Here is a 277,296-nt window from a genome sequence, read left to right as displayed (position 1 = left end):
AGGGCTTAGGAAAATGTTTCTCAAGAGAGACAGCAGACCTTTAAAGAAGTTACTCTGAGGCTACAATTGAAAGTAGACGAAGGCTAGAGAGTAAAACAGCAAGTATGGCCAACTCCTGAATACTTTTGATGACCTTGAGCAGAAAAAGTACTTGTGCAGATTCAGAAAACAGGTTAAGCTGCTAAACATAAGTATAAAACAATGAAATTTACCTGTAAGGAAAAAGGCAAAAGGACAATATCAATAAATCAAGATGCATATTACATAGACTGTAAAGAATAACAGGAGATTATGTTATTATTAAGAAGACAGTCAAGGAAAAAATTGTCACTGTTCAAAACTGAGAGAAAGTTATCAAATGTGATGAAATCTGAAATTCTGGAGTTCCTTGTTTTAGTTCTCACCAAAAAAGACATTACTTAGATTATTAATAGAGTTAACAAAAAAGAATGATAAACCATAAATATTTTCCAGACTAAAAGAAAGAACAGGTTAGAGAGTATTCAGAGGACTGATTCATTCAATTCAAAAATATCTAACATTTATCCAAAGCTTCTTAGAAAGGAAGATGAAGCAAATTCCAAAAAGTGAAAGGTTACCTTTGAAATCTCATGAATAGTACTTGAGGTTTTCGAAATCTGGAAAAGGACAAATAAGATTTCTGTTTTTAAAAGGCACAAAGAAGGAGCTCGTGGAATAGAAACGAATGTAATTTCAATTCCTGGTAAAATAAACAAGCAAGCAAGCAAACAAACAAAAATGATAATATAGCTATTTGCAAGATATTAATGAGATGCAATGGAATCATCATGAAGAGTTGTTGGAAACAATGTGCATCAAATGTGTATTAAAGTGACATATTCTGGGGAGAGAGAGAACCATAGATATTCTAACTTTCAGAATTCAAGCTTCTGATGTTGACTTGAATGATGTTTAAAATTAAGCTGCAGATTCACATTCTGGACAAAACTTCTATATTGCAGGTGTAAACACTGAAAAATTGTGCTGACAGTAGTTTGTTTTCAAGGTACAACGTGTTTTGCATTGCTTTAGGGGCTTGTTTTGTTTCTGTCTTGAATTTTAACTTGCTGAAAGCTTTAATTTGTTATATGGCTAATGGAATGAAAACTCTGTTTATTAAATCTGCAGATGACATCAAGGTGGGAAGACCTTGGAGGAGAGAATTAGAATTAGAAACGAGCTAAGCAAAAAAGTAAGATACAATTCAATTCTACAAATTCTACTTTTAAGCATGTATAATCAGCTGCATAAATACAAGGGGAAGAACAAGTTCATCTATAGAAAAGGATCCACAGGTTATAGTGGATAAAAATTGCATGAGGCAAGCTGCTTTGGCAGAAGAATGCAAATGCACTGGGATGTATAAATCTTGTCTGCTAGATGTGATCTTGCAAGATGAACAGTCTGTTGTTAGTTTTGGTCACTGTGTCAACAACAACAACAACAACAACAACAACAACACTACTACTACTACTACTACTACTACTACTACTACTACTACTACTACTACTACTACTGTTACTAGTAGTAGGACTACTACTATTAGTAGTAGTAGGAAAGCTGCTTGAGCAGGGTTAGTGTTCCAATTGGCTTTTCCTGTATGGGTAAAGCAAAAAATAATGATTTTAAATTACTATGGGGGATGGTTCAATTTCAAGGAAAACTAGTAAGAATAGCAAAGCCTGGGCAGCAGCTTTCTTGAAAACCTGTAAGAACTTCTTGTAAAAAGCCTGTAAGATATTGGAAAGCCATCTGTCTGAAGTAGTACAGGAGTATCATGCTAAGAGATGAACAAGATTAAATCTGGAGGCCTCTTCCAGGCCTCTTTCCTTTTTAAGTTTTTTATTTGCTGCTTAAAAGAAGAAGAGAGAGGAAAATGAGAGTTTTAGGGGCAGGTCTTCCCTCTCACAATGTACAGCTATATCCAGGGTTTTTCCAGGAACCATCTTAGAGTCATCTTATTTGGTCAGACTCCAAGGAATTGGCTCAGCTTCTTCTTGTTAATGAAAATTAACAGTTTCAATAAATGCCCTTAACCTTGGGTTTTTACTGAGCAGTATATATTAGAATGGGCCTAAATTTAGGCTAATAGCAGTGAAAAAAAAAACTTTCACACTGGGTCTTAGGTGCTGATAAGATTTATAGGTTTCTACTTTCTTTTCTTCCTATAAAACAGGACTGAAGTTCCTCTCCTCTCACTGTGAGGCAAATATTGTTGACTATTATATATCTAGTATATTATAGCAGGGGTCAATAAACATCAGAGCTTCTCGTCTTGAAAGTAGGAATTTGGATTAGAGAGGCAGTGAACCATACTTGAGTCCCACACCAGGTGTTTTGGTGATGCTTACAAGTAGGGGAATTTCCCTTATGTGTCTAACATTTTTTCATGAATGGTTTGGATTTGTGTTTTTTATTAAAACAGTTTAGCATCTATCATTGTTGTTGCTGTGCTATCTTTAAGTGCTTTGTTGTAGAATAAGCCCATTAATATAGCTCTGTTTACAGCCTAACAGTTCAGCTGTAAGATTTGTAAAGACATTGTGGGTTAGATGTTTCTTTGCCTTTTATATATAAATAATAGATGATTTCTTTGAAAAGTACACTGCTTCTAATTTAATAGAAAATAATTCAGTAATTGAAAGGACTCTTTGAATGTTATGTTGACAGGTTTGAGAAAACCATAGCAGACTTCAGGTGAAATAAATAAAGGTACACATATCTTCTACAATGATTACCATCATTATTCTCACTAATAATATCACTCCTCCCAGGAAATAGTATAAGAAAGACTTCTCTTTTTTTTTTTTTTTTTTTTTTTTTTTTTTTTTTACCACAGTCTGTTACAACTCCTTTCTACAGCCTTTTTTCTTATCTTAGAAGAAATGACATACAGAACAGCAGCCACACACCTTAAATTAGAGTCCAGTGAATGTGGTAATGTTGAGGAGTTATGAGAGACAGAGGTACTAATTTGTAGAAAGATAATTAAAGAGAATCTACATGCTGCACGTCATATCACAGCCCAGGTTCTCCCTTCTCTTCTACATTGCTGCTTTTCTGACAGAGGGCTCCTAATTTGGGGTTTTAGATGCCTGTAAGAATAGGTATCTCACCTGGGTGAGATATAAGTATCTTCCCTTCAGAACAGGGAAAGATAGTACCAATTGCTATTTTTAGGAATGATCATATTAAAAGCCAGTGTCTTGCCTTCAGTCCATTCCCGTTGTGCTGTGTTCAGCCTGGGTAGAATTAATTGTCTTCAATTAAGAAGCTGGTGGTAATAGGCTCTGGTTTGGATTTGTGCTGAACATAAGGCTGATAATACAGAGATGTTTTTGTTATTGCTGAGGAAGGTCAAGGCCTTTTCTGCTTTTTGTGCTGTCACGCTGGTGAGGGGACTGGGGATGCCTGGGAGGCTGGGAGAAGGCACAGCTGGGACAGGTGACCCCAAGTGACCAAAGGGACATTCCAGACCACATGGCATCATGTTCAGTATATTGAGGGAGTGGGGGAGGAGGAAGGAAGGATGTTTGGAGCAATGATATTTGTCTTTCCAAGTCACTGTTAAATGTTATGGAGCCTTGCTGTCCTGGAGTTGGCTGAATACCTGCCTGCCCATGGGCAGCACTGAATTAATCTCATGTTTTGCTTTGCTTGTATGCATAGTTTTGGCTTTCCCTATTAAATTGTCTTTATCTCAGCCCATGAATTTTCCAGCTTTTACACTTCAAATTTGTTCTCTGATCCTGCTGGCTGTAGGAGTGAGTGAGTGAGTGAGTGAGTGAGTGAGTGAGTGAGTGAGTGAGTGAGTGGCTTTGTTGCTGTCTGGAGTGAAACCATGACACCTATCTAGGTAGGGGTTTTTCTCAGCAGACAAAAATTTTGGGCTGTTGATGTTAAATAAGCTCAGCTTTCATTTTTGCAAGTATTTAGTAAATGTTTGGCTTGTGCATTTTCTCTCTCCTATCCTTGTCTGCATTTGATCCCCTCAGAGACTGGAAAGAAAAACTGGCATGAGAACAATTAGTTTTATTTCTGATTTTGCAAAATGCTAAGCGTGCTGCAGTAGCACTGAGATGGTCACTAGAAGCATCCCTGTAGGCATCACTCAGAAATCAAACTACTGTTTGTTTCTCAGTCTGGTAGAATGTATTAATATGTAGTTAAACTGTGCATTTCTTGCCTTCACATTTATCTTCTACTGTGGCACAGGTCTTGTGCTTAATTTCTATGGTAAGAAATTTGGAGAAAAGAGGAAGAGGAATACATATCCTGTATGATTACTGCCTTTTCTTAATTTAATGATGTGGCCAGGAAATGCTGCAGAGAGGTATTCTCTCTCTGATACTCAGTTTTGAAATCACTGTCAGAAAGCAAGCTGCATGGTCTCCCTGAAGGTCAGCTCCTGTGTGGTTAATACCTGTCTGTGAATTCTTTAGTGCCTCTTCCACTGAGGGTAAGTTACCTCACATGGGCCACATGGTGGAAGGTATACATTCTCAATAAGTAGCTGAGAAATAATTGGCAAAGACTGTATTTACATAGTACTGCTAACTTGTTCGTAGAATAGTAGTAGTCACCAGGTAGGCAATTTTATCAACAGAGTGACAACTGCATATTAAAGGCCTGATGAAGTCAGAAATAAAGTCTGTGTGTCATAAAAACACTTAGTATATGTTGGGGTTTTTTTGGGTTTTTTTTTTTTTTTTTTTTTTTTTTTTTTTTTGTGGTCATAATAAGATGTTAGAACCGGAGGAGATATTTCTGTATTTCTCTTTCTATTGGCACCATAAAGGCAAACATTAATTTCTTTACTGAACCTAGTCCAATGTGGCTGACCTTCTCCATTATTTAACAGGACAGATACAAAATACAAGACCATAGGCTCCTCATATTTAGTGCTTGAAAAGGAGCCAGGCTATGTCACTTAATTTCTCTAAGTGGTTGGACTGTTTACAGCCTTTTAAGAATAATGGCTGCATGACCCACTGTGTTGCATGTGCTGTGTTCATGCAGCTGAAGTATCATAACCTGCTTCTTTAAGAGCATCCCCATTGCTGTATACTGAAGTTGAGAGTTTGGATGCCTCAAGGAAAAACATGCAGAATTGTTGGGAATTTTCCCAATAATCCATTTATTACAAATTCAGGATTGCCATAGATGTGTGTCAAGAAGGTGATGAGGCATATTGTTAAAAGAAAAGGCATACAAGTATAAGTTTCTCCATGGCTTATTGGAGGCTCTTTCCAAACTATTCACTGGTCTAGCTTGTTTTTTTACCTCACTCTTTTTATTGACAGCAGGCCCCTGTACAGCCATGGGTTCCAAAGCAGTGAAAACAACAGGTGAATGTGGTCTCCACTTGGGAACAGGCAAGAGGCAGTCTGAATTATCAGCCTGGGGCCTTGGGTTCTGCTCACATATCTGGGGTTTCTCAAGCCATGTTCCCATTGCAGAGCCTCTTCTACCCAGTGCCTGCAGGAGCTCTGGGCTGGACATCCAAAACTCACATGAGGGAGCATCTCAGGGCTGCAGAAGAGCTCCCAGCATTTCCCTCTTCCTTGCCCTGCAGCCTTTTCTATTTCCTGCTCAGGTGTTGCTCTGCTGACTTTGGTCAATCCCAATTCTGAAGCCATGGTTATAATTTCATGGCCATGTAACTGTTAATTATGGTGGATTTTGCACCCCTGTGTGGCTATAAGTGTTATAAATGAGCCTATGAATATAGGTTCTGTGATAAATAGGAGAATTTTTTATTACTGTGTGGTAATAACATGTATTTTAAATACATTTAAATAATATGTATTTTAAAACATTGGTTTTTAAACCCATACATAATTCTGGAAAAGGAAAAATAATGCCCCTGTGATGGGTTAGATTTCACTCCCAGTGCTACAAACTCATCATTTAAAAATGAATTATCAAGTAAGAAATATTAAAAAAATCAAAATGAAGCATAAAACAATTCTTTCTCTCCTTCATCCTTAGAATCTAAAACAAAAAAAAAAAAAAGAAAAGTATTTTAAGGGAAGCTGTCAAGTTAAAAAGGAACTGTCATTTGCATTCTTCTGGGAAGAGAGGAATATCTGTAGTAAAACTGCAGGAATTAGATCCTTGCTCTCTTTCAGGATTTTTAGTTGCATGAATCTCTCTTCATTATTTATATAATGTGATTTAATGTTTTATATCCATATAGGCAGTTTGGCCCTGGTCCTGCAAATTTGTAGCTTTTATATATTTCATGACTTTCTTGAAACAATTGGATCTCAGCATTACTGATACGAGGACTTTTATTTAGCAGCAGAACATTGCATAGCTCCTGAAAATCATGGTATTGATTCAAAGTGGAAAAGGAATGTGTCTGCATTAAGCAGATTTAGTAGTCTGGGACTGCATTCTGTGACCTGTTTTCCTACACAGAATTTAGACAGAATATTCTACTTTAGCATTTTAAAGTAGCTGACTTTTTGCATTTGGTTAAGATATCTCAATACTAGAGAGTGGGAACTGAAATGTCAGGAAGAATGAAACTAAGAAGTGTACATCAGTCTTTCTTCCCTCATGGATTGCAATAGAAAAAAAAATATTTTATTCACATTTGGATTTTTTAAATATCTTTTTTGTTATACTATTATCAGGACATGAGTGATAAGACAGCTTTTGAAATTGAATATAAAATCTAACATCCTTTTAAAACAACTGCTGAATCTAGTAATTTTCCGTTTGGCTTTGTACAAACCTTACTTGCTGCTGTTATTTTTTGTTGGTTTTTTTGCCTGTTCATTTTCCTCAGGCTTTCTAATGTCTTGAATGGCTGTTACTGAAGCTCTTTTGTGCTTGATCAATTCAAGGCTACTACTTCTCTTCCAGGGATCTGATTATTGACAGTCCTTTCTTTCTGTGCTATCAGGTAACTTGACACTAGCTGTGTGGTGGGACTGTCCCAAGGCACCATTTTAGGACACAAATCTCTAGTGACACTTCAGTGATTCAAAGCAGAGAGAGGATTAATCTGGCTGCAGTCTGGCCTGAGATTTTGCAATTACTGCAAAATACTGGCCTTAGGTAAAATGTACAGGCTGTGTCACTGCAATGCTAACACCTTTCAGTCCTTTCTACAGAAAATGTATTTCTCTTCTATTGCCACATTTTGTTTTCTATATTAATTATTGCTCTTTTACATCTTTTGTGCTAATTGTTAACATGTTGACTTTTGCTAAACCAGGAGTTTAAATGAATTATGCAGACAATTTCTAAAAATCTTGTGTTATAGTCAACATTATTAATATTAATTCAACTCTCTGTCTCCTAGATACTTCCCACAGTCTTGGAACTTTTGATCTTAGATTTTTTTCCCTTGAAAAATTCATTTCTTGGCACTATTCTTTACCAGATTTTTAGATCTGGGAGGGGTTAAATACTATTCAAAATTGCAGCAGAATCAAAGTTATCAATATCTACATCCAAGCACGCTACTTTTTTTACTCCTGGTCATTATTTTGTCTGGTAATGAGTACAGACCTTCAAGGGCAAAGAGGTAAAATTGGGTCATGAAACACAGAGGAGAGATTGTATTACATGGAAGGAGGAAAAAAAAAAATCACAAAAAAAAAGAAATCAAAAGGCATGGAGTGAAAACTACCCACAGTATATGTGGAAAGAGTGTCAAAATCTTTGATAAAATAGAGCTGACAGAAATGTGATTTTCTTTTTTCCAGGTGGCCATGTGAATTTTTCTATACAGCTTTGTCATGTATTTTATCTGGTACCACCAGACTTCTTAACACTCTCAGTTCACTTGTGAGACTAAACAGTTCCTTCACTAGACAATGCTGCACTTTTTGTAAGAATCACATAATTCTCATTAATTTTAATGAGCATTTAATGCATCTCAAGTGAGTTATTTTTACATCCTGAAATTTGTGACTGTTGAAGGGTTAGAAGCATGAATTTTTATTATTATTTGGCCTGCACTTCTCTGTAGAGCTGACTGATCCTGGCTAAGTGATGGAGCAGCCCTGAGTTTGGAATATCCTTATTCCTTCTGAGTGAAGAATGAAAGGTCTGGCACATCTGTGCCTTAACACAGATTAATGAAACATACCATTTTAAGGCAGTCACAAGGCTTTTAAAGTGGTGTCTTCTTTGGTTTAACTAAGCATTAGAAATTCACAGGGAAACAAAGAAATCAAGTTGTCAGAGGAATATCATTGTCCTGTCAAATCATCCAGTCCCATCTATCGTTGTCTGTCTATTATGCAATATTTGCCTGAGTTTAGTTATCGTTATTTATTTACATTTCAGAAAAACAGGCATCTCTCTCTCTTCTACTGATAATGTCAGCCTTTTTCCAGGTAGCTGACCACTTAATGAGAGAAAGCCACTTCCTTAAATTATACAGCTAGACCTCATGCCTGTATGTTAGGTTGTATAGACTTGATAAAATTCTGATTTTATATGTTTTCATTGGCAGAACTTTCTGCAAATAGAATAAAGAATTTTTAATTTGTTTCTTGCTTGATCAGGACATGATGTTCTCCCCTCGTGCCCTCCATACTTCCTCTTCTTGATCAAATTCTAGCTGCTCAGATTAGCAGTAGTGACAAGCCAGCCAAAACCCAAATCCAATCAGCAGTGCAGATTTTAAAAGTAGGGACTAATATTCAGAGGTGGCGGAATCTTCCCTTATTGCCATTTACAGCTTAGATCTGAGGCTGATTAATTACTGCTACAGGGTAATTTAATAGTGTTTTAATAACTGTTACATCTCAGAGAGGAGTTCAGAGATCCAAGAGGATATCCATTTTCTATGAAATACTGTCCCATTTAAGGAAATTAAATAGTTATATGCAGTTTAATTGCAACAACATAAAGGAATAAAGAGGAAGTAACATTTGAGTATGAAATATTTTTTTAGTTTGAGGGGTTGTTTTTGATCTTGTGACTCTTCTAATTAAATTGTCCAGCACTCTCACTGCACATATCCTTGTTTTTCTGGCATTTTTCACTAGCCTGAGTACTTTGCAGGTTCAAGGTTTGTTAGACAGATGAAAAAGAAAGTTTCTCTAATGGTTTGTTGCCACTGGGTCCTACTCTATCAGTACTGACTAGGAAAGGCCTCTGTAATAAAAGCCCAGCACTTATGTACTACCCAGTGAGGTCAGAGTTCACTAATGCATGTGTTGAGCCTTGTACCTAGCCAGTACTTACTGAATAGTTCCAAAGCAGTGAGAAGTAAGGTTTTTTTTTTGTATGGGAATTTTTATTTTTAGTTAATGATAGCTCATTGCTGGCATTATGGCTATCTCAAGGTTTCCCAGCTACTATGCCCTGAATAACTCTGTGGTTGCCAAGGGTCAAGGTGGGGTTTAAATAGCTGTTTGTATGAAATCAGTAGTCACAGGTAATTTTGAGGATATGTTTTCCAGGTAATTGGGAAGTATGGATTTGTTCCTCTAACATTTTCTTGTTAATGTTCTGATAAACTATATGCCCTTGTTTGAAAGGCTGATGCTTAAATGCAAATGAATAAAGCAAGAGAAATCTCTCTGCACTGAATGCAGCAGTCACAGCCAAAGATTATAAACAATCAATTGGCTGAATTACAGTTACAGAAAACATTTGTTGAATAGTTTCAATTAAGGAGCAGTCTTGTGAGAATCAAAGTTGCTCAGCATTTGAGCAGTGGCTGTATTAGTTCAGCTAGGTCCAAGCCGTTACACTGAAGTCCACAGTGTTTTTCCATACATCTGAAATTTGAAGTCTCCTCTGATCCTAATTGTGATGTATTTTGTGGGGCTGAAGGAAGTTTTTAGGGCTCATGTGAGCTCTGTTGCTGTAGGGTAAGAAGAACCACGGCACAGTGAGAAGCTGTAGGATGTGTGCTGCTGTTGCTGCAGCAAACATGGCTTTGCACCTTGCAAAGAAGTGACCTTTGCTTACTGTGGCAGGACTGCTGCTGGGAGAGGGATCCACATGTGCCCCACCAGCAGGCCACCCTGTGTTGCTGGTGGGAGGGTGGGAAGGTCTGTGACGGAAGAGGGCAACTTCCAGTAATCTTCTCTTCTCAGCATGGAGCAGCAGAAATTAGATGCAAATTCTGGAATGAAACCTGTGCTGTGAATATAAACTGTTATTATAATCACAAGATAGAGGTTGGACTACAGGCCTTTCTAGCCTAATATTCTAGTCTCTAGCAGTCAGTGAGGGTAGATACTTAGGGAAGTGTATATGAACATAAATAGTGATCCTTCCCCTGCTAAACCCTCTCAACAGTCAGCGATTTTAGGATTATCCAGTTCAGCACTCTACTCAGCAAAAGAATAAAATATCTAGGAAGATCCCATATTTTGGACATCTGTACAGTCTTTGTGAAAATAGAGAGATTAATTTTGTTCCATCAGAGGTCAGTTCAGGCAAAGCATTAGAGTTTGTCATGTTCAGGAGTGAGAGACTGGGCAATAAATAACTCATTGCTGTTTGATATTTGCAATACAGCAAGGTGTAAGCTCTTCAGGGGAGAGAGGTCTGCTATTTTGGGCTGTATGTAAACAGCTAGTAGAGAAATCTGTCCCTCTTTCTGGCCTGATGTATTTTAACATTCACAGCACTTATCAACAACTGATCGATCTCCAGTCAATCACAGCAGAAGATGCAGAAAATCAGAGTATGATAATTCAAATAAGGACCCATCATAAAACTGCCTTCTCCAGTGAAATAGAAGGAGAAAGATGAAGGGGAGAGATACTTCTATCATTTGTGACAGTCATAGCTGTTTGCAAGTGCTTTAATGTTGTGTGCTATAGCTTCAAACATAGAGTGAATGCATGGTGCAAAGCACGCTTGCAGCCGTCATTCTGTAAGATACAATTGATAGAAGATGTTACAGGAGACACGTGGGTATGTAGTTTCTGCTCCTTTGTTCTGTTTGCGTGCACATGTGTGGGAAGCTAAGTATTTTTCAAGCTTAGGGAGAAATGGCTGCATTGCAGTCAATGAGAGTTAAATCCCAGCTTTATTGAAATCAGTGGTTATATCCAGCATGTAGGAAGTTTGGTTTAAAAAAAAAAACAACAAAACAACAAAAAACTAGAGCTGAAATCCAATTTGAGATTTCTTATTGCTAACCTTGTGCAAATATAATTCTTCTATATGAGTTATCTTCATAACGTGTCAAAAGCAGGAGGGTACTGGAATAGTTTCCCCCTAGAGCTCTGACAGAGTTTTTCCATCGGCTGAATTTTATCATTGTCACTGATATATTGTTCATCCAGGATTTTTCTTCACCAGAGTCTGATAATTATGCTGATTGGTTTGGTGACTCTTTCTGTGGGGAGGTAGTCTAAGAGCACCATTATTCTTCTCCCTTGCAACTATAGCATATTTTGAACATATAGAGGAAATATTGGTGGATTAAAATAATACTTCTGTGTAGGGGCTAAGAGGGGAGAATTTGGACCAAAGCTTCAACTTTTTCTAGGGTATTTGGAGTTCAGATTCATGAGTAAGTTGGAACAATGCTTTGGGGCTTGGGATGCATATTGGAAATGACCTTGTATCATCCTGCCTTGCTAAGCTGGGTAATGTTAAAGCAATATGGGCTTGAAGGAGGAGCAGCAGTTACTTCACTGCCTGGGATCAGTCATCGAGTGCTTGTAGCTTTGACTTCTGGAGGTGAGATCCTGCCATCCTGACTGACCTTCTGGTGACATTGTACAGTTTGGGAAGCAGAAAGTTGAACATTACTGGGAACAGCCACTGCTGTGCTTGAGGAAAGTAAGAGATGATTTCCATGTCAAGTTTTCCTTGAAGCTTCTCCACCTTCTGAGGCTACTGCCCTTATTAGCCCTACTTAGTGGTTTGGTGTATTTTGAGCTCTTTAATGACTATTTTTTTACCCAGATATCTTATTTTTTGATGAGTATTAAGGACTGCTAATGGCCAAGTATTAAGGACCACTTATTATTAGGCAGGTAGTATGATAAAACAATAGGACAATTAATTGTAAGAGAACATGAAGTAATTCAGTTAAGAATAAAAGCCTTAGAGTGGGTGAGCACTAAAATGTTAGTGGATGTGTAGTGATTCATCTGCCTACTTTTAACAGCTGCCATTTAAATTGAATTTAAATACTGTAAACAAAAGTCTTTTTGTGGTGTGCTTGGAACTATAATACAGCTGCAAAGTTCCAGAGGAAAATGCTGCATTGCAGCTCTCCTGTTTCGCAGCAAATCTCTGCTGGCATGTAACATGCAGAGGAGGAGCTTCAACACAAGCAGGCTGTTTTCAGCTTCATTATGCAGATAAGTCATCTCTATCATCCACATTATACAAACATCTTTAACTTCCTTTGGGGATGGACAAGAAAGACAGTAAGGGGGGAATGGGGGAAAAAATAAGAGGTCAGAGAGCTTACACACTGATTTCCCCCAGTATTGCTGTTTCAGTGTTTCTCAAAGTGCACTGGTTTTGCCTTTGTATGGATCCAGATGATTTTGACATTAATTTCAGTTGTTTAATTTCAACCATTGCTTATCACTGGGATTTAATATTAGATGTTGTGACAGTGCTTTGGGTGAGTCTGAAAGGAGTATTCTGGCATGCTTTAGCCAACAGGCAGCTCTTCCTTCACTGCATGCTCTGATTCATGTCTGGTTGCTGACATCAGGGAAAGTGAAGACCTTCCAAATAACCTTGAGAGAGAGCTGGCCAACAGTCTCCACATGCTTTTAAATATGGGGGGAGGGTGGGTGTGTGTGTATAAAAAAAGGAGGAGGGATTTAGGAGTCCCATATTTACAGCATTCATGTTAAGTACCTTGACTCCTGAAGAAAACTCCCTGGCTGTGTTACTATTGTTTAAGGCAAGAAGGTGAAGCAAGTGGTTCAGATAGCGCCAGACTGAGAGCAGGGCAGTCCTTGAATGGTCTCCAAGAACAGATTTATCTAAATGGGATGATTTAGTACTGTGTCACACCAGGTGAAAAATGGGATTTGGGGAAGGGTTTTGCAATCCTCTCAGCAGGACACTTCAAAATTTCAGAGGGTACATCAGGATCCTGCAGGACAAGAAGTAATGTAGGAACTTCCAAACTCCCTACCTACACAACAGAGACAAAGCAGATCATCCTTTCCAGCAAGAGCAGAATGAAAATGAAAACAGGAGAGCTACCATAAGGCTTGTTACCATTGACACACTATAGGCTAATAGAGAATTCTCTGTTTCCTTCCAGAAGTCTCAAGGTATCTTAAAAAAGGTACACAGAAATCTGCCTCCCTGGATTTCAGCAAATAAGGGACTGAAAAATTGAACCCTTTCTTTTTGAAGAGGGGAGTAAAGGGAATGGAAATATTAAAAAAAAAAAAATAAATTAAATCAGCAACAACAACAACACAAAAAGCCTACAAAAAGCAACCACCACCAAACCAAAGTGCAAAACCAGTAATGTAACCACTATTTCACAGCTATATTTTCAACCTTGTCATATGTTCTCCCTTCTCCCAGGATAATTTCTCTAATTTGAGTAAAATTAGGAAGGTAATGTATCCTGAAAGAGATGTTTTTTCTTGCAGAAAGAAAAAATCAGCAGAAAACAGTTTCTAAAGGTAGGGGACGGAGTTTGCACACAGAGCTTTTGTTCTTGCCTGTTTTGCAGCTCATACCTTTTGCTGGCCCATGAAGTTCAGCCTTTGCATTTGAAGCCTAATACTGAATCCATTACAGGGCTCTGGTGAGCCTGCAATGAATTCTAGTCATTCCTAAGAGGATGCTCATGGCTCGGTTAACAAGGTTGAAGTTGCCTGGCCCCGGGCTACATCTCCTATTTTGGGGTGGGAATACTTTGGTTGAAAGGTTGAAAACACTTTTTTTTCCCTTCTCTTGTCTCTTAACTTTTCATCAGGGATGCATCATTTTTGCTACAGTACTAAAATATTTACAAAATTGTTGAAAAACAGAAGAACCGTTCAGCCAAAATATTCATAAACTTCGCCCATAGATTCTGCATCCAAAATTGCTTCTAACAGTGCATTAATTAATTAAAGTACCTGTCCTATTGTTTTTTAAAGTATTTGTCATTGCTGGAGAGCTTCTGCTGTCGAAACAGTAGCTCTGAAAAAACCAAGAGTACAATTATACAATGTGTGTATTGTTTTTAAATTAGAAATACAGAAAGAAACTGTACTTCAGCCCTCTTGAGAATCAGTCTGAGTGCTATAATTTGGATACAGATCTTGAGTTCTTCAAGGTTTTTGCATTTAGCAAAAATGTAGAAACAGCATTTCTCATCCTTGATCATGGAACCCTCCCCTTGTTCAGATGAAAACAGAGCTGTTTGTTAGAATAGGACAAAAAATTGAAAAAAAATATCTGTATGTTGAACACTTTCATGTGAAAAATCTGGTCTGGCAAACACTTCATGTTTGGTAATTGAATGCAGGAAGCAGCAAATACAGTTAATGGCTTACTAGTGTTCAGGAAAGCTGCATGGAAAAAAAAGGTGTGTGCTGTTCCCAGAGGTGATGAATGTCTTTTGCTTGAGTGATTTCTTGGCTATAAATGTAAGCGCAGGTCAGTTGAAACTATTTGTAAGTTTGTGATAAACTTGTTGAATTTTCTTGGTAATAAAACCCAGAGAGAAGTAAAGAAAATTTGAAAAGTTTTTCACCTTTTTCAATCATTTTCCACTTCCCAATAAAAACTTGGCCATTTTGGCATCATCTGAAACAACTTCTTTTTACATTTTAGATTTAGCCAAGAAACCAATTGTCAGCTTTTCCATGTTCCTTTAATTGATCCCCATCTGGTAGTACATGATCTTTGCCAGGAAAGGAGACTGAGAACATTGTAAAGTCTCCAGTCTTTATTCTGCAGGAGAGATCACTTGTTACTTGAGACTTGATTGTTTTCACACCCGAAAGCATTAGATTCCTTAATTATTAATAGTAAGAATAAAGTGATTCTCATAAAATTTAATGTGAATTTTAAATATATTAACTTTTTAAAAATAGATCTCTTTAAGACATTTTTAACTGTTCAGCTTCTCTGTTTAGCTTCTCTATTTGCTTCTTGCCAAGCGAATAGCTCTTCAGAATTTTCCTTATGGTCAGACAAGTCCAGTTCCTGGTGATTAGTTTCCTAATGTTTTGCAAATTCTCTCTGTGTTGTCCATTACTGAAGGTGCAGCAGGCAGGACAGAAGGGTGGTACAACTGGGAGTAACATCAGAGCTTGAAAGAAAACTGATCTTCAAGAAGCGTTTTGTGCCATGAAGAATTATTTTCTGAAGAAGTGTGGGTCTTTAAGTGTCACAGCATAAAGCTGTGGAAATGACAGAAGCAAAACTTAAAAGAGAAGAAATAGATATGATGACTGGACTGAATGCTTTTGTGAGCTGTAATAGAAAAAAAAAAAGCCAAGGTGATCTCACTTGCTGAATGGATGTGATAGACAGATAATGTCAGTTTGATGTGCTTTTTAGAAGACCTAGAATTGGGAAATCTCTGTTCACTAAATTCTGTACTGATAAAAGTCTCTCAGCTGGCTATCCTTACTTACTATGGAAAGGTTAAGAAAATCAAGTATTGTATCTTTTGTGAATTGACAACTCCCCTTAAAATGTTTTTTTCACCTTCACATTTGTATTTAAACACACCAAATCTTCATTTTCTTGCTTCCTGTAGTCTGTTCCACACTGCAGCTTTTCTTGTCTGTTATCTAGTTACTACTAATGTTAGAGTCATTGATCAAGTGAACAGTTGTTACAGATCCTGAACCCACAGCTTGGCTTCTTCTAGTCACAGATACCATTTGAAAAACACTGAATTGAAGGGGGAGTTTCAAATGTACTCAATCTTCACTAAAAGTTACTTGTGTGGAAGACAATGGTAGAATTCACAGGAAAAGTCGTCTGTGAGACCAACCCAAAAGAAGTGCTCTCTAAAAATCTGCCTTCCTGAAATCCAATCCCCATAATAAGGCTTGAAAACAAGAGCATGGGGGAGGATCTGATCCCTTACCAAGCCAACTAATGTCAGAAACACAGAGCTGAAAGGTCTGGAGGTTTAGAAGTCCACCTCTTATCCATCTTTGAGAAATGTTATTAATTTAACTAACTTAGTAGAAACTGATTCATGGAGTGAGCAAAAAGGAAGAATTGCCAATCTGCCATGTTCTGTTGCAGAAACGTGATCACAGTGGTGTCAGCCCAGCTGAACCCCACCACAGAAGTGCAAAATGCTTTGGGTTGGAAAAGTTCATCCCGTTCCAGCCCCTCTGCCATGGGCAGGAACACCTCCCATTAGACCAAGTTGCTCAAAATCCCCTCCAACCTGGCATTGAACACTGCTGTGTTTGGGACACCCACTATTTTTCTGGACAACCTGTTCCAGTGCCTCACCAGCCCCACAGTAAACAATTTCTTCCTAACATCTAATCTAAACCTACTTTCTTTTGATTTGAAGCCATTCCCCCGGTCTTGTCACTCCAGCTCCTGATTTCCTGTCAGGCTTCCCTGTAGGCCCCCTTCAGACACTGGAAGGTTGCTGTGAGGACTCCAAACAACCCTCCCTTCTCCAGGTGGAACATTCCCAACTTCCTCAGCCTGAAACCATCCACACTGCAAACTGGTAGTGCAAAATAACTGAGTACATAACACAGGTGCAAAATACTTAAAACATATTTTGAAAGTAGCACATGAATAAAGTAGACAAGTCACATTTGAAAACATTCTGCTTTTTGCATCATATGTCTGCAACATATTGTGGTCTTTGAAAGTAGCTTCTCACTTGGATTAATTTATTAGGGATAGGGCTTTTATTCAGTATTAGGTAAATTTAAAAAAAGTCTTAATATTGGCTAAAGAACTGAGAATAATATAGTGTTTTCATTAGTGTAGCTAGATCTGTGCTGGTCACTGTGGAATATTAAATATTGGATATCAATAAAGTAGTTGTATATATAGTAATTACTAATACCTGACTTCTCTGCATGCCTACATTCACTTCAGCAAATAATACTGGGTTTAATGGTGATAAACATGTAGTATGAACTGGCTGGCTTAATTAAAACTGTTGGGATGGAAATGCTTAACGCTGTGTGAGGTTTTAGTCAGGCTTACAGCAGGCTCCAGGAAAGTTTGTGCCTGGTCATATAAAACCCCAAAACATATGCCACCACTCAAAGCAAGGCAAGGTGTAAGCCAACCTTTCAAGGTGCCACACAACCATCTGTGAGGACAAAGCCTCCTGCAGCCGTGGAGAAAAGCAGGGACTGCAGGGGGCTGGGATCAGAGCAGGACAGCAGCTGCTCAGCCCCAGGTACCTGGGGAGGTGGAAAACTCTCTCTGAGGCTGCTCTCTCCCAGAAATCTGATCTTTCCCTAGGCCAGCAGATGCCCTAAGTAATTTAGGAAGGGTGCTACGTGGAGAAGTTGTTTTGCAGCTACCTGTGAGTACGACATGAGCTGAAGAATGGAAAAAATTCATTTTGTCCTGGCCTGCCGAGGAGCTTTGGGCCAGTCCTGATTTGCCCTTGTCCTCCTGTCTGTTCCCTGTTGTCACAGCATAAGGGTGCTTCACAAGAGCTAATAAATGTTCCCTTCCAGAAAGATATTTTTAGGGAGCTGAGGCACATCAGGACATTCTGAAATGAAGCACAGTGGAATTTCACTGGTTTCAAACTCAAGCAGATTCAGAGTCACTGTTACAAGTCCTCGCCTTGACCTAACGCGCTTGCAAGAAACTGTGCCAGAGCCAGGAACCAAACCTTGAGTTCTTTAAATATACAGAGATATGGCCAAAGCCACACTGCTGAAGTATCTATTGTCAAAAGAATGTGTAGCCAGTATTCATACTGTGCTTTTTATCAAGTATGACAGTTTTAGCTAGGGAAAAATAATGTTTTCTAGCTAATTTTATAGTTGTATTTCCAAAATGAAATGTTAAAATGTTTCCCTAAAAAGTCTCTCTAATTTTTCATGTAAAAAGGAATTTCAGGTTAGCTTTTACAGCTTTTACAGCTCTCTGTGTAGGAGAAACTCACTGAGCCGTTTCCCTAATAAATTAAAAGAAGTATATTGAACTTAATAATGGTCATTATTTTGGGCACCCTACATAATGGGAAAAAAAACCCAAGGAGAGCACAACCAATTGTTTCCTTGCTGTTAATTAAGTAATGTTTTTCCATGTAATATTTTTAAACTATTATTTGCTCAGGGTGTTTTACATTACTTTAAGCCTTTATTAAATTATGCAGTTCAATAATTTTTGCATTAGATTAGACACACTTCCTCTAAGTTTTGGTATGAAGTACTTTTGCACTTTTTTAGTACTTTTGTAGTTGATCTGTGTAGCCTTTGAGTCTGCCAGATTATAATGCACAAAAAAATTGACTTCTTCCAGATTCTGGCAGGCTGCTTTTGGAAGTTATAAGTCCACTGAATCTCAATATCACTGTAAATACAAAGTCAAAATAAATGAAAAAAGAAAAACCAGAAATGCATAACTGTAGTTATGCTGAAGTATAAAGTTTACTTAAACTGGACCAAAAATTTATTTAAAAGAATTCTCTGAAACAACAGTGGAAGAAAGGGGAAGTATGTGGTATTTGGGAAGAGCAGAATGCTGGCAAAATGAGGTATCACAGTTCTTGATGGTGTCCAAAGGTTTTTGTGATGAAGTCCTACAGGAGATATCTGTGCTGATCTTTTCTGAGCAGCTCCAAAGCAAGCAAGGATCTGATTTGATGGCTTTAACTCTCTGTCTGGGAGAGACTTTTGACAGGGAGTTGAGGTAAATGCATCCTCAGCATGCAACATCTCAAAGCCAATGTGAAGGCAGCACTGCAGATGTATGGTATTTACCATAAATTTCTGCCATCACCTGCAACACTCTTTTTAAACCACCTTGTGGTTTACTCTAAACTCTAAAATTCTTGCTTAAAAATTCCCTTCACAATGGGGAAATGTCAACTCCTTGTTTCAGTCCCATCCAGAGCTGAGGATCAATTATTTAGTTCCTACTTAGGAAAGCAAGGAGTTTGACCTTAAGGACAGCTTTTGTTCAAAGTTGCTTGGATTTGACTAGCTGCTCACCTGCATTTGTGAAAGCTTGTTCACTGCTAACTATCTGCTAAGAAAATATTCTCTGGATGCATTAATTTTGGTTCAGCTCTACCTGAAGGCTATGCAGTTTTGAAATACTCTGCAGAAACAAAACATGAAGGTTTTACTTTCATATAAGACAGACACAGCTATACTAAAACTAAATAGTAACAAAAAATAGCCAGTAGATTTATCCATATGGAACCTTTTTGGCAACTGCTTTGTCCTGGATCTCCGCAGAGGTATCCAGCTCAAACCACATATACTGCTGCTTAAGAATTGAGGAAAAAAAACTTAAAAGCTTCCCTTGACAGAGATTTTCAGGGAAGAATATTAACACCGAGATAAAAGAAGTTCTCACATCTCCTTCCTGCCTCAACAATCACTGCAGTCTTTAAACAAAAGATCACAGTGAAATGCGGTACTTTATGGCGCTGTTCTCCACAGCCACAAGAGGGGGTTTGAAGAACACAATGTGCTTACCACTTCCAGCCTAAACCTTCCCTTCTGCACATGCTATGTTAGAAGTATCATGAAACCAGTCATTTCCTGAAATGACTGAAATTTTCAGTCATTTTGCAAATGACTCCTTCAGTCACTCATTTGGTAAAATGACTAAAAGTTTCATGCGTTCTACGAAGTGACTGACGTGCTGCGTATTCCGCCAGACTGTTTGACTCTTTGTGTCACCCAGTAACAGGCATATTGTGAAAAGGGGTGTTATTGGATAAGGATCCTTTGCTTTTTTCTGCACTGACTGCTGGAGATGACTCTGGGTTTTGAAAGTAGCTTCAGAGAAGAACTTTACAAAAAGTATGAGAAGTGTCCAAAGTGCTTGATATTAAAGGAAAACTATTTTTTCAGCTATTGCTGAGATTGAAAACGCAAGCCAAGATCCCAAACTCAGTTCAAGACTTGAACACTACTTGCTTGTAAAGTAAGTTTGTAAAAAAAAGTTTTGGGTTTTCTTTCTCTCTCTTTTATTTTCTTTTTTCTTTTTTTCTTTCGCTCTCATCATAATTTGTGTCTTCTTTGGTTAAGGAATTGCTGGTTAGTTCTTTTATATTTCCTCCACTGCTCATAGGTGTGAAATTTTATGGGTGTTGACAAGAAGCAGCTAATCAAAAAACACTGGACTAAGGGAGCATTTCCCACAAACTATGTGAATGTTGAAGACAGATATGATATTGCCAGAAACACAAGAGTTGTTACCTGTCCTTCTTATAAAGCATTTATCATCTGAATACGCAAACATCGAAAGACAGACTGCTGTGCTATTGAGATTTTTCTGGTTTGGGTGCTAAAATCCTTGACTTGCTATAAAACTGACCATTAGATCAATGAATACTCATCAGAGGCCAGGCTGACTTTATCGGTCTGCAAGCTTCACCTCAAGGCAATTTTAAAGATGTTATGGTGTGCCAAGACCACTTTCTTAGATTTTATGTTCTCTGAGCCCTTACCTCAAAAGGAACCAGAAACAGCCTTTCACTTTTTCAGTATTTTCTCCTACTTGGCAACTCTTGGTTGGGTTTTGGTAACCCTACTTTTTTTGGGTTGCAAAGTGATAAAAAAACTGAAATTGCTGCTGAAGTCATCCAGGAAATGAAGCTTCTGTGGCCTCCGCTTGGCTTGGTGTATGGAAAAGCAAGATATCCACAAATCCAGGGGTGTCTCAAAGGGGATGATAAGCAAATGCTCTTAGCATGGATGTCAGACAATAATTTATGGGACTGGACTGTGGGGACTCACTTTGCCCAGTTCTCAGAAGTATCACCCATCAATCTGGGATAAACGTCACACTGTGTGCAGCTGGTTAGGTACCAATCCCAAACACGGGCATAATTCTGCCTTTCTACTATCAGGGATCATCAGCCACCTCCAGAGTCAGCAGCATCTGCAATCAGAGTTCAGTGCTCTTTCTGATGACTGGTGCACCCACACCCCCAGCAGACACGCTGCTCCCCATGCCTGATACTGTGCTGGGCAATCAGATGCGAAGCACTACTAAACTAAAGGTTAGATCAATTCCTGTAGCTCAGCCTCTCTCAGAAAGGATTCATCCAGACCCACCAAATTCTCCAAGCACCAATACTCGTGAGCTAACTGGTCCTTCACTTTTAAAGCACCTTGCCAACCACTTCCTGGACAATCCTGCTCCATGTGCTGCCCTCTGCCCTTGCCAGCTGTTCTGGCCAGCACTAAGCTGGGCAGTGCTGGCTTTGCAGGCAGGGCTCTCAGTAAAGCGCCGTCTTCTGAGGGAGGAAAACACTGAAAAGCAAAATGGAGAAAGTACTTATGTTACTGTTACCTTAGTTATGAAGACAAGTTCAGTTCTGGCATGTGAGACTGGAAGATTTCAGAAGTAAATGTAGATGTCCATATGGCTTTAGAAGTAAATAAATTATAAAAGCCTCATATGTTGTCTTTTTAAGTTAATTCATGTCATAAGGTATCAGGCATTTCACGTGGTGCCTCCCTACTTGTTTCCCAAACTTCATTAAAGGTGTGAAACTTTCTCTTATTTCACAGACTAACTGAATGAAACAGCCATTTTGTGAAATGGCTGAAAATTTTAATCATTTCCTGAAATGACTTTTCAAAATATGACTGTAACATATACAACTCGGAAATCACCATTTAATTTTCAGTGACATATACTTCCCAGGAAGGCATACGGAGGAGAAATATTACCCATAGCTTTGTTTTATGCTGTGCTGAGAAGGGAGAAAAGGAAAAGAGGCATGTGTTTTAAATCCATTAAGACATTTTGAGCTGTATGAATTGAAAATTTTTCTCCAATGATACAATATAACATATCCTAAATTGGATTATAATATACACCCTCCTTTGCAGTATATAAGTATGTAAGTTGCCTTTCTGGAAGGAACTCTATGTCACTGCAGTGACATAGTTTAGAATAAAATAAATCAAGTTGGGGAGTTTTTCTTCATGCAGTCTTGTGTCTTTTGAAAAAATAGCTTTGATTTTTTTTTTTGCATTGCACCATATCATAGGATTGTAAATAAAAGCTCCTTCACCTCTAATGTTTCTCTCTACACTCCCACCTTGTTTTCTTGGAATGTCTCAAGGGTTAAATGTGAGTCTCATAGCTTCAGCCTATCCAACCTTTTCATTAACATCCCTGTTCATTGCCATTTACCTTCAGTCTGCACGTATTTAGTTCTTTTGCTTTGGTATTAAATAACTGTTCCATAATTAAGAATACTGTTAGCTCCTGGCCCCATTTTTTCCTGTTTTTCCCTCTCATTTTTTAGAAAACTTAATTGCTGCCTTTTTAACTTCCAGGTTAGAGCAGCAGGGCACAGAAGTGCAGTTCATCAAAGACTTTGTATTGATGCTGATGCCTAAGTTGCCTGACATGGGATAGCACAGACTAGCAAAGGTTCATTATTTCATTTGTATTTGACACACGACCTTGAAAAATGTAAATGTTATAACTATAGCAGTTTGAGAGTTTGCCCTGTCATTTAATAGGCACACTCTTCTTTCTCTTCTTTTCCTTTTTCTTTTTACCATAAATTTTCTGTCCCCAAGGAAAAAAAAATCAGATACATGTTATCTGAATTTAATTACAGCTGAAAGATGATACCCCAAAATCTTATGGAAACCAAGAGAAGATATCTATGAAAAAAGCATTTGAGTTCCAGGGGGAAAAAAACAAACAACCCCATACAACATGGAAAACCCTACAGTAAACTAGAATTTTCAAAAAAGTTTAAGGATGTTGAACACCTGAATTCTTTTCTGTTTTCCTGGAGACATTCTTGAGGGTCTGATCCAGAATTATTTGATTTTCACCACTCTATACACAGATCTCTTGCAGGTGCCTGTCTGGGAAGCACTGAAGAGGTAGTACCCAAAATAATTAGTCACTTCTGAAATTTTTGGCCTTAGGCAAATGCTTCAAAAACAGCTCTCCTGTCTCCATCAATATTTGCTGAGTGGATCTGTGTTCAGAAGGGTGTTAGCAGGAAGCAAACATGGTATGTGGCTTTGCATGGATATTTGAATTAAACTGTTTAGTGGCCTTTTGAAGCTCTTTAGGAGTCATTGTATGAGAAAGCAGTTGCAGTGATAACAGCTACCAGGCAATAGGAGCAATAAACAGATTGTGAGCCGCCCATTGGCTGCACGATGCTTCCATGAACCATTTGCAGATTAATGTTTATTGACAAGTAAATCTGCAAAGCTTTGGATCTTTCAGTGAATTATTTTCAAACAAAAGAAGCAGCTAAATATGTCCAACTATTTGGAAGAAATTTAACGCTGTTAGTCGCTTGGTTGAGCATAAATTTCAAGTATGAGAATATATGACTGCCTTACACTGGTTTCATTCTGAATTTGCTGTCTTGCTGAGGATCTGTCAGGAAAGCATAATGTTTTTGATAAGTGCATCTAAAAGGTAAGTCAGCTTGTTCAAAAAAACGTGGGAAGGAGAGTTGTAGTTGAAAAATAGTTTTGCACATTCAACGTGATGAGTCATAAAATAACTTTAAATCCCATAAAACACACAATATTTTCAAAAAAGCATACAGCACATGAACCCAGAAGTGTTTTCTTTTCCAGAGAGAAGAGTGAGCAATGAGATATAAAAAAAGTAAAGAATAATTCACAGACTGCTTTGATGGAGGCTTGTCCTTGGTATAAAGTGGGCATTAGAAGAAAAAGCAGCAACACTTTGTTTTCCACTCCTTGCAATACATGAACTCTGCCATGAAGGAGCTGTAGCCCTGGCTGTGTACATTACCGATTTCCTGTTACCATTCTCTCCTGTCACCTCTGAATGTCCTTTTCCCACCTGAATCGGTCCCAATGTCACACCAGTTAATGCACACATTCATGTTCCTTTCTCTTTTTTACAGATTTTTATGATCTTAACACTGTAACTTTTTTTTTTAACATTTTATATATCCTTGGAAAATACTTCAGTTCATTTCAGCAGATGGCCATAAGGAATTTCATGAAGAGAATATGCCAGATTAGGAATAAGATTTAAAGAATGATAGCCAAGAATAAAGTAATTATTGTTGACTTAGTCCAAGCAATCTAGACATTTTACATATGACCTTGTCATAAGGAACTAAATGGAACAGGGCTGAGGAAGTATGTTTAAGTGTATGTGTCAGAGGGATTTAATTCTGCCAAAGTCTTAATTTTTGAATGGACTCTGAGAGGTTAGTGAATGATCCCTTAATTCCATTAGCCTGGCGCTTTGAATGCTGGATAAAGTTGGTTTATTTATTGCATACATTTAAACCATTTTTATTTTCAGATACTGGGATATTTTCCTCTGTGAAAGTAATATACTTTTCATTATGATTTGTTATTTCATGCTGGTCATTACTTCTCTGCCTAAACTTGGACTGCAGTGTAATCTGTTACCCATAACTGGAGCTCCTGGTTTCACCTGGAGCCTGTGGCATTTTCACAGGGTGGTGAAGAAATTTTTAGACTTAGATGGCTTATATCTGAAGTGATAGTTAAAGACATTTGTTATTAGGATTTTCTTGTTTAGTTCCTGGTTTTGGGTTTGTGGGGGTATTTTTTCCCAAAAGCACTAAACAATTGTTGTAGTATGGAATTATATGTACATAATTTGCACTTATTATTTATAACACAGCAAGACCAGAAGTTTTATGTTGCATTTTGTTGTTGCTGCTGTAGAAAAAATTTACATAAGCATGGGAAATATCCTGAAGGCATTATTAAGATCCAGACAGAAAACGGTGTTTTGTTCTCTGGGAAATTCTGTTACATCAGGAAAAAAAAGATCTTGATCGGCAGGCTTATATTTGTGTAATGTGAGCTAACATCTAATGGAGAAAATAGGATCTTTTCCCTCACAAAAATAATCAAAATTTAACAATTTGACTGACCCCAGAACATGTTTATTTAGCGGTTCTCAGCTTTATGAGTACTCTTTACAAACTGTGATCACCCTACAAAATATAGGTGTTTCTTCATGGTGGTTTTTTTTCTGTTCTCTCTCGGTTTTGTTTAATCCTCTTAATAAGGATTCCCTCATTTTGTGTTTCAGATTGCCTTTATTTCACTCTGTATCTACCTCCTAAAAGCATTATTACAACAACTGTCTGTGTCAGTGAATCACAGATTTATGTTCTCCATGCCTCTGTTATCCCTGTTTTGTGTCTTCCCAAAGTCATTGCTCCTGCTCATGCTCACACAGGTACATCCCTTCCTAGTCCTGTCACTGTGGAAAATATGGAGGTGCTTTCCATTTTGTACTTTTGGTTTTGGGCTGAGCCTGCCTACAGGCTCCTCTAGTCCAAACTTATAGCTGTATGGTAAAGGTCTCTTCTGCAGAACATCTTCAAGCTACCTCTCTTCTTGTCCATCACAAACAGGCACAAACTGTACTCTTCTCTAGACCTTTACATGGTAATCACTGCAAAATATTTTCTCTTCAGGACTTGCAGCTTCCAGCTTGGCCCTCCTGTGTCCTTTTAGAATTCTAATGCAAAGGTAAAGAAGAATACCTCAAGAAGAGTACCTCAAGGTCTAGGAGGAACCCTCATGCATGCACCCCTTTGCAGAGAGGTGTATGTTTTCTGAAAATTCAGTTAAAGAATAAAAAAGTCCTGAAGCAAAGCGGAGATCCCGCTGTTCCTGGAACATAATGCTTTGTTGTGGTTAAACATATCAAGTACAGTCAGCTGGGAAGCTGATTTTCACAGGGCAACGGAGACAGAATGACATGTTCATTCTCACCCAACAACAGCCCCAAGCTGAAATGTGCTATAACAAAGAGCCCGAGACAGCCTTCCTGCCCAAGGACCTTTCCATTGCAGAGGGAACAATTTAATTCCCTTTCTTGGAAGACTCTGTGCTCCTCTCAGAGGACAGAGTGGAGTAGGCCTTTTGTGAACACAAGGTTACTGTTTGTGCCAATCTGGGCTGGGGGACCAAAGTCCTGAAATTCCTCCATGGTCATCCATGGGAATCAGGGCTGGAGGGCTCCATAGGGAGCACAGACCTCTTAACACTGCCTCCATGGCACAAACAATGACTGTACACTTTAATTGCCTTTAGGCATTTACATTTTCAGAGCCTTGGAATGTGATTTATTATATTTACATGCAAGGAAAAGTAAAGAACAACACAAAAAAGCTAAGGAGTAGGGGAGGGCTGTTGTCTGCTCGGTGTATTTTCATAAAAGCTGTCCCCCTTCTTGCTTATAGACTGAAATAACCCTTGCAGTTACTGCATTATGGATGTGTTTTAGGCTTAGGTCATGGAGCATGCATGGTACCCTGGGGCCTGGATCTGCCTGTGTGCTCCTCAGTACTGAGGCTTGTAATCTTGTCCCTTAGGTACAGTTCATGTTAAACCAAGCATGATTGTTAAAAACGAGTGTCTCTCCTCCACCCAAACCCACCACCAAGGGTGGTAGGTTAGGCTGCAGTTGTGCTTTGTCCTGTGCCAGCACAGCAAAGACCTGGAAACCTCTAGAGGAGATGGGGCAGCAATGCTTAGCTTGGGACAAAAATTAAAAATATCCTACAGCAGATCTGTCACAACAGTTTCTAGTCTGCTTGCTTTCCAGCTTCACAGTCTTTTCCCCTCCAGCTGTTTATTCCTCCCCTCTTGGTCCCTTGCTGAGGCCAAAGAGGGTTGTGTGCTCTCAGCTGCCTGCTCCCCTAGAACACTGGTGGCAGCGTTCTTCTGCACAAGCTCTGTGCAAAATTACTCACCTCCAGAGAATATACTTACCATAAAATATGCTACATACTCAGAGCAATCTAAACGATTTTAGAGATGCCCACTGTAGCTCTGGATTTTAAAGTCATGGCAGCAGTTTGAGAGTCCCTTTCTCCTTGGAGCACAGGTTCAGCTCTGCGCCATTTAGCATTTACCCATGCAGCTTAAGCTGACCACGCTTTGCAGGGAAGTGGTTACAGCAGCGGCCTGACAGAGCTCAAGAAGTTTTGGACAATACTCTTGGGCACATGGTGTGACTTGGGGATGATGCTGAGCAGGGCCAGGAGCTGGACTTGATGATCCTTGAGGGTCCCTTCTGGCTCAGCCAATTCTGATTTGTAAAATCAGAATTTTTGTATTCTCAACTGATAGCACTGGTGCACTGCTGCATAAAACAATAGCTGATATATATCTGTTACTTGGAGCCCCCTCCTCTTCAGTGTAAACACACAGAACATAACCTGACTGCACTCTAACACAGGCTACAAACTAGCCTATGGAAGTCAAATCTTCCGAGAGACCTGCTCTGAACAAAGGCAAGAGGTGTGTCCTTACAGCATGAGACAAGAACTGAGCTCATTTAACAGCTTTGAATTCCATCACGATCCTTCTTTGTGGGAAAGACACGATATATCTGTTTCATTACAGCAGTTGAATTTGTAATTTGTAATCCTATACTTCTGCTTTTCTCAAACCGTAGAGGCAGATAATGCATTGATTTCAGATGACAGAGCTAATAAATGCACAGTTTGTTGGAATCATATCTATTTACTTCTTTATTTAGGCAGTTTAGACTAACTTAAATTAGTGTTTACTTCTTTTCTCCTCTCTTGACAAATAGCAAGATGACAAGAGCTTGTGTTCAGGCTATTCATAGCAGAACACTTTCATATTTGTCATGTTTTTCTTCTCCTTCTCATGACATAAGGGCAGCATGAAGAAATGCCAGTGATCCATTATTTGTTTTTTAATACTAAATCCAGTCCAGTGCTTGTAGATGGAAATTTTACACGAATAACTGTCCAGTTGGCAGTTTGTCATTGAGCTGAAATTATGCACGGCTTTCTCAGATGCTGTGGTCAGTTTTTGATCTGGACAGCTCTTGGATGTGCTTTTGTGATAATCCAGCACATGATTTCATTTAATTTTTACATACATTTACAACTGAAAAAAATATTTAGGTATTGGTGTTTATGTTGTTGCCTTTCCCTACCACACTTACAGAAATGATTTATGGTGGCAGCTGTTTAAGGTAGCTATTTTCCTGACTCCTGTTAGCCTTGGAAAAACAACAGGTGTTTTATGGCATATCTTCAGAGTCCTACCTGAGGAAATGTTATGTAACCAGTGTCCTCACTCTATTTATATTTTTTGTTTCTTTCCAGTCTATAAAATAATGTATGAAATGCAGTGCAGTTAGCTATCTGTAATTCATAAACTTGTTAAAATGCATAGTTCATCTTGAAGTCTGCTAAGCTGTGGCATAAAGAAGGAAATCTCAGGCCAGTAGTGCCCTTGCATGTGATTTGTCTGCCTACCCTGGCTGCTCAACACACTGGAGTTTCTCTGGGCAATGCTGCTGTCATGGCTCTGCTAAGGCAAAATGCCAGGCAGTCTCCCCACCTTCTCCCTTCAGAATTTGATAATAATCATATTTTCCTCTTTTTTTCTTTTTCTTTTTTTTTTTTTTTTTGTGTGTGTGTTTAGGTGATAATCACTGGAATCCATGTGATAGCCTATGACACTACAGCTGTTGCCAATTCCACTCTCTGTATTTATGCAAGTCCTCTGGGGCTTTGGTGAGGGAACATTTTGAAACCAGAAAGAATTACCCTGTGTGTATTTGGATTGCAATGCTTTTTTTTTTTAAAATATATATCTTTTTAAAAGGTCTTTATTCTTGGAGCAATGGGCAGAAGAGTGAGAAAATTGCCTGTATTTTGTGGTAATTTATAGGATTTTTCCCTACTATTTAATGAAAAGCACAAGAGTCTTTATATTTAGAATAAAACCAATAGTCTCCATTTATTTTTGAACAAGAATAACACGCTCTTTAATTTACTTTTATGGTGTCTGAGGCGCTGGCCTTCAACTGCTTGCCTCATTCCTAAAAGATATTTACATATCACAAACTTGTATCAAATACAGTTTCTCAAGTTGGCTTCTTTAAGGTAAAGAGTAGATCAAGAGAAGAAAAACAGCTGATGGGATGAAGAAAGCATTACAATTAGTGAAATGCAAATTACAGGTAACTGAAAGAAAAATGCTAACTCATTCCATGTCCTGCTTAAAAGCTGCTGTTGGGTTTGGTTTGATTTCTCTTTTTTTTTCCCTTAAGGATGATCTGTAATGGAGGTATATGCCTTTCCATTCTGCCTTCACTTGAATCTTTCCTGTCTGGGTTAAAAAGTAATTCCCAGAATTTATAAACACAAAAAACATTTTCTCCCCAAATCCCTCAGAAGTTCAATAAGCTCAATCCTTGATTCACAGGGGATATTTTCCAGGCCTAATCATATTTATAGCATAGGTACAGAGATGAAGCTCAGGCCGTATGGTGACTCTATCTGGCCGAAACAAAAAGTACTCTGTAATCTCCTCTTTTTTCTTTCCCCCACAAAGGGTGGCATATGTAATTTAATCTACTCTGAATACTGTGCATTTTGACTGAGGAATGGAGGGCTGTAACTGTTTTTGATGCTCTGTGGGAATGGCCAGTTACCAAGCATGAAAGCATCAGCCAAAGGCCTGCACCAGATCTGTAGCTTGTCTCTGGCACTGCGGGCTCCTGTTGCTGAAGAATACAAACAGATAACATTAGGATGAAGGAAATAACTCAATTTACTTGTTAGGAATGAAATTATAAAGACAGTTCAGGAGCTGAAAGCTATATTCCATGAGAAAGATGAATGAATGTAGTGTAGAACTTTTGTAGGAGGAGACAAAATACCTCCTACAAAAGGAGGGCAGTGCTTTATAGGGTTTTCTGGACAACTTCTAACACCTTATGGTCCTTAAAACACTGCTTTTTTTTTTTTTTTTCATTTAATTTTAAAAACAGTGCAAGAATTCAAGCTTAGGAATAGGCTGTCTTTTTTAGACATGAGGGTATTTTCCATTTTCCAGCTGGGCCTCTACTGTAGCCTGGAGAGTGTTTGTATTTATTTTTTTGCTTACAGAAGGAAATGGGTTTAAATAGAAAACCATATGTCAATTGTACTCTTAAAAAATAATAAATAATTATTTATTTAAGATTTGTGAGAGAATTAAGACCTATTATTAGAACAAGTCATATAGTTGGAAAAAACAGACAAGATTTTATGCCCATAAACCCTTTTTCATGTCTGAAATAGAAGTAGTTATCTTCAAAGATAAATACACATGAAACAGGATTGTTTTGAGTTTAATTTGGTTGCTAATCATTTGGAGCATCTTAGAAGCAAATCCATGGCTGAAACTTCAGTTCTTCCAGTGAAATTTCTCAATGCTATTTCTCATGAAATTATGGTATCTAAAATAGGAAACACATAAAGTGCAAAAAATTTCTATATTGTTGTCAGGAAAGAAAGGCCTGAGTTTTTGTATTCTTTGATTTGTCTACTTTGATCAGGACTAGGGGACCTTGGCCATTTAATCTTAATTCCCTCCAGAGACACACCACAAATGCTGACCACAAAGATATATATTGAGTGAATGAGCTATCAGTGTATGAATGGAATTAGACCAGTAAAGAAAATCACTGGCTGGCTATTATCTTCCAAAGGCTAAGAAGTGGAGGAAGAGAAAACAGTGCTGAAGGCTCTGAGGATATTTGTAGTTCTTCCTAGTAGAAAGTGAAAATCTTGAAGCTTGCATGGTCTATGAAAGACTAAGAAGAGTCTGACATCAAGTCTAACCTGAGGACTTGTGACTCAGAAGGACCTGCTCTGCTGGTCTTTACTAACTCTTGTTTTAGTATTTGAATCTAATATGTGCCTTCTCATGGCATAAGGATGAGGTCAATATTTTCTGGACAAAGGAATAAGATCCAAGATGATTCTCTTCCCTCAGGCAAAACGTTCCACTTTGTGATATCTGAAAATGCAGAAGTGACAAAATACCTGTCCTGATATTTTTGTGATTCAGTATAAAACTTTCCACATGTGCCGTGAATACATGTGTGCTGGATTTTTCTGGAAGGTTGAACATGTTCCTCCCCTACAGTAGGTGCTCCCTGATCTCTTTTTGCATCCATAGCCTCCAGGCTCTCAGCAGCACATGAGAAAGGGAACATGATATTTTCCTTCTTCTGTTACCTTGGCATGTACAATATGCACCAATGACATCGCCATTCCAAAGGCTGGCTTTTAATGTTGTTAATGTAGCAAGTCATATTTATGCTTATTAAACAGCCAAAACCTTGCAAATCCAAAATTTACTGTGTTCTTAAAAAGCCCTAAGTGACTTCTGACTTAAAGGAAGTACACTGTTGCTGAAGCTCACCTGTTCATATTTTCTGTAGTTGAAAATCCTCTATTCCCCCTTATAAGACAGACACATAATTCAACACTTCTAGAGTATGGAGATTTAGTTTTACAAGGCAACAAAGAAGTAGTTTATTTTGTGGCTCCTTATTAACAAAGCTTTATAAATAACTGTCAGTATCCAAAATTCTCTATCCTCAGGTTTCACAAAGAAACACCAAAAACCTCTCACAAAACCAAACTTAATCAGGTTTTCCACTGAGATCTGTGACCTTCATAGCTGTTCCTTATATCTGGGGAATGGAAGTGGACATGTCTCAGAAGCAGCAATTTTGCAGTGGACATTTTGTTATCATCCAGTGTGTATTCTTGGCTGAAGTAAGTCTTCCCTTTGTTTTGCAGTCATGTATGCTTACAATCCACAAAGCAAACAGACATCTGAAGGTGTCTTTTGTACAACTCAATCTATCTGAATAGAATGATTGAAAAGGAATATGTTTCTGTATGGGGCAAAAAGCAGACTAAATCCTACCTTTCTGTGGCAAAATAAACTAAACTCAGTTAATTGGAGATAACCATAAAGCACTAATAAAACCTTATCTGAGTTTATTATTATCTATATAAATTTAAGAAGAGAGAAGTGACCCTCTCTTTAAGTCTTATTTACCAAATTTCTGATCAGATCAATACATACAGTCATTCTGCAAAGCACATCTGTATAATTAGCAAAAATAAAATGTAAATAATATGTTAAATAGTGATTGAGCCTTAGTAAATATTATTTTAAAGACTAAAAAATAAAACCAATATTGTATTTGGGATTAGCACTTTGAACAATGGAGCCACAGAAGAAAATTGATAGACTTTGATGAAATTATGATTTCATTGGACCAATGATTTTGCAAGCAGGGTCTATGCATCATAGCAAGAAAAAAAGTACTCTGTAAGGAACTTGTTTTGATTTGAGACATTTTCAGAGGGCTATTTTAATTTAATTAATGAAAAATCATAGGTTAATTGCCTTCTGCTTTAATGTGAGGGTATTATGCATGCAGGCATATTTTATTTATATCTTGACTGTTTGATGTACACAATCAATTCAAAAAGGGATAATGAAGAAGTGTTCCACCCTGTGTGGAATAATAATTAGAGACTCTAGTGCAGGTTTTTTTATTAATTGTGCAGTTCTGTAAACATGTTTGACATAATGCTGAGAAAAGCATTTGTCAAATTTTGCTATTCTTCTCTCTTCTTTTTCTTCCCATCCCTTCTACCCCCATCCTTTTTCTCATATAGTCAAAACACCTCGTATGTCATTAATCCTCATTGCCTAAGCAACAGTCTGACTTTGCAGGACAATTGTAGATCAGTCAACTTGGCATTGGGGAAAAGCTGCCCTTTGAAGTTTGATGTTATGGGAAGTATTATATCTATAACAGCAATGTTAAAGTCTGTGGGCTTTGGGAGGACCTGTGAAAGATGCTGATCTATAATAAGGTGCTGTATCCTATAACAACAACCAGGATGTTTTGGGCAGAGCAGTCACTGGGGCAACAGGAATACCGGATCTTCCAAGCTGAGGCCATGCAAGATCTCTGTAGGACATTGCTAACAGCATGTTTGTCTTGCTGAAGGTAAAATGAGTGCTGACAGGATAAATCCAGTCACCTCATCTTGAGAATTACAAGACCTCACTAAAGGATGGTTTTTTTCCTGATATATTTTTAAAAGGCAGAAGGTAGAGACAAATTAAATGAGTAGGAAGAAAACACCCTCCAAGTCTCCAGTTCTCTTGAACCACATAGGAGAGAGGGGAGCTGTTGAATTCATTGGTCCCAGAGTATCGGGATTTTGCAAGAGAGATGGGACCACTTCAAGACATTTCAAAGCATGATTTATTATTTTTTTCTCTACAGTCTCATGAATGAGTGGGTGTAACTTCACCTAATTCACCAGATGTTCTTGGTCAGTGGTTACAAGACTACAGGTTGCAATTAGCCAATAAACTTCTGCCACAAAAGAATGTTTCTACTTTTACACCAATAGCTAATTATTTTGTTTTACATGTCTTTGCTGCAGGGCGGACTTTCTTAACCAACTGTATATCAAGACACAAAACTACTTCTTATACCTTAAACTTCTCATTACCTTCATAACTACTTCTATATCTTTAACTTTAAAACCTTAAAACTTCCCACTATTTAGCTTAATGTTTTTCTATCTGCAAACTCTCATTCTTGCTTATGGCTTTAAATCTGGAAGCCTTTTCCAAGGTCTCAGGTTGAATCCTGTGTTTACTTCTATGTTTGAGCTTGCATTCACAAGATCTTGAGAACTTTCTGTGCTTGGAGTTCCTACACCAGAGCACGTTGGAAAGAGGGAGTCAGCAGGGCAAAAGAGTACTTGAGCTCATATGGGCACGTGCATATGTGCACCCACCCTTCTCTTGGCATCTGGGAATTGTGAGATCAGGAAATAATGCCTGATCTCAGCACTCTTCAGTGGTCTTCTCCTGAAAGTGTGCAGTGGATGCATTACTTCCAGTACAAAAGCTGTAGCATATCTGGCTACATGGACTGTACTCAGACCTGCACTCAACAAGGTGAGCCTGAACATCAAATCCTGTTTTCAGTTTTGGGCCCCTCACTACAGACAGACATCACGGAGCTGGAGCATGTCCAGAGAAAGGAAAATGGAGCTGGTGAAGGGTCTGGAGGACAAGTGGGATGAGGAACAGCTGAGGAAGCTGGGGTTGTTTAGCCTGCAAAAACAGGAGTCTTACAGGATGCCTTATCCCTCTCTACAACATCCTGGAAGTAGGTTGCTGCCAGGTGGGGGTCAGTCTCCTCTTGCAGGTAACAATGACAGGACAAGAGTAAATGGCCCCAAGTTTGGCCAGGGGAGGTTTAGATTTGATATTAGGAAAAATTCCTTTACTGAATGTGGGCTCAGGCATTGGAACAGGCTGCACAAGGAAGTGGTGGAATCACTGTCACTGGAAGTGTTCAGAAACGTGTGGATGTGGCATCTGGGAATATGGTTTAGAGGTGAACATGGTGGTTCTGGATTAACAACTGGATCTCATCATCTTAGATTCATCATTAATTCATCATTTTTCCCAACCTTAATGATTTTATGTTTCTATGATACTTAGATCTATGGAGAAATGAAGATTCCTAGAAATAGTTGTCTTTACTTGGAGTCCTCACTTCCTCTCTGACATCCTCACTGTTTGAAGGCTGAATTAATTGATGTTGCCTTTGGGAAAATTTATCATGAAACAGAGCTCTTTGCTGGTTTTGTGGTGACTGTATTATGTAGTAATATGATGGCAAAGAGGTTACCATGGTTCTGATTCTATAGTTGTATCTATACATATTCATGTAGACGCAGCCTCTCCTCTATTATCTGCTAGGAAAGGAAACATAAACAATCTTAGGTTGTATCTGTTCCACCGCTCAATAGAGCCTCACCGGTGAGAGCAGGCAGTCAAAATATCTTATATGTAGAGGACACGGATGTTGAGATCACAGGCGACTTGCAAATGGCTGTTCTTTTTTCCCAACAGAAAATATATGCATTGTTTGATTTTTTCATTTTGTTTCAACACAGCATAACAAATCCCAGAGGAAGATCTCCTAGTTTCATTTGGCTTTCCTTGAAATAATCTTAGTCCTCACAATAAGATAATAAAATCTTGTTAATTCATTAGGCTATTGTATTTGAATGATTTCAGATACCATAAATAAAGGCTTATCTTGGATTTCTATCTTACCTTTATAAGGAAATATCTAAAGCTTTTTACAGAACTGAAGTTTAAAAAATCACTTGAACTAATGTAATTCAAGGGCAAGACCACCCTTTTGTCCTGTGGATAAGCAAAATAAAACCTGTTAAATAAACATTAATGGTGAGAAAATCTTATATAAATCTACCAATATTAAATCATCAGCAATGGGTATTTGGAAGGGAGGTTTAGATGGAGTGTGGTCATCTGCTATTTTCTGGCTATTGTTCAACAGTACTTTCCAGAAAGAAACAAGCCATGGATATATGGCTAAACCAACATGTTAATCAGAAAGGGTTCATGAGGACTAGAGCTCATGCATTCCTTCAGGTGAAAAGAGCCAACAGTTCATCTCAATACAGAGGTAATAAAGATGTTGATCTGAATTTCTCTGTGTTTCTAGCTTTGCTATTAGAACCATGAGTTTCCTTAAAACTGCTGTCAGGTAAATGACAGATGACTACATATCCATTAAATAATTATTTCAGGATCCTACATTTGAGTTTCTTGAATTTCTGACTGTGTACAATTTACATGATTCTTGCAGCTGATCCCTACTGACCTGTATTCTAATGATGAGAATATGAATTTCTCAGTCACGTCCCCCCAGGCCTAATAATTTCCTTTAATATCGTTGGTAAGCCCCTAAAATTTTAATTATCCATTTTTCCACTGGTAAAATTTCTAAGAGTTCAAGTGAGGTCCCTTAGCAGACATGAAGACAGATCACTGTTCAGTAGGAAAAGTCCATCCACCAAGGATCTGAGTTATTACCTACTTGGATATAAAATCATCTAACCAAAATTTATACAAAATTATTTCTCTATAAAATTCAAATTTTAGCTGAAATGTGATACCTATTTTTGGAGGATTTTCTATCTTGGTTTAAATAAGTGGCAAAGAAACCCATGCAAATTCCGATAACTTTTCTCAATTGTTGTTTTCCTTTATTTTAAAAGGATCTTAGATGTCATTTCAATACTGCATTGATTCAGCAGAAGTGACCAAGCTCAACCTCTTGCTGTATTTTTATCTCCTTAGATAAATTTACTAGATCTAAAATCCACATTAGCTTTGAGTAATTACATTATCATATTTCCTCCAAATAATATACACTAAAGAGAGTATTTTAGTTTCTCACAATGACCAAGGTTTTCTATGAAACAGTCCTTGGAGCTCTCCTTTTACATTCTCACATATGATAAACTTAGAAGCCATTACCAGTTAGAGGATTTATCTAATTAAATCACTGTGATATAAACCACTCTTGCTAGCTGATGTTCCCTTGATTCCTCAGTCAAGGGCCATATCCTCTCTTGCAATGAATCTCTGTTGGTTGGTTGTCCTACCCCAAAGCCTTTCCTTAACTGCTTTTCTTTCTTATATATATATATCATCTATAATCCTGATTCTTAGATTTAGTTTTGTTAAAATGCATATTGCTAAAATAAGACAGTTTTCTTTTTGAAACGGATCTGTTCTTTTTAACTACTCTATAGATTTTTATATAATTGGCAAAATCTACCTCCAAGATTTTCCTCTTGATTGTTGAATATAGCACTTGACAAAGAAAAGATTACTGTCTGGAAATATCCCCAGAAAATGATGCTTCCCTTTGTAAAGATTTGTAGATTTACCACTTTTTAATCCATTTAATCTGTTTTAGATGGTGCTCATAAAAAAAATAAATTAGAAAAGAAAACATTTAACTGTTTAACTTAAAGGGCTTCCAGTTTCATCAGGATGAAGCAAGACTGAGTCAGAAGGTTTTTAGAAGCTAACATGTATCATATGCTTAGAGAAACCTTGGGCAGCCAAACTTGGAGTTTCATCAAAATATTATACAAGCTTTGTCTGAGAGCACCATTTTTTTCCATCATACACAGGCATACGGCATATAACTTATTTTCACAGAAAGTTTAAAAAATGCTTCTGCTGTTTATGCATAATTACTGAAAATATTACCATATTGATGTAGTATTATGCTTCATCTCATAACACAGGATGAACTTAAATGATGAACTCCAACCCCAATAATATGGACGGTGTTTGATTTTGTTAATTAACAATTTTGATAATAAGAAAGGGGAAAACAGAGAAACAGTTAAAACACCCAAATCCAACAACAAATCCAGAAAAAACATTGCTCTGAAGTGGGTTAGTTGTTTTTTCTGTAGGAGAAAGGAGAAGTATCAGGAACAAGTCAAGGAAAACTTTAAAATTCTGCTTTCTGGTGACAGTCTAGCAAGAGGAGAGCTGAGAAAGTCCCTGATCTTGCTGGGCTGTGTTTGAGGCCCGTGGATTAATGGGGTTTTGAACCCCTGTGAGGGGAAGGTGTTGTGAGCTGTCCCAGCTCTGGTAATTAGATAGGTTCAGCAGTCTTTATGAGTGGCTTACGTTTACTGATTAATGTTCCACTTGTGCACAGATGTGATTTAGCTTTCTGCTGAATAAACACAACATGGGGATGGAAAGGTGATAACTGCCATACTCAGCAAAAAAGAAGGAGCCTATAAATATGCCAGTGGGTCAATAGAAGTGATTTCATTCTGCCTTCACAAGACTGCTGATGAAGTCTGACAGGGAGCTCTACTTCATTAATGCATCACAATGGTGAAGAAAGCCTGAAGGGCAAAAAGAGCCACCTGCAGCAGATTGGAGCCTGGGCTGCAGCTGTCAGAGAACAGCCAGGGAGAAATGAAAAGGGCTGCAACAAGGAAATAAAGAGGATATCATAGGCGGATAGGGTGTGTTTTCGCTCCTGCCTGAAACGGCTGATAGGGGAGGCACAGTGCTCAGGGCACTGACTGCAGATAAAGCTGTGCTGCTGATCAGAAACAACTCATGCAGGAAGCCCTGGCAGTGTGAAGAATGTTTTGATTAAGGCACTGGGCAGAAAAGCTCTAAGTCTAAGGATGGGTAAATGCAGTTTAATGACTTATTAAAAAATGAATGTCTACTGAAGAAAAATTGCTCATGACACAACAAGAAAAAGTAATACACTTGTGAGAAAGCATTGGGAAAAGTATCAGATATATCATCAGATATATCAGTATATAGTTGGGAAGTGCTGTTACTTGCTCTGTTTCTGAAGGTCTTCCCATGAGCTTCTGCTCACAGCTGGTGTCTCTACTGTCTTCCCAGCCTTTGAAACTGCAGTTCCTGCCTTTCTGAGGGGAGTATGTGGCTGAATAAACAAACCAGTGCAGACAGTGAAAAACGGAAAAGAGAGAAGGATGTGATTGCCCTCTACTAAAAATAAGTTCTCCAAAAACCATTCATGGACCTTGTTGAAATGGCACAGTAGGGATCTATCCTAGGACATGAGAATAATCCCCCTGCTCACCGGGAGACATTGAACTTCCTCAGCCTAGAATTGTAGGTCAGCAACCACAGTGAAGCCCATGAAAATGTTCCTTCACTCTGTGGTGTGCTGCATGGGAAGTGTGGAAATGAACAGATAAGGACAAAATTCAGCCATACCTCTGAACCTTTGGTCTGACTCATTCACATCTGCCCTGATGTTTCACATTGTCACAAAGTCTGATCATTGCAAAGCCCCAGAGACAGCAAAAACCAGTCTGACTATCCTGAGATCAGCATTAAACCTGACACTGACTTTGTCTGCATACCCATTTCCCATTCCTTGCAGCTGGGTCCTTTTCTTAACTGCTGGCCTTACCTGGATCACAAGAGAGTCATCTATATTCTACTTGTTAGGTGTCTTCTTTATTTTATTGAATTTTTTATTTATTTCCCTATTGTGTTCTTATCCTGTGTGCACAGTGCCACGAAGGAGGTAAAGACAGATTGCTTACTGATCCTTTTGAATGCTTTCAGAAAATCCAAAGATTTCTTGTTCTCTTTTTACCCTGCTGGGCTGTCTTTCTCCATCACTATGGTTTCTACACAGATAATTATTACTTACAGACAGAAGTAAATTACTTACTTTCACTAACTGAAAAGATCAGAACTTTCCACAGTGTGTTTCAAAATTATTTTTTCCATCTCCAGCACTTGCAACCAGACAGAGGCAAAAGCTGAATCTATCACCTGTGCTACTTCCAATTTTACACAGAAAAATGCCACTCTTGTTGCACTAAATTTTAAATGAGATGGTCTGCTACAAAGCTGACTTCCTGAGGTGAAAGAGAAAATCCTTAATGTAAAGATATTATACTAGAGAGGAGGCCATTGAATATATTTTTGTATAAGCCACAGCTTGGGAGATTAAAATTAGAGGCACTTAGAAAAATGCTTATAATCCTCAGAGGGCAGAGATCAGTACTATATAGTTCTGAATCCTCCCCAGCTGACTGCTCCTCACTCGGCTATTCAGTGGCTAATGACATATTCAGATGACACAGCTTGAGCTGCAAACACTTATGAGGATGGTGCAGTCAAGAAAATGAACTTAGAAAAGCTAAAAACAGACGAAGAGCAGTTGCCAGGCATGAGGATCTGCCGTTTCTTTTGTGGGAGGGAGGAATTAGCTCTCTTTGCAGGGGCATCACTCCCTGATTTGCTATTGGGTTAGGTCTTTGTAAGGAAGAGAGCTGAAACCTCTACCTGAGCATGAATTGTTAGGTCTCACCTGTAAATGGGGCCACCCTAGGTCATGGTAGGAGGAAGTTTCCAATGGGCTCAATGCCCAACAGAGCACTCACAGAGTCTCCAGCAATGGCACTGCCTCTTCTTAAGTCTCTTGGGCTTAGGAGAGGGACTGGGTCATATCCTTGACCTCTCTCTCTTTTGAGATCTCACAAGATGATCTTGTGAGTGGTGGTCCAGGCATATGCCAGCATCCACACACATGGAAAATATATGTCAAGGAGCGATACAGGGGATGCCCATTCTCTCAGGTGAGTTTTGTGTGGCACCCTAGATGGGAGTGGTTCCATTATGAGCTCTCTCTGTTCCTCCATATTAGCCAAAGTGGTTTCCCCTAAAGTGCCTTTTGAGAGACATCTCTCTCGACAGAGTTTCCTGGGGCTGGGATATGTACAGAAATCCTTGGCAGAGTAAAGCAGCATAGTTAAGATTCATATGGACAGCAATGGAGTTCATCTGTCTGGCACCTTCAGTCATATTTAGCAGTCTTCAAAATAAACAGTTTGGATCACACAACAAATAGATCAAAAAAGCAAAAAACTCAGTTAAGTTACAGAAACCATCAATGACCAAATAATGTCACAAGTCTGGCATCTGACTTAAGCAGTTGCTCTGCAAAGGCTGCTGTCATGGAGAGGCAATTGATCAGTCATTCTGCTCTCAGCTTATACCCAGAAAACAGCCCAAACACGGGATCCCATCAGCTGCCAAGGAACCAGGCTTTCCAGTGGAGCAAGTACCTTGTGTGGAGTGCAAGAAGCAGCATTCCTGTTCCTGTGCTCTGAGGGTGAGATATTACTTCAGCTCGTAGCTTTGTGTGAGGGTTGTGTGCGCCTGTGTTTCAAGAGCTGTGTATTGCTGACCTTGAGGGTCTGCATCTTCTTGGGCCTCTCCCAATGAAGCACGAAAATTCTCTTGCTTTGCCAGGAATGGGTGTGTGTTACACACATGTTGCATTCAGAAACTGATGTCTCAAAGTACAAACTGCATCCATTGACATAATTTGGCCCCCTGTGAGAAGTGAAAAACCCCAAGACACTGTTCTGGAGACTCAATGCGGCATATCTGCATTCCCAGCTGGATTGGAGCTCATGGGTCCCATGGGCACCAAGTCAATACTCTAAAGTAGGAACATTAGAGCTAAGTGCCACACTGGCTGCTGCTGCAAGCCTCATATAAATATTACACCTCCATCTGCAAGGCACAAAATGTTTGGTTTCTGAGTCTATTAATATATAATGAGGATATGGTATAATTAATATAGTTTTGATTTTCCTATAAATCCACACTACTAATAAGAATGCAAAGATATTACTCAAAAGCCTTTTTCAGCAAATGGCCATTTTCACTGATTAAAAATGGAGTTTGTGTTTTCAGTGATATTTATGGTTTTACTGAAATTAATAACTATGAGATTATTGAGTGACAAGATAATTAAGAAAAGTGGTTTTACTTAAACACACTTCAGAAAGTACCTCAGGGAGATATCCTTTGGTTTGTTTTTTTATTTTTTTTTATTTTTTTTGTTTTCTTTTCAACATCTCCTTGAATTCTTGTATCCACTTGCAGACAGAAAAATTAAATATTTTTTTGTTTTCTTTCAAAAATCTGAACATTCCTGATTATTGTTCCTCTTGAGGTGTGTTGAGGTTATGGAGTTATAACCTCTGTATTGTGAATTAATTTGTAATTTGAAAGATCCTTACAAAGGTATTTTCATTCACTCACTAAAAAATTAAAAGTTGATATATCCATAGAAAATGAAGCTAAATACCTTGGCCAAATTTTGCACATGAATATTGATGTTAACCCACTCTCTGTTGATTTAGAACCATTTTAAGATTTTTAATTTTAGCCTTCACAAGTATATATGTAAATTTGTACATGGCAAAGCTGCATACAATTTTAACGCATTCTTCATATTGCTGTACTTGTAGAGAACTCGGTTCAGTTGCTTATACCTGATTTTTAAAATTTTTTTAATTGCTTAATTAAGGCTATTTTGGTTTTAAACCTGAAAGGGAAATTCTTCTCTAACTTGGACTTGAGCAAGGTTTTTTCAAACTTCAGAGGAGCAGGAGAAGCCGTCCCAGAGTGATCAAGCACCGATTTTGATCATTAAGCCCTTGAAGTGCATCTTGGGATTGGTGTAGGAAAATATAAGAACATTGGAATACCATTCACTGAGGGTATGTTCTTCTCATTATTCTACCCCAGTTTGTGACAGCTGTGAATACAGAGCTAGGGGCATTAACAGGGGTTTTGGTTTTTCCTCCTGCACGCAACAGCTGTGCGGTGTCCAAAACTCCCTTCTCTGTAGGGCAATGTTGTCACATTGTTCACGTGAAATTTTCTGCCATAAAGAACTGGTAGGTGACAGAACTTTGATCATGAATTCCTGGAAAATTTGAAGTCTTCCAATATCATGCCTCAGCTGTGGAGGATTACTAGAGTGCCGGGAAAGAAATTTGTTTTTCCAGTACACTTAAGTGGCAGGGAAGGCTGTCCCAATGAAGAACCCTGAAAGTGCATGAAGAAGTCACATGTGTTTATAAATTTTAGCTGAAGTGCAGGTAATGTTGGTCCTGTGATATTTAAAGTCCAGCTTCCAGGCTCTCAGGTGAGGTAAATATCCTTCATACCCCTAGGATCAGTGACTGCTCGGCAGTAGGGCCAGTGGGACATGATGATTCTCTTGAATCTGCCTCCTTCCTTGATATCGAGGCAATGAAGCATCTGCTCTGAACAGAGTTAATAAATGTGTCAGGGAGAAGTTGAGCACATCTCATGTGAAACTGTTATTTATTTATCTTATTTTAGAATATAGTCAATAGATATCATCACGTTTTCCTCATTAAGTGCTTCCTCATTTACAGGCTATCGGTTTCCTATCCAATCCTGGAGCCAAACAGTATCAAATACCAAATGATCTTGAAGTTTGCAATTAGGTAGAGTGAAAATTCTGGAAATGGGAAGACCCTCAATAATTCTATGGCATCAGAAAATTAAATTTCTGCAATAACAAATTACGATATAATGAGGTCACATTAGAGGAATAAGAGGCCCAGATGCCTCAATGATTTAATCTGTCTCTTCCTGTAGGCCTGCACCTAATTTTAATGAATATTTTGATAGATAACATATTTGGTTCAAAATAGGTCTTTAAAGACAGTTGTGAGAGTATTATATTTTAAAGATGCTATGATAGAAATTCATTTCATTAACTGCCTGATAAGAAAAAATCACTCTACAAATGTACTGGTATCAGCCTTCTATTATGACCCATCTGCTCTTATTGAGTGAAGTGACAGTAATATATCTTTATTGGTCTCTTCCTTGAATGCTTTAGAGGCTCATTTTCTTTGTCTAATGAAAGGCCAAGTGACACTAATGAAACAGGTACTGCATATGCCTGAATTTCAGCAGAAAAAACAGGACATCAAGTGAAAAGCTCTGTAAAGAAAATAACCAGGTGTAAATATAATAGTGAGTCCAAAAGACAATAAAAAAAAAAAAAAAAGGGAGAAAGAAATAATGGGAATGTAGATTTATTTATTTATTTTCTATTAATCAAATATGGGCTTTAGTCTGATGGCAAGGACTATAAGAAACTCTGAAAGAATTTTGCTGCCCTTTTGATGAGAGTTATTTTTCAGTTGGAGAAAAATGGGTCTTGTTCACAGTTTATTTATTTATATCACAGCTTTCAAGCCTTTCCCTAGCTACTGAGATTTTACCCGAGGGCCAAACATAAGCAGATTTGTTCTGAGTGCTCTCAGGTGGGGTGAGGTAGCCTTTTTTGCCTGATCTCTTCAGTCCCGATGTAGTGAAACAGTGCTCATCACTCTGATATTCAGCTTGTTGCCGTGTAATTACCATGCCATTCCCAAAGTCCACATTTTATCTTACAGCACACTTTAACTGCGGGCTTTCAAATGCATTCGCTTTTAACAAAAATGGTAATGAAGCAGCAGACATGCAGATACACCAAGTTTAGGCAGTTCATAAAAAATAGAGCATTTTGCATGTCTTCTGAAGGGACATGCACTTCAGATCTGTATCTGCTGAGATGTCTGCTGAGCCTCTGTTCCCACACATATGAATGTGTCATTTTTCACAAGAAAATTCAAAAGTGGCCAAGGGCAGCCAAAAATGAGACTTGTTTTGAGAATAAATTTTGTTGTAGTCTATCGAAGGCTTTGAAAATAAGCTCTGAGTTGACTTCAGGGAGAAGCAAATAGAGCGGAGCAGATGAACAATATTAGCTGGAGCTCTTTTCTTCTTCAGAATACTTTGTCTGAACTATACAATGGTTCAAACCTTTGTGTCATGACTAGCATTTCTTCAGATATGAAAGACCTAATAAGGGCACCATGAAAAAAGGATATCATAGTCTCTTACAAAACTGTGCATGACCAGGGTGTGTTTTCTGTAGCTGACATTTAAAATTTAAAAATAATTCTTCTCTAAATGTCCCATTAATCTGGGTAATCTGTGAATTTTATTTATTGAAAGAAAAACGAGAAATTAGAATTTTCCAAATTATTTAGGTCTTTCTCCTCTATCTAGGTTCACATGGCCTTGTCCATGTTGTGGGGTTTGGTATCCCTGCCTCCTAACTGTCCATGTAGAAATTTCAGATATTTACAACTATATATATATACACAATATAAATATCTCTGAATAAAACACAAGGTCTTACCTGGAAAGACTGATGAAGCTTCACAACCAGGAAATACCCAGTTGATGTATCCCACAGCCTTGTATCTGCCAACTGTGTATATACACTATGATAAAGACTTTAATCTACGTGATCCACAACAGGTTTAATTAATTCTTTTGTGAATAGTCTCAAATATCATTTAATGCTTAACATACAAAGGATGCACTGAGCACAAGTGTATTCCTTTTTCTGGGCCTTTAATCTGAGTCTGATTTAATCTGTGTCTTTGTTGGTATTAATGAATTTACTTATATGACACATCAGCCAGGTAATAGGATTGTGTCTCAGGTTTACAAATTGGGAATAAAGTCACTGACACTAAAGCCAAAATTGCCCTATATTGGTTCATTTTTCAGAGGCCACTTTCAAGAATAGAGCCTGGTTTATTTCTGTGCATTCTGCTGCCTTTTATGTGTTCAGGGCCCAGTTCATATCAAACTTTTGCAATTATGAGCTCAATACTCCAGCTGTTTCAGACTGGGCACTCAGAAAATGAAACAGGAGTGATCACAGAGAAGGAGTTTGCCCAAATGCTATGATCAGTATCACACAGAAAAACTATGATTTAGACAGAGAAAAAAAATCAGAGATCAAGATGATAGTCCAGGGAGTTAATCAGGAAGATAGTTTCTCTCCTGGAAATTTTAATCTTGTTTCATGTAGTACATCCTGTTCTCAGAAACCAGCCAGAGATGGGAGTCCTTTGTATAACTGTCCACTTCACTTTGATACATCCTTAGGACATGATCTGTCCAGTAAATTGCACAAGGCAGGAGTATTGCAGGTGAACACTCTGTGTTTATCATATAAAGTCACACAACTGAATGTACTCTGATAATGTATATGTGCCTGTGCAGGTTGTAGGTTAACTATAGACATGGTTTGAGGCATTTCATAATTCTGAGTTCTTCACCTTGCAAACTTCCCAGTAGTGCAGTGGTTTGGTTTGTTGTTGGGTTTATTTTTCATCTTCATAATAACTGTTTACCAAGTTAAAAAAAAAAAAAAAGTTCTCTTCTGCAGTTGCTTTATTCCTTTCCCTCTCTCAGAATCAGCAGGAACTCTAGGTAGAAAACCACAATTGGTTTCATTCTTCGAGCTATCAGTAGCCCTAGACCATGAATTTAAATGTTTACCTACTTTTTTCCTCTTCCATCTTTCTTATTTATACTGGATAGACCACTTAATCTGATTCAGAGTCCACTAGCAAGCTCCAAAATGGGCCAGCTGGCAGAATTAAAAGCAAAATATAGTTGAAATAAAGGACACAGTAGGAGGAATGTCCTTAAGAAGCTGATTTTAAGAGTTGCTTCTGACAAGGAAGTTGCACTCACTTTGATCCTTTCAGCACCTTCAACAGGCACATGAATCTGCAATTTGTTGTGGCAGCAGAAAAATGACATCCTATGTCAAAGACTGCAAGCCTAATTCTGTCATTACTAGCTTACAAAAGCTAATAAAAAATTCAATATCTGAACATTAATGACAACACTGAAAACAAGTTTACGATCACAGGCTTGTCTCCCTATACTGCTACAGCCTCAAATTATTTTCCTACTCGTTGAGATGGAGGTTGAAGCTGAGGACAGGCTTGTAATCTTGTGGGTATTACTGCTTAGCCTGTGACTTCCTGGATCCTCAGACTGAAGGAAAAAAGGAAGCAAGTTTTCTTAATTTGTTATTTAGCTTTTATTACCTCTTTATTTTTGAATCCTGTGCATATGTACTTAAAGTCGCACACAACCTTCTCAACCAACATTTTTTCTGGTAGAAATTCCTCCTTCATATTTCATTGTATTCCAGTTCAGAAATTTACTTTACTTTGAAAATCTTGTCTTTGATGCTTGTGAAGCTTGTCATTCATATCTTAATGATGTAAAATGAAGTTGACAGAATTACATATGTGCTTGGGTATCAGCCTGAGTATGCTGTTTATTTGCCCTGATATCATGTTCATGTTTAATTAATGAATTTTCCTCATCTCATTGCCTGTTTCGTATCTGATCATCCATTCTTGACTTTGTGTTGTCTTCAAGGAAGAATTTTTCTCTCTATTCACCCTGTTGATGACATTTAATCCATTCTGGAGCTCCCAATATGTGTGGTCACTGTTCTCTCTGCTTTTTGTTTCCTTGCTTGAGTACACAGAAGAGACATGTCTGATCTGATCTGTACAACAACTTGTCTGAATTTTGGAGCATACATGACCTAATCTTCTGATTTCTGCACAGAAAGTGTGAGTACATCCTACCAGCTTGAACTTCAGGCAGAATATATCCATCCCCTTAAACAGCCTGGAACTGCATTTCTTGTGGTAGAAGAAACATCCTTTAATTTGATTTCTGAGCATTAGTTTTTTAACTGTATTGTTCAGAAGAGAAATAGACAGCAATGATATGAACAGCCAAAACAATCAGTATCAGCCCAGTAAAGTGTGACAGCTCCTCTCTGTGATCTCTCACTGCTTTATGGGAATAGAAGCACACATTCATCCAGTGCACATATTGTATATTAACTGAGGAGATATTTTTTGAACAAAAACAGCATTCCCAGTATGCGTTTGCAACTCATTATATCTAGGAATGAAGCCACATACCCTGTTAGAGCTGCATCTGCTACAAAATGCAACAGCTTGTCAGCTTTCTGGTTGCTGTGTGTACTTCAGTCTGGTGCTCTTCTGTCTGTGTTGGACTCATCATAGACTCTCAGCCTTGTCAATTCCTCTGTGGGATGAAGCAGAACTGCATGGGAATTTTTGTTTTTTGCCCCTCCAGCTGGGAATTTCAAGAAAATTATATTAGACTGGGTAATAAAAGCACGAGTCCCTAAAAACCTTCCATATTTAGAAGGAAAATGAGATCATTAGTGCACAAAGGAGAATTTACTTCACAGAGCCCTGTTTATGCTGCAGTGTGGCTCCCTTCCAGCAGAAATCAAGGAGGAGGATGTAGGAACATTCCTTAACCCATGCCAGTGCCAGGATATGCACACAGAACTGGGAACCTAGAGGAGCTCCTGGGTCTATCAGTTTAGGTGTAACTATGGTACAGCTCCAGTCCCTGTGACACTTCCTCCCAGAAGACAAAAATTTCCCTCTGGCCCCCACACTAATGACCCAGAGAATCACACTATCAATGAGGTTGGACAGCTCCACTGGGGACTTTCTAATCCAGCCCCCTGCTCAAGGCAGGGCCAGCTAGACCAGGTTGTTTAGCATTTGGCAAAGAGGGGTTTTGGAAAACTGCAAAAATGAAGACAGCTTGCCTGGACAACCTGTGCTACTTTTTGACCACTCTTGTAGCAAAAAACAAGTTTGCTTTCTATATTTAAATTTTTGCTTGTTGCCTCTTATCTTTCACTGGATGTTGCTGAGAAGAGCCTGGATTTGTCTTGTTTACTCCTTTCACTCACTGTCATTGAAACCTTCTGGATTGTTTCTGTCCTGCTGTATTACCCCTCTGAAAGACACTGAGTTGGTTATTCTCCCATGAATACCAGGGCCTGCAAATGTGAAACACTTTTCTGAAGACTCACATAGTACTTACTGATCGTGGTTCTGTAACAAACAGCTGTAAGAAGGATGCTCATGTGGTTTTGCTTTCTAATCCAAATCCATAAGGTCTCATCTGGCTCCTCACCCATCCCAAGGCAGAGTTTCATGGATCCCTGTTCCATTCTCATGTACAGAACAACTCCACTCTTCACCATCCTTCCCAAAGAGCCTTTATTCTGCCACTGCCTTGTCCCAGTCATGTGAGCTGTCTCACCACATCTCCATGATTCCAGTGAGATCTATATAACCCTGGGAAACACCTGCACACAGACCTCTTAATCTTCCTGTTCACTTCCCATCCTGTATGTACTAGTGTACAGGCACTGAGAGGCACTCAGTCATTCTGATTTTCCCCCAAATGCTAAGAGAATTTCTTCCACATCCTGTAGGTACTTCCTTCCCTGTGTTCATGTACTTGGGGCTGAACTCCCTTCTGCCCTGTTTTGATGATTAAATTTCCACTTCTTCCTGCACTCTTTGATTATCAAACCAGTTCACCTCTTCCAGTGGACAATGTCATCATGACCCTCATCACTCCCAGTTTAAAACTCTTAGCAGATTGGCCAGTTTTTTTGTAAAGATTCCCTACCTGGTCAGGTGTCCTGTCTTTTCCTGTCAGTTCTTGAAGACACCAGGGTCCTAGAATTCAAATCCCTATTTTCAACCCTAGCTGTGCAAACATTTGTTAATGCACAGAATTGTGGAATCCATCTAATTTTCCCTGAGTTCTCCTTCTCTAGCAGATCCAAGGAGACATCAAAGAATGTCCATATCCTTGACCCTCATTCCAGAGCCCCACAGTCACTCTTGGCATGATTCAGACCTCTTCTGGCAGTGCTGTAGTGCTGGCCCATGTAGAAGAGCAGTGGGACTTCTAGCATGAGTGGTCTCCGCAGTGTCCCACATTGAAGCCCCCAGTAAGTGTCAAAATTCCCTGGACATCAGATCAGGCCAGAAAAGGTACCTTTGTGTGCCACTGGTGCCCCTGGCACTTCCCTCAGTGCTGCCACAGGATGCTGTGCATCACCAGCTTTGGTCACACCACGGAGGTAGCGTTGGGACTCTGTGAAAATTCAAATAAAATCCAGGAGAGCTCTTTTCTCACTTCTGATGCTCACTAAGATGAGCCTAGAAGATTAAAGTTTGTGTCTTTGTGCATCCTTACACTATAACAGACCCCAGCCATCTCTTCTATACACACGGCAGAGGATGTAATTTAAATAAAGCTCTCTCAAATTGCCACACAGATAAGGAGGAGTATTTTTATCCCTAATATGAAGAGCTTGAACAATTTGAAATACATAATCTATCTAAAAAGTTGTGGGGTTATGTTTTTTTTTTTATCTATGGAGAATTACTCTATTAGCTATCTTCAGCTCCTGGTACAGTGTTTTCTGACAGATGTGAGGCTTTATTCAGTCACGTTTATTGAAATGCTTAAATGTTTTGATTAGATTAATTGAAATACAACACCAAAATAAACTTTAAAATATTTTCACAAAGCAGTGTGTTATATAAAGCTGTCAGAAAGTGAGTTGGCATTTTACTGATTTTTGCAGGAAGGCAAGTACAAGTATTTATTTTGAAACTGATAGAATGCAGAAGGATCAGAGAGACGATTTCATTCTTCTCTGCAAACCTCCTTCCAGATTCCTAAGTCTCTCACAAAGCAGATGTCATTCAAAATAGAAAACCACTAAAAAAAAAAAATCAGCGTTCTTAAAGAATTCTGCTATTCTTTATTCCCATTTGCTAGTAGAAAACATGTGTCTTGAATGTTGATTACATATTATTTTAGGAAGGCAGAGGACTTCATGAGGCAGATACCAAACAGGCTGCACAAAAGCACCATGGGATAACCTCTTTGGTTCCAGTGGCTGGTGCTTTTCTGTAATCCCTTCATATTACTGCAGCTGTTATTTAGCCATCAGAAGCTTAAATGACACATAAGAAGCCTTAGGAATAAGACTTAGTTCAACAAAATTCTATATTTAGTCTTCTTGGTAAAACTTCCAGTAAAAGCATTAGAAGCACTGAGATTCTCAGTTTCTGAACCTCTGATTTTGAAGGATGAAGGCAAAGAAAGGCACAGAAACCCAGTCTGCTCATCAAAGAGGTGCCTCTCATCTATGCTATAGCCAGAGTCTACTGAAAAGCTTTTCCATTGACTTCATAAGATTTTGATAGGAGACTTAAATGGAAAGTACAGACGAATAACTGGATGACTTCCCAAGAGTTTCTCTAGAGCAGTGGATGTGTAATTGCTCTGAAAAACATGATATGATAGCCAAATTTCACTAAGAGACCATACTAATCCCTTGATACTACAGACTGACTTAGCATCTTTTGTGCCTAAAATTAAGAACAGAACTGCCTATCCTCTCTGGTTTTGGGCTCTTTTCTATTAATTGTTAAAGAAACAAGAAGAACACATGTTCTTCTTGAAGCTGATACTTGTCTGATGATATCTCTGAGGTGGTTGGAGCTGCAAAGGGGAAATATCCTTCTAGCTGCAAAATCAATTCACAAGAAAGTGCTGGGGCCTCTGGAGGCTAGATGTTAGTTAAGGGAAGCTCGATGAGCTGTGTTTTCTTGCAGTAGTGCCAGCAGAATTGCATTGATGCAGAGCTGCTTCTTTGTTGCCTGCACACTTCTAGACACTGAAGACGAGCAAAAATTAAGACCGATGAGAAGATGAGAGTTGGTGACTCTCATTTAAAATTATATTTATTTAAATGACAATGCTGTCATTTAAAAGCAATACTCAACATACCTGCACCACTGGTGCCATTTTATAAAAGATTTAACACTAGACTTACCCCAGAGTCACAAATATTCCAGGAGTCCATTTGCTGCTAAAAATTCTCTTGGTAAAGTAAACTTCAGTTCATACAGCTCTAGATCTTGTCAGTGGAATAGGCCTCATCGAATTTCTTTCAATACATACCAAGTATGCACAGGGGAAAGAGATGCACAGATCCCTGACCTGGGGAGCACAGTTTCTTTAACCTTATATCTCAGCCACAGCCCTGACAAGCTTATCTAGCTTTCCTCACTTACCGCATTGAATGCAACTGGAATCAAAACTGATCATTCCCAAGGGCTATTGCCCACAGCACGCTGCTCAGGTCAAACAGCTTGCAACTTAATTTGGTTTTCAAAAGATTTATGTTTCTCAAAGTCAGTAAAGGCAAGATACATCACCAAGTAAACTAAACACTGAATTCATTACAAATTCCTGTTGAATCCTGTGATAACGCCTATGGAATGAGTGGTACATGTTTTAGGTCCTTATTCTGAGTGTTGGTCTTCTCTCTTTGCAAAACAAAATGTGTAGGCTGAAAAGACATGTAGATTTGTTACAGCACAGAGGAGTGACACGGGAGACACAAGAAAATGTTCTCAAACCACTTATGGGTGTACTGTAGGGTGTTGTGTGGACTTCTTATCTGGTTTAGTGAGGAAGCAAACCAAGAATATGTTGAAACTTCTGTCATTATGTGGCTGCATTGTATTATGTCAGGAAGATGAATGATGGTTTGGAAGATGTTCCTAAAGAAAGCGTGAAGGCTTCCATAACTAAAACTAGTTTTTTTTTTGATTTTACACCTAGTATCAAATACATCCCAAAACATGTTTTATTACTGATGGTAGAAAATCTTCACATGGTACTTCTTTGCTGGTTGACCCAATGTAGGCTCCTGTTAAAAAATTATAACCCTTGGACTCAATTCCCTGGAGAGTCCCCAAAGTATTTCCTGGATAATAATGATGCAATAGTTTCCTATCCTATTGATGACTGTCCCTGAGCACCTCAGAACAAATGCTCCCGTTCCCTGAAAGCTGCTCAAGTACCAGGATGCTGCTATAAATGGTTGAAATGTGATGCAGTTTCCCCTTCAACTTCCTCCAGATCAGCCTAATGGGGGTTAAGAGCCATTAAAGGCTCTTTGCAGCTTATGCAGTTGCTATTGATCAGTTGTTTTAGCCAATGATCTGATTACAACCATCTTCTCTTTACATTGCTTTACTGGCAGAAAGGAACATACAAACATACAATAAAAGGTGAAGAATGAAGGCACCAGACCTTCCTGTATGTGCTAAGAATTTGTTTATTTGCTAAAAAGAAATATTGCCATTGTTTTTTCCCATGAGTAAAAGTTGCTGTCTGCAATCCAAGAAGCCAGGTTGAAGCAAAGTCATTTATACCTGTAGAGCTCAGGGGGTTTGTCTTGCCAAAGCGTGGTGCAGTACATCTTGCATTTGTTGCTGAATGGAGGCAGAGCTTAAATGATGATTATTTTGGTAAATGCTTTCCTGCCTTTCACTGCTGCAAAGTTTAGGAAAGCTTCTGAGAATTGAGTCCTGATCCCTTGGACTGACAAAGCTGAAATCTGCTTTTGCCTGTGGTGAGTCAGACTTCTAATCCCATGGCTTTTCAAACAGGCTCTTGGACCACTTCTTAAAGAACCCAGAGGTAACTCTGCTACATAGAACCCAACTGTGGGTAGACATTTGGACTCTGAAAGCAGGTGCTGAGTGAACCCCTGTGAAGGGTAGTCTGGGGAGCATTATGCCAACTTTCTGACTCTACTGGGACAGAGCCTTCCAGGTTTGTAGAGGCTGTGGAGGGTGCACAGAGGCAGATCTGAAATTGTCAAAGACAAATGTACAGGCCTCTCATGAGGGAAGGTGAAGCTGAGCAGAGCCTGTCTGGAGAGCAATTATTTAGTGTCAGCACTCAGTCTCACCCAAATTCTGGTTTTGGTGCCTCTGTTCCTGTAATAGTTTGAGCAATCATCCTCTGAATGATTTCTCTGGCAAGGTGAAGAGGCAAGGGAGGGCACTGAATTGAGAAGCTTGGGACAAAAGGAATTCCTGGAAACTCTGAAGATCCTTTGTGGTCCAGCATTTATTTTACAGCATTTATCTATTTATTAGATGGCTCTTGGGGAAGGGATCAGGCTTCATTTGCATGATTGTGACAGTCTTCTGTGAAATAGTGGCAGAGTAGGGGTAGCACATTGGCTCTTCTATTCAAAGCAACAGAACTGCTGATAACCCCTATACCAGCATGTAAATTGGCACTAGGTTTAAGAGAATAGGTTTAGCAGCTCACACAAATGATTTGAGATGGTACAAGGTTACTTTGCTGTAGAGGGTTACTTTGCTTTTTGTGACTGGACAGGAAATACAGCACAGCCATCCATGCCTTCCTCAGGAGATAAATGATACTTCACTAACAAAGTCACAAATTTGTTCATCTGTGATATGTCACTATTTAGATGGGTCCTAGTAGTCTCTTGGGAGAAGGTCCAGAGCAGGAAGATGTGTAAATACCATCAATGAAGTAGCTGTACTTACGAAACCACAGTATGAGTAGCTGTCCTGGACAGAAATGAGATACCTGCCGGATAATGAAAGGATATGAATGTGGCTTGTTGAAACAAGTTGGAAAGATTTATCTTCCTTTTTTTACCACTGCAATAATTTGGTCTTGATTACTAGAAAGGGCAGGGTGTGTTTTGAATTTGTCTTAATTTCTTGATAAAAGAGATCCATCCCAGCACAGCCCGTGACTCCCTAAAGGACTGCAAAGGACATGTGCAGAGGACAGTGACCTGCTTCGGAAACTTGAGCATAAGTAGAAAATAGTGCTTACCAGCCTTTGGAAGTCCCATCATTTATTGTCAACTGAATGATTCTTTGTAGCATTTTATTCTTCTTAGAAAAGAAAAAAACAGGGCACAAATAATTGATCTAGTTTCCTGGAACCCTGGTGGAGCAGGTTACAGGCCTCTTCTGAGCTGTGATCTGAACACATTGTTTCCTGTATGTACAATGTAGATATTCATGGAGCATTTTATCAGGCCTCTATCTGATTCTTGAGCATTTTTATCTTTGTGATAGCTTCCATCTGTATACTTTTGTTGTGATAGTGACCACTGGTTTTGATTAACTAAAAGATAACTATGCCTTAAAACATTGAGTCCAGCAGGCAACACCAGAAAGCATGTTTCCTATGAAATATCCCCAGCTCTGTAGATCAGGTTGTTTATTTTCTTCCTAGAACAGGAGAATTCCATGCAGGCTTGAACTGCTGCAGGTATTCCTGCACCTCCCAGAACTCCCAACACAAAGAGCAGGGAGCATCAGCGTCCTTGTGGACTGCTACTGGGCTAGAGGCATAACTCCTCAAGAGAAGCAATTTGTTACCCTTCACCCCAACACAGCAGTGAGCCAAGGGTTGTCAGAAACTCCTGCTGCCTGAGATGCTGCTGGCACAAAAAGTTTCCTCCACCTTGACACATGGTGAAAAGGTGTGGCTGGAGGGAGCTGTCATGAGGATCAGAAGAAGCAGAGCACACATGACTGTGCTGAGGGAAATTGTGGAGGGCTGTTGCAAGCACAGCAAGAGTTTGGAAAGGGAGGGTATTGTCATAGATCTCTGTGTGAGAAGAAAACAAATCACTCTGGGCTATCAGGGGGACCCTATGATGAGACACAGGAAGAGTGAAGTGGTGAATGTGGTGTTTCCTCCAGGGCTTTCAGCATGGCTTGAGGGAACCAGGACAGTTGCACTGACATGATACATAAAAGAATCCTCCAGTAAGTTCCTCCTCCAGGGCAAATATCCATCACTAGCACAGAGAATTCGTGAATTGTTAGACACTGCTCCTCTCTAGTCAATTGCTGCTACCTACCTAAATGCTGAGGCTGCTACCTACTTTTCCCTCTTTATAGCCTCAAATTCAGGCACTCTTACAGCATCTGGTTATTTTATATTTACATCTGAATCTTATATATTAGGACCGTAATAAGCAAACCATTCTCCCATGCTGACTTGCCTCACTTGGTGTACTCAGGTCTTGTGCAGGGCTGTCTGTCTTTCCTCCAGCAGCACAGAAACTGGGTGCAGCAGAAACACTGCCAATAGCTGCTTGCTATAAAAAGCTAATAGTCCTTCGTGAGCCATGAGAGGAATAACAGGAATAGAGCCTAAACTCTGGACTGCTTGCACTGCCCTTTGATGAAACTGTGCCCTGACACCAGGATGGTGAGACCATTTTTTTTTCTCATTGCAGTCATTGCTTGCCACAGTGAAGATCAGAATTTTTTAATGTTATTTTTACCTTTGACATTGAAAATCTGCAATGTTGTTTACTGTTTTGGAAGAGAAAATCATTATTTTAGTGACAGAGTTGTTTTGCTAATCTTTTAATAGTGCCTAGCAGCATCCCTCTGCTCTTTTATTGTCTTTTCTTAGAATTCCTGGCTCAGAATGGATTGTAATTTTCATGATTTTATATGAAAATATGGTCTAAGTCCAAGCTGTCTGCCATTTTTTCAGAGAGACAACTTCTAGCTCACTACCTTCTTCACTTATTTCATTGGAACCCTGTTACTTAGATTGTGGTCGAGTTATTTCTGTCAGAGGTGATAAAAATGTGTATCTCTTCAGATATGGCTTTTTTGTCTTTTTATATATTTCAACCCTGCAATTCCTGTCTTATTATGCAAGCAAATTTCCAGTCCTGGAGCCTCTTGAGCTATCAACAAATTCTGGTTGTTAAGACTCCACTTTTAGAAAGTTGGAATACAAATACTTGAGTTTACCCTAGGTGAAGCATCTGGGGCAGTTATGTCTCATCTAATGCTTAATGGTCCAATTGCTTGGTAGACCCATTCATAATTCATCAGGCATCTGATTAAACGTAGTTTAGTCTGACTCATGTGGTACTGTTTGCAGCTAATTTAAAGGCAGAACAGCATACTTGCACCAGCATGTGCCAGGGATGTAGAATGAACTCTCTCCTGATTAAAATATCAACCCTTTTATATGGTTCCATATTCCAAAAATTGCAAATTGCGGTTTTTTTCCTGGGACAGCAGACATTTCTGTTCACACTGATAATTGTCTCTTTTTTGCTCTCCTTTTTGCCTTTTTCTTTCTTTTAAAATTGCAAGAAAGCATTATAACGTAAATCCTTCATTCACGTCTATTTCATATGCAGTGAAATACGCAATAGATTTACAGGTCCAAGGCTGGGAATGTAAAGGTGAGTTGGACAAGTGATAAAAATAATTTCTGTTCTTGAATGTTATGCAAAGTACAACAGAGGTACATTCTATGAGTATTCCTCATTTGTTTTCCAGTTACAGTTCAGTATTAGAAATTATTTAGCAACCTGGTCTAGTGTGAGGAGTCTGTGTCAGGATGGTTGGAACTCGATGATCTTTAAGATCCCTTCTAACCCTAGCCATTCAATGATTCTATGATCATTTCCCTTACTTTGTAGCAAGTTGATTTTAGCTTTTAGAAAATGTCAAATGACGGCACAGCAGTGCAGTTTTACCATTTATAATGATGATCTTTCTTTCTTTAATATCATAACACAGGAAGAATCTTAACCAGTATATGTATCTCTTGAAAAGTTATACAAAATAAGTTAACTGACAAAATATTGGAATGAAAAAGCAACTAATCTCAGCTTCAGAAAAAGAAAATTAAGAGGAATTCTGGCAATTAATAATTTGAACATTTAATTTCCAGCTATCATATTAAATGAAAATGTAATTGTTTTATATAGCCTCACAAGGAGAGTGGCCCATAAATAATTGCATTCATAAGGAAATAATTCTTATAGGTAAATGTGATGACCTTTTAATAAAAGGTTAAATGCTGGATGTGTTGAGGGAACTCACTGTATGTTAATATGGAGCCATCAAATCTGATCTTCTGTAAAGTCTGAATTTTGTGCTTGAAACAGGAAATTAACTTTGTTTTGTTTGAAAATTATACTGTATTTTTCATTTATGAGTATGGAATACTATTTCTGAGAATTCCCAAGTAGATTCACTAATTAAAGAACCCTTTTAAAATTCCCTTTAAGGAAAGACATATCAAATCTTTGTTGTCCTGAGGGATCTTGATAACACAGACTCCTCAAATTCTCCACAGAAATAAAAGCCACTAGAATATTATGCATATACTACATTTGCAGATTTCCTTAGGAGCAATGATGTTTCTACATTCATAAATAATTTTTTCATATCATAAGGTTAGCACATAAAATATTCAGAAAAACTAGCAAGAAATTACTGTCTTTCAAACTACTGCCATTTCCCATTGTTCATAGGCATATGACCAGAGTTTGAACTAAGATGAGGTGAGTATCTCTACCAATCTTTGCCTAGCAAATTCTAGTCAGGGGTAATTTGGCTTCATTCTCATTGTATGTGCAGGAGACAAGCAGTCACATTTGATAAGGCTGCCCATCAGTGGGCTCTAAAACATATTGTTTTACAATTATTATTAGAGATCATACCAGTCTATTAAAACTCAGATGATGAAGGCAGACTTCCGTATTACTCTGTCTTGAGATAAAGCCAAGAATTTTTTTGACTAAGGACTGAGAAAATAACAAGAAGGAGTGGATGGAGATGGGTAAGGGCTGGAGGCAGTGAGGGAGAGAGATGGAAAGACAGAGAATAGTGTGCAATCCATATATTGATGGTACTGCAGCACAAATCCTTCAGCCATCCTTAGTGGTTTGACATGCACATTTACTGAGGAAATTAATGAATGGAGTCCTGTGCTAGCTGAGAAAGAAGATCTCTTGGGGAGGAGTACTAGCTGGTTAGACTTATCCCATGATAAAGAGGTGGGACAGTGGGACTGAGTATTTCCACTGCTCATTGAATGCCTTTAGCTGTAGCTGCATATCAGGCTGGGTAAAGGAAGAAAAGTGCTTCACTGGCATTTTTTTCATTTTGAAGCAGAACTCAGTTTCATGTGTGTTCTGTGCTCTTTTCAATAGCACTTTGAAAACAGTTGTAAAACAGCTGTTTGATCATGCATATATTAGTGGAAAATGAATTCTGGATTGCTCGATAACAACAGAGGTTTGATTCAATGGCAACAAGACTTATTTGCTTTTACATCAAACTCCTCTGTGGGTGGCTTGGGAAGAAGACATTCTCCAGTGAGAGAGCAGAAAAGGTAGCACATGACGTTGGCATCCAGCTCTGTAAAGGAACACCACAATAAATTTGGAAAAGCAATCAATAATCTGAAATGTGCTTGTACAACTTACATTCTGCTTTTTCTAATAAAATGCAGTCTTGCTTGGACTCGCTTCTTGGATAGTTTGTCTTCTAATGACAGTTTTTACCTTCCAGTTTTTCCACAGAAGTATTAATCTTTTGTTCATACAGCTTCTTTCTCAGCCTCCCAGCCAGTGCCTCTGGAAGGATAGCTTCGTGCTGCTGCATTCGCTTCTTTGTGTGGAAAGAAAGTGATTTGCTTTTTGTATGCTATTTATAGAGAGCTTCTCCACAGAGATGGCATGCCCTCCCCCGATGGCTCTGAGCATCCTCGTACTGCAGCTACCCACCACCTGATGTCCTATTTTCTCATTGGCTCGAGCTGTTCCCAAACCTTGTGACTCCTGTGAGCTAACGCCCAGCTGTACCGGCTCTGAGTCTCCTGCAGCGAGGCATAATCTTCACTTTCACTTCTATCATTTGTCCTTAACATGCCAAAGCATCTGAACAAGTGCTTGCATTCATTCCCAGAGACCCCTGTCCTAGGTTAAGCCTGCAGGTCACCGTGGAAATGGTGATGCATTCCTCAGCTTGCTGAGGTGGTAAGCAGCTCTGTTACGAGATCTTCATAACTTACTGGAGGACTGTAACTCATATCATCACACCTGAGACAGAGATCTAATATTCAGATGACCTTTAATTTCCTGAAATTGTAAGTGCTGTCTCACCCTACATCTGTTGTTCAGCTAAAAGTCAGGCGACCGATTAACTTTCTCTATGGGATTTCCCTGTGATTATAAAGCCAGGTGACTGTGACAAGGTCACCAGGAAAAACAGTCTTGTGACTTCAAGCTTGACAGAAACCTGGCAGGAAATGCAGATGAGAGAAAGGTCACACTTAGGCAATGATAACCTTAAATATCAGAGACTGAGCTCAGAAATTTTTTTCAAACCATCAGAAGGATTCATGAAATATGTCTGTTTGTTCATTCCTCCAGGAGACCCTCTCTGTTCTTACATCTCAGTGTGTTATGATAAATAATGCATTGCCTTCCCAATAGCCTTGCTAAAACTGCTTCCTTAACCATATGAGGAGTACATTTCAAAAAGAGAACAAGCAGAGCACAGAGATGGAAATTAACCCCAGGACCGCCAGCCTCCATTAGCAATAATGGTGTCTGACAATTTCGGGGTTAAATGAGAAGTAGGTGCCTTTTTACTGAGTTCTGCTCTTTGTTCTTGCTTTAGTGTGTGTCATTGTGGAGACTGTCATGTAAGGTTAATGACAGCCTCTCATTACCCTTGTCAAATATGTAATAATGTGGCCCAACAACAGGGCTGAATGGCTCCTGCTTGTCAGACCCCTATGTTTTGCCTAGCAGATGGTCACTGTGTTTGGAGAGGCCCTCAGATCCATCAGTGCTATCCTGAACACGTGTGTGAGGGAGGCATTTTTCCCTGATGGGACAGTTCATGGATGGAATACTAATTGGGCACAGCAAGACGACTGAGGATTTATTTATTTTTGTTCCTGATAAAAATATGTTGTGTTCCAGGGAGGAAAGGGGAGGGAGGGAGAGAGAGGCAATCCCCCCCATTTCGGTTGTTGCCAGCCCCTCTTTCATTGTTTGGCTCCTTACATTGGCAAAATTGCTGTAGGTTATGCCTTATGCTAAAAATAGGGCTCTTCAGCTGCAGCATATATGGGCATGGAAATTCAGGCTTTGGTCAACTTTTGATTCTATATTTTAAAAAGGCCAACCCCTATTCTGCTGCCTCTTAAAGGGGAGTGGTTGCTTATTCACTGGGAGCTTTAGAGAGGCATCATGTTAACATATCCCCTTGATATTGCCTCCCTAGTTATTAGGATTAAATATTTATATTGTGGTAGCTGACCCTCCTGTGTTAGGTAGTATGCAAACAGAAAATATCTGTTCCTTCTCAAGGGAACATAAGCCTCTTTAGCATGAGGCTGGTGATGTGGAAGGCAGTGGTTTGCATTTTTAAGTGTATCAGTAGTCTGCTCTGAAAGTTGGTATCCTCAGCCTTTGACCATGCACCCACATCTATTAAACATAGAGCCCTTTGCAGCAGGAACTTACTCTCCCCAGAGTCTTGGGCTGGGGCTCTCCCAGATAGGTACAGAGTTTTATGTGGTTTTAGTTTTTTAAAATTATTACTTCCCTTGCTTCAGAAAACATTTTAACTTTTTTTTTTTTCCTTTTTTTTTTCCTTTTCCTTTTTTTTTTTTTTTTTTTTTTGTGTAAAGATATTGCAAAGTGATTAATATCATCTTTCCCCATTTGGAGAACCTTGCACTAATGGAACTCAATTGTTCTTTGTTGAAAATTCCTAATATGAGCAGACTGCACAGCCATAAAATAATGCTTTATCTGATGTGGTTACGTATAATTCGTCTACATCAAGGAGTGGGATTGACATGACTAAAATTAGGGTAGTTATAATGGTGCAAATGTTCTTAATGCAGACAATACCTCAGTCTGCAGAACAAAAAAAAATTTGTTCTAAAAAGAATAATCAGCTCTATTTGTTTCAGAGAGATGTTAACTCTGAAACTTAAATATAGCACTGTAGAAATCAACATGGTTAACTACTTCACTACTAAACCATATAATGGAGATAATCCCTATCACAAAGAGCTTTTTTTTTATTTTCCCAAGAAGTAGATTCAAAAAGCATCGTACAAAAATAACGGTGGGAAATTGCATTGGTTGCTTTATGCCGTTTTGTAGTAGAATTAATAAAACCTTTCACCAAGTTCTTGTCACTACCATCAAAGTAGTGTAGATTTCAGCAGCCAGGCCAGCTTGTTGCAGAGTTCATATAATCAAGCCTGTCCCAGACCAAGAATGAAAATTGAAAGTAAAAAAATGTATTGTCTAGTGTTTCCCATTAAAAAGACATTAAAAACTCGCATGTAAAATGCTAATCACTTCAGAAGTGTAAGGAAAACAAGGTAGAAAAGCTATTTCAAGGAGGTCCAGGGGTCTTTTTCAGGAGGTTTAGTCTTTTCAGTCCATCATCCTTTTCAAATCTCATTGTCAGTAATTCTTTTTAACAATAAAGTGACTAATTTTCCATCTGTAAATGATTCTGGTAAAGATAAGGTCCAAAAGTGCACACCTGAAGTGGTAAAGCACACACAGCTTAGTCACCTCATCCTTTGGGGCTGTGAGCGTGCATCTGAGAGAATGGGAAGGACTTTTTCCATTGCCAGCCTGACAGCAGGCTTTAAAAAAGAAATTCTGCAGTCAGCAGACTTTAGTACTTTTTTTAAAAGACATTTACTGTGACTATTACTCAAGTTGGCATAGTTCCCTTTCCTCTCTACCACTTTCACTGAAACAGCAAAGAAATAGGACAGTTGTGGTTAATAGGTAATTGAGGAGATACCTTCTTCTTGATACTGATGGTTTTCCTCACAGAAAGGATCCTAAGAATAGAAGATAAGAAATCATGTGAAGTTCCTAGGGCTTCCTGAGGGAAAACAAATGAGGAATAGAAAGGTTGCAGCATGTGAGTCAGCTTTCTATCCTGCCCACTCACATGGTGATGCCCAGTGCCCTGGGGGAATGGGGTACCAGAAGAAATAATTGTTCCCATGTAGAATATCCACCTTCTTGAGTAGACCAGTGAAATACAAAAGTGTAGGCCAAGCCTGTTAATTAGTATATGTAAAAGTAGAGAAAAATTGGCTAAATCAAGATGGCAATTAAAGTCAGCAACATTCTCAGCAAGTATCTCTGAAATTAGCAGATATGTAATGAAGTCAACAGCCATCTCTGCTGATTTTATCAGATGGTATTTTCTGAGGCAAAGCAATACAAAGTGAGCATAGAATCTAAAACTCTCCTATTTCTATTAACCCCTTTGTAATGCACATTGCAGGTTAAGCTTGTAAGTTTTTTGTCTCAACAGTCACTTTGCTGATGCAGAGGAGTTCATGACTTTACAAAATGTTGAGAAATACACAACACTTGTGTGGGATATTTTAAAATGAAAGCTCCCTGAATTATATGTAAGAACACAAGCCTGGTAGCATACAAGCTGACCAGGAGGAGTGGTGAACCCAGCAGTATATCAACAAAAGCAGTGTAATTTTTCTTCTATTAAATATTAGTAAGAACTGGATTGCCAAAGCATTGCTTTCTCCAGGGAATGGGAGAATATGGTAAGGCAGAAATGATGCAGGAGTGGCAAAAATGAAGTGTAGAGGAGAGAAGAGCAGCTTCTAAGCTCCCAGAATGAAGGATGGGGTAGGAAGCAGTGTCTGTAACAGCCCTTCTGGCACAGAATTAGAGAGACATCAAAATGTAATTCCAGCAATGAAGAACAGTCTAACTTCAGTATTGAGATGCACAGCTGGTCACTCCAAGGCAATTAAAATGAATTGGCTGAATTTGTTTATTTGAAGGAAGCAGGAGAGAAAGTTCTCCTTTTTAGGAATTCTGGTAAGGTTTGCCTCTGCCTGGGAAAGGTGGGGGGATTGATTTGACTGATAGAATATATTATAGTTTACTATTTCAAGAGTATTGATATGCTGGAGCAGACTACATAACCTGGAGCTACAGAGATATTTTTTTTTTCCAAAACTGCCTGTCTTCTGAATATGACATGAGAAAGACATCAAGTTATTTGAGTGTCAATAAGCTAGACCACAAATTTATGGAGAGTGAGAAAAATATGTTTTGAAGTGTTAGCTCCCTGCACCCTTAAGAAGCCCAATGATGAAAACTTTTCCCTGATAATTAAAGCTTAAATTTTGAGAAATATAAAGTTTTCTTTACTTCTTAACTGTCATTCAATTATGACTGAAAAAAGCAAAGTGATTTGTAAAGGCACAGAGCATATTTTTTTTTGAGGAACAGACAAGTTTAAGACTCTGCTGTGCAGCAGCACAGGAAAAAGAGCAAAGCAGTCTTCTCTATTTGGAATGGCCATGATTTAATTGGCTCCTACTGATCCCTTATTAATTAAAAAATATTGTAGGCTCTTTGAAGCCTGCATTGCTTCCTGTCTGAAAACATGCTTGTCAATCTTGCCCCCTCTCTGCATTATCATACAGTGAGGATTTTAAGCAATCTTTGTGTTTCTTCCCTCCTGTGTTTATCCCAGGAAAGGGCAGCTAGGAGTTAGAAGAAGTAGTACTTCCCAGCTTGCACATGACTTTTCCAACAGCACCAGAGAGCTGCAGGCTTCCCCAGTGCCTGTTCTTGAGTATCAAACCCAAGCTTTGTATGTAGCTTCAACTGGGATGATTTCACTCACCAGAACTTAACAGGCACAAAAAAAAAAAAAAAAAAAAAAAAAAAAGCCTTCTGCAGTTCCTAATGAGACCCAATTAAAAGCAAAATTCAAATGCACAGCTCTATTTCCTTGTGTGACCTTCGTGTCAGGCTACTGCAAATGGTCATGGTCCCTGGGAAAAATGACAGACTGAGGAAAGTGACTGAACAAAAGAGACACATCTGTCTACTGTTGGTAGGAAGAAGGCACACAGCCCATCCCCTGCTGATGGTCCTAATGGTGCACCACAGTTTCTCTCAGAGGCAGACAGAAGCAGTATAAACAAGCCTGACTTTCTCTGAACTGCTTCCTAAGTCAGGATGCCCTCTCCTCTGGGAGGAGCTCTCTTATGGCTACGTGCCAACAGAACCATTTGGCTCACACAGTGATGTTGGTACCTCAGTACCTGCATAATGATGGTAGGGTTGCTTTGGGTTGGGTTGGGTTTTTTTAATACTCTTAATATGCTTTTGAGTTTTCATAAAACCTCTGCTATGAATGTCCTTTTTCTGGAAAATATGGGAAAGCAAGATATATATCTGTACAGACAGTTTTTATTCTAATTCCCCTGCTACTGGTAAATTTGATTAGGAGAAAAAAAGATGCTGAACAAATATTTTTAAAATCTGCCAGCTGATTAAATCACACTTTCACCCTATCTTCTTGGCATATGAGGCTGACTTGGGCATCATTTTAAATCTTCTAGTTTAGATTATGATCTTTCAAATGGCATTAAGCTTGCTTTGATGTTCTGTGTGAGTACAGGACAAAAGCCCAGGAATTAAATGATTGCTCACATTGCAGCATCATAATAAAATAGCTTCAGACTCCAACCAAAAGGTAACAAATGGATCTTTCCCAGAAATGCTCATGTTTCTTTATTGAATCATATCACTCATTCTCCCAGAAAAAAAAAAAAAAAGTGCTCAAGGCCTCAAATTAATTTTTTATTTTTTTTTAACAGGGATGGAAGTGGTGTCTGGGGTTCTGGTGTCTGCTTTTCTTATTAGTTTCTGTCACTGTTTTAAGTGACTGTTTTGAGAGACACAGGAAGCCTTTGCTTTCAGAAGTTGAAATTTTACCCTTTTTCCTACAGTTGTGCCATTCTGGAGTCCTGTAGGAACAAACTTCAGGGATGTAAACTATTAATGGTCCATCTTTCCCCACTAAAAATTTTTCCATCACAAGGGTTTCCTTGGTCTGGTGGAAGATATCTGCTGTGTGGAGTCATGATATTAGCCAGGCCAGATATATTTGAGAACAAAATGAAATTAAGAGGGTTTACTAAGCTGTTGCCTGCCTGCTGAGCTGTAGTAATTTTCCATTCTTGGCCCATTCCAGTTGTGGGATAATATGGTTTAGCATTAACCCCTTTCAATTAACTTTAAATTGAAGGTTCAATTAAGTCGCATCACTTTACACCTGGGATGGGCTAACTGGACACTCCCAGCCACCTACCAGTGATCCCAGCTGCAAACAGGCTGACAAACTCCTCACACATGGGTGTGCATTCAGGTACCCTAGGTCACCCTCAAAAATGACCTTGATGACACCAATTCCTTAATGAAGAAGTCGCAGAGTTCTGTTTGGAGCCGGGGGTAAGGACAAGGCGTGAGGGTGAAGCGTTGTCAGCAGTCGCTGCTGCTGAGCCTCCAGGGAGCACCTTCCTGTCCCAGCTGTAGGATTGCTGTGCTCTGGAGTACCTAGCCCCTGACCATCTTGATAGCAGCTCTGGAGATCATCAGAGACTGGCTAAATTAATCTGAGTGGAGAGATGCCAAATCTGGTCAGCTTCATGAACAAATCTAAGCTTTTCACAGCCCCTTATGGAGAACCCCAGAGAATCCATATTGTTTGTGACTGTTCTAATCAGGCTTCTTTAGAGGTTGTAAAAGTGTTACAGTTCCATTCTCTGATTTTCTCCACATCAAGATAAACTCATGTGTGAACTTTCACGCCTGTGGCTCATTGATTGCAAGCTGATAAAACCGAATGAATATAATCTGTAAATGACAGTAAATATCTCAGTAAGATATTTTATCTTTAGTAAGATATTTTCCCCCCTTTAAATACATTTCTGTGTCATTCTGAAAGGCTCTAGTTATTGATTCATACTTTGACTGGAAGAAATTGCTGCCGATAAGGTGAATAATAGAACGAAACTGAAGAAGGAATATAAGAAAATTAGGGGAGAAAAGTGAGGGAGACAATTTAGGGAATCAGGATGCTTAAAGAAAGGATTTTAAGAGAAAAGCAAATAACATGTCTTTACTAGCTGCCAAATATGAATTTAATCCAGCAAAAAAAATTCTTGTTAGAAACAAAGAATTATGTATTTTAGTTTGTTTTTCTTTTTCTGTTAACCACCACAATATGCTTTGAAAATGACTGCAGTCCTGCCTAATGTGAAGTATACAGTGATAAAATCTCTTGGAAGTGATTCAAACCCTTGAGAATACAATTGTCAATGCTAGAGTTCACCACCTTAAAGTAACAGAAATCCAAAAACCTGAACCTTGTGAAACCAGGCTATAGTTCCTATAAGCTTGTCCAGAGAAGGAGATTTCGAATCACACATTAAAGCTGATTTAAGAATTATTGTTTGCAAACACAGGCTTGTGTTTCTGCTGGTGTAAATACAGTAAGCCTTGTGAACTGGAGGTGATGGAGATGGTCTCCTGCAGCATCTGGAGACGGGGAGCCCACGGAAATGCCTTAACAAGCGCCATCCAGGGGAGGGCAGTGAGGCACAGAAACGCTGGTGTGCACATTGCTGTGTGCTGTGCTGCAGTTTGCTGGCTGCTTGCTTGATAACTGGCAGGGAATTCAGTCCAGAATTGACAAGATTCATGTCTTCTGCAATGCTTGGACAGCAGGGTCCTGTCCGTTCCTTTCCCCTGCCAAGCAGGCTGGCACAGGGAGCAGAGTGCAGATGGAGCGGCACAGCTCACCTGGGTGCTCCAGACACTTCTATCTGCAGTCTTACTGAACTCTATTTGTCTTTTTGCTGGTATTTTCCCAAACCAAAAGCTTGAATTTAAAGCACTGCAGCCTTTACTTCAGTCTCCTTGACAGCATAAACACAAAAGAGGATAAATATCACTTTGCAAATGACAACTGAATTTTTTAGGAGCAGGGTAAAAGTGGTCACATAGTAATAGCTTTAATTTATCACAACATTGTCTTAAGAAAAAGAAAACATTTGATATACCAGAAACAGTCTAAGCAGTTTGAAACATTATACCTTTATAGATATTCTTTATATTGTGTGGATCTACTTTTTCACTGCTTCATGCTTCTTCTGTATTTGGCCCAGTATGTGGCCAAAAAAGTTGTAAAATTAAGTATCAGTACCAAAGAGAGTAGGAAAGTTAGAGACAGAAAGAAGTTGGCATGGGATAACTTAGTGAATTGGCAATGGGACTTGGCCTCTTTCAGTCTGTCTGAACCTTGCTGATGGGAACTGCACAAACAGCTAATGGGGATTAATGGTTTGTGCTCCTCATGAAGAAGTGGAAAAACTGCAGAGTGCTGGAATATGTGGTGTTTTCTGAGGAAGAGCTGGAAGCAGGAGAAAAAGAGAGGTTTGTGGAAATAAAGTAAAGAGAGAGGTGGTTAAAATGAGATCATCAATGATGATACAAAGAACCATTGCTGTCTCTGCTGGGCTTTCTTTGTCTCATCTTCAATGAACAAAATATTGTTTAAAATAAAAGTGTTGATTTAAATATCAATTTTCTTTTGATCAGTGCAATTATTCTCAGCTCTGGGTGGGTTAAATATTAACCATGGACAGTTAGAAGGTGAGAGAGTTTAGAGATACTTGCCAAATATTTTGTGACACATAAAATCCTATGGAATAATTTTGTTTAAATAGGCAATACAGACTGCTACACTTTCCAAGCTTCAAGGTAACTTCAGTTTCTATTTGCTGTGAGCTCTGATTCAGGCTTATCTGTTGTGATCACATTTCATTTGTCCTTTTTCTGAATGTTTTACTCGTTGATAATTTGAATTTTAGGCTTCATGACATTGATATTGTAGCCATGATGGGCAAATAATTTAGGACCTGTAATTACTAATATTGTGACTTATTTTAGTGTTTTGGAGACATACACCTTTCAGAGGCTAAAGCAGAAAAAAGTAGACATTGCTTTGTAACGTATATTGATCACAAGTATGTAATAACATCTCTGACTCTGAGGACATTGCTGCTTGCAGTCAAAACCACAGTTTGCTTTTAGCCTTATCCAAACAGCCTATTAAGCTGGCAGGTGAATTGGTCACTGCCCTTCTTTTTTCTCCTCAGCTTCTAAGTGCAGTGTATTAACCTCATGAACATGTTAAAACAATGTTGATTTCAATTTAAACCAGTAAAAGCAGCAGGGAAAAATTTCCAGCTTGGTATCTTCTTACCTGAGCTGACCAAAAGATTCCCCAAAGTTTGGGGAGACTTGAAATGAAAATTACCTGTCCTAAGGGGAAAAAATAGCCATCATTCCTGGTGCAGATACTGCTCCTAAAGCCTAAAGTCAGCTCTACTTCCCCTCTGCCAGTTTCTAAGGGGGAAAAAAAAAAATCATTAATCATCTAAGGGAAATAAAAATCATGCAGTAGAGCACAAATGTGCCCTGAAATTTTAAGGACGCTATCCATTGACCTTTAAGCAACAGGCACACCATAGAAGAGCCTACCTACCAACAGGCAATTATATGCCTGGGATCCGTGGGGAATTGGGTTGTGCTTTCCTGCCCGTCCCTTTCCTCTCTTGGAAGCAGCCATATTTTGCAGCATGACCCTGACAGGGAACACTGTAGGAGGTGCAGAGGGGCTGAGCTGAATTGCTGCTGTGGTGCCACAAATAAGAACTCTGCAGCTCAGTTGCTGCCTCTGCCCGGTGCTCTGTCACTGCACGTAATAAAGAGAATTTTCTTTGGCTCTCAGTAAATTGTTCACTGAAGCTCTGACTCCTCCTGGATTTTGTTGACACTGATGTGTCTAATCCTTCTGAAGCTGGTTATACCCCTGTCTGGGAGAAGAAAAGTTACCAGCATGCCCATTCCAGCAGGCCACGTGTGGAAGAGAAGGGCAATGGAGCAGCACTGCAACCTCTTGGGAGCAAACAGAGTGATGGCAGGGATCAGGGCTTCCTCAGAAGGAGGACTGGGCAGGCCATCCTGTGAGGACCTTTCTGCACATTTCAAGGGGTGGTTCAAGTGATGCATCTTGCCAGCCAGTCCCTGTCCTTGTCCCCGTTCTCGGCACCCTGCTGGCAATGTCTGAGAGTGAGGGTGATGTCTGCTGAAGCACGTGAGCCTTCCTGCACTCAGGGAGAGGTGAGATCTGAGCACACATCACATCCAGGTGACTTGATTTAACCTTTATTTGTTCCACAACACTTTGCTGGGGGAGGGGGGACACCTGGTAACACCTTTCTTTCTTTTCATCCTTGGTCAAGTGCAACCTTGCAATGTGTGCTTCATGTTGCCTTTCTTTACCACAGGTTAAAAATAAATTCATCAGTTATATACACAGTCAAATAATTTCAGAGTAATTTTGATATCTTCCTCTGTAAGGTTGTATCCTGTAATTATATTTTAAAATTGTTTTTCTTGTGCATTACAAATCTGAGATTACACACAGTGTTTGCATTAATTTACTTTTATTCCTGTTATTTTTTTCCCTGTAAGACTGGATTTGAAATTATATTCCCTTTAAAGTCATTATTATTGCATTTCTTTAGCAGCAACACCCACACTCTATCCATTCAAATTTGTTACCTGTGCCGCTCTGAGCAAAAAAAAGAAGGGAAGAGATTTAACAAGTACAGCAGTAATTTTCCTAACAGGGTAGAAATCAGCCAATTGGAAGCCCTTTCTCAGCAGACACTGACAAGACACCAGAATACTCTCTCCTCAGGTGAACGCAGCAATCACATCCCTCGCTAGCGCTACGGCGTGTCGGTGCAGTGGAAGATGGCGAGCTGGAGGCTGCCAGCCTCCTCTATTTATAGCATCAAGAGCTTCGGGGTGTGAGGCAAGCTGTTTCTAACACAGTGGCATTTTCTTCTGTTTAATTGTGGAGTGGCATAATTTTTCAGAAAGTCATTACTTATTTGTAAAAAAAAAAATTAAGCTTCTTTGTCTAGTTAAATGATAGGTGTTTGTGAATTAAAAACAAAGAAAAAAAAATCACTCCTCCAAGACCTTATATGTTTTAAAGGCCATTATGTTGTCTGGCAAGTGTAGAAAGAAAAATCAATACATAGCATGGAAGACAAAGAAGAAAAATGCAACTAGACACATCAGTTCAGCTCCTGCTCTCTTTCCCTTTTTGGTCACATCCCTTGTGCTGCCAAGCAGAGTAGAGGAGATCACATGCCCAGGGAAATGCAAAGAAACTTGCTTAGTCTGAATCAGCGCTTGCAAGTCCTGATAAGCAAAGTAGTAGACTGATTTGTTGTAGCAGATTGGCTTACAGTTCACAAGGACTTTTTACTCTTCTGCCTTTCCCCTCATACTTTCTCATGTAATTCTTACATAGATACCCAAGTACACAGACAGAAGTATAGCAGGATTTTGTCTTTCCAAAATAGAATTCAAATAATTCCCACTGAGTCACACAGTTGTACAGAGATGCCTGATATGCAGAACATACATGGATGTTCATCAATTATTAAGGAAGAAGGACAGAAAATGTCCAGGGAAGGACTTCTTATTTTTTGATAGTGTCACCTTTTCTGGTAGATGCCATGAACTTCAAGGACTAGTTTATATCTATGTCACAGAAAGTTGACTGGAAGACATTGGAAATGCAACAACCCAAACTGAACTTAAAACAAGGTGTTATATGTGCACATTTTAGTATACTGAACATCCACAGCTTATTTAAATTCTTGCTTCTTGATAGGATTCATACAGGTAAAACAAAAAATTAAGAAAATGAAAGCTTCTGCATCTTTTGAGCAATTAGGTGTTTGTACATAATTAGTACATTTAGAATTGTTCATACAATGTTTTTATTTTTTCCCCTTCTTGCCCACAGAAAAACCAGGAAAAAAAGAAACAGACATGGAGAAAACAGGTGAAGGAACATGGTTTGACCTCAAGGGTAAAGCATGAGTGACATGAAAGGAGGAAGGAATGACTCACACAGGCATGAAGATGGATGAGTTTGCTGCTGGGATAATATTTCCCATGCAGCTCTAGCACAGGTGTAGGACAGACCTCCATGTATCAGATCAACTTCATGGACAGCTGGAAAAACTGATCCTGACTTTCAGAAAGGTTCTGGACTCAGTGAGAACATAATGAGACCATGTGGGACTGGCAGAAGGAGCCAGAGGCCATGTGGGCTGCCAACCGGTTGGAAGCACCAGACTCTGTTTTCTGTTTTCAGGAGCTATATCTGCTAAAGCCTTCCCTTGTGACCTTGACCTTGGACTATGTCTGAGCTCTGAGACCCAGGAAGGCTCCAAGATTTTTAGCTTGTATATTGGATATGGTCATGCCTCATCTCCATGCCTGGGTAGTCCTTGGTGTGCAGCAACCTCCTTCCATTTAAGCTCTCAAGCAAAACATGGCCTCTTACCAGGTCCCATTTCCACAAACTGGAGGACAGATCTAGCCACATTGGGCATTCACAGATCATTTTGGTGGCAGCCTAATGGTGGCTTTTTGGCTTTGGTAAAACAGAAATTATAATTTCCAGCTTTGTATAGGCCAATGCCTTTCCTTAATAATTGAGCAGTAAACACAACCACTTCATAATCACAAAGTGCTAATCTTAATAATTTTCTGTAAATACATAAATAGGTAAGGGAGTTATTAAATCCTACAATGTTGAAGCCAAGATATGGACAGTTACCTCAGCAAAACCCAGACATATATTAGAGTCTAACTTCCTCCAAAATCTCTTCCACCAGCCTGCCCCAAGAAGGGGTCCATGAAGTCAATAGTGCCTTAAGTACTTGGATCCCTGTGACTACAAGCAGCAGTTTTGTCATGAACTGTGAAATATGGACTGTGAGAAACAAATTATGGGCCAAAATGTAAAGACTCATCAATGTTTGTTTTCAACATTGGTTTTCTGAACTGAGAAAAATCTCTGAAGTCCCTAGCAGTCCTCCTCTGTAAGGACTGCCTCATTTTAGCTCCTTGCATTTCTTTGCAGAAGTAACTTCCACTCCTGATACACTCTCTCATCTATTAATGAAAAAAGTAATGCATCTTTAGGTTGCTGTAGTGACTTGGCCTTAGGCCCTTTAATTATAATATACCCAAGGCCTTAATTAATTTGTAGGACTGTACAGAAGATGATGTCCCAAAAACCTTCTGAGAGTTGAGTCAAAATCCTGTACTTATCAAAGCAGAAATATTGAATCAGGGCCAGGTGTAATATATTTGCATCCTTTCCAGAAAATGAAATGTTTTTGAGGAGTACAAAGTGTTCTTAGGTGTGTTACAGGTTTATGTGGTGATGATCTGCTCAAATTTCAAAATTACCACTTGCATTAGGCAGTTGCAGTAAGAAAAAGAAAATTTCATACTTGGAGGATAACACAAAGCTTTTCTCTTAGGGCCTTTTGCTGATGCTGTCTAAGTCTAAAAACATCTGCCACTGACTTCAGCTGAGCACGATGGCATAGACTCCTATTGCAAAGAAACTTCGGTGGCTATTTGGGGTTTTACCAATAGAGGGCTCTATTGGTTTGATTTAAGTCACCAAGAAGGGGGAGCAAGACTTTTTTTTTTTTTGGAGAGGATGGTAAGGTTGCTATAGAAAATCCTATAACCTATATAAAAGTGGAGTCAGCTGAAGTGCATTGAAAGAAATGCCTAAAGGGACATCGTTTAGGCGTTGCTCTATCTGTTTTGTTGTTGGTTTGTTTTGGTATTTTGGAATACTGATGCTGGTGGACTTGCTTATCTGCTTTCAGAAAGGCACAGTCCAGAGCACTGTGAGGTATTTTAGGAATAGGACCATATTAGCAGTGTGATAATTTTAAATGACCTGCAATGTTTAAAGCCTACCAAAAATAAAATTTTATGACCGTAACTCCTGTACCAAATATTTTTTTAGTCATATTTGCTCTTATGATGTATATTTTAAGCATAACACAGAAAGATAGATGTGCATGTTAATGAAAAAATGAAAATCCGTGTTAATAAACATGAAAGTGACTTAAGGGAAAATATTTTCTTTCCTAGCTAGTTAGAGTTTTTATTATATCCCACTTAAGATTGAACATATCACTGGCTCAGCTGTAGGAGGCCATACAATAAAGCGAAAAATAACCTAGAGTCGTTCTGGGGTGTTTAACTGCTATCCAGTGCCTGACGTCTCTCACTAAACAAGGTCTCGATGCCCTGACTCACCTCTTCACAGCCACAATAGGCCTTCCCATTCCATTTTTTAATTATTGCTCCCCATTTCCTGGTGACTGGAAAGATGCTGGTCTCGCAGCATATCCTGCTCTCACAGGTCAGGTAGACTGCAGTGTATAGGTTCTACAACGCGCAGCAGATGAAATTCACCGCTATTTTAATGTGGATGGCACTGGAATGAACAAATGAAAACAGTACTAACAAACACGCTTGTAGATGCATGATGGCAAGCATACACATCTGCATATAAATATTATATATGCATATCTTCTTAATGGGAGACTGTGATTGTTAGGTGCGCTTGCCTAAACACGCTCTCTACAGCTAACCAAGCAAAAAACGTTCTCTACACAAATGTGTGTTTACATACATACATACATACATAAGAAAAATATATAACTGCGGTATAATTTCAATGTGTATGACAACAGTGCACTGAATTTCATTTTATTGTGCAAGCATAGTTTAAATTCCATTTTTATGCAATGGTGCAGTGACAAGCTTGCTATAAAATAAATATGGGCCGCAAATGAAAATACTTTAGCTTGCTGGTCTTATATTTTTTCGTAGTAATGAATACAGACTTCAGCTTGTGAAAATATAAAATGATCCTGCTTTCAGTATAAATGTCCCTCAAAAAATCAATTCCAATTTCATCTTAGTTTTAGTAAAAAAAAAAAAAATGAAAGAACAAAAAGATCAGGACTATAAATAATGACTACCTGTGGTTTTCATAAATAAATATCTCCAAAGCAGTGGAAAGCTGTAGAAATGCATGGATATTTTATTTTCTCTTCCCTCATGAATTTGTTGTGTTGCAGGAATGTATATAAATAGACGTCTAGATATGGTGCAGATTCCGATTCAGCCATTTTCTCCAAATAAAAACATATGTTTCCCTCTTGATGTTGTTTTTTGTCCTTTGGAATCCATTAACACTTTAATAATGGAAAGTCTGTAGTAATGTATGGTCTACCTATGATGTTTTTTAAAAAAATCTCATAAATATGAATCTATAGGTGCAAGAAAGCTGTATATGCTCATGCCCATGTCATAAATCATCCATCCTTTGTTTAAAAAAAAATAAATAAAGAGGTGGGGGAGGAAGAGGGAGCGAGGATTTTCTCACTGGAATCATTTAATTTTATCCAGGGAGTGTTAAGAAATACTGCTGTTGACACTTACCTAGATATTTTCACAATGTCATGTCCCATTCACTGTTCCTCAACTGGGAGGATGTTTTCCTTCTCTGTAATTTTCAGGAAGGAAGAATCTTGTTCTGTTTTCTAGCCTTGTAAGAGAGAAATGACTGTCTTTCCCCACCTCCAGGTTACAACTTTAGCTCATAATCCCCACATCCCAAGGAAATAAGTAGATAACATGGTATGTGCAAGGTGAACTGATTTGGGATATTTTCAGTTTAGTGTATTCAGTCAGGAGAAATGGATACAGCTCAATTGTTTCAATAACTGCATATGTATTTTTATTCTGGGGTCCATGCTACATTTGCTTAAAGACAAATGTACTAACCAACCTTGCACCTGCACCAATGAACAGAGTGGAAACTGCATCATTGCATTAACTGCATCTCATGGAGGTAATGTTATCTAAAAGGAAGAAAAGGAAAAACAGCTTAGAAACCAATAGCTTAGCTGCTGGTGATTATCTTGAGTATCTGGCTTTTAATAATACCACACTGGAAATACTGGTGTGCTACAGCATTTTATTCTTCTCTTTCTTCAGGGCAGATTGGTACAGACAGCACTTTATTCCTGAGCAAATATTCATATAAAATGGATTGCTAGATTTAAATGTACTACCCAGTACTGATGACTAATATACTGTTATTCTGTCCCTCCCTCACCCCCTCTATAATCAACAAAGCATGCATAACAGTGGAGTGTTTCACAGTAATTTTTGGTGATGTTTTGCCTTGCTTGATTGGAAAGTATTTCTGAGGAGGATAAATAAGCTTGCCACCAAACTCTCCCCTCTGTTTGCCTTGCTGATGTTACAGAGAGTAGTTCACTGCAAGATGTGAAACAAGGAATGCAGTAGATTGGGATGCTTCAATGGGAAAAAAAATTGCAGCTCACTGGTTTATCTCCCATCTGTATTATTAGCACCGTATAGATTTAATAATTAGGTGATTGAAGACATTTTGATGATGGAGCGGTTTCTATGATCTGCAAAAGAAAGCATCTGTTTTCCTCATGTACCAATTAATTATTTATACAGCAGAAAATACAGTAGACTACCTTGAGGATGAGCAGGTTGGATGTTTGTGTAAAAACAGCAAGGCCGGGCCTGGAAATTATGTCATTCTGACCTTCAAAGTCTCTAAAATGATTATTTTTCAGGCACGCAGTAAACAAACAGTACTCTCTTCTGTCTTCACTTCCACCTCACTGTTTGCCCTCCTGTCCTCACAGAGGGCCTGTCAGCTTAAACATCACCTTTCCTTTTATTTTCCATTTCCTGTCTATGTGTTTTATTAGCACCTTTTTCTATTTTACAGTCCACACTGATTCGACATCAGCTTCATCCCTCGTAAGCTCTACTGTTGAGACTAGGCAGAGTTATGCATTGTGGGAAATATGCAAAAGCACCCAAACCTTTTTTTTTTTTCATGATTGTCAGGCGTGGATTCATTTTGGGAAATATATATTTCCAGAGGCTAGGACTTACTAAAGTTTGCAAATCAAAGAAAAGCAGATCCTTGGATCTCTCAAAATGTGTTGCTTTGTATTATGACAATAGTGTTCACATGCCTGACATCCTCATAATAATATTAAGCCCTTTTTTTTCTAGCATTATGTACTTTATACATTTGTATAAATGTCACAGCTTGTAATCACTTCCTTTGTCATCGACGATTAATCTAAAAAAATCGAATAATTCACTGCCCCTTGCCATTTACATATCGCCTGCTACCATCTGTTCTTCTCAGCAGCAGTAAATGATGGGTAATTAACTCAGTGCCTTTGTCTTTCCCTTGCTGAATGTCTGACACATATAGATTTTCCTCTGTGTGCGTGTGTGTCTGTGCGTGTGTGTGTCTGCGTGCGCGCGCTCGCGTGTGTGTAGGAAAAGGAGAGGGGGATAGGAACAACAGAGAGGGGAAAAAAAAAAAGCAAAAGATGCTGTAAGTCTGACCTGAGGGAATAAAAAAAGTCAGTGCAAAAACATTTGCAAAGGAGAAAGCAGGACAGAAATGTTGGGGCTGCAAAGGGACTCTGTCACGTGGCCTTTTACTCGCTTAATGTCAAAAGAAAGTGGGACCGGGCTGTGGACAATAGCAGCCCTGCACATGCAAGTACCCTTTTCTAAAGCTGGAAGGTCAAGGTCAAGATGCAGCAGCGAGACAAAGCTTCATATGTTCCTCTTGTCAGCCTGGGTGCAAAGGGGGAAGATGAAAATGAGGCCAAATGGAGTAAATACACAATGCCATTTGGCTCCTGTACTGGAAGCCAGAAGGTTCACAATGTGTCATATTGAAACTATGATGTAGTGGCTCTGCATATTGCATCCTTAGACAAGTGAGCATGAGGCAATATGCAGTGTAAAATTAAAAAAAAAAAAAAGCAATATTAATAAAAGGAGATTTTTTTGCCCTTCTTGCTAAACCCTGTAAGCTACCCTGCCCCCAGCTGTGGAAGGGCCAGAAAAGAAAACATTCCCTTGGCGTCACAGGAAATGCAACATGATAGCATAAGCAGCATCTTCTGGCATGTCTCTTTGATATTGTTTATAAGGAAGCAAAGAAAAAAAAACCCTTAAAATGCTTCAAAATACTTTTTAGTGAAGGTTTATAAGACGGAGAAAGCATAACAATGTGTCTCGACTACCGTTAAATGACTGTTTATTTACATGTATTTGCTATAATTTATTTGTCCTTAGGTAGTGTCTGGAAGCCTCCTTCAGGGTTGAGGGCCACATTGTGCTAGGCACTGCAAACTGTGTAATATGACATTGTCATTCACAACATCCTCAGGGGCTGGCCAATGCTGAGTGTGATGTGCAGTGTCTTTCATTAAAAGAAAAAAAATAAAAACAGAAAGAAGAAAAGAAGTTAGTTATTTTTTAATGGGATCCTGTTAATCCCAAGGGAGTTACATTGCCTAGATGGAGCTTCATGCCAACTCAGTTTTTCTACTTACGTTATCTCTATGCCACATGTTACTGTGTGCAAAGCTTTGGATTTTTGAACATGGGAGAAACAACAGTTGGAGATAATTTTCCCTATGATTCAAGACTTGCTCTTCCCAGTACTCTGTCCCAAAGCACTCTCTCCCAGGGCTTTTTGACGTGCCTTTTAAATCAAGGCCATGACATGGGTAACATCTCTTGCTGATTTTACACAAACTTTTTTGAACGATTTTACATCTCTCCAGTTTCCTTCTATTCCAAATAAACATATAATCTTACTCAAATCTGACTTCCATGTTACTACATACTCTTCAAATGAAATTCCCTGTATGTATAATGACCTCAGAAAGTGACTCACTCTTGTTCAGATATCTTAGTTCGTGCAATAAGTTTAATTATATTTGTGCTGAATGGAAGATAATTATTTGATCCATCAACTTCAAAGCTGAGTAGTGCCAACTGATGTGATGGAATGTGAATAGTAGTACTTGTGGGAAGTCCAAGCAACACCTACACTGCTAGTCCAGCTAGAGTTTCTTTCATGGAAGTTTCCTTGACCCAATAAAAAAAATATTCACTTATGTCTGACACTGGTCACTTCCAGATCCTCTGGGGGAAGCGGTGGTGCTGTTATTAGTGACATTCATTAGATTTCCTTTCAGGCTGGGAGGAAAAAGTGTTGCTACAAACTACTGATAATTTCTAATATCTGATCTCCTGGGTTTCCTCTAGCTAAACTAGGGGGGATGTTCAGGTTAGAAGACTGAATGTAGTTAACATGGAACCACAAGGAATTGGAAAATCACCTCAAAACATCTGCAGGAATGGATATAAGGGCAGCAAAAGTAAAAGAAGATAACCAACAAGGTTCTACCTCATTAGAGTAGGTATGAAGATTATAATTCAAGATGATTAGAAATATCCTATTGCTATCAGTGGGATGAGACATTTTGTCTTGCTTATAGTGCATGGTAAGCATGACCTGTACTCATAGGCTTCCAAATATAAGATGTCAATGAATATTAATAATTACTATTTCTATTTTGTATTGACATGTTGTCTAGCAGCCTTGATTGCTGCCCAGGAAATCAGTAAGGAAAACACCAAAAAAATTTGACCTTACTCCAAAATCCTTAATAGCTATGAGGCAACAGGGGCCATAGGTTGTCAAAAAGTGGTGTGAAAGAGAGGAACATGGGGATAGAGGATAATAAAGACAGTACTGGCACACAAGGCAATTATATCAATCAGCACAGCCCTTTTCCCTGATACCTTTTATGTGTGGCAATAAAAGAGTGCTTAAAGGTGGAAAATTATGAGGATTTTCTGTTTGTGTGAAGCACATTCCAAGTCAGCTAAAAAGAGGGAGAATCCAGGAAGACAGAAAGAATGAAAACCTGCAAAAAAAAAAATTAATTTGGTGCTGAAAACCATCACCCATATGTTGATTGGAAGAAAGTGTATCCACTCTCATTGAATGAAAAATGACAGGGTGGCCAGGGCACAGACTGTGAAAGACTTGAAAGGGAGTAGAAGAAAGCTATGAATGATGCCATAGATAAAGGAAAAGTGGTGGAGGGATGAGGGGGAAAAAAAAATAGAAAGAAAGAAAAGGAAGAAGGATACAGCATCTCTGTTGCTTAAGACAGGATGAGATTGAGCAGCACAAAATGGTAAAGTCAGAGATAAGATTGACTTAAAGAACAGGAAACTTATGGCTGGAAAGTTAAAAGTTGAGAAGTGTAATAATCTGTAGTATATGGTGGAAGGATAATTAGCTGGAGAGACAAACAACAAAAAACATAATGCAGGCAATAATCCTGTATCATCTGGAAAATGCACTGGATGGCTGAGAGCTTTTCCATATCTTAATATCTCTGCTACTAGTACAGTCTCTGTACTTTAAGGCAGTGTATTCATACTGTGAAAGTATAAATACTGGAAGTCCACACTGACTTGTCAAGAGACCATGTAACACAGAGAAATACTTTAAAAATCTTTGCATAGGAGAGGAATTTCCAAAATCTTTGTGTATGTGTATATACACACACATATATATATATATACATATTTCTTAATACACTCTTATATGTACCATTGAATTCCTCTGTTTTATAAGAAGTAGATGTTCCCAGTGTATTCAAATCAGGTTTCATTTGCAATATTAATGTGGAGCAAGATAAATTTAAAATCCCACATTTTTAGATATGCCATTAAAAGACAATGTAAAAAAACATAACTGAAAACCATATTTGTTAGTATATATATTTACAACTGTGTACTTATCAGATTTAAATCTTAGTTTGAAAGCTTCTATCAGGTGAAAATATAGACTATGTTTATGTTTTAAAAGAAACGACAAATAGAACTAATGAAGATAGCATTTCTCCTTCCATTTTTACCACAGATCCTTTATCCGCAGTGCAGATTTCTAATGCATAGCTTGTACTCCACTAGCAACAGAGATCTGCTTTTTAGCTCATGGATGACAGTTCTGACTGCAATCTTGTGATATATTCAAATTTTTGGAGGGCTTTCTTCCTGAGGGTGTACAACCATTGTTGATGTAAGTACACTGTGTACATATGGAAAAATGAATGGATGGCTGAGCACAGGGACTTGGACATATGCACATTCTTGACACTGTCTGAATTAGGCAGAGTGTGACTTCATTGAGTTGATGTCTGGTTTTTGTTTGTACTAAAACAGAAGGTTTTTTACTTGTATCACTCACACTGTACTGTGTCACCACACTGGGAACTCCCTCTGTAATGGCTTTCTAAAGCTGGTATATTCATAGTGATGCAACATTCAGTGAATTGCTAATCGAGGATGTTTGTGAACATCGTATTTTTGCTGAAAGACGGGAAAAATATATTGTATTAAAGCAGATGATTGTTCAAGCCTCTAAAGTTGGGAAATGAGTTAGAGGAAGAAAATTATCATTCCCTTGAAGGGAACAATACTTTACAGTATGCAGTAGGTCACTAAGGAGGATTTTTGAAGGCCTGAAACTTTTAATTTAAAGAAGGAATTGATGATCAAGACAAGTGGGTTTCAGCCCACTGCTAGTCCAGGTATCCCCTAGGTTCTTTGTACTTTGGTAGATAGCTTGGTCTTAATGTGAACAGGCTGGGCCATTACACAAAAATTTGAGGTAATTTTTCTCAAGCATATACTGCCCCAGCCAAAATAAATTCTTGGTTAAAAGAATTGTGGGGGGGATCTTCATTAATCTGCTTTTTGTCTACTACAGATGATAGTTTTCAATAATATTTCTTAAGGTCTCTCATTAAAAAAAAAAAAAACAATTGCAAGGTACGTCCAGTAAAAAAAGATTAAAATCAAGTATAAATAATGCAAGAATGAGAAAAACACTGATGTCTTACCACCATTTGATAAAAACAAAGGATTTTAATTGATATGTTCGCTGTATCATTCACTCTTGTGGTGCTCTTTGACATTTCAAACATAGATATTTGAACCTCAAGCATTTAATGGACCTGGCCTACTGTTTTGTATTGATCCACCTCACTGCAAATCACTGGTGATGTTCTTTACTCCCTCCCTGTAAAATGAAAAGAAATCAAATCAAAGTGTCCTAAACTTGTTGATTCAAAGCTGTTTCATCTATCAGTATAGAAAAATTCTATCAGTATAGAAAAATAGGTTAACAGTCTTTTTTCAGTCTTTCTTCAGCAATCTGAATAGAAATAGCCTGGCTTAAAGTAACCTGGATCTCAGTCATAAAAGCAACGTGCTGCCAGAGCGGCAAATCCAGAATTTATCACTCATGTATATTTCATCTGCACTTTATTATTCTTTACTGCTCAGAGATAAGAGCTCATAGCACTGCTAGGATTCTGAGAACTGTTTGGCCAGTAAATTTGTGGCAAGACAAATTCAGGATTTAGGAGCCAAATTTTCAGTACTCTATGATTTAAAAAAAAAAAAGAAAAAAAAGTGGCTTCTGAAGGAAAGAAATGTTATCCATTTTTCCCCTGTATTCCCTTTTGCTGCACAATTTGAACTTTACCTTTACTTTTTCTCTTTTGATTCCTTGCAAAAATGGAGACGATGTGTTTTCTTAGTCTAAAAGGAATCTTCTAAAACTCTGAAGTAGTTTAGGTTCTTCCGCATGTATAAGAGATATTGAGATATCATGATGCAGCCTTGTCCAGGATCTGAAGCCCCATGAGAGATTGTTTACCTGATCTTTTCTGCTTGGCTAGGACAGTGAGTTCATAAATAGTCTCAGTCCTTATCTAATTCAGGATTGTCATTTATATCCTCATTTGACTTTACAATCCTACTGTTCTGTGTGAGATACTGCTTAAACTCTAATCTCAGGAGGGGAAAAAAGGAATAGTATCATTCCACTATCAATTATTTTTGAAAGAACTGTAGGTTTCCACAATCTTGAGGTTGAACATGCTGAAATATTTGGGTAGAAATCTTGCCTAAAAATAATTTTAATTTAATTTAATATGAAACTGAATCTAGCTGGACACAATGAAAAGTCTGACAAAAACACTAATCCTTGTAAGATAAATGAAGCTAAGACATAAGAATTAAGCTTTGCCGAAGATTGTTTATTGCTTATTCCTACCTATTTTTTCCCTGTTTTAATTGGGTAAGTAATATATTTAATATGCAATCAGGAGTAAGTCTGGAATTAGAATAGTGTACTAGCAAATGACAAAGCTCTTCTGAAAGTCAAAATAATCTGAAAGAACAGAGAGAAAAATCAGAGCACAGTGCAGTTAAAGTTGGACCCCAGTCGGTGCCAGCCTGCCAGCTGTTAATAAATTATGTCTTTGGTCTGTCATATCTGAGATGTTGAACAAAAATGTCAGTAAGAGTGTTCATATGCTGCTATTTGATGCTGAAGATTCATTATTAAAGACAGGTTGTCTATTGAAAAATTTCTTCTCTTCTTGTCTTACTTCATGCTTAACCAAATGGATGTATGTCTTTCAACACAGTTGTCCTGGACCACTCACATGAACAAGCCAGGATCTCTATAAACCTGTGGTGTGGGTGTGTGTGGCTCTGTTATTTCTAGGGAACATGGCTAAGAAGTGTGGGAAGTAACTAGAAGAACTGATGAACTTATTTCAACGCCTAGTGAAAGAATATTTTGGCTTTTATAACCCACATGTAACTGCATTATTAAGCTCTTTGATAGTCTCATGAGAATTCAAAGATACATCTACTGATTTAATCAGATTAGCACATATGTAGAGGAAAATCACAAAATAATTTTTCTGCTTGTTGATGTAGAGAAAATCTTTGCTTCTAAAATCTTAACTTTCATTGTTAAGAAATTTTTGCCAGGCAGACAGTGTGGCAATAGAAAAGACAGAGATTATTATCAGTATATTTTTCAGCATCATAAAGCAATGGGAAAATAATCAAGTATTAAATCAGTGTCTTTCCATACAGTTGGTGAGATAACTACAAGAAAACATTAGTCAGAAAATACTGAGCCATAAAGTCAACCTGAAAGTTGAATAGAAATTGAACTAGAAGTTCAAAAAATTTCCTGATGTTGTCATGGTCATCATCACAAAACATGGTGATATTCCTAATGTTTTGGTTTCAAGTAAAAATTTACAAGGTCTCAGTTTTCTGCTTCTTCATATCCGATAATGCTTGAATATATGCCCCAGGGAACTTAAGGATGTTAATGAGTGTAAATTTTAGGTTATTCCCTGCAAAGAGTCTTGTACTAATTTTTCTGAAAGCTTGAGCTGGCATCTATTGAGTACTTATAATTCTTGTCCTGCACAACAGAATTTTTTCTTTCCCTCTATGCCTTTCAGCAGCAGTTTGGACCATCAGCACTCAGTTTTAGGTATTACCCTCTTCCTGTTAAATCTCACATCAGAACACCTGAAGTGACCAGTCTGTCAGCAAGGGAGGAAGTTAGATACTGAGAAAAAAACCCATATTACTAGAAAAAGTATTTTAATATAGTTTTTTAAAGGAATAAGACAAGAATCACAATATCTCTGCTGAATACCTGCAATAATAACTGGCCTAGGAAGAAAATGCTTTGGGCTTGAAGGTTTGATAGTTGCAGTAGGTGTGACTCATGATTCAAGAAACCATTCTACAAGAAAATGAAATTAAGGAAATATTCCTCTAGTACTATAGAACTAGTGGAATGCCTTATTTCTACCCCAAATGGAGGAAAAATGTTGTATCCACTGACTTGCAGGAGCTGATACCATGGCACTTTTGCAGTGTAATCCATGGTATTATTTGTTTCATCCAGCACTGACTGAATATAAAGCACTGACTACCCTCTGTTTCTGTATCATGATTTATTTTACTTGAATAGGCTGATCAGCCCTTATTTCATCAGTCTGAAAGATCATTACAATAGAGATTTTTTTTTAATCAGTAAGTAATATTTTTCCAAAAGTGGCTTATGGTAAAATTGCTTTTAAGACTGTCAGGAAGGGCTGTTACAGGTGGAACTGAGACCTAGATTCTGTGGCTGTCATGGAGATAGAAAGTGGGTATATGTGCATTGCTTTCATATTTGGAACCAATATTCTTTGAAAGAAATATTGACTTTCAATCCCTTGTAGTTTTCAACATTTTTATTTGAGAAATTTTCAACTACCTCAGATGTTAGTCTTGTAACATTTCTTGTAACCAGAAATACTGGTTAAACCATGCACACATGTCAAGCAACAACTTTTTCCTAGTCCTTAAATATGGGAAAGAGTTTAGCTTTGGATAAGGCATTTAAAAAACTTCTGTTCACTGGAACAGAATTAGAAGGTATCCATGTTTTTAGGGGAAGTACAGTCCAATTAATAAACTGTCAATATTCAGTATACCTTTTAGACTTGTTTCAATGGAATTAGGTTATTTGTATCCTTGCCATTTATAGTTGGTATTACCCCTAAGCTTACAGTGGTACATTGTGGGTCTCCTACAATTCTGACACTTTTTGGTTGTCCAACAGTACTTAAATCTTTAAAGTTAAGAAAAAGAAGGACAACCTTTTGTGACAATGTCTGATGCAAAATACAGCACATTTTATGCTGCAGCCATGTCCTTAAAAATTTATCATATACTGTCCCACCAGGAGATGCCTGATTACTGGGACAATAGCTTCATTTGTAAGCATCCCCTTTGGCAGCCCAGGAAAGGACAGCCAACTAACTGACAGCAGCATAGCATTTAAGTCATGGCTCTGGTGCAGAATTGAATATAGAAGAGAAGGAATGACTAGCTATTGAACTGCAGTAGAGAAATGATTTGTGCTGCCTGCTGTTATATAAAGCCTGCTATGCACAATAAGAGCTGCACCGTTCCCCTAGATTTTAGGTTTACAGCTCACAACAGTGTTGGTAGAACATAACATACTGGCAAGTTTATTCTTTCTCACGGCTTGGGCAATTATTTGGCATTGATTTTCTTAAAGTTTTGTCTTGCATGTCAGCTTTTTGTTGGCAAACTTTGCAGAAGAGTTTGAGCAAGTCAGTAAGATTTGAGAATACAGATGAGATCAGTAGTTGGCTCATGCTTTCCTTTTACGAGACAGAAATAACAAAAATGTCTCCTCTCCAGACACACACCCACAGAGGAAGCGATGGACATGTTATTTAATTTATTTGATTTGATTTTGCTCCCCAATAAAACTCTCATACTTCTTAACCTTTCTATCTACTCTGCTTATTATAATCAAAATACACTGAATTGGCTCCACATGATGGGAATGCTTTGTCATTTGCATTTTTTAAGCTGTGACTCTGCTCTGAGACAAAACCAGTTGACCAGTTATGCTGAAGGGATATAATAGCATTATGTTACACTGAATCAAACAATGGAGCCTAATTACCTGTGATTTAGCTGAATACTTTATCAGGTATTTTCAACCACATAGAAAAAGTCTGAAGTGCCACTGCACAGGTTTGGTAGCAGTTTCCAGGTTTTTTTCTAGGTGAGAGGGACATAATGTGCAAGACTATAAGGAATCTTAAACTGTTGCCTGTACACTGTTTTATTGTGTGATGACTGTAATTGGAGCCATTTTCTGGTTATCTTGTTCTCTATCATGAACAGTTCAGGAAGTGCTATTCATGATATTATGTAAATCAAGAAGACACTTTACTAAATTGGTGTTAGTAGAAAATAAAGAGCACCCCCTTAAGTTCTGATAATGTTATTCTTACCAGATAGTCTTATTCATATGCAAGTAGGAAGAATATATATGGCCTTTTATAACGATTTAAAAAGTATTTCTAAGATATTTAAAAAGTATTTCTGAGTGAGTGTTTGTATCTTCTCTTGGATACATATTGCCCTCTTTATAAGTTCATCTTTAAAACTAGGGTGTCTAAATTTAGACACATGACACATAAAGCTATGTTTAATGTAGTATTTAAAGTTGGCAGGGATACAGACACCTGAGTTTCAGGCATTGCATTTGAAAATTGTTCCTTCTATCTATAGACACAATAACTCCTGAGGATGTTATCAGAGCTGTACCTGGGCCTATCAAGAGAACCACACTGTCCTTCTTTATTGTGTTCCAATCTTGGCTTCTCAGGTGAATTCAGAAAGCTGTAGGTTCAACTTACTTTTTGCAATCAGCTTAGTGGGCAAGGTAATGTGATTTGAACTCACAGGGGGCATTCCTGACAGAGTTCAAATCTCTTACAGTGTCTTTAGACAAAGACCTTTCTTTAAAGTCAATTGGAAAACTGAATAGACCACATGAAAGGTGGTCTTTATAGTTCAAGTATATGTATGTTATACACCAAACAGCTGTGAGAAGAAGAGAGAAGCTGAAGTGATGCACCTACTCTCCTGAGGAGAGAGTTTCAAACACTTGCTCATGAAAATGGTCCATTTCTGTAATGACACTTACCTCAGTGCATAACAATTGTTCACATGAATATGACTGCAGGAATGACCCAGTTTTTTTATTTTAAGGCAATTGTCATAGGATATTTGGGGATGTATCATAGTAAAGGTCCTTTGAGCTGGGTCAGCCTCTGAGTTGACATGTGGTATAGGTGAATGCCCTGTAGAAAGACCTGTGTGCAAGTCAGCTCTTTGGAAATTCCCAGTAGGATGGCCAGGTGAGATGGCACTAGCAGCTCACAAAACAGCTTTGCAGTAAGCAGTCCCAGTTTGGCCATGACCTCTAGGTGGATCACCTTGCCTCCTATATGTCAGCCTCCTTCTGTGCTTTTGGTATGATCTTAGAAACTTTGCTATTGTGTAGTCTTGTGGTCATACACAACTAATCCACTGAGAACTTGGAGACAGAATGATCAGGATGAAACATCCTGATCCAGTAGGAGTTGGATTCATGACCAGTTTTAAGCACAGAGCAGCCCAACAGACACCAGATGACTTCCTTCAAGTTAATGAGTTAGGGCCAAACCTCAGAGCTCAGATGGCTTGACCTCCCTCTGTGGCTTCTGCCAAAGTCAGATGCAAGAGGCTTGTGACCTATTTACATGACATAGAAAGAGTAAAAGTATAGAAGTTCTTTCAGAGTTCAGAAACAGAACCAGGAGATGGTGACAGATAATTGTGCCTCTTTCCCAAAGCATTTTCCCTTGTGAAAACTTTTGTGGATTTTTCCCTACCTCTCCCCTTCTCCACGTATATGAGATTCCTCAGAGAGGTGGTGGGGAGAAGGTACATCCTTAGAGGGATGCAGAACATTTTCAGAGTTTTCAGAGCATAAAAATGTACTCAAATCCCACAGCTCCTCTGTGGAAAACAGTTGTGCAATTCTCTTGGTATATTTAGAAAGCATGTCTGTCTGCTTTTAGCAATAGACTCATAGCTTTCCAGCGTAGATTTTCTCTTTAACAAGCCTAATTTATAGTCTTATCTCAGTGTTTCCAAAAAAACCCAACAATTTATGGTTGAAAGTATGATTCAAAGATCAGACTCAACACTCATTTATCATTAATAAATTTAGATTAGGAAGGAAAAACATATTCTAGTGGATTTCCAAATAGTATACCCCAGGCAACAAAAGTAAATTGTTTTAAGATAGATTTTAGAAAGTTTATGAAACTGCATGACCATACAGTCATACAGACAAATGCAAAGCAAGAACAAATACAAACAAAATCCCAAGGACATAACTTATCTGGATCTCAGATGAAACTTCAGTGACATTGGTGAATGACTAGAAAATTATCAAGAGCAGGATGGACTTGCTTTCATTTTCACACTATCCATATATTTTGTATACTGATTTGTGCTGAGAATCTATATGATAGAGTCTGATTTGTTCTTATTCCCCTATGTCTACTAAAAAGATATGTCTAAAAGTCAATCCAAATGCAAGTATGGAACCAAGAGATTTATGGCTTTTTTTCTTCCAGTGATTTTCTTCATTCTGACCTTTTACTTGATAGCAATTTGGCCCATTGTTTCTTCAGGGCATTGTAGATCTTCTAGACATTATAGATCTGCTGATCTTTTTTTCTGGCACTATTCAGATTGCTATAGATTCTTTGCTCACCTCTCTGCACACAATCCCACTGAACTAAGCCATATTTGTCTTATTATCTTGTCTTGTCCCAGGTCATTATATGATAAATCCAAGTTTATGAGGAATCCACTGTTCTCTTCACACTGGCAAGACATGACCTTGATGTTTATAGCTGATCCAGTTTTGGTGCAGTCACTTCATATCAAAACTGAGACAGCTGCAGCTACTTTTGAAATCTAGCAAATGTTTTAATTGGATAGTTACTATTGTTAACACATATACAGGATAATTTTCAAGTTTTTGTTTTTGAATTATTAAAGAGGGTATGTCAGGAAAAATCCCAGTGATAATTATTTCAACTACAGGCCTCAAACCCATTCCTTTATCCAATATGAAGTGACTGCAGTGACCAGTTGGGGCAGTAATGGCAGCTTACTTTTTCTGGAGATTTATCTGGCACTCCACTGTTTTGCTGAAGCACAATCATCTTATAAAGTGGATAAAGTTCAAAGAGCACATGTGCCACTGACTTCCCTTTGAGACAACTAAAACAAACAAGAAAATAAAATTTTCAGTGACTTGTATGCTGTTTAAATAATAACTGTCTTCAAGACATAAATAAATGTATATTTGCGCATAATGTGTCTGAATACACTTTTATGCCAGTTACTGAATGCTTTGGTCTTTTCCAGCTGGTGGTTATTGGGTAATATCTCACATGTCTGTTAAACTAATTCTGGACTTCTGGGGAAAAATCAGCAGCAAAAACACAACAGAAAAGAGAGAGACTGTATTTTGTCCAACTCATGGTTTATCTACAAGGTAGCAAACTCTTGTCTCTGACAACCACTTTTGTTCTCATCTAAATACATTGCATAGTATGAGCACAGTGACTTATGTAAAATGAGACTAAAAGCAGGCAGTGAGCACTGGTATTCTGATACTCTGTCTTGCTGGAAGAGTTCTTCTAATGCGTGATTGCAAAAGCACAGCACATTCATTGGGATTTACACTGCTCTTCTGCTTCAGTCATGTAGAACTGGTGGGTGCTTGGTCCTGGACCTGGCTTGGGTGGCTCAGGAGCTGCTGGGGGAAGGAAGGAATCTGGTGGCTGCCTGCCCTTGCTGCCCGTGTTCAGGATCTGCTCTGCCTCTCCCATGCACAGTTTGATGTCAGAAGTGAGCAGGCAGAGTACAGCACTATACTGGAAGGGAGCCTGGGAAGGGGGGCAGGCCAGCAAAAGGCCTCATCGGTGTTGTCTGTCTTCAAAATGGAAAGAGAGTATAGTTTGTCTGAGCAGACAGAAAGTCCCGTATCCAACTCAGTGAAAACTACATTTCTTTCTGTAGGCGCTTGCAGGCCCTGCAGCCAACAGCACTGACAGTGTAGGGGTTACCATTACCCACATATCCTGGCTGTGTCTTAAGCTGACATTTCATAGAATAGTTTGAATTGGATGGGACCTTAAAGTTTATCTGCTTCCGAAACCCCCATGGGCAGGGACGCTTTCCACTAGACTAGATTTCTCAAGGCCCCATCCAACCTGGCCTTGAACACTAACAGGGGTGGGACACCCACAATTTCTCTGAGTAATCTCTTCCAATGTCTCAGCACCTCCATAGGGAAAAATTACTTCCTAATACATAACCCAGATCTATCCTCTTTCAGTTTAAAGTCATTGTCCTTTCTCCTATCACTACATGCCTTGTAAACAGTCCCTCTCCAGCTCTCTTTTGGTTCTGGAGGGCTGTAATAAAGTCTCCCTAGAGCCTTCTCTTCTCCAGGTTTAGACCCCAACAAATGTCTGAGCCCTCCCTCGTAGGTGAGGTGCTCCAGACATCTGATCATCTTTGGGGCCTTCTTCTGGACTCATTCCAACAGGTCCACATCCTTCTTGTGTTGGAGATCCCTCCAGAGTTGGATGCAGCTCTCCAGGTGGGGTGCCACCAAAGCAGAGTACAGGGACAGAATCACCTCAGTTGAAACCCTCAAGGTGAATCACACACCCCAAACAGACTACAATGCAAGTGTGCCAGGGCACTCTGGTCTCCGTGGGCAGCAGTGGGGGCTCCCTGGGGTGGCATGACAGGCCCTGGCAGCCCATCCTATATCATTCAGGCCAGAAGCAAAAAAACTGGAGAGCACCAGGGAAGCTTAGCCCTGGGCATCTCCATAGGGATGGGCTGAGCCTGGGACAGGGTGGCTGGCGTGTGGGTTGGGGGATGGATCAGGCCCAGTGAGGATAAGCAGGGTCAGACATGCCCATGACATGCAAACAGGGCCCTGGTGATGAGGAAGGTGCTCACAAGCTGAGGTAGACATGGATGTACCCGCATGTTACAGACTGGGGATATGTGTGGGAAATTAGGCTCAGCCAGACTGCCTTGGTGTGCAGGGCAGAGGTTTTTGGTGGTTATGACAGCTGCAGTTTTGACACAGAACTCTTGTTGCAGGGGGTTGACTGGCTGCCAAGTGCCCTGACAACAATTCTGTCCTGCTTTGGGAAGCAAATGTGGCATCCAAAGCCCTGAGATGTCCAGATATCCTGTGCCTTCATTGTGGGTGGGAAACAAATGTATGTGGAGAACAAAAATCCACCTATGGTAAATACCATGTCCTTCGATATGGCCATCTGCCATTCCTTTAATTCCTCTATTTTTATGTAAACTGTTCTTGAAAATGAGGATAAATATATATAATTTTCTTTTGTTTGCAATGACATACTTGTAATATATGTCATTGCAACGTTAGGAAGGACAGTGTAACAGCTATAGTAATATCAGATAAAGTGATACAAGAGTAAACATACATTTAAAAAAAAAATCATTATAGTTTAAAAAAAAAAAAAATATCCAAGTTATTTCTCATTTCCTTCAAACCACTGTGACCGCTTTATTGCTCTCACTGAATTTCAGCCCATTATAGATTTACTCTGATTGTCCTTTGTGGCTATGCTGCATTCATCCAAGCTATTAATTTTATTCTTTGTCAGGCAAGATAGAAACAGAGCTTTCATGTCCTTCTGGCATTCTTAAACTCAAACATATTTAAGATGCAGAATTCTGTTGTCTTAGGAACTTGGTGTTCCACTGTTCTTAACATTCTGAACTACCTCTGTCAAAGTTTCTATGAATGAAGTGATAGGAAATCTTTAAAAAAATCAGTAAGGTTCTAAAACAAAAACAAAAGTGAGAAATATGGAATTTTTCACAGCAAAATCAAAACCAGAAGGACATTCATGTACATTTTCCTAAACCTTACTCCTTACTTACAAGCATTTTTTCATCTCTTTATCTTTGTAACAATGACATTGTGGCATTAGCAGGAGGAAAATAAAAATCAAAAATCTTGTGGCAAGGCACAACATATAAGGATTTAGTTTTGTTTGAGTCAGAAAACTTATTTATATTTTATCTTTATTTGTATGGGTTTTTCCTTTGACATTTTTTTTTCCTTTTAACAAATAAAAAAATCTCTATCTCTGCTCTCGTCTAGGATAATAATCTGAAATTAATAATTTATTCCAAAAATTAGATAGCAAAGTCTCTATAACTAAACTGCTATTTTCTTAAACTAATCCTTTGCATATATTTATTAAACTGAAGCAATTATAGATTTTTTGTTTTCTGATGTCAGGGTGAGCACTTAATGTCTGTCATTCACTGCTTAACTATTGGTGTTCAGCTCCATCCCACAATGCTCTTTCTTTGCCTTGGGTGAGCGTAGGAAACCATTCCAACACAAATACTTGCTTGAGGAAATTTAAAAATTAAGTGAACATAAAGCCTCCCCTATGCAGTGCTGAAATGAAGTTTCCATGAGCAGCTGTACCAGGAAAGGCCATAAGTGCTTTATCGAGGCTTTTCAATGCAGCCCGCTGTACAAGAAGCAAATGTGCAGAAGGTGTGAAGGATGGATAGAGTAAGCCAAGCCAGTCCACCTATAAATATTCCTATATAATCTCTGCATGTTTCATTGAGCTCTGCTTTATCACACATGCTTAGTGGAGAAGCTGGGGTATTAAATGTCATCATTTCTGCAAGCCAGGCTTTGCCTGAGAAAGGAAAACACCAAAGATACTGAGTGAGCCTTCTTCAGTTTTTTTTTAAAAACATTCTTTAATTAAATGCATTTTGGGGGAAACAAATCCTTATATCCCTGAATTGAATGGCTGAGCACTATTAGGAATGTCCTTGTAAATGCCAAATTCTTTAAAAGTGCCCACTATCTCAAATAGTCAAAGAGGAAATCCTGGCAGTGTGGGTTCTTTGCTGGGCTCAGTGGCTATAATTCCCCCAGAGTTTGCTTAGTCAGAGCCCTAAATATTGTGTTTGGCAATGACTTTTGTATTTGTGCTTAAAGTCAGATTTTAGTCATAGCTCCTTTAAAATTTCAGCCCCAGATCCTTTCATGTGACAAATCATTTGCTGAAGGCAGAGGGGACAGGGTGTCCTGAGCTGGGAGCACAGTTCCCTGACAGGCTGTTCTGGCTCCAGAAAATTTAGGGAGAAGGAAGAATCCTATTGACTCTGATGTTCTGGATGTGGCTGGTCATGTTTACATCTATTGAACCAAATTAATTTCTTGTGGCGCAGCTAATCAAATTATTGGTGATCAGCAATCAGGCTGTATGAGGTGAATTAAGGACACACTTCTTCCTGACCCATTTAAAGGAGTGCCAACATTGCAGTACAAGATTGATTTATTAAAGCAGAGGAAAAAATACAGACTCTTTAAAATTAAAACTGACATGTCTATTTCTAAATTCCTAGCAACAGTAAAGCAAGCTGCAAAGAGATAGTAGGGCTGTTGCTGCAGGATATGTAAGCCTCAATAAAAAGAACACATCTGTAATTTCACAAAGTATCTGAGATCATTCAACCTATAAACTGTATTTTTGAGAGACAATTTAAACTGCTTGTAAATAAAAGAGTAAAGTAATCCCTGTTATCTCCCTAGAAGAAATATATGTTTAAGCAAATAGTGAAGATGGACTTTAATGTGGTGTTTTGGGGTTTTTTTTACACAGGCCTTAATAATGAAATATTTGTCCTTTTCTATAAAAGTGGTAGAATGCATTATTTTTCATACACATCCCTGTCTGCTCTTGTTTTTACTTATTTTTCTTAGGTAATGAAAACCCTTCAATATAAAGACATTAAAGCTTTAAAAACATAGAAAGCTTTCTTGATGACACAGATGTTAATATCATAAATTCAGCAGTTTGCCTTACCTATTTTAAGTCATATATAGAAACTGAGCAAGATACTTGTCTGTCTGCCTCCAAAGTATCCATACCAAAAATTAGCTATTTTGCACCTTTTAAAAGTCTTTTTCTTATTCCTACTTGCTTCCTGTGATTCTTTTCTGTTCATATCAGTATTCCATTATTTATTTCCTCCCTGGAGGGATGGTAATACTAATTCATAAAATGAATTAAAAAAAAAAAAATGCTGTGATATGCTAAACTGTCAAGTAAACGGGCTGCAGTATGCAACAAACAAGAAGAAATTTTGAGAAACATGCTGGAACTCCCTTAGAAACAATAAAGTGCTTGGTTTTATATTCAGGAACTGGTACACCAGTCTACTTTGAATTGGTGTTTTTTTTTAACAATGTCTGAGCAGCCTAAAGAGTGGCTTAGTGAAAGAGAAATATCTAGACCAAAAAAAATTCATACCCATCACTAGCAGTAACTATAAATAAACTTCCACATATACACATCCTTATGCCAGATTTTCCTGTACTTAGTTTAAAAAAAATACTCTCTATGTAGGAAGCTGAGTTTTGAAATGCCTTTCAAACTAAATTTGGGGATTTGAATTTGTTCAAATTTATCTCACTCTTTACATTTCACAAAATATTTTTTTCGGCCCTGAGCGCTCTCTGTTAAATTTAGCCACATTTTGGCAGTTAGACAGTGTTGCAGGGGGAATGCTGTGGGGTCCCTTTTTGGGAGCACAGAGTTCTCTACATTTCAGTTGTAGCAGGAATATTTTCAGTTTATTTTACGTGAAGCTCACTGTAGAATTCTGCATTAACTCTGCCCCCCAGGATCTGAACAACAACTTCATAGCTCTTTGCAGATCATGTTCATTTGGTGGAGTTTTGGAGCAAAAAGAAAGGACAGTTATATTCTGAACCTTCTTGGCTGTTTTCTTGTTCTTAGTCTTCTCCACACAAGAAGAATAAAATCTTGTCCTTGTCAAATGATAATTGAGGCACAATTGGTGACTTATATGTTTGTCAACATAAGCAAGATCAAATGATTGCTCAGCAGGAGGAAGCCACTAGGATCAAAGGAAATCCAATGATTTTTGGCTAATTAGGAAAATAATAATAATGTCTGTGTAATGATTACCTTGCACTGGGTTGTGGCCTTTTATCAGACAGCTGCAGACTACTGCTTTGAAGGGAACCAATGGTTTCCTTTGAAACTGGTGTCACAGACTTGGAGGATTTGTGACAAATCTTCTGAGACTTATTACTTCTTTGTGTAGTTCCAATAATTGGAAAGAAAAATGAGCCTGTTTCTAAATGTGTACAGAGGAAAGTACTTTGTGTCCAGATTATATTTGGAAAGATTTTTAAACTAGTTGAGGTGTGTGTGCACATAAGTGTATGCAATAATTTCCACAAGGATGAATGAATCTTTAGGCCAGTTAAAACATACAAAAATTATTTATCTATGTTGTTTCCACATCTTAACAGCAATAACTAGAAGACAGAGACTTATCTGCACTACAGTTTTATCAGAAAAATAAAAATTAGGAAAACATTGAGAGTGAAGTGAGAAAGAAGGCAGTTTGGAGCTTGTGTTTTGTATTCTGGTTTCCCCTCACATGGGTTTTCAGAGCTCTGCTGGAGAAACTGGCTGCTCAGTGCTTGGAAGGATGTAAATTTCACTGGGTAAAGAGTGGCTGGATAACTGGGCCCAGAGAGTGATTACATGGAGTTACATCCAGCTGGCAGACAAGTGTTCCCCAGGGCTCAGTCTTGGGCCCAGTTCTGTTTAATATCTTTATCAATGAGTTTGAGTGCACCTTCAATTAATTTTCTGATGACACCAAGCTGAGTGGGAGTGTTGATCTGCTGGAGGGCAGGAAGGCTCTGCAGAGGGATTTGGACAGAGTGGATTGATGGACCAAGGCTATAAGGTAAGAGATCCAGCAAAGCAAAAGGTACCGGGCCCTGAACTTGGCTTACAACAACCCCAGGCAGAACCACAAGTTTGAACAAGAGTAGCTGGAAAACTTCCCAGTGGAGAAGGCCCTGGGAGTGCTGGCTGACCGGTGAGTCAACGAGTGCCCAAGGGACCAAGAAGGCCCATGGTATCCTTCCTGACTTGGATCAGGAATAGTGTGGACAGTAGGACCAGGCAGTGATTGTCCCCTGTAGCTGGCAGTGTTGGGGTTGCACCTCAAACCCTGTGTTCAGTTCTGGGCCCCTCACTAGAGAGAAAGGGGTGCTGGAGTGTATCCAGAGAATGACAACAGATCTAGTGAGGGTTCTGAGCACAAATCTCATGAGGAGCAGCTGAGGGAGCTGCGATTGTTTAGCCTGGAGAACTTATCTTCACTACAGCTACCTGAAAGGAGGTTGTGGCCAGGTGGGGGTGGGCCTCTTCTCCTGAGTAGGAAGGAATTACAAGAGGAAATGGTTGCACCAAGGGAGGGACAGGTTGGATATAAGAAAGTTTTCTTCACTGAAAGAGTTACTACAAATTGAAGCAGGCTTCCCAAAGAAGTGACAGAGTCATCATCCCTGGAGGTGTTTAAAAGACCTGTAGATGTCACACTTAGGGACATGGTTTAGTGGTGAACTTGGCAGCATTAAGTTAACAGTTGCACTCGGTGATCTCAAACATATTTTCTAACCTAGATGATTTTATAATTCTTATTTGCATATATTTGCCTGCAAGGATTAATCATGACTAAATTGCTAAACTTGACAATTCTTCCCGAGCTGCAAACACCAGACAGACTATGCTTTGGGAAATATGGCCCACATATTTCCTCTCAAAAGCTGATTTATTGGCAAAGCACCAAGGACACTGATTCAACACCCTATGGTTTCCATACCGTTGATGCTCTGCTTACCCCTGCCACTGTCAGCATGGCACACTGCATTCAGCAAATGGCAGACACTGTCTTGATGCACCACGGATTGAATCTGCTTCCCTTTGGAAAACGTGTTTATCACACAACTGGTAGAAATTAGCTTTAATCTGGCAATGTTAAATCAAATAAATCCAAAGACTGAGTCAACTGTGGCGTAGTAGAGGTCAGACCTAAGTATGATTAGTAGAAGCCTGTGGAGCCAAGAGCAAAATTCTTGCCTAAATTACACCACCAGTTTCATTCTCAATGGACAAAAACTTCACTGCCTAAAACCCAGATACTAATTCCTTTCTCTAGGGTCTTAAATAAAATTGCCTGTTTTGAGAAGTGTTGAATAGCTGCAGCTCCTACTGAAGTCATTTGGCCTCAATAAATAAATTAAAGCTCAGAAATCTGTAAGCTGATGCTAACTGACCCGTTCACTGGAGCCAGAATTCATGGCCAGTTGCTACACCAAGACTGACTATAGCCATGGGTATCTGTCTCTCAGTGTCAGGACCACTAAAACTCTCTCCATTAGTTAAATACAGCCCTAAGGCTGAATAATGGAAAGATGTTTTAACAGACATTGAGTGGAAGTAGACAGGTCACTACATTTCAGCAGTAATACCAGGTACTAGGTGAGTTCAGCAAAGGATGCCATTGTAAGGTCTAAATTAAGGGTCCTCATGTTCCTTTTATTTCTTCCATTTTATTTACCATTAATTGGCCAAATTCAGATCTTCCACTAAAGAGGAGGGGTAAAAGCTTGTCTTTGAAGCTTTGAAAGTAGTTCCCCACCTCTGAGAAGATACAACCTTGTGGTGTTGTCTTGCATGGCATTGCTTTTTGGATGGTATTCACTATTTCTTGTGCTAGAGGGGGGTTGTGATGCCTTTTTCAACGTAGAAATGAAACACACGCTTTCTAGATAATATTATATCAGAGGTAATATAAAATTGGATCTTTATTGGAACTCCAGGGGCAGTTATGGAAGAATGTCCACAAAAACCCACCCCCATGGGGCTGAGTACAGTTTTATAAGTTTGGCAAATTGGCATAATTGACAGCAAGCACCAATTAGAAGGACAAGTGGTGATGCAATTCCCCCCAGGTCACGCCCCTGCTCTGGACTCCCTGCTTGGCACTAGCTGTACTTTGCTTATGTAAATGTGTCTTGAAGAGTTTTCTCAACCTTGTTAGCCAGTGAGAACCAAGATAGGATAGGGCCCTATTTGTCTTAGATTTGTCTTTCTGCCTAGGGAAAGGGCATGGAAAATTACTGGGAAAACTAGCCACTAGTACAATAGGCTACAAATATACTTGTAAAGAATACAGAGAATATATAAGAAGAAAAGGCAAAAACTAAAATGACATCAGTTTGGTATGCAGAGGGATAAGCTGTACACATACATTTCAATATTTAGCTCATATCATTAGTGTTGCAATTTTGGGAAGAGGTCTCCTTCAGCTGAAATGTTTGGATTATTCTGGGTCAGTAGAAAATCACAATAATGTTTACTACCTATTATCTGCTCACTTTTTGCAGAGCAAAGGTTTGTCACTGACTTTATTCGGTGCCATGGCACAAGGAGTCATATTCATTTCTATCCTGCAAGGACATTCTGTCTTCAGGTTGAAAGGAGGGCATGATCATTCAGGTGACATCAGTGGAGGCAATGGGCATCACGGTGTCCTTTCATCATGTGGTGCTAGACATGTTCATCTCCCATGGCTGCTAGGGAATAGATGACAGAGGCAAACTACCTTAGAGAATAACATCTATTCAACAGTTACACACAGAGCTCTCAAAATGTGACAGAAGTAAGTTGAAATGAGAAGCTGTTATCCTCCAAACCCTATCTCATCTCAATATTCAGGCAACAGGAACATTACATATTGTGTCCTTGCATACTGTGGGTTCTCCTTCCTTCCATGACAACCTCTTTTCCTAGTTCTGTTTATTGGGTAGGAATCATTCAAGCTCAAGTGGAAAGACAGTGTCAAATCCCACTGCTATGTCAGCCTAAGCAGCTTCTGAATTCTGAATTCCAGGTGTCTGTAGAGGTCTTTTCCATGAAAGCACAGTTTGGTTTATGAGCCATTGCCCATAACTTAGTGATAACTTTAGCGACCAATTTTATTTCCTCCTACAGTCACAAGGAGGAGTTTACAGGTAGATGAGAGACAGATAGGGTAACACTGCCAATGTGCTGCCTTTGTCATTGCAGCCAGTAAAATTGGTCACCTACGTAGGGCAGGGAGGGCCTGCAGGTCTGTGCAGAGCATGCAGAGAGAAGTCAGAGAGTGCCTGGTGAACTGGCTCTTCATACCAGTTTCTCATTGGAATCAGATGAATTGAACCTTGCCAAACCATGAAGCTCATCTCTGCAGAGAGGTGGCTGAGGAAGCACTGCATCTCAGAGGGAGAACATCTCACCAAAAGTGAGATGCTGGACATTTTCTACTAATTTTTTTTTAGATTAAAAAGAACCCTGAAAAATGCATCTTACCAAGGCATTACCAATACAATCCAATCCATCCTTGTAGATAGATGCCAGATTTTTTCTGGGTTAGACCGAGAAAATGTGCTGTGTTCATATAAGAAATGAATAGGATAAACAAAAAATGTTGAATTCTTCTGGGCCTACAAGTTATTTTTTCTGCCTTGTATTTATTTAATCCACAAGTTACAAATGTATGATTGATGTCCTGCAAATGAGCTATGACTTGGCATTACTTATTTATTGTATTTAAAATTTTTATTAAGTTGAATAACCCTACTGAGTTCACAGTCTTGCTTCAGAGTTGACCTGGATGAAACAGAAGTGAAAATTTCACACAAACTTCCATAAATTCTATACATGCAAACACCAGCATTAAATTTTAACAATTGTGTATCCACAGGCTTTTAAAATGCTGCTAGCATTTCCTTTAAAATAATTAGGTCATGTTGCATGAATTACAGTTCTGCATCACTGTTACATATTTTTCTTCTGTCAAAGGTAATTTCAATCCTCCCTGGTATATGATTTCCTTTTTAAACTGCACTTGCTTCTTTCTCAGCCAGATGTGCAAACAGGTATTCAGGTACAACATGTAAAATCACAGACTGTGCAGCAATAGGCATGTGTTGATTTCTTAAGATTCTTCATCTCATGTGTTTGATGGGTTTAGGGTTTTATAAAACACTTGATATGAACCTACTGTGGTTGCAACATCTTCTGTTAGAGCCCTGCTCTTCAGTCATACCTTTACTGCTTAAGCACTCACCTTGTTATTATCCATAGAATCAGGCCTTTATCTGTCAAAGACGGAGGTAGGTTTTTCTTTTACCGGTGCAACTCTTCAAGTCTGTAAAATTAAGCAGACGACTAAGGACTGAAGCTGTAAATAATCAGCTTTTCAAGACAGAGAGTAGTTGTGCATTGTATATGCACAGTAAATAGCCTGTGTGTTCTTGGCTGAGTGCAAAAGTGTGAACACATAGAATAAGAATTACAGCCTGAATTACCAACTTACGCTCTGGATAAAGAAGAGAAGGTTCACATTTTTAGATTTGAATGATGAGCATGAAGGTTCTAAATCAACATTTAACATAATCTGATTTTTTCTACCTTTGCCTTAAGCAAACTGATTTTTTTTTTTTTCAAGTAACAGCACAAAAATATTTAGTCCGTGTATTTCCCTGGGCTGTTTCCATCCAGTAGATTTTACTATTGTTCTGCAACTTTGGAAGATCATGGAAACTTATTTCAAAATATTCTTAGAAAGACCTGCTTTGTTTTTGAAAATGTCTTTCATTTTTTTCCCAGGTGCTCTTGGCAGACAGCATGGGGTTAAGGCAAGCCTGAAAACTGCACACTCTTCAAGAAAAAAGTGTTTAAGTGAGCTTTCTGCTTTACATTTCACTGTCTTTATTTGGAGGTGCTGCATTGGTTTTGACAGCATTGACACTGGTCTGTCTCAGACAACTCTGGTTCATTGCCTTGCATATTCACAGAGAAAAACCGCACAGATCGTTGTATTCAATAAAATATTGATAGGGTTTTTTTCTGCTTTCAAAAGGCAATAACAAAATGGTGGCACAAAAAAAAATTCCCCAGTCAGACACATTCTGTGCTTAAAATGCATTATTAAAAACCTCAGAAACCAAATGATCACATGATGTTTTAGCTCAAGAAGGATGTCCACAAGTGTTTAATAAAAAGGCAAGATTACAGAATTTGGCTCAAAGTCATGAGGAAAAAAACAGAAATCAATACTACATGATCTAATGCAAACCAGAATCACTATGATGACAGGATATAGGCTTCTCTAAAATGTAAAAAATAATTTCTGGAAATCCAGAGAAGGCAAAAAACTACTACAAATTGTTAATATCAGCTTTTTGGATTACAGATTTTATCTGTTGCCTGGAAAGCTAATCTTTTAATAGAAGAGTCGGTTTCACTTCTACAATGGAAAATTTGTTGAAGAAATTAAGTTTTTATTAACATGTAGAAGTGAAGGCTATATTGTATTTTATAAGCTTGAATGGTTTGTAACATTTTTTTCTGATGTATTATTTCATTATTTTTTATGTACTTTGATTAGCACAAGTAAAACCATACAGTCTTGCAGTCTGTGCCTCTCTTCAGCAGAGAAGGTTTGCCAAGTGCAGGTCATCTTTCCATCTCTTTGAAGTTGTAGTCTGATCTGAATGGAACTATTTGGGGTAGAGATCCCTAATGGCCTTTATTTTTCTGGCTTGCAAGATATAAAGATCTTACACATTTTCTGTCCCCCCCAAACACCCTTTATGTCTCCAATACTTTGAATATTGCATGCTCCTTCAGCCATGTCCTTGTGCACTGCCTTTGGAAAGGTTCATCCTAGTAGAATCCAGCCAGGGCCATGCTGCCCCTATGCCCCCTCTGCTCCTCCAAAAGGAGTCCTTGGCTTGCTGATGCCATCATTCTCCTAGAACTGGATATCATCTGTGACTTCCGACCTGTGAGCTGCTTGACTGAAATTTGTGCCAGTGTTTTAAACTAAAGTCATATGCTCCCCATCATTATTTAGATGGATGCAATCAGTGTAAAGAAGAAGAGATTGTAAGTCCATGGAAAGGCACATGATGCCTCTATAAATCAATGAGAGTCTGTGATGCTCTTCCCAAACTGTTACTTCTTGCTGCCTTATCTGTAATAATATGTTCCCTTTAATACTGGAAATATAGATATCAGGATACTTGTGGCTGATTCAAAATACCAAATGTATGCAGTGGACAAATTCCAGCAGGAATAAGATTCATGTGGTGCTTTAGAACGCTATTAATTAAATCTCACACCATCTGAAGAAGTAAGAGGCACATGGGAGTCAGCCAGAAAAGGTGGCTGGCTGTCCACTGCACAGGTCAACAAACAGCTCTAGTATTATGGCTTTTCTATTAGTGTCAACTGGCTAGACTTGCCACTGTCTAAATGGACAACATTTGCTTGCCTACCTCCCCATTTGCTTCTAAACATTGCTTCTGTACAGGCTCCAAAACCTATGATGTGAGGCTTCATAATACCAGATATATGTCCCCATACAGAGCCAAATTCAACTTTGCAGATGTAAATCTGGTAATTAATATTGCTATTAATACATTTGTGGTGATTCACCAAGGTATAAAAAAGAGCTGTGTGCAAGACAGTTTATTAACATAAAATGTTACAAGTGGACACTGGTCATTGAGATACATTTTTTTCAAATGCATTATTCTGCTTTGTAGTTTGCTAAGGACACAAATGCCAGTTCACACTGATGTAGTTTTTTACCCAAAGCAAAAGAAGTCTTTTCAAGGACAATGGCTTCAGTTCTCAGTGTAAAAGGCATTTCCTATTACTAGTAAAAGGAATTATGCAGAATGAATATCCTATGCACCAACATTAAAATTTCTAACCGATGAGAAGAACGATGGGTGTGCTTCTATTTGTAACACAAAATGATCAGAACAAAAGTCAAAGCTGTAATGCATTCACTTACTTAAAAATGTGTATTGTTATACAAGGCAATTAAAGAGTTTCAGACTATTCTCTATGTGATCTGCCTTTCAGATGAGACCTTAAATTGAAGCATTTGATTATGAAAGCTCAAGTGGCAGTTATCATTAGAGGTGTTAACCCTAATATGCTCTCCAAATTCTAAATGAGTTGATCATATTCTCTCTTCCTAAATTCTCCATGGCTTTTATGTGATAAGATATTCTTCTCTTCCCTTCCTAAAAACTGTTCTGAAAGTATTACTCACACCATATGGCTACCTTGCATATCCATTTTGGTAGCAAGTGAAGTGAGTAACCTTTTTATACAGCCTATAAATTATTTTAAGAAAATAGACCATTTAATACGCATAACATGTTCTTCTCATCTACCTTGACAGAGAAGTCATTAAATAAGAAATCACTTTTTTCTATGTATTGATAGGGATAAAGCCTTAGCTTTTGCTTAAGAGAAGATTCCAGCATTTCTACTATTATTATTATTACTACTACTACTACTACTACTACTACTACTACTACTACTACTAATATATATTAAAATATTAATGCAGACATCAGAACTAAGAAAACAAAGATCAGTTGTTAGGTTCTGGATATAGATACCTGAAAGATTAATCAAAAAATTCTGAAATATTTTTTCTAGGCAGTCTTTTATTGAGGGAAGGGACCCCTTCAGGTGTACCAAAAGCTTGTCACGCTCCCTTCAGGTTTCACAAAACTGAGCTGCATTAATTCTCAAAATTTTAAAAAATTATGTCATTTTGAGGGATAGACAGGGAGTCTTGGTACTCTTGGCAATTTAAAAATTTTGTGATTGTATAGTAATTATGCAGCAATATTCTTTTCCAGCTTTCTAGTTATTATTATTTGCACTCACTGGAATAGCACAGCATCTGAGGTGGGACCTGTTTCTGCCTATTTGTACTGAATCTAGCGTAGCCAAGTAAAATCAATATTTGTAAGATAGGTAAAAAGGTTAAAATAATACCAGAAGCAATACCTTTTTAGCCTCATTAGCTAAGATTATCTTCAAAGGTTTCAAGAAGTAACAAGTAAACACACCTGCAAAACACAGTTTTTAATTTGCTTGTGATTTAGAAATGAGCATTTCTTGAGTTACTGTGTATTCTGTGATGCATGCAAACATAGTTATTGATTCAATTCTCATTAGTGGCAGAAACAGAAATGACTGGGTCCTGCTACAAATGTACAGAATTTAGTGATGACTGCTGGCATTTATAAAACTGCTGTTTTGCCAAATTCCATGTTCATTTTTCCCTTTGAAATCTCAACAGTATTTTTATACATAAAGTGCACTTGGAACAGCTTCACTGCTGAAAACCTGACTGTGGGAAAAAGCACACAAAAAAGGTAAAAAAAAAAAAAGAAGAGTACAATTTTCATAAACCTTTATTTCCAGGAACACATGTATGTACTGTAAATATACCACAGTGGTATCAAAGCAACTCTTCTTTTGAACTGAAGAGTGCAAATTCAGTTTACCTTAGTTCCACATAATTTTCTGGTTTTAATCCTAATAATATATTTTTTTCAAAGTTAAGCGAGGTGTGCTCTGCCCTTGTTTCTACCTGAAAACTGGGTCTTGCTAATGATTCCAAACTTCCTAGCTGTCAACATTTTTTACAAGGTCTGAAATATATTTTCAAGTTTATTAATAAGTTACCCTGGAAAAATAATCTTCTGTGAGAAGGGGTAACTTTGATCATTTGTGACTGATGATATTTTTCAACAGCTGGTGCTGTGTTCTGCCTTCCAATAATAAATACAAGTAGCTTTGTTTTTAGTCCAGGGGAGCTGTATTTGGGTACCTTAGCACTGAACTTGTCTAGTAGTTCAATGTGCCTTCTCAGTGAGCAACTGAAGGATTTTAAAACTCATTCAGGGTCCACATCTTATCCTTCTGGTGTCAGTCATATAATTTTGGTGTCAGCCATATATTATTGCTGGCTGGAGCCGGGTCAAGCCCATGTTACATACAGAACTGAGTTCCTCCTCATGAGTCAGCTTGTTTCCTAGATTATATTACATTTATTGTCACCTTGATACTTTCCCTTACAGTGCTTAAGTATTCCTTATATCTATTGATCCTTTCTTTCATAGATCCACTGATTTTTAGTTTCCGTATTCACAAAGGATAATGATCACTTGTGGGTCATTCCAAATTATTTTTACCTTGGGTGTTTTGTTGTTGATTTGTTGTTTTTTTTGTTTTTTTGGTTTTTTTTGTTAGATTTTTTTTGTTAGTTTTCCTTCTTTATGATAGGTTATATAAGATGTTTATACTGCAGAAAAATTGAGTTCACAGTTGGTAATTTTTAAAATTCTCACATTAGGAAAAATTTTAGGATTATTTATGCCTTGCTCTATGAATATGTACAAAATGTGGTCTATCAAGAGGGATCTCTTGAAAGGTAAATTTATATGTGTTTTCAGAGAGGAAGAGCTGTAGCACATGACTGCAAGGTGAGCAGGTCATGAAAGAGTTACAAAGTACTTAGTAAAAGATCCTTAAATATGAGGGTTCAGGGAAAACTACTCTGAGCATTCATGAGTCTCTCCTAAGATGTAAGATGAAATCTTAGCTCCCATCTCCAGGATGAAGACAGTAACCCTCTTCTTTTTCAGGGTAGTTGTAAGTTCCCATCTCTTGGCTTTTCTGATGTAATAACTCCCCTGGGTTTTTTCAATTTTGGCAGGAAATATGCCTTCTGTAAGCCCCAACACCTCTTATGCATCCCTACATTATTTGTGTGTGGTTCTGTTCACACACCTTTGAAGCAGTATCAGTAGGAATAAATACCTCGTCAAAGTCTTGACTATTATTTCCTCCATTCCCTTTATCACACTGCATAATTTAAAAAAGCTAGTCTGGGGTTTAACTCACTGTGTTTTAACATTCTAAAAGTTAACTTAGCTAATAGATATCTCTTGATCATAGTCCATCAGTTGTCACTATCTGCTGCTTTGGGGTAGGGTGGTTCCTGAAATTCTTCCTTACTGTACACTGGCTGGAGAAGAAGGGGATTAACTCTTTGATGGCCAAGATGGCCAATGGCAGAAGAGATAAAAGCATTGTTTTTTTTTCCCATGAGCCACAGTCTAGAAGAAATATTCTTTAAAGTAAGCTTAGCTTCAGCTTTATATCTCAGGTAAATTCCTGAGACATTTATATGGCAGGTAAACAGGCAGTAGGAATCAAGAGCTTTGGATTTTTTTTATAGAAGTCGTAAGTGGATAAAACTTTTCAGGCATTGCTTTAGAAAGATTACCTCTCAGACAATCTCTCATACTACTGTCAACAGAGAAAACAAGTTAAAAGCTTGAGTTAAATGGTTTGTACATAACACATTGTCCTTTTGAATAACTGAGCTTGAATCCATTTGAATCAACAATACTATCTGTCATAAGGAGCTACAGTTTTCAATATCAAAGCATCTTGAATAAAAGCCATTACTCTTTTTTAAAATAAAAAGTGATTTCATTTTTGCTCTTAGCAGCAGAAGTCCTACAGTTAACTTTACATTTCCTTAAGGTGCCTTTTCTGTGCATACTTCTTTGCAATGCTCTGCAGCAGCTGTGGCTTAGCAGCATCCCTTACTAGATGAATCAGTAAGGCTAGAGGGGAGAGAGCCCCGGGCATCACATACATTTCCAGTTTTGCTCCATGTGCAAACTTCCTTTAGGTGTCAGTTCAAGACATGCCACCACACTGTGGCTCTGTTATTTGGATGTTTTGCTTTCATTTGGCTTATTTTACATGTATGAATTCAGCAGGGAAAAGTCTGAGAGGGGGAAAAAAAAAAAAAGCTTCTGTCAATTCTACTAAATACAAATGAAAAATTGCTGTTAAATCAGAAGTAACTGCTGCTACTGTGTGACTCTGACTATTTGCCTTTGTCTCCCTATGTGTTTTGGTCTGCAGCCATTAATAGCTTGGACTCCATGAAGCAATAGAAAAGGGGAGTGTGTCAGAGCAGCAGGCCAAAATTAAATTACGGCAACCTCGCGCTTTGCATTAAAATCTCCACTAAGCAATGGAGGCTTGTAATCATCCGGATTTTCCTTAAAGACAATGGCCCTCCATGCAACTGGCTACACTCAGTTAATTCATGCTGTCAGCTTCCTTTATTGGCTGTGGGGAATGCAGTATTGATTCTTGAACTCAAAAGCAGCACAAAGAGCCACTAGTGCATGGTCAAAATGCAGCAATAAAGAGCTGGCAGCTTGAGAAAAGCAACCATTCCGTTGCACAAACAAGGTCAATTAGAGGACAGTGCAGCATAATATAAATAGCATTAGCAGCCCTCTTCAACCATGATGAGACCATGCTGGGAAGATGACAATAAATAAAATAGGGTTTAATGCAGAGTAAACACAAAAGCATTTAATGTAATTTAATTTAAAACATTGCATCCCTTAAAAAGTACCATCAATTAAAAAATACTTATCTCCAAAGACTATTTTCAGGTAAATCCCTGTATAAATTAATTATGTGCGTATGTATCATTGAAAGGGAATGTGTTGTTTAATAAATGGTTAATTTATAATAACAGCTCTGTCATATTATGCCTATGTAATCTCTTACTTTTCACTAATAAAAATCTTTCAGTCTCTTTTGAGGGCAAAACTAGAACAAAAGTGTAACAGCATTTTTTAGTTCAGAAGTTAAAAAATTTTGCAAAGGATTCTTATATCATTCTTTAAGATCTTGCAATTATCTTTTTTTATGAGAGGCTTTTTCTTACTATTTTGCCTGCTCATAATTAATTGCAAATGTAATATGCATCATTCTGCTAACACATAGAATACTCTAAGTGAATTAGGCTCTTAAAATAGCTAATGGGCCTCAGACAGGCAGCTGAGAAGCCTAGATTGTATAAGAAGGCTGAAAAAGTTTCAAAACTGTTGAATTGTTTAGACAGCAATAGAAACATTTGTTTCAAAGCCCTGTTAAATAATCGATGTGCTAAAAGCCAACAAAAGAGTTAGCTTTACAGCTCTGGTTCATTTGTGCAGTCTTACAAATTTCTTTGGAAAGTACCTTTCCTCACTTTCTTAATTTTTTGAAGCATTCCCATCAATTTTGAGTGTACTTAAATACCTGGAAGTAATTTGGCTAAGATCTGTGATGAAGGTTGAGCATGAAGTCATCATCATCATCATCATTGCTTGTGTCAAATTGTACCTAACACATAGAACTGTGTCTTGTACCTACACAGACCAATAGCTATATAATTCTACATGTAGTATGCTCAAAAACTTTTAGGAAGGATAGAAGTAGCAAGGTTTTCACAGAGTAATCACAGAATAAACTAGGTTGGAAAAGACCTTTGAGACCATTAAGTAAATGTGTCTTCCAAATTGTTCTAGAAATTCCTTCCTACGTTGTCAATGGAATCAGTAGGAGCTCCTTGCCTCAGAGAGCAAAAGAAATGCCCTCTGGACTGACAGCCAGTATGGGAAAGTTTTTTTCAGCTATTAGGTAAAACAGTGAGTAGAATGCTTCTTTTATTTCTAAGAGCTTGAAATGTCAATAAAACTTGAAGGTAGTGAGGAAAGAATTAAAAATCAGCGTCCTACAATTCCTGCTGTCTAGGAAGCACAAGGTAAAGGATTCCAATTCTTATCATAATATGTCCTAGCCTGGTATTTCAGTTTCTTGGGAAGTGCAGCTGTCCTTAAGTAATTTTTTTGAAGCTGCTGACTTTTTCCAGACAATGTAAGCCAGGAGATAAAGAAAATGGAAACAAGACAAACACCATTAAAATGAAAGAAGCATCTTTTGTCACAAGTATGAATATTTTGTCACAAAGAAATCCTTATTATCTGGGATTTTTTTTTTCTGTTCTTTACTCTAGAGCCAAAACAGATTATAACGATCATTATTAGGCAAATAAATGCATCCAGCAACTTGTGACAAATTAGCTGTTAGCTTTCTTCTTCTTAGTTAGAGACAAACATATTTTTACTTCTCCTTAACCCCTTTTCCCTTCAGGTAAATGAGCAAGTGGACTCGTTTGGCGTTTGCTTCCTTTTCTGGAAGACAAGGCTGACTAACTGTGCAATTGAAATCATAGCTTTTGATAAGGGTTTTAGAAACATGACTGGCTGGAAAGTTTTTGCATCTTTTAGAAGAAAGCTTTAAGGGAAATCAATGTGTTCTGGAGGAAAATCAGATAACTTATCAGTATATTTCCTAAGCCAAAGCACAGTAATAGTTGTAGCAAGATTTGTTGGAAGTGGTACCATTTTTAGTTTGGTTTTGTATTATATATGCTTTTTATTGATTTGTCGTCATGTTACTCAAGACTTACAGAGACCAAAAAAATTTTCCTTTGGGAACTTCAGTAATTTTATAAAGATACTTCTTCTTTGTTTCTGACTTCAAAAATGAAAAATATTTTATCATAACTGTAGAGGAAAGCAGAGAGCTATGAGCTCCTTGGTATTTAGGAAAATCATGTGGGACAATGTGTCTTGCTTCCTCATACATGGTAATTATGTCTTAGTGATAGGAAAATATTTGTTTCATCCTTCATTTCCTTTTTTGCTCATAATTTTTATCCCAATGTCCCATAAAAATCTATAAATATATCATGGACTGCAATTACCTCTGAAACATGCATTAGGATACATCTAACTTCTGATGTGTTGATTCTAGAGGTTTGCTTTTAACTCATTGTAAAGGACATAGCCAGATTAATAAGTCATTAGTGTTCAGAAACTTCAATTCACAAAAATTAAAATAATAATGTCATTAATGTTTTCAAATGCCTTCTTTTCTTCCCAACACCACAAAGCATCAATTCTTTTTGGGAATGAACTTCTTTCCTTCTTCTTCTTCTTCTTCTTCTTCTTCTTCTTCTTCTTCTTCTTCTTCTTCTTCTTCTTCTTCTTCTTCTTCTTTTGGTGATGTGATAAATATCCTCTGAAAAGCAGCGGGTGTTCCACTGCTGATTCTGTATTAATATCTTGTTAACTCGTTCTGGCAAAATGTAGGTTTAACTTTTTTAACTTTTATTTTTAAAATAGGCCTCAGTCATAGATTTTAAAATTCTAAAAAAGTTTACTTTCTCTAAATAGGGTGGATAGTAGTTGAGAGAGGAATGCAAAGAGATTGAAAGTGGAGACTTCAGATTTTGCACAGAGTGGAGACTTTGCAGATTTGATGAATGTACAGGAGAGAAGAATGCTGAACAGACCAAGGGCCAGGAGACAACCTGAAGAAAGTCAAGTGTTAAGGTAACGTGTTCCTCAGAAATTTGGAAAGCTACAGGTTTTGATTACAATTCAAATTAGTAAAGTATTTTTCCAAGTCCCAAAATGGAAGAAAATGATTTGACAACAAACTCCAGAGAAGACAGGAAGAGGAAAATAGTCTCAATATAAAAATGACAAGTCTGTTCTTACTCTTCATTTGTGAGAACTTCTAGGGAGTAGAGAAGGAATGTGGTTCTGGGTCCAGGTCTTTCTACAGCCTCACTATGGGGAGACCAAGAAGCAAGAATATAAACAATTCTCATTCTTCTGAGCCATACAGGAGAGGTATAAGGCCATATGGTGCCTCTTCATCCAAATATGTAAAGGAAATAAAAATTGGAAGCAGAATGTGCAAAACAGCGGTTCTATATCTTACTAAAAGAGACCAGCCTTTGAAATATGTGCAAGAGAACATGCACAAAAACTGGGAATGGAGTAGATTATAATTTTTATGATATGGAAGTATCATAAAAATGGCTGTGACTGTGAAGGTTTTAGATATTGGGAATTGAGAAGATAGCAAGCCCAACTATGTATTTAGTAATGCAGAAGATATCCCAACTCTAAAAAAAAACATCAAAGCATGAAAGTGTTAGTAGGCACATTTAAACTGGGGTAATTTTCAGAAAATATTTAATCATGAGCCAACAAGCTGTACAAGATGCACAAATAGAGAGCCTTATGCTTGCCTCAAAGATCTTGTTTGTGGATTTTATGTTCTAGGAGAACATAATAACATACATAATAATGTAACATAATGTTACACTTTATAAGCTAAAGTCCCTTCTGCTTTAGTAGCTAATTCACATTTAAGGGGCAGAAGACAAGAGTATTCTGAAATTAGTAGTATACAACTCGTTTGTTATACTATGTGAAGAATGGACAGAGAACTCTTCAGTGTCTCCTGAAAATGTGTTTGAAGGGTCCATGTTCTTCACTATTTAAAAATGCTTTGCATCTATTTTTTTTTTCTCAAGTATTCTTGTTAGATTCCAAATGATACTTTTGTAAAATATATCTTAATGGTTCATTTCTTCCTGTGGGGTCTTCCTAAAAATCTTTCCATCTCAAAAGCCCTTTTATTTTTGTTTGTTTGATTGTTTGCTTGGGGTTTTTTAGCTGTTTGTACATAAACAACTAGATATAAAAAGAGTCTGCAGTAGGTAAGAGCATTTCAATGATGACAGAAATAAATCTAGTGAGAAAATATGCCAATAAGATGATGAACAAAGAAATTTCTTTGTCATTTGAATACTGTTTCTTTTGGAAATTTATAATACAGTTAGTTCAATGAGACAAAAATAAAAATCTTGTATAATGTGTTGATTCCTCTTCAAAAATAGATTAAAAGGGGGAAATATTTACCTTTGAAGGTTTATAACATGTCTTTTCTGAACTGATGGTACAAACAGAATGACATCTCATTCCAAGTGACCGGTCTTGGTACTCTCTTGTGTTTAAATCTTGTATTCTGAAAAATCATCCTAGAAGCTTAGAATCTCTCAGTAGCCTTTCAGTGTCCTCTAAATAGCTTCTCTTTTCCTACTTTCTCTGCCAAGAGCAATGGCTTCATTTCTATCCCAACTGGAAATATAAAAATAAAAAAAAAAGTGGCTTAGGAAAGAAAAAGAAAAAGAAAAAGAAAAAGAAAAAGAAAAAGAAAAAGAAAAAGAAAAAGAAAAAGAAAAAGAAAAAGAAAAAGAAAAAGAAAAAGAAAAAGAAAAAGAAAAAGAAAAAGAAAAAGAAAAAGAAAAAGAAAAAGAAAAAGAAAAAGAAAAAGAAAAAGAAAAACAAAGACAAAAGAAAAAGAAATCATGTCAATATTTTATCTTACCCAAATACCTCATATAATAGTCAGAATTTTAGATACCAGACTAGCATATACAGAGATATTCTTTTGAATCCATAACACTTTCCACCTCTTCAGTAAAAAATTTTGAAGACCAATATCCCTGAAACCTTTTCAGTTGCTGAAATTCCCAGGACTCTTTTCAAATTTCATTGTTGCTGTTTAGAAGAAAATCTAAATATTTAAAATCCCATTGGGGAATCAGGATGTTACCAAGTCAATAATTTTCCATGGTTTATTTTTCATGGCAGATACTGCGCTCCACTCTGAGACAGCACAGACTTCATGAGATTATCCTTGAATATATAAGCAATCAGGTAATGCATGCAGTTTATCTAAAGCCAGTCAAACAACAGGGTATTAAAGAGGAGTATATGTTATCGTTTAATATAACGGCACGCCTCAATAGTTGTTGGACGGGAAGTGAAAGAAGCAGCGCTATTAAACCCCAAAGCATCCCGTTATTGGACAATAATATGTAAGTGGAATGCATTATTATGATTATAAATAGGTCATTTCTAAAGGAAACACACTCGATGCAGACAGGAATAACAAATCATGTGTAAAAAGAAATGACCTTTAACGGAACAAAGAACAGTAAATAGAAGAGGCTGCATGAGACTTCTCTCTGCTGAGCGAAGGAACAGTGCTTGTTTGTCAGGGTGGTGCTGGGGAAGTTACATGTCTCCTGCCTGTTAGTTTGACTGCATCCACTTGGCTGCAATTTGCAGTGCATGCAGACTGCCCATGGAATGTGAAGGTTAGGAAGGGCATATGAAAGGACTGAATATCCAATTATTGCCTCTAGCTGTTTATCACTGCTGAGTCTAAAAAGAGAACGGACGGGATTTAAAGCAATATAAGAGAATCCAAGGCACCCTCAAACCCATTAAGCAGAGATAATAAAGATGATTCATAAATGGAGCTGTGCACATCATCCTTCAGAGGGAGGTTTAAGCAGTTGTTTTGGGGATATTCAGCCTCAGGAAGTAAAAGAAAGATGATTTTACTCCACCAAAATAGCTTGAATTATAAACTGGTAATGTATGTTAGGATATAAACTGAAAGTTAATTATTTTATTTTTCCTTGACATTCTCAATCCAAAGTCATATTCTCACTTAGTGATACATGGAGGAAATGATAGCTACAACTACCACCAAGAATGAAGACCTAAAGACCTTCTCCATTCAACAGAAAATTGCAACATTCTGCATAGAAATATTTTTGAAAAAACAGCCATAAAACCCCAGGAAGGATTTGGTAGGCAATGCAGGATGAGAATGCAGAATAAGAGTGAATTTATGAAGATTTATCATTTGCTTTCAAATTAGCCTTTCATTTAACATTCAGTGAGTCAGTGTATGAATGCTGCCTGAAACACTGAATTTAAACAAGAATTTGGTCTTAATGCAGAAATTAGTACCGTAACCAGCCACAAAATTAATGTTGACTGATCATTCTGCCACTGAATGCATCATCCAAAAGGGCTTATCTGCATGTGTTTTATCTCAAAAGTTGCACAAAAGACATCCTTCTCAAAATTGGGCCAGTCTGAAATCAGCACATCAAAAATTCAGTGACATGTAGCCACTCTGAATTCTAGGCTTGGAACTTCCAGTAAAGAGATCAGAAAGCTTTTGGCAAGCGCTTTCCAATTTTGGTTTATATGCAAAACCTGTAGAACATTCTTTGAGTTGAAATGTTTAGAGAAAATACCACATTTTCCTACAGGGGAAATACTTTAAATATCCCTTTTGTATGAAAACACATGTATAATAATGCATTTATTCACCTGTATATATTCTCATCTGGAGTCACCCAACAGGTTCACCTTTCATTTTTTTTCCTAATATTCCTGCCCACAGAAAATAGCTTGTTGTAACTATGGTATTACTTCAATAAAATCTTTTTTTTTTTTTTTCCAATTTCAAATCATTATTTTAAAAAATCATGAAAGAATGTTGAACTCATGAAAGCCTGGGTTTAGTGCCCTGAAACTGATATTCTCTAGAAAGAAAGCAGCCTTTGAGTCAGTAATAGCAGACCAAGCATTCATCACAGCTGTGATCATCCTTTAGCCACATTGTGAACATTTCTGGTTTGTATCCACCTTTATCTGTCAGGTTGTGACCAAGAAAAAGGATGCCAATATTATTAATTGTTTCTGAACCGACAACATTATTGCAGTTGAAGAGGCCTGTTTATCTGAGCCACTAAATAGTGCATGAAACAGGGTATGAGTTATCTTCAGCCTTGGAACGTCCACATCAGTTTTGATTATCTGCATAAATGCAGTCCACAGTTTAATGCTCTGATAGTTTTATTTTTCTTTCTGCTTCTGTTATATAGCTTTTCTGTATTCTTGTTTCTTGGATTGAAAGCAACAGTGGTTGGAAGTTTCCTTGCATAAGAAACCCTCGACTCTATCTGTGGAAATGAACAAAACGTTCTTAATATTACAAAAACAGAATGGAGACATATGTACAAGGAGTATACTGCTAAATATTCAAGCTCTCATATCCATTCATAACAACTAATGCCACAGAAAAAGATGTTGCAGCTTCAGACCTAGGATTTCCTGTAGCACTGATGTAGCAAAGATGTTGACAGATGGATTTGTAAGCCTGCAGCACATGAAAGCAGTGAATAAAATATCAAACATGTAGAGGAGATGCAACGTGAATTCATTGCCTCTAATACACAAGAGAACATTCAATAAAGTTAAAAATTAAAGTTACAATATTTTTTCACCATATGAATACTGTGAATCCCATTGCCACAAGATGTTGCAAAGATCAAGAATTGACCAAAATTAAGAAAGGAATCAAACTTTGTAAGTAGAGCAGTCCAGTTTGGTGTCAGCCTAATTAGCTATAAGCATGTGATATAATGAGTGTTAAACTTTACACTTTAAGATAAAAGCAGTTTTGATTCTGTTATTAATTAGGAAGTGACTTAGGGTATGAGGCAGATAACTTTTATGAGCCTGCTGCGGGATTTTTAAAACTCCCCCTGGAATACAAAGTGTTTCCAAATCATACACTATAACAGGTGGAACTTATTCTCGCTCAGGATGGCAAGTCACATGTTTTTACCTACCTAAGTAAACTTTTTGCTTAAAAAAGAAGGCCATGCTATGACCATATTTGACTTTTTAGTTTAAATGAAATGAAAGTATTCCTATTAAGAATGGCCCAGCTGCAGAAAATAGAATCATCTGATATATAGGAAGTTTCAATTTATATAATCTCAAAGTAAAATAAATATTTATCTGCAGATATATTCCTTAATTTCTCAATGTTTTCAAACAAAAATCCTATTTATTAATGCAAAAAATGAAACCAACCCCAAACACACAATTGCTGACTTTTTCATTATTCCTTTGATTTTAACTTCATGAATCTTGTAAGCAGGTCATTAAGATAATGGCACTAATCACACTCATCTGAATATGTGTTGTCCTCTTTGATGTGCTTAGCAATATGCTGCTCCTGTATAAAATTAAATACTAACACCCACAATAATACAAAGAGAAAAGTGATTGTATGAGAAATATTTCCTTAATAGTTATAACTGTTTGTGAAGGCTAAAATTTCCCCAGTAAGTTATAAAAAGGTCACAGCTTCCTCCATTTATTTAATACCATGAATACAGCCTTTTGTTCACGAATTTGCCTGCAGTCAAAGCTAATTATTACCACCATATTGCATATTTTTTTCTACATGGTACGTAGATGAGTAAATGCATTGTAAAGAACCATCAAGCTCCAGGATGATCATAGCATGAGTGAGGAAATGAGCAGCTACCTTTCAAATATCATTTCCAGAAGATGCTGTAAATTAAGCTCAGGAGAAATTATGTTTCTGAATCTTTGAACTCAGCTATTAGATTTTTATTGTCTTTACTAAAAAGTAAACCTGACTCATCGTTCCTATTACAGATGTATGGTTACATGATTGAAGGCTAATGATTTCACAGGCATATTTCAGGGTCTCAGGACTCATCCAAGGTCCCCCTAATGATGGGATTCAGAATCTGTCCATGGGCCCACCAGACATCACTTCCAAAGGGGGGCAGAGCCCTCTGACAACCAACAGACGAGCATTCATTTATTTTGATCTTCAGCCATTAGTTTAATACCTGCAAGATAGTGCTTTAGAAAGACTTTTTCAGTTATAACATAGAAACCTTATTCTTAAAAAAAATCTGAGAACCATGGCTCTATTTAGGAATTCACATTAATAGTTGCTTACCTCCAAGCACTTAAACAGTTATTTCTGCTTGATTTCTGTAGTATTTCTAATATGCTTCAGGTTAAACTCCAGTTTAAGTGTTTTTACAGATAAGAAAAAAATTTCTCAATGTCTTGTATGACTGAAGAGTAAATTTTAGGCAAGGAAAGAGCTTGGTAATATTCTCTTCTCACTAAACTTTAAAAATATGTTTCTTAGGGAATCACTGTGGTTTCTTGCACAATTTCGAAGTATGAAGTTTTATTTTTCTATTTTTTTTGGTGGAAATGTTCTGGCCTTATTTTTTTATCATATTCTTTCACTAATATGTTATTAGAAATTACTTTGTGTGCTGATGAAACCTTTCTATCACAAGGTCCACCTGCATACCCTCATAGTTTAAAAAGACACTTCCAGTTTTTGCTTTAATCCAGAATTCAAGAAATGTAAGAGATTCATTGCCCTGAATTGCATCCATCATCCTTAATAAATAATATAGTGTAACTTCAAAGGTGAATCTTATCATTATTTTACCACATAAAATTTGATATTTTGCAAATTTTTACTTTTATGTCAGCCTTTCATTGTTTTTCCCCAAGTGACAGTAAAATTATGCAAAATCTTGAGTTTTCATATAAATTGAAATAATTACATTTTTCCTGCCTTTTTTTAGGAACAGAAGTTGTAATTAAGAGAAGTAATGGTTGTTCTATCAAGCTATCCTGCTCACATTGGCTACTGGCATCCTTAGGTAACTTCTAAATGGATACGTCAGGATAATTTTTCTTCAGAATTGGAGCAGAGTGACTTTATTAGTGGCCACAGCTGTGGTTTGAAGGAATCTCAACAAACATCTCAAGAGTTTTTCCTGGTAGTCAAATTGACCCTTGAGACTTATGACTAGAGAACTTTTAGTTCAGCTTTTAGTTTGAACTCCATGATTATCCAGAGTAGCCAAAGAAGTAGAGTATCTCCAAAGTGGTATCCTACAAAGAAAACAGCTGATAGTCCAAATTATTGAACAATTATCGTCTTCCATAATTGCCTAGTCTCTGAAATACACCATGTAAAATCATATTGCCCCATCCCTGGAAACATTCAAGGTCAGGTATGGGCTTCTGAGCAACATGAATTAGTTAAAGATGTCGCTACTCGTTGCATGCGGGTTGGACTGAATGGTTATTAAAGATTCCTTCTAAACCAAACCCTTCTATGAGTCTGTGATATAGACTGATAGCATACTGAGAGACAGATTGGTCAATGCATTTTATCCCTTTGTTCTGCCTGATGCTTTTGTCAGCTCAGTATAGTAGGGAAATGTCTCCTGGCTGTGCTGCATTCCTTTATTGTAGGCCTGTGAATGTCAGAAACCACCCTAGGAAAATTTTAGGAAACTTATATATGATGGTTACTTGTTTGTTTTGTTTTGTTTTTTCTTTCATTCCTTATAGCTTCTGCAAAGTTAGAAATTTTTGGGAGTAACACTTAAACAAATATGGAATATATTCTTGCTTGGAAGGATGTGCAATATTAACATTACCTTCAGACATTTCATATGTTTTCCAAAAGTAATCTCAAAAAAAGTTATTCAATCAAAGTTATTTTATTTCAGAACCACAAAATCAGATTATTATAAGCCCTTTATACAAATCTCTTTACTGCATCTCTTTGTTAGAGTGCTGTTGTAAGTGTGTTTCTGTGTGTGTAAGGAATCCCATTGGTTTTCCTAGTTTTTCTTCTAAAATAGTAGTCCTTTGTATCTACATTTTGATATTAGTTCCATGCTTGCACATTGGTATTAACTTTTGCCACTAATTTTACGACAATAATATCCATAGTTTTTACTTTTTAACTAGATTTAGTGATAGATCAGAAATATTTCAGTCAAGATCTTCTATGGAAGCTAAATAATTCATTATATATTTGTCATTCTAAAGTTTAGTTTTGATAATTAATTAATGTGCATATTTTAATGTACACTGAAACTCTGTGTACATTACACACATCACATTTTTTGTGAAACCCTCCTAATTTCACAGGATTTTATATCTCATATCAGTGGATCTTCTGTTAATGCTATTTTAACTGTAATCTGCAATCAATGCATTATTGTTAGTATAAATTGTTGGAAATGGGAGGCTTTACATTTTTATGTGAGTCTTTGTTGTTATATTAAATATACAATAAGTTTTGGACAAATGGAGCACCCAACAAAAAGATTATATTAATGTGTAGGCAAGGCTGAGTATTTTCAGAGTTTTTTTTTTTTGAGATGGATTTGGACTGAGAAAAAAAATCAATTTGGGATTGCAGTATACGAGACTAAAAAAAAAATTCAGTATTTTAAAGAGGAAAATATCTACTATCTCTAAATCTGGCATCATACATTTAAGAAATTGAAGGCCATGGTGCTTCTTAGAAGAAAATCAGGTGTTATGAGGTTATGAACAAATAATGGAAAGTACAAGAGAGGACTTTGGTAGCTCCTGTTGGAACCGCTGGTACAGATTGTATTCCATCCAATCTGATGGTGGAATGTCTGTTCCACATTTCCCCTTTCCATTTCCTCCTATCTCTCCTCCACTCACTACTACAGATGTGGAGATAATGTTCTAAACCTTGCCCATTATATGAGGCAATCTCTTTCCTCTACCTTGTAGTAATGTTGTGAGATTAAATGGTTACAAAAATATATTTCACAAAGACAAAAGCAGTTTGTAAATCAGGTCATTTAAATTAAGATGATCAATACTAAAATGTGTAAAAGTGTTTTTAAGCTTGTGACATTTTATTGGTATACAACATCACTAGAATGGAGAAAAAAACAAGAGCGTACCTGAAATAATAGCAATACTGAGGGTATTGACTTTATCATGGAAATTGTGGTGGAAATGTGATTTTGCATGTTGTTTGTCAATCTAGGTACACTTTGCACTTTCTTCAATCACTGCATTTAAAATGGTTACCGAGATAATGAAAAAAATTTCCAGTCACCCAGAGGTTTATAGCTTAACTGCATGGATGAGAACAGGTCAGATTGGCAAGCATTGGTAGCTACCCAAAGTCCCAAGCGTGTTAGAGAGTTCCCACTCTGGCAAGTCTTTAAAACTTATGTGCTGTGTAACTATATGCTGAGTCCGTGCATGTGTTCCTAATACCTGTACGTCTGAAGTTCAAATAGAAAAATACCTACAGAAATATAAAGTGATTGCACTTTGCCCACATTGATGTGGATTTGTTAAAGGCTGGTGTTTCTAAAAGCCTATGTACATAAATATACAGTAGATTAATAAAATAATGTTTAGGATTTGAGCCTTAAAAATTATTTCATTGTGTCCTGTAGATATAAAAAATAAAAACAACCAATGTCTACAATGCAGCTATGAAGGTGGAATCAATGCTTCACTGTTATTTGCCTGTAATTGGCTTTGAGCATCACAATGCATGTGTAATTGGGTCTGTACTTGTATTCTTCAAGGATTCTGTGCAATTTCTACTTGAACCCATTTTTGATATGGTTCAGCTCAGCAGTGCCAGCTACCTCTTGTTATGCAGTTGAAAAACTGTGGCCATTAAAAATAGGATACAGTGTGATTTTGTTTTGCAGCACTGCATGGAAAATCAGTTGCTGTTCACAACAGCTCTGTGGTTGGTTGATTTAAAGCAGGAGGGCGACTTCAAATTGACAAGCAGACAGTTCATGAAAAAGGATATTGTATCTTTAAGGCTTTCTGACTGATTGTGTTTAACTGCGCTACTCAGCAGGCAGTAATTAGGCGGTAGCTTTGCTGAGAAACTTAAAGCAGAGGCTGTGCTGCTCTGTGCTCTTAAATTAAAAAAAATAAAAATGAAAGAGAAAAAAATATGGATTTGAACAAATGGGATTTTTACTGGTTTTCAGCCAGTATGGGAACAAACAGAAAGCAGACCCCTAGAGGCTCCTAAAGTTATCTTCCCGTGCAGATAGTCTCTAGGGAGCTGTGGTGCTTGAGAAAGGAGGCAATGAGAACCATTATAGAAGCACATGACACTATTGCTGAAGGTCAGAGAGGTATTGGAATAAAAGAGAAGCTGCTGATACAAAATGACATGACTGCTGCATCTTCTGGACAAGTTCACGATTTTGATTGGAATGTAGCTCGAAAACATCATGAATGTGATTAATAAATAAAAGTACATAATAATGACGATGGCTGAACTAGTGCTTCCAAAGACTGCTGCAGTGCACAAAAGAGTGGGAATCTAAGATAAAAGGCAGCAAACATACAAAAATATGTAGTTAATACTGCTGCCTAAGGACAGTTTGATTTGAAAATGCTATTGTAGTTTTGTGGAGTGAACACTGCAGTGCACAGTTGCAAACACTGAATGCTGAATTGTCAGCCCCATGAGTGTTACAGTCAAGTAACAAATTGTGGAGGGGAGTAAGAGAAAGTTAAGATACAGTTTTGTCGCAAATAACATAGGAATATGGAAGCACTCTTTGCTGTCACACCTCTATTTTCTGTTGCTGCTATTTTGATGGTTGTGGACATGTCATCCTTTAAGAGGAACCAGCCTTTGAGAAGACTCAGGGCTCTATCGCCATTGATGTATACTACAACCTCTTTGATTATATTTTTTAAAATGTAGTTAATTAATTTATCTGATGGCATTACGCTGCTGGAAAATGAATCTATCCATTAACACTCTATATTTAAGCCCATATTTTGATTTGGCATCAGGCAATAGGTACTGTAAAAGGGTCACATTTTAAGTGTGTTGAGCTCTATTTTTGCTCCATAGCCTCAGTTTCTGAGGTCCAGAAGTCTTTTGATGACTATGGTTCTGATTCTGATTAGAACTGCTCTCTATAGTTCTGACATGGATTCTGATAACTGTGGGTGATTAAAGTCAGTCTCATTCAACAAACTCTCTGGTTTGACAAATCTTTTTTATTTTATCTTCTTCGTTCACATGTTAATGAAAATGTAAATTAGCATGTAAGTTGGCAAGAACGCTGCACTGAGCAACATGCATTTTCACAAGACCATTGTCCTGAGGTTTGTCGTTTTTTAAAAAGGTTTGATCTGAGTAAATTAAGAAAGCTTATCAGAATTCTCTGACTTATAATATATTCTCTGTTTATAAGAGCCAGAATGGCTTTCCAATTATGACTGGGCTTGCAACAGCAAGAGGGATTCAGTGGCACTGCCTAAAATTCACCCATCTTTATTTCCTGTTTTCAAGGTCAGTCCATTTCGTGTACTTCATAGATGCTCTTTGAAACTGGGATACCAAGAACATCAGGGATTAAATTTCCAAAGTATTTTTTTTTTCTAAGTGACAATGAACCTAATTCATTGTCAGTTAATGCCAGGTGGTTTTTCCCCCAGTATTAAGTTTTTCCAAACTGTAGGACACTATTCACGGGGGCTTAACATAGGGAAGAAATGATTACTTTAAATCAAATAAAATGAATAATTAATTACATCACATTTTATAATTCTGGTTTTAAGCATAAAAACAGTGGTTTGTTATTCAGCAAAAGGTTTTTGTAGAATTTCAGATAGCATATAATACAAAACAATGACTGCATACCTAATGTGAAAAACCTACAGGCAAAAAGAATCCTGCTTGGTGCTTCTAGTTTTTTCTGGGGTGTTTCAGCATCCACATTTTAAGGCAATGCCTATGAATACCCATCTTCCCTTGGAGTCTTCTGGGGCCAATGAAGTGTCTGTCTTTGATTCTGATTGTAAAATATTGCCCCAGCTCTTTACCACAAATCTGAAAATCAATTTTTATATCTAAAATTATCTTAACTTTTTTATACGCTAAAACTGTGGACCTCTCATTTCTTTCTATGATTATTCTACCAAGAACAAGCAACTCAAAGTGAAGAGCCTTTCTGTGTTTTTCTGTTACAGCTCTCCTCTTTCTCCCATCTACTTGTGCACATGTGCCTGGACAGAGATGCATACAGTGTACACATATATATGTGTATACACATTTGCATGAGCTTACATCTCTACTTATACAATATTTATATAGGTAAGAATACAGCAGCTGGAACTCATAGAAATGATTATGAGACATGCATGCTTTCCTAAAGTCTTCAGAGAATCATTGAATGGTTACATGCCTTTTCTGACATGTATGGCTTTGGCTTTGCCTTGAAGTTTTTTGAGTGGTGTGTGTAATCTATTATTTGTTGTTTAAATTTGTTGCCCGGTAAACCCTTCATTTTTTTTACATGGGAATCCACACTGATGGAAATTTGTTTTTCCACAAGTTGTTTCACAGTCTCCAAAACAGTTCACGATTTAACGCTTTAACGATATCCGTACACGGGCTGATTATTGTGCCATATTCCAGGCTGAAATAATTGTGTACCTGCCCATCTGCTTCTGCCCTTTGCAGCACCTTTCTGAGGACAGCTCCAGGGCACCCAGTGGGGGCCAGGGCAGGATCCTACCAAGGTGTCCACGCATTACTCTTGTGGGAATGGACAAACTTTGTCAGTGAATTTCAAAGCTGCTTAATTAAGCATTCCTCCTTTCTATGAGTAATAGCCTTTAACAGCCTACGTTTCCAATACCAGCTAACTATCTTCTTTCTAAGGTATCAAAAATACCTGCTACTCATAACATAAACCCTGCAGTGGCATTCTAACCAGCTCTTAAATTTAAAATAGAAAACTGCTGATTAATGGTAATGATCAATCAATTCCAAACTAGATTAAGAAACTTGAATACTCTGAGAATAATATATGGGTACCAATTTCAAAATGTGGTACAAATATAGCCATTCTGGATTAATGTATATTTCTCAAAATGTAGCAGGATGAATTTAATTCATTTTATGGTGTTCATGGCTTTTAAAAATGGTTTTAGTGAATTACTATAGAAACTGTATCTTATTCTTTTAATTAATCTTTTATTTAAAGAAATGTTTTCACCCAAGATACTAAAGGAGAACATTATAAACATGCTCAGGCAAAAGGTAATAGATTTGGAGTTTAATTGTAATGTTCTGTTAAGCATTTTAATGGAAAACCTGATGACCCAATTATACAGCAAAAGTGGAAAATCAGAACACAGTATCTGGATTTGAATATAAAAATGCTGAGATGCATAATACATAGGAGTTTGATATCTATTCTGCTTCTTGTCAAGAAGGTAAAAAATTATCAAGAATTAACAGACAGCAGAAATCAGACCCTGAAAAAGAGCTGGGCGTTCTGGGGAGGAATATAAATTATAGTTTAACTTGGAATAGTACCCTGCTTTTCCATGCAATGCAGAATCAGTATTTTCTTTAATTTTCCTGCACTGACATCCCATTCTTTCTGTACTACCACTATTCCTAGTGGCATCAGCAAGATCTTCTTCTCAGGGTTAATCCTCCCCAGTATTGAAAGTCAGCTATAGAATTAGCTAGTTTAAGAAGAGATTTTCCATGATACCCATAGCTCAGTCAGAAGCCAAGGGTTTCTCTTACCTTGAAAATCTTCCCTTTCCATCTAAGCTGTGGCTCCCAAACTGGGGTCCTAACAGGCTATTGGTAAGGCTGGGAAGGATGAAAGTCTGGCTTACAGAACCATAGCTTTTTAACAGTTTGTTCAATGCTAAAAAATAAATCTAATAATGTATTAGTCTTCACTTGAACCTATAATAACTCCAAAAGTCTACTCTACTAGGACAAATAATTCAAGAATGACTGCGGTGTTCAATTATTTTGCCTTCTAGAAAAGCAGATTCAAAAATACAAATACAAAATACAGATACAAAATTTTCTATCATCATTGTGCCACAGAAAACACAGAAAAATGGTGCTTCCTTTGGTAAGTGGTACTTTGGGTCCCTAATGTTGAAAGAAAAAGTAACGAAAATGGGACTGTGCAGATGTAATTATTCATGAGAAAATGAAGTTGTTATACAAAATCCTTAAGTATCTCAGGTAATTGTAACCTGAGATAAATATGCAGACATGTGAGACCATGAAATTATCAACTTTACTTAATGCCTCAAAGGGATGACTTTGAGGGTATCTGACCTGCTACTAAACCGTACCAAACAGGAGGCTGGGGCACAGATCTTTATTAGTCTGTCAGTGTTTACTTTTAGCTATCCAAACCTTGATATCTCACTGCCTCTACACACAGAAGTGTTACCTGCTAAGTAAAAATGAATGCCAAGCATACCATGACTACAGCTAGCCTCTGGCGTGCAAATTGCTTGTTTTATTTTACTTGAATAGTGTACAAAAAATGTGTATCATATTTACTATATTAATTTATATGTAACCTCATATGATCTTCATTTCTTGCAAATTTCATGGGGCAATGATAGACCATGAACATGTCAATATTGATTTAATCTTCATTATGATGGTCTACATCATCAAGTGCAGATGCTCAAAAATTCATCAGCTCAACAATTCAGGTTGTGGCAGGATTCTTGAGGGACCATGGTAGCAATTGACTGTTGGACTTTCCTTAGCAGAAGCTGACAGAGTTAATTTGTGGCCTTCAAATGTATGACCATTCTTAAAAGCCAAGCAGCTCTTCTGGTGGTTCAGAAATTCCTAAGTGTCTTTTACACATCTGTTTTGATGCAAGTTATGGGGGAAAAAAAGCTATCTGGAGAATTGGTTGCTCTAGGTTTGGTTCTGATCATTCAAAGAGGATTAGCTGCAAATATGGAGATGGAAAGCAAAGAGACAGTAGCAAAGCAATGGAAGAGTTCAAGATCTTTAAGGAAGGGAGACACATGACACTGTAATATAAAAGCAGTTCATTTCAAACAGGGAGCCCTTAATAGCTGCAGAGAAAGATGAGGTGTACAGATAAACACAGAAAATAAATTCTGCAAAGAAATAAATTCCTGTAAAAAAATTAATATTAATTACTTCAATAAAGAGGAAGAGTGGGAACTACACAGAGGCCAATCTTGTAAAATCATTAGCTCTTTGGTAAACACCTAAAATAAAGAATTTAGAAAGTATGAAGTAGTTCAAATGACTGTTAGATGTAGCCAGTAGTTTGAATAGTAATATGAATACAAAAAAATAGCAGAAGATATTGAGACAAATTCAGAAGTGACAAGGAATAAACCAAGAAACTTTCTACGTGACACATGAAAGGTGAAAAGAAAGCAGTTTTAGTTGGAGCAAGACAAGGAAAATTAGGACCATTAAATAATGGACCATTAAGTAATCTCCATAGAGACTGAAAAACTGATAATAGAATACATAGTTAATTTCTGCTTATGTCTACACTATAAATTCTGTAAGCAGTCAGGAAGTTAGTACTACTAACACCAAGGAAAGTTGTGAAATCTCATGTTAAGACAACCATTTAGAAAGGTACAAAGATAACACATCCATTTTCAAATGCCTGGGTCTAATGAAATTCCTGTAGCTAATGAAAATCCATGTAGCTAAAGCAATGCTGAAGTGTTCTCAGTGGTGATATTTCAGAGGAATTCAGAAGGACTATGGTAACAAGGTAAAAAGGGAGTCAAGAAGCTGTACACTAACCAGCTTCACTTCTCTGTGAGAGAGGGTCTCAGATATCGAAACAAATTATTTATAGGCACCTCAAAGTATATAAAAAGGTGTGCAGTCAGCATGTTTTGAAGACAAACCACGTCACACCAGTTCAGCTGTGATACAGTACTGGGTGGTGTGCTGGGTGTAAGAGAAACAGTAGACATTACTGTTCTTGATTTAAATAAATTCTGTTTCACACAAGGCATCTCATAAGGAAGTTAGACAAAACTCTTGGACTCCAGATATATGCAAAACTGATCAAAAATTATTTTGAGTACGTACCAGTTTGGTACTACTCCACATTTTTATTATTAAACTGGAAGTTGCATAATATAGCAGTTTGCTTATTAAATTTACAGGGAACACTACTGTGGGAGTGGCTACAAGCATGCCAGAGATGAAATTAGAACTTAAATTGATCTGAATAAATCAGCTGGAAAAAAATGAACACGACTCAGTAAGCAGGAATACATAAATCTGCTTTTAGATATAATGAACTGAAGAGGAAATAGGAAGTAATAGAGTAGTTTTCAGATGTGTAGAAAAAACCTGGGAGATGTAATGGGTCACAAACTGAGTATGAGTCACCAGTGTCATGATACAGTAAAAAAACAAATACTGTACAAGTGTATATAGCGGCAAAATAAAGAGAGTTAAGTGAAAAACATAGTCAATAATTAATTAGCTGAACAAGAGCATTCATTTTTAATAAATATTTAGAAGGATGCACAGAAGTATCATGCTGCATTACTGTACCTCCAAGAATTTGCTAAATATGAAATTCAAAGCACCTTAGGTACTAAACTTCAAATAGTGCAATGTGTCAAATAAGCACAGCATTATATGCTGGTTTATTTCTAATTCTGCTTGGTGCTGAACAATTTTCCTGAAAGATGTTCAGTCCCCTCAGTTGTTACTGATTTAGCATTTGGTATATTAAAGGTGATTTTTTCTTTTTTCGCTTCATACACAGTAAGGCCATACAATGCTGTCTCTTGGCCTTTGGCTACCAGCACAGAGTGGAACTCTTTGTTCTTTATTGGCTCATAAGGCCAAAATAAGAAAAACAGAGTTAGTAGATAGATTATCTTGTGCTGAGAAAAAAGATCAATATATCTGCTTATAAATTCTGAAAAATGTGTTTCTTTTTACTTTGAGAATGTAAATATATTAAAATCAATGTTCCATGCAAAATTTTGAAAAAAATTCTTTTTTTTTTTTAAAGGTGAACAATTTTCATTAAACCAAAGTTTTTAGTAGAATAAGTAGAACAAAAATCCCTTAACCAGGCCAATTTTCATGCTTGAAGACAAGTGTGTGCTTAAGTACCAGGTTGAACAGGAAGAACATTACTGCAGGAAGAGCAGTAAAACCTTAAACTCAACCTTATGAATGGAGTCCTAGAGAAGAATGTTAAATTTGCAAATGTAAATACAATGTCACATGACTTTAAAGAAAATGGTTGGGTTCTGTGACTGGCTCAGTCACAGATTTACATAACAATATATAAGTCACTTAATCTCCTTTATTTTCTCCATCTGTACAATAACACCAGTTCTGGGGCAGTGTTGTGAGACTTAGCTAATTGCATAGAAATTATTTAAAGATCCTTTAGTGAGAAGTTGTATTGATGCTTTCAGAAACATGACCTTTTTTTAAACTAGTGATTGTCTTTGCTCTCCCCCTAGAATTGACACAGGCCAAAGAAGTAATTCTTTTTTGACTGGCACTTGCTACACAGCTAGATTTTGAAGCAGTCTAAAAAATTTTCACAAGCCAGATATTCTGGGTCCTGGGGAGGGAGGAAGAGAAGGAAAGGAAAGAAAAAAGAGAAAAACTTTTTGGTCTTCCTGGGATGGCAGAATTTGGTAAAGCAGATGTACATGCACTTAGAAGTGAAGGCTGTCCAGACTGAGCTTCCCTCTTTCCCTGACTTTAACTGCTGACTCAGTGGAGCAGACCTAATAAAACTGGTCAAATGTCCAACATCCAGTAGGGGTGAAGAGTTGCCATGGTTGCAGAGCAAACAGGAAGGAATCGAATGAGGGAGGGAAAGGGGATGGGTACAGAAGAAATTAATCCATGTAAGAAGCAATAATAATCCAAGTAAAGTGGCACTCCTGTAGAGTGTTTTGTCAAAACAACAAAGATGGAATTTTCCAACAAAAATTATTTTAAATATTTTGCTTGAGCCCCTTTATTAATTATGCTGCCATTCTGCCTGCTGCTATAATAATAGTTTTACAACTCCTTCATTCTAAAATGCTCTCTTAACTCCTGGCTGAGGACAGATGAATGTTGATCACAAGGAGAATAGAAATGAAGAACTGACATTAATGAAGATTCAAAATGCATGCCTGAATGGCAGAGCTTTATCTGTACAACCACAAGAAACTGAGAAGGGTCTAGAAGAGCAAACATCCCGAGCAAAACCTTCTTGTTTGTACCAAATATTATAATATGCATGTATGAATTAATATACAAAAAATAGCAAGTGGACACAGCTGTGAGAATACAGTGAGGTGCCATGGTGACAGGAGACTTTATAAAAACCCAAACAGATAGCAAAGGGCTCCTGAATGTAATGAAGCCGCACGGCTGATTAGGCAGAGAGACCACACTGTGTGAGAATGAGGCCTAAAGCAAAGAACAGCCTGAAAGAAAGCCATGAGAGAGAGAGGGAGACGGAGAGATGTCAGGGAGAGAGAGAGGGAGAGGGACTTGGAAGAATGAGATAAGTAGGCAGAGCTAGAGACAAAGGCAGAAAGAGATCTGTAGGGCTTGTAGGAGAAGCAGTTTGGTATGTGGCAGACAATAGAGGGCTTAGAAAGGAGCAGTTAGCTTTGGGTCCTCAAAGAGTCCGGAGAACCCAGGGAAAAACAGACTTAAACAAGAAAATGTGCATGTGGAAAGGCATTGGGAGAGCAAGAAGGGGCAGCTGCAGGTGATCACTGCAAAAGAAGGCAATGTGTATTGGAGAGGTAGCATGAATCTATGGGCACAGTTTAGAGCTACCAAAGGCTTCTGCTATGGTCATGCAGTTCCTGTCTTTGGTCTTCTCACAAAAGAGTGCAAGAATTTCTATCTCTCTCTTAAAAGAAGAGCTGGTATTTTTGGTGAGCACTATTCATCTTCCTCTCAAGTGCCTGTCCCTCAGTCTTAGGTTCACAGTAGTTGTCTCCTCTTCAAGGCTACATTTTGAACCTCATTTAGATGTTTGACATGAAGTTAGGGTGAGAATGATCATAGTTCTTATCAACTATACAAATCACTATATGTTTTTAAAGGCTCAGAGGTGAAATCCAGTCTGGGTGCAAATATGTCTCCCTCATTTTATGCCTGGCAGCTGTCAGTGGGTCAATAATATCCAATAGGTCTAAAACTGAAAATTTCATTCATCACATGAGTGTAAGCTCACTTAAGGTGAGACATCTGAGCATCCTGAACCCTCCTTTCCCTTTGTCTGTCCTCACACCACGGCTCTTTGATCGTAGCTGGAGAATTTGTTCGGAGGTACACATATTTTTTAATGTACTGAACAAACAAAGAGGATGATTTTAGCCTTATGCAAACATCACCCCACACAGAGGTCTCCACATAAACAAAAAAATCTGGCACAGAATGAGCTGTGGCCCTTGCCACTGCAACTTGAGTCAATTGCCAGTTACAGCGAGATGCAAGACTCATAGATAAATCGCTTGTCTTTATTTAGTTACTGTAATAACAGTGAAAAGTTAGAATTTAATTTTGTTCCCTTTTCCTTGAGTCTCATTATAAAATTTCAGCAATTCATTGATTTTCACACTTTTACCCAGACACCAATGCTGGTGCAAGTGCTGTACTTCACCAGGACAAATGCACTGGGTAACTCTAGGTAAAAAAATCATGTACCTTCCATGAAAACTCCTAATATAAACTTATATAAATACTGGTATTTTTATAATGTTTAGGAAAATCTCAATGTTTATATGTTTAAAAATCCCACTTACAGTCCATATAGTTAATGGCTGAATTTCCTTTGCTTTTTATTGCCACAATATAAATCTGAAGAGGAACTCAGAGTTATGCAAAACCTGGCAGAATTAAGGAATTTGTTGACAAAGACATTGAAACTACAGTTAGGTATTCAGCCAAGCTGTAGGGTCAATAGTAGTCAAAATCAGACATATCAGAAGATTCAGAGAAGGTGAAATTTGAACATTCATTTCATATCCGAATATCTTTTTGTAGGAGAGGACTTCACTCTTTAGCTGAACTTTTCCTTCTTTTGATTACCAAATCCTTTCAAATAACAAATGGTGTAAAATAATAGCTGAACTGAATCCATGTAGCTAAGGAAAAAATCATTCTTTGAACTTTGAACGTTAGCTTCTCTAAATCAATTTCTGAATAACAACCCAGACAACCCCCCACAGGTCTGTACCATCTTCAGAGTTCTATTCAGTACAGCTGATAAGGGAGGAGAGGGAAAGTCATGCCATGGTCTTTATGACATGACATCACAGCAGACAGGGCTCCTGCCCTGAGGAGTTTGCAGTACAAAACAAAATCAACCAGCTACTGAAGCTAAAGACTTGAAGTGATGGGAGTAGGCTCATACTAATATTCCTGCAGTTGGTAAAGTACTTTGTACAAAGCAGCATACATATTCATAACCAAAAATCTCTGCTAAAGCAATTTCAGATAAGTAGCTTTAGCTAGCCTCAGCTAACTTCTAAAAACGACTTCAAACTTTGTGTCTGTAAACTCCACACCTTTGAAAAAGAGTAAATATGCTGTCAAGAGGTTCTGTGTAATTCTCAGTGGCTGTGATAATCTAACATTTATGACTAACTGATCCAATTTGTTTCTACCCTTGATTTTTCCCCTTAATTTGTTCTTGCACATGTATGTACCAATTTTAAGGTGTTTCTCTTTAATTATATAGGAAATATTTTGAAATCTAGAAGTTGTTACATGGATTCTAGATATTTTCTTTTAATTTGTCATGGCAAAAAAATACTGCTTTAATCACCAATGACATGCATTGTCCCTTTGGTGCCAGAGATGTGCTGGTATATACCTATTAAGTGTTCTTCATTTGTGTAAATGTGAGACCAGCATTTATATTTCTTGGAAGAATGTGATATTTAGATGGAAAAGAAATAGCTAGGTACAGGCTTTTTTGCAGTGTCTTTTGAAATAATATTTAGAGATATGTTAAAAAGAGTATATATCAGGTAGCAAATATAATCTTGTAGCACTGGACTGTGTGTATGAAAAATGCTAAATGACATTTTCTTGAGTAATAAATTACCTAATAGCTAATAATTAATTTATTCAAGTTAATTTTAATGGACTCATTTCCAGGACACAAAATGTCTGAAAGTGAAGGTCAGTGGAACCTGACTGTGTCCAGAGCAATAATGTGGTGCCCCATTGTCACAAAGGCAATGTCACTAAGAATACCACGCGAGGTCCAATTTCACCTGCCAGATGGAAGTGATCCTTAAATTCTGCATATTTCTTTGAAGGACTGTTATTCACCTTAAAGCAGATAGGAAAGAAATGATCAAGTCAGTGTACAAATATGGGGCTGCTGGGGGTGTGAGAGGCTCAAACTCTCAGCTGTGTTCACTGCCCACATCAGCACGTTGCTGGACACTGCTGGACACACTCTCAAGCTGCTGTCACCTGGAGTGTGTGACAATTATACAGAATAACCATGAGCAATTGAGTTGAAAAGGTGGATATTATGCAAGGTCTTCAGCTTGTGAAAATTGGTAAAGCTCCATTGAACTTAGCTGAGGATCTGGCCCTGTGCATTGTCATATTATTTGGAAATGCTAAATTGCGTAAATATTCATATTCTCTGCTGTCTGATTTTTATTTTAATCTAGCCAAACATATTATACTTTATAAATTACATATTAATATACCAATTAGTGGATTTTTTAAATTATCTGATTAAATTTGCTCTTTAGCTGCTTAGCTTGTTTTGCAGCAAATCTGGTTTCTCCATGGCAATAGTAAAATAAGAGTTGAACAGAAGGGTCCTTGAAAATATAGTATAAATCTGAGACCTTTATATAGAATGACACTCTGTTCACTTTCTTTTATGCTATTTCCTACATATAAATGCAAATGTACATCTCATTCATTGTTGTACGTAATGTGATTTAGCTCTAATTGACTGGAAGTTGTGGAAGTCTGATTTAGAACTGAATATGTAGATTACAGCTAATTACACAATGTGAATCTTTTAAAACATGGGAATATATTTTGAATTCTCAGCTTTTTCCCCCTACCACAGAATGAAAAGTATATAACTTTGAGCCGAAAACTTCTATGCCATGACCATTGCACAACGACATGAATATGCAGTGATATTTTTTCACTACTTTTTTTTTTTTTTAATCTGTATCCCATAAAGCCAGCTCCAGATAGGAAAACGGAAGTATTAGCTGAAATCTCATATGAGCTGTGTTGTGCCATTTCTCTGAGAAGACAGAAGCTTTCAAGGTAACATTTCAGCTAAAGAAGCAAAAGTATGAATGTTTCCCCTTCTCTTTTATTATTGACTTTATGAATTAAACCTAGTTTACTTGTTTCAATTGGCGTCAACATATTTTTGAATACTATTAGCATAGAAATCAGGCCTGTTCTCAGGTTATTGAATGGTGTGTTGATTTCTGAAATAAATAGATATGCAGTGTGAAGGGTGAGCTGTCACTTTGGGAGAGCTTTGCTCATCTAAACTAAAAGGCACTTCTAATTGAAAACTGTAATAGAAGAAGGGGTAGGGGAACAGTGAAACCACTCAGTCCCTTTTAGGTTTCATGGGGTTATGATAGAAGATACAGGATGAGGAGGAGGAGGAAAATGGGTATATTATATATCAAAGTAAGCAATAGCATTAACTTAGGCTAAAATAACCATATCAAAATAGAGTGTTTTTATTACTTTTATTATAACTCATTTTCTCCTGTATTATTCTTCCTTTATGGAAGTCACCTGAGGAAATCTTGGCTTCCTGTGATTTCCCACTGAACACTGTTGTAACTCCAGCATTGAAACCAAGCCTACGCTCAATAATCCAGTGGCACATTAGGCCAGTTTTAGACTGATGGCCACTGAGAAGAATGCAGGTATTCCCATTTAGTTTAACAGGCTTTTTATAGATTTCTAGTGACCAAGCATTTCAGTGTTTTCCATAGTCTGTTAATGACATTTATGTCTTTCAAGAGAATCTTACATTCTCATCGAGGAATATTTGCAGAGCATGACTATAACATCCCATATCCAGAAAACAACAGCCAAGTTGTTTTCTCTGCTTTCCTAGCTGGACTTTTTCTTCAGCCAAATGAGAAAGTTCACTGAAGCCATTAAAGTAAGTTAAGATTGCAGATTAAAATAGTTTCTATTTTATCCTATTAAAGGAGCTACCCTCTATCCAGTGATGTGCTTCTTCCTTTTTTCCATTCCTGCCCTGTAAGGGTTAATAATTGAGGCCTGTCTATAGCTCATTTCTATAGTAACAGCAAGACTGAGACTTTTTTATGGGCACCTAATAATTAGAAAGTGCTAGAAGGTATAACAATATAATGAATCAAAACTGATAGACTTGTGGGTTTCCATAGAAACATGTATAATTATGATAATCGGTCCCTGGCGTACCCTCAGAATCGTATACATTCAGTTAAATGCAATAAACATTAGGCACTATTTAGTGAGCTGTGATGCAGATTAACAGTGTGAGATACAGGGAGGCTATGAATAAAATTGCTGTACAGTTTATCTCAAACTAATTTCCCAGATTGCTTTAATAGATGTGCTATGTGGATGTGAAGAATTGAAAGTGTATTTTTGTTAGTGGTAAAGCTAACAAAGATAATATTTCATGAAGTGTCTGACTGTTAATTTTGATGCAGATCAAAATGTACTGTGGCACGTTATTGCATGGGAGATCACTAAATCCACTGAGAAAATGACATGGTGGGGCTCAACTGAATTATTTATTTTTTGGATATGATATGGGGATGTTCGGGTTTCCTGTGCTCCCCTTGGCTTGCTGGCTTATTTCTTTCTTTGCTTGACTCTCATTTCAGAAATATGTTTGTTGGTGCTTCTGATCTAATTCTTACTCTATATTTCCAAAGCAAACAAATTTCTAATGACTTCGTATGCTACTGCTTAGCATTACAAGAATTGTGTTCTTAGTTTCCCACAGAATGTTGTTGATTTTTTTGTTTTGTTTTATTTATTTGATTTATGAGTAAAAAGGGATTTTTGATTATGTGTTAGCCATTTCAGGGCCATTTAGAACTGCTTGTAGCCATGCATTGGTTATAAAAATATTTAGATGCCAGAACTCCAAGGAAAAGCTATTTATAGAGAACAACAGGTACATTATATTTGAGAGAGAGCACTGATTGTGATGTAAGAACATGTCCTGTGGGTTAGAAGACTCATCTGAGCATTCCTGTGTGTGCCACAGAAACTGCAGAAACATTTAACTGTATTTAAATATTTCCTAATTCTCTTCTTTGAAGGCTCAAGTTTTACTTGAAGGATAAATTTGGCTTGATGTAGCTCCTTTGTAGAAGACAAGTTTTGCCCTAATGAGTACTCTGTTTAAAAACATTTATTTCAGAATGTGAGAAAATCTTTTGTGATGCAGCTGTTGAATATTAAGAACCCAGATATTCAGTTATCAGACATAATAACTTTAGGATTTAACTTGGTGCCCATATAAATATGTGTTTACCTTAAATGCACTCTGTTCCCTGTGAAAATTCAGGGAAAACCATTTTTCTTAAAAAATCTCTCCAGTTTCAAAATGAGTCAGTTTGGCCTCCTGTGTTTTTGGTTTTTTCACTGTTAATCTAGCTTGTGACTCAGTTACAATAGTGGCAATTGTTGTCTGTTGATTCAGTCCTGAAGACTTTGGTTTCCAGAAATCCCATGTGGTGACCAAGGATTCTGGGGCAGCTCACAAACTATTAAGTTCAAAACTCTTATTTTGAACATGAGGCTGCCTCTCTGTTAGTCTCCAAATTCCAGCCTCTGATCAAAAGAGCCTTTTATTGAAATGGTTTCCACATCTGGTTTCCCCTTTGCTTTACTGGTACTAAAATGCCAGAAGCTGACAGGGGTTCAGAAAGCTATTAGACAAATTCATGGAAGAAAATCTATCAAAGGCTACTAAACATAGAGATAACACCTCTGGGTCGGGATGTCCCTGAGCTGTGGATTTCTGGTGGCTGAAAGCACATACCCAGGGAGCATCACTGCGTGCTTTGCTCTTATATTCCTCCCTAGGCATTTGCTATTGGCCACTGTTAAACACAAGATACCTGGGTTAGATAAACCCTTCATCTAACCCAGAACAGCCGTTGTTACAGTCTCATGTAAAAAGACTTGACTGCTAACACTGATGTGATAAAACATTTTCAAAAGCTTTCTAGAAAGTATGATACCCAGTGTGCACTGTAAAACATTCTGTCATTTTGAAGCTGGAAAATCAGTTTTTTCCTTACTCTTGCAGCCTGTGTGGATGGCCACTGGCTGGGGGAAATGTCCTGGAAACTGAAATGTTGAAGTAACATGGGTATTTCTAGTTATCCCAGTCTATTTCCTTTGCTTTCTTCATACCATGATGAGTGATGCTTTTCTTTTAACACCTTCAGTAAAATAGAAAATAAATTAAGGCCTTACATATTTAGTTCAACCCATTTTTCAGAGAGGTGGTGTATATTATTGTAAATATTTTATAAACTGTACAGTGTCTTACTGCTCACTAACCTACCCATGCCCAAGAACCTCCCACATTCAAAAAGGAGCAGGAGTGCTTTGGCACAGCAGCCCAGGTAGGTAGGAATGCTATTCAAACCCTGCTCTTACTCTGTTGGAAGGACAATGCCAGGACAGAGCCACTTGACTCCCTGCCACTGGGACCTCCAAGGATACAGATTGCAACCTTCAGCATTGCTCATACATTGCCATTTTAATAAGGAGCTCAGGTAAGTTAATGTTGCTGGCTTGGGAAGGGGCTGGATGCTTTTGACCCATCTGGAAGAACAGGCTCTGCCAGTGATCCAAGAGATTCAGGTGTCAAACTCTGATCACATGTGCCACCGCAGATGTGGAAGGGAAATTAGGCACACAGAAAGCGACAAAGTGCTACAGGTTTCGCACAGTTGAGGGCAGCTGCTCATATTGCCTTCCTTTAACAAACCCGTTTTTCAAAGCCGCATCTCTGTTTTCTGTACTCTGTGTCTGTCCCATGAACTAGCTCATGCTGATGATGACTATTGAGCTCTTACTGCCTGTGTGCTGCTCAGGGCCTGCCCACAGACCCTGTGTCCTTCTAGAGAGCTGTGCAGAAAGGGCTTTTTGTCTGTGTGGAGGGTTACATCTGCTACTGAAGCCTAAATAATAAATAAGTCATCTTCATCATAACATTATCCCATGCAGCTTGCTGATCTTGCAGAGCTGCAGCCATGGTTGAACACACATTAAAAAGGAGGTTTTTTTTTTAGAATTTGGTCCATCAGAGCCTGCAAATGGGTGGAGGACCCTGTTTAATGATTAAGTCTGCTCCAGTGACTGGCCTCCAGCTGGCAGGCACAGCAATAACCCCTTCAGTTGTGTTTCTGCTTGTTCTGTGATAACGTAAAACAAAGGTCTCCTCTAGGGGGAAGTTTTCTGTCGCTTTCTGAATTAAATTTATTCTAGACCTCTCGTACACATTGGTTCTTGACTTTCACCTCCTGCCTGTTGCTAGATTTCTTTGTGCTGGCAAGCATCATGTTCCCCTGTGACTTCTTTTGTCATGGCAGAGTGAACTCTTTCTCACAGGCTCACTCAGACTGTTCATAGCCATATTTTCATCTTGCTTCTTTGTGAGTCAGAACTCCCTACAGCTCCACTTCTTGTTCTTCTTTCCCATCGTGCTGACATTGATGAATTTGCATGTGCATGCATTTCTAACCAGTTTATCGTATATGTATAGCTACTGACTAAAATTTTCATAATTTGTTAAATACAAAAAATTGGCTTTTCTCTGCTAAGTAAAAAAAAGTTCAACTCATTATTTAAATGAGGAGAACTTGATTAACAGGCAAATCAGGGTATGAATACATTATATTTCAATTTCTTTTTGTTAAATGTATTTATCTGTTCCTATTATTTTATTTATTATTTGCCTATGTTTACAAGTAGTTTCAAATACCTACAAATCTTAGAGCTGCAAAAAATTTCTTATCTAGCAAATTATGCATTTTTTTTCTCATAAAATTATAAAAAAAAGACTTTTTCAAGAAAAAGTTATTTTCACATAGATTTCACATTAGAGGTTAGTGGGAGATATTCTGAAATTTGTTTTTACTACATTTTGCTCAAGTGGAGATAATTGTGGAGATAAAAAGTGGAGATAATCTACCAGATTCAGGTTCTCTGGAAGTGCTTGGGATTTTGATTGCATATGACTGACCATATTGTCTCACTGCTGGTCTTAGCTTGAAAAATAAATTTTTAATTAATACAGTGACTGACTAACCTTAAAATTCCTTTTCTTGTGTTGGAAAATCTTAAGTTGTTTTCCCTTTCATTATAGTATAAGATCCCTCTTCAGAGTAAGAAAGGCTTTCATGCTGGCTGTGTAGTGACACTGTAAGTTTTGTATGTGGAAGAGAGAAAACATTAACAAATATCCTGTTCTTCCTGATTTAACCAAAACATTCAGGTAAAACAGGCTTAAATCTGATGTGTCCTACTTGAAGAAGGGTTCTTGCCTTCATCCCATAGGATATTAAATGGCCCATGCTTAGGCATTTATGTGCACTTCCTCCTTCTTCATTTTCTCTTTTATCCCATCCTTTTTCAGAAGGGAGAGCTCATATATAGTCTGATTCTAGCCCCAGAGTTTTAAAAGCTTTCTTGCTTTTATAAGTTTAACTCTGAGCTCAGCTAGGGAGGGCTTTACAGACCTGAAAGCTTAGCCAGGCCTGTGGGAGGCAGGTTGTGAGTGGACATTCTTGTGAATCCTAGGCAGCAAGGCCGCAATGAAATAACCATTCCCAAAATCACCAGCTTGAAAACCTCAAGGCATACCCACAGATTGGGAGATAAGTTTGTTTCTGATCAGAAAGCAGGTCTTTACGATTTCAAAATGTTCTGAATAGTAACCTGTAATGGGTGACATGCAGGAAATATTACAGAAGGAAGTGTGGGATGTACAAAAAGGGTGTCAGTAGCATTTTGCAAGAACTGTAACAATATGCAGGCTAAACATGCGAAAAGCAAATGGTATAACAGGGGGTCATGAGACTCTGAATGTGTGAGACTGGAATGGTAACACAGAGACACATCCAGATCTCTAAATAAGTGAAATTTCCCCCTTATATCCCCATTAAAGTGAAGAAATTACAATATTCTTGTATGAGTGTACAAAATCCTGTATACATGGACATATATGCAGAACCTATCCAATTTCCATCCTTTTTCACTGTTTGTAACTTTTGTTTTCTAAGACAAGATAGTGTAGTAAAAGACTGTTTTGCCTGTCTGCCACTCTAACAATATCTGGAGAATTTTAAAGAAAACAAATCTATCAAATGTTTTAAAAAATATAATTTACTTTTTCTTTTAGTCTCAAAAATTAGTTTCATCATGTTGCAAAAATTTCTTGTATCATGACAAAAGACAAATTTTTTTCATTCATGAAAGCCTCAAATTTACTAATTTTAAACTCTATTATTTAATTACCAATCGTATTTTAAAAATAGACATGAAGTTTTCCTAGTTCACACCCGAAGTTTTACTTATTGTATTCTAGGAAATATGTATAGGAAGAAACTTGCATAAAATTGCCAAGGTAAATTTCAGCATTGTATTAAATAAAACCATATAGTTGAATTGTAATTATTATAATAGCATAGTAAATATAGAGATAATAACTTGCAGCTATTATTCAATATGATTACTATAGTCTTACTATTATAGAACTGATTTACTATAGTTTTAATAAACCAAGAATAACTACAGTGGTTTCACTATAATAACTATAGATCAGTTGCAATTTTATGCTGAGATTTGGAGCTTTATTATTCAGTAATAGTTCTTTAGACAAAAATATAAAGAGAACAACCATTAAAAATAAAACTTAAAGTGTGGTTTAAAGTAAGTTTTTACTCTTTATTGTATTGCATAGTTATATAGAGCAAGAAAAAAGAATAAAAATTAATTTTATTTCCAATAAAAATGAAATAAATCTCTTGGTTTCCTTTTCTTTTGAAAATGTAGGACCAAAGATCTCTTCCCTATTTAAAAGTTAATTGAGTTCACCGTACCATCCTCTTACAGATACTAAATTCTCAAAATTTTATATAGAACATACATAGTACATAACTTATTCTTCTTATTTTTCCATAAAGAGTTCACTAGCTCAAATGGAAGCTTCTTGGGAAAGCGGTTTGTTTTCCAACTCATTTGCAAAATTCTGCTTATGTTTGTAGCTCCTTCTAAGCAACTTTTCATTCATAGGTCAGATGTTCACCCTCCCATTGGATCTTTGCCTTGTAATCCACTTCCAAGGGTGGTACTGGATAATGCCACATGGAGTTTTCCTCGTGTTATCCCACAGAAATGGTGACATAAATGGATAGCACTGATATTCATACAGAGCTTGGTTCTCTGTCCTCACATCAGGCTGCCACTCAGCTGGTGCTTCAGTGCCCATTTTCCTAACAAGAGTGAGAAGGAACCATCGTATCTCTGAACATTTACCTTTAGATCAGAGGTTACATGGGATCAGCTCTAGAGGAAGAACCCCTCTGCATCTTGAACACACACTGTCAGAGTTACAAATGTGGGTCCTTGTCTGCTGTGTTCCAAAAGCTACATTTACAGCAGTGTTCAGCAGCACAGTTAGGGAGATCACACTAGGGTCAATGTAGAATTTAGATGGCCTAGTTGTAAACTGGCCTGCTCTAGTGCTAAGCCTCTGCATAGCATTATTCCTCTGAATTTCCCCTACTTCCCAGGCTTTATCTTTAAAAACAACCCAGATCTCAACCTCACAAGTAGCTATTTCTCCCTTTATAAGTTATTAAAGGAAACTCTGGTACTAAAATAAATAATCTCATAATAAATGGCTAGAATTTTATACTAAGTGTTTATATGAATTGTATATGTTAGTCCTAGCTGTGCATAAAAAAAGACAATTGATATTTAAATGAGTGCCACAAAAGGCTATCAAGACATTTACCTAGAGATTGGCATTACTTATCATGCTCACTGTTGCAATTTTCACCTTTCTGCTGTGTAATCACTGACACTTTCCTCACAATCACGTCAACAATTTATTAACATAGCCATTAGCAAAAAGAAAGAGAGGGGAGGCCTTCAACCTCTGGTTATTTTAAGACTACACCATGCTTCCAAGCACTAGTTAATAGTTACAAGTGTAACGTAAAGTTAATGGCCATATTCTTGTATTGCTGAATTTGAATGTACACAGCTCAAACTATCAAAGCAGTTTCAGCTGCAGAACATTTTGCTCAGTGTAGTGTTTGGCAATCTGTACATTCAGTGTAAACATCCCCAAAGCTAGCACCCCTCCTGTGTGTGTGAATTTGTGTGTGACCCACTCACTGCTGTTTCTTCAAATACTAAGTAAAATATGGAATAATGCTAAGGCTCTTGTCTTCTTGAGAACTTCACCAGACTTCAGTAAAGACTTTAGTTTTTTGGCAGGGAAGGTGTGCTTCTGTAGTGGTTACCTCATGTCCAGGGGACACATTGTACAGATACTTTCAATGTATAAATGCATTAGTATAAATTGTATAAATTCCTAGAAAGGAATCTTCCTAGAAATGAATGCTTAGCTTAGGAACAGACCTGGTCCCAGCTCACAAATTTTGTTTTCCTGAGCAGCAGGTGATAACATTACACAGCTGGTCAATGGTCCTTTTACACAACAAATGGAGTTTTACCAAGGTTTAGTGACTTGTCTTAGCTACCTCAATAGCTAAAGGAAAAAGCAGGTACCTCCAAAGCATGATTCATCTTACTGCTCTTGGAAGCTAATCTTAGGATGCACAGACTAATGTGAAGTGGAATTGATCCAGGCCAAAGAGGAAAAGATAAAGGAAATGAAATTAACACCAAATAAATTCAAGAAATTAAACTAATTACAAGCAATATGGTAATGATGAAGCTTTTTAATTATTCATTTCTTTTCACCAAATGTTTTGCATGTTATATAGATTATGCAAAGACACCATTGAACTTAGCATCTATCTGTAGATCTTGGCTGGAGTGCTCTGAGACCCTTTGAAAGAGACTTAAAACAGTTAAAAACTTCTTTGATTCTTGATATGGACATATATACTATCTACTTCTATATTTAATATTTAATTCAACATACAGAACAACACAAAATGAAGTATCTTCACTGTTGTTATACCTCAGCTAAGAAGAGTCATCACCTAATGTTAAATCTTAAATCTCATCTTGGTCAATGGAGCTTCAGAGAAGGAGAAAATAATGAAATTTGCTAAGAAAATTCTTCAAAGCTACCTTTCCATATCACTTCAGCCAAAGAGTAGCTGCAAGGTCCAGGAATCTGTCTGAAAACTAGAATGGTCATAAGCAGAACAAAAGAGAAATTTAAATGAAAGGGAGAGGAAGAGATTAATAAAGCCAAAGAAGAATGTTAGAGTATGCAGCAGATTATAGGGGTTTTTTAATTGTCCTTTTTACCTTCTCTGCTCAACCAGATCAGACTGATAGAGAAGATTTAACCTTAGAATTATGAAATTCAAGTATTAACTCTATTTGAAAGTTTGAAATTAATATCTTCTTGAGGTTTACATATCTCTGTTTAATAAAGAACAAAGTTTGAGCATACAATATCTGTCTGGAAAAGGAGAACCTGAATTGGCCTTTTGGGAAATGACATCATTCACTTCACTGATTGTTATGCCAATTCTGTTTCAAGGTACTAAATCCCTGAGTACTCAGAGACCAGCATAAAACTATTAAATTGAAATAACTCTTCAGAACCTTCTAAGTTCAGCTAGTTTATTCATTCTGGATTTAACACAGAGTTTTTTTCTCACACTAAATTTATGGAAATATTGTGTTCTTGCTAAATAGAAAGCAACGATTATTGAAATTTTTCTCAACCTTCTTCTGCTGCATAAATAGACTTTAATAATTTAATTTCTCTTTTCTAAAGAGACAGTCTGTTTTGGAATGTGAGCTGGATTTCATTTTGATTATCTATTTCTACAGCAATACAAGTCCATGATCAAGCTGAAATCCTACTTGGCAAAATATTTAGTTAAAATGGTTAAGTTAGTTTAAATGTGACCATTTTACATAAAGATAGTGCATGCAATTGCAAAGTCAAGTTTGGCTCATAGATACATTTTTATTCATGACTACATGCAGGAAAAAAAAACCAACAAAATAACACATGGTTCAAGAAGAATTTGTAGCACCAACAGAATGTTTCACCTTACATATATTCCGTATAACCCAGATTTTAATACAATTTTAATTTTTAATATATTTTTCAGCTATGTCTGCACCTTTCCTGATAAAATCAAATAAAATAATTATTTCTTTCTTTACAGCTGAATAACTTTTATTCACTAATAAATATAACCCCTGCTAATTGAATTTTCTTGCTAAATTTGAGTTAGAATCCCAACATTAAGAACACAGAGGTGGTATAAGAAAAAGACAAAGACATAAGAGTGAAAATTAAAGAGACAAAGTGCCAGGAAAATAATTTGGAAATAGTTGGCAGAGAAAAGCACCTTCTTTATTGATTCCTATTGCATCCAGGGACACAGAAATGGGAAAATATTCTTTGTTAAAGAAAAGAAGAATTCCAGAAAGGAAATAGCTACATTTATAAACAGTTTCTTCTTTGACTATGAAAAAGTTACAAATTCTTGAATGTGAGCTAAGTGATTATTTCAGAAAGAATAAAACCAAAAATGAAAGCTGTGTGATCATACCTCTGGCATGTAAAGATGGAAGAAATAATAAGGATGCCCTTAGGAATAAAAATGGTCAGAAGAAACTAAAAGAGTATCTGAAGCAGAATTCAGAGAAAAGGAAACAAATCCAGAGCTGTTTCAGATCCTTACTAAATTGTTTGGAGGTGACCATTAAGTTTTACTGGAGATCTGTGAGAGGGAAAGATGTTATTTTTCAAACAAGAATAAGTATTTCTTAATTAACACATTAACCACCCCACCAAAAAAACAAAAAAAAACCAAACCAAAACAAAAAAAAACATTAAAAAAAAATTCCAAACCCTTCCCTCCAAAAATGCAGTAAGGTATAAGAAAAGAAGAAAACAGAACCTAAAAACCTGAGTTCTGTAAAATAAATGTGTATCAACTACTTATACAGGTAGAGAAAAAATATGAGAGAAAATTTGTAAAAAAAGAGGTTTTCATTCCTTTTATTTTTAAATAAGGAAGGTAACTTTTAAAGAAGGAAGGTGTACTCCACACAAAGTCTAGAATATTTTTTATCAAATAAGAACACAGACAGGGGAAGAAAGATGGCATGGCCTGTAAATGGTGGGATCATACATGTTGAGCAAACAGAACCATGCATTCATAGGAAAGAGCTTGGAGCAAAGACCCAATTTATAAGCCCCAGCTCCAGAGGAAACACAGAGACATAGTCTTAGAAAAGCTGCCTCTCACAGCTTTGAGGAACCAGAGGTGTAGATGTTATGAGTAGAGTTTCAGAAACAAAGAACTTTTCTCAGAAGCACTTTGGAATAAGCTTTCTCTGGGTAGCTGAAACAAAACAACAAAAGAACTTAAAAAAGGATAAGACAAGCCACAAAGATATTACAGTAGGGATAAATATGATTTAATTTTTTGATGGAAGATTAACTGTCAGTAAAATATAACTATATCTCATTTGTAAGTATTTTTTCTTGTTTGCAGTGGGTCTTAGCTAGAAACAGTATTTTTATATTTAGAATCAGTTCTTAAACAAGGATATGAGGTTATAAATTTACTTTCACCATTGCCTGAAATTTCACCTTTAAGCTGAAGCAACTCATACAGACCATCAGCCTGTACCATCCAAGCTGATGCAAAAATTCCTGTGTGCTTAAGTGGTAACAGCTTGTTTTCATATGCCAGCAAATAAGTGCCTTTACCAAATGTTACCATCCTACAAGGAAGCTGCTGTAGGATGGATTTAATGTTTTTAATGCATGGATTAAAAACATAGTTTTTATGACTTTCAAGACATGTTTCAGTCTCCCAGTTGTGAAGTTCTGCGACTTGCTGTCTCTCTTTGCAGACAGTAGTTTACATCTGCAGTTTAAGCTCTCTGTCAGGATCCAACAGAGGTCAGCTCAGTGTTTAAAAGTGTCCAGGCATCTCTCCTCCTTTCCCCTGTGAAGCTGGAGCCACAGTTTACTGTGCAGTAAGTATTTCCTGCAGGATCCTTCCATAGGAAAAGAAAAACAGATTCTGGCTTTGTGGTTCAAGAAGAATAAAACTCCAGCTAATTCAGTAGTTTACATGCATTACTTTGTCCTGTGCTTCCAACATGTAATTAACTCAGACAACAGAAAATTCAAAACACAACAAGCCAAATCAACACAAGCTATTTACAGCAGCACCACAAGAAAATTCTGCTGAAGTTGGATCCTATGAACTGACATTGATACTGACATTCCAGTAGAAGAGGCTTTCACTCATGAATTCTCTTCATACAGAGATAAGGAGATATCAGGCAAAGGATACAATCCATTGTAGATTCTATGTGTATCCTGTTTTCTTTTGACTTCTTTCTTTTCAGAGAAATAGAGATATTTTCCTAATTATATCCCCTTTTCAGAACACTAATACAGAATTTAAAGACTGCTCTGGAAAGTGGGTTTTTTGAGGGGGAAGGAGGCAGAAATATTTTGCATGCCCTGAGGATTTAGGATGAAATACTAAATGCTAGTTTATGTTTGTTGCAGGTAAGTAATAACTGAAACTTCTCACCAGCAAAGGCTATTTAGTAACTCATGCAAAGTACACTCATACTTCAATTACACATTTTAAGACAGACAAATTTTTGACCTTTGTAACTGACACAGAAGAGAAATCTCACATGAGAGAGGGCCAAGCCTGAATATGTGCAGAAGCAGAGCTGCTCTCCTGTCATCCCCATTGCTTAACCTCTTGCTTAGCTCCAATAGACTCTTACTGGAACTAGGCACTTGATCATTGTGGGGGTGCCTGTCCTGCCACTCTCTTCACCATGTGCAATTGTATCAACAATTCCAACTGTGAGTTAACCAAGAGTAGGCACTGTACAAACTTAAAGGTAAGTGAGAAGGTATTTCTCGTGTAAAGCAAATTAATTAAGCGCATTAATAAAAACAATTAAGAATAATTAGGAAAACTAGTAAAACAGTGATTAATTAAGCATTTTAAGAATAATAGCTTGGAGAGATGGGCAGAGAAGAAACTTCTGATATTCAACAAAGCTAAATTCAGGATCCCACACCTGGGGAAGAACAACCCCATGCACCAGCACAGGCTGGGGCTGACCTGCTGGAAAGCAGCTCTGCAGAGAAGGACCTGGGGGTCCTGGGGGACAACATCTGTCCATGAGCCAGCAGTGCTCTGGTGGCCAAGGCGATCAATGTTGTCCTGGGCTGCATTGGGAAGAACATTGCCCGTGGGTCAATGATTACCTTGTCCCTCTACTCAGCGCTGGTGAGTCCACATCTGTGTCCAGCTCTGGGCTCTGCAATGCAGTAGAGACTTGGAGCTCTGGGAGCAGGTCTAGCAGAGAGCTACAAAGTTGATCAAGGGACTGGGGCATCTTTCTTATGAGGAAAGGCTGAGGGGGCTGGGCCTGTTCAGCCTCAAGAAGAGACAAATGAGAAGGGACCTCATTAATGTGTATAAATACCTCAAGGGAGAGTGCCAAGAGATCCAGGGTCCCCTTGGTGGTGCCAAGCAATAGGACAAGAGGCAAGGGGAAGAAACCAAGGCATGGGAAGTTCCACCTAAACATGAGGAAGAATTTCCCTACTGTGCACTGGAACAGATTGTCCAGAAAGGTGGTGGAGTCTCCCTCTGCAGATATTTAAGAGCCATCTGGATACAATCCTATGCCATGTGCTCTGGGAAGACCCTGCCTGAGCAGGGAGGTTGGACCAGATGACCCACTGTGGACCCTTCCAATCTGACCCATTCTGTGATTATGTAAATACAGAACAAAAATAAAATCAGAATATACTGAAAAGACAAAGAAACAGTCTTTTTGACATTGAACAGGACTTTTTGACACCTGCTATTTTAATAGCAGTAATTAAAAGTTACTGCAAAGTAAATATTTCTCAGGAAAACCACTTCTAAATAAAATTTCTATACTATGTGGAAACCAAAGCACTATTATTTTTCCTTATGAAACTGAATAAACAACAAGAGATGGAATCCACAGAAGAAAATTGGTAATGACTTTAACAAAGCCTACTTAATAAATTAATTTTATCTGAAGAGAAGTATTTGAATTAATGGTTTGGGATACACACTAAAGATTGAGTCCTTGCAGGCTTGATTTTCTATGTTAAAGAAACCAAAAAACCAAAAGATTCATGCTAACAAGATCAGTCTTATTCCAGAAGCAGTTGCATTAGTTTACATTTGTTGTGTAGCACTTATAAGACTCACAGAATTTTGATATATGACAATTGTGCCTAAAGGAGGAAAGTCTAACAAAGTGAAAAGTACTTGAGTGGAGGAGGAGGCAAGTGATAATGAGTACAGCAAAAGTCAGAGCACAAGAATTATTGTCATTATTGTAGTCCAGAATTAGAAATGTTTTACACTGTGAATTGGAAATCAGTTCCATTATCTGACTAATATCTTGTGTGATTCCACTAAAACTCAATCCTGCTAACATTAAAAAAAAATAAATATAAAAGGTGTTGCCAAAAGAGGAAAAATATTTTAAAGTATTAAGAAACTGATTCTGTGTAGTACAAATTAGTTAGCACTCTCATTCATTAATTCAGAATATGTTGGAAAACACAGAGTTCAAAAAGGAAAAATGGAAATATGTGATTTTAGTGCAATTGCTAATTGGCCAGAAAGGCAAAAATTACTAGAGAAAAACTTAAATGCTGGACCCAAAGGCTAGCAGCCCTGCCTGTTTACAAAGCACTTTGAAGGTCTTCTATTGTCTTTCATGATTTTGAATTAGACCAGTGTCAAGACAAGGTCAAAACTACATTTTTTTTAATCTGGAATTGATAATTTGAAGCATTTGGCTTCCACAATTACATTAAGTTTTTCCATAATGAAAAAAAAAAGGGTTAAGAAAAGATTTTCATCTGAGCTTTCCTAAGGTTTAAGTTCTTTTTCCTGTTTGAAACTTTATTTAAACATATGGCTAATCTCTTACACTGGGTGTATGATGCGGCAGATCTCTGTGAAAAAATATTGCACTCATAAATAAGGCCAGGAACAACAATTTTCAAAACCAGCAACGAGAACTAGAGATCCACCATAAGGCATTAGCTCTGCAAATTGTGTTTTCAGTAGCAGGCAGACCCACAGCAATAGATGAGGTATTCCTCTGACACTGAAAGTCGGATGCATGGACACACCTGCAGATCTGCTGTTCTGTGTAACTTTTTAATCTGACTCTCTTTGCTCAGTTACCAAAGCAGTTAGCATTCAGCAGAACCTTTTGAAACTGATAAGAACACAATGCACTTTGTGCATAAAGTCACTTGTTTAGAAATTTTCAGCAGGATTCAAATTGTATGCCTTTGACTAAGAGGTTTGTCTCTTGCTCTGCATATGCTCACTGTCTGGTTCATCTCTGCCCAATTTCTGCTGCTGCCTTTAGGTTTTAAAATATTATTATAGTTATTTCTTGCTTTCCATCCCTTTGTTTTCTGCTCTTTCCCTTTTTTCTTGCCATATAGCTCCCTATGTCTCCTTTGTTTAGAAAATCAAGTAGCCACTTAAGTTCAGCAGTGCTTCATGCTTCAGTGAGTTTCTAAAAGAAAAATAATTCCTGAAGGGAATTTTCTTACTAAGTCTTTTGTTTTCAACCTTCTTGGTACCTAATGGTGTGATTAAGAATTCCTAATTTTGTTCTTTCTCAGTGCAATTAGTTTATACTTTTTTCCTCTGGTAATTTTATTTTCTGCCTTGCTGCAGTCCAATTTTGCTCTCCAGTATTTCTGTGTACCGTGGGATACCCAAACTTCAGATTCTTCACCCTCTTTCCTGGAAGACTGTGCCTGATATGATGCCAGACTCTCAGCATCTAGCACTGTCTTATGCAGTTGTGATTTTAGCTTTGATTTGTAATATGTTTGTCTGGGGATACATCTCTACATCTTGGTTGAACTCATCATTGTGCATGAACATTGAATTCAGGGATATTTTTTTTTTATTATTTTTCAGCAATTTACAATTTTTTCTTGTGTCAGGGTGCCTCAGTTTCTTATTGATTGGAGGATAACTCTTTCCTTTTTGTTTTTTGTTTAAAACTCACAATTTTGTTTTTACCATTAAAAAATTGTGTTTGCCATTTATAAGTCCTGGAACTTAAAAGTTCTCAGTCTTCCTGTACTGAACTGCAGTACTTCTCATTATTTACTCATTTTCTCAAATCAATATAATCTTCAAATATTGAAGGGGGGAAACATAGTAAGTGCTTGCTAGCTCTTGTTTGTGTTTTTAAACAGAAACAGGAAGAGTTGTCAGTACAGCTGCACAAAGACATAATGAAAGAGTAATCAAAGTACAGATAATTGCCTCCTTCTGGCCACATATGCACCCATGCTGCACAAAATATGTGTTTCAGGGCACAGTGGGGCGCAGTCTCAATATCTGACTCAATGCCCAGGAGCAGTAAGTGTATTCTACATGACTCAGAAGCACATTTTACCAGCCTGTAGAGTTCCTATGATAATACAGGTCCAGATAATATCAAAGTGATTTATGGGTTTCATGTAACAAACCCATGACATTCCCGTGGGACAGTGCACACAAAGCCAGATTCTCATTTGATGCCACTCAGTAGGGCTCCCATGAAGTCAAGTGTATTTTGGGGAATACAAAACACTAGCATTCTCTGCTCTGCTAACAGACCTGGCTTTCATTACCAAATATCAAATTCTGCAGGGTGTATATGTTTTTTTGCAAGCTTGTATAGTCTGTCTGAATGAGAGGTGCTGCATGACCAGTAAACTACACAGTTGTGAACTTCTAAATATATAACACCCCCAGTGCTGATCTCCTTCATTTCCATGTAGCACTGAGATAACTATGTTAGCCTGGTGTATAATAACACCTGCAGAAAGTATGTAACAGCCAGTCAAAGCCATTTTGTGCAATATGTTCTCAATTCCACACAGTATTGCATAATTAAATACAAATATAATTTCCCAGTCAGCAGCATATATTTTAGACTCCTTAGGCATCACTGATTCTTTAAAAATGCACTACAAAGGTTATTTGACCCACTCAAAAGAATACAAGACAACATAATTACACTCTCAGGAATAATAATATCTTGGTAATATTAGAGGAACTGCTGAAAAGTAAGATAAACCACAGAAAACTACAAAATGGTAAAAAAGACTTTGCAGACGTTCTTACCACATTCAAGTCAGCATGCGTAATTAATGTTTCAAGTGGATTCCCAAGAAGAAAATAGAAATAATTTCACCTTCCTTGTTTTTTGCCTTTTTTTTTTTTTCATGTGTGTGAAAATAAATGAGGAGGTGTTTATTTTAAGATTTCTGTATCTTAGCTGTGATTTTCTGATTGTGTTCCATTCCCTTTATCTGTTAGGTCATGGATAAACCATTATAAGAGCAAAGCAGTAGAGTTGGTCAAGATGTACAGCTACAGAGAGGTGACTCCTTTATGTAACTTTATCTCATAACCTATAAATTTAGCCTTTGTGGATCAAAACCAGAGTATACAGACCTAAACATCTTCTATTGCTTTCAAAAAGTCTTTGACACAAACCTTTAATCAGACAGCTCATTTGTTTTGATAGAAAGTGACTGACATTTTACAGAGGATTTCAAAATTTAGAAATCTGATTTCTTTTAACTAGGATAAATACAGTAGATACCTAATTCTCTCAAAGCAAAACAAAAATAATAATGACAATTTCAGGTTGTTTCAGAGTCTTGTTTCAGTTTTTGAAAACTTCTATTGTAACACATTTCATATAGTACAGAATAAGAACCTTCAAACTGCAAATTGTTTCAAAAGGAAAACATGCATTTAGCTTAAACATAAGTTCTTTTTCTTTACAGTGTTTTTCTAATGGTCAGCTCTGAAGAATGGTAATAATTGTTGGCAGTGTGTAATTTTAGAAGACATGATGCTCAAACTCTGGAATGCTGTGATTCAAGAAAGTAAATTTCATTGCTCTTTTTCTTATTACCATCCATTTTGTGTATCTTAAAAGACATAAAAAGTAGTATTTGCATGTCTAGAAACAAATATATTATTTTTAAACTAGAACTTCTTCAATATTAAAAAGTAAAGCTTTTTCCATTACCAGGACTAGGTGAGTTTCTGGAGCAGTGCCTAGAAGAAGCACAGCTGAGAAGAGCTTTCCCCATTTCTAACTTGCCTTAAGGTCAACAGCCATCTGGTCTGACTCACACTGCTCCCCTCTCTTTCACATTTAGGCTGAGCCATTTGGCCACTTGTGCTCCTGAATAAAACGGAGAGATGAATTATAGAAAATCTGGATGATGTTCCTAATAACCATTTTAGTATTCTAATTACTAAACAAATATGCTCCTGCCATGTTAAATGTCGTAAAGTTACCAACAAGCTCATGAAAGCATCGTGGCAAAGGAAGAATTGCTTCACTTTCAGAATGAGACAGCTCTGCAAAATGCTAAACTTGGGTTTCAAATACAAGTTACACATATACCTTAACAAGACCTGCTGATATACGCAGGTTCATGAAGCCTGTGTGTCTTCTTCCATTTTTAGTGTACAGATAAATATATAACATGTATTTTAACTATTTCCTTCCATGAACATGCAAAATGTGTGCTACATATTCTACACTACACAGAGAAAACTTGTACTTATGCTAATCTTTCTACTTTGTTGGCAGAATAAATTTTGAGACCTCTGAAGTATTTCTTCCTAGAAAAGACATGTAGCATTCATAATATCACAATGATGAAGCAAAGTATACATTGTATACCCTATGATGTGTATAAATGTATTTTTCTGAAGTTGGTTTCCAATTTACTAGACACAGCCTTGTGCAGTGATGTGCAATGCTCTCCAGAGGAAAGAAATCCTTGCTACGGAGAGCATGGTACATCGCAGTGCAGAGTTGTCTTCAAGGGCTGTTTTGTTCATCTCATGTCTATTCTCCGACTTCTCTATGTGGCTTTCATCAAGGTATTTTCTATTTTCAGAAAATTGCTTCTGAGGAATGAAAGTGAAAAACGTTTCTTAAGTCTGTTTTGGCCCCATATTTTGGGGGGTGGGGGTTGTTTACCCACTTTACCCACTTTGCTGGTAATTTTTGCTGACTTTCTGCTTTGTCTTCCTCTTGCCTTGCTACTTTCCCTTACTTATGTGTGGTTGGTGGCTAAGAAAGAAGACAGGATGCAGAATGAGTAACAGCTTCAGATTTCTGAAAGCAGTGCCCAGGCCCTCTGACCAACTTCTGCATGACTTCAACCAACCAACCTACCCTTTACCTCATGCAGTTGAAACACAGAGTCTTGCTGCAGGACATGGAGTGAAGGAGCCAGTTGAGTTTGTAAGCAATATAATGGAAGCAGGTGATGGAACCTGATGAGTCACTTGGATGTGCTATAGGTCCAGGTGAATCCACCCAGCTGGATCAATGCACAGATGCAGCTAAACTGCTTCACATCCCCCATGTAACCTGAACATCTAAAACCACTGTCCTCTGGGGGCAGCTGTGTCTCAGGTTAGCAAATTGAAAAATCAGGTCCTTCTTCAGGTGAAGAAAATTTGTGAAATACTTAGACATTATGATAACAGAGCTGTTGTAAATACTTAAAATGCTTTTGTGAAATGTGATTAATTTCATTTTGACAGAGAGGCAGAAGTGAGCTAGAGACAAGCATTGAATTTTCACACCCCTTGAGGATGTTTGTATGTAAAAAGCTGAAGTCCACAGCATATTTAAATTCTTTGGGTTTTGAGAGTTCTTTATATCAGATTAATCAATGGTGAATGATGAGCAGAAATGTGAGATTAGCTATTAGGCTACATATATTTTTGCATATATAAACACACAGTAAACATATCAATTCGGATGTATGTTCTTTCATCTTTGTTATCCCTCGAGGACATTACAGTTATGTAGAGTTATGTAGAGTTATCTAGATCAAGTGAAAAAGTGAAAAAGAGTGGAAAAGAAACTGTTTTGCTTCTTTAGTGAACAGAAAATAAACCGGGATTTTTCTAAATATTGGACACCATGAAGTCAGGAGGAATCAAATCAATTGCACAAAATCTGTGTCTGTATGATTCAGCATTCAGTGGATGCAAATGTAACAACCACTGTTCAAGGGTATGCAAATTTAGATTCCCAACTAAGCTTGCTAAGGGAACACCTTTTCTTTGCTTCTTAGATGTTTAAAAAGTGTAATGATTTTTAAAAGAAGCTGTCGCTTGTAAATGGTAAATCTTCAACTAAAAACAGTTTCACTGTTTCTGATAGCTTCTGAGATTTATAGGCAGTAAATGAAAATCACCCCTTTTCAGATTCATTGCTATTTTCATAGCAAATTATTTTCATGAAGCTATTTGAAAGAAAATTGAAAATCTGCAGCATATTCTGTAGTTTTGTGAGATATCCAAATGTTGCATTTTGTATTTTCATGACTTTTTTCCTTTGTGTCAGTAGGGACAATTTCTCTCACATGCTTAATCTCAATCTTCTAAACAGAAGGCAGATAATTTATCTAAAAGGCTAAAAAGTCTTTGATTAATAACCATGGGAATTGCAGGTATTAAAATCACCCCCAAGTGACCCCATATTGTTCCACGAATCCATTAGAAACTTATTCTGAATTACAAAGAAAAATTAATTAAAAAGTATAAGGAATACAGAGCTCAAATAAAGTATGTTCCCCTGAGTTCCCATGAAGATCTATATGCATGCAAAATGTCATAAAATCAGATTTAATTTACAGTATAATTTTATTCTTTAACAACAAGAGGAATACAAGAACAGCAATTTTTGTATTTTTTTATTACTATTGAGTCCTTCATAACAAGCCTACCCATTACAATGACTCTTGCATTAATGCCAGAGAAAGAGGGATTAGAGAGAACAGACAAATATACTTTGGATAGCTGGAATTGTAGCAATGGGAGAATCCCATCTGGTTTGGTTGAATAGAATAGTAATCTGTAATGTTCTTGTCTTGACTTCAGTGGAAGAGCAAAACTTTAAATGAGTTGTAAGGAGCTTTACAAAGAAATTTTGCAGTTTCTACTTATGTATATTTTATCCTAATTTAATAAGTATTTTGCTTATACTTGTTTTTCCCAGCATGTTCACTTTTCTAAGTAGGTCATGACCATTCAAATTTTTTTAGGTGTTTGGAAAACAAGCTAGGTGCCAAAAATGGACTTGTGCTCTTCATCTCCTGTACCTCACACTTCAGTGTTACAGAGGTGTGGCTCTCAGCCCTGCTCATTTTCAGGAGTGTGTAATCTAAATACTTACCATGTTTCCTATGGGCTTTACAGGGCTTGCTTAGGGTCTTGTAAAAAATTGCAGACTAAGTGTGATGTCTAATTTGTAAGCCTCTTTGAAAATCCTGGACAGACACCCATGAGTTAAATCACTTCATTTTGTGAGCTTCTGTGATGGTCTTACTGGGGAAAGAGCTTGTTTAAATCCACCCTGCTGGGGCATTTCTAAGTGTGAGTCTTTCGGCGCTGTCCTGCACAGAAGGTGGCATCTTGATTCTTGGTCATTAAAGCCTAAATATGGTTAAAGCTACCCAAATCCTAAAGAGCACTAGTGAATAATTAGCTTGAACACTAAGAGCAAAAAATGTGTCTGTTATTTGCAGACATGTCAGAAATGCAAATACAAAGCAGCTGAAAGAATACTGCCTCCACATTTCTGGTGTAGTGTGAGAAGCATTTTGCAATCACAGGAGAGTTGAGGTTAGAAAGAGTTGAGGTCTCTTTAGTGGAACCCCTTGTCACATTGAAGTCAGCTACAGTGGCTTGCTCAGGTTTATGTCCACTTAGGTTTTGGATATCTCCAAGTATGAAGACTCCACATCCTCTCTGGGTAACCAGTGCCTGTGTTTGACCACCCCCACAGTAAAATAGTTTTCTTTATATGTTTCAGGGAGATTTCCTTGTATTTCAATTTGTGTTCATTGCCTTTTGTCCTGTCACAGAGCACTCATGCGAAGAATCTTTCTGACTCTTCTTTGTTCCCTCCCATCAGATATTTATGTATGCTGATAAGACTCCCTGCACAGTCTCTTCTCCATGCTGGCCACAGTTCTCTCATTCTCTCGTTGTATGTAAGATACAGCAGCCCCTTACTAAGTTTTGTGTGTTTCACTGTATTCTTCTTTTTCCAGTGTCACTTTTGCACAGTAGACAGCAGTGACTAAAGAGGAAGAACCACATGCCTCCATCAGCTGGCATTCCTCTGCCTAATGCAGCCCAGGATACCTCCCACCTTCTTAGTGGCAAGGGTGCAGTGCTATTCACGTCCTGCCTGGTGTCCATCAGGACCCCAGGGCCTTCTCTGCCAAACTGCTCTCCTTGGAGGTGTCCCCCCAGCCTGTGCTGGTGCTGGGGTTGTTCCTCCCCATGGTAGAGCTTTGCACTCCTCCTCACTGAACAGCACAAGATTCTCATCACCCCACTTCTCCAGTTGTTGAGGTCCCTCTGGACTGCAGCATGACATCTGGTATATCAGCCACTCCTCCTAGTTCTGTGTTGTCTGAAAACTTGCTGAAGGTTCACTCTGTGTCAGTGACTAGGTCATTAATGAAGATCTTGCAGCTCTGGACCCATTATCCACATCTGGAGTACATGACTGTGCTGTGTTGTGGATCAGAGGCCCAATAAACAGATATTTGTGCGTTGTACTATGGCTGAAGACCAAGCAAGTATGCAAAGGTTAAGAATTACTGGCTGAATTCAACAATTTAGTGCCTGCAAAGCTTAAAGATTATAAACACATATAGTAACAGCCTGTGTTATTTTTTTTTTTTTTGTCAGGGCTGTCATTTATGTTCTGAAAAAGAAACAGTACTTTGGAAGCATGCTAATTCAGAAAACATAAGCATACAAAATTTGTCAAAACAGGTGCTATTTATATAAGCAAGGATTGTGAATTCATTCTCTTTTTTCTTTTTTTTTACCAGACTGCTCTGAACCCAGAGCAAATTTATTTTCATTCCTTCTGGTGCATGTTATAATTCCTATCTGGATCTGTTGGAACCATGGCTAGAGTTATACAGCATGATTCTTTCATCCTTATCCTGAAAATTAATTTGAAGATGCAGCCCCATTAAGCTAGACTAAACTGCTTGCAGAGTAAGATGTTAATCAGCAGAAGCCAGAATGCCAGAATCTGGGTCATTCTTAATAATTTAGGATTAGACTGTGTGGCCTGTGTGAGTCAACAGCACAACAGTACCATCCCAGAAAAAGGAGGTTTGTGTGCCTGAATGAACTTTCTCCTTGCTGCTGTAGTCAGCAATTCTTTCTGGACATCTTGCTCCAGACACATACTGCTGGCTGGCTCTAGCAGAATAAAAAATGGAGGAAAGACTGCAAATTTTATCCAGACTACAACCATTTGCTTTCTCCTTCCTCCCATCCCTGACCCCAGAAATAAAAGTAGTAGTTGCAAAAGTCCCTTTAACTTGGAGCCGTATCCTGAATGCCCCCAGGATATGACACTCTGAGAGGCAGCAAGGCTTCCAACACTCAGGTGTGAGAAGTATCAGAAATGTGGCATGTCCTGGAGTCAACTTCAGTGCAAATAAATGGCTGAAAAATCCAGATGTACCTCAGTTATTGAGCTGGTGACATGCTGGATGTCATTTATGCTGAAGTCCATCAGAATATACAGTCCACATTTCTGACATCCAGGAAGGCACAGGATGTAACACTTGCATTCTGCTCACCATTACTTGCAGAAGGTTTTGTAAGGAGCCCTCATCAGTTCCAGTGAAGGAAATTCTTTCTTTAATGTCCTCAGTGTCAACCCATGGCAGTGTTTGATTGTGGTAACAATCCAGAACGGACCTTGGATGGCACTATATCCCGGAAATCTAGATGTGTGACACCGTCCTCAACAACACCTTGTGATCTGTGCTCTATTCCAAATTGATTGACTCATTTTATGTTATTTAGAATAGTCCAGTAAGGAGCAGGGAATGAATGTGAACAACACACAAATCAGCCATACTTCCTCTTTTTTCACCTTGGCATCAAGGGACAATTAAATTACTCAATCTAACCTAGCTATTAGGACTGAGAAGCTCTGTGTGGTAGAAGGAGGCAAACAAAGTTAAAACTCCATGCATGACCTCCCCTATATTCTACCCTGTCTCTTTTTTTTTTTCCTTCTGTGAGAAATATTTGTCTGAAAAATGCAAATCAAACTCAGCTTTCGGACAATCAGGTGTATCAGACATTTGATGATCTCAGACACGTAGGAACTGGGAAATGCTTCTGGGGCAGCTCCTCCTTTTAAGAACTGCAGGCTCCAGAAAATTGTGAAAGGACATGAATGAGGACAAGGACAAGGACAAGGACAAGGACAAGGACAAGGACAAGGACAAGGACAAGGACAAAGACAAGGACAAGGACAAGGAAAGAGAAAAAGGAAAGGGAAAAGGAAAGTGGGAAGTTCCACATTTTGATGATTGAACGTCAAACTGATAAAAACCAAATGTTTACTCAAGACAGAATAGATAGCAGCTGCCTGGAGCATTTTGCTTGGGTTTTCTAGGAGCTAAAAATAATGTTGTGGTTTTTTTAACACCAAGTTAACTACAAAGCACAAACCCAGAACTGTTTCAACCTCTTTGTACGTGCTCCCTCCTTACTTTCACAGGTACAACATCCCTCTTCAGATTAATTTTTAGCTACTTGCAGGCTTGGTTCTTGAATAGACTCTGTTTCTTGTTCTCCTAGGCATGTTTCTCAGGAAACTTTGGAGTTGTTTGTGTTTCTGCAGCACCACAGCCCATTACCTGGCCCCTGAACAGGGAGTAAGGACAGGCAGCATTCTGAGCCAAAAAAAAAAAATAATTCTAATAGAATAAAGCCCAGGGCTTCAATGCACAGAACAAAAAGCTTTCCCTAACTCAAAATACAGTCCTATCTTCTGTATAAAGTCCATTCCTCTGTAGTCAATTCGTATCATATAACAATCAGTTGAGTGTTTCTCATGTATATCAAATTCAGCTTTTAGAGAACCTTGCTCAGATGACTCTGAACAATAGTTATTTACTGGATATGCCTTGGCAGCTTCCCTCCAAATCAGCAGAAAGAAACGGTTGCTCTCTTTTCTCAGTATGGGCACCACTGTGCTTCAGTACCACATAGTCATTTTCCCTACTTATTTTATATTGCTTTTGAATGAGTCCGTGAATCCAGAACCTTCTACCCTTATTTCTTTCTGCAGCATCAGCGTTTTAATCTATTGCACTGACAGTAATATATTGGCTTTCATTCCAGGATCCTGATTGTGGAAACCCCAGATGTATGAATGAGGACAGTCACCTTGAGAAGTATCCCTGAAGTCTGGCAAGGAGAAGCTGCACAATCTGTGCTGTACCACAGCGGCTGAAGGTTTTGGCTGCCATCCTCTGCAGGGAAACGAAGGCACAGAGATGCTGAAGGACACATCCCAGTTTTATAATTTCCTACGTGCTGGAAGTAGGACAGGTAAGGACTCCTTCTAAAATGGGTTCACTTTTAGCACTGATCTGTTTGAATCCTCCACAGTTTTCATCCTCAACCTCTCATAAATCCTTTATGTAGGACCTTGCCTTAGGAGACAAAGACATTATATCTGAAAGCAACTGAATCCAGGCTGGTGACTGGCAACCCTTTTGAAGCAGTAAAAGCTTTCAGTTCAGTATCAGCTAGAAACAACTTGCAAACTTTAACTGCAAGGTAACTGCGATATTCAATACTCAAGTATTGACTAGGGTGGAATCATCCTACCGTGGGAGCTGCACAATTTGAAACTCCTCTTCTTAGAAAATACCTGTTCTAGCTCTAAAAACAGGTATCATTATGCCCCAGGAAATTATTTTTGAAGAAGATCCATTCTGTCTACATTGCTGTCTGGCCATGGGGAATTGAAAGGTCTGTGAACAGGTAGCAAAGGATTTGACTTTGAATGGGAGGCAGGACTTTCACACACACCCCTGTGTCTGAGGTTGTCTGTCCATTGATGGAAGGTGTCTGGTTGAATGGGGGCTATGGATGAAGATGAAGATGCAGGTGGCACTGATAAGTCCACAGGGAGACCATCTCCCACGTCTGGCTTTTTATGATACCTTTTTAGAATCAAGGTGCTTCAAGTGGAAGGCACCTAAATAATCTCTCTGGGTTTTCCTAAAATGTATTAAACTTAGGAAAAACAAGAAATGTGCTTGTAAACAAAGCAGCTGGACAAACTTATTTCATTTTTCAAAAATAAACATACAGCTGTAGCCTTATGCTGCTATGGAAATGGGAAGGACTTGTCTTTTCTCTCTGATTTTGCTTTTCCTTATGCTTCACTGATTTCAATAATACAGTGAAAAGAAAAAATGGCTTTACATGTGTCTGCTATATGGTGCTGGCTGGCTGTGACTTACACACGAACAGGCAGCATTAAAAATGATCATGGGCAGGGCAAAATTTAGTATTGCCTTGAGCTTTTGCAAGATGCAGGTTTTACAACTGTTTGATTCACTCAGACAATTACCAAATGTTTTGGTAAACTGTGTATCATGTCTGTACATGAAAAATGACCAGGCATAAAAGAAAGAGGGGAATGAATTACATATAAAAGAGACTGAGTTGCTGCTGTGGAATTTTCCAACGCAGCATGAAAATCCTATTAGGATATTTATAGGAGCTGAAACAATACAACTTGGAGAGTTTTCCACTGGGCAAAACAGTCATTAGCCTTGATTCCTCTTTTTCATGTACTTAACTTTGAGCAATCCCATTTCTGTTTTCAAAGGAGGTATTTTAACTTGAAATGTGTGAGCAGAAAGACTTGCATAACAAGGATATATATAGTTTTTTAGGGGCTAGAGGTTTTTGGGGAATTTTTGTTTGTCTAGATTATTTTTTGTCACTGTTATTTTGTTTTGTGTTTCTAATGTACTTAGTGCTTTGCTGACTTAGAAACTAATTCCAGAGACTAACAAAACTGAATAGCCTTGTTCAATGAACCAGACTAGCATAAACTCATTTCACACAAGAAAGAGTAGAAGATTGTATGGTATATGTGGATCCCTAGATCTTTGTTTAAATATACTCTATGCAAATCACAGAATTTGACTTCCTAAATTTGAACTCATGCTAGATGATTGGACAAAGAAATTTGTTTTGTTTTGTGTTAATCCAAAGACAATTTTTGAAGCTGTCAGCATTTAATGACAAGTTTTACTCTGGTAAGAGGTTCTGAAAAGTTAAATACAACCAACAAAGTAAACAACTAATTTTTTATTACTTTATTTTATTTTTAATGGAGAACATTCTATGCAAGTTGACATTATGAGAAAGAAATATTTGACCATAAGTTTTAGTCAGTCGTTGAAAATTTTCCCTACTTATTGTTCTCTTATTTACATGTGAATTCTGATATTACATTTACTTCTACTGCTTTTGAGAAGCAGTTATACAATCTAATAGACAATTCAAGAGTTTGTATTTTCCTCCCATGCAATTAAATGTTTTCAGAACTGCAAAACTCTTAAGCATCAGAGGTCAGATTGTACATCAAAAATGCCAGCCAAAAAGCATAGTGAAAAAGCTCATTTTTACAAGGCTTTCATATTTTTTTTCTTTCAAAAAGATGAATGCTATGAAATGCTTAGCATCACTTTCCCTGGAAGAGAAGTGAAATTCAGGAAGGTGGATCAGGAAAACAGCATTCTCCTGCCACAGGTCTGTATGTCCTGGCATGTGTGTAGCTGGGAGTGTGTGATATGTGCTTTCTTGTGAGATTTTAATGGACACTGGATCTGGCCTCTATACTGAAGTCTGATCCAATGTGGACTCCTCTGAGTGAAACACTGTTTAATTAGTCAGATGATATATTAGGATAGATGTTCTCAAAGTAGAGATGGGCATGAGCATGCATCCCTCATTGGTCTCTCTGGGCATTAGTGAATCCTGTCCCTATCCATCCTCTCTGCCCCCACCCATGCCTTTCAACTTTCACCATTAACACTTGTCCTCAGTTCCAGCTGAGCTTCCTTGAAACTTACTGCTTAAAGCAAATGTTGCACCTTGAGATAAAAACCCAAAATCAGCTTTTGCTCTCTTGAATCATCTATGTGTTTCTAAAATCAGACTCTGGAGAGTGAATTCTGCAAATTACCCTGTGGTATTGAAGGGTGTTGAAAGATTTTGCAAATATATTTGGGGATTTATTCCTTATGAACTATGTAATCTCAAATTTTATAGATACTGTATTAAGATATCAAAACAACAGCTCAGATCTGTTTCCCCATTTTCTATAGTTTAAGACCTGAGCTTTAGCAGAAAGATCTGCTGCTAATGACAGCCAAATTTTCACTATGTATTTTCTCTTGTTTTTTCCTCCTGTATTTATTCCCCATAACCTATTTGTAAAGAGTGACAGTTTGGCTGGTGTCTAAGAGAGAAGAACAAATTCATTTGTTTTGCACAGCCAGTCTACATATCTGAAAATCTGTATTGTGGAAATGGTACCTGGTAAGATGGCAGGAAAAAAATAACTGATGTTTCCCTGCACCATGGATCAGATGGAACTTTAAAAATGACTTCTGAAAGTGCATTTGAATGATTAAATGTGTACATTCATGTTAATTTATAGGTCTTTTTTCCAAGGTTTGTGACAGAAGGTACTGAAATTCATGTTTTTGTAGCTGTCTTTAAAAATGATCTTTATACTAATACGATTTTACCCTGTCCACAGAGCGGGCAAGTAGGGAACTTTGCCCCACAGTTCTCATTTGCAAGGGTGGCAAACGCCAGCTTCCTTGATTTATAACTTCCCCTGGTACATAGTGGGTTACATTTTGCAACATTTACTGCAAAGCTCCTGGAGCACCTTTTTTATTCCGCTTAATTTGGGGAAGGCTGTATGGAGCAGCAAGGAGAGCCTTGGTAACGCAGGATACCTTACAGGTTGTGCTTTATGCATGCTCGAAATAGGTGAGCTAGGATAACGTATGAGGATCTATGAAATGAAAATAAGTGTATGGAAATACAGAGGGACTTCCTTATTTGTACATTATTTGAGGGCTATGCTGATGTATTTCAAACCTCAGCATCGTTTCAAAAATACAGATGTTGAGACCGCATGATTAGAGAAGCAGATCCTGTTTTCATGCCTGCAATTTTTTTTTGTGTTTTGCTTGGCTCTAATGAGGGTGAACTTTTGTTCATTTTGTTTTGATTCTGTTTTGATGGCGTTGTATAGCACCCCAAGCACCTCAGCCATGTCAATAGGGCTTTATAAATAAGTTATTAATTATTATTTGAGTATATTAAAAAGGAGATCATCTTCAGAAGCAAAAATATTTTTCCCACTTAGAATTGCTTTCCTAGGAGAAGTCTGATTAGTGAAAGCTTTCATGAATATTTAACTGCTTTTAAGATAATTTAACAGTAGTAATGAAACAGAGAAACTATCATCATGGTATCTGGCTCCTCTCTAAAGGCTCTACTGGCAAGTTCTCTGCAGGACACAGATGGCCTGTGGGCCAAGGCTTCAAAACCAAAGTATCAATCAATTACAGCACCATCAGTGATTTTGGAGAGCTCATTCTTTCATTCACAGAACTCTGACACTGGTTTCTCTTTAAAAAGAATAGCCCCTTTAAGAAATACTTTTAAAAGCAATCATCAATTCTCACTGGAACAAAATTTAAAATATTAAAGTTTCTGTGCAGGAAAAAAAATACTTTTTTTTTTTTTTTAGTGAAACACAGGAAAACAACAAATGAACTTTCTGTTTTATGACACACAACCTTGTCAATGTGTGAAAACAGAAAAATGTGCTAATCAGCTCAAGGCACCTATATTGAAAAGCTTCTGTGTAAATCACTGCTTGGTTCACTAATAAATGAAAGGAAAGCTTTAAAAAAAAAATGACATCCATTTTGTACTAACCCTCCACAAACTGGCCTATCACAATTGTAAACAATGTCTAAGATGAAAGAAATGGAAGGAAACAGTAATGGAAGAGAAGGGTAAAGAAATTATATAGAATTCTTTGAAAAATAGAAATCATTAAAGTATTCATATTAGAAAAAAATGCAAGTAATTTCTTTCAGAGACCAACCAAAGTACTTTTAAGACTGCTTTCAATGGCTTCCTTCCATTTGGCCTTCAGTTTATTCCTGTATACATCCCATGCTCAGTTGCAAGCACTTATTCCTCCACCAGCAAAGAAAGAGGACAGAGCTGATTTGACCTTATTACATGATGAGTATGGTACAGCATCCTATGGGATCAAGGAGTCATAATTTAGTTTCCACACTGCTGCTACTGCTTCTACTTGTGTGTGCATGCAGATTCCTGTTGATGGAGCTTTTACCCAAATTAGAGTGGATTTGAATCCAAGAGAATATTATGAAGTTTGGGACACTTTCCATATTGTGACAGTCCTTGCCTTCACAATGGGCACAGATCATTTAACACTGTGTTTTTTCATGCAGGAGCCTAACCTGAGAGTCTGGATTGAGAGCAGGATATTTTTTTCCAAGATTGCCTTAAAACAAGACCAACTGCCCCAATGGCCCAATGTCCATGGCTGCTTGTTGCACAGACTAATGTGCTATTTTGGAGGGAATCTTCACTTTTCTCCTGCTGGATTCTCTTCCCTGAGTTGTACTGTGACCTCTGACAGTCAGCAGGACTGGGGTCCAGGCAGTCTGTGAGAAACCTACTCAGGAATGGTAGAGTTTCCCAAGCAGCTGTCTTTAAACCTTTCCTTCCTTTGGGGAAGAATCAGTCATCTATCTTCAACCTAAGAAGAGAAAGCAGTTGAATCTTTGTCCACACAAAGTGTGGATTGTCTGTCCACACAAACTTGGCTGTCTGACCAAGTGATCTGAGAAAATTAATTCAATAATTTCCTAAATGTTCCCCAAAAAGCAGCATCACTTACTTTCTCTCTTTCTCTCAGTATCTCACTAACAATCGTGTTTTCAACATTTTAATAATGCATATCCATTTCGGAAACTTCTGGTGTCTTAGAAAAACCTCTACACCTTTAGGGTGCACCTCTGTTTAAACAATTGCTAATGCTTTGCCTCTTGCTTCTGTCATGAACTGATTTTTCTTTGGATGATGAAGATGTTTCTCAATTTCAATTTTAATTTATCCCTTTCTTTTTCACTGGCAAGACCCCAGGGAATAGGATGACCCTCCAGAAGAAATGGTTATGACTGTCTCTGCAGCTTCATTGGCATTATGGTCCAAATCCCACATTGGCTCTGGGTCAGCCATTCAAGGTCAGGAACAGAGAGTACATAAGAAAATTATGTATATTAAACATTATCCTTGTCTTTGGATGCAGAAGGCTCTTGTTTTCTGAAAACTAAATGTTGAGTCAGTTTAATGTGGTGGGATTCTGATATGCACAGAAACTTTTCTCTGGATCTGCTGTTCCAAAAGCTTTTTTTCAGGAGGAATTAGTAATCTGAATCATCCATTTTTAGCTATTTCACTTCCCTAACCTTAATTACCCATAGCAGAGATCCAGGATGTAGAAGGAAACCTTTGGCAGCTTTCCTGGGAGACCCTCAAGAAGAGAGAGCTGAGCTGTGCCCTGCAGCCATTGCCTGCTCCTGAGTGCTCCCAGATCAATAACTAAAAGGGTGCAAAGCCAGTTGGCCACCAGGGCAGCAGCATCTCTCCCCACTAATGAGGGTGACCTTTCCACCCACTGCTTCACATGACTGAAATCAGGGGAAATTAGTTTACTCAGCCCAGAACTTATATAACTGGTGATGCTCAGGCTGAAATTCCTGCTCATGGTGTGATGAATGCGTTGTGGATCTATTTGAAAAATTGTAGAAATCAGACTGAAGATAAAAGGACTGGAACTAAACCAGCTAGATCCTCTGTAGTTTCTGACAGATAGGTGAAGAATAATGATGTCTCCAAAGCGTCTGTCCTTCCGTTTGGAGAATTACACATTTAACTGTAAAAAATCGCTGCTGCTGAACCAAAGGTCCTGCTGCTTACACCATTTACAAAGGCCCTTAAAATTATGGATGAGAACACAGTTCTGGGAAGAAAGGGAGACTGCTGTGTGGGTTGAAGGGTAACATTTAAAAGCTTTGCTCATCCCAAAGCAGCCACATCTCTTCTCATTGGCTGTTATACTCTAGCTCAAAAAGGGACCTTGAGATATTAATTATGTATCCAGCTAGCTATTTAATCAATCCATTCAGTACTAAACTCTTGCATAGTAGCTGATATATTTATGGAATACTGTAAATATTTTAAATAAAATGAAGAGGAGATTTTATGCCACTTTTATGTTACCTTATGCAACAAAAATATATCTTCAAAGAAAAAAAAAATCAGTTAAAAGTATTACATTAAGTTACAAATTGAAATGTACGGTTTTTTTTCTTACATAGCCCTACTGCTTTCACTTGAAATATAAATGAGCAGATTATTTATTATAAAAGCAAAATGGAAAATAAAAATGGGATTCAAGAAAGAGTGTTCTTTTATCTTTTTTAATCCATGAAGTCACCATTTTTTAAAGGTAGGTTTTAAAAGGAACTTTTCCATAACTTGCCTTTCAGAAGTTATCTTTTTAAATTTTCCAGAGTCAGCAAGTAGCCTAAGTGCACATAACTGGTAAAACACATTGTGATGACTTTTCCCTTCAAATACTTTTAAAAAACCTTGCATGAATACACAATGCAGGAGACCTAAATTTCTTTAATCCAAATCCAGTTATATCTGGAACTATACAAACAATAAATGGCTTTTGGTAACTGCTAGAAATGTTCATGCTTTTTGTTCTATAGTGTTAAATGGTAATTTAGAAAAATGTAAGAAATTGAAAGAGGCACTATACTATAACAGTGGTGTCTTTATTTTTTACCCTTGGGTCTATTGAATCTCAACAGCCTTATATACTTCAAGTTTTCCACATGTGGTAAATCTGTGCCTGAGCTTATTGGTCCATGAATAATGAGGATGCATAGCATTTTTCCCTTTAAAATTCAAATCTTCTATGAGTTCAACGTAACAATATATTCAGGGCACTAGATGACATTAAGAGTTGTCTTCAGGTGAATGTGTAAAAATATATCCTTATTTTAGTTAAGAATGAATTCTATTCTTTGGTGAAAGGATGTCCTAAAACTCAGTTAAAAAAAAAAAAATCATAAATCACAGAATCACTCACAGAATCACTAGATTGGAAGAGACCCTCAAGATCACTGAGTCCAACCCAGATGAACAATTCAGAACAAAAAATGTTCTTGGATCAGGAAGAATAGGAATAGGATTTTGAATTAGGTGTGGCATTTGACATATATTTCTCAGAGTGACATGCTGGAGGAGCCAAAAGCCAGCTTCAGTTTAATCTACAATTTCACAGCCAGAAGATCCCTTAAAATAATGATCAGAAACAAAGCTCTACTCCTTACATTTGGTTTAGTGTCCTGCTTCCTTCTAGAAAGCTTTCTGGGCTCTGCAGCTTTCTCTGACCAACACCTACTGAGATGTTTCTGATAAATTCAGAAACTCCAAACATAACCTGATGGACCATAACTTCTATTTTTGATAAGTGGATGGTGTGCTTCTGCATTTACAAGACCTTTATACTGGCCATTATGTCTTTTGCAAACTTAGGGTGAACTTCTTTCTCAATAAATCTTATATTTAAATAAAGTACATTCTGGTAGCTTTCTCTCCTCAGATGTCTCAGACTTTGGGGCTTGTCAAGGACAGCAGCACACATCAGTCTCTTTCTGAATCTGCCTCCCATCCCAAGGACATACTGGTTTCCCATCTTTCATTGATAATCTTGTCCTCAGACCATTCCACCAGTGTAAGAACCATTGAATGTGGTCTTTGATGCCCCTGATCTGGATGCAGTATGCCCCAGGTCCTTAAGCAGATACCTCATCCATTGTAATATCCAGTGATGTAGGAATTTCAGACCAACACACCTAGAACCCATAGCTTCTCTGCACACTCTCTCTGTTTTATATTTATACTTGGTTTCTCAAACTGCATTCTAGTGATTTATGAATCACAGGGAAATTTGGAGCCATTAAAGAAAGAGCTGACAGGTTACAATGATACTTCTCGGAAGTTATCAGTCAACTTTGGGCCACAGAGGCCCAGCTACATAAAATCTCACAGTACTTTGGCAGGCTGCACTTAAGACTGCTACAGAAGTCTCCTGAAAACTTATTAATTACGTACAGCCAAAATCTCTGGCAATTTCAGATAGAAAGCATTGATGTGTATGTGAAAATGAAAACAAATGTAAAGTATATAGCTTCCATAAAAGAAAATCAATTAAACAGTGATATTTTTTATGCCCAGAAAACAAAGAAAAAAAAAATAAATCAAATCAAACAGAAATTCAGCTGCAAATCCATATTACAACATGGTTTATGAGGGATAAAAACATAACAGTAGTGTGCAGAAGTGCCACCAAGAAGAGGTTACTATTGCATTTCTCCCATAGAGGAGACTGCAGACAGTGAGTGAGGTGCAAAATGCTGCTTGTCTACTGAGTTTGGTGGGCACTGCACAGTAAGTCTGCAGTCAAGATTATCACCTCAGCCTGGAATGTTGTGTGTGGACTGTGGGAACGTGGACTTTTGTTCCTGTTGGCTTGACCGGCAGGTTTAGCGCGTGGGTTTGTGGTAAGCACAGGTAAGGGATGGGCCAAGCCCGCATGCCACAATCCAGGAGCACATGGACCACATCCAGGAGGTGCTGGGTCAGTGGAGGGTCACCTCTGTCTGATGGCTGCCCTGACCCCTGTCACTCTGGGTGCCCTGCTGGGCTCAGGTGTGCAGGGCACTGGGCAAGGGAGGCAGAGGGCGCCTGGCCACAGACACCCAGCAGCACCACTCTGGCTGGGCGGAGCAGTGGGATGGAAAAGCCAGCAATTCCAGGTTTATCGAGACCCAGAAGGCTTTGACAGATTCACCTAAGAGTTCCTGAGCCCCCAGACAAAAAGATGAAGTCACATCACCACCACACAGCCTTCAAGGGTCAAGCACATACCACTTTGGACATTGCCTTGAGTATCAGCTAATGGTGAGGTGTTACATCCTTAAACTCAAGCCCTAATATAGCTAATATATAATTTACCTCAAGCACTTATTTGTCTTCCTTATCTGTAAAAACAAAGCAAACTAAAGACATCTGACAGCCTTAATTAAAATAACCATATAAATATAAATTTATAATATCCATTTTAATACAAATAAAAAATAAACTTTTAAAATTATACTTGTACTCTATCAAAAAATTAAAATTATGAGCCTTATTTTTAGAAATTAAAGTAACAATTATGCATGGTTTGGGAGCCTAAAAAATTTTTACCATATGTTTTTCCCAGTTCTTTCTATTTTTTTCTTTTTTGCAGGGTGAAATAAAAATATTAATAAAATGGGTTAAAAATAAAATAAAGAGAACTCTCTGTATCTATAATTTTCTTAAATGAATAATAAAAATATTCTGAAATCTGAAACATGGAATAGATAATGAAATAGCACTTTTAGGTTTACAGTTGTTGCTAAATATGAGGATATTTTTCCTAGAAATCAGCTTACTTTCTAAGTTTCTTCATTTGAACCCCTTTATGTTTTCTTCATTAGGTTTTGGACAACAAAAGAAAAGGAAAGCCAATAGCATAGCTGCTCTCACATAAGCAGGTGCTTATGAAAAACGCTGTATTTCCATTCTAGCTGCATTAATATGGTACAGTGTTTTTCCTACATATGTTTACATACATTTAAAAGAGAAAGTAAAGTCATGTCAGGGTTTTATTCCCCAGCCCCCCCTTGGTGTGGAAAAGTGATAACACAACTCCACTGCATAGCTGATGACAGTCAATTTCATATATATCTTCTTCAAAAACCTCTACCATAGCCCTTTTATCAGAAAGTCAACCCTTCTATATCCCTGCTCTGGTGTATTTACAACTTAAAAAAAAATAATTCTAAAGTATTACGAAGGTTCCTGTAATGACATTCATATGAACACTAGGAGTACAGTATAAACTCAGAAATATGAGGAATGTCCAAAGTATAAACCTGTTTAGTGGTACAGAACCTTTAATTATATGTTGACGCAGAAAAATTGTTACAATAAAACACAATGCTGTTGGGATTGAAGAATTCTATGACATTGTTTAGACTTCTCTTAGTGGAGCCACTTCACCACCGGAGTAACTCACTTAAGAGGCAAATATCACAGATGGAGCTGACAGCAATGCTGATTTACATAACATAGTATAAAAAGCTCTGTGTGTGACAGTCTGAACTGATAAGAGGAACTGATTTTGTATCAGTTATGTGAACAACTTTGAGAGGACAAGCTTTGCAGAAGTGGTCTGTAAATCATTAAAAAAAGAAGCTAAGTTAGCAAGCAATCTTTCTTGGCTTCATATTTTTTTGTTATTTGTTTTATATTTTAGGAAACTGCAAATCAATGGACTGGTGCAGAAGAGTTCTCTAAAGACCAGTTTGAGATGAGTAATAGCTGTCTGGTTATAGCTCATGAGATCTTTCTCTGTTGGTCTTTGAGAGAAGCATATGTATACTAAGAATATATTATATCAGAATGTATACCAGAATTTTGCAGTGATTTGAGAACCTAATAGAACTTAGACATTTATCTTTAGTCATTAGTAACTGTATTTACATTAGGCTCCCTGCCTGCATCTTTAGGTGTCAAGGCACTTCTTCAAATGTGAAAATACTTTTGTGAAGGTTTTCAAGGTGCAGTTTAGTGAAGTTCAGTGAATATACTAATTGGTTTTGAAGCTTTATGCTGACCAAATTCATCCCATCAATGTTTGTGGAATAAGAGCCAAAAAATGATATTTAGGTATTCATGTAACTTTGAAAAAAAGCAAAAATGGGACAGCCTATTTATAGTGTTACTTCTTGTTATTAATCTCTTGTTCAGGTTACTAAAAATAATTCACATAAAAAGTAGATGTTAAATTATTACACATACTCACATGCCTTCATTTATGGGCATTACTCTGCCACGTATGTGTCTATCTCATGTTCCCTGCGATCTTTTGCCAGGGCAGGACAAATTTGTGTTGGAGCCTGGTGTCTCAGTGAGTGTCTTATCTGTGTATGTGCAGAAAACATTTGGCCTTAGGGGCTTCAACATGGATCACTTCTCTTATTGACTTGGACACCAACTTATCTGTCCTGCACTGTGAATGAATGGGTATATTTTCAGCTGGAATTAAATGAGAACAGGTACTATGAATCAAGAAAAAGATGCCTTAAAGTGTGTTACTAATTATTTATATACTTCATCAAAGGCTCAGTGCTCTTGCTGTGCAACTTATAATCCTTGTCTAGCCACGGCCACATCCATTTTTAACTTTTCCTTTTTTTTTTCATAATAGTCTTTTAGATAGAAACAATTGGTACTTAAATATTTCTAAAGCTAACAATTAAAAAATACTTTATTGCATAACCAATATATCTTCTGATGAATACAGTATGGGAAAAGAAGACTGCCAAGCAGTTCACAAACTTGAATCCAGATGAAAGTTCCATGTTCTCTGCATACTCCTTAAAACAGCACAAACCTCTTTATTGTATTATTGAAGTCACTGATGAGACAGTAGAAGCATGGTCCTTTACTATGAATTCCATGTTCTGTAAATCCCAGCCAGAGGCAAAAATGAGTTTAAACTCATTAAAGTCTCTATAACAAAAATCTAAAACTGTTTTCATATCAGGGGGACCAATTCTGTGTCTACAAGGAAGGTAAGGAATTGTGGTACTCTGCATGAAGTAGAGCCACTCCTTGTGGGTCCCTTCCAACTCCATATATTTTGTTATGCTGTGACAAAAACATTTATTTGTTACTTTTGAGTCCACCAGTTGTATCATTATACATGAATATATTCATGTTATAGTCAGCATAAGTTCCTGACCTGTAATGACTGGGTTATTTCAAACTGTTAAGGAACAAAACTTATCCATCAGTGGTCTAAATTGCTATCGGAATGAAAGAGTAATTTGTGATAGGAAAGGATTTTGAAACAAGGTGAACTTACTCTCTCACCTTCTGTAAATTGCAGTGGAGCAATTACAACAGACCTAACTATCTGAGGACACAGTAAGGATTTGTGGGAGATAATTAGTAATATGAAATATTCAGACTACATAATTCCCACTTAAAATACCTCAGGTGGTCTGCAAAACTTTTTGGAAAGGCTAACAGCTGAGGGCAGTTTTCATTTAACCAAGACTGCACTACCCAGGGCTCTGTAAAAGGGCCTTGATATGTAAAAGACTAACCATATTCAGTCTTATGATAAGAATATTCAAATGCACTGCAAAGATGGGGCATGACTCTATATCACAGTTGCAAGAGCACCCAGCAGGTCAAAACTTGAGTCTGACAACTGCTTTCAGGATTACTAATGCATTTTTTACCACTTGTGGTACATAATAGATAGGAACTGCCTTTGAAGCCTGGTTTAGACTCCTGTTCCCAGGCCCTATGCTTCCTGACCCTATGACTCCTATTTTCTATGGAGCAGATTTGGCTGAACAGAGAGGATAGAGTGTGTTCCCCTGCAGTATTTCTCCTCCCTACAGCACTACCCCAGCAGTAGTTCTATTTAGCCTGATAACATAGCTGGCTGATGACTCTTCAGGAAAAGGAGAGGATCAAGCCTGTCTGCCTTCCATTCACTCGGGCATGAACCATAAGGCTGGGCTGTGAAAGGGCTAAAACCAGCCCTGCTTCCCCAGTTGTGCATTGCAACTGCAAAAGTCACTTTTTGGACTGAAAACTGGTGTCACCCTGGAGGGTAGATGGAAGTACCTCTCCAGAGCCTTGAATAAGGGGAAAACATCCTTTTGTTTAGAGTTTTGAACTGTAAGCTTCTGAGCACCATACATTACACAGTCTGTACCAGCATGTGGTATCTTCTGTGCTTAGCTTATGGGGTGGTTTGTGTTCTGTTCTAATAGTCTGTGTCCTCCTGTGCACTGCCTAGAGACCTTAAATGCCTGTTGGGCAGAAAGAATCCAAATACTAGAAAGATAGATGTATCATCTGAGTTTGTAGCCAGAGCTACTACTGCCCCCAAGAAGCAGCATTATCCCAGCTCCTGTGCATCCACTAGGACTGACTTCATGAGGTTCAAGCACCAGGGATGGTGTTCATATGAATGTCATGTCCTGCACACCTAAACTGTCCAGCTAAGCTGATGCAGTTGGTGCTTTAAGAAAAGTAGGGAAGATGGAGGTAACACTTAGATTTCACTTGAAGTATAAAGAACTCTGAAAAATAACTACCTACCATGCAAAAAAGGCTGACTTCTGAAACACTTGCTCATTTCTTATGTAAATATGGGAAGGTTATTGGATTTTCCTCTTTCTTTTCTGATCTCCTTATAAAAGGAGTGGCCCGCTTAGCTGGACACACAGTCTGCCAGGGTTAGAGTTGATCTGTGGACTTGGCTACTAATTTTCAGAGATAAGATTCTGAGAGAAAAGAATTTATGCTAAAAATGAGATCCCATTAATACAAATACATCAGGACCTTAATATTTCACAAGAGAAGTTTTTTCTGGGTTCATTAGAAACTTTTATAATGGCTTCAGCTTATTTTCCAAAGACTAAGCACAGCTTCAGGTACTGTTTTGGAGGAAAGGCAGTGCACTGCTGTCAGAAGGACTTCCAGTATGATGAACAAGATTTTGGCAGAGTATGCAATGACTCCTGGAACAGCCTTGCTAAACATCCTGACACAAAAACATTCTTTCTTGCATTTAAATATGGTTTGGTTTCCTCAGGTTATTACTCATCACTTCTTCACACATGTAGTGATCTGTACTAGTTTGAAATCAAACCAGTGAGAGATCGCAAGTCAGAATTATAATTTAATAGGAAAATGATAAAAAGAATAAATGCAATAATATCAAAAACACTGACAGAGTCAGAATACAGCCTGGAACCCTGTTAGGGTGATGGTAGTCGTCCAGATGAGGTGGTCTTGTTGAAGCGTGATCCTCTGGAAGAAAGGGGGTCTGGTCTTCAGCTGAAAGTCCAGCAGTAGCTCCTGTCCTCTGGAAGTCCCGTAGGTAAGGGCTGCTGTGGTGTTCGAATTCTCAGCTTATATCCAGTATGGAATGCTTGGCTCCTCCCTCGGGGAGGAGCATCTCACAATGGGATGGTGAGTCATGAGATAAGGCCTTGATGAGCCATTAACAGAAAACAGTCCAGGAGGAAGTTATCTCTGAGTCATGCAGCAAGGCAGTGGTGGGCCCATTAACAGGGGACAATACAGGGGGAAGTTATCTATGAGTCATGGGGCAGGGCATTGATGGGCCCATTAACAGAAGGTAGCCCGGGGGGGGGGGGGGGGAGGCAGGGAGCACTGCCTCACCTGGTTTCAACAGTACATGAGGATGGTGATAGAATATACTGCAACCCAGGACATGATCTTATCTGAAATGATAACATTTACTATAAAACATTATTTCATCTCTCTAAAATATATATCGATAAATTCTTCATATTCAGTCATATGAAGGATTATGATTAGAAATTGTAACACATCTTTTCATGATTAAAATCTACTTCTTGAGTAGATTACCAACCCTTGAGTAGTTACCAACTATGTGACATTTTTTTTATAACTGGGGTAGAGAGCTTGCCACTGGAAACAGAGAGTACTCTAAGGAATCTTCTGGATACCATTTTCTTTCAAAGTTTCTTAGTCAAGATATTTAGCTCATTTCATACAGTTAATGAAGAGCTAAGCTAGTACTCCTGGCTGTCCACTTACATTTTTCTTGACTAAAATCCTTGAGGTAGATGTTTATGCTAGTAGAAGATCTGGCACAAATTATTTTGACTTGAGTGAATCCCTGGTATGAATTCATGAATTGAGTGTGGTATCATGATGGTCTCCACCTGTCATACCCCTCTTGTATCTGCTTGGTGTGTTCCAGTTTCATTTCTTCATGTGAGATAGAAAATAAGAACTATTCCAAAATACTCTAAGAGAATGCCAAAGAATTTCCATCACAATAAAAATCTGATTATGTGAATTAAATTGTAAAGATTCAAAATAAGGATATATATCTGGGCTGTCATGAGCATAACACACTCTTGGAACATGATGGGTAAATGAAAAGTTTGTGCATGCATATATGTATTTTTCTTGGTTTGGGGTTTTTTATGTAACTGGACTCTTCCCATTTTATGAGTAAAATTTTTTTTTAATTCTTTTATCTTTAGATGTCTTTGTTTTTTTGAGATTGGAAACAATTTCCTTCTAACTGAGTTATAAATAACTCATGATTATTTATAAAATAACTATGTAAAACTGAGTTATAAATAACTAAAGATCCAGTAATTTATTTTTTTTTTTATTAAAGACTTATATGTTGAAAGATCCAGTGGAAAAACCCAAGCTTTAAATAAAAGATTTAACTATAACCAATTCTTTATGCTTCTGAGTCTTTGTACATGATACCCAATTAGGTTTCTTGTCTGTATCCGAATGACGCAGTTTTGAATGCTGGAATATTACCTTACTTCCTGATGACTGAGAGTGAATTTTCAAAGTGGTGCATGAGATACAAGGGTGCAAATCTTGTTAGGAGCTAATGGGATTTTTCTGCACCTCCTGTTTGTCACACTGAGAGACCCAGCCTTGAGATTTTCAGTATCTGTATTTGTCCAGAGATGACATCTAGTAAATACAGACTCTTCTCAATTGGCTAAATGACCTATGTTTGGTGGTTAAACCCAAAATTACTGAATTCATCTTTCAGATATCTGCTGCTGTTTCCTAATCCTTTCCTGTTTTCTACTCTTATTCCTCTCCCATAAGAAAACAAGACACCTCCACTCACCACCATAAGCATCTTCAAAGAAAGTGGGACACTGACGTAGGAACTTGAGCAATTTCTAATTTCCCTGGGAAAAGAAACTCAGGATGTGCTTACCTACATGCTTTTCTCCAAGAATACAAGTAGTCCCATTCAAATAGGTGGGATGGGGGAGCATGACTAAATGTGTAGAAAGGAACAGAAGGGTTTTAAGAAACCCTTAAAATATTTCTTGTCATGACAGACCTGATGCACTCTACTAATCTGCTTGCTTACCATAGGTATTTTTATTCTGTATTAAATTCTGTGTGACTCCTGCAGATGCTACAGAAAATTGGCTGAGGAAATTAACTATTAGCATGTATGTCTTCAGTGTCATCCTTAAACATTTTCTCTTTCTCTAATTCTTGATATTCCCTTTGAATGGAATGTTGACTCTTATTTCTTTAAAACAACACCACATCACAATAAGAACTTGATGAAATCAAACACTGAGTTTCCAGCACAGGAAGGACATCAGCTTGTTGGAAGGAGACCAGAGGAGGCCACAAAGGTGACTAGAGGGATGAAATACCCCTCCTATGAAGACTGGTTGAGAGAACTGGGATTGTTCAGCCTGGAGAAGAGAAGGCTTCAGTGTGACCTGACAGAGACTTTCCAATGCCTGAAGGGAGTTTACAAGAAAAATGCAGAGAAATTTTTACAAAAGCATTTAGTGACAGGACAAGGAGGAATGGGTTTAAACTGAAAGAAAGTAGGTTTAGATCAGGTATCAGAAAGAAATGTTTTACTTTGCTGATGGTGAGGCAGTGAAACAGGTTGTGCAGAGAAGCTGTGGATGTCCCATCCCTGGGGGTGTACAAGGCCAGACTGGATGGGGCTCTGAGCAAGCTGGTCTAGTGGAAGGTGTCGCTGCCTAATGCAGGAGGGTTGGAACTAGATGATCTTTAAGGTCTCTCCCAAACCAGACCCTTCTATTGATTCTATGAAACAGTTGCTATTGGATAATTCATATTTTAGAGGGAAAAAAATCCAGTGTATTTTTTTTTTTTAAATGATGTATGGCAAAGATGTATTGGGAACACACAATAAAATAAATGAGTGACAGTTATACCTTGAAATATATCTGGGCAGGTTTCCTTCATAACTCCTAATGAAGGACATAAACTTTCAAGTGAGACCAAAAAAATTCCCTGAACCTGACCAAGATTACAGCTCTTAAAGTTGAAATCAGTTTAGTTCACACATTCAGAAATTGCTCAACATTTTTTTGCAGAGCACAGCATCCTTCTTTAAAGTATTTGCATAGTTATGCTTATTTATAATTGCTTCTTTTGAGTAAAATGCAATTTGTTTGTTCTAATTTAATTTGGTTTTAATAGAATATGGATTTTTTTCAGATTAGATAGCTGAAAAAAAAATTCATGTACACCATGTACATTTACTGTAAAGGTAACTCTTGTAAGAACTGTTTTGCTCATACTTCAGAAAACACTTTTTCTAGGAACTGTGAAGTAAAACCTATTCCTGAACAGTAAGAAGAAAGTATAATGATAATATCATGCATAAAACTTGCAACCATATTGCTTCTGGCAGCGAAATACTTCTGGTTAGATCACTGTGGTTGTCACAACCCTCCATTTTTCAAGTTGGTAAACATTAGGTCACAATTTCCATCAGTGAAATGATTGTGCTGACACATGGAAAATATTCCCCAAATGATTCAGCAAATCAGTGTCAACACCACTTGAGAGCTCCTGGTGCTCATACCATTAGCTCATCCTGACTAGACTAAATTTCCCTAAGTAAAAAAAAAACAAACAAACAAAACAAAACAAAACAAAAAACCCACTAAAGTTAAAGAGTTGTATTCTGCTGGCGTATCTTAGGAAGTAAGATGATTGCTGTGAAAATTTTCTCCATGTTTTCACTCAGTTCTTTGAGAATATTTGCTGGTAGCTTAGCTTCTTATGACTTCAGTTTCGTCCAGGGTTTGAGGTACTGGTGAACACATGAGAAAAGAGAAAGCAGGATGCAAGCTTAGAGTAATCCATTGAACTTATGCCTCTAATTACAATGAAAAAAGAATATATTCAATAATTTTGAGCCATTTGTCTGGCTTTGGAATTACATATGATTGCAGACATTGCTGATGTTTACCTAGAAGGAAACAACAACAACAACAACAAAAACCAGAGATTTTGGGGAAGTTAAAAATGATTGGATATTTTCTTATAAATCTCAACTTAAAATAAGTTTATTTAAACTCTTACAAAGGCTGAGCTGGAAAAAAGAAAAATAATTGGGGAAAATGGGTTCAAACACTATATAAGTTTTCTGATCAGTCCTGCTCAGTTCTGAGGTCTCAGCCAAATAACCAGAGACAATTTCATGGTTAGACATCCTACAATTACTGTATATCTTGTCAGAGTTCCCCTTGATATCAGTACCTCAAAGTCTCAGGCTGAACTCTGCCTCTTTGGGCACAAATTTATGGTGATCACAAGTAACTCCTCTGAACTTCAGTTAAAGGACTATAATGATTTAAAAAGAGTGTTTTCTGAAGAAGAACCAAGGTCTTTGAATAATTATTTGACTGCAAAATGAAGAAACGAATCATCCACCCAAATTCCACAGCATAATACTAGAGGAGATATAATTTGAACCACTATTTAAAATGTGGTTTCTTTCATGTACCATTTAAAAGACTTTGCAGGGACCTAAAAATTACTTTTTTAAACTTAGATTATAATATTCTGGTCTTCAGTGTGCAATAATATATTATTGACAAGATTTTCACTGGTATGAGAGAGTAATTCTCGTTCTCTGGACACTGCTGTTCTGCAATGACCCTGGCAAACACTGCTTTTGGGAGCTGTGCAGTGCCTGCTGTGATTTAGGACACACCACAGCAGTGTGAGTTGGGAAGTTTGGGAGCATGGAGTAACATGGAGACACCACTGAAAACTGAACGAAAAGCAGGCTCAATTATTGTTGACAGGTGTTTTATTATGCAGATGGCAGATTAGCTTAATAAGGAGCTGTTATAACAGAAAGTGACTCCTACTTTATTAACCAAGACAAGACCCAAACCAGCAGAAACTCCAGCTGTAACTTCTTCCTAAATCTTCTTTAGTCTGAAAATTCTCTCTGCCTGTCCAAAGGACTTAGCTGCTCTAGAAGTTTCAGCTAGGATTTAATGTCCCTCAGAACATCTCTCTCTTTAACCATATTCTAAATGCACTTAAGATGCTAATGTGCTGTAAGATTAGTTTAAGGAAGAGTTGAAATTAAAAATATTTCACCATCTGAGTGACAATTAGAGCAAAACAAATGGCAGTGCTTTTTGTGTATTGGTACCTGTTCTGACTCCAGACCTGTTACGTCATATCTAGAGAAAACATTCTTTCAAAGGGCTTTGACTCGTAAATTGTTGACTTACAGTTGCCCTCCAAAGGTAGGTCCTCTCTTTCTGAAGGGCACACAGAAATCAGATCCCAGCTATATAGTGAACTCAAGAAAAGTGCAAGAGTGATCCCTGACTGTAACCAGACTTTCTGCGTTTTCTGGTGTCTTCTAGTGACAATAACAAAATCAGTATTTTAAGAAAGAGCATCTTAAACCTCTTCCAGAACATCAAAATCAAAACAAAGGAGAGGATCCATGAAGTCAAATAAAAAAGGTAAAGTGAAAGAAACATGTCAAAACAGTGTAGTTTTTCCAAATCCTCTGCTGAAGGTGTAAATTGCTAGTCTGACACAACTGCCAGTCTCAGCTCCTCTGGTTACAATTATTTTAATAATAAAAATAACTCTTCAAAGGAATAAGAAAGATAGACTATATACATATATATGTATATTCTGCCCCCAAAATAATCTGTGACCCTTAAGAATACAAGAATTATTTTTTTTAGGTGCTATTAGGTGCCAATAGGGTGGCAAAAATGTGCTTGTGAAATGCTGGAAGAATACTTTTTGACTTATTTTATGGATTTTTTTGTTAAGCCAGTCTTGACAGGAAGATATATTTTAATTTCTGAGGAAACATTTAAAGAGCAGGGTTAGTTATAAATTTAACTGACTGCACAAGGTGGCTGCACTTTTAAGAGGAGACAAGCTTAGCAAAGTTAGTCTTCTCATTTGTAGAAGTATTGAGCACAAAAATCCCTGAAGTCTTTCTCGCTATGAGAAACTATTGAGAAATAGTTGAAAATTATTTGGTAATGGATTTTTTTTTTCTATGTGTTATGAACAGTTGACTAGTAGGGCAGGTACACTGAGTCTTTCAAGAACTCAGCCCTATCTAAGCCCTATCTAAGCTCCAGGATCTTTTCAGCACTGTATGATCAAGTCTCTTAACTTCTCTCAATACTTTTTGAGAAAATCAGCTGAGCCAGACCTCTTATTTTATTTAATTTATTCCTAAGCAGGTAGTCTCAGAAAGCTGCTCCAAAAAAATGCAGAGATCTTGATACCTGAGAGTTTTCATAAAAACAACTACACTTGACTAACGTGGATCTGGTTACCTGGGCAAGCATGAATTGCTGAGTAATTTGTTCTGGGGTATTAAATCTAACAAGACTGGCATCATAACTTAAAAGCAAAATGTTTGTCTATGCAGACTGATGGGTGGGGAACCACTGCCTGTTTACAGATAGTGGTCTCTTTTTGCAGACTGGAGGATGCAGCAGGAGTTGCCTGTGGGCCATGACCAAATGGCCAAAACAAGGTTTAGAACTCATAGGTCTCCAAAGAAATGTATTCAAGTAAATATTGTACTGTTTAGATAGATGGAAGACTTCCTTTGTTTTGCTTTGTTTTTTTTTAAGAGCTTTAAGATGTCCCTCTGAGAAACAGACATTTTCTCATGTTCCCTAAAATTGTGCTTAGCTGAGATTCTCCATCCTGCAAGGAAAGTGCTCATGTATGGTGATTGTGATGATAGCAGGAAGGAACCTGTGAAAACACATAAAAGTCTTAAAATGAGAGTGGGTTGTTGGAGGTTGTTGGATGGATGAATTTTTTTTATAAACTTTATTTTAACACCAGAATGTACTCACTGTGTTTAGTCCCTGCTCATGAGGCTGGATGGGAAAAAATAGAAGATTGAGTTTTGCTGAAGATTGTATTTAAAGAAGAAAAAAATTCTCAAACAAGTTCTACTTTGCCTATTATAATTGTAGAAAAATCCATCTTGTCTTTGATATGGCTCATATCAAATAATAAACAGATGTTTTTCTCTGGAGATAAAGTCAATATACACTTTCCTTTAGTTGTACAATAAAAAAAATGTCATGCTATGAGAGTTATAGTTTTCCTAATTTTCCACAGTCCTGGCAGATATTGATCGTGCACATATTGATATTTACATGAATGTAATCAAGAAAATGTAGTAGCTGACTAGTATTTCTTACTGAATATGTCCCATGTATATGTTATTTGAAGTATGTGAGTTGCTCCTATGATAAATGTGACCATAACGATTTTTGTTGTGTAGCTCTGTGAAGAGTGAAACATGGCTTGTGAGGTGAAAAAAAAAATCAATCCAGGGTTACAAACCCAGGACAGCTTCATAGGAAAACCCCATCCTCATTCATACAGCAGTAGGACCCCCAGTCACCATCCCCCAGCAGTCCAAAAGGTCTGTGTAGGGCGTGTGTTGTGGGGAAGGGGCCATGTGCTGCCAGCTGACTAACACTGTGCAGAGCAGGCACACCTCGGTGCTGCAAGTACCCTGAGATGGTCTCTGCTCCTGTTTTCCCCTCATTCTAACGCCTGTGGTGGACTTCTAACAATGAATGCTAGGAATGCTCTTTGGGATGGCTTCCTAAATAACAGCCTCGTGTTGTGAGGCTCAGATCAGTATTGTTGAACGGTCAGTGGGTCTTTTTCAAAACTACTGATCCTCGGTTCAGGCACTTTCATGAACACAAAACTTCCACTTTGTACGCTTCCAGCTTTCCAGGTGCTATAAAGAAAAGCAAATTGAGTCTAGAAGTTCAGAAATATCATAAGGCGAGAAATCCTTCATTTACACCATTTTTTACTACTTGCAATATTATTTGTCAGAAATCCACTCTTATTCAGAAAATTCATACACAGAGTAGCTGTGGCTGTAGTCAAGATTATAAAAGCTTAGAAAAGTCTTTGAATATCAGTCTAACTCGCTTTCATACAGGCCTGTCAATTAATGGAGTGTAAAGATGCATAGTTGTTTCATGGAGAGCATGTCTTATGCAGTTTAAATGTTTTGCAGAAATGAGAACATCTCTGAGTATTTTTTATGTCACTTTGCTATGATGATCAGTAAACACCCTTCAAGAAACCTGCAAATGTTTCAAAAAAATAAAGACTATTTTTCATCACAAACTGTAATTACTTTAATTATAGGATAATTATATAAATAATGTGTTTGAACACAGCTTTCATTTTTTCTTTGTTTTATAAATATTATCATCTTTCTGTATTTTCTGATGTGTAAACAGGAAACACTCAAGTTTAGACGAAGAGTGGGTGAACTGCCTGCAATACAAACTCAGAAAATCAAATGATGATTAAGCTATTGAAAACTACAAACTAACAGATAATTTTTAAGGAAGCAGGTGTACTTAGCCAACACAACTTCCAAATGGAAAATATATTTGAATTAAGTTCTAAAACCTCTGTGTATTAAGACATCTGGTCTATCATTGACAAGTGTGTCAGAAAGTTCTGTTTATGGTTAAAAATCCATATTTTACACCCAAAGTGAAAAAAGAGGGGTAAAATACCTCCAGAGATTTTCATCTGGGAATGACAAACAGAGATTTGGGATTAAATTACTATAAATACACATCTCTATATATGAACTCTTTCATTATATGAAGGACCAGGAAAAATAAATATCGATGCTCAGTTAATGAGAGCGGGCACAGATACCTTGTTTGTTTTGCTTTGTTTTTGACACTCCATTTCTGACCTTGACTTTCAATGATCCATATACCACCCAGCATGTTAGATGTGCAAATGTCACACATTGTGAAAGCCCCAGTCCTCAACATCATTATACTGGATAAATTCACTTGTACAGCACTTAAGTGGATAAATCCACAGGTTTAGTTTCACAGGCTTAATAGTGATTGATAAGTGAACTCCAAATGATCTAAACCAGAAATAGATAAACTTTGTTTACCTGCATTTAGCTGCAGCTATCCTATGAGCTCAATGTACAACAGAAATTATATATACACTGCTGTTTCCAGCTGTCCTATATAATACAGTAAATCCTCAGATGACTCTTATACCAGGATGCCAGAATTCCCTGCAATCAATTCCCACTGATATTCAAATTGCTCATATTCTTCAAGACTGTGAAATGGGCTCTCATTGGTTCTTCTGAAAAATCAATCTGTCTGGGTAGTATGCTCAATATCAATGTGCTTTCCTACAAAATTAAAAAAAAAATAAAATTGATCAGTGTTAGAAAACATTGTTTCAAATAAATTAATTAAAAATCCAGCTAGTGAGTAGATGTTAACATTACCAGGATAGCTACAGTCCTACAGTCGTCATGTTATCTTTAATGGCATCAAAAATATTTTATAATGTAATTGCAAAAGTTCCATATGTGTATATATATATATATAGGTCCTAATTTCTAGCCTGACAAAACACAGTTTTGCTACTGCTGTCAATATCCATACGAATTCTATTCATATATGTTTCTAGATTCATTTTTGTGAACTTATTTCTATCCTAGATACAAAGCTTGCACTGGGGTAGCATCACTGGAAGTTTTTTATATATGTGTGTGTATGTATTGTCAGGAAAGTCACTTCCAAATGGATAAAGTCACAAGTCACATTCAAATGGAAAAGAATCTGTCTCCAATTCTGAGCCATAGATGATGGCTTATTGCTTATTACCAATGTTTGGAAATCTTAACACAAAAACATATTCCTTGTTACATGCTGTTTTATTAACACTTCTGCAGATTCACAGGGGTGAATTCTGCTCAGTCTCACCAATGCAAGTTTCTGCAAATCTCTGTGGAGATCACAGTTAGATGCCACAGTGAAAAATCTTTAATGTATGCTTTAGAACTGACAGCAGACCTCAAGCCAGTCTTCCTTTACTGCACAAACGGGGGATTTCTTCACTTGTGAAGGAAGCTGTTCATGTTTTTATGGAGAAAAGACTGTCATACTCCAGGCATGCTTTTGCAGTTCATTTGCATGTGTCCTCTTGCTAAGAGCCTTAAAACTCGCATGCAATCAGAGTCATTTTCCTTACTTTTCATTTTAGGGAAACATGGAAAAGTGCAGAAAGGGACAAGCAGGAGATTTCCTTGGCCTTTTGGAACATTCCCAGCTACTGAGGGCACTGTCATACTATGTGGCATATCTGGCACAAACAAATATTCTCAGTTTATTCAGCAAAGAAGACAATCACCTATGGCATCCTTCTGCTGCTCTGGATGTACAGCTACCCATGCTTCAGAAGAGAAAACTCCAGTATTGCTACTCTCATACAGGTTCAACAGAGGAAGAACAAACCCATTGCAACAGCAACAAGAATCTCTTCAGCAGCTGAGATCTCTTCACTTGTGGGTAGAAAGCACAGAGAAATAAATATCGCAAGAATGGCGCTAAGGATAAGATAGACCTATTTATATTTAATAGGACTTTGCAGACTTCCGTGGCCTGATTGCAGTGACATGGTGTGCAAATGATATAATTTCTTTGGATTAAAAGGAGTTTCTCTTTTATTTGGAGTTAGCCAGAAAAAGCTCTGAAATCACCAGATTGTACTGCTATTTATCGGGAAAATTCTTATTGGAAACATCTGAGTTTATCCCTTCAGGCATAGTTAGGCCATATGTAGTCATAGCATTTCAAATTTTGCTTGGAGCATAAATATGAGGCTAGACAATTGAAAGAGAGTTTTTATACATCCTTACAATTTATGTTTTAGCATATAATGAGCAAGTGTTCCCATGTATGAAGATTAGGTACTTATTTCCTCTGAAAGCCAATGGTCATGGATTTTCTCATCATTAACGGTGTACTTTCATTTCCTCTCTTGCTCTTTGTATGCACCTCTCCATTGTTAAACAATTAAGTAGCAGAAGCTGTTAATATTATGTTAAAAAATTCATCCTATTTCACGGGTTTTTTCCAGTCTTGTTACACTATTTTCATGTGAAAACATGGGTGAAAACACTTAGCAAAACAAAAGATGCAAAATATCAGAAGTAGGACATTTGTAGATAAGCTTCAAAACCTATTGCCATAGGAATTAAAGAATGAAAACCATCAACACGTTGTAGCTTCTAAGAGTTTTTTCTTGTATATATATGAACATTTGTTCTGCTTTAAAAGATGTATGTGTATGAAGCGTTTCTCAATAAAAAGCATCAAAATCATGCATGAAAGGTCACTCTGAGCTCTCTTAAATGCATGGTATCGTCTGCTATATGAAATTAGGAAAGCTAGAACGATAAGCAGTTTCCTTTAATGGGAAAAATTGGCAATTTCTCCAACAAATAGCTTTGTATGATGGCAGTAGAGCTCAGAGAGGGGGGAAAGGGAGGAGAATTACACTGCAGAACCAACATCTTTTCCAGTCCTATGGAAAAGAGCTATTCATTAGACCAATTACTCTCACTGGGTCTGACAAGTGTATATCCATGCCGAGGATGTTTTTCTCCTTCAGATTTAGGTAACAGGTGAATTGTTTATCATTTTCAAGCCTTCACTTAGTGTTACTGTCCTTGTTTTTTCCTTAAAAACACTTAAACCATTACATTTAAAATGCAATGTAGCAAGCAGCATGTGTGGTTTATAGCTGAAAAAAAAAAATCTGCTCTTAGTTTGTTCTTTGATGTTCAAAAAAGCTGAAAAATATGTTTCATAAATTATTGGGTGTTCGCATATTCACATGTAAAGCAAAAGGTTTTCATCAGGATGTTAGTAGACATCTTGCAATGATAATAGCAGGTGTTCCCTCCTCTGGCCCTAAATTTTATTATGTTTATGGTCTCTCATACCTAAATATGTCCAGATGTGTCTGAAAAATAAGAATTCTCTTTCTGGGTAAATGATGGCAATATCTGTTAAGGCAATGTTGAAAGCTCTTGGCTTTTCTTACTCCAACAATTCTGAGTTAACTAGACCTCCTGACTCCTGAAAAATGTCATCTCTGGATTTATCAGTCGGAAGAGGAATCTCAGAACATCTCAGTGTAGCTATTCTAGAAAAGAAACTGCACAATGCATCATGATCAGCTTTCTCATGAAAATAATTAAATGCAACCAGCTGAAACCATATCTTTCAATGCCATTTTTATTTAATGGCATTGCATCTAATGCAAACTGGGGCTACACAAATCACTTAATTCAGAGATGATGGTAAGGTCTTGGAGAGCTCCAAGGTGTAAATCCTGTATCTTTATATTTTGCTCAGTCTTTTCAGAACATCTTTAAATGCAACCACTTTCTTTTCAGATGCAGTATATAATTTGGCCATGACTTACTGAAGCCTGATTTGGAGAAGATAATCCATTCAACATACTAATGGATTCTATACTGCATATCTTAATACAAGTCTTTCAAAATGATGATGCATAGAGTGCTGAAATATAGTTAAAGGATGGAAAAATTATTCTTTAGTTTGAATTCATACAAAAATGGTCAATTTAAATGTGTAACTAGAACTATGATATGGGATCACATTCTCAGCCCCAGAAATGTCATCATTCAATCAGCAAAATGGAGTTTCTGCTAAAATAATATAATAAAATGCCAAATGGTGAGTGAGACCCAAGATGAGACCATGGAAACAAGAAGTTACAGCTTCTTACAGAGAAAACAAGGCAAGGAAGCATTAACTAGCATGTGGTTTTAATAAAACACATAGAGGCGCTAATCCTTATTCCACAAAAGACAGTGGCAATACTACAGCCAGCTGTAGATTGCTCAGTTCATTATGTTAAGGCATGCAGAAGTAATACTTAAAGGAAGAGAATTATGACACTTAAATTTAGTATTTTGTGTAAAAACACTCATTTACTACTGCTCTTAGGAAATCCAAATTAAATTGGCTTTTGGTTCATGACTCATTCACAAACCCCTCCTGCTGGGTGTCAATATATAAGTATTTTATGTTTTTGATAACTGGTTTAGATGAATCATATTTAGTCACTCTGCTCTTCAGGAACTGCTCATTTTGATTAATCATTATTAGTGGGGTGTTGTTGGTCATGCAGTATATTTTCTGCTTCTTGATTAGCTGACTGAAACTTTAACAAAAGATGATGAGTTATGACTAACAAATGAACAGTGAATAATAAGCAACGCATTCCAGGTACAAACTTGGACAATATTACAGAATCATAGGCCGTGTTTTGAATACTATCTATATTGGGCAACAAATATTTGGAAATATTTTCTGTTATGGTGGTAAGAGTAGCAGTGAATCTATGGTCAGTCATTTTTGACTGAATTGCAAGTGTATTTCTTGCATCATTCCAACAACTCTAACTCTGAAGTAGATACATAAACTAATGCAACGTCTTTAAAGCATGTAAAGAAGCTTAACTTGGAAGTGTTTCTAAATAAACTGCTGAGAGTCCTTCTTAGTTGGTTCCTTTACATCTAAAGTTTTCCATAATTATTCATTTTCAAGACTCAATAAAAAATAAATCTACACCTGTGAATATCATCAAAATCAATTTTTAAAAATGACACATAAACCATTAGTTTTTAACAAATTTTACAGGTTTTGTATTGGCTTCAGTCTTCCCAGATTATATTGGTGACATTCTGGTATGTTTGCAGTAAATATAGAATAAAGAGCTCTTTTTGCTACAGTACTTAGCTTCTTGCAAAATCTAATTAAGGCTTCACACTCCTTAACCATTAACATTATTCATTTAATAAGCACTAAATTAGGCAGACATATGTGTCATATATCATCAGGAAATCAAGCACAGAAGGTCGGGACTTTCATGACTTTCTGTAACATTTGAGTTACAAAGACAAAATCCCATACATTCAGTTATCTTTCCCCTATTATTTAGGGCCAAACAAATCTAAGAGATTCCAAAATAAACTTGTTGGGGTGCCCTGTGTTAAGGCTGAAATAAGAGAGGGATTAACTTTCACTGAAAGCAAAACTAACTTGAGCACTGTGTTCCCTTACAGGATCAACGAGAGAAACTGATGCAGAACTTGCTGCAGTTTTATAAAACCCATTCAGAGGTAGTGAAATTCTTTCTGTTCCTAACTAGTCATCATGAAAGATGCTATACATGTATTTTCTGTATTTTTTTTAATTTTACCCCATGGATGGTACTCTGAAATCCAGCCATTATAAATCAGAAGGAACCTTGAGGCACGCATAGAGAAATTTCTCTCATTGGAGTGGGAGCTGCAGTGTTCATTTCTTTAGGAGGTGAATTTGGATAGCACTATTGCAAGAGTGAAGTCAGAATTTAGAACAAACCCTTCCAGTGGCTGCATTTGTTGTGCTGGGTTTTGTTTAGTCAGGTGGATTTCATTCCCAAACTTCACATTCTCTGATGTTTAAAATGGTCCCTAGAAAGACAAATCAGTTTCTCTTTTCATATAAAAAGTTAATACAAACGACAGATAACTTTCAGGCACTTCAAAGTAAAATGATAAAAAATGCTTTGCAGACATAGAAGAAAACAATCCTCAGCACTCTTCATCCTTTCCTCATTTCCTCAGCTCCACAATCAACAGGCATGCTTAAGTAAATTTGGCTGAAAAAGCCCAAGTGAATCTTCAGAAAGCATTTTATGTTCAATTCAGTGCTGGAAAAAATAAGAGTGGGCATTTTTCTAATCTCAGCATCAAAGCGAGTACCCTACTGTTTCTGAAATGTAACCCTGGAATTCAATGAATATAAATACAACTGGTAAAACACTCTTATTTTGAAAGCAGAATTGAATGGAGTTTTCTTTATCTAATTTTAAAATAAAAATTATTTTTGGCACAATCATGCAGTTCCTAAACAAGAAAAATGAAAATCCAGCATGATGCATTATTTCTGTGTTTAACCAAATCACCTGCCTTACTTGTATCACTCATTATAGAATTTATCATTCTGTTTCTTAGGCCCACTTCCATATTACAGCAAGTGTTTTGCATTTTTTCAGCAAGGAACAGTTGGAAGTGTATTTCTAAAGTGGTCCAAGAGCAACACTCTTCAGCCAGAATAAAGCAATCAACTCTTAAGATGACATAGTAAGAAAAAAATGAGTAAAATTCTTTTATGACTCAAAATGTGACTTGGGTTAACCAGTCTTTTTATAAATTAAGTTTCTGTTTGCAAGCAGGAACAAAGAATTTTAGAAAGCAAAATGGAACATCTAATGTAACTAGAAATCACCCTGATTTTGGATCTATGTTGCATTCTGAGGCACACCCATTTTCTGCACATAGCGTGAGTTTTCTTCCCACTCTTAGAAACTTTCTTCTTTGAATTGTTTTAGGGCCAAAGACCTGCAGGTGGGGACAAAGCAGATACTGACACTTCTTTTTTCTTACATCTTTTAGTAAACCTGAAATTACAAATTATATTCATTAGCCGTTGCTTTTATCTTCTGAGCTGTGCTCCTCTTTTCTCAGGCCATCACACAGCTCCAAAGAGAACACCCAGGAGAAGCAGGAATGTCTAGGAAAAAACCCTGAGAAAGCACAAGAGATGATTTTTTTCCTTCACTCTGGCAAGCTCTGGCAGCAGCAGTCTAGAGAGGTCTGTGACTAGGTCTGTGTGCTATTTATGCCTGGTGGGCTGACCATGGCTAGACTACAGGTACCCACCATGGCACTCTGTCTCTCCTCCTTCCCAGCTGAACAGCAGAGAGAAAGTAAGGTGAAAAAATTATTTGTAAGCTGAAGTAGGGCAGTTTACTAAAGAAAAAGCCAAAGTTTGCACACACACACAAGTAAAAAGAAAAACTAATAATTTTATTCTCTACTTCCCATCAACAAATGATGTCTGGCTGCTTCCTGAGGCACGACTTCAGCACAGTTCCTGGAAGTTCCTCCAGAAGGCAAACACTGTGAATAACAAATACCTCCCTTTATCCTCCTTTCCCTTTAGCTGTTATGTTTGAGTTGATACCATAGATCATGGACTATCCCTTTGGTTAATTTGGGTCACTGGCCTAGCTGTGTCCCTGCCCAGGACTTTGTCCAACCCCAGACTGCTGGTGGGGTGCAGAAGGGTGAGCAAACAGCACTGATGCTGCACCAGCTGCTCAGCAGTAGCCAAAATACTGATGTGTTGTCAGCACCTTTCCAGCTACCAATGCAAAGAACAGCACTGTGGGGACTGCTGGGGGAAAAGGAACTCCATCTCAGCCAGGTACAATGCAAAATGGTGCTGCTGAATAATTTAAAAATAGATAAATCATAACTTCTTGTACAGCTCTGCCTGGTGTCCCACACAGAAGGGAAGTGTCAAATTGCTCAGGTGGAGGAGATTTTTACTGTAATATGCTTTGTGAACAGATGTAGAAGAAGGGGCATATAGCTGGAACTCTCAACCATTTCTTTTGAAGATGCCAGAGGACAAAATCAGTGAAAAAGTAACCCAAATGTGACTTTGTGACTGCAAAAATCCACTCTCTATCCCTAGAATGTCTCCTTTCTGTCTCCAGACATTTGCTGAGTTTTGCCCCATTTTTAGGATGCTGACAATAATTTTCCCATGCAGAAGAGTTACAATGCCCCATTTTATTAATATAATTACTTAATTAAATTGTGATCCTTACACCTGCAAATACATTGCCTTCACGGTACAGCTCCCCACGGAGTCTCACAGGGCCCTACATGTATGATTTGTGTTAACAGTAATGGTCATTACCTGCTCAAATGTCTCACAGATTAATGGAAACTAGATTCCTGCATGTTCCTCCAAAATTCTGGTTTCCAGTGACATAAGGACACTTGGACCTCTGGCCACTGGTGGAGTAGCTTTTGCAATGAGGCCAGTGCTGGTGGCCCTTTCTGACACTTAGTTCTGACACATGGTTCTGTGAATAGAGATGTAGAAGTAATTTCAGCTGTTTTGCTTCAATTTCATCAGCTTTCCGTGTAAGGATTTGCAAATACATGTACTTACATTTGATAACATATTAACCTGCATATTTACATATTTACATCTCTCATCATACATTCATGCATGGGCATGTCAGTGTTTATATATATTTATATAAATATATATATTTTTTATATATATATAAGCCCCACACATTATACATTCACAGTCACTGTGACCATTAGCTTAGTTCAAAGGATGAAGCGTCTACTGATGTTCTGCTCTGACATCTCCTAATGACATATTCATGCATAACCAAGTAGAGAAATCAATAAGTAAGTCATGACTTACATTTAAATACACATTTCTTTGTGTCCTCTTTAAAACTGATTTTTTTTCTTTCTTTTTTCCCCTTTAATCTTGGTATAAATATCATCTTCCTTCAACCTTGGTTGTCAGTGTGTACTGAACTTGCTGAACATAAGTCGTATTGGCAGTATTGAGTGCATTTGCTCCCATGTGTTTTATATAATATGGAGCTCTGGGCCTGAAAAATATTTGAGTTGGGGACCATCTAGCTATTTCAGATATTTCAGGTTCACACCAAATAATTAAGGAAAAATACTGGATTGAGGAAACAGTTGGAAAACTCAATTTGTGCAGTGGTGGATGAAGAAAAAGATAAAAAGAGGCTGAGGTCAAATTATGAAGGCAAATAGCTAAGACTTTCTTTTCCTGTCTAAACCGTGTGATCAGGGAACAGCTCTCAGCTCAAAGGTCCTGCTCTGCACTTCAGCTGTATCCCAGGTGGGTACTGGGATGACTCTAACTTGTGCACTCTTCTCTCTCTCCTTCTTTTCTGAAAGCAGAAAACTGAGAGCCACACAACAAAAATGTGAAGCTTTCACAGAAAACTCTTGGTCCCCAATGCTGCTCAGCAGGACCAGCTACAAAAAAATACTGTTGCTTTCCGTTCCTTTATGTCTCAAGAGAGATATTTTATACACAAAAATCTCAACAATTGAAGAATTTATCTGAAATTCACATGATGACATACATTGCTTTTTACAGTAGCTCTCTGTCTTCTGGTGCAATGATCTTTGGCTGTTTTCAAAAACAACCTATTTTTTTCACAAGAAACATGTGCCTCTAGCTGCTGTCTTCTTTTTTTTTTTTAATATATGTTAGTTAAAAACCTATTTGCCATTCTAAAACTGAAATTAAGGAAAGGGATATTGTTATATATTGAAATATTTCTCATATTTTGAGAAATATTAACATATCCATGCTTTGATGTAAAGTGACACCTGACAAGGAAGCGCTGTCATGTCAAGATGCACTTTCTACAGATCTCCTAAAAAGCCCCAGAAAAACAAACTCAAACTTGAAAAAATGACATGCCTTTGAAAAGCATATCTTACGGTCTCTTTAGAGATCATTTTCTGAAGATTTCCTCTTTAAAAAGTTTTGGGGTAGCTGTAAAAAAACTTTATGATCCAAACTAAATATGCCTCATCACTGCAAACCATCTGAATTTTAAAAATTGAAATGTGGCAGAGAAAGGTTGGGAATATCTCTCAAGACCATATTAAGTGCACTCATATCATCACAGTTTCATTCATAAGGGACTTTTAAATATCTCCTCCACTTCCTCCTGCAATAAGTAAGGGACGTCTTCAGCTGGGTTGCTCAGAGACTCATCCAACCTGACTTCGATTTTTTCCAGGGATGGAACAGATGCCACCTCAGAAGATCATTTAGATCAGTAAATAAGGTGTTCTATTCCTGATCTAACTCACTCCATTAGCTGAAAGATGGTTCTTGAATCTTCATACCTCATTTTGCACAGACTTGGTGTTCCTATAATGTCTAGTAAGGATTGCATCTGAGGTTGGTGATAAAAAAGTCTTAAAATTAAAGTCTTCAATTAAAAGTGGCTCAAAGTGGCTACATAAGTAGGCTCTATTCTGTTATGAAGAATTAACTTTTAGCAACAAAAACCTCTTCCATATTACCATTGTGAAATCAAGATGTAATTGCACAGTATCATAGTGTCCTCCATAAATAGTATGCTGCATCACCTAAGATTTAAGGACATGAGAGTCCTAGTGAAATTAAATTCTAAGTGCTTTTTCAACACTTATCAAAGAAGAAAATTATATTGGGGTTTGGCCAATGAATTCTTGCTGCTCAGACTCTTTGCCCAGCAAATCACATAATAATTCTTTCCAGACTGCGATGAACTTAAAAATAAGCTGCAGCTCACTGATAAATATATATGAATTCTTACACTTTATAATGAATTCCTTCAGAAAATCCTGGCATTTATGACATGATGTAATCTTTTCATTGGCAGCAAGTGTACAATGGCAGACAAAATGTTCCACATGCATTTTTATGCTATGCCAAAATAACAAACAAGGCTGTGACTAGCTATACTGAATATGAGCTTCCAGTAACTGTTGTTAATAAGTCAGTAAAGCCTCTGTGGTATTGTGGTATCAACAAGAATTCAAGGGGTAAAATGCATGAGATAATATCAGTCTATCATGTTTTTTACACTCTTGGGTGAGAAAAGTCTTGGCCTACTCATGCCCCCAGAGCTGGAGTTATCAGCATTCCACTTCTCACCTCCAAGGTCAGGATTAATTTCCTTTTTTCAATACTTTTACCTATGAAGAATGAACTAAATAAATGGAATCGACAGATAAAGTATTTTATGAATAAATTAGGAAGTCTTTCCCTCCTGTCATTGTCACCTCGTGAAGTGACAGATTAGCTGCTGATCTGAAATCTATCAAGTGAATTCTTGAGCTAACACCCTCCTGCCCTCCCAGGAGAAAACCCTAGCTAAATAAAAAACAGCTATAAAAAGATCTTTCTCACAGAAAGCTAAAGATGATGATTCTTTGAGCTGCAGGTCTCACTCCACCAAACAGATTCAAACCTTATTACAGGCATTTTCTCCTGTGAGCAGTAATACTTTTCCTTTCAGAAAAGCAGGATTTGCAAAGCCTGACAGACTCTACAGACCTCCTTATTAGTTGACATTCACCAAGTCTTAACTAAGATCTAAATCTATGTTGTTTATTCACATAGAGCGTGCCTTTGGTCTTTATTGCTAATTAATTCATTTTGCAAACTCATCTGCCTAACGTTTAAAGTTGTTTTGCAAACAGGAGGTTCAAAGTTGATGCTGCCTCTTCATCTTCAGTGCACCTAGCTTGGTGTATGTGTTGTGGCACATATGGAATGTAGCATCCTTCATTGATCTAACACACTCAAAATGTGTAGACACCAGGGAACAAATTAAGGGCAAAATCTTCCTCTCAGATCTGTTGTGCATGGATCAGAGATAAGCAGTACAAATTAGAGCTTTTCTCAGCTGCAATGCACAAAGGTTGTTTCATGAGTTCCCCTCTAGGCTTCAAAAGGAGGTTGTGCCATTTGTGCAATAACATCCTCTTTGGGCCAGGCAAATCTCCAAGGGTGTGTGGTCTGGCCAGAGGAAGACCATTTTAACTTTCAGGTCTTTGCTCCTATTAGACATTTGCACACACACACTTCACTGAACATGAGATCGAATCAATACAAGCAGGCCTGCTCAGGAATGAAACATGAGCACTCAATAAAATAAATTAAGAAGGAAAAATGTGTACAGTCCCCAGCCTGATGAAGAATTCAAATTGCCTCAGAGTGTTTTTGCAGGTTCACACATAGAACTTGTTTAATTTTCTGTTAATTCCCTGTGTTGTGTGCTTATTGCAGTTTACTTTTACTCTAATTAAAATAAAATATTAGACAAGGTTGCTGTGTTTATCCTTCATCAGTATAGCCAGGAGAAAGCCAGTGCATGGGTTAATGATGGATTTTCACCTCCCTTTAATGTTCACAGCGGCTGCGAATTCAGATTTCCACATGATTAAAAGGAAGGAGGTACTGCATGGATGTACTACATGTGAAGCATGTTTGCTCTTGGTCCCAAATGCTGTATCATACTGAGGTAGGTTCTCATCAGGGTACTCCTACCTGGGATCCAGGGCATGACTACTCCTAGTGAGACAAACACTGTGATATTTGTACCCATGATAGGTGTAACATGTTTACTTGTGTCAGCCAGAATTTTTTTCCTCACATACTGGGGAGAGCAATCTTGTGTTTGTCTTTGAAATAAGAAGCTCTGAAACAATCAAATCTATTGAATCCATTTCCAGATAGATCACCAGTGATTGGTACACTGCTAAGGTGGCGTTCACAGTGTTTATGCTCCAGTAATTTCTTCCCAGGAAGAGATCCATCATTTCAGTGCTCTGAGGCATCTGGGCTCCAAGCTCTGGGAGGGATTTGGGACTGCTGTCTTGGAAATGGGTTTGATGGATATAGTGCCTAAGATGTGGGAATAGTGACCGCTCCAGTTTCTAAAGGAACTTGTGAACTTCAGCTCCTGTGAATATTAATAGCTAAAAATCAGATCATAAATCCAAGGACATGTACAAAGTACAAAGTAGGCTTTACACTACTGCCTGTTTTAAGCAAAAGGCTTTTTTTTTTTTTGCCTTTTTGAATCCTCCTCATCAAAATCAAAACTAGTATGGCTTCTTATTGGTTTGTAAATGTAGGTGAATTTAATTTGGATTCTAAGATTTGTATCTTTTGTATTTATAAAAACCCCAAAGCCAGTATTTAACATGTCACTATTGTCCTGTACTGTCAATAGAAGATTTTTAAATACTAAGGCTGCTTCATTTTTCTCTTTCAGCTTCTGAAAATCTTTTTTTCCACTGGGACAAGTGCATGACTAGATAGTATTTTGATGCCTTTGCATGATAAAATGCTCCTTAGCTGAGAACAGAAATACACCCTTATCTACTGACGTTGCTTATGAAAGAAATACAACCATCCAGAAAGATAGTGTCTTTTGTTTTTCTAAATTGTTTACTTGAAAGAGAGACTGTGATCCACTGATATACAAGTAAATGTCCCACCCTGGCATTTCTCTGCCTAGCTATCGCTCCAGTTCTGTAAATTACTGATCCAAAAATCTAAAGGTGGGAGGCAGAGTTTCTGTGGGTGAAGCACAGCACTTCAGATATCATCACAGAGCCTATTCACCAAATTACTGCAGATAAGAGACTTTTCTTTGCATAAAGGGCATTTACACTCTTCTCAGAATTGCATTTTTATCCCCAAAGACTGAACAGTATGATTAGGAGTTCAGTATTTGGCATACCAAAAAGGAGAGACATAGTCTCATTCAAATGTACTTCTAGAAATTTAGAGTGCTCTTTTTTTGTAAGTATGCACTCAGACTTTAGGTGAAGAACTACAGATTTTTCTTAGTCTGTAAACTGTTGAGAAGATGGTGATCTTATCTAGCTCATACTTTTTAATACAAGAGTATTTTTGCTCAAAATGCAATTTGTAAATGAGTTCATCTAAATCCACTGGCTAGGTGTCAGTGTCTGAATATTGAGTCTTCTCTATCCTATTTTTATAACTGGAAATCAACAGGGTTTTATGTAATTTGAAATACTAACTTTTTCATAGAAAGCAAATGTTTTGAAAAGAGAGTGGCCTCAACACTGAAAAAGAATGTTCACCTGGCCATATTTTAAGTTATAAAAATTCAACAAATTCCCTTCAGTTTGAATGTCAGTGGGTGAATAAGGCAAATTCTAAGTATTTTAAGAAGTTTTTAGAGTGTAGAGAGCATTTCTAAGGTGTTAGAAGTGCAAAGTACATGTTTTTAAATAGTGAAATCAAAGGGACATAGCCTTACTCCTGGAGTCTCCAGAGCAGCCCTCCTGTGTAAGGCAAGCTGGATGTGTATTCATGTTGACAAAGAGAACTACACACCAATGAATGACAAACATTTGAGACTGAAAAGAAAACTAGTGAAAAAAGGGTGACTGCAAGTCTTTCCAAGTCCTGACAGTTTTTACAGGAATAAATTTCTGTACTCTGTAAGTCTCTGTACTAAGTCTGAGGTCCACCAGGATCTACCATAGCAGAAAGTCTCTAGTCCTAAATACTAGTTTTGAGGCTTGAGAATAAAATCAGCACCACATTTTTTTTTTTTTTTTCACTCTGTTCACAGGAATAGGTTTTCAAAGACAAGAAAGATGCTGATGTATGGTGATGAAGCTTTGGACCATTGTACAGGAGAAGCATAAAAAAATAAGCAACCATCAATGCTAGCAAAATAGGACCCTTAGGAATTATCTAAAGGTCATAGAAAATGAATAAATATTAATGTACTTATCATGCAGAATTTGAGAAATGTCCTGTTATGACTGAAATATTATTCAAAGACAAGTATTGTAATTAAGGTTTTTCTTTACCCTAGGCAGTGATAAAGAAATGCTGGGTTTATCCTCAGCCTTTAGCCAGCAAGTGTTTTTTGCCTCCCGCTCAATTCTAACGTGAGTTTTTAATGCAATAACCCCCTGTGACTGAATGAACAGCTAGTTAATACCTCAAAAGTGTGGCATTCCTGTTGCTAAGCATTTAATTTACCCCCTCCTTTTCTCTTACTTCCAGGTGCCTTCCTGGACTTCAGTGCTTGCTAGTTTGTGTAACCCCGTGATGTCAGAAGGCTTAAGAGCCCCTAGAGCTAATACAAAATGTATGAGCTTGCCATATCTTGAAATTCCTGCTGTCGGAAGTGCCGGCTTGGAGGGGAGACAGGAAGCCTGAAGGGGAGAAATCCCAAAGGAAAAGGAAATGGGGAGAGGCAGGGAAAGAAAAAAGAAAGAGAAGACAGCTGAGAGCATAAGGAGCACAGGGGACAGGGAAGACTAAAGGCGGCTGGAGCTAAGGGCTCAGCATCGCACAGAGATGCTGGCTGCGGGGAGGCAAACCTCGCTGAGTGGGGCTGACAGCATCCAGGGGGGCACTCGCAGCCAAGCACTGATATTAAGCAGGTGCCCGTCCTTCTTTTCTTCCAGGATATGCACTTCTTTCAGAGGAGAAAGCCTGAGCCCACCAGGGGATGGTGTGAAACAACTGCAGGCATCATGACTTCATGCTATAGGGCCAGGATGGCAAGAAATCCAGCATGGCAAAATGTAGGGCACGCAAAAGGCTGTCCCTCCCCACACCCAGCCCGTGCTCAGGGGTGGAAATCACAGCTGTAACAGGGGCTGTAGGGCACACACGAGAGATCAGCCTTCTGACACAAAAGCATCACAGCATGGTTGTATCAAACGATCCCATTTTGAATGACAATGGGGACAAAAAAGTGCTCCTGGCTCTCTGCTCCAAGGATGGGTAAAATGATGTGGCACACACTTGGGGCTTGCAAGCCTCCAGCACAAATTGAGCCACCATCTCAGCCACAGGACTGCACCTGGCAGGCTCTAGACCTACCTTCTGTAATTTTTGCTCTTTTCTTCAATGCCTGTCTTGTTATAGTGAGGCAATTAGTACTGGCTATGTGTATGATGTGTGCTGTGGGAATGATCATAGAATCACAGAGTGGTCTGGCTTGGAAAAGACCTCAAAGTTCATCTAGTTCAAACTTCTCAGTTGTGGGCAGGGACACCTTTCACTAGACCAGGTTGATCAGAACCCCATCTAACCTGAACTTGAACCCTTGCAGGCACGGACCATTTACAATCTCTCTGGACAAGCTGCTCCAGTACCTCATCACCCTTACAATAAATTATTTTTTCCTAATGTCTAATCTAAACCTTCTGTATTTTAGTTTGAAGCCATACCCTCTTGTCCTGTCACCACATGCTCTTGCAAATATGCGGCGTTAGGGGATAGTGAAACTGCCAGGAAGGTGCAGAGGCAGCTTCAAATCTATGGTGTTTTTGAAGGTTTGCAGCATTCCACTTACTGAAGCTGAGATAAAGCTCAAAATTGTGCTGTTATAGCACAAATCTTCCAATGAGCAACCACAGCAGAAAAGCACACATAGATTAAAACACTTTCTGCACATATGTACTTGGGCAAGAGCTACTTCTATGTGGGATGTGGTTCCCTTTTACCACATTACTGGCAAAACTTGAGGATCACTCATATGAAAAGGAGAGGAAAAATAAGACAAAGAGTAAAGTCTTTTAAATTGCTGATGCTCTTTTTGTGGGGCTGACATGTTACAGGAGGATACCCAAAGTTCCTGTTTAGCTGTGTAAACACACTGTTGCCATTAGGCCCTAGGAAACTGATTTATTCCATTAGTACCTTCTTTTTTCTTTTCTTCACCCACTTTCCTGCCTGCTTTCTCCTCTGATGGTTGAACACACATCTCGAGGGTGGGCTCAGGCTGTAGTAGCAGAAGCTCTTGCATATTCAGGCAAGGCTCTTTGGCCTGCTCTGTTTACTCCTAATTTCTGAGAAATAAACAGAATATTTCAAAGTGGATGGGCCATCCCCAGGTACCCTCTTCCATTTGTGATGGCAGACCTGCCATCAGCTCCCCAGAACAATAAAAAGCTGGGGCCCACAAGGTGATAGCAGGACTGTATTACAGGGCTGCTGCAGAGGAGCAAGAACTGCAAGGTTTCCTAAGGCCACACAGAGATGTGTGATATCCACACACTGAGCAAAGAGACATTTTTGTGCACAGGGTGCTCCTTGTTTGGGCTGTGCTGGAGGTAAAGCATGCTGGAGGTAAAGCATGCTGGAGGAGGATGCTCTCTATCCAGCCTCACACATGGACTGGGTGATCCCCAGATTTGAAGGTGCCACAAGACCCAAACACTCTTATAAATCTTGTTACAAAACAGTCAAAAAGCAAGGCCTCTCTCTTGTTTTAGTGGCTTTTGAGGAGCTGTGCCATGCCAGGCGTGTGGAGGGGCAGAACTGTGGGGGTCTATAAGCAGAGTTTGCTTTGGATGGTGCCATTTCTGCTCTTCATTGCAGCAGGTCAGAAGGAGCCATTTGCTTTTACGGCAGGAGTGATGTGATGCACGTAAACTGAAAACTTTTCCTTTGCCAGAGCACGTGGATGAAGCCCAAATTCTAAAAATGATGAACACAATTTTTCATTCAAGTCTTTCTTGTCCCAGATTTGCTCAGCTGCTGTCTTTGGGTGATATGATGTGTGCCCTGCTACTCCCTGAGCATCTGCTATGGGGGACTATGTGAGAGAGAGAAATGGACTAAAGGGACCTCTAGTTGGAGCCAGTATGTTCTTACGAGGCAGTTCCTGCTTGCACTGTAGGGTATTCCAGCATTTCTGATGCCTGTGCAGCAAAATGAGAGCTCAATTAGAGCATGAGAGTATATTCTGCTTGGTTGCCAAGACAGGTATAAGTACAAAGAACACTGAGGGCACAACAGCACTGGCTCTACAAAATGCAAATCAAAACCTATTACTGCTGAGGACCCTCTGTATCTCCTGTGGCTTTCAGCAAAGCTAATGCTCATGCCACTGTGTGCCTATTGCTACCACTCCTCATATGCTGTGTAAAAGATGCGTGTCTGTATTTTTATATAGACATGCACCCTTTCCTCAAGATTTGTGGGTTCCTCTCTCCTTCTGGCCTCCTGGTATCTGCCTATCTCAGGATCAGCCATCTCTGGCTCCCCCAGGCTATGTTTGTACTAATAAAGCAGACAGACACAGCGTGGCCATGTGTGTGTCCATACGGTCGAGTCACTGGCATGTCCTGCTGCTGTTTCAGTCAGGTTCTCTCAGCAGCAATGCTGGACACAGCTGGGAGGTAGCACGGGCCAGGGATGATTCATTCATTCCCAGGTGACAATCTGAGGCTATTTTGGAGTGTAAGAAAATATACAGGTATTTTTTTGCCTGGCTACTAAGGGAAAGAGGAAAATGGCCTGGACCTTTTTATCTTATCAGCAAGACCGTAGTCTGAATCTGAAAGGCCTGGATCTGAAAGAACAGCCAGCTTCATGGGGAAAAGAAAGGTAACCTGGAGTCTCTGAATTTTAGAACCTATTACCCTGTAATGGTACATGCATATTGCTTGCTCTCTAATCTTGCATTATAGAAGACACCATTGATCAGTCCAGAAACTGACATAAAGTGTGAGGTTCTGATAATTATTAAATTTTCAAAACACTGAGAGGGAGAGTGAGGGGTCATGTGGGTTGAGAAGTAACTTCGTGGAATCTAGAAATTCTTCATCCAATTTTATAATCTGCAGACAAAACCTAAGGTCTACATCTAATCAAATGGTCCTAGTCATCCCAAGCCACCAAATTCTTTCAAAAAGGACTACAGAATGTCAGGTCCTTTGGTACAGAAGAAAAAAAAACTTAAAAATCCCCATAGAAAGGGAGAACCTGCATGGGAAAGTGCCCATATGATCTGCAGAGCAGTAGTTTGGTGCAAAAAAGCTGAAGCAGAGTATGAAAACTTACAGATTTTAGAGAGTGGGAACTTAACAATGTGAAAAAGCTTTTCTGTTTGCATAGTTGGAATTATCCAGCCCCTTATAGTTATCAAAGCTGCCAGTCTATTTTCTTCTTCATTCAGAAATTTAATTTGGTGCAAGGGGGAAGTTTGGGTGTGAGACTGTACGAGCCTCCCTGCAGCTGAGTTTTGCCATCCCAAGCTATCCTGCCTAGTTCAGATATGCTCACCTGCTTCTGATTTCTGGGTCTTCAGCAGCTCCTCTCTTCAGGAGCAAGAGTGGTACCTCCCAATACTGTATATTATGCTTTAAAAGCAACAGTGGGGATAAAGTCAGAGGTAATTCAGATTTCAGGAGGCTTCAGCAGCAGTGCAGGATGAATGTGATGGCATCCCTGGCAGCACAGCAGCTGGATGCTGCTGAAAACAGCACAAACAGGACAGCTTCAGCTACAGTGGAGCTGATCCTCCAAACCTACTGCAAGCAGAACTGCTGAGTCACACACCAGCTGCACCCTAATAGCTGAAAAATCTGGATACAGAACTGATTATTACAGTCTGAAGCTAAATATAGGACTGCCTGTTCAGGTAGAAAAGCAAGCAAGAAAAAAATGGAAAGCCTGAGGAGTGAGACCATATGATTTCACCTCATTCAGCCCACTGTGATTTCAGGTGTGACATGAGCCATTTCTTGGTGGAGTGCAGCATCATACTGGTCTGATAAAATAGAGCCACAAACTCCTTAACAGACAAAAAAGGGGGAAACATTGTTTTCCTATGCCATATATATTACCACAGAGCAAAGACTGACTCCAAACTGCAATAGAGAAGAAAGCTAATGAGATGCTGCTAGTTTAGCAACACCTTATATATATATTTAGCCTAACATCTTATAGGACAGTCATGTCATGAGCAAATTTTTTTCCTCTGTGTCCTTACCTTGGTGGTGTGAAATTGCCTTTGCAGCTTGGTTGCTGAATTGTACCAGTTGTAAGCAAGGTCATGATATTTCTCCCAAACATCCTCAATATCGATTCTTCATTTTCTTTTGTTTTGAAAACCTAGCACAACAATATAATGAAAAGCAGGAGGGTGTCAGGCAGAGCTGTTTGAAGTGTGCAGTACTGCTGCTTTAAGAGGCTGCTGTGTGGAGCAGAGAATGAGCACTGTGCACAAGTCCAGAATGAGTTGGGCTACAAATAAATTATTAAGCTTTTCTAGGAGATGGACAGGGAATTTTCACCTAGGCTGAAGTGCATGTCATCACATACAGCAGGAGGATAAACAGGCCTGGGCCACCTTGATGAAAATCGATAGGGGCTTACACATCCCTATTCCAAACCAGTCATATCCCCATTAAGGCATCCTCAGACAGCAATTTTCTGAATAATCCTACCTGACACTTTCCAAGCCTTCCTAATCATTAGTTTGTGTTGATTGGAAACAAACCTTTATTGTGCTGAGTCAGAGATTCCATGTTTGTCTGCTGAATAATAATAAGAAAAATATTTTCAAGTTTGTCTTTTCATAGTCACATGGTCATGTATCCTGTAAAATGTGGAGATTTTCTTGTGGAAGATCCCTGCCATAGAAAGCCATTCTGTAAATTTTAGTTGGCTGGTACGGTCATCTTAGGTGCATTTTTTGCATGATAATATGATTTAATTTCATTTGAAAACTTTGGTTTTCAAATTTAATAAATCCATTAGGACTATTGGTGGGGGTGGGGGGCAAGGGCAAGTTGTCTTAGATTACAGTGTGAAAAGTTCATGTAATTCATGCCTGAATCCTCTCACAAAGGACTGATATTATTTTTTGGTTTTTCTACTGGAAACAGTAAAGGCAACATCACAGCACCAGGATATATTTTTAATTGCTGGTTCAGATAAACATCAGGCAAGCAGGAGGAATTCAGACTCTCAGATTCTAGGAATATGGATTATAAATCTCTTCCAGCTCCTAATCTTGCAGCTTTTGTTGTCCTGGTTCAAATTTTTTGTCAATATTTATGATGTCATGAAGAAATAGCATCTTTGAAGCACACATGGCAAAAGATCATTTTCTTTAAAATTAAATGATTGTCTTTACTTGCACCACCTCTGAACCCCCATATTACAGCACTGCACAGAGAAAGGGGAAGATGGAATTCACCCTTTTGAAGTTTGGAAGGAACAACCCTTTCAGTGTTGGAAGGGACATTTAGAGGTCAGCTTCTTCATAACCTTTCAAAGAACAAGGTTCAGTTACACCTAACCCACCACACCTAAGCCTAAATTGTCTTTAAAAAATCTTCACTGATGGAAATCTGACCTGTGTCTTGTTATCTTGCTCTAATGCTTTCATAAATCTTATGACTAGATTGTTCTACCTTATATATAATTCAAATATAATTTGTTGAGAAACAAGCTTATTTTTTCTAGGCCTCCCTCTCTTGGAGTCACGGATGACAGACCACTTCCATTTTTACAAAAAAAAAAACTTTTATGAGATCACAGGTCATTATCAGCCTTCTTTCTTGCTTTTCATTTTTATCAAAAGAAATAAGGCTACTTCATTCAGTCTTTCCTCCTTGGCTGATCATTCCTGGTGCTTTCTTCTATCTTCTCTTGGTATACATCTGTCTTTAAGTGCAACACCCTAAATGGGACATAGTACTTTGAATGAGGCTTCTCCAATGGCAAGTAGAGCAGAATAATTTAATTCCTCTGTCTTACAGCCAACAGTGTTCTTAAAACATCCCAGAATGCGTTTTGTTCTTTTGGAGCAGCCTCACATGCAATTGTGGCACATTGTAAACTTTGAATTATTTTTCCACCCAATTGCTACCAGGCCATTTAAAATCCTCATCCCCAGTTCCAAGGCTCCACTTGTCCTTTACAAATCTCTGGTTTTCTGCTTTCAATCCTTACCTGGCTTTGAAATCCTATATAGTTTTTCAAATGCTGAACCTCTTAATTAATGTGGATGCTTTCCCTGCTCCACTGCCCACATCAGCAGTGAGAGTATTGAACAGAACGTGGTCAAAAGCAAATATGACTGCTTGGAGTGCCTCCCCAGGTTGACCACAAACTATTATTAACTACAGTTCATCTGAGACTTTTCACTGCATTCAAGTACTAAAAGAAAAGGGAGGTCCTTTGACAGCAATAAATAAATTATAACTTCAGTTTTAGTATGACTCAGTCAGACTTGCTAGAGATGGAAGGAGATTTCACCCAGGCAGTTGTATCTCAACTTGCACTAATAAAAGTAATATTTTGAATACATCTTATGCTTCACTTCAGCAGAAGAAACATACTAGCTTTAGCCTGGATGAGTTGCACTGTTTTTAAAAGACATAAATGCTTTTAGACCTGTAAAAACTGGGAAAACACATGGATTAATTTTTTGTGTCAGTGATCTTGAAAATCTAGACTTGGAACTGCACTGTGAGGCAGTGGATGTACAGTGAAGATATATGTAATGCAGTCTTTCAGAAAGAGAGAGCATGCTTCCTCTTTCTGAAGAGGTACTTTCAGAAGATTTTGTGAGACTTTGACTCCCAGTTCAAGGAACAATGAAATTCATTAGTTTTTTACAAATGTAAGTGTTGGTCACTGTTGGTGAGCCCTTGATTGAGAAGAAAGGATTAGAGTACAAACCAGCTGCAAACAGATTGAGAATTTGAGGGTAAAAATCAAGGACAGGACCAACAAAAGGTACCCTGTTGAGGTCTGTTCCTCCTGATCAGGAGGAGCTTGTCAACAAAGTCTTCTTACTTCAGAAAGAGGAGGCATCCTGCTTGCAAGCTCTCAACCTAAGAGAGCATTTTAATCACCCAAATGTCTGCTGGGGAAGCAACACAAATGTCTGTGAGCAATCCAGGCACTGGAACAGGTTGCCCAGAGAAACTGAGGATTTCCCATCCCTGGAAGAGTTCAAGGGCAGTCTGGGTGGGACTTTGACTAATCTGGTCTAGTGAAAAATGTTTCTGCCCATGGCAGAGTTGGAACCAGATGAGCTTTAAGGTCTCTTCCAACTCAAGCCACTCTGTGATTCCATAATAGTTTATTGCTACATATATTGCCCTTTTCCTGATATCACATTGTGACTATAGGTTGGAGACAACACTTGTTAACATTGAGAAATTACTGCTTGCTGTTAAGGGTACAGGCAGTGTTTGGACACCTCAAAAGGCATTACTGACACCTCAAAAGGCATTACTTCCTTGGTAAGTTCTTCCTTGGTTCAGCAAGACCTGTTCTTCCTCACCCTGTCTTTTCCTAGAAATCTGTCCGAAGATTTATGTAGAATCTGTGAAACTGGAAACTAAGTAGTACTTTTGAGTCTTGTTCTAGTGAATATTTTGTTTTACTCTGGAAGTGCAGCTCTGAGACAGTGTAGTCTTAATGACAGGTAGTCTTTAAACAGTAGATTAAAACATTGCCTTGTGTAATTTTTTTCTTAATATTGCCACTGTGCAAATCCATAGACATTTCTGTCAACACCCTCCCTTCTGAACCATACTGTGAATGAAAGAGTTACAGTGACCCTGGCTGGTCAATCAGCACTGTGGCCACCTTCAGTGAGTCTGAGGCTACCTTGGCTCCCTCAGCACATTACAAAAGCACTCAGAGAGTCACAGACAACAGAAACTGCTGCCCAGGTTTTTAAATGTCCACTGTTTAATCAATTCCTGGTTTTGAGTGTTCATTTTCAGGGAGCTGCTGATGCCCTCTCGTTTACCATTCAGCCCAATTGGCATTGATGCTTTCCAGTACATTACAAATTCAGGATGAAAGTACTTACTTAATCTGAGTACATAAAATCAGTGACCACTTCTGACCCTGGTACAAATAAGAAGTTGCATTATTATGAATTGTTATGCTTGCAGTTAAAGGCAAGGGGAGCAATTTATTAACACAAAACCAGCACCTCTTCAATGGTACTTGTAGGAGCTGAAGTACTGTCCCTCTCTAGAGCAGAGGTTAGACTGGTATCCATGCTGTAACAGCCAAACACATGGGGGAAGTTGTGAGCATAGGCTTTCTCACTCTAGAGAGTGGGCTCACTCTTGGTTCAGGTAACCACATCAATATAAAGTATTTAATAGATACCCCAGGCTAAAAAATGTTCTCTAATATCAGGTACAGGGAAAAAAAAACAGTCCAGAGAAAATACATATTTTTGAATATATTATAAAATACATATAAGCTAAATATTATTTCTCAATCTTGCCTCTTAAAAATGATGCACCCAGCTGTTTAAAAAAAAAGCTACACTTTTTTTTTTTTTTGAAAGAGGCTCTTGAAAAGGAGCCTCTCATCAAGAATGAAACACAACAAAAGGTAGATCTGGGAGCTCAGAGCTCTCCATGACAAAGTGTAGGAGAATGAAGCTGGCTTGGTTCCCTGGGGCTGGCAGATCTGGAATTCCCTTCATCATAAACGCTGTTTCACTTCACCTCAATGAGTCATGCTGGTGAATCCTGAGGTTAATTATTAGATAATTCTAATACACATCAAAGGCTTTTGGAGGCTCCTGAGTCTTCACAGTTTAATATGTTCATTTATCAAGTGCAAGTAAGAGAAATGAAAAGTAATTAAAGGATTTTTTTAAAGACTTTTAAAATTACCTATTATTTTCTAACTCCACTCATTGGACCATCTCTGCAATGCTGCAGAAACTGCAAAGTAGTACTAAAAGGGATAACTGTGTTGCAATAGCTTAGCTTTTAAATCATGGTTGACATTTAAATTTATTATTTGAAATCTAACAGCATCAATGTTTATTTGGATATTCCTCAGGCCAGAGCAAGCATGCACTTAGGTCAGTGGTTATCTTTCCGACCAGTTTTAGAATCACAGAATGGGTAAAGTTTAAAGGGACCACAGTGGGTCATCTGTTTCAAATTGCCTGTACAAGCAGGGTCTTCCTAGAGCACAGGGAGCAGGATTGCATCCAGGTTGTTCTCAAATATTTGCAGTCAGGGAGACTCCACAACCTCTCTGGGCAACCTGTCCCAGTTCTCAGTCACCAGCACAGTAAAGTTCTTCTTCATGTTCAGGTAGAACTTTCTGTGCATCAGTTTCTGCCCATTGCCTCTTGTCCCATTGCTTGGCACCCCCAAGAATAGTCTGAAAGTGGTACTATATTTCCAAGAGCTCAGTATCCTCACCTTTATTTAGATAAAAAAATATCTTCTGTCATTCTAGTCACTCTACCATCTCACAGGTATAGACCTTTTCTTTGAGCATCAAGATGCCTTGCTAACCATCAAATGACATTATGACACTGCCAAAATTCAGGAATACAGAGAAATTACATGTAACAATAGGACCAAAAATGTTCCTAATTTTCTTCTATTACCTCATAACAGTGAGGGGTTCATCCCCCATAGTCTCATTCACTCCAGGAAGAAAATGCAGTTAAAAGAATGAGTAAGATTAAAAAATATCTTCTACAGAAATGCAAAACAGAGGTGTATTCCTGTGACATTACCTCATCAGTGTCAAGAACCAAAGAGGAGGAAATCTGCTTGGTTTTGTCTAATTTTGTCTAATTTTGTCTTCTGCAGGGCAGAAGGCTGTAAAAGGAGATGTAAAGGCTTCACTTTAGAACCCATAGTTACGTGGAAAAATTGTGTCCAGTTGGAATTTTGCTGAAATAATAGCATACAAATAGAGAACCACAGTGGCACATTGCACAGGCCTCTCTGAAAAAAGTCCAGGAATTGCAATGGCTTGGAATCCTTCTGCCATCCATAGAAGACTACTGAATTCCTACCATTTAGGTTTTTTTAATAAACAGGCTAGATAAAAGAAAACAGACCTTGGGGAAATGCAATATAATTACATTTCTTCTTGTCTGATAAGTGAAAAATCAATTCTGCAGTGTTTTACCTACATTCTGCACTATTCTTTAAAATGCCAGCAAAAGGTTTTATTACTATTTATTACTAGTTAGAGAGGGAGAGTTAGTTCATTCACTAAACCTAGCAAGGACACCGAACAATCTAATTCCTTGTAAGAAATGTTGTTTTCATATTTGCTACATCAGGAAACAATACTGACATAATAATAGAATGAAGTAGCTCTGAGAGAAGTGTCCTGAGATGTTGCATCAAGAGTCTGTGAACTGAGATATCCCCTCAGCAGCAGGTGGTTCTAAAGGGAGGCCTTTACAGGCAGATAGAGAGATGAGAGAAGAAACTATTGACTTGTATTTAAAAGAAATCAGGAAAGTGGCTGATGCTGAGGTTAAGGATGGATGAAATCAGGAAAGGGTATCAGCTCAGATTTTCCAGACATTGAATTATTACAGTATTTCATCTTGTACATCAAAAATCAGTGCTCATCATTGAACAGCCTGGGCTTAAAATATAAGTGAAATCACAAAAAAGGAATATAGACCAGAGTTATATATTATTTACAGCATTACTACTTTACCTGTATGTATCATATCCATTGTGTATTTATTTGCCCCAGTAACGGATAAAAATTTTAAGAAAAAACAAATCTCAAAAGTTCCTTCTCAGATGCTTCTTGTTTTCTTCCTTTAGGCATTTCTAAATTATACTCTTTTCTGTGAAGGTCTAAGAAATGTCCACTAGTTACATATCAGATTTTTAGATTGATAAAATATTTCTGAGTGATGTACCACAATTAAGACACTGGGTATGTTACTTATATTGCACAAGCACACAAATAACATTATAGTTTTGTACTCAGTGGACTCATTTCCTTAGATGAAGAGACATAAATATCCATCAATACCTCAAATGCTTTTCAACTATTATGCTTCCAAACAACTTTACAATTCTGGGTAGTGCACAGATAAGCACTTTATAGGCAGATAGGCAGCTCTAAATTACTAACATATGATTTCTACTGATCATACCAGCAAACAAAATATGCTCCTACTCACAGCTGGTGAGCTACTGCCTGAGAGAAACATTAAACTCTGATTCAGTTCCGCAGTGTGTGTACCTCCAGATAGAATTCCTTTCTCTCTCCTTTACTCTGGTAGATATGGCAATATGCCCTATTTCTACTTTTAAATGTCTCACTTTTTTGGAAAGTGCTTTAGTTATGCTGAAATAATTTTTGTTTTTTGTTTTTTGTTTTTTCTGAAAACTGGTCTCCATTATGACTTTGAGCAGTAATCTTTGAACTGTGGAAGGCATTGCTATTGCTCTGACTAATGACCTAAAGGTTTAGCAACCAGGTTTGTGCACCTCTTCTCTTCTAATCACTGTAATCAATGAAGGAACATCTTGCATAAAGGTCCAGAGTGTCCCAAGCCTCTTTATTTTTATACAAAAATGGACAACATCTTTGTCTGGGGATAAAGCTATATCTCAGAAGTAACTATCATATAAGTGCTCACTTACCAGAAAACATAACCTGGCCTTCACCTGGCATCTTTGTGAGCATGTGGAAAGTAAACTCCAGAAAGTGCCTGAACTTCTCAAAACTATTACAAGCATATATTGGGCAACAGTGATCAGAATGACATAACAAATGATCTACAGCACAGAGAAACAGACTGAATGCAGAAGTGTTTGCACCGTCAGAAATTGATTTGATTATTATATCAATTACTTTTGGCACTGAGCTTCCTGTGGGTTATTTTCTGATTGATCTTTTGGCCATCTGTGACTGTTGCCTTATCTATGCTTATTTTCAGAGAGATTTAATGAATGCTTTGTTTATCATAAATCATTCAAAATTTTACCCCACGTGGAATATCTGCTTACATTTGTTTGGGTCAGCTTTGATTGTTCCTTCTCCCTCTCTGGCAGTAAGTGCTGTTGCTGAGCAATAGCTTTAGTCACAAAAGAGCTCCTCCAAACCAATTTTGATTTGTGAGATAACAGAAGAGAATGCAATTTGCCAGGAAAACCCAGTCCTATGCATTTTTTTGCAGTGTACTTTTTTTTTCCTGAAACGTGTTTTTTTATCTCCAAGTTTCTTTCAATCCTGTTGACTTACTCATGCTAAATAGGCTGCTGTAGCAACTTCTGCATGCTAATGTGTCAGATATTGATGCTATTTACATGGTATCTCATTTAAGAGCTTAAACACATATCTTTTAATGTTGCAGCATTTACAGATACAAAGATGGCAGAGAGAATGGCATTATGTCACTTACCATCATTCCTTGTTTTGCTGTGTGACAAAACAGAGTGGCAGCTTCACACTTATTTTATATTCTTTTTTTTTTTTTTTTTTTTTGACTAGACATACTGGTAATATCAGGTTTCATTTTATTTCCTGGGAGATATATGTGGAGTACACAAAGAAATGGATTAGAATTTTTTTCTGCATTTGTTTATAGAACTGGAAGTACTGAATCTTGGAGGAGGTAGAAGTAAAACCTCTGAGAAAGGAGTTTGGAATTAACTAGCTGCTCCCAAACATATGCATTAAATAAACCACAAAAAACTCAGTGGTATTAATTAAAAATTAAATAATTGTCCTTTTCCCTCCTAACTCAGTGTTATTTCCATGGTATGATGTGGCATCATAATTTTACTTTCCCTCTACTGTGTTGTAGAATCATCCAGAAAAACAGATGAGATATAATGTGAAATGTGAGGAGGGGCAAAGGCTTTCAAACTTTCTGTAGTAATCACAAAAAAATTGAAAACAGTAGAATCTTTTTTTTTTTTTTTTTTTGCCTTTGCAAATCACCTCTAAAGGTTCCTGAGGTTCCTGTTGTCATCCATTCACATCAACTGTGAGCAAGCTATTATCTTTATGGACTCAGGATGCTGGTTTCAGACTTGTCACTCCTAAGCAGTGATGCACATCAAGTATTTATTTATTTATTTATTTGAATAGTTCAGCTTCTGAGACTCAGGCCTGCCAATGTTCTGACAATCAGGGTTAATTACTGTAATGCTTCCCTGGCAGGTCCTCCTTAAAACATCTTAGTAATATTGTAGCTCATCCAGGATAATGTTGATTGCTACCTGTACAGGACTTTGTCAGCATATTACTTCCACTTTGTGCAGATTGGGCACTTGCAATTTGCTCAAACCAATTTTTAGCACAGGTAAGCAGCTTGAAAGACAGATTCTCCAACAACAATCAAACCTCTGATCCGTGGCCTTCTCAGGCACCTTCCTGTTTGTTTGGTACTCTAAGGCTTACTTCACTGAATACCTTACTGCTCCATCAGTCTGAAGGCAGCACAACACAACATCTTGTTTCTCATTTTGAATATTTATGTGAGGTAAGCCTCTGTTTGACTAAGTCTGCCTAATTTAAAATACCCTAACAAACAACTTTTAGTGCACTGTCAGGAAGAGTCTTCCTACCCTCCTTACACCTTGTTTTCTTTAAGCGTGACTTTGCAAAGCTCCTGTACAGAGCCCAGATGACCATTCCTTTGCTATCTCCACCTCTTGGTTTGTCCACACAACATCTCAGATCTCATGACCTTCAGACCAAGACAAACCCTGACTGACTGCAGACAAAGTAGGAAAGACGTAGATCTGTTAAGCACTGACCTACTGAGGGATGTAGTTAAATCATGTGGGAGTCCACCTGGTTTCAAACTGACCCACTGAGAATTGCTCAGGGTTCACACTCAGGTCTCTTTGCCATAGAGTGGTTATCTGCAGCTGAAGAGTATTGTCAGCTAAACACACGACAGGACTTGAATCATTTAAGTTTTGTTCATCTTGACACCTTCAGTATCTTGACATCAACAGCTCCAAGTTAGCCTCTACAGGTGGGAATAATTAAACTTTTCAGAACAGTATGTCTGTAAGTCTGTGAGACCAGTGAAGATCTAGCTAAGCTAATCAGTGGGGAGGGCTGAGTAGGAGCCACAGAAAATCAGTTTGTCACAGGTTAAAACAGCCCATGGGCTGCTGTAAACTCTCAGCTGTAAAAGTAAGCAGCTAGGAAACTCTCCCAGCAGCTGGCAATGGCTAAATTTATCAGTGATTGAGAGTAAAAGTAAATTAATGTTGATTGCTGTAACTCCTTCTAAGGTAGTCCCTTTCATTTAAGAAATTTCCATCTACTTTGTGGCCTTCTTGAGTGCTTTCTGTCAACAATGCTCAAACAAGGACTGAAGGAATGATCCAGAAGTAGCACCACTTTGCAACTTCAACCTTATGACCACATAATCAAGCTATTGACATGATTAGGCGCAAGCAATGCTATCAAGTATTAACTTGCAGCCCAGGTGACAACCTAATGCTAAGCTCTTCTTACAAACAACCTATGAGTAGTCTTTTTATTTAATTTCCTGCTTATAAAATTCAGTTCATTGCATCCAAATCAAAGAACAAGAAAGAACAGATGACCAGCTGACTAAAGAGTCAGTGTTACACAGCCTTGTAGCTATGCCAGTACACTAGATCAAGACATTCAGTCAGCTGATAATTTTACTTCAACAACATTTAGCTTGTTACCTAAAGGCATGGGAATGACCCATCATGAATGAGACATGTCTAAATAAATTTATGCAGGCAGAAGAATTTAAAGCAATATTTCAGTCCAAGGACAAATGGCTGTACCTGTGGGTTTAATTGAGAACAAAGAAAAACTTCATTTCATGATGCATGTCCATTTCATAGAAATTAAATGTAATGATGACTTACTTTTATGCAACAACAGCAACAAAAAAAAAGCTTATTTTTGAGCACAGTTGTATTGTGGGAGTTAAGGATTTCAGCCCAAAATTCTCAAAATAAAAAAATCTCAAACACAATACTATTATTTCAAACAAAAATCCAAGGGCTGTAGATGACTAAATACTGTAGGTTACTTTGAAAATACTAATTTCAAGTTCTAGAGATAGTTTTGATATATACTGAATAAAAGTGGTGTGATCAAATCCCATTTGTACCCAACCACAGGTAACCAGAACTGTGCTAGGGAGGTACTTAGCTGTATTTTAGACAATACAAGAAAAATATTGGAGCAGACTTAAGGAAAGAAGGATGCACAAGTGAAGCATCTGAGGGTTTTCTTTCAGTGTTATATTGTGAGAGATTGACTCTTGCTTTTTTAAGACTGGGTACCATTTTATGGTCAGCTTCTCATAGCATTTCTTAAGTCAGTTCCCCCCTCACTGCTTCAGGTCCACCTACTCTTTTTGTTCTTTAATCCTTCACATTTTAACACAATTGAATTTTCAAAACACCTTGTACATGAAATATTCAAAGATTTGACACCCAGCTTATTCTGATATTGTACAATAGATGTGAGAGTATTTTGCATGAACGTAGCATGTCTTGATAAATGAAGTTAGATACATTGTAAGTGTATAAATATCACAATTAATAAGGCTGATTCTATCAACTGTCCTTACCAAGGAAGACACTAATATCAGGAGGAATTTTCTTTCTTTATTCCTAATTGAATATATATCATATTTGCCTTTTTATAGGTGTTCTACAGTTATCCAAAAGGAGAAGAGTCCAGAAACACAAAATAAGAAGTTTTGCCCTAAATCTTTACTGCTTATCTGCTGAACATCAGTGCACACTCTTGTTCATTGGAAAGGCGAAATACGACTTCAGTTTCCCCAGAAATGTAAGAAATATAAGCTAATAGGCTTCTTGAAAAGTTTACAATGGGCTAAGAGTATGTAATCTGTTGCTGGAGATCAGATGGTGTTTGGTAATTCCTGCAATTCCTGCCCTTGTTTGTATTTTTGAATCAGTCTGCTACAAAGAATTTCAGTAAAAGAAGTTATGTCTACATAGAATGGGGCTTGGAAGAAAGAAAAAAAAATCTGTTAAGAGAAGGAAAATGTACATGGAGAACTAAGCAGTGACAAAGGACTGGGAAAAAAAGACATCTGCTGTGAAAAGAATTCTCACATGCATGATTTTGCATGTGAAAATCATGGAAACATCTAGTGTTACCTCACAGCAAACCCTGAATGAAACAGTCATTTTTTTTTTTGGCTAATACTTTCATCAAAATATGTTTGCTTACATTTGCTGCCTTTAGGAGAGCTTTTATGAGCAGTCTGAGGCATGGATGTGCTTTGGTGAAAAATAAATGAACATGCTTCCCAAAAAAACTGTTGGAGAAATAGGATCACAGAATAATTGAGATTGGCAGGGACTCTGGAGGTCTTTAGTTCAACTTTCTGGTCAGAGCTATGAGATTGGACCACCCAGCTCAGGACTTTATACAGTTTGCTGCTGTAAAACTCCAAATGAAGAGATTGCATGAGCCCCTAGATTGCCTCTTCCACCTGCGGGCTGTTCCCTCTCCTCTTATTTAAATGTAATTTTTCTTCCTGTCACACACTGCTGTGAGCAGCCTGGATCTCTCTTCTTGGAGTCCTCCTCATGGTCACAGGTGGCCCTGCTTTAGGTCCCCCAGAGCTTTCCCTTCTCAAGGACAAACATAAGTCCAGGCCCCTCAGCCTCTAATCGGTACGTGACCCGGACCCTGACAATCCTGGTGTGTCCCCACTGAATCTTCCCCCCTCAGTCCATGTCTTTCTTGTACCAGGATGTGCAACTGGATGCAGGACTCCAGCTGCCCTCTAAGGAGTGCTGCCAAAAGGGGAATGATCACACCTCTTGAGGTACTGGCCATGCTGCTCTAGATCCAGCCCCAGATGCTGTTGACCTTGTTGGCTGCACAGGCACACAGCAGGCTCCCAGCAGAGATCATCTCCCACCTGAGCCCCTGCAGCGAGTAAGCAAAGTACTGGTAGCCCTGTTTTTCAGTCAGTAACCTTGAGTTCTGCCCTGAGTTCAGCTGACAACTCCAGGTATGATACCTAGAGTCTAAAAATTAACCAAAAAAAGCCCAAAATTTATTTTCTTCTAAGGTGTGCTTATTTAGCTTAATGCTAGGGACAAGAAAGTAACAATTTCTTTCCTTTGACCATATGTAATACTTCTTCCTAATTCATCCCACTCCTACAGAGTTTTTCTCCTGACCTAGCAGACTGTCAGCAAGGCACTTTTTAGAAGTTATATTACACAGATTCTACACCCAGGAGGTGTTCAGAAGTACCAGAGGCTAAAATAGTGTTTGTTGAGCTCAGCAACTGGAAACACACAGGCTGCCCTGAGAATATTGTGGGGTATTTTTGTTGGTCTTTTTTTTTGATTGGTTGGTTTTTTGTTTTTTATTTTTTTTTTGGAAGAAACTGGACTGTTTTTGTATGTTCAGCCACAGGGTTACAGCTAAACCAGCTTTGACTCAGCAATAGTCTGCCTGGGATGCAAGGTGTAATACCTCACTCTGAGCTGTCACAGCTCCTGGTGCCCGAGCTGATCCCACAGCACACTGCAGTCACTTGTGTGCAGTGTGGGCATATCAGCAGTTTGTATGAGATATATCTCAAGTGTGCTGTAATGCCTTCTGGGTAGCTGCTGGAACTAAGAATGAGCTAATATACTCTCTCTCTCTCTCTGCCAGACTTATTAGTTTAGAATGAGAGTTGTGAGGACTACAGCTACATGTCTGCCAATACAAGAGATTTGGGTTTTGCAGTTGGCTCGGAGAAGGGTGAGATCAAATCTGCCTGAAAAAATACTCTGTACATGTACCCTACCACAATCTCACAGCTCAGTTAAGCTATGTTGCCTCTACTATTGTTTTTTCCTTTCCAATTAATTTTCAGGTTTTGTTCATCTTAGAGGAACAGAGTTTTCACACTGTGATTTGTACTTTTTTAAACCAGAACCTTATTGTATATCATAGCTTCTCTTTCTTCCTTTTCCAGACCTTTAAAGAGAAAACTCTCTGAGCCAAAAAATCAGAGACCCCTGTTAATCTGAACAAACCTACACCAGAACATACACAAGTTGCTCGCTGCAGACTGAATTCTTCCTGCATCTATATCCATACAAGTATTGTCTCCTCCATCCCCCCAAACCCACAAATACCCACTCAGCTGATAGGAGCTGCTGTTTTCCTTTCCTGACAGGGACACGTCTGTCTCTTGAAAGCTGTTAGACAGATTGAAAGGAGGTGAGAGAACTAAAAAAAGGGTCTGGGTACAAGTTAGCTTGTTACAGTAGGTCGCCTACACCACACGAGGAGGTGACTCATGAGTAAGCAACTGCTTCATACAGGAGTAACTTTTGGAAGAATTTTGCAGAAATGTTTCTTTTTGCATTCTGTTCACGATGGGGCAGATCCTCGTGGCTCACTCCAGTGCCACATTCACACAGGACTATTTATCCCCTGGAATGTTATGGTTAATTCACAAGCCTGGTGTCCTTGCTAGAAGTTGTATGAACCTGCTGGAACATAGCCACAGCCTTGTGTGAAAATAATGCAATGTGTCTTTATTTCTAGGAAGAAATTCTGTTGTGAATTTTAACTAAAACCAAAACCATTCTTGTTTATAAGCAAAAAATCCATGGCTACCACCCAAAATTGGAAAATTCCTTTCTCCTCAGGCCATACAGTTTCCAACAAAAAAAATCTAATATTTTTGATAAATTTCATTCACAGAAAATGCACTGCAAATTTCATGAACTCTGCTTTCTGTTACTGAAGGAGAACAGCTGTAGGTTAGAGTTTGTTAATGAAAAAGGACATGTACTAAATAAATGCTGAATATTCAGCTGAATAAATGTTATTCTATGACCATAAGATCTAATTATGTCAACGCAAATATTTTAGCACCAAGTAAAAAGAAACCTTATAAAATTTAAGCAGCTCAATGAAAATAAAGTGACATTGAAGCTAAGGGGCACAGAAGTTGAAATAAATAAATAACAAAAAGCTATACATTTCAATGCTGTTTCATTTTCTTTAATACTAGCTATTATTATATGTAAAATAAATGCAATTTCAGATAAAAACAGATATTTTTTTTGCCTTTTTCAGAGTTCAGTGCATAAAATAGCACTTTCCAAAGATTTTTTAAAAGCTGTTGCCCCTTGTTAAATCATTTTTCCTCCTCCTAAATAAATTCATTTGTTCTGGAAAGTACTTGGCAGTGTTTAAAATCCCACTGCCATTGAGTCCAAACAGAATTTTGACAACAGATTAAAACTTTATTTTCCTTCTGAAAATCTTGCCCATGAGAGCAACCTTCTTTTATCCAAACATGTCCATAATCAACTGCTTATTAAACTTCCTTAGTCTTATTTGAAGTAGAAAAAGGTACAGCAACAAACATTTCCAATTTGTAATTTCAAGGGTTGGACTGGGAAGATGTTCTGATCAGTCTCAACAACCTTCCTGGTTTGCATCCAATCATAAGCTTGGTGCTGAAGCACTGAGGGTTTGCAAGAGATTGCTGAGAAATGATTGGCATATTAAGAACTCTGTGTTAGGTGTTTTTCACAAAAAAATTCCAAATCAACAAGAAATTTAAGAAAGCCATGATGCATTTGATGAGCCGCAGAAGACGGAGATGTGGTTTATCAAGTGAATTTTTCTGAATTGTTTCATTAACTCTAGACATGAACAGTATCAACCAGAGCCTGAAAAATAGACCCTGTGGTTGGTGATAAGTTTTCAAAGGTTTTGGAAAGACAGAGATGATGTTTCCCATAGAAACCGAGATGTTAAAGTGTTTTAAAGCATTACTGCATAATAAAGCTATGACCAGCAAGCAGCTCTTTCTTGACAATGAGAAGGGAAATAGTAAAAGCAGGATTTGGGAGAAGGAATACATAACCATTAGTTAACAAATAAATTGCTCTCACCAGGGTGGGGATGGGCCCTGCAGGGCCTTCTCTTTCTGCAAAGTCATCTTACTACTACATCTACCCTGAAATCCAGGGTTTTCATTTCCACTAGAATTGTTAGAAAAATAATTTCTCGTTAGTAATTTTAAACTAGTGTATCTAAAAAACTTATAAAACTTTTTAAGCTTTAACTTCCATATTGGCATGGAAGTAGAAAAGTTTGTTTTGCTAAAAGCAGCATATAAAAAAGACAGCTCAGGAAATGGCAAGACTTAAAGCACCCAGCACTTGCTTCTGTATTTAAGGTATTTACAGCAGCAACATATTTTGATCATAGCTGATTCTCTGTGTCTGATTAAAAACCTGTTAATCTGTTTTGTCAGTTTGGGAGGGCAAGAATTTTGCTGCCCCTGTTCCCAGATGATGTTGCTTGACTTAGTGTCCAGTGAGTATCTTTCTAATTTTTCCTCAGAGAGTGCTTTATATGATAGGGGGCTATACAGTATGTGTTTTCAGCAACAACTCTTCCTTTTTATGTTGTCTACACATGCTGTTAAGAATCTTAAAGCGATCTTAATCACTTCAAATTCACTCTTGCTTCCAGATTTCATAACCTCGGTAGGACCAGGTGTAGCTCTCCAGCAAGCTTAAATTCATGTCTGAGTCAGCACATGGAAATTCCCTCCAAACTCTGGGATTCCTGCCAGCATTTTCAGTATCACTTAGCAGCTTCCATCAAGCAACATTGAATACAAACATCAGCTTCTACAGGCTCTACCACTCCCAGTTTTTGCAGGGTTTGCAGTTGCTCTGTACAGGGAAGGAGCCCATGAGCTATAAGAGTTGATGAAACAAAACTCTGGAGCAGACATAAGGTTTGTGTTTCTAACAAAGTGTGATTTGCATTCCTGGTTTTCCCTCTAATGCTTCTATTCATCTTAGATCCCCGGCTTTGCTTTCTGTCTTATCCATTAGTCACACTAACTTGGCATTTCTAACATGCTCGTTTAGGGACAAACATTCCAACTTCCTCAGGGCTCATCCAACCTCTTTATATGCAGTGATAACTGCTGGGGGTAAGCAGGAAAGAGGATTCACCAAACAGTTTCCTTCCCTTCCAGAGAAGACTCTCTTGTGAATAAAAGCTGCCAATTCTTTTAGTAATGTTTGCAGCCTTTATTATAGGCAAACCAGCTGAAAGCATTGTTATTTGAAAAATGTTCACAGAAATAAAAAAAAAATAAATCTACTTTTAATGGGAATAAATATTCAGGAGATTATTTGCTCTGTTTTAAAAAGCCTGTTTATTATTCTCCAAATAAATTGGGGGTGGGAAAGGGGGGAGCGAGGACATGGTGCTCACAGATAACATGGATGTAGTTCATCTCCTAAGCATGATGCTTAGGTTATCATGACAAATAACACAATGTGATCACTCATATGATGAAGGCAAAAAATATCTACCATGCCTATGAGTTTGCACATTTATTACAACTCAGAATTTACTTCTGATGAGACAAATACAGACTGTGTGTGTCAGTCTAACATTGTCTGACAAATAGCAGTTGTATTCAAATATTTGGCACAGGGGGCATTAACCCTGGAGTAGGTTTAACGTGTGTCCACTTGATTTATATGGAGCTCCATTTTTCATTCTGGCTCCTGACAGAGAATTCCCAAATGAAACCAACTAAAATAGCACCACAGAGAAGTATTATCTCCTGCTCAGGTGCTGGTTCTCCTTCATCACAATAATCAAGCTATTCTCAGAGGGTTCATCTAGCAAAGGTTGGAAATGAGATGTGTATCCAATATTCGATTCCCTTCTTTATTAAATGGGACTCAGACCCATCCACCTTAGAAGCTGCAACCCCAGAGCAGGATCATGGGAGAGATACTTTCATAATTTTTATTCTTAGAAAGCCATAAATAAAGCTGGAAAGTAAGCGAGCAAGTATTACTTTCTAATCTAGCGATCATGACAGCTACTTTAGAGGACAGAGTCTATGAAGAAGGGAGGGTCGTACCAAATGCTTCACATATTCTACATTGAATTGCTCATAGGGCAAAATGCATTAAGCAGACTTCTCCTCCATCAGTTTTGCCTCCTTAGGCTATAAGATTATGGGCCTCTTACTCTGTTCCTATAAATTTTCAGTGATTTCATGGACATTGCAAACAAAGAGGACTGGAAAAAAGGGGAAGCACTAGCTACTTCTTTTTATTGCTGGGAATACATTGTAGATGTGGGAGGGAAGGAGGGAGCCCCAAACTAAAACACTCTAAACATCCACTTCTGCTTTCAGAAATGGTTTTAAATAAAAGTGTTCTTGGTCTACTGTACCTTTGTTCAGTGAAAGTCACCAGAATGCCAAGGTGGGCATGTAAGAAGTTTTTGAAGAGGCAGGATTCAAAGGTTGGATCAGCAAAACTCTTATGGGTTGCTTTTTGTAGTCTGAAACATGTAACTGCCCATTAAGTAATCTGTAATCATTACAGCCAAAAGGAAGGATAGTTTTTTTTTTCTGTGGCACATCACCAAACAAATAATGCATTCTGGTTGGAAATGAATGGAAAAACAACAATGCCTGAACCCTAGAAAAAGTAGAATACCTGAGCTCTAGAAAAATCAATGCATACCTGTTCAGGTCTGGTAATAAATGCATCATATTTATATAGAACATCAGTGATTCAAGGAACAGAAAACTATCAGAAGAATCTTCTGTCTTTCCTAATGAAAACAAAGGTGATGAGCTGGAATGCAGAGAGTGAAGAGTCTGTAGCAGGAATTTGGAACAGTGTGAAGATGTCGCCAGACCTAAAACCTTCCCAACAGGTTGCATGGCTTGGTAAGGTTATAACTGAGATGCAGAGCAAGGTCTCTGAATCAAACAGCCCTCTCTAGCATTGCTTACTTTTGTCTCAACTCCTGCAATCACTTTTTGTTTATATGTCTATTATATTCTTTTAGCTACATTGTCTACCTCTTCTTCTCTCCTTCAGAAATGACCCCCTCTCTATATTTTCAATATTCTCAATATTTTACTTTTCCTGACCCAGCAACTTCTCCAGTAAGACTATGTTTCTGGCTGCAGGATATCTGCACTGGAGGAAGCAGCTGAGACATGTAAGAAATGGTTATCACAGGGAATCTAATAACCCCACAACAAATCCCTACACTGGGCTGAGCTTATAAATATTTTTCCCTTTATCAAACCTTGGGTTCTTTAGCAGCAAGTGTTACTGCCTGGTGTTTGTATCCAGGCAGATGTCTGCTATTGCCTTGAGCTGGAGAGCAGTAGGTTTAATTGCTTATCTGGAAGGGTAATACGGCAGCCTGAAAGTAGGATGGGGAAAAACATTTTTTAGAAAAACAGTCCACACAAAACTGACTTCCAGCTGTATGGATCCTATTTGAAGGTGGAGCAGTGATAAAAGACAAGGAAGCTTAGACACACCAGGTTTGGTCCACATAGGACCAAAATAGCATCAGTCATTTACTACCTTGAGCAAAACGGGCAGGACACTTCTATTGCCCACTACTTTTGTAGTGAAGCAAAAAATGCTGCCAGCCATGTCTCTCCTTCTCTTTCTCCAGCTTGGTTACAGGTTGAGTAGCTGGTGTGTTTGCAGCTTCTGGTCTTTATAGGATGCTTCAGAGTTTGTGCAGAGAAGGGATGTTGGTTCCTCTTGGCTCTTTCATCTTCTCTGGACTGAGAGGTTTTAGTGCTGTCCATGTTATGGCAGTGATCTTGTTGTAGCAGTTGTAGCAGAACTCACAATACATTAATTCTTTGTATTTTTCAGTGTATTTTTTTAACACTGTAAAATATCCTCTGCAGCACCTGCTTTACCAGATCCTTCTCCATGCTGGCATTGCCTGGTCAGTCACTGCAGCAGCACCAATCCTTTCGCTGTCTGTGGTTTCTCCATAGTTTCTGCCAGGCTGTCGGCAGAGCTTTTATAACTTGAGGGTATGGGGTCAAAATAAGAGGTATCTGCAAGTGCATCAACATTTCAATGGAACAATGCTATCAGCAGTGTCTTAGAACATTAGGGGTCACTGAAGCAGGCAGACCACTCCAGATATGAGTCTGTCATAAAATGCAGAGGGATAGAACAAAGGTATATCAACATGGATATTTAGGGAATGAGCACTACATGCAGAATATCTTAAAAATTAGCATTCACAGTTCCAGAAATCAGTGAAAGACCCCCTGATTCAAATAGCAGCAGAACTGATTAAACCAGAAAAAAAGTACCAAACATCTGCTTACGTGTTGGTAACTACTGTGTTTTCATTCCATTTCTAAAATTGATTTTTCTCCCAAAGCATCACTCTTTTTTTTCAAAAGAATTCCAACTCTCTAAAGCTCTCTAGTATTTGGTGTTTTTAGAAAAATAAAAGATGATTGAAATTAGAGAGTTTTTAATTTTAAAAAAAAACAACCTAAACCTGAGAAAATCTATGTAACTAGTCCATACAGCAGCCTCAAATCTATGGGCCTCCAGCTCTCAAAGGAAAATTAATTAAATTTGATTGAGAGGTGGTGGTTTCTTATTCCTAATTCAAAGAGGAAATTTGTCTTCAGCAATACTTGATCCCAACAACTCCACTCACAGGAATGGAAGCATAGGTATCTCCAGGCTGGTACAGCAAAATTATGCTATAGTAATCTATCTAGTCAAGTAGTAGAGGGGAAAAGTACAGTGCTTCAGATGAGTCACAATGCCATTGCATGGCACACTTGGGCAAACAGCAGTGGGTTACAGATGTGCTCAGGACAGAGGGCAGCCCCAGCAGCCCACCAGCTGTGCAAAGACCTCGGGCAAAGAGGATGGCAGGAGATGCTGCAGACAGGACATATTGTTTGACAGACCCGGGGGTCTTCAGCTCCTCACAGACTCTTGCATAAGCAAGCTAAAATGGCTTAGTTAAAGCTACCACAGCACAAAACCTTGGCTCATAAAAATGATCATTAATCCTTCCACAGTCTCTCTGGCTACAGAGTAGCAGCTTCTTAAGATATACTAACTTGATCACTTGAGATATTATGTCCACATCTTTAATTAAAATAGCTCTAACATAACCACTGCTACTGTTTACCCATTTCTTTGATTATAAAGGAAGAAAATAAAATGTCCCTGAGTAAACTGCATAGCTGTCTGTCTCCAAATCAATTTCTTTCAAAAGAACTATTTTAGTAGGACTCCAAAGGGAAAAACATTGGATGCATCTGGAGTTAAGAAAAAAACTTACAATTCGTGAGATATTATAAAATTTGCTCACTCCTTCTTGTCATTTTATAGAACAGTTATTGCTCAGATTGAAATTTGAAGTTACATGTTTATTTTGAATCTGAAAGGGAAAAGCAGATATTAAATTAAACCTGAGGCCTGACTGAATACCTGTTTTAAAATTCAAAATCTCTTGCTTTTTATATTGTGCTTTTAAAATTAATGATTGATGCTTATGCCTCAGCTGAAGACCAAAAGCTGATGTGAACCATGGTGACCTGTTTTAACAGTGTCAGACAGAAAAAATACATTCTGTATATATTTTATTCTGCAATTAAAGGGTCTCACATAGAGGATAAGCATAATGGTTTCATTTTAATCCATCTGCTCATTGACATATTTTCTCATCATTTTGGAGGGAAAAAATAGCAGTTTGTACTAGACAAAAGTTTATGGTTTTTTTCTTTTCCATTGAAGAAATTCATGTTAATTATTCTTCTGCACCTGCTTAATGGGGCTGAAGTAATTCAATTGTCATATTGTTGTAGATTGTTGCTTTGTGTAATGTATCACCCCTGCTGTTTCACTTGAAAAAAATTCTTTACTCCTTCATTATTCAGCAAGGCCTAATGATTATTCCAGCATTTGTACATGCTACACTGTTGTTTTGATTTTAATTGACTTCACTTTTTTAATTAAGTACACCAGTTTGAACGGTGTTGTTGACATGCATGGTTTTGTCTTTATCAGTATTTGCTTCCATTTGCTTTCTGTATTGGCAATTTATTTAGGTCCATTCTATGGGAATATGTAGATAGGCACTTTGCAAGGTTCATCATCTCATTTCACACATTATATGTATCTAATGGCCTGAAACATTTGAAAATATTCTAAAAGTATTAGCTTGAAATATACACTGCTTTTGCCAGTGCTTTTTGCATTTAAACATTAAGTTCATAACAGAAATTCTCTTAAATGCTAAGATGGACCAAATTTATCTTTTATGCGAGTTGGCCACGTCATTTTTTAATTTTGAGTTTACCATAAAACTTCACTAATATATTTTTGAAGTTCATTTAACTGGCTTTACTTTACATCTTAAGGAAAAAAAGAAAAAAGCCCCATGTTGCTATAAGAAATTAATGCAAATACTAAATGGGTTTCTGAAACAAGACCACTGTTGCTGGATTCATACAATGAAGACATTTTAGCTTTCCAAGGGGTAATTTTTCATCTAAACCTGAAATGATTTTTTTTTTAGTCCTTGGACATTGTTCCTGCATTCTTTTAAAACACCTCAGGTAACTGATTTGTCATAAATACCATCCTTTATAAACATTACATTAAACAAAGTTTTCCCACATACTTAATTTGCTTCTCCTTCCTCTCTAGTCCCAAGATTTGAAAGCATGTTTCATCAGTTTCATCAGCACAGGGTTCTAAAGAAAAGGGACTGGAGAGGAAATAATTTCTAATCAAGATTATTTAAACAAAAGTGCAGACGTTGCAGAGGCTGAGAAATTGCTCAATGCAAAATTAAAGGAACCTTGAAGATCACCTAATGCCAGACCATCTGCAATGGGTCAGGGACAGCTTTCACTAGAAGAGGCTGCTCAAAGCCCCATCCAACCTGGCCCTGGACACTTCCAAGAATGGGGCATCCACAGCTTCTCTGCACAGTCTGTGCCAGTGCCTCAGCATTCCCAGAGTAAAGAATTGCTTCCTAACACCCGATCTAAACCTGCTCTCTTTCAGAGTGAAGCCATGAGTCTGCTACACTATTTGTACAGGTTTTAAAAACAAGCCTGGCTTAGTCTAGCTGACAGATGTCTTATTTTAGTGAGGAATCTGTGGAAGGGATAGAACATGACTGTTCTATCACTGAAAACAGCATTGAGAATGCTAGATAAAGGAGCAATCCCTGTAAATTCTTTTCTGCAAAACCCACTGACCAAGCACTGGCTGTGAATGTAACATGACTTCTTTCTCCCTGGAGCTGTGCTCAGACCTCCTGTCTCACAGTGTGTGCCTCGGTGCTGTTTGCTGAACTTTCAACCTAGAAATAGCATGACTGAGAGACAACCCAAAAACGACCCACAAAGTGTCTTGTTAGTGACACAAGAAGCCAATTTCTATGAGTGCAGATTGAGTCATACACCGCTGACCACAAGAATTAACAAGAGAGGAAAAGGAAGGAAGAATTTCTGTGTAAAATAAAACACAAAGCACACCACTAAGTAAAATATAGATGCCAGTGTTTCCAGACAGCTTTTCTCCTCCTTTTTTACATGCATTCACCATCATATTTCATTCCTGAGATGAGCTTAGTGACTCCAAGTATTTACAAGGCATAATATACTACTTTACAAATGGCAAGATTAGAACCTTCATTGCTCTATACTATTCCATTTCCTTGGAATCCCTCTCTTAAAATGTCTATTTTGAGGCTTTACAGTCTAATTTTTAGCTTCCTTTGTCACAAAAAATGTTTAATATTTTTTTTAATTGTTTCCAAAATTTCTCAGATTCTCACCTCCTCAGTTTTGTAGGACCTGCTGTTTTGTAAGAAATGTTAAAACTGATGAGATTAATAACAAAAATTTGATCTCTTGATGCTGTGTGATCATAATCATGGAGGCTTTCTAGACATAACTTCGGTTCTATCCAAGTTTCAGTCTGCAAAACAATGTATCTCTTAGAGAGGTTCATTTGTGGGGTGGTGTCCTGGGGTGACTTTATGATACTGGTATCCCCAATCGTCTGGTTTATGTTATATATTAAGTCCTGCACCTTTAAGACTGTCTTTGAAAGCAAGAGAGGGGAAAGAAGAAGCGCGCAGTGTGTTAAGGAAAACATCACTCCCACGCACCCCGCTCCTGGACTGTGGTGTCTGCAGCACGGACAGACAGCGGGACAGAGCTTCTCTCTGACTTCTAGTTAGTTTTAGCTAGCTGAGGCAGAGGAGTTCCCTGGACCCTTGTTTTTTTCAATTTTCTTGGATCTGTGCAAGCCTGCTCTGGACTGAACACCCAGCCAAACCCCGGGAGCTCACGCCTGTGGCCCACCGGGGCCTGGGCCTCGGCACTTTTCCAGCGCCGGAGGGACTGATAAGAAGCTGAGTGAGCCGAGCTGCACCACATGAAAAAAAGACCTTTCTTCCTAGACTTACCATCCCATCGAACAGCAAGAGGTTTTATTATTTAATAATTTTATTATTTAATATTACTCAATTTTCTGTTAAATAAACAGCTTTTTCCACTTCTCTCCACGGAAATTTTTTTTTTTTTTTTTTCCCGGACCCGTTGGTGGGGAGGGGCATTTCCCTGTGGAGATCCCCATTTGGAGTTTTCCTTCCTGATTTGCCCTAAACTAGGACAGGTGGCCAATAATTAAAATGAGCCAGTGACACTTTACACATCCAACTCACAATCTGTTACTGGAAGATACTGAAACAATGTCACACAGATAGCAATGGGAAAGAAAAGAAATCCCAAATGTGAGTGATCGCTAACTGGCCAAAAAAAATCAGCTTTCCTCAATAAAGGCACTAATACCTACCCTGGGAATTTAGGGATAAAATTTTAGGTATTTAAAGCAGCCACTTCAAGGAGAACAGAAATGGAGCTAAACTGTTCTAGAGACTGAGGGAAAAATCTGTGGGAATGGCAATAAGATGATCTGTGAAAGAGTTAGAAGACTTGAGCAAAAGAGAGACCACAGTTCTGCTGAAGGACAGAAAAGAACAGGAATGATTGGCTTCCACTGAAACAGAGGAGTTGTCTTTGGTCCTTTATGACAAGGTGAGTTAGAAAGCCCTCCTGGGGAATGTAAAAGGAACTTAACTATTTTTCTTCTCCTTTTTGTCTGAAAGAGTGAAAAATTTGTAAAAATATCACTTCACAGTGGTCTTGCAGGACTCAGCTTTGCAACCACTGCTCTGCATTTTGCTCCAGGAATGCTTTGAGTTGGAGGTATAAACAAAAATCTACTGCCATTGTGCAAATATTAGGGAAATGCTAGGATTTGATTTAAGGCTCCTCCTGGAATATATAGTTAGGCATTGGTGATAGGCTGCATTAATTTCTTTTACCTAATGTCTTTGCATTTTCCTTGGCCTAAGGAATCTGAAAGTGAATATCAAGTATTGGCCTGCAAATCTAGACACGGACCTGGCAAGCTTAATTATGAAAAATAAATTTAAGCAAGTAGCCCTTGTAACAACAACAAGAACAGTACTTCAGACTTTCTCCTTGAAAGGCTGCTTCTGTCAGGAATGACATGGGGACAATAAAAATAGAGAGCACACTGTCAATTACTCAGGTTGTTGCACCTGTGTTTCTGTTTTCTGTGTTTCATCTTGTGTTTCTGAAACATTTCTTCTCATCCCCAACTCAGCAACTGGATGGGGCTATCACATTTTCACTCTGGAAATCACGAGCAGGAGGAGGACATGTGGGGACAATGTGAGGTGGGACCTGCAGCTGCAGTACCCCAGGAGTGCTGTCCCCTGCCATGGCAGGGCTGGGGAACCCTGCCCAGGCTGGGATCTCTGCTTCAAGGCTCCTGACAGCAGACACCAAGCTCAGGTCAGCCTGCAGCTGTCCCTGCAGGGAGGGTGCCAAAGGTGGGGATCCCAAGCTTCCTGCTCTCCCTGTCCAAGCAGCCCCTCAGGCACCAACACCTCTGCTCAGAGCTGGGCTGATAAAGCTGTGCCCACTTGGACGCTCTGCACACAGTGGTGTTGAGCCAAGCTCTGGGGGAGACAGCTGCCACCTGAGCCTATGGAGCAGAGGAATCTGCACGTGTGTCCTTACTGTGCCTTTGCTCAGCTGAGTCAGACTATTCTCTCTCTCTGCCTCCGAGCATAGCACCAGCTCCCCGCTCTCCGGCCTCCTTCCCCACCCACACAACAAGGCTGTCCTCCAAGGCTGAAAGCCACCCTCAGTCCTGCTAGTCCTTCCAGTCCTCCCAATCTTTGACAAATCCCCATTTTTATAAAAATCTGTTTTAAAGTGCATCTTCCCTTCTCTAACCTCCCTGTGCCATCCCTTGGATTGCTGGAGTACTGCAGCTCCCCCGAGCTCTTCATCCACATCCCTGCTCTTCCCTTCACCATTGCCACCTCCTCAGGGGCTCCCAGTGAGCTTGGCACACACAGTGCCAGAAAGCAAAGAAGAGGGAGGCCCACAGCTCAGATATCACAGTCACAATCACAGGATATTCTAATTTGGAAGGAACCCACCAGCATCCTCAAGTCATCATCCAGCTCTCAGATGAAAGGCCCACACAGGGATGGAACCCACAACCTTGGTGTTATTTGTGCCGTGCTCTGACATCTGATGAGTGAGGACGAGCCCTTCTGCGTTCAGTGGAAAAATGTCCATGTGACTGCTGGCTGAAATCTCAGTTCAGTGGGCAAGGGGTCTGGATCATGGGTATCCATCCAGATGGACATGTCAGGAAAGCAGAGCAGCAGCTCAGCAGCACAGAGTCATAGAAAAAACATTAGTAGCTGATTAAAGGGGAATAAAATCCTACCCCATGAAGATTCTTTCTGCTGGACTTGCAGAGGGAATTCAGCAAGTGCAAATTTTTAAAATTATTTTAATGCTTCTTCAGGTTTAAATTACAGCACAAACTTTACTATGGAACTCCTATTGATATCTACATGATTATAGACTATTTGCATCTCTCATATTTTAGCATGTTGATAACTTACTACTGTTGTGTTGTAATCCTCTCCATTTCCTGGAGTTTCATTATTTAGAATTTATAATGTTTTTATTTCATAGGAAAAAATATTATACTATTATGTTCTGAACTGAATAATATTTTTAAGCTTCAGCAATTTTCAGTGCTTACAATTAATTAAATACATCATATTTAAATAGATAAATTTCAAATGGTACTGAATGACTTTTTAATGCTAACTGTGTGTTTTATGGACTTTTTTCCTTATATGCACTTTAAATATTTTATTGTTTTCTTTTATTATTGCTTTATATGCGATTTCAAAACAATAGATTCCTTGTATCGTTGTCTTATAAATTAGCTTAGCATACTATTGCTAGAAATATTGCAAGTAAATGTTGTATCCCTGCTAATATAAATGGATCACTATTTCATTTATAGTTTACAATTCTATTACCAGACATTAGACTTTTAGACACGGAAAATTCCATCTCAGATCCATTTTTTCATCCAGTCAACTACTGAAATCCTATAAATACAGCAGATTCTTCTACACTATGTTTAAACAAATAAGTTGCTATTTTTAAAAAGGAGTCAGTCTGTTTGCTGTTTCATTTTTATGTGTTTCTATAAATACTACTGCATTTTATATATTTTTAAAATTTCCCAAATCCTCATAACTCCTCTTGTTTACTCTAAAATGCAACCAGTACTATTTCCAAAGGATGGATAGATAGATAGATAGATAGATAGATAGATAGATAGATAGATAGATAGATAGATAGATAGAATATTATTGAAAGCTTATGTCTAATTTTCTTCAAGGCTGAATCACACTGTTACAAAGATTTGGTATATAGAGCTTAACTTTCAAGAGGGCCACACAGTGAGAATTTAGGGAACCACTCCTGGTCCTTCCTGCCAAAGTCAGCTCTTCTAGAAACCCCCAGGATACCTAGGCACCTCTTCAGCAGGCAGATTCTCCGAAGCACTTGGGCACCTTTCCCCATCAGTCACTTCCAGCGTTTATAGAACACTTAACACACTTTACACCATGACAGCATGCATGGCTATCCTGGGTGATGAGCTCCTCTGGCCGCTTACTGTGTCATCTGAGAGCAGAGCTGTGTAATGTGTGCAGCTAGGCTTGCCTCTTATGTTGGTGAGGTCCTCTAGGTCACAGTTGTATGTTTGTTTTCTCCATCCAGTGGGTAATTTGGTTTTTAATAATGTTTTTGACCCCATTTGCAGATTGCGTGCCATAACTAGGAAGGGATGGGCCCTGCAGTAAGTAATTAAGTCTGCAGGAGCAGGGCTGCTTATTTTTCATTGCAGCAGATAATCAGAATGCTGTTGCTCAAGTGTAAAATGCAGAAATTAATGATCCTATATAATACAGATTAAAGCTTTCATTTTAAAAACTATCGGTGCAGAAGAACAAAAGTAGGGAGCCCTGCACCCACTTTGGAATTTCAGTGTATGATATCTCTGACATACTTGGAGAAGCTGCCTGCATACAAACCAGGACAAAATTCAATCATGTAATAGCTTAAACAAATGATCAGATCAGAAATCTTAACTATGCAGCCATCCTCATTGCTACTTAGAAAAGGCGTTGTTGAGTGCAAACATTCTCCAGCAGGTTTTGTAACCTTCAAGTTTTTATGGGTTTAATAAAGCAGAAAGATTATTTTCTATGAAAAGAATAAAACTGCATTAGAAAGAACAAAGACAATATTTCTAACTCCTTTAAAAGCTTGGCTTGAGAGAAAAATAAGATTTTTCTAGAAGAGTACCTTATCACTCTGAATCCCACAGAATTTTATGTATGTGCCCAGGCATCTAGAAACTAAATGTGCTGTTGCCACATTGTAGTGAGTATTCTGAAAGCAAATTGGAATCCCATTTTGCCAGGTTTTGTTCAAGGAGTAAGGATAGCAATAGAGTGGAAAGAGTAATCTTATGAAAAAAGAGATCACACCATAGTTCTACTTGTCCTGGTTTGAGTGCAGACAACATACAAAGCCTGTCAGTGGCAGAGACTGGACACAAGTACACGAGGTACATGAACTACAGGTGACAAAGTATTCATAAATAGGAAAATACTGATGTCTGTACTTTCTTTTTTTTTTTTCAGTGGTGAAGAAAAAATAGAGAATTTGAACTGTTTTCTTTACATCAGAGAGACAATATTCTCAAATCAATAAAATCTTCAACCAGTATCATGGAATGTCTATAACATCCCTACAATTTGGGGAGGAACCTGAAGAAAAAAAGGGTATTTTTTTGTACCTTGTATTATTTAAAAAACAGTAGTCATAGGCTGTTTTTCTGTCTCTCATATTTTTAGACTCTCTTTCACTTCTCTGACTAGGCTGATTGAAACTGGTTTCTTCTATAAAAACATAATCTTTTTATTTTATTAAAAAACTAAAAAAGAGTGACAGTTTCCCCTTTACCAAATGTGTCTGGATAGTCTTTAGTCTGATTGCCCTGACCCAAAAGGATTGGACAAGATCCTACTCTGAGGCAGCATTGAAAGGACAGGCCCAACAAGAGTCCCTCCACTGCACTGAGTGACCTTTAAATAAAAAAACTTCATCCTTCTCCCAGTCTCTCAATTTGGTGTGAAACTACTTAGAGAGGAGCAAGAGAATGAGAGAACCTTAAATAGAAAACGGTTTGTAAATGACAGCCTATCCTTTTGCCATGTAACAATTTCTCAGTCATAATAACAGTACACATCTTTTTTCTTTTCCACCAGAATAACTGCATTTACCTTGCCATTAATAATTCACTACATAATCATGGGATTTGAAGAAGAGAGGATGAACCCTACCAAGAAAAGAATCTGACACCTACTGTCATATACATTCTTCTCACCAGTAGACCTCATAAATGCCATTTTCTGCTACTCTGCTGTGTACACAAAGAAGGAGAAAAACTTGAAGGATCTAAGAAGTAATTTTCACATGTTTCCATTGTGATTTAATGCATACTTTGACCAGTTGTTTTTGGGTTTTGAGCAATATCCCTGTCTCTGAGAACCTACAAATCTCTAACAGATGATCTGCAGATGATCAGGTGAGCAACACTCAGATAAAGTCTAACTATGGAAGCAAGGCAGATACATAAACTTTTATATCTTTTTTTTTTTTATTTAAATTTTCATCTTTCTGATCTGCTGAAGATCATTTTGTTTTGCAGTTAGCCAGTGACAAAACTAACAGAAAGTGATTTCTTACAGGGACTCTCTTCCCAGCCCCTACACAGTGATGATTCTGTCCCAGTGATGACTGAAATTTATTATGACTGAAATTCACCATTTCACTACAATGCTGAAATTCAGTAGGAAACCATCGTGAAACATTGAGAATGGTGTTTCTTGCACCTAGTGGCCCTATCTGTCCATACACTACCTGACTCAGGATAAGAACAGACATCTTTTCCACAGTTCTTGTATCCATTTTGCTCATCCTGAAAGGTCAAGGTATTGGTCTTGGCTTATACATCGAAATGCTGAGAGTTTCATTATACGGTCTATCATGAGCTCATGATTTTGCCATGGTGAACTCAGTAGCAAAAGAGCACCAATAGCCTACTCTTCAATTTTCACTCTAGCAACAAAACTACAGCAGACTTTGCTTTGTGTGGTGTGATCGATTCAAGGGATTTGCGTGCAGGGTTCAATAGGTCAAATTCGATTGCTGAAATTCCAGAGTGTTGACATGCCCGAAAAACTGCAAACAGCATTTTGAACAGTATTAATGTACTCACCCTGAACATCAGGCAATCAAAAATGTATGGCTATTGGAAACACATTTTGAAATTATTATTTCTATACAGGAAATTTAGTGAAAAGGCTAAGAAGGGTTATTAAACAAGCATTAGATACAGGGGTACTGAACCAAATTCAGTTCTAGGTCAAATCCAACACATCAAAGAAAATGTTGTTTGTAACAATATTTTCAATCAAATTCAGGAGGAAGAAAAAACAACATAAAGAACAACACAGACTGTCCTGCAATATCTGCAGCTGTCCGACACTGACTGTCATATATGTAAGTTCAATCCTGAGCAAAAACTGTTATTATGTGCCTCAGAGAATAGCTTTACTTACTCTGAGAGCAGCCCCACATTATCTCAAAAATCTAGAATACCCAGAAGACCCATTCCTGAGTAAACCATGGTGACAACTCAGCCAGCATGTAGCAGAACTTGAATGACTGGACTGTCTCAGCACATGCCTTGATGTGGGAGAAGACCTTCCTCTGGGGGGAGGATCAAGATGAAGGAAGTCAGCAGCTTGAAGGGGGAAGTAGAGATCTGTGAAGAAGGAGAGGGAGGAACACAAGGAGGAACTGGTACTCCTGTTACCTAAGACAATGAGCAAGTGAAATGGAGTGTGAGGAAGGAGAGGAGACCCCCACCCATATTTCTCTGAACCATCACCACAAGTACCTTTAATCTTACTGACTGTTTTATTTCACCAGTAGCTGTCTCCCTGCTCATATGGACCTTACCAGCACTTTGTCTTCAAATCTGTCACTGCCCTGGGCACAAAGAATCTGCTTTGAAGGCTAGTTTTACCTGTAGTACTGAGAAACATGGAAGAATACTTTCACTTGCAGGGAAAACTCCTTAAATTCCAAAGGCAGCTGTAGTATTCAAATACTGAAGAAATTTCAGGGGACTTTTTTGAGAGTTATCTGCCAGCTGTCGTAGAAATTGCTGAGATCTTCCATTCTGGACAGTCACAAGTCGGCAGTGTTTGGACCCACTTGCAGCTGTTCCCAGAGCAATTTAAGTCTTAAAAACCTCAGAAGAGTCCAGACACTGTTCTGGCTTTGAGTGTTCCAGTACAATTCTGAGGAGGCAATTTAATAAAACCTTCTTGGGAAATGAAATTCCTGTTTCACAATCTGTCCTGCACTGAGCACTGACCCCCATGGACCTCTTTATGATTCAAACCTGCCTCTTCCCCAGGCCATGGTGAAGTCCTGCTGGGATTCCATCCTGAACTTGTGCACACACCTGCCAGTGTCCCTGGGCATGAAACCACAATTCTTCACCATGTTTTTAATACCTTCTGTGGACCAAATATCCCTCAGCTTTGCTTATCCTTCCCTTGTGGTGTACCAGAGGTGGTTTTTTTTTTTTCCAGGAGGGCGCATCACTCTGTTTCATTTTTCCTCAAGGTGAATAGTATAGGTACCATTCTTCAAAAGCATCTGAATCTTAATCTACTGCAGGATTCCCACCATCAGCCCCCTCAGGTGGTTCTGAGAGCTGATGAGATTGTTTCCTTATCATTCCTGTACAGACCTGCCTTGGAAAACCAGCTTGTTCTGGGTGGAAACCATTTGCTTGTCCATCCACTTGAGCATGATTAACAGCCCTCTGCTGTTAGTCCTGGGCTAGGGCTAATTCAAGATGATGCAGGGAATCCTCAGACAGACAGAGCTTAAAGACCAAGACCTAAATCACACAGAATCCAGGCAGAAATCTTAACCTGCAGAGAGCAGCTCCCAACCTCATGCAACCAACCTTGAAGTGGAAAGGGGGAAGAGGTGAGGAGCCTGTGTGCATACTCAGCCCCCTGCTAAAGACCCTGTAGAAGTTTCAGAGCCAGAGACATGGACAGCAGGAGCTCTTGTCTGTGAACAGACTAGAAGAGTGACTTGGAATTTCATTATTAGACATCATATTAGATGCCATTAGATCCACACATTTGTTTTCCTGTTCAGCTAATATTCATTTTTTACTGGCACTGAAAATCTCAATGTAAGGATCTGGCTGCCAAGGTTCCACCAAAAATGTAGCCCTTTTTTCCATTTAGTTTCATTGAGCCCAGCAGCTGGGTTCCCACTGGGCTGACTGCTGTGCCTGCAGATAGCTCCCTGCATGCTGCATCCTTTATTTAAAATATATATATATATATATATATATATATATATATATGTATGTATCTGTGTGTGTGTGTGTGTGTGTGTGTGTTTGTATGAGAGACAGAGAGAGGTCAAGAAAATCCCAGAACTCCTTTATTATTCTTCTTTCCCTTTCTTATCTTTTAGTTCTTTAAAGGGGAATTCAAAATAATTTATTCATTCCTATTTCGCACCATTTCTTCATTGACAATAATGTAATTCTCATTAGACCCATGGATGGGAGGTTATATGATTCTGTATTTCAATATAAACAGAGGCTGGCAAATTAATTTCTTTCAGTTTTAGTTGGAAATGCAAGTTAAACAGAGGGTTTCAGTTGTTTTTCTCTTAATAATCATCCTCATTTTTAAAAACCTAGTCATATTTTACATTACAATGTAAAAAAGTAAGCTCCAGTTTTTAGCTAAAATATATGGATATCATTTGCAGAACTAAAAAGTGAAGCCAGTTCATTAAGCTCACCACCACTCACAGTCATTCATAAAGCAGCCACATTAAGAAACCCTCAGTGTTTTACTTTGGTAAAATTTCATGCCAGCAGTCACACCATATGTGAAAGGAATTTCCAAGACAGAAAACATTCTTGGTGTACTGACTAAAATTCAACACCTTTCACAAACATTTCAGGTTGTTTCAAATTGTTCCAATTTCCATTATCTTGTACAGTCACAGCATTTAGAAACAAAGAAAGACTGGAGTAAATGCACAGGAAGTTAAAATGTCAGAGGTCTCTCTGAAATAAAAGCAGTGTAACATAAATACCCAGCAAAAAATCTCAGTGAGATTTCTGCACTATGGTTACATATCAGGTTTAATCAGGCAGTTTATGTAGACAAAGATTCCCTTATCGATTCAGTGGGGTACTGTTTTTATTTTTTTTTAGTGAGCCAGAGACCAATCCTAATTTTAACAAAGCTTTAATGTGCATGTGTGCCAGTAAAATATCCTGTGCATTTTGTTTTGGGCAGTTTCTTCAGTCTATTGGAGCAAAGACAGAATTTCTAAATTGTCAAAAAGATGCCAGTTTTGGGCGTCCGTAGGATAAGCCAAGCTATTCAATTCAGACAAAACCCACCAGTACATAATAGTCTTTACAAGCTCATAAACCACCATACCACCCAAGATGTTAACAAGCTGGCATGTTTTGAGCATCAAAGATAGAGAGGAAACTGTGTTTACATGTTTGGCACAAAAACTAATGAGGAAAGTCAATTGGCCCTTTGTCTTGAGGGTCTGAAGAGCCGCGCTCTAATGTTTGGTTTCTTGGTTGGCACTTGTTCAAGTAATCACTCGTGGCCTGACAAAGCAGCACTTGTGTTTTATTAGTGGCCATGCTGAACTCTCCTGCCTGGGCTATGTTGTCTCTCAATAGAGCACTGCACCAGAGGGCACACTTATTTGAAAACACTAAATCAGAGCATGATGATCTTTGCCCGACAAATACAACCAAGAGAGGAGAAAAAAAATGTGACAACAGCTCTCCTTTTGTTAGAGAAAGTGAGGAAACAACAACTGGTGTGTGTGCATGTGCATGCATGTAAGAACAGCCCTGAAACACCAGTGACAAAATGAGCAAAACTTTGTTCCCTCAGTGAGATGCTCAGAGCCAACTGGATTTACTCCATGCTTGGGAACAGGACACTGGCAAAGCTAAAATTTGTTTCTCACAACTGGGAGAGCAAACACAGCATCATTAATGTCTTGGGTCAGTCTGGCACTGATGACAAAGCTACAGGCTCAGGAAGAAGTTGCATGGTGCAAAGAATTTGAAAGCTACTAGTTCATCTACTTAAAACAGGTAAAAGTCAGACCCTGGAGGATTGGGCTTCTTTATCTGATGAAACTCAAACCTTCAGTGTTCAAATACTTTAAAAATCACAAACTTGTCAGCAAAATTGGGCTGAGATTTGTGATTTGGGAAATTGGACTTTCTTGTGAAACTGTTGGTACTCCTTGCCAGAAAGATGATGAGAACAAACTTGCAAACTCTGACTCACGGCAGCAGCTCCACTGACTGTAAGAAATAATTGCGCATAGACGAATTAACTGTTCCACTTATGATGTCTGTATGTAAGAACCTTCACCAGTCTGGAGGTGGGGAAAAAAAGCCCAGAGGGACACAAAAATGAAAAATAATGACTAAATTGAAGTTCCTTTATCTCAGGCTATTTTGTTTAAACCATCTTTGCCTGTCACTTAAAATCTTCTACATAGGATATATAGAATATATTCAAGTATTGTAACAAAGTTTTATATGCCACCTCCACTTATCTTCACTAATTTAGCCAGACCATCTACTTTTAATGCAGCTACCTATAGATATGTTAGATGCATTCTTAATAACTTCCAGTTTTGTAGCTCTAATCTCCAACATTTTCCAAGCTAGTGTGGGGGTAAAACAAAGAGCAGGTGGGGTCTGTTTAAAATGTATTTTTAAAGGATGAAAAAAAAGTCCTAATAATTTTTGTTTTAGTGATAATTGAGTCTGAAATTAAACAAATGAAATATTAAAGTCTTGCATATGAAGAACTATTTTTGTTTTCATAGATCTATATTTGAATGAATTTTGAAAATTTTCCTGTACTGTGACAATTTATAATCATAATACAATTTAAATTATATAAATGGGGGGGGGAAGGAAGTAAAACAGTACAAGAGCCATGTCAAGTAAAAAGAACAGAAAACCAAAGCTAAAAACAGTCAAAAGCAATCAAGAATGTGATCTCTGAGGTGTTTTAATTGTAAAAAGATGCAGCGGTTTCTGAAGTTCATAATATGACTCACAACAACCTTTCAAGAAAAAAAATCCAAAAAACTTGTGACATTTCAAACAAACTGAACATTATACACATTATTATACACACTAAGTTATATATATTATAACTGAACAGTCTCTACACTTTTCCTGCCACCAAAATCATTAACTGATCTGTGAAATTCTGTAACAATTCTGGAATCATACCAGAGAGACAATAAATTGTGTTTTCAGTAGCCACGTGTCTGCAGACTCAGCCTTTCTTAATTTTTGTGAAAGATTCTGGGCATAATTTTTGGCTTTCAAAAAAACCTGTAGTTAATGAGTGTTGTCTCCAGCTCAAGATGATCATTGAATTGCATCAGGCTATATGTGGCAAATAATACTGAATTTCTTGTCTGACAAAACTCCAGTGAGGTGGGTACAGTAAGGCATTTCTGCATTCAGTTGGGTCTTGGTAGCTGCTACTTTTCTGTCCTGAGACTAAACTCTGCCTCAGGAGAGTACCGTGTAGGATTATTTCAGGGCACTGCAAAGGATGTGCTACTTTGACACAAAATATATATTCTTACTGTAGTCTTAAGGCTCCTTGGCACACTGCTCCAACACCTCCCTCAGGAGATAACTCACAGTGAGAGCTCATTTGCACTTTTTAACCTGCCCTCTGTTGAATACTTGGGGGCTCAGGACTAAAATCCATCTTTAGCAGGAGCTAGTATCTGCACAGCGAAGATGCAAATAAAGAACACCCATCATTTTTTTATAAACTGAGTCAAACATACCCTTATTTGTATATTGCCTTAAAAAGCTAAAGTGATAGAGCTTCGGTATTTTACTCTACTTTGGAGTACAAAATAGACATTATTTCTCTATTATACAGCAAAATTTCTTTCTGTCATACAGGTCAGGAATCAAGCAATCCCTTAAGAGCAGTGTAGGAATGAATGAGTAAATGCAATATACAGCTGACACTGAACCTTTTGAAAAAGAGTCTTTATTAATTCAGACCTGTCAATACTTAAGTTTACCTAGGAGACCAGCAGTTTATAAATTCTGGTTTTGTTTTCTTCTCTAAAATTTGCTATTTATTTCAGCAACACATTTTTTACAAGACTTTCCTTGTCTTAAGGGGAAGAACATAGTATTCCCACTTTGTTAACTTGTGCATTGTAACGGTATGAATTACACTTTAAAACACGAATAAGGCATGTAGCCGATAGAACAGCATAAATAAATTTTTATTGCTTCCTTCAAATTTAGATCCAACTGATAATCAATTTCTTAAATTTCTGCATTATTTGTCCTCATGATTTCTCTTTGTTGGATGATTTAGAAATTATTACAGTGGTTTTTGATAACTATATATTATGGATACTGTTTGCTAGTTTACAAAAGACTAATTGCATAGTGTTTAGATGCATTTCTTATTATAAACAGGAATTATACATTGATTATTGTTTCATTCTAACAATAGTAGTCAGAATTAAGTCATACATCTAGGGGTTCTACAGAGAAAGCAGCAGACTAGAGCAATCAAAAAAGATAAGAAAAAATAAATGCTTTAACACTGGAATTAACTATCTTCTATAAAATACAGTTTTTTATTATTTCACTATTGTTTAACTTTTTCCCAAATACTATCAGGAAAATGCTGAGTTCAATTTCTTTTCCTTGAAAACCAAATCTCCTTTTTTGAACTGATGTTTATAACCTGCTAACATGGTATGTGCACAGACACATGGAAATTATTTGCTTTGTGAATGAAAATTTTACAAAACATAAATCTTTGAGAGCTAGTATTTGTGGTGCTTGTTGTAGCATTCTTATAAGGTGAATTCAGTAAGGGCCACGTCCTCAGCACTTACATCTTTAAGCATTTCTTCCCAGTACAAAAACCAAGTTTCTTACCTATAAAAGAAGGAAACAGAATCACACCATTTCAATGTGTAGCTTGGAAATGAATGTAGCACTTTATAATACAAGTTATTTCCTGTAAGTTAAATTTATGACATGCTGAACTAAAGCGAGCGAAGAAGTGGTATCACACTATCACAATGTGACAGAAACCTATAAAGGATGTGATTCTACAGCACTGCCTGCAGAATTATGAAGAATAGGAAATGTTTTCAGGAATTCTTACCCTAAGCATTCATGGAAGTTTAGAGACAGAGAAATTTTAGTGCTAAAAAAGTAAATGTGAAAAATATCTATTTTATCTGTGCTGTTTATGCCAATAGAAAGATACAACCACTTTGACAGTAGGATTATAAAAATACAACTCTTTCCTTAGACTTTCTTTGTTAGAAATATCTCTGTGCAGAAGAACAGATAAAGTTAACATCAGTATGTTTCCTAATAGTGAATCTTCTACAACAGGGCTCTATCCATTATTATAAGTATGAATGCTTCTATGGATATATTTGTTCTTGGACACGGTTGGCAATATATTGCCTGAATCAAATGAAAATAGAAATAAAATATTGGAATATCATTTTAAAATTAACGACTCTCACATGATACAACAGTATCCATGGACCTGGAAAATGGAGATAGTAATGAAAAAACCTTCAGTATGAGCTGTTGTCCAATTTCACTGACTTCCACAAATATACTATTTAGTCCTTTATTTTTCAGAAACTTCCTATAAGACCTGGAAAATCCCTCTACTCTTCTAAAACTATGTCCTTTCAAAAGAAATACAGAATGCTAATTTTCATCTAATCTTACTCAGACAATGCTCTCATTTTCTTCATTGAGAACTTGCCATTAAACTAAACATCTAAACCAATATACTGTTTTAGTAACTGGCTAGGCTACCAAATCCAAACAGGGGCAGCTAACAACAATATCTTCATCAATTTCAAGCTGCGCCTGTCCACAAATCCTCCTATTGATAAAATAGAAAACAGAAGTCTGAATCTTCAGATGTCTATGTTGTAAGATTATTTACAGTCTTAATTTCAAAACACTTCCATTGTTTTGAACAATTCCTGTGTGAAATTTTCCTTACCTGTTTTTATTTGCTAGCGAGTTTTCTTTGGCCCTTAGCTTTGGGCTTTGCAAGCTCAACACATACCCTTTACCTTGGCAAGTTATTTTTCCAGTGGTAGCATAATGAAGAGCCCCATCCATAATGCCAGGAAAGCAACACAAATCTGTGCAAATAAATTGCATAGCCATACACAACTGGTGGAGACATGGGAGACAGACTTACTAAAGCACATATTTAAAACAGTTTTGTGTCCATATGGCACACTCAGTGCTTTTAAATTGAACCAAACTGGGGACGTGGTATATCTACTTTGTTCTGCCTTTAATTTCCAGACTGTGTGCTCATGGCAAATGAGAGGTATGCATGAATTTAGAAATGAAAGGTATTTGGCAGAAAGATCTGAAGCAGTGGCTTCAGTGTCCTCTTTCTTGCAGAAGGAAAGGTAATGGACTATATTCACTCTGTCCCTGAACAGATCTGGCAATGAGGTCTTGGAATTAGTAAACAGAGGGAGAACCCTCTGGCCAAGATGCATTTGCAGAGTTGTGAGGATGGGCACATGCTGACTGAGGCACTTTGCTTCCACCAGCAGCTGCTTGGCCTTCCCACTCCTTCATCTTAATCACCCTGCCCATAGAGCTCCTCTCAATGCAAATCCCAGTGCTATAGAGGAGTGTGACATGGGCAGCTGAGGTCTTTCTTCCTTGGCAAAAGAAAGTCTGTTTGTGGAGGGTCCCCTCCACGCTTGGATGAATGGATAAGCATCGTCCCTGCACACATACTGCCCTTGCTGACTGAACATCATCATTTCCTTGCTCTAAGAAAGTGGGGACCTGAAGCAGTTCCTCGGTGCCTGAACTAAGGCTTATTAATGCACCACATACGACTCTTGGAGGATTTTACTCTAAAACATAAGCAAATAAAACACAAGCACAATACCGTGGGTGTTACATGGAGCCTTAATTTTTGTGCTCCCGAAGGTCCTGTACGCTTTGACAATAGCCCCGGTGGACAAAATCTCTAACCAGGTTTCTGAATAGAAAATCCACTTCCTGCAAGTTCGATTAAGCTAGCTAATTTTCAGTCAAACAGACTAATTTTGAGACAGGTTCTTCTGATGTTTTCCCTCTGTTTGCAATTTGCATCTTTAAATAGCTTGGTGTTTCAAAGCAGCAGCAGCAGTAAGGTCACAAGGTTTTATGTTAAATAGCATCATCCTCAGCTTTTTAAAGAAGAAACAGAGAGCAGCTGATCTGATGGCGCATAATTTTCTTTCTTTCCCTTTTTCTCTTTGGGCTAAGAAAGGAAGGATTGGAGCTTCTTATGGATCACAGACATTTTACTCTGGAAGAAAGAGCAGATCTATAGGTCTTTGTGCTCTCGAAAGCAACACAGAATCACAGGTGTCCTTGATTATCAAGAAATCCTCTTCTTTTCTAATGGTTCGCCTTTCTCTCCCTGAGAACAGCAGGTCATCTTTCGGGCATGAATATCTCATATTAAGGGGCACAAAATTCAATCTTAAAAGGAAAATTTTGAATAAGGTATGTGCTGAATTTGAAGATTTAAAAAAAAAAGAAATGCTTGTCAACATTCAGTATGCCAGAAATCCAGGCTGTGCTGACCCGTCCAGAGTAAACAGTTATAGTAAACAGATGTTTCTCAATCAGTTCTGCCTGTGCTATGTTTCCATTTCTGAGGAACAGTGGCAACAGCACAGCAAATAAAGTGTGACACAATGACACCTTGCTTCAGCCTTTTTCCCAGCAAAATTTTTTCTTCTCCCCACCCCCTTTTTCTATGGTCACACAAAGTGAATTTGTGGGCTATAGCTACCCTGAAGCAGCTTTTTGTGTCTTGGGAGGCTGGCTGGTCACTGGGATTGAAAAAGCCTGGATCTCGTAGCTCCAAGCAGTTTTGACAGTTGCTGAAGACATGTATCAGTAAATACTCTAAACTGAACTTAACACAGCACCAAAGGCTCCCAAGCCCAGCTGCCCTGACAAAGCTATTCTCAGCCCATCAGGGCTCTGGGACATGCAGCCTCCCACTGCAAGGGCTGCTGGCTGAACCAGTCCATGGCTCTGCATCCACCAGATTTAAAATGAACGTGTTTTTATCTCGCAAATGTAAATGCATATAAGTTTGAGAGGGGCTCAGCAAGAAATGCTGAATATCATTAAAATCATCTGAAAGCAATGGCTATTGTATAATTCCATGTTCATACATGTAGGTATAAATATATAGAGGGATGAACATGGAATAGGTAAAACTAAGAGTAAATCAGTGCTGCCTATACCTTTCTTATAATGTGACTGATACATCTAAAAGCTTTGTGTAATCCAAAGGTTGCCAGTTTTAAAATGCTGATACATAAAAAATTATCAAGGCATTCCTGGCAACAGGGAAAACATGCACAGAGGAAGATACAGATGTTCTGACCTATGTGGGAAAAGATAAACAGAGCAAAAATATCCATTTTGAATCAAATATAAAGGTAATTTTATCACTGAGGTCTCTTTGGGGAAAAAATGTAGTATGTGATGCATTGCACTTTTGCTTCACTTAAGAGTCAGAAGGTACAATTAAGACAAAACAGTTGGAAAATTTGATTCAGTTTAATTCATTATATATTTTCCTTTTCCAGAGAGCCATGTGATGCAGAAGAAGCCATGTCTTGTCATTCAATATTTATTAAGCAAACCAGAATAGCCTGTTTTGTAGAAAACAAATTTCATTTTGCATGTCATACTACTACAACCTAGTGCCAGTCTGATCTGTTGTGTAGCCTCACTGAACCCAGTGACTTTGAAGTATATTGTGTATACAAATGTCTTGTGTGTATCGGCACGTGTGGAGTCCAGCATGAACTTGCCATTCACAGAAATACAGGGCTGTAGGAAGGGTAGAGCACTCAGTTACCATTTCTTCCTTATTTAGGTGCTGCAGAAGAATATGAAAGTAGTTCAACAAGGCAAATTATACAAGAACAGTTCTTTTGAGTATGTTCTGATGTGTGCAAACATGACATATTTAATTAGTATTACATTCTATCTCTTATGAGAAATACAAGATTCTAGATAGGATAATTATCTTTTAACAACATACAGCTGCTAAACTTCTCAGGAATATGGTACCCAACACTGGTTCTTAGAGCACGTCACAAATAACCACTTTCACAGCAGAACATTTATAAATGTCACGTCATGGAAGACAAAAGCTACCATAGAAAAAAAGGAAACATTTTCGTTCTTATAGATAAAGCAAGGCCTCAGAACCTCACACCTGTACAGCAAGCAAATGTGATTAAAGGCAGAACAAACAAGCAAAAACCTTGCATTAAATAGATCATGAATTTGCTTGTGGGTCTGTAACAGATGTGTTACTAAGGATGCTTTGTTTATCCAGTTGCAAGACTGTCGAAGAGAATCATTCCAGTGATGCTGCTTATCACGCTTTTAATTCTGCTCAGGCAAAACTGTTAGCTTTGAAAAATCAATTTTTTTTTTGGTCCTACTCTATCTGGCTGCACAGAATTTTCAAAGCACCACAATGTTGTAAAAAATGCCCTTTTAATCAGATTACCCTTGGCGAACGTCCCAAACTCAGGCTGAAGTGCAGTGCTTGTGGTTTCTCAACAGCTTACACTAAGCCTGCACCATGGAAATAATCTACTTTTAAAACCCAGGAAACAAATCGACTGCACTAAGGACATAAGTCGCTGTCATTAGGGAGTGATTAAGCTAAACATTTTTATACACTCTGGTAGCCCAGTTTCATATTGTGTACCTCTGCCGAGAGAAAGAATGGCACCCCAAATAACTGCTTGTTCGATTCAGGCACCCCAAAAAGATCTGGTCTTGCACAAATTAAACTTAATTTTCTTCTGATAACCACAAGAGGAAAAAAGAAGGGGAGAAAAAGAGAGAGAGAGATTTGCTTTTAATTAATTAGAAAATACAGTAAAATCAGCTTTACAAGCAATAATTCAACTGAGGATCATGCGTTTGATTAAAGACTGTACACGATATTTTTTGACACACATTAGCCTCTCCTAAAAATCCTGTCACCTTATATTAAATTACTGCTACTTGTTTTATACAAACATATTTCTTTTAATACATAATTTATAGTGGAAATTCTGTGTATTTTTGAAGAGGCAGCTACCATTTTTACAAGTTCCCATTATAATGCTAGGTCTTCAGCTTTATGTGATGTTGCATTTTTCATAGTGGGAAAATACAACATTGAGATATTTGAACAGAAATTACTGTACCTCCCCCAATTTCCCTCTAACAAAACTGCAAAAAAAGGATACGGATATGACTCAAATAAAATTATCTGGTGTCAGACAATCTTGCTATTTCAGTACCTGCAGATCCTAAAGAAGAAAGGATCTAGATGTCAGATTCTGGTGCATGAAGAGCAGAAGGTGTGTTTGTGGGAGGGAGGATTGTTTTTGTTTTGTGCTTAGGTCTGAGCTCAGGTCTGACATAGATGACACGTTCAACTGGTCTAAGGTACAAATCAGGTCTGTTCTTGATCCCTACTTTGGACATTCTGCTGATAGTTCATTTCTAATTTATGAAGCATGTCATTAATCCTCAATCTGTCAGCCTTCTTTTGACAATAATTCAGTCTGACAGTTGAAGGATTAATATTTATTAAACACCCCGTACTTTAGTAGTCAAAGAAATGCTCAATTCATTTCCGCGGCAAAATCTTCCAACTCGTAGCAAGCACTACCCCCAATCCCTTCATGCTCCCTAAAAACCAAATAAACCCAACAGACAGCACAATGAGAATAGCAGATGACCAAGAGAAGCATAATAGAAACAAAACAACAACAAAAAAAATGTAATTACAAGTAATCCTTCAAAAGACTTGGTAGTGGATTCATTTAAGGTATTCCTCTGCCCAAGCATATGTTTTCTCACTCTTCCTTCCCCTTCCAGCCCTCCCCCTCCCTTCCCCGCTCATAAATTATTCATAACCTGATAAATATGCAATTTCAAAAAAGTGCAGACACGGCAGCACTGCATTAAAAAAAAAAAAAAAAAAAAAAAAAAGGCTTGTGCTTTTCACACAGAAGACCTGAGCTGCACTTAACGGATGACAGATTTTCCAGCATTCAAAAGCTCTATTATATATATGATAGGAGTAAGACAGTATTTCTGGTCTGATTCCTTGCTAGACATGTTGTGAATTGTATGTGGAAAGCTGTAACATAAAACAAATGGTGTTGTTGATTTGGTTTGGTTTGGTTTTGTTTGGTATCTTCTTTTTCTTTTCTTTCTTTTTTTGAAAGACAATATATGGTGAAAAGCAACGATGTTGCCACCATTTAAAGTTTGGCTCAGCGCATGTTTTCAGGTCATTATGAAATTGGGGAGTGAGTAGGGCAGGGGAAGGAGCACGGCCGCACGTTTTCTCATGTGCAGAATTTGCAGGTAGAGCACGTGCTGTACGTAATTCTCCAGTGATCCCACCGGGAAGGTCTCCCTCCTCCCAGAGTCCCCCTAAGCAGTGGCCACTTATGGGCCATCGCGTGAATGCTCTTCAGGGGCCAATTTCACAGGCTCAGCAGCAAAGTGCTGTGCCTGCTGCTTGCATGCAGGTAAAGCCCACCAGAAGTAAGATGCAGGATGAGGAGCGGACTACCTCCATTTTGTGGGCTAATTGCTTGATTACCACACTGAAACAAAATGGAGGAAGGAAAGACTTCTTTTTTTTTTTTTTTCTTTTTTTTTTTCTTTTTTTTTTTTTTGTGAAAGGAGCCCTGGGCTGATGTGACAGAAGAGACAAAGTATCGGGAGAAAAATGGTGCTTAAGGAGCATCAGTCATAAAATCACTAATATGAAATGGAATGTGAGAAATATAGATAATGTGTACATATTCTTACGGCTAATAAATGCACAGGACTCACGTACAGTTGATCTTTGGGTTTAGCAACAGTTAGAACATAAAAATGATTTCAACCCATGAAGTGTAACCTTTTGGATGAACATTTAAATTGGAAACACCATGGGTAAGAAATAGACCTCAGCATTTAATTTGGACTGGTTAGTTGGAAGCCTGTATTTACTGTAAAATAATTTCAAATTTAATTAAATAACACTGCTGATGCCAGTCACATCAGCACTGTAAAGATGATTAATTGCATGTTTAAATGAAATATAAACTGCCTTAAAAGTAACATCAGTGCAGAGTCCTGGAAGCAGACACCATATGATAGATTTAAACACATGAGCCTACCTGCACCCCTTAGAAATATGCCATGGTTAAAAAACAGGCCCTACATCTAAATGTAGCAGTTGTACCAAAACCAGAGCCTTTTAAGAGTTTCTATTTTTCAGGCAAGCCTTGTCTATTCCCCCCCCCCCCCTTCCTCTCTCCCCCAAAACCCCCCCTTGAAATGATTTTTTTATTTTGCAGGAGAGCTTTCACATGATTTGCATTGTCATCTCATGGGCTGGCTATCGATAGGCAAACAGGGGCTGAGGCACTGTAATACGGGGCCACACTGTCACAACAAGGCAGCTGGACTGTTATATATTCCACTTTTGTTTCCATTGTATTTCAGTCCTCAGAAGAGCAGGACAAAGGGCCTGACAGAGTTAACCATGGATTGTCACCTTGATTTGTCCAGTCTAGCAGATATGCAGAAATGAATGATATTCTGCTTATAAACAAAACACAGAAACAAATAAGTTGGCAAACAGCATTTTCCAGACTGAGCTATCTGTAAGGAAAAAAAAGAAAAAAAAAAAAAAGATATTCAAGTATCTTTATAGATGCTACATGGGGGAAATAAAAGCAGGAAGAATCCTCAGAATAGCACACAGAAAAAACCCTTCCCGTGTAACAATGTCTATCGAAAACAGCAGAAGAAAGCTCTGACTAAGGGCTGGGTCCTCTTCGACTAATCTGCATCATGTTGGTTTATTTTTCAGGAATGCTATGACAGTGCCTCAAAATAGAAGTTTTTATCATAAATGTAAGCATTTTGGGGCAGAGATCATTCCCTGTGTATGATAAACTCGTTTTGGGACTATACCCTTAACACTGTATATGGAGGTGCAGTTATACACATGTGGAATACAGTAAACAAAGCATTTCCTAAAGAGATACCAAATTAAAATCTATTTTCTAAAGAAGTAAAACCAGTGAATGGCTGAATTTCTACTCTTAACATAGCTCTGAATTAAATAAAAGGAGTGTTGTATTTAACAATTACTACTTGGAGAGATCAAAAGCAGGCAATTGCTGAGGAAATTCAGTGGTGAAGCAAGAATTCTAATTAAAAGCCATGACTTATTTTTTTTTTTAATTTGAATAGGTTCAAATTTTAACAAAATCATATACAAAAGAAATTTAAAAATTCAACTTAAAAAAATTAAAGGAATCAGTTGTCTTTTGCCCTCTTTCTGAGTATAGAAAAAATTCTGGCTTATGCTTCTGATCAGTAAGGCAAATTGAACTGAAAAAAAAGGAGATGACTCAACAGAGCAAAGGTCAGTTCTGAAACACCTTAATTTTTTATAGAAGATGAAAACAACCAGCAAGAAACCTCGTTGTGGTTTCTGACAACCACGTGTTTATTAACTATATGAAAGACATAATCAAACTCTCATTTTGCTTATACAACATTCCTCACCAGAATGGACAAAATAGTTACCTCTGAAGAAAAACCATTCAGAAACGCATAATTTATACGTCTTTTTTATTTATGAGATAAGCCTTATCAGAAGATGTGGTATTACATCTCACAATAATGTATTCACTTCTGAGCATGCAGCATTTTAAACAGACATGAAAGACTAAATGTATTTATTATTTTAGCATTGCTATTAGTTTTTAATAGTAGATTGGATGATTTTTGAATTTGTGTATACATTTCGTTATTTCACTTGGCGTGCACCAATTCTTTTAACAATGCAAAAATACACATTAAAGTATAACATGCCATAGTACAATTTTAAGTATCTACTTGAAGCTATATTATGCATCAGAAAAGGAAAAAAAAATATATAAGTCTTACCCACATACTGGAATGCTAATGTGCATCCATCAAAGGGCTACACATTCATAGTAAAGGTTTCAGCCCAAATAAAGCCCCTTGCATTATCACATACATGCAAAAATATAGAAAAAAATAAAAATTATTTTCTCCTTAACCAAAATTGTTTAGGAAAACCTAGGCACACCAAAAAACCCATTTATTGTCCAAGGAGAAAATTGCACAGATTTGTCTTTCCTTGGAATTCTATGCAGCCAACCGTAATAGCTCTTTGACAGTTCACCTGACTGCAGCAGAAATGGGAATGTGATGGTTACAGTGGATGACAGAAAGGGGCCATTTGAAGTGCTATTATGCAGTTTACATGAGAAGATTTCCACAGATTTTGGTTTTATTTAGTTATGTTATGTACATTTTTTTGCCGGTATTTTTCCTTCATTTTTCTTTTTATTTTTTTGCCTTTACCTAGCAGTGTATGCCTTACAATATAATAAAGAACACATTCTTTTTCTGGAGCTACCAGATAGAAAAGAAGACCTTAAAATTTCATTAATATTTCCAGACTGGCTTGGGAGAGCCACTGTGCTTCACTACTAAAAATGGAAATGCTCTGTTCTCTCTTGCCCTGATCACATTTTAAAATGCTGTTATGTATGTTTTATTTCACCCAGTTTACCCAGCAATTTTAGATAGACCAATATAAACCAGGTATTGCATGCTCATACTTAAGCAGAAGAGTAAGTGGAAGAATAATTTCTTTAACATGCACGTTTGTGGGATGATTTGAAACATTTTGACTCTTAAAAACTGAGAAGGATATCCTGAAAACCTTACACTCTGAAAAAAATAATCTTTGAGCACCTTGCTGGAAGGACCCAAATCTGCAAGCTCTCCTTAGGATAAATGGTCTGACTGAAGGCAATAAGTCTTCTTGGAAGAGTAAAGCCTACTCACATGAGTCAGCACTTACAGCAAAGAGCCGTGACATTTAAACATTTTATGGGAAAAAAAGGTGTTTTTGCTTTGTGGGATTGCTGTGCTGTACAGGTCTCTGTTCAGGAGCAGATGAGTCCAAACCAACTAACAAATACATACAGACCTTTTTGTTTCCAGATAATATACAGAAAAACATGATGGTGACGTGCTGGTTGCTTAACACTGAAATGTTTAAAAGAAAAAGCACATTCACTGTGTAAGAAGATAAAAGGATGAAAGTGATAATGACTGAGCTACACTGTCCTAACTTACTCTGCATTTGCATGTGATGTATAATTTTGTAAAGGAGAGAATAGAAGGAACTGTACCTTTGATATATTGTTAAGCAGACCTTCTATGTTTCTATTTTCTGCATAGGGTCAAGACTGTTGACATGGGATTAATCAGCTGTTCCTCCTAAACCATGAATCAGTACAAATTGTTGTCGGTTTCATACAGTACAATCACTTGAAAATAGAATTAAACATGGAAAGCAAAGCACATGAATCTGTGAAACCAAGAGGAAGTTACAGGCAGTAATTGCAACAATAGTATAATGACAGATCTTTTCTGCTTTTATGTTTTAAAGAATTTCAGCAGAAATTGCAAAAAACAATGCTTAATTTTTCTGCCACTCTCTGAAAATGCAGTGATTTTTTGAAGCACATTTTTCTCTCAGAGAATGATATTTTGTTGAAATGTAAAAACTTTGCATCTCCTTCCATAAGCACATTTCTTCCTATGTGTATTTTGTTCAATTTACAAGCAAAAAAAAAGATCCAGTTATCTTCTGCATATCTTCTAGAGAACATACACCTACACATAAATGTAGCCTGCCACCTGCATTGTTGTTAGCTTATTTGTCAGGCTGTAGCATGATAGGATTTGAGAATATTGGGTGCAAAGTGTCTTCAGGAAGAGGGAGAGAAATCATTCACCATTAGAGATAAGTATGACAAGCTCCCTTTTACACTAGGATACACTTGTATTAAACAGAGTGGCGGGGTGCCTGAGTGAGATAGCATCTATTACCAATGATGACATGAAAATGGACACTTATTAATCACTGTTTTCAAAATAATTATCCATAGCTTTGTAAATGCTGTAACTAAGGCTGGATTCCTTCCCTAGGCATTCCCTAATATTCAAAATACAGCTTTCTCATTACAGTTAAAACTTAAATTGTTTGGTTAAGCAGGTGTTAAAAGTGTGCAGCAAATATGCAACTTATTAATGATTAAGATGTTAATAGAAAACAGACATTTTATGGTTATTTTAGAAATAAACAGTTTATAGGTATTCAGAATAGGTCATAATTACTCAAAAACAAACACTTGATCTGATCTCTGTGATATTTCATAAATACTTTTTTGGAAGCTCAAATATCACATAAATTGTTTGAATTTTTACCTACAGAATTGGATTTCTGTGGGTCACAAACAATATTTTCCATTATATAGGATATTTCACTAAGAGGGATGTAAAACAAAGATTATGGAAGGAAAAGATTTGGAGGACTTTTGCCAGTGAAAGTACTTTTGCTGATAAACAGCTTTTATGTGTTTTGTGTTTTATTTATTTTCAGCATAATTCATTGTAGAGGTTAAGCCTCCCTCAGATTTTCAATCAAACCATTGTATTAATATGAAAAACTTCTATAAACAGCTCAGATAATGTAATGTCCTATATTCAAGTACTTCACATGCATAAAAGACATCAAAACCATATTTTGCCTCCAGTACTAATTATGTGCAAATTTTTATTTTATATATTTGCATACATAGTGCTATATGAATACTATAGAAATATATTATTTAAGGGACTCATTTTGCAAAAATCCATTATCTTTACTAGATGTGGACCTACTGCTTTCTTTTATTAATATTTTTTATTTAAAATTAAGTTTTGAAGAAGCAGTTCTAGTGTTGGGATAACAATTTAGTGTTTAAAAGGAAATGATGACATGGCATTACGCAAAAAATCTGTTCATGTTCAGAAAGTACATATGCATGGATGCATGTGAATGGCTACAGTGTTTTAAAAAGTAACAGTGTTTTTCAAAAGTAACCATATGAACTCAAATTCCAATAATTTTACTTCTTGTGCAGCACCTTATAGCACGTGATGGCTAAATTTTATTTTATAAAGTTACTCTAATTGGCTACAAAAATAATCTGCTATTTTAATTTAAAGAATGCAGGATGTAATTCCAGACTGACAACATGTAGTCATATAGCAGTCTTAACATGTTGCTGCTTTATTCCAAGCTGCATCCCAAAAACAAGTAATTCTAGATGGAAACAAGTCCATTTAAAAAAAGTCAATAAAGAAATACAGGAATATTGCTGGATTTGGAATAATAATAGACTATATATGTCTAGGAAATGTATGAATTTCTGATTTAAATAAGATTTTGGAGATAACAGTCATTTTATTAATACTTAAAAAAATTAATATGGGAACAATTGTTTGCTTGGTGTAAATAGAAATGATGTTTACCACAAGTTCCTGTAAATGTTTTGACAATGATTTATAAGTATGTCTAATAAAAATGTTATATTTTTTCCATTCTAGAAGACAGCTAAATATTTTATAAATATAATTCAAAGTAATGTATTGGTTTATTTTGAATGCCTTCTTTTTTTTTTCTGGATTTTTTTTTTTTCACTTAATAAAAATGCCTCCTCTCCTAAGAATACTTTAAATTAAAGCAGGTAGTTTATTTTTGTTGTTGTTGCTGAAGTGGGTTGTTCTTCTTTCTCCCCTAATACTAATTTGGTGACTTAAGCAGCTCTTGAACATTTGCAGTATATGTTATTAAGGATTAAGCATTAAATTTATTTGTATAGGTAAAGAACCTGGTATTGCACAGGTCAAGTGGTTTCAGCATGAACAATAAAGCAATATATTTAAAGAGGTGTTAGTGTCTCCTTTCTGAATCCCTTTTTTATTTCAAAGTGCAAATATGGTTATAAATCACATAACCCAATGCATACAAATGATCTGAATTACAAAACAGACTGGAATATCTACATCTTCTATTTAACCTGTGGAGATGACTCATATAATTGAATGGGAATATGGATACTATACTTATGTATAAACTTTGACTAACTTGTTTTAAAGATAAGTGCTTCATGGAGGAATGAAGAATGTGTCTGAGATACCAGCAGGATTAGCTTTCTGTATGGCAACTAATCCACTAAACGTCTCTCCCAAATTTCTCACCTGATTTATTCAGAATCGACTATTCAAAAGGATATACCACCTCTGCACTTCTCTATCAAATTGCCCTTTTTTGTTTAAGAGAGAGAAAGTGCTTCTCTGTTTAAGTATAATAAGAAGTATAATTAGGAAAAAGTACCTATTTTAGAAAGGTTATGATCAGCACAGCTTTTTTAAGCAGCCATTTTCCTTTGTGCATAGTTTGTGCCCACCTCTGTCCAGAGAAACATCTCTTTAAAAAACCTCTTCAAACATTAACACCCCAAGCCAGTGGATGTAACCAGAAGGTTACCCTGTTCCAAAAACTCCACTGCCAAGAGTGTGCACCATCTGGATGATCTCTGGACAAATGCAAATCTCCCATGGGAAAAACAAGCAACCTTTTTCTGCAGGCAGTGGGAGATGAGGTCTGGAGGACAATCTGTGGTGGTGACCACTTTTTGAAATGTATGTTCTCTACATGAAAGATTAAAAACAAAAGTGTATCCCCATTTCATCCATAATATGTTTTTTAAATGCATTCAAACTGTGATTTTTGATACATGCTATGTGATACTTACATGAAAATCAGATGAAAACCCAGACATTTTGATGCCAGCTGCTGCACAGAAGACAGCTATTCATCTTTGGAAACTTATACTTTCCTACTGAAATACAGGTCCAGTTGCAGGAAAGACTGTGAGCACTTGACTCTTTGGCAAAATAAATGGGCTATAATATTTAAGCATTCATCAGATATAAAAGAGTTGTGTATCAAGTACTCAGCTTGACTCTGGTACTAATGGATCAACTCTTCCTACTTTTCTGGCTCTTGCTTCCCTCGCCTCCTGGAGAGTAGCAAAAGTCCTGGGGAGTAATAGCCTGGAGATGCTCAACACTGCAAACCTCCTGTTTGTCAGTGTCAAAGAAACAGTGCCCTGTCATGTTTAAAATATTTTATATCTTGTTGGCCTGAGATGTTCTGGCATTGTGGGACTGAAAAATACCTGCAGTAGCCTTGTGGAGCCCTGCTAGAGATGCTCCTTGGTCATGAACCCCCTGCTGCCTTTTGTGGTCAGTGAGAGCAACTGGAGGGTGCTCTCTGTCACCTTGTGAGCATCAAGGTGGGGGTCCCCAGGGCAGGAGGAGGGGTGCTAGGGACCCTGCAGCACTGAGCACACGGCTCAGGGGCTGCCTCCACCTCTTTCAGCCTTGTGCCTCCTCCTGCCATTACCTGCAGGTCCTGCTGTGCCCAAACTGGAAAGAACCAGCTCTCACACCCTGTCTGCCTTGTAATGAGTTTTTTAATAGAGCAACAAAAAGTAAAAGCCTTTTCTCTGTGAAATGGTAGGGGAAAAAAAGAGGAGTGGGATTGAGCTTCATAGGAAAAAGGTACAGTAAGAAATCTGTTCTGCATCCAAAATTCTCCCATATTAGGCCCAAACAAGTTGATATTACAAGTGTATGCCACAAAAGCAATCAAACAGCAGGGAAGGAAACACACTCGAGGCTGTTTCCATAACATATCTTGCATTAACTTCATAGCCTTTTCATAGGGAAGAAAATTAGGAGGCCAGGCAGTGTCCTGGGTGTGACTTTGCTGAGGCATGAATACTTGTAATCTGTATGTAGATGTGCCTTTAGGCTCAAGTGTGTGTGTGTGTGTGTGAGAGTCAGGTCAGGTTCTTGTTTATGACTTGTGAGAGACAGAAACAAGCGTATTTACTTGCAAGTCTGTAAAGGACATCAGTGAAAACAGGATTAGGCCTGTAATATTATTCCTTGGCCAAGATCTACTCTAGAGAAGGTCACTTAGGTGAAAAGTATGTGAAATTGTTATGACAGTTTTTTAGTGTAAATTTAATGAAAGAGATATGGTGCAAATAAAATGGTACACACTGCAAGAGGCTCCCAAGCTGACTGAAAGTCCTTCAGTACCAACCTGAGACCCTCTCAAACACTGAAGACCAAATGATTTAAAATTATTCTTAGAAAGGAACATGTTTTTTATTTTGACAAGAATTTTGTGAGCTTTTGAAGGAAGTCCCCATGTATTCCAGCAGCCTGATACTGCTCTATTATTTAAATCTTGAAATGTCATACCTATTCAGAATCTGGTAGGACTTACCCATGTTCTGCAACAAAAGAAAAGATCAGTTCCAATGTCTGAAAAATTATTTTCTGCTCATAAACTTTAATTAACTGACTTCTGTTTACTAAGATAGAGAACAAAAGGAGATGCTGGGGAGAGTGGAGGTTGTGAAGCACTTCTAAAATTGCCTTGAGATATACCAGTAATACCACTCCCTGCATGCCCCACTTTCTGGATGCTGAACTTGGTATAATTTTCTAAGGGAACTTAATTTTGGAGGTAAGTGCTCTGCCCCCTTGCTGAGAGTCACATCCAGCTGCAACTCCAAATCCAAAATGCAGGCATTTTCAGTTGATAAATATTTATGAAAATCTCACAAATCTGATTTTTTTTCCGAAAAAAAATTCTGCTGTGTCAGGTGTTCTGACCTGCATATAAACATTTGTTTCTGTGTTTTAATACACTGGAATCATCAATAAATACAATAAATACAAGCTTATGCAGAGGTTCAATTGTATTGCTGTAGGTTTTCTTTTCAAGTCACAGAACATTGAAATTCTTTACTATGAAAGCCTCACACAATATTCTTTAAAGTATAGTATATCAATGCCTTAAAAACAACATTTAAAAATGAAAGATTTTGCCTATTTTGTTCAAATGGATATGCCCTCACTTATGCTTCTCAGTTGTCCCAATTTATTTTAATATAAAAAAATCTAATCTCTGCTTGTAAAGCAGATTATGCATGTATTAAATTCTTTAAAATTAGAATATACTTAATTCCACATTAGTTCCAGGCATGCAAAGCAGGAGAAAGAATTATACACCTAAACAACAAGAATGGTTTTTAAGCTTAAGTTTCTACTTTGCTCCAATTCTCATTAGGTAAAACAAAATTATGTACAATCTACCATTTAATGAAATGCACTGATGAATTAATTTTTTGCCAAATAAATCACAAAAGAAAAGATTTAAAACAGCCAATATTTTTAATTGAGGGAAAAGCAAGGCCAATGCTTTGTTTCAGCTGCCTACAAAATTTGTACATCCCGCTCCTTTTCTCTCCCTCATCCTCTCTTGCCTCCAATCAGTAAGGTAAATTCCATTTTGCACCTCTAAGCATGCATGCTGGTTATGGTCTCAGAATAATGCTGCTGACTTCCCTCAGTGCAGGAAGAGGTCAGAGCTCATTTGGACTGGGGCCTAAAACATAGGAGAGCTGTAGGCCCTTTTGTCCTCAAGGTCCATGACTACAAGTTCATTTATGGCAGCTTGCCAACAGCCGCTGTGCTGCGAGGTTGCTGCTCCCTCTTTTCTGCCATGCCATCAGAGGACTACAGCCTCCACAGCTGCAAGTGTGTCATCTCCCACAGGCATTGTTTTTCCTATTAAATCCTCCACAAATCTTGTTTTCTCAGGACCTGGGATATAGCAGGTTTGCTTCCCTCAGTTATCATTCTTGCTATCCGAATACAACAACAGTTTGTGATTACTAACTGCTGTGGGGATGGGTGCATAAACTCTTAAATCATAAATACAAAACAAACAAAAAAAATAAAAATTAAGGCAAATGCAATGGAGCTGTAATTTGTTCATCAGAAAGGGGATCTATTGCTGTAACAGCTCTCAGGCTGTGGAAGAGATTACGGACAAGGCTCAGCTGACCAAATTAAAAGGAAGGAGGAAGCAGAGCATCATATAGAAAAAAAGAATAAACTTAGGCATACAGCACAGGCACTACACCTGTGCTGCCCATCCAATATGTGCAACAGTTGTTGGATGAAGTGCTGCACCTTGAGTAAATGTCAGTGGATGCAGCAATTTTATCTCACGTAAAAGTTTAAAGGAATTTACTGCTGAGTGCACTGAGGTTTACACTTTTGCCTGGAGAAGCATAGAAAGGAGATGGCAACTGCTCTTCTATTTTACCATGAAGAGTTCTTGATGTATTAGAAGAGATTTGGCTTCAGAGAGCGCAGCCTTGCCCTTGAGGCAAAGCTCCTCCTGACCCCTGTGGAGACATGATTTGATCCACTCACTAAGGTCTGTTTTATGGGATAACACTGGGAAAGTTCTTTCCATTACCCTTGCTGGAGTAGTGAGGTTGTGGCCTTTTCTTTATAATTGATGCAGTGCCAGCATTTTAAAGGACAAGCTAGAGGATAGGATATAGTAAACAGTCAACCCATCCTGAAGGGAAAACAGAAAGCTTTCTTGAGTGTTTGTTGTGTTATCCCTTATTTGAAATTCTGTTTATGTTGCTAAAATTTGCATATATTCTTTTTAATGAATACAACTCAGCTGAGAGACAGTGAAAGATGCAGAATGTGATGCTTGTTAATACCAGTTCATTAAATTAAGCCAGACCTGATTTGCAAAAAAAATCCTATGTTCTTGAATTTCACAGACGGCCTGTGAAATTATTTTCTCCAGACTCCTCAACTACTGGATTGTGTCTATCTATTTAGATGAAGCACTTGGGCAGCCTTCACTGTCAGGGTGTTTAGGTATCTCATGGTCTGCTAATAGATTTAGTTGCACAATGTCTTATTCATCAGTTTTCTCTGTCAGCTGCCTCAGTCCTCAGCGCCTTCGGCAGGGTTCAGCATGGTGTTTTTAAAGCTGGCTTTTTCTGTTGCTAAGGCAGGAACTCTGTGCCCATGCCCAAGCTTCTGCCCTGCATCAGCTACAAGTGCCTGCTCCTCTAAAAACATCATTTACAAAACTCCAAGGTGAATACCATGGGAAAAATATAGAAGGTGAACATTTTATGTCTGCATATTGTCTTTTATGCCAAAGCCTACACTTACACATTCCCATAAGACTTGGTCTCCTGAGTCATGTTCTTCAACAGGCACTGAGAGAGGAAGCCAGGACTAAACTGCCAGGGCTGCTCAGAGGGACATCTCTAGTCACCTCAGAGCATCATTCATACCCCACCTGAACAAAACGCTAAACCTTAACTTTGGCATAAGAAACAGTGGTAAAAAATGGGACATTTATTAATAACTCACTTCCTTTATAACCTTTCCCTGGATGAAACATATCTGTCTACCTTTAAATAAGTTGGCATCTTGGGATCTTCCATATTTTAATGGAGGATGTTTGTTGAACTGAGACAGGAATAGAAACACAACATTCACTTGTGTGTGTTCAATCAAGTTTTGCTTTGGTGTTTTAAATTCCTTTGATTCTTACACCTGATTAAGCCTATGGATCAAACCATCTAGTACAAAAAGAGTTCTCCAGATAGAACTTTATGCCCTGTGTAACCCAATTAATTAATCATGTTCTTCACCATGTTGAGTTAGAGCTGGGTTTCCTGCCCTGCTACTCAAAGCCCTCTTTCCACGACCATCATCTCTCTTGATGGGCACCGTCTGCAGTAACAGCCAATCAGTGCAAGAGATTCATGCTTGCCAGCAATAAAACTTTAACAGAAACTGAGCTTTAAGGATAGGGATTTTCCTGCATTTTGGACAAGACTGGCCAAAAATCTCACCTTGTTCAAAAATTGTCTTTGAGTGTTCCCAAAACATTCATCATAAGACACCCAGTGACAGTTCCCTCTCAGCAGACAGGAGATAAATGTGTACCATGATCCTCACAGATTCCCTGCCAGTTCAGGATATTTTATGAACATGAACTTTCTAAAAATGTTCCCCAAGATGTAGAAATTGATGCCTATCCTAAAATAATCACTGTTTTCAATCATAGCACTTCTAACAGATATTTTATAATGAAAGACAAACAAAACCAATTTTCTCAAGTGGTAATTATAATAATTTTTTTCTTTCATCACAATTTATGAAAACTTCATCTAGAAATTAATCAGTCACCTGAAATAAACATGCACAAACTCCTGGCTCCCTAATTCACTTCATAAAATTAAACATCTGCACTCCACCCTACCCATCCTGAAGAAACTGAAGGTGAGAGTCACCCTTCTTTTATTCATACTTTCAATAAACCAAATCAGATGCATAAACATTAGAAACATTCTATTCTGCAAGCTGAGGATATCCAGTTTTATATCTTAGTATCACCAAAGGCCAGTTCTGCCTTTGGACTGTACCACTCTATGTGCCCACCCCTAAAGTGTAAAACAAAATAATGCTGAGGTATAAGACAGAAAAACAAATTCAGTCATTCTTTAGGAAAAATAGTTTCAAACAGAGATAGATGCCGTATGCCTTTCTAATTATCAGCCAAAACAAGGAATAATGCTGGATTCCATTAGTGCAAACTGCTTTGCAACTTGCATTCCATGTATAAAAAAACAAACCAAAACAAAAACCCTTCTGATAGGAGAAATAGCTCTTTGCTCTCATTCCTGCTACAAAATCACGACAAACTCAGTAAGATGGTACAGCATGGCAAGATGAGGATCTACAATTTAGTCCTTATATCAGCTATTTTTTCTAATTTATATGCATTTCTTTGTGTGCTTTCATATTTCATATGGTTCCAGAAAAACACCTATACATAGCCATAAATTCTCTCTTAACACAAATTCTAGAATGGCACTGGGAAATCCAGCCTTTTGCTGAGTCAACTGCTGTAGTAACATCCCAGGACAACATTGCAATTTAATTCTAGTTATTTTTTAAACCTTATTACCTCACAAATTTAGGTAACATCAATGAATTATAAACATCATGGGAAAAATAAGATAATAAAAAACATTCCCACTGTGAACAGCAACAGAGGAAGCAAAAATGGACTTCTACAAAAGCAAAATGGAAATGTCTCAATGCTGTTCTGTAGTACAGTCACTTTTTTTAAGAAGAGAAAATCTTGGTAGGGTATCTTCGCTTAGATCTGGGTCAGCAAGGTACACATTAACCTGATGAATGTTCTGCTGAATTCAATGGGCTATTCAAATGCACACTGCCGGTTACCTCAGACGTGTTTGCAAACCAAAGCCACATCAAGTGGCAGGTGGTGTAGGTAGCATTCTTAAAATTGTCTGGGTGATTTAAAGCCTCATAGCCTTTTGACAATGCCAAATCCTCAGACTGTCAAAACATTCAGTGATCCCCTGAAGCCTTCAGCCCCAAAGTAGGAGCTTCTCTTCCCATTTAGAGCTGAAGGGAAGTTAAACCCATTGGGGAAAGCAGTGCAGTAAGAGCTCACTTGGGGTTGCAAGACTTAGAAGACTCAGATGCAGGGGAGCTTGGACACCTACCTCTACTCAAATGGATAATTCCTCTTACTCCATAGGGTAAGCAGGGTCTGTAAAAAAAAACAAATATGGGTTTTGAGCAGCAGTTTTGTGGATGTACGCTATATGACGGGCTTAGGCCTTTTTGGAGATCATTACCAATTCCCTTATGTTAATTATACTAAAAAAAATCTGAATTTATTTTGCTGTGATTCTTCCTCTGACTTCAGGAAAAAAAAAAAACCCTACCATTCGATGCATTATATTTAAATATCCTTTGCATGAGATGAATATAAAATGAATAAAATAACCCAACTCTGAACTCAGACTTGTTGTCATGCTGTGTGACATACACCTTTGCTACCTTCACTCTCATAAGAAATGTAAGAGACTTCTATTTTTATTTCTGATATTTTAACTCTGTTAATAGAGTTGTTAAAGCAACTGCATGGAACTGGACCTTTCAACACATTGAGGAATAAGTCAGATGAATTAAGATGTTGGGTTGTTCTTTGTCTCTTAAACAGGAGAGGTTAACACTGAATTCCTTGTAACTTAAATACAAACATGGGTACTGATGAGCATCACCCATGTAAGGATAAGAGTCTGTTCTTGATGAAAGAGGTAGTGCAAAATATCTTTTGTCACTTGCATTGGAAAGAATTGACCTAGTAGCTTAATGTGAAACATGATAAAAGACAATCCACAATCACCTTAGGATCTTAGAAGTAGAATTTCTATACACACACACACATTTTTAACTAGTCTGAAGGGATGGAACTCTAGGTAATCCCTGAGGACCACTGCATGGTTCCTTGATTCAGACTAGCTAGCAGCATTTAGGAACTATCTGTCTTCTACCTTTCCTTGCTGAAGTAGACACATATAAATGAGAATAATAATAACATATAATAACATTTATATTATTTTAAATACCAGGATAAATGCCACCTTCACCTCCTGGCCAATGGCATGTTTTCAACAGCATTTCTTATTATTTCACTACTGACTAATTCTGGTCTTACACATTCATATAGTGTCAAAGTGCCAAATGTTTGTATAGTGCTGGACTTCTTACAGTATACATTACTATCCACAATGGAACAAAGTGAATTATTGTACTCAGCATGTACATTCACTTCCAGTGAGTGCTCCTCCATTCCTTTTACCCAGTCACAACCAGCCTGCCTCCCCTATACCCATTGCTGTGGCACTGGAGCACCCTCCTCAAGTTAGAATGATGCCAATCCTACCTGTCTCATCACCTTTCCTCTTCTGCTAGGTGATGCAAGTGAGCCCTCATTGGGTATGCAACGTGCATCACCTATTTTAATACATTGTGTATCACTTCAGTATTTATTACTTTTTAAATGTATGTAGATGGAAAGATAAACAATAAAAGAGGCTGACTCCTGTCAAGTGAGAACGATGAGTGCTACTTGATGAAAGAGGGATGAGGAGATGAGTGATGAACAGGAAACCTTCAGCCAACTTTCTAGCACTAATAGCTTACTTTCCCCTTGAACTCACACGTTTTATAAAGGTGGCTTGAGAATATAGGTCCCCTCATTTCATCTGTTAAGAAACTGATGTGCAGAGAGAAGGAAGGAACTTTTACCAAAACCCATTCAGTACTCTCGCTGTCATTAAAGGCTGAGAAGCCACTATGAGAAGACATTAAGGATAGCTAAAATATTAACCGGTACTACCTTAGACAGAGAAATATATTTAATTTGTCTGTGCTGGTTTTGGCTGGGATAGAGTTTATTTTCTTCACAGCAGCCAGTATGGGGCTGTGTTTTGAACTTGTACTGAAAACAGTTTTGGGAACTCAGGAATAATTTAGTTTTTGCTGAACTATGCTTATGTAGCATCAAGACCTTCTCTTCTCATCACACCCCATCAGCAAGATTGGTGCTCACAGATATTCCAACTGTGGCTTTGGATACATATTCCTAAGGCAGACATATTCCTCTCCAAAGCTCCCAGGTATGATCCATTGACTGGTCCTGGTTGGTATAAAGGACCATAGTCAGAAATATGACATGGTGTCTTTGTTAGTCCTTGTTTCTGTGTTTCTTGCCATGGAAAGACAGCAAGATGACCTGTTCATTCCTGGATCTTGCTCTAACACATGTTTGGACTCACAAATTATAAATTACTCTGAGGATCTGCATTTTAAACCACAAGTGAACATGAGGAGCTTTAATAGAGCACAGTTGTGTCTTTACTCACAGCTTCACAAACAATTTCCTAGCCTGAACTAGCAAGAAGCCATGGGCTCCAGACACATCTTTGTCCTTGTGTCCTCTTCTCCACACAAGTTATCCCCATGTGAAGCTGCCTTCCTCTGGGCTGCTGGGGCAGAAAAAGTGGAGGTACAAAGTGCAGCAAAAATGTACCATGGAGGTTGGCCCCCACAGGCAATGATTCATTTGACACATTTTGGAGGCCCTTGACATGCTGAATATAAATCTGTATCTCCAAAGGTGTGGTTCCTATTGGAAGGTCTACAGCAGTATTAAGTCCCCTTGGCAAAATGCATCTAAAACAATCAACAAAAACTTCTTAAAATAAGAAAGATTGAGACAGCTATCCTCCTGAGAGTTTTCTTTATGGGCAATTTTTGTGAGGTTTTCCTGTTTTATTAATCCTCACCTTTTGTTACTGTATACTACAAAAGCTGGAGAAGTAGAGAAAGAAGTAAATATCTGCAAATTTTATCTCACGGTTTAGATTAATTTCTCACAGCCCAGCTATTTAATTTGAGCAGACTCAGTTCAGTTCTGACAAAAATATGGATAATTCTTATTAAGAGAGCTTTTATTCCTTACAACAGTTGACTCTTAAATTCCTTCTTTGTAACAATAATATGGACTATTTTGCTGGTTTGTACATCTGAGAGTTATCTTTCCATATAAAAAAAAAAACATTTGCCTGTTTGTATGTATAGGTGTGCATGTATGTACATAAATTAGAAAGCCGCAGCTCTAGATAACAGCTTTATGTGGATTTGGATTACTAGATCTAAATCTTTACAAATAAATATCATGTGGGCATTGTCATATTAAATATTTAATGCATTCTGGAAACAGTGCTAAAATGAGTAGTATATAAAGACAAATATGTCAAGTTACAGTTTAAAAAGAAAGTAATTACTTTCTATCATTAGACACAGTTACTTTGTATCTCAAAGCAGTATGTCACACTTGTATTTTCAAAACTGGCTTTATTCTAATCATAGGGTTATTAGGAAAAAGGAAGTAAAAGTGTATGATTACTATCCAGAGGTTTTACCCACACCTGAATTCTTACATCAAAATGGGTTCTATTTTTCAAACAAATCTCTCTAAAGTAATTCCAAAGTCCAAATGTAATAGAAATGAAAGGAAGCATTTTATTTTCAGCCTTGAATAACTGTGTCTTTAAACAATACTATATATTTTTTACTAAGCAAGATACATATCTAAGTGTTTAAAAAACACAAACTATCCTGTGGCCACAAAAGGAATGCATTTTCCCATGGCACATTGGAATAATTTTTTTTTAATTAATTTATAATCAGTATAACATTCCTGTCTAAAAAGAGTTGGCAGATTTTTGTTTATAGTTTCAACAAAGAGCGCATGTTGTTTTCATCAAAGGCTCCTCAACACGTAGAACCAGACAGTACAGCAGATGCTACCGAGTCTTCATACTGAATTTATATTTTGAAATAAAAGATGAACTTTGGTTACACATTCTTTTGTGTCAGAAATCACCCCTAAGCTCTTCCTCTGAGCCTCCCCTTCCCAGCCCTGCTAGTGAGGGAGCGGTGCTCACTGTGGGCCTGTCCCAGTTAGCACTTGCTACTTGATATGCATATGAGTCACCACCACCTAAAGCATTTTAATATTTATTTATTATTTTATCTCTTTTAATATTAGGAACTGGTACTACAGGCCATTTAAGAGAAAGAATTATCCTTCGATCTGTCCTATGAAAAGAGAAAGAATAATAAAAATTGTGCAGTTCTGTGTATTTCATCACAGACTTTAGGAAGACTGACATAAATACTGCAAAGTGTTCATTCATTGGGAACTTTTTAGACTAAAATACGGTTATTTTCCCTTTGCCATCTATCCAAAGAACACTGGGAAAAGTGTAGAAGTGACATACGGTCAGACATTTTTCCAAGTACAGTCTAAATGCTCTGCTATATCACCTCAAGACTTACTTTGGACAGTGGTAAATATTACAATTTGGCCTAAAGGTAAGAAAAGGGATAGTAGAGATGATCAGTGTGAAAGAGCAAGGCTGAAGTTAATTACGTCTTGTTTGATTTGCAGATCTCATTGAGATTTCCTCTTTTACTTCTTGCAAGTCAAAACTTATTATGCACTGTGCTGTGAGTTGCTGAAGGCTTGGATCACAGCACAGCTGGCAGTCAGGTAGCCAATGCTGTCACAGCTAGCCAGCTACTACAAGCACTGTGTGATTCCAGGGTGGAGCTGGGTCCTGTGCAGGGATCTATCCAAAATCACCACTTTCCTCCTTTTATTCTCCCCAGGCACAGGACTTACACAATATTTGTGGCTGCACTTGTCTTTACTTCTACCTGCTGTATTTACAGCCTCAAAGAGTAGGAGATGTTGCTTCCTCTTTGTCTCTGCTCAGAATTCCCCCCACAGCTGTGTTTTCTGAAAACTGTCTCTCATCTTCCTGCCTAGCTTTGAGTTCTCCTCTCTTAGTTCAGTAAGAATCCCTTTGATTCAATATTGGTTTCAGAATATTTTCATAGGCATCAGGCAATGGTTCCAGAAGGTGGTCATCTGCCCAAACAGGGGACACTTCTGCCAAGAAGAGACAACATCCACTTAAAATGTTAGGGAATTAAGCATCCAATTAGACAGCACCCATCTCTCACTTTCCCCCTGTTTCTCACCCTTTTGATCCAAAATAGAGACCTGAAGAGTATATTGTACTGATTGAGGAGAAACAGAGAGCACATCTCACCCTCTCTCTCCTCAAGCAGAAGGATTCAAGCTGAAGTTCTGTTGTTGCTCCCTAAAAGTACTTACTCGAACAGAAGTATGGCCCTGGCTGGGTTGCCTGTTTTCTGAAGTGTTAGAATGTGTGCACTGTGCTGTGTAAGCATTCTGCTGAACAGATAGACCAAGATACAGAAAATGTTCAGGAACTTGCCCAAGGCCATATGGCAATTCAATAACCATGCTGTGAATTAAAAACAAGGCTGGAGTATTTCAAAGAGAAATATTTTCTCACAAGCAAAGAAGGCCTTTATCAATAGTCCTGGGGAAACTGGAAAATTGTGAGCTCTTCAAGTGCTTCACTTTTGCAAAGTTGCTCCTGAGCAATGCTTAACTTTTAAAAAATGGCTTGTTCCAGAACTGGAAAGTATTAGCTAAAAGTGGAAACATACTGATAATTTGTTCAGATATTGTGGATGAAAAAGTGACATCTCCAATGATTCTCAGTCAATTACTGAATACAGCATAACCTGAAAATCTTGATGTTTTTATGGAAATACATTTTTATGTGTTGTGTTGATTTTTTTTTGTTGTTTTTCCTCAAGAGCACGTCCCAAAAACACAAAGGCCACCTTCTGGCTTGACCAAGAAGAGGAGGGTATTTCCTCTGGATGCACATGTGGCCTCAACAGAGGTAGCTGGAATTTGTCCTGTCCCAGCTTCTTCTGCCACAGTCTCAGCTTCTACTTTCTATCCCACACATGAAGCTCAAACATTTGCCACCTTACTGATCAGTTTTTTATGAATAATAATTGTAATGGCTACTTCACCAACAAAACATTTGGGAAAGGGCTCTACCTGTTTTCAGTGTGTCTAGACAAGGATGAGCTCCCACAGCCACAGCAGCTGCCAGGGCTGTGTGTGTGGTGCTGAAGGGGAAAACGTAGCAGCGTCTCCTGCAATTTTGGGGCACCTCAGGAGACCCATCACCTTGTGAAGCTGACAATTTCCCACAGCCATGAGGGGTTGTTCTAGACAGATGTTTGACAGGCAAACCCACAGTTGTAGAGCTGTGAGGTTTTAGGAAAAACCTCCATCTCTGGCCCACTCCAGTATGGGACAGATGTGATTTCCTTCCAACATGAGGTCTGTCTCCCTAGTAAAACTAATGAGAACACTCTGTGGCTGGACCAGTGGTGATAGAGAGTTTGTCTTTCCACTAACATGACATGTAAATGAAGCCAGAGTCATCTTTCCTGAGTTTCTTATATTCACAAAAAGCTCTGGCTAAAGAAATTTACTAATTTAAAAGAAACATCTTTTTTTTTTTTTTTTAAAAGGTAGCAAATCTTCTAAAGTTGCAGCACATTTAGTTCCATTTTAAATTAGGATTTTCAGACAGTGTTCCTAAACAACCTATAGCTGGCTCTAAGAGACTTAAACCATTTAAAATATGAAGCAGAGATGCATTCCTTGCATTTGAAAATAAATTACCGAAAAAGTTTCATAGCAAATACAGTTCAGTTCAACACTATGGTTTAATGAAGATGTAGCAAAAGAAATAAATTACACATTCTGTGGTTGATTTAGTAAACATATATATTTGCAAAGGTAGTCTCATCACTGACACACAGATGCCTTTGCACAAGCTTTGCTGTGAGACTGAGACAATTATAATTGGCCATCCTTTTTCCTTTCAGCATGGGTTTTACTGAGCATGGCCATGCTCTAGTGTCACTCACAGGGACTGTGTCAGTCCCCTTGCAGAGGTGCTCTGACAGCCAGTCAGAAATGTCACACCTCCATCCTGGGTTGATGCTCTCTGTCCATGTCATCTGCACTCGTTACATTGAGCGGGCTGTGATGCCCTGAGCTGCTCAGGTTATGATCATGTAAAGAGAAGACCATTCTGCCTATTTTCCTGACACATCTGCTCAGTTCTCAAATCTCATACTGACAGTTTCTATATATCTGTGAACTCGGACAAGGTATTTTCTGACCTCCATAAAGAGTCAGACATCAAGCACCTTGGCCTTTCTGGCAGCAGCAGCCTTCTGTGGAGGGTATGTGTGGGATAAAGTAAGATTTTAGGGACAGAAATTCTGTTTAATACTGCTAAAGGCTTGTTTATAGCTGTAAGATATGCACTTTCATTCAGAATTTATATACTGTGAGTTTAGAATGCTGGAAAAAAACACATCTTAAGAGATAATGCAGGCACTCTGAAGACGCAAGGCATTAGCTTTTCAAGAAAGCATCTCTCCCTGTGCGAGGCATTTTGAATATGTGTATTGGACAAATGGTGTGGATGGGAGGTAGAATAACAAATGCATAGCAGAACTTCTGGTATTGACCCAACTTAGCTGCTTCTGCCTCTGTAATGATTCTTGACTACAGCTGGCATTGTGATACTATAATGAAACAAGTTTTATTCAGAAATAAGTATGAGATGAAAACAATGGTGAAAAATAATTGTGTGGCCTATTGACTTTGAGAGAATGTCCTTTTTTATTCTATTCTATTCTATTCTATTCTATTCTATTCTATTCTATTCTATTCTATTCTATTCTATTCTATTCTATTCTATTCTATTTTATTCTATTCTATTCTATTCTATTCTATTCTATTCCTTTTTTATTCTACAATCTTATTGGTGCCATAAGACAAAAGAAAAGCCTTAAAATCCTAATATTATAGGATTATAAAGCCTAAAAATCCTAATATTTTATTCCCCAAAAAAAGCACGTACTTCTTCACATTTATCAAACTCTGTAGACTCAGTATTTTTCCTTTAATAAAACTTCATCCCTGTACGTTGTTGTTCACGTTCCATAGCAAGCATGTAAATGCAGTCAAATACGTGAGTCTTTCACAATAACAAAATTGACATTCAGATATATCTGAGAGAATTTGACTCAGAGGGAGCACAACAGTGTCACTCAGAGGTATATTACAGAATATTATTTTTCAGAAAAATACTTCAAGAGAGTGAAGCAGGATCACAGTGTTCCTAGCTTTCAAGTAGGAGCTATGGGGAAAACAGAAATTGGTTTATATAAGTAAACAATAAAAATGGTGCTTCTTCAAAACTCCAGAGCCTTATGGATAAAATGTGGGTGTTTATTCTTTATGCATAAAGCATCTGTAGTAAAGGACAATTTATACAATAGGATTTGGGCAAAGTGCACTTTCCCTGGAAAGCACACATAACAACAGGAAAGCACTTCTCATAAGGGGCATACACAGGCTATAAATGTTTATTGTGTTATTGACAATTATCTGTTTAAGGCTGGGATTACTCGATGAGTAGTTCAGAAAATACTGTATTACGACTTAATTGCTTCAGTATCTAATTCATTTTTAAAATACCCTGTAGATAAAGAAGATAAGAAAATACTGGATGCATGTTTCTGAATGAGAATCTTGTTCTAGCTGCCTTCTTTTCACCAAGGGGATTCATGTTTGTTTCAATCAAAAAAAAAAATTAATTCTATAGTCCTTTCTTTTCTTCATATCTACTAAACATGTTTGAATTTTAGCTTACAAGTATAGAATTGTTGTGAATTCACTGCCCTAATAATTGTTATTTATTAGGTGATATTTGTTAGGTCTTTTTGTACAATTGACAGCTAACTTACAGAGACTTAACAAATACTAATGGTAATGTTGTGGCAGCCCATGAGATGCCTGTGATCCCAAGACTGTCACCAAAAGAGAGACAGCAATTGTTCTAAAGCTTTCTGAGAAAAGAAATTTCCTTTATTTTAAAAGAAATTATCTTGTGAATGGATATTCTACAGATTTAGAAGTCTTATTAACCCAGTTTATTCACAAACCAAGGAAGAATCATTTCCTATAACAAATTTTCCAGTGTAAAATTTAATTATCAAGTCATTGGCTTCTAGCACTTCTCTTGCAACTGTTCTGAAGACTAATAGACTTACCAGTCAGGAAGCTTTACATATATTCAGACTTTTTTCATTACACTTAATTCAAATGCACTAAATAATTTCTTGTGAAGGCCTGACCCTCTGAATATTCTAGACTAGTATAATATTATACACTTCTAGGTTTTCCACCTATCACCATGACGGAGACTATTTCTCCTGTCCCCTTTTCAATTTTTAATTTATTTCTATTAAGGTTGTGGAGTTCAAAATGAGAAATCTTTTATTTAAAGGATAGGTTGCAGAAATCAAAAACTCCCAAGCATGATTCAGCCTAGAGAGGCAGGGACCAGGTGTGTTTGTGAAATACGAAAGAAACATTCTTAAATAACATATATGGAAAGGCAGCTCTGAGGATGTGATTGAGTCAGAAGTTATTGCATGACTTCTTCTGCTCTCTGTATTTGCCAATATCTTCCTGATAGTGAGGTGGGACCAATGTAAGAAAAGCCATTGCCTCATTCCTCTCTAAAAGGATACTCATGTTTGCAAAGCACTAAACTATAATGGATTTTTAACGTATATTCATGTCTAATTAACTAGTCTATAAAGGCAATATTCTCTTCACTTTCAAATCCTTCATTAAAGGGTATTTAATGCTAATTATTTGTATTATTAGAGTGCCTATCTGCACCAATAATAAACTATGTTCTTGTAGTCAGCATAGCTACTACATGATTTGTTTTAAATTAGGAATTTAGGAATTCTTCAGTCCACAAATCTGGAGTAAACCAGAACCAGATTCTTGGGCTGTTTGAACCTGTTGCTATTTTTTGCCAGAAAGGTACTTCTTAAAAAAAATTGCAGCAAAGTGAAATGAATTTTCCATTTTCCTATTTCTATTTTATAATACTATTCATTGGCTCAACTGCTATTCAGCTTGAATAATTTAGAGCAGAGCCAAAAATCAATAGTATGAAACAGAGAAAAAAACCTGAACATCTTATAATTCTTTCTGTTTTCTAATTCACAGTGAATCATATGAACAAGGATAATTGACAATCAAGGGTTTATTCATACCAGATTTGAAAAAGTACATCCATTTCAGGAAAACAATTATGCATGTACTTAAATTTTAAGCACTTGAGGGGCCCAAAGTATAGCAACTTTATAAACCTCTGGTAGAAGTACCTCACACATTATAGAACATTCAGCTAAAATCCTGACCTTTAAATCCAGTATTTAGTTTATTAATCCCCATAATATAAACCAGTCAGAGATATTTTATAAACGCGACATTCGTGCCTCGGAATGCGCATACTTTTTCTAAAATGTCAACCTAAGGACATCACCTTTCTTTTCAAATATTGTTTTGCCTACGTACTGACAACAAGAATACTAAATATGTCTGCCTATTTCATCTATGCAACACGTAACAAACAACAAGGAGAACTCAAAATTCCCGCTTTCCTGCCACCTCTGTTAATGCGTCAGCTGCTCTGTGTGGTCGCTCCCCAGACGGGAGCAACGTCGTGTCAGCCTCCCAAAGGATCACCAGCAGAAGTCACTGCACCCCTTGAAGAAGTCACTTCAACCCTGAAAGGGCTCTTTCCCGGGGTGAGGAGGAGGGGAGCAGCAAGAAGCTCTCCTGCTGCAATCCTGTGGCTTTTGGGCATGTGGGGAGAACATGGGCACCACAGGTGGGAGCATGGCTGAGCTGGGCTGCACCTGTAGTGCAGAAAACTCATATTGCAGATATTGTGTCGATATTGGCACTTATTGCCAACTTCTCTTGTAATCTGGCTCCCAACAAGAATGTTGTGTACAAAGAGGCATGACTCTTTATAAAGCTGTTGCAACCTCTCAAAGTAAAAGAAGCACTCATAAAAAATACAGGCACTATCTGCTGTTCCCTAACTTTTGTATGTCGAGCAGGTGGTCTTTAGATTTGTGTTTTCCCTTAAAGAATTCCTGCACAAAACACAGTCATTATCAGTTCAGCAGTAAATGGAAAGGCCTTCATTCAAGCTTTGCTAGCATGCAAGCATCACTTAATGAAGCAGTATTTCTTTGCATACAAAAGAAAATAAAAACAACAAATCAAATATTTTTCAAAGTCTCTTTTGAGGACATGTACATGTCTGAGCCCAAATCCTAAATCTTATAATCTCTTTGGAAGGGTGACATCAGAGCTTTTAATCTTATTTGCAGTATACTTCAACATCTACAGTTCATTTAAAAACATTAAAATTCTAAATGGAAAAGTCAAGAAAAGGTGATTTTTAGAATCAAACTTTTTCTGAAATAAGTCCTTACAACCTCTAAAGAACAATTAATTGATTTCCAACATTGCATAGGCTATCCAGAGAAAATAGCTTGGCTTTGTTTTGGTTTGGTTTTCTTTAGTTTTTTTCAGAAATAACAAGGGAAAAAACTTTACCCTCACCACTAATTACCACCATTCTACCAACATGAGATTTCTTTCTCTCAGAATGTCCTCTAAACCACCTCAAAAATCACTCCAATGAAAATATCACCTTCTACTTATAAGGTGAGAGCAAATTAAATAAAATGCCAATAAAGTTCCTTTAAAGTGCCTTTTTAATTTCATACTTAAGTTAACATAACATTTCTGATAGAGTTTGCCCATGAAGAAGTAACACTAACACTGGTAGAAACCAATAAAAATGCATACAGAGTTTTCCTAAGCCAGATACCTGATAATTTTTATCCATAATTATTTGTACCACAACATTTCCCATAGAATCTATTCTGGAACAATGCAAGGCAGAGAGCACTAGCTGAACAAAACAGTCCACATGAAAGTATTGTTTTTTTCCTTCTTAGATACTATAATAAAACAGTGGATATAGAACCAGATCAGCCTGTTTGTTCAGCTAACAATTATTTCTCTTTAAATTCCAAAAAGTTTAATGTCTGCCTAATGAGTGATAGGCCTAATCAAACTTTTGTTGTCTCTTTCTGCCAGCATCCAAAGAGTGCTTAAAAGTAAACAGAAATGATGGAAAGGGAATCCCTATGGCAGAAATTAAGAAATAAAAAACAGGGATTAACCTCCAGCCTTGTGTGCCTTTATCTCTTCTCTGCCTTGCAACTAAAGGGAGACTGTTTAACCATTAAAAAAGATTAAAGGTATTAATTAGACTAAGAGATAGAAACCTATCACCCTTCTGTCAGAGCAGACCAGAAATAAACCTCATTCCAGATAAAAAAAAAAAAAAATCTATATTTTTAGAGTTTAGTTGAAACAAAAGTCTTGTTGATCAGCTTTCTATATTCCTATTGTTGTGTAAAAGATTAAACAAATGAGCCTGAAATTGAATAAACATTTTGACGAATTTGTGTATGAGGGGCAGAGCCACTACTTCCTCTTTAAATCAAAGTAGCAGCACTACACACAAACAAATATAATTCTGTTGGGATTTCATAAATCTGTGTAAATAAAACAATGGAAGAAGATTAACAGACAGCCCCCAGCAGTGGAGCTCTGAATTGCCTTCTTTTTTTCTCCCCCAAAATGAAGAAACTACACAGTACATTTAAATTATGTAGAAAGTATTATAAATGTCTTTTGCAGCAGAAACAGATATTATAGCAAACTGCAGCTATATGCCATGTCTAAGGACAGATTAGACATCTTTTAGAGTCAGTTGTCAGTAGAAGATTACAAAATATTATTCAAGACAGAAGACGACTGGCAGAAGAAAATATACTTTTATCCAAGAATAACCCATTTTTGAATTTTTCAAAGTTTTGTGTGATTCTTTTTTAAAATCTTAAGGATAAAATAAATTGCAGCTTTCAATCAGACATCCTTATAAAAAGAATAGATGGTAATAAAATACATTCATCCCATCATATGTTAAAGGTGACCCTGTTAGAAAAATAGATTATGATGAGGTTGGAAAATTGTAATGGGCTATATTAAATAGCTCTATTTGAAATATTTTAAAGTCAGCTGCTAAACAGCAAATTGAAAAAAAATTATATTAAAGGTCACAATCAAAGAAATTCTTTGGACTGATCATATTAGTTAGTAAAAGATAAGTCATTATTTTACTGAAAAGTCCATATATATATATATATATATATATATATATATATACATACAAACACAAATATTGAACACAGACACACAACTCACAAAATATTCATGCTAACTACCTTTTTCTTTCTGACTTAATTATTCTGCAAGTAGTGTAATGACCCTAGGGCAGAGTACACTGGATTTACACTGCTCCAAGAGGCAGAAGTTTGGCTCCCAGCTTTTAAAACCTTAATACTTCTTTACTTATTTAACAGAAAATCAGACAAAAATCTCAGAAAAATTAAACTAGAAAGAAGCAGAACACCAGAAGAACTTATTGCAATGTTTTTTAGCTACTGAATGAATCTCAATATCTCCTATAGATGAAATATCAATAGCAGAATGGGAAGGATCTTTTCTAAATAAAATCATTTCCAAGCAAGATAAGCTGCATTCTCTGAAACCACTTCAGGGTAAATTAGAAATTCTTTGGGAAAAAAATTAAAAAATAAAAAAAAAAAAAAAAAAGGCAAAAAGTAATATACTGGAGGTCTTTTCTTCATCTTATATAAGGTGATTCTAAAATGGGTCAAAGAAGACAAATAACTAAATATTGATGCTCATATGCAGAGCTCCAAAAGAAAAATAATTTTTCTAAAAAGAAACAAATAAACCAAAAGCATTAGCTTTGGGATTAGTCAATCAAGCAACCCTGAAGGTGCCTCACCACCCTCATAATAAAGAATTTCTTCCTAGCATCTAACTAAATCTGTCCTCTTTCAGCTTAAAACCCTTTCTGCCTGTCCTTTCAGTTGCTGCCCATGTAAAAAGTCACTTTCTCTTATTTACAAATCTCCTCTATGCACTAAAAGGCTGCAATGAGGTCTCCCTGGAGCCTTCCACCCCCAGGCTGAACAGCCCCAACTCTCTCAGCCTGTCTCCCTAGGAGAGGTGCTCCATTCCTTCTCCCAGCCCAGCCCACTGTGCAATGGGAATAAAATCTGTAACTGGTACTAAACCCCGTGACAAAGCCTCTGTCTCCTCGCTCTTGACCTTGCTGATGAAATCCAAGCTGTCTCTACCAACTTTGTGTGAGTGTGTAAACTGCAGTATTCCAAAGGCACAAAAATTGGCCAAACACAAGATTGGCAGGAGACACAGCCACAAAACAGAGCACCAAAGCTCCTTTCCTACTAAATGCCGTGCTCCAAAGCAGAGGGACGCTTGAGCTCTTCAAAGAGAAATGTACCAGAAATTTCCTTTGTTTTCTTGTCTTGGGTTAAAAGGGTATTTCTGCTGCTTTTCAAACACGCTTACTGAAAATAACCAGAACGTTTTTGAAAGGAACTTCAAGAGAAAGACAGAATAAAAGGAAAGAAATCAGCTGAAGCAAATACCCATTTGGGAAAACTTCAACCCATGTACTTAAAATCTAGCAAAACTTTCACAAGCAGAAACATTTTTCATAATACGGAGCATAACTAATACAAAATATCAATCATGATATGCATACCAAGAAAAATATCAAACACCACAGTACAATACTCCAGCACCTATGTTGAACAGCATCCAAGACAAGGAGATAACTCTAGCAGCAGCTGGGCTTTGGCTCCCTCCGGTACTCAGGGGTCAGGGCAGGTGGTATAACCATGACCCTAGACAAGGCTGCAAATGTTGAAGGTGAGCTTTAACCAACCTATCACTATGTAATAACACCAGCCAGGAATATGTGGATGTCCTCAGATCAATATTCTTCTGCCCACCAACCTGGGCAACATTCCCCATGAGTGATTGTAGGTGTTATCTTGGAAAGGAAAGGAAATTTGCTGATGAGCCAGAAAAGTGACTTCAACACCAGGACCATTTTTAGCAGGTACACCTGGACAGTGCAAACATATCAAAAACATGATTCAAAGAGAAAATGCACACAGAAAAAACCTGAGTGTTTTCAGTCTGTTCCAAAATCATGGGCTTTCTACAGACATTTTTCTTGGTTTAAAAAATGATCATAAAATAAATCAGAGGAAATGCCTAACTTACTATAAAATGAACCCAAAACTTAATTCATTTGAGATGTGAGAAGAAACTACAATTGTCTTCACTGGTATTATAAATACCTCTTTTCTTGATGTCTCTTTGCAGTTCTTGCAATGAAAATGTGACTCTTAAAAAATTGTAAAAACATTCTCAAGAAACTCTGACTGAAAAATTGATATATGGAAAACTCCTCCATCCTCCACACAAACTATGGTCCTTCTTCAGGTCCTATAATAATTTTTTGTTTTCTCTTCTGTGGAACAAGAAGCTTTTCAAGTCTAGGTGTTACAAAACTATACCCTCTCAATTTCACCATCTGTAAAAGGGAATGAATTCCACCATCTTCAAAAGAATAGCAAGGACTGCATATCCAGGATTAAGGCAAAAATCAAGTTTAAGCTGTTTGACTTGAAAGTCAAAACTGAGGACAGAATATTAGGTGTGATCTGTAGAAAAACTTCTGTTAATGAGTTTTCTTGGCAGGGGAAATAGTACATGAAGATATGTATTAATTATTTTGCAGATAATTTGTTGTTGTTGTTTGTAATACAGTGCTAGTTATTTTAACCTCTGCCTCAACATTCAAAATAAGAAAGACATTTTGTGCATTACTATGCAAATCTTCAGCTAGATGAGCAAAGAAAGATTCATCTTTTTTTTCATATTTAAGAGAGAAACAAAAAACCCAAAGGTTTTTCATGCCTTTTTAGTGGGAATTAGTTTACAAAGGCTGCAAACTTGCTGTGCCATGGTCCAAAGCAAATTAAAATGGTTGAGTTACTATGGAAAATACTCAAAACAAGATTCATGAAATGGACATTCTAAAGGAACATTGGCTCTGGCAGTGACAGTGTAATAATGTATTTCAAATTATTTAGCTGATTAAGTGCTTCAAAGAACACAAGAAAATATCAATTTTTAAGTGCTGGTTCAGCTGAGCATTTTAGATTAATGTAGCCTCCAAAGCATTTTAGATGGCTCTCCTTCCCAGACAGAGATGATGAGAGTTTGACACATGGAAAGCCTGACTCTGAATTCACATGTACTAGCATAACAGTGCTGATTTCAGTGCTGTTACTCCTGTGTGTTAACAGTGCACGAGAGGAGAATCAGGCTCAGCATGTGTAATAACCCACGAGCACACTTTACATTCCTGTTCGCCATCCTGTTGATGAATGAGCTGCTGCATGGTTCTTTGAGGGCCATTGACTTTTGAATCAAAATGATGATATGATTGTGCTGCTGCATTTGCATGTTCTTGCACCTTCTAAATTTAAATGAAAACAGTGCCCACCCACAAAAAAAGAAGAAAAAGCAGCAGTATTTTTTAAACATGAAAACTAGAATGCATCCATTCTAATTAGACCCAATCTAATTCACGTGATTTAATCATACTGCTGTTGTCCTACTTGATAAGCTTACCTGTAGCATACAAACTACAGAACAGCACACTCAAGAGACTTCCTAAATCCTGACTATATTCTGTTAGAACTTCCTCTTTCCTCTCATCCCCTGTTTTATATCATGGGCAAATGTCCAGCTGACCAGCCCCTCAGGTGAAGGATCTGATCATTCAAACACAGCCACAGTAGGACTACAAACTCTCATTTCACTGTGCCTGCCACAGATCCTATGGATAGGATTTCAGCTCCCAGTTTCCTCTGCCAGTGGCTCTTCTAAGGGTGTCTTAAACTCACGCTTCTGCTGATCTGTGCAGGACCAGGAAGAAAACAAACCCTGCATTGTGACCATTCCCAACCAACTAGGAAAAACAAACTAAGCATAAGTAGTCTCTGCTCAGCTCTGAAAGTGCCATGCCACTGTGAGCTCCTCAAGCTGCAGACAATTGATAACAATGGGATTTAATTGTTTTTAAAAAGAATGCAGTTATCTATGATCAGCAGGTTCAGTAGAGAGATTTAAATTCAAATTTATACCAACGCACCTTTGTGAAAATGTGCATCTACCTACATGTGTGCAAGATGTCCAGTCTTAGGGAAAGAGCTTATTCTTAGTCCTAATTCTAGGTCAATGAACCTTAGTTCATATGAACAATATCATTCTAACAGTAACATGGATTTATTGCCCTAGAAATATAATATTAATAAACATCAGTGATGAATGTGATAGTGCATTCAGAACTGCTTGCTGATCACATTTAGTACCAGAGAATGTTTCAGTATGTCATGGACGAAGGACTGTACTATCTATTCATTTAAAATGTTTTTTTCCTTCTCCTCCCAAGATTTGGAGCATCTGAATACAAATGTTGGCACAGCCTGTCACGCACAAAATCTTGGCAGCTGACTATGCTGTGCAACAGAGATACTGAATTCAGTATAAACAATATTGCAACATTTCAAAATGCTTATGTATTTTTTTATTATCTTGTCCCCTTCTGTTTACAGTCATTCTTGCACAGTCTGTCATCAATAGAAATTTAGCAGGTTTTGGGTTGGGGTTTATAATAGTACTTGCTCTACCTTATGAAATTAAAAACAAGAAGAAATAGTCTGGCACGCATGTATTAAAGACATTTATAGATTCCACCTTAAGATCTGACTTGGTACAGCTCCATAAAAACCAAATGCACATTTCAGGCCAATAGGCCATCTCATTTTCAATTATCACGAAGCCAGATTAAGTGCCCTGTCAGCTTTTTCAGCCCCACAGTTTCAACAAAGCCTCTCCCTATCAAGGAAAACTGCTGCAGTCATTGCCCTAACCCTAGGCCATTTATTGTTATATTCTTTAATTTAAAAAATAAATAGAAGTTCTCCATGCAAACATTTGCCAAATGGGATAAGATTGCCTTCAAAAATAGCTTTCTATAGGGAGGCTTCTGAAGTAACTGAAATAGGGTTTAGGCTGAATTTTTTTCACCTACTAACTTGAGAGTCCTATGTACATTCTAGAGGCACTGAAAGAAGAGATAATTATGTTAGTCTAATCTAATGTTCTGTCATTTTTTTTTTTGTTTTCAATTACCAAATATTATCCCTACTTTGTTTTTAAATATAAAATGAAATCAACTGTATCTGTGTATTCCAAAGATCACTGTGTCCAGTTGATAAAACACAATGTCACAAACAGGTTATATATTACTTTATATGCCATTACTTTTTATGCATTGGCTTCTTGAACATCTTATAAGAAGTCTTTTAACCTCCATGAGAGGTTACAGGTCCCTATATCTGTATAATGGTAATAATGATACCGATCTTCTTTCTTAAATTCTTTGATGAATATATTATGTAAAAGTAAGAATTAGAAGGATTAATAGTCTTTAAGGGCCAGAACTGCCTAGTCTACTCTTGTGTATATAGTAGGCCATGTGATATCATGGCAGTTTTATTTGTGCTGAGACCAAGACCCTATGTTAGACTTTGAAGGACACGGAATTTAGCATATCCTTGAAGTTTGTTCCAGAGCTTATTAACACCCTACTTCTACCCCATTATTAATCTGTATCTCATACTAATCTGAGTTCATGCTAAATCCAAGATAAATCATTAGTTCTCACCTATCTTCTTTTCTGCAAGATTAAAAGCTTCTTTTGTACCTGGCATTTTCTCCTTGCCAACCTCCTTACACAGTATGATCAAGTAATTTCTCAGTCTTTTTTCGATATTATTATTATTACTACTGTAAATGGAGTCAGACTGAAAATCTCAGCCTGAACACTGAAATCCTGTGCTTAAATACAAAATGAGAATAGCATAGGGTATCAGCAGTGCTAGCTCTCCTGTGGTGCCCTGCCAATGTTCTTTAATCTTGATCAGGAAAGACCACCTGCAAGGCTAAGCTGATAGTCTCATTCTTCCTGTCCATTCATTCCTGGGTCGCTGAGCTCAGTCTGCCAACATGGGTATCAATTAGTGCAAAAAACATCATCAGAATTTCAATTAAGCTGTGCTAGTGTCCCTGCATTTAAAGCACTGTTGTCAAAATTGTGCTAACTGAAACAAAAAAAGCTATGGTCTGTAATTAAGTCGGTCCTTTTTTAGCTTGAGATCAAGTATTTTTCTAAAAAAAAAAAGTTGAAGAAAAGATAAATTACTTTCAAAACAGCGGGGAAAAAACTGTAAGACAGTCAAAGATGTTTTTCCTCTGACTCAAACACATCTTTTATTTTTAAATGACATTTCACAGGCCATTAGTTCATAATGTGAAGTACTGCTTTTGGACATTTAGAGTAATAAAAAAATCCTTCTGCAGAGAAGCCCATGTTCAGGTTACTTTTCTTCTTAAATATATTTTTAATTTGTTGGCTTAGTGTGAAATTGTTACAGAGACACCTTTGCAGTGATTTACTCTGGCTTGCTTTGAAACACACAAATCCTTAGACAAGACGTGTGCAGAGATAAAAATGCTGGTGAAGGCTGAGGTACATACAGTTGCACAGAAATATTTATGCAAAATATAGGAAAATCTAATCTTTTTTCCTGTCTAGCTGAACTCAAATTTTTGAATCTAGAAATGAGGTGGATGTACCCTGTTCATAGCCCCAAATTCTCATGGGGATCTTCAACCACCTTGGTGTTTGACGGAAAGCAGAAACACAGCTCAGCACATGCAGTCTAGAAGGTTCCTGCAAAGCACTGATGAAAGCTTTTTGACTCTGGTGGTGGAGGATCCACTGGGAGAGGTGTGGGCTGGACGTTGTACTAGCAAAGAAGGACTGGTTGGGGATGTGAAATGCAGGGACAGCTTTGGTTGCAGCACCCGTAAGATGGCAGAGTTCAGGATACTGCATAGGGCAAGCAGGGCAGGAAGTACCATTACAGCTCTGGACATCAAGAAAGCTAACTTTGGCCTCTTCAAGGACCTGCTTGGAGGAACACCACAGGTTAGGGCTCTAGAAGGCTCCAAGAAAACTAATTAATATTCAAGCATCACTATCTCTGAGCTCAAGATCAGTGCATCCCTATGAATAAGAGATCAAGCAAGAACTGCATGGGCGAGTAAGAAACTTCTGGCAAAACTCAAATGGAAGGCAGAAGTTTGCAGAATATGGAAAATAGGATGGAGGAATGTAGGACCACTGTCAGAGTACGCAGGGATTTGACAAGGAAGGCTATGGTCCAGTTGGAATTAAATCTGTCAAGGAATGCCAAGGAGAACAAGGAGAGTTCTTTGAGTACACCAGTGACAAAATGAAGACAAGAGAAATGTGGGTTCATTGTTGAATGAGGTGGGTGCCCTGATGATGAAGGATAGAGAAAACATGGAGTTACTGAATGCCTTCTTTGCTTCAGAAGGCCACTCCTCAGGAATCCCAGGTACTGAAGGAAAGAGGGGAAGTTTTATCTCCTCCCTCTGTTGGAGGAGGATTAGGATAGAGATCATTTAGGGAAAGCTGATACCCACAAATGCATGGTCTCCAATGGTGCACTAGTGCTGAGGGAGCTGGCAGATGCTGTTGTTATGCCACTCTCCATCATCTTTGAAAAGACATGGAGAACAGAAGAGGGCTGAGGAAAGCCAGTGTCACTGCCATCTTCACAAAGGGGAAGCAGGAGGACC

The 277,296-nt window shown here is 37.8% G+C and overlaps 2 long non-coding RNA genes across 3 annotated transcripts; both read left to right on the top strand.

Annotated features, from left to right (window-relative positions):
• Window positions 1-54,927: 54,927 nt before the first annotated feature.
• On the top strand, window positions 54,928-182,164 carry LOC147655427 (uncharacterized). 2 transcript variants are annotated; one of them, XR_015286190.1, is made up of 5 exons: window positions 54,928-55,058; window positions 156,161-156,370; window positions 158,505-158,596; window positions 162,049-162,156; window positions 181,031-182,164. It is a non-coding gene; the product is annotated as an uncharacterized LOC147655427 (long non-coding RNA). The 2 variants fall into 2 exon arrangements; XR_015286191.1 differs by lacking the exon at window positions 162,049-162,156.
• LOC147655428 (uncharacterized) lies at window positions 64,824-72,542 on the top strand. The gene is made up of 2 exons (XR_015286194.1): window positions 64,824-64,953; window positions 70,400-72,542. It is a non-coding gene; the product is annotated as an uncharacterized LOC147655428 (long non-coding RNA).
• Window positions 182,165-277,296: the final 95,132 nt, after the last annotated feature.

The sequence above is a fragment of the Cyanistes caeruleus genome, chromosome 1 (assembly GCF_971803275.1).
Source record: "Cyanistes caeruleus chromosome 1, bCyaCae1.hap1.1, whole genome shotgun sequence".
NCBI lineage: Eukaryota > Metazoa > Chordata > Aves > Passeriformes > Paridae > Cyanistes > Cyanistes caeruleus.
The sequence above is the reverse complement of the archived record's forward strand: the minus strand, read 5'-3'. Positions and strand labels throughout refer to the sequence as shown.